This window comes from Astatotilapia calliptera, chromosome 14 (genome assembly GCF_964374335.1).
Source record: "Astatotilapia calliptera chromosome 14, fAstCal68.1, whole genome shotgun sequence".
Taxonomy (NCBI): Eukaryota; Metazoa; Chordata; class Actinopteri; order Cichliformes; family Cichlidae; genus Astatotilapia; species Astatotilapia calliptera.
In genome coordinates, this window is record NC_137435.1 from 6974206 (window position 1) to 7262563 (window position 288358).

At 38.7% G+C, this 288358-nt stretch overlaps 3 protein-coding genes and 1 long non-coding RNA gene across 14 annotated transcripts; 2 read left to right on the forward strand and 2 right to left on the reverse strand.

Annotated features, from left to right (window-relative positions):
* Window positions 1-49139: 49139 nt before the first annotated feature.
* nectin1b (nectin cell adhesion molecule 1b) lies at window positions 49140-206035 on the reverse strand. Of its 10 annotated transcripts, none has more exons than XM_080289056.1 (11): window positions 204895-206035; window positions 155865-156236; window positions 153895-154194; window positions 152237-152354; window positions 147911-148062; window positions 84620-84767; window positions 82874-82944; window positions 76897-76988; window positions 71043-71144; window positions 64350-64536; window positions 49140-52026 (listed from the first exon to the last, which is right to left on the reverse strand). In XM_080289056.1, exons 1-10 carry the CDS (start codon window positions 204944-204946, stop codon window positions 64393-64395), a joined length of 1551 nt encoding a protein of 516 aa, XP_080145182.1. In that variant the 5' UTR covers window positions 204947-206035; the 3' UTR covers window positions 49140-52026; window positions 64350-64392. The 10 variants fall into 10 exon arrangements, with proteins under 10 accessions (XP_080145182.1, XP_080145181.1, XP_026048688.1 ...); XM_080289057.1 differs by having other exon boundaries at window positions 51850-52026; window positions 64424-64536; XM_080289055.1 differs by lacking the exon at window positions 64350-64536.
* Window positions 206036-218271: 12236 nt separating this feature from the next.
* Window positions 218272-220468, forward strand: LOC145420159 (uncharacterized). Its single transcript, XR_013901468.1, has 2 exons — window positions 218272-218407; window positions 219862-220468. It is a non-coding gene; the product is annotated as an uncharacterized LOC145420159 (long non-coding RNA).
* Window positions 220469-273131: 52663 nt separating this feature from the next.
* Window positions 273132-274697, forward strand: ttc36 (tetratricopeptide repeat domain 36). The gene is made up of 3 exons (XM_026193544.2): window positions 273132-273368; window positions 273575-273763; window positions 274355-274697. Exons 1-3 carry the CDS (start codon window positions 273263-273265, stop codon window positions 274621-274623), a joined length of 564 nt encoding a protein of 187 aa, XP_026049329.1. The 5' UTR covers window positions 273132-273262; the 3' UTR covers window positions 274624-274697.
* A 36-nt stretch (window positions 274698-274733) lies between these two features.
* On the reverse strand, window positions 274734-279704 carry LOC113036929 (F-box only protein 40). Of its 2 annotated transcripts, XM_026193543.2 has the most exons (4): window positions 279406-279704; window positions 279188-279220; window positions 277204-279075; window positions 274734-275656 (listed from the first exon to the last, which is right to left on the reverse strand). In XM_026193543.2, the coding sequence occupies exons 2-4, from the start codon at window positions 279188-279190 to the stop codon at window positions 275474-275476; spliced, it is 2058 nt and encodes a 685-aa protein (XP_026049328.2). In that variant the 5' UTR covers window positions 279191-279220; window positions 279406-279704; the 3' UTR covers window positions 274734-275473. The 2 variants fall into 2 exon arrangements, with proteins under 2 accessions (XP_026049328.2, XP_080145190.1); XM_080289064.1 differs by having other exon boundaries at window positions 279188-279704.
* Between the last annotated feature and the right edge of the window lie 8654 nt (window positions 279705-288358).

The following is a 288358-nucleotide window of genomic DNA, read 5'->3' on the forward strand; positions in this document are numbered from 1 at the left end:
AAGAAGAATGTTGCAAATATTTCAGGAAGGGTGTAGGGGAAGTCTTGCCAGATGATGGGAAAAGTACAGATGAAGTGGTGAGAGAAACAACCAACAAGGTATTCTACAGGTGTCATCTGGACAGAGGATAGAAGACAAGGAGACTGGATGGTTGAATGAAGTGAGCTGTATGTGAGGCTTGAAAAGGACTTGTATTGACTGGCTGGAAGTGCAGAAAATGACAAAGAGTGGAAACGCAGTTGGTCCAGATGACATACCCAAATCGGTATAGAGATGTCTATGAGAGAGGGCAGTAAAATTGTTTAACACAATCCTGGAGATTGAGAGAATGTTTGAGGAATGGAGGAGAAAATGAATGGTACCAATTATCTGCAGAGCTGTAGTAACTACAGAGGGATGACATGATGAACATACAGTATAACAGAAATGTGGGAAACAGTTGTTGAAGTTAAGAAGAGAAGCCATAGAGGTTAGTCAGCAGTAGTATGACTTCATGGACAGAAGGAGCACTACAGATGCAATGCTTGATTTCTGAGTTTGAATGAAAACGTATAGAGATGGCCAGTATATCTTACGGAGCTCAGAGGGCCTGTAGTACTGGATGAAAAATCAGGGGTGGCAGAAAATTATGTGAAGGTGATGCAGGACATCTATGAGGAGAGTGAGAGAGTACTGAGTAGGAGTGCAGTAGGAGTGACAGATGGGTTCAAGGTGGGGGTGACATTGCAGCAGGGACAAAGGGTGTTGAATATGGAGTTGCTGGGCAGAAGTGGTGGATGTGAGGGATAAGGTGAGATGTAGGCAGCAAACCTAAAAGGAGCAGCCAAAAGAAGAAAAAGAAGGACCCATATTGGCACGACTATGTTTGTGATTGATTTATTGATTGTATAATATACATTATTCACTTAAATTAAAAAGTGTTACGATCCAACCAACTGTATTATTCAAGTAAGAAGCAACACCTTACATGTAAAAGAAATTATTATATAGCAGGCATAATAAAATGTATCATAGTCCAATGTTACAAAATGTTTTTACCTAGCAAGATAATATACCCAATTAAAATTTGTCTTCAGTCCAATTCTAGTTTATCTTATTGTGGAATGGCTACAGTCACTCAAGCTGAATGCAGAATTATGGAATTCTAAAGCAAGTCGAGATTCTTTTTGTTGTAAAGAGGAGCTATAAGTAAAAGTTAGTGGAACAACATGCAGTGCAGTGTCCAATCCCAAATAAAACCCTTCCGGTCAGGATCAAAAGTAGGAGCACAAACTTTTTATTCTTTCATGGGCTTTTGCACCACAAATTCATTTCTGCAAGGTCAGACTGTCAACCACTGAGTTCTACTTTAACATCTTGAGAGGTATGAGGGGAAAGTGCAAACAACTGGAGCTGTGGCCTCTGACATAACGCTAGTGACGGGTTCACAGAGCACTGAAAGCATAGACCATCAGGAGTAAAGAATGACATCTAAGACTCCAGTAGAGTGCACACACATTTTCAGGAGATTACTATACATGAAATGAAAAATCTCAATTCTCCCTCATAAAAATATTAAGCAGAGATTTACACACTACTGAGGCCAAACACACTGCGGTCGTTCAAATGATATACGGTCTTGATATACTGATCTGAAAAAGAAAAGGAAAAGGAAATGAACTGCATCTGAAAATCATTTTCTCAAGAAATAGGCAAAAATGTAACAATGACCTGAAACAAAACCTGCCATACATCTGCCTTTCCAGCTTATCAACATCAGAAATGGTCTGCAGGCAGGGTACTGCAGGTACAGATTTCTATAAAACATGGTGGAAGTTCTATAAAGGTTTGAGGCTGCATTTCTATGGCGTTATTTTTGTGCCACTATTCTGAGCGCACGTAAAAAAAAATTTGCAGGTGCAAGTGTTGCATTTTGAGGAGAAATTTATTTTAGGCGAAGAAAAACTAAATTTGAGTGAACAAAATTCATTGCTGCGTGCAAAAAATGTATTTCAGTGTTTGCTATTATCCACACACACACACACAATAGCAGCCCCTCTTGCTCAGTTTTTGCATTTGCGCTCGCTCGCAATGTGTTGCTTTCGAGCCTACAGGGAGTGCAGAATTATTAGGCAAATGAGTATTTTGTCCACATCATCCTCTTCATGCATGTTGTCTTACTCCAAGCTGTATAGGCTCGAAAGCCTACTACCAATTAAGCATATTAGGTGATGTGCATCTCTGTAATGAGAAGGGGTGTGGTCTAATGACATCAACACCCTATATCAGGTGTGCATAATTATTAGGCAACTTCCTTTCCTTTGGCAAAATGGGTCAAAAGAAGGACTTGACAGGCTCAGAAAAGTCAAAAATAGTGAGATGTCTTGCAGAGGGATGCAGCAGTCTCAAAATTGCAAAGCTTCTGAAGCGTGATCATCGAAGAATCAAGCGTTTCATTCAAAATAGTCAACAGGGTCGCAAGAAGCATGTGGAAAAACCAAGGCGCAAAATAACTGCCCATGAACTGAGAAAAGTCAAGCGTGCAGCTGCCAAGATGCCACTTGCCACCAGTTTGGCCATATTTCAGAGCTGCAACATCACTGGAGTGCCCAAAAGCACAAGGTGTGGAATACTCAGAGACATGGCCAAGGTAAGAAAGGCTGAAAGACGACCACCACTGAACAAGACACACAAGCTGAAACGTCAAGACTGGGCCAAGAAATATCTCAAGACTGATTTTTCTAAGGTTTTATGGACTGATGAAATGAGAGTGAGCCTTGATGGGCCAGATGGATGGGCCCGTGGCTGGATTGGTAAAGGGCAGAGAGCTCCAGTCCGACTCAGACCTCAGCAAGGTGGAGGTGGAGTACTGGTTTGGGCTGGTCTCATCAAAGATGAGCTTGTGGGGCCTTTTCGGGTTGAGGATGGAGTCAAGCTCAACTCCCAGTCCTACTGCCAGTTTCTGGAAGACACCTTCTTCAAGCAGTGGTACAGGAAGAAGTCTGCATCCTTCAAGAAAAACGTGATTTTCATGCAGGACAATGCTCCATCACACGCGTCCAAGTACTCCACAGCGTGGCTGGCAAGAAAGGGTATAAAAGAAGAAAAACTAATGACATGGCCACCTTGTTCACCTGATCTGAACCCCATTGAGAACCTGTGGTCCATCATCAAATGTGAGATTTACAAGGAGGGAAAACAGTACACCTCTCTGAACAGTGTCTGGGAGGCTGTGGTTGCTGCTGCACGCAATGTTGATGGTGAACAGATCAAAACACTGACAGAATCCATGGATGGCAGGCTTTTGAGTGTCCTTGCAAAGAAAGGTGGCTATATTGGTCGCTGATTTGTTTTTGTTTTGTTTTTGAATGTCAGAAATGTATATTTGTGAATGTGGAGATGTTATATTGGTTTCACTGGTAAAAATAAATAAATAATTGTATATATTTGTTTTTTGTTAAGTTGCCTAATAATTATGCACAGTAATAGTCACCTGCACACACAGATATCCCCCTAAAATAGCTAAAACTAAAAACAAACTAAAAACTACTTCCAAAAACATTCAGCTTTGATATTAATGAGTTTTTTGGGTTCATTGAGAACATGGTTGTTGTTCAATAATAAAATTATTCCTCAAAAATACAACTTGCCTAATAATTCTGCACTCCCTGTATACAGCTTGGAGTAAGACAACATGCATGAAGAGGATGATGTGGACAAAATACTCATTTGCCTAATAATTCTGCACTCCCTGTATTTGTGCCACAAAACCAGCCAATCACAGACTTGGATGCAAAAAAATCTGATTGGCTGTTTTGGTCTCCAATCAGCTAGAAATGACAAAATGACTCTTGTCACAGATTCTTGTGAAATATTGGTCTTAAAAATCCTAAATCAGTTGGACTCCAGCTATAATCTTGAGAAGTTAATACATTAATAGGAGCAGCACTGAATATATTCTTGTTAAGATATACTTGTTTAGATACTTGATACTTCTCTGTAGTCTGGTAAATTCTGGTCATTTTTTCAGTATTTTAGGTTGTTATCTTCAGCAATAACGGAACAGCTGAGCAAATAATCCAACATCACACACAGTGTGACACAGCCACACGAGGGAATGGATGATATAGAGCCTGACAGATGTAACAAGCATACGTTTGGGTGGCACTGAAACACAAATAATAAAAAGAGTCACTCTAGACAACAGAGGAACCATATTTCTTCCAAGAGTGGAAAAGGAAGTGATACCCCAGTAGCTAAAACAGAGGTGGCTTCAACTATACCACCAGTGTTTGAGCAGTATAGCCAGCAACACAACAGGACATTTTCCAAAAGAAGAAACTTAGCAACTTAAAAAAACAGACAACATATTGCAATGAAAATAAATCATCTGCAAGTGAAACCCAAACATATACATTTAGACTCAAATGTAACAGCTTGTCTTTTCCGGGTCACAATTACGAGAAGACTGGAGAGAATGTGAGGTAAGCAGAGGGGAAATGTTTCCAATTTTTGTTCTCATCCATCTTTGTATATCACCATTACTCTACTGAAAGTGTTTTCCTATTGGCAAATGTGCCCAGTGCTTCAATAATAAATCATGACGAAAAGCTATGGCCTCCAGCTTAGCTGGCATGATTCTCAACAATTACATCTCCTCGTTTCAGCCCATGTTATCATGGCAAAGTGAAGACCAGTTCAACCATCAATAAGATCAGAAGAGCAGTGAAATGAACACTGTCTTTTGATTTAATTAATAGAAATGCTTTTAGTCATGAGTTAGAAGCAGTCAAAATAGAATATCATTCATAATCTAGAATAATTCTTTCACATAAACAATGTTATATATTTAGTGAACAGTGGATTTTACTATTAAACTGTGGGTGTATTTCTTTGCTCACGGGCCTAATGTAATAGGAAGCACACCATTAAACTACATAAACACACCTCACGTATAAGAGTCCCATCATCCTTTGCAAGTACAACTAATAAAACTCTCAACATTGGATTGGTGAGGTTAAACTTTTGCAGCTGTGCCCTCTGTGCTATTTGCATCACTGTCCAGCAAATAGTGAAATGTGCTAAGTGAGAGTGCACAAAAAAACATGTAAATTATGTTGATGCTTACCAGAAAAACATTCTGAAAGCGTCTGATGAGCTTAACACAGCTGGAAATGAATAGAGTGTGAAAGGGGAAAAGGAAGGGAGTAGGAGTGGAGGTGGGTGTGAACAACAGCTACTGTAAGAGTTTTGAAGAGACAGCAAATGGTCCATGGGGTGAAATGGAGAGTTTAGTACTTGTTACAGTCAGCAATTACCAGCCATAAAAGCCCTTATAAGGGCAGGCTGCCTATAATTCTCTACTTTGCTTAATTTTGTTGCTTTGTTGGTTTGTTTACATGCCGTGATTGGAGAGTGACGCTTATGAGTCGTTTTCAAGATGTACACAGTGAGAGGCTTTTTTTATGCTGGGTGGAGGGGGATGTCACTAAAAATACAGAAGTTCACAACTACAGCTCTCTTTGATTTATTTCATTTGTGTTTATATCTTGGACAAGTTTAAAGGTGCCAATAATGCCTGTGAAGTTGTGAGTCTTTCTTTGCACTAGCAGATGGGGAGCCAATGAGCATCAGAGCATGACAATATAATGAGTCTACTAATCATAGCATTCAGCCAAGCAGACAATAAAGCCATTGTAATCAGTTACAATACTGGCTACAGTAGTAAAGAGACAAAAAAGTTTCATGTGGACAGGCTTTAAACAAGAATCAGCAGGACCAGAGCGACATGGCTGCTAAAGGGAAACTGTTTTAAAACTATAATTCCAACACTTGCTGAAATAATACCAAATGCTAGTGGGAGTGCAGTGCTGCAATAATGTGATAGAGTACAAGTACAGTATATTATTTTTATAATTACAGTTGGTTAATTCCATGTGATCTCATCAAATGCCTCCTACCTGACCATCCCAAATTTGCCTGAGAAAAATCCACAAGGACTTCATTGAGAATATGGAAAATTGTAGCTTTCTACTATTTTTGTAGAACAGCACCCAGCACACATTCTTCTTGACCAAAAACACCCCTTTGTTGAGGGCCTGTGAGGGTGCATAAATTGAATTAAACCACCTTCTGCCGGAATAATCTTCATATATAATATTAATAGAAATGTGCTTTTCTAATAGACTGAATTTGGAATTGGTGAATGGTGTCAAACCTGGGGAATATAACACTGAACTTGGATGAAGATGCATCTTTTTTATCCCCAATATTCAAACTTTATCTGTGAAACCATTCACCTGATTTGAACTGCTGTAAAGAATGTTATGTGTCATCAATATGGGGAGCTGTAAGCAAAGTGTTTATCACCTGTCTACAAAAATGTGGTTTGTAAAAATCCACTGTCTGGATATGCAAATACAAATGCATTTTTCAATGAATTCAGTAATAATAATACCTTACCAAACCCTTGTCTAAGTATTTATGGTTTATCTTTAAGCAATTTTGAATCTAAGATATTTTTTTATTGCTGTCACCCAATAATTAAAGCAGACTCTAATCATTATTTTAATTTAATTACAAGCTGCTCCATACTGCTCAACCTCCCAAAGTTGTGATCAGATGCTGGAGCATTTTTGAGATCTTTCCTTGAGAAATGCAAAATCTTTTTTTTTCAGTTAGTCTTTTTTACTACCAGTAGAGTAGGTGGGAGTGAAAGGTGCTGCGCATAGTGAAAAGCCAAAAACAACTACAACCTCTCTGCAGTTTCACTCAGTTCTAGCAAGGTTAACCGCATTCTGCAGGTAATGGTTTCAGTTTTATAGCCTGTTATATGCATCATATTTTGTCTGTGCCAAAAATATACAGTGCACAGCTGGATACTAAACCTTTGTTTATGCACAGCCTTAATGAACAGGTTCAGCTGACAAATTATTCTTAAACAGCAAAAAATAACAATATAAGAGAATTACTTAAAAAAACAGCCTAAAATGTCTTTTAAAACAACCCAACTTTAGAAAACTCATCGCAGTAAACTCCAATGTGGTACCTCAGAAAAGAATTTCAACCATATACCTACAATATCATTTCACTGTAATCCAAATCCTCAAAATAATACAATCGATTAGTCTGTAGATTTCTATTTCTGTGACATTTTCTTTCTCTTTATTGAACTAACTAATTATTTTTAAACTATTTGCTCTTTGCCTCTGCTGGTCTTTCAGTAACATCACAGTAGTATATGATGAGGGATAATGGGAAGCTATCCAACCGGTTTTATGTGAGCACTGTCACGCTGAGTGGTGCAATCAAAGACTGTATTATGCATGATAAAGAAAAACAGGAGGAAGTAGGTTAAAAGCAAATGACCAGCTGACTGTTTGCCTGCTATTGTTTTCAGTCCTCTAATAATATTGTAACATCCCAAATGGGAATTTTGAGGGGAAGTTACAAGCTTGCTCTAGCAAGGATTATGGCTGTTTGCCAAAATATTATGCCTGTTCTATCACATTGGCTTGTTTTGTTTTTCATTATGTCTACATTTCAATTGCTCGTGTTGTGTTTACCTACATGGAGTTCTGGAGCTCTATAAAAAGACTGTCAGCTTGTTGCATTTAGATATCAGAGGGAATAGCTGATGCTTTGCTCAATGTCACTGTAATTGGAAAGCGAATCTTAATGTGTGTTGTTAATGGTCAAAAAAGACCACACTTCAAATCAAAAGTTCGAAATTTATTTCATTTTATTTATCAGTCAATTATTTAATTTGAAAGGGTAATTTGATGTATTACTTGTTCCTGCCTTATAATGGTAATTTTCTAGTAATAACAAAAGCCCTGACTTTTTAAATAATGCTTTCACATGAAGTGAGACAGAGTAAATTAACAAGAAAAAAATGTTGTAAAAAAAAAGATTGGGATTTCTTTTCTTTTCTTTTTTCTTAAGCCAACAGACTGTTTTTTCTCATTTGTGCAGACTTAAACTGAAGCTAATAAAACACTCAATTCCAAAGATGCCGTTCTTTTCCCCCCCTTTTAATCCAACCAACAGTAAATCTAAAATATATTCATGTATGTGTTATGTTTTAACCAGTTGGAAAAAAACAAAACAAAAAAACAAAAAACAAGTAAATCCTCAAATTTATGAAGCAAGAAGCAGTCAGTGTGAATGTTTGTTGCAATGAATTAACCGATCATCTCCTGTGTAAGCGACATTCCTTTACACATATTCAGCAGTTGCTACTTTAAAATGCCTAACCCCCTCTCGCCATCAGAAAAGAAAGAAAGAAAAAGAATTTTAAAGGGTTCCTCTACTCGAGAATTTCTGATCACACTTTACAATTATGATGTTATGTGTTGTTAATTGTTTTTAGTCTGAGAGCCTGCACGGCTGTGCCAGAGGGTTTGCGTAGGCTTTCAGCACCAAGGACAGCTCCTTTATAATGCCACCACAAGCTGCTTCACCCAGGGTGGGTGATTAACATTCACATTTAATACAAATTCTTTATAGCTTAGACATAATAACCCTGATTTCTAACTGTGCATTTTGTGATGTTATATGGGAGTCTTTACTTTTATTTTCCACTTCAGTTTCATTTATTATTTACAGCAACACCTATAGATATGAATAATTTTCTTGTGATATCAAGTATCAGCGTCATGCTAAAGCATACTTGGATACGGCTTTGTTTGTCCTTTTTTTGGGAATCTTTGTATTCTCAACAACAGGCAACTTGATGTTCTTTAATTAAGTTCTTAACACTGTAAAGAAGCATAACGTTGGAACAAATTCGATGTTCATCAATCAAGAGTCTGCACTGTGCTGTACTGGAAGCATTTATGAATGATTCAGCTACAATGTAGCAAGTTATGAGGTCACCAAGTGCCGAGGCGCACACTGCATAAAAGTATCCATTGCTCAGAACAGAATGTCAATGACCAGAAATCTAGGAGGGGTTGAGCAATACAAAAAACAATTACCCAAAAACATATAAATAAATAAACATTGTTTTTTTCTTTTTAAAGAAAGAAGAAAACTCAGGGTTTGGAATGGTCACAGAAGAGTCCTTATAGCTGCTGACCTGAAGAGAATTGTTCAGCCAAGACATGCCAAAAATATTGAAATAAAACAGGTTGGAAGGAATTGTTTAGAATTCCTCATAGACAGGTGTGCAAGCCTGATAAGCAACTACAAGAAAAATCAAATGGAGGTTGCCATTCATAATAGGTTTCTCTAAGTTATTAAGTTTGAAATTTACTTTAAGGTAAATATTCCCTTAATCATACACTGTATGGAATTAGATGCTGGTGAAATGAAATGATTTAACCAAAATCATGGAAAGATTTTTTGCAGGGCTTGATATGTAATATATATTACGGTAAATCGAAAATGCAAAACTTGCCATTGACTATGTTGAAACAGGCTAAAAATATTTCAGGGACTCATATCCTTTGTTGAACACATAATCCAGTGAAGGGACATCTGGTTATACAGTTATTCTGCAGCACTGCAACAATCCCGACATACCCAACATACTCCAAAGACATAACAAAGTGTCTTCTAGGACCAACATGTATGGTTAACACAAAGTCCAGAAAGGTGTGCTAAAAACAACATACTCCATAGCCAGGTTTCTTTCCATTAACTGGCTCAACCCCCCCCCCCCCCATAGATAATCTGCAATGCAGTGATTATCAACTTTCAAGCTCCAAGCTCTGTTTACATAAAAAGGGTGGTTTGATGGAAATCAAATTGATGGAGTGCACCAAGAACAAAAAGTCAGGGTGATCTGAAGAACACGCACACACACACACACACACACACACACACACACACACACACACACACACACACACACACACACACACACACACACACACACACACACACAAGTAGTTCAGCAAAAGTCAACACATTTACTGAAAAGAAAGCAAGAGAGCAATGCTGCAGAAAATTGTTATTCTTGTAAACTCATAAGCTATTTATTTTACCACTCAGTGGATTCTCAATGCCCCCATATATTTCTAATGTCACAGCTGCAAATTAGTGAACTGAAATTTGAAGTATAACTATGGTACCCAAGAAGTGACAACAACCCATAAACTCAGGCCAGCTTCTAATCTATCAGTTTGTTGGAATTCAAGCAGCAAACAAAAAAGCTAACAGAAAAGCAAATAGACACATTTGATGCATACCATACATATAAATTGGGGCAATGTGCCTAAGTTGGGTGGTAGACTATTACAAAGGAGATATGCACACCTTATAGACTCACTGGTTGGTGCCACAAACCCTGTTTTGCTTGAACTGGTTATTCAAATTGTATCACATTATAATGCTAATGAAAAGTTTTAAACAAGGCAGAGAGTAAGATTAGCAGATGAAATTCCCAGTAAACAGCACAGTCTGTTGCAGCTCTATATCAATCTCGAAACAGAATGTGTTGGATTCATAATGTAAGAGAAATGAAGTGCAGGACAGTAATCGCTTTACCCTGATTATTTGGTAAATAGATAGTAATAAATGTTCACAAACAAAATAAAGAGAAACGACTGATTAAATACTAAGCTCTTTTTGTTGGTGAGGATTCCTTTCTAAATGTCAGCTAGTGTTTAATAAAGAAATAAAATTCCAAAATACAGCCTTAGACATACTTCACTTAATTTTTTCCCCCTTTTAAGTGATGCTGAAAATGACATTATTTGGCTCCCTTGTTCTTATATCTGAAGAAAGCTGTTTGATTAAAGGAATGATGGGCAAGATATCATCTGCTCTGTTGCAAATTAACCTTGCTTTTTCAGAAAAGACTACTTTCCAGTATATTTTATAATCCACTTCACAAGCATTCCAAAGTTCTATTCTCTTTCATCTTTTAGATGCCCTATAGGGCAAAAAAAGAAGAAAAAAATGCAAATGAAAAAGCCTGAGTCTAAAGGCAGTAAAACTTAAAATAAAAATGGGAGCTTTGCGCTTCCTTTTTTCGTGAGTGGATAGTATAGAAGCCTTCACAGCATGACTGAAGGACTGACATTTCTGTATTTATAAGAATTTTGTCTCACATACAACAAAACCCTAGAAAAGTACTTTTAGTGAGATTATTTTTAAATTATTTGTTTCTACAAGTTTCCATACACCCCTTTCATTAATAGGATAAACTAAGAAAAATTTTAGAAACAAAATGTATTTAAGGAAATAATATAATTAACATAGGTGCCTCCTACTTCTTTACATGATCTGCATTCCAGTTATGATTTTGACCTAATAGCTATATTATTAGTAATTTAGAATCATTAGCATCAAAGGAAACTCATGAAAAGTTCATTAAAAACATCAGAACCATCAGAACTTATTTTTGTGATCCAGAGGTGTGGAGGTGTTTCAAACTAATCTTACTTTTCCACCTTGACTGAAGCAAAATTGAAATGAGAACAGATCTGACCTGCTTTTATGTAACCTCTTTTTAATGTGGTTTTACTTTCTAACATTTGGTTTAACATTAAATAAATGGTAAATGGCCTGCATTTGTATAGCGCTTTTCTAGTCCTTAAGGACCCCAAAGCACTTTACACTACATTCAGTCATTCACCCATTCACACACCGGCGATAGCAAGCTACATTGTAGCCACAGCTGCCCTGGGGCACATTGACAGAGGCGAGGCTGCCAGACACAGGCGCCACCAGGCCCTCTGACCACCACCAGTAGGCAAACATGGGCTTAGTATCTTGCCCAAGGATATTGGGCATGCAGCCAGGAGGCAGCCTGGGATCGAACCACCGACCTTCTGATTAGTGGCTGACCTGCTCTGCCACCTGAGCTACAGCCACCGCCATTAAAAAAATAAACACCTAATTAAACACAAAGTTTAATTCCCTGATGTTGTGAAACTCATGATTATTGTTGATCTTGCCTTAATGATCATTCTTATTATTATTATTATGGAGAATGTGCATTTTACATTATTGGCATTCTCGTTTCATTAGATGGTTGTACTCTAAAGCACAGTTAGGGATGTTCCAATATCATATGTTTTTTGCTCTAGTCTGTGGATTTTTTTTTGCCTTCCAGTTTTTGTGTAGTTTTTTCCTGTGTTTGTGGGTGTTTTTCTTCTTCAACAAGTGAAGACAGATGAGAATACATGTGCTGTCCCTTGCCAGTTCAGGAAGCACTGGTACATTTGGTAGGTTTACTGCCTACAATACCTACTGTACTGAAAAGTCAGTACAAGTGAATTGTGCTCCCAGGTCTGAATTACACTACTGAAGTGAAACAAAGATTAGAAAATTGTAAGATCACCAGCAATATTCAGTCTGATGTTGATTTATCCACAAACTAAGGCATTTCTTCATCGTTTTCATCAGACTGTGGTTCTGCTATAATGTTATAACGTGCAAACTGATTAAGTGTACAAGTTTCAGCATTCTAATGTACAGCTGTCAAGACAAAACAAACCACACAAAAGTCTGGCTACGCTAAAGTTGTTTTGTAGTACAGACACCTGATATTTTCATCATTGCTCGTCATTGTTATATTGTTGTTATTGTCATTGCTGTGTCTCCTCCTGTTATCATCACTTTTCTATTGTTGTTTGTTTAAAGAATTTGTAACTAATCGCATGACTTATTCTGAATACAAACAGAAAAAATCAAAAACTAGCAAAATATGTTCATTTAAAACGAGAATGAGGTGACTGTAACACCCCAATAACGCATCCTTGTTTTTTGTAAACAATATTGAACAACATTATTTAATCATTTATTTAATGTTTGACATTATGAACATTTAATGCTGAGATGATTGTAGAATTTCACTTTTTTTTCTTGTTATCAAAAAAATTTATGCATTTTTTTTTATTCTTTCATGAGAAAAATAAATGCAGCATTTAAATCTAGTTTGAGGTAAAATGCAGTAATTGAAGCACACTTGCACTCTGTGTAAATAAAAGCATTAATCTTCACAAATTGCGTTATTAGTATCATCAACCTGAGTGAGAGCAGGACCAAAGTGTCTCCCTGAGGCACACCAAAACTCTGCCGACATTACCCACATGAGAAGCTTAAACATACTGAAGCATACTTACATTGATCATAATATCAAACAACACTATAATGGAAAAACTGCATCCTTCAATAATGCATTTCCTTTTTTAATTAATGCAAGAACATGTAATATATGATTTCCATCACAGCATCATGGAGTTGACTTCCTTCCCATTTAAGTTACTATTCATAATGACAAACTATTATAATGAACCCATAATGGAAATTGAAGCAAAATAAAACACCCTGAGGGTAATATATATTTCATCGTTTTACTGCCGAATAAGCTGTCTGTTTTCTCGTTGTTGATTTTGAACATTTTATTCAGGATGTGTGGCAGAGGCCTGCATAGCTTGCAAAGCAGGTAACACAAGCACCACGCAGGCAAAAGAAACAAATAGAATTATTTATATGTGTAAAATATTTATTTGGGATCTGTCTGTGCCCCCAATGCTAAAATATAACATAGGTTATTCAGCAGAAAACCCAGAGTGGGTTGGAACATTAAAAGATTAATCCCTCCTCATTTCACTGCTAGAAAAACAACCTATTTGAGGGTTTTGACATCTTAAAAATCAAAAGTGTTTAAAATAAATTTGTATTTAAGTTAACAGCAGCAGTAGCTGTTGTGCTTACCATACTCAAATTAACCTAGAAAATTTATAATGTAAAGCATGGGAATTCTCCTTGAACATTTATAGTTTGAATACATCAAATTCAGCGCACAACTATTCTAGAACTGCTCTGAGCGACTTGGTAACAATATTAATGAACTACATTGTGTGAAACAAATCAGGATCGACCTTGCTAGTAAAATACCTCTGCATTGCAGGGATTCAGACTATTTGAGTTTCAGGTTCTAAGAGATTTAACATGGCTTTTGGGGGGGAGCAAATCCCAAGAGAAACACAATAGGCCTGTGTGAGACAACTGAGGCTTTAAGTTTTTATTTTTGTTTTTATTTTTGGGGGGAAGGGGTCGAACGTGACTCTGAGTACTTGCAATTCATTTTAAAATTGCTTTTTAAAAAATTAGCTATGGTTCTTTATGGTTATCAGCAGGGGCAGTGGACCATTCACTGCGCTGACCTCTGTGTCAAAGCAGTGGCTCAAACACCAGAATTTTATGGCAACTTTACACAATGAATGTCTTTTAGGGTGTGCATTTTAAAAGAAAAAGCTTTAAAAAAAGCTACTGCTTTTACATCTTTGATGAAATGTAATATAAAAAGTAAACATGTAACATGAACAAATTGAAGCAGATATAAATAACAGTTGTGAATCTACCATCTAACTTTAGCTCATCTCAGCTCTTATTTGATCATAGATGTTTTTTTTTAAATCACTCCAACACCCACATAAAGCCACGCTAAAGACACTACCGCAGCAGAATGAATTTAAACTTTAAACTTAATATTAGAATATTATAATAACAATCCATTGTATATCCCTTCCATTAAATGATAAAGACTTCAGTCTAGTCACTGCAATTTAGAGGTGAATGCACATTGTCTCTGGCAAAGTGCCACAGTGTGTGGAGTACAATCTACCTGCCTGCCTCAGTTACACAAAAGAATTATCTATACACACAGAATAAAAGGTAGTTTTGCATGTGTATTTTTTTTGTGTACCGTTTTAGCTGCCACCCCTGGAGGCCATCATCAAATCCCCCTGTCTCAGAGAAACCAGGGCCATCACAGGTGACCCCTTGCACCCCACCAACCACCAGTTTGTTGACCTCTGGTCAGAGCCTCAGGTCAGTAAGGTCCCACACCTCCAGACTCACAAACAGCTTCTTCCCCTGGGCCATTTGGACTGTTAACAAGCACCCGCAATTTTGTTGTACATGTAGAATGACAGTAAAAAGGATGTTCTTTATATTCTATTCTAGTTTTTGCAAATTTCCTAAAGAATAAATGAGACTCATCTTGTTGTGCTGTTCTTACACAAGTATCTCAACAGTGTAGTGGTTTACATATCCGCATATCAAACGAAGGATCCCCAGTTCATTTCTGGGAGAAAACACTAATCCCATTGGAGTTGCATCAGGAGCAGCAGGTGTAAAAATCTGCTACACTCCAAACAGACCAGCCTGGAGTCCAATGCCTGGTGAACTTGTCAATATGAACCCATTATTAGAATAAATATATTCAAATATATTTGAATATATATATATATAGTAATGGAAACATTAAACATGTTAGATGGAGCAGTATCCATCTAACATTCCATTTTGCAGTTTTTTTAATACCTCTTGTTTTTCACAGATTTTCTGTTGTTGGCATTGCCAAAAAAAAAAAAAAAAAAACAAAACCCTAATTGGGTATGTCCTGGGGGCCTCTTAATATAACTCATTTATTTGCACTGAAGTGACACTTGAGATTGCTGAACCAGTAGGGATTGGTTAGGTGGGAGCTTATTGAACAAATACCAAACCAGTCAACCCTGATACTGCAGCTGGAGTACAGTTAATGTGTGACTTGAATATGTGACTACTGCCATTAAAAACACTGTAACTAATAATGTGTATTGTAAATAAAAATGACATATCTTGCAAGTTTAAAAAGTGAAACCAGTATAGAAATGCAATGAACCTTTATTCTTTATAGGGGAACAGGACACGAGTACTGCGTTCAAGTTGTGTTATGTACTGTAGAAATCTATAGGAGGCCCTGAACTCCCTTGTTGGTTTTATCACAGTCTTCATTATATTCAAACTGATTCAAACTGGGAATTTTAAAATAGATATGCTTTAAGGTGGGCCTTTTAATTGGCAAGCATCTGGCATATAATCAACTAAGATGCTAAGAGGAAAAAAATGATCAATTTGATGCTTCATCAATTGGATTTCACCTACTCATGAGTGTCACAGTTGCTACATCCATTTCAAACACAGTCAGCTTACAATTAGATGGACCAGAGGCACCAGCCTTTATAGTGTATGACCATGCTTCTGTAAAGCACTGGATATTACACAACATATAGTACAGTTACGGGATGTCTCTAAACCCAGCAATGAACCAAATATACAGCGAAAGGCAAAGAGCCGCAAGTTATGCGGCAGCCTCTCATACAAAGATGTCATAAAAATTCATGGTATGAGAAAAATTCATGGTGCATTTCAAAAAACTCTTCCTATAAAACGTTATGTAGTGATGGCAGAAACCCCCCCTCCCCCCAAAATACACGAAACGGATGACTGTGGCTATATCTTGAGGATGACTCTGAATGCAGTGGATTTAAGCAACAGCTTAAACAGAGCAGGAGCTTAGCAGTTTAGATGCCATTATGATGTAAAGAATAATAAAGCCAGCTGCCACGTAAAACTATTTGTTTCCTTAATGCAAAAAAAAAAAAAAAAGTAACCACAACTATAAACCAGCTCAAGCTTTCCATAAAAGCCAATCCCAGGATAAATAATTCTTGGTCACAGCTATACAATTAAAACTAAACATCAGCCAGAAAGGGAAAGTACAGCACTATCATCGTGACTATACTTCACAACACACAAATAAACAATGCACTTCATAATAACAAAAAGCAATCAAAAGGTTCAGCCAAAACAATAGAGCAATTTAGAGTGCAGAGCCACTACCTAGAGACATATACATCCTCAGCGGAAAAGTGGAAATCAGCGGCAAAAATAACACTCAAAACACCACAGAGACAGCAACAGAGCTAAGACAGGAACTCACAGCAAGTATTCATCCTGTTGAAGTTAAGGTAAAGACTATCCTTACCTCAGACAGCAGTCAAACTTCTGAAAGAAGTGACTTCTTCCCAAGCTGCAAACATCTTCTGAAAAGAAGACTCACAAAGGAGAATGGCTTTGAGTGCATTATTTTCTTCACAAAGTTTTGCAGTTTGCTTGTTTATGACATGCTGAACAATACCTTGTAAAACTTAAAGCATATTACTTATGGCATTTCAGTTAAGAGCTTCAATTAACCATTGTTGGATCAGACATATGCATGGTTGTGAAGAACGGGAGTGCCACTGAAAGAGAGAAAACGAAGTTGAAAGCTATATTTTTTACATGAAATGTAGCCTGTGGAAACGTGATTCTTCTGCATATTTTGAATAATACGTCTTCACATTTTAATTCTTTCCTGAAGACCTTTTGGTTTATTTTCGAAAATGAACCAAAAACTTTTCACCATCTTTTCACTTTTAAAAAGAATTGTACTATCAAATTCACGAAGCCACTAGAGGTTTGCTGATTACACTAAAACTCTGGGTTTACAAATACACGTTGTTTCTTTCACCTTTGGCTTCTTCCTGCTTTTTATTTTTAAATCGAGATGAATTTTTAACACATTTTAAAATTGAGAAATTTTACTTGCAATGCATAAAGTTGCCTGAAATAAAAATAATTCTTATATAATGCTTTCAAACAATATAAACAAAAGAATGAGGTGAATGCATAACATCACACAAAAATGGCTGAGGTGTAGTATAAAAACAACTTTTTTAGTTTCTTTTTATATGACGGGTAAACTCTTTTTGTATCATATGTAGTACATTATTAACTAATCCTTCTAGCGTCTGTCCTAGATTGTCAATTTTTGAAGATGACCTTTTTCTGCATTAACTGTACCCATTATTTTGCTGTTGCCTCACAGTTCTTCTCGCCTTCTGGTCACTAAAGTCATTAAAAGGAAATGCTTTGCTTGCTTTGTAACCTGTAACAGCTATAGTCAGTTTTGGTTCATTTGCATCAAACATGATGGGATGCTGCAGACTGTAAAATGCCTGTGCTGATGATGCTGATGAAAAAAGGCAATAACAAAGCCATGCAGGACTTTAAATGATATAAATTGGTTAGCTAAATATGGGGAAAAAAGCTGTCTCATAAAATGTTGTTAGTTTTTTCTTGTGCTAAAAGTGCAGAATAACAAATAGTGGCATTTATATTTTCATATATCATTATGTATATGTCCATATTCAATATTGTGCATTCTTTTGAGGGGGAGGGGTGGAGTTTAGACAAAACTAGAAAACCTCAAGGGTGTTCAGTGTGAATGAATGCTGCTGTCATTTATAGGAGAGACGTGCCCCACCACCCCCTCCTGGCAGCACTTTACCTTGAGATGTTTGCCCCCCCCAACCACCACCACTCCTGTACTCCAGCTGTGTGCTCCCTGAGTTTCTCTGCGTGCTGTCTCCTTGGGCTCTATACCATCATTAATAGGCAGAGGAAGCCCTAGCCTCTCCCAAAACCCTCCTCTCTTCCTGTCTGTGGCTGCACATGAGCCTTCTATGCCAGCCTTGGCATTCTTGAAATGTCAGAAAAATTGTCCCAAGGCTTTCTGGCCCATTAAATTAAGTCACACATGTAAAACTGAACCTCTAATGAAGTACATTAACCTGGAGCACTGAGCAGCCATTTGCGCTATTGTGTTGTTTGCTTAGAAGTCACCACAGGAAAAATAAGAGAGCATCCAAATGACAAGAGTATTATTGAGGAAATGTGTCTGCAATAACTGGGGAGATGGAATATTCTGATACACTGCTGTATCTTCTTTAAGAAAAGAAAAGATGAAACAGTGTGTCCAACATCGCTGATAGCACTGAGAAAGAAGGAGGAAGGAGAATAAAAACAGAACTCTCAGCGGATCACATTTGTCTGGCTGATATAGCCAATGCGCCCACAGACTGCTGCGTCAAAATGAGCAATTTGTGTGTCCGGCTTTTTGAAAAGGCCTTTAAAAATGCATTGGTCCGGTCAAACATTTGAGATGATTCAGTGTCCCTGACTTTTTGTGCAGCTCACATTGGCATTTAGGTTTGGGCAAACACTGGGATCTGTCAGCTCAGAATTCAGCTTTCCAAAATAAAAAGAAAACAAATATCCCATCTTATTGTGTTGGAAAATTTAAAAGAAAAAGTGTGATGGACAATACTGACATAATACATCTCCAAGGGTCATGCTGTTGATCAGTACCAGTGAATTACAATTACTTTGCCAAGTACTGAAATTTCGGGCTTTCAGGATTTCCCCTCCATCTTTTTCCATTTACAACTGCTCGAAGATGAGTCTATGTGCTAAAAGCAGATTCAGAGCTGGAGCACATCTTGTTCTCCTGCCAGAAAGTGAATTACAAAGAACCTCTTAAGTTAATGGAGGATCTCTGCTCTATTTATCTAGCTTACTCATCTCTTGTTAAAATGTGTATTTAATTGCAGGCTAGCATCAGCTGTGTCAGAGACTTGTTGATGTGTTTCAGCTCTTTTGTTGCCAATGGAGACTGCCACGAATGAAGACATCAGGGGTCTAAGTGGGCTCCTTATCAGATACCCAGTAACCATGACTCTAGAGTTATTTGTTCTGCCAAATTATACGTCTCATCATTTTAGAAGGATAGTGAAGTCTGTCCTTTCACATGCAGTAATGTGAAAAATATACATGCTGTTATTTCTGTTTTGAAAACCAGGATAGACGGAGACTGAGAGCAGGTAGAATAACTAGTTTCTAAGGTTGTTCAGTTTCGAAGGCATATTTCAAGTATTTTTATTATGTACTATTGAAATGCTAAAAGCTTGTTATCTTGTTATTGTAATTTTTTTGGCTTTTTGTGCTTTGATGACAAAATATTAACTAATATAAAATCCATTTTCATATTTTTTAGCCATGCTAGGAAGGAAAGGCAATGCATTTTGTTCTCTTGCCTGGCAAGTCAACTCAATAATTTGGCCAAGATTAAAATAAGTAAAGTCTCAATCTGTGGATGGATTGTCATGAAAGTTTATACAGACATTCCTGGTGATGAGTCCAAATGACTTTCATGATTTTGTGACTTGGGCTCTACCATTATCTCCTCCACAAGGTTGACATTTCTAGGTTTGAGTGAAAGGATGAGTTGCCATGAAACCTGGCAACCCAAATTTCCCCTGAGAATAAAGTGTAATAACTTTGGTAATCCTCTGATTTTGATCTTCTGCCACCATTGGACATGTGAATTTGTCCAGTACTTTGGTTTATGACAAAACACATGAAAAATCCAAATACAGAACGTATACTGTAACATGAAGTTAAGATAGTGATACTACAAGCATGCATATTATAACCATGCGGTATTTCAGCAGTGCCACTGTGTGCACATTAACATTTAACTTAATATAGATGAACTGCATTAACACAGAAGACAGGCTACTTAAAGACTATTTCTCATAATCTTCTATCACTGTCACCACAACTACCAATATGTATTACAAAGTAATATGGTAATTTGATGTATTACTTTACCTTAATTAGGAACAATATTATAGCTGCGAGTTAGTTATAGTTACTGCTGCTTTTCTTGCTGTCACAGGAACCTTGACTGCCTCAGACATGATGCTGAGCCTTTTCATGCCATTGCATCTCTCTCTTATGTGCCCTGTGTCTGATTTTCATCATCTTTGTGTGTGTGTGTGAATGTGTGCGTGAATGGGTGGATGACTGGATATGTAAAGCGCTTTGGGGTCCTTAGGGACTAGTAAAGCGCTATATAAATACAGGCCATTTTTACCATCTTTTTAGGGGTTACTTAAGAGCATAAAAGTCATAGATGAAGCTGCATGATACATATCTACATGATAGCTTTTTATGCTAAATACATTATACAATAAACAAATACACTATATTGCCAAAAGTATTCAGTTGTTTGCCTTCAAACTCGGCCCACTCTTTTCAGCTACAACTTCAACTACTCTGGGAAGGCTTTCCGAGGATGAGGAGTGTGTTTGTGGGAACTTTTGACCATTCTTACAAATTCTTACAAAAGGCCTAGCTCTCAATCTCCGTTTTAATTCATCCCAAAGGTGTTCTATTGGGTTGGGGTCAGGACTCTATGCAGGCCATTCAAGTTCTTCCACACCAAACTTGCTCATCCCTGGCTTCAAGGACCTTGCTTTGTGCACTAGTGCATGGTCATGTTGGAAAAGGAAGGTGCCATCCTCAAACTGTTTCCACAAAGTTGAGAGCATGAAATTGTCCTAGGTTCCTTTGACTGGAACACCATAATTCTCCCTCCACCAAACTTTACACTTGGCACAATGCAGTCAGACAAGTACTGTTCCCTTGGGAACCGCCAATCCCAGATTCATCCATACTAGGTAAAGAGTCCAATGGTGCTTTATACCACTGTATTGAATTGAACTGGAGCTGCTCGGCCATAGAAACCCATTCTATGTAGCTCTATATGCACTGTTCTTGAGCTAATGATTGTAGAAGTAGTCTGCATGCCCAGGTGTTTGTTTTCATACACCTGTGGCAAGGAAGTGATTGGAGTAGTTAAATTCAGTGATCTGGATCGGTTAGTGAATACTTTTGGCAATGTATGTATGGACATATTTAATGTTCAAGAGTATGCTGTTAACTGGCAATTATATGAAAATACTCCTTGCCTGGTAATGTGGAGTAACACAAAAGTAATGTGAAGAGTAGTGCAGCAAGCTATTTTCTACCAGGAATAAAGTAATGCATGCTGTTCAAAAAACAAAGAAAAAGTTTTATATGATACAATACCTTCACTAATGGCCTACTACATGCTGTATGACATGTAAACACCAGATTGAAAGAATGACCCGGTATTTTTAAAATGAATCTATTTCAATAACAAAGATTTTCTGGAAACTGTCTGTATTTAAACTGTCTGTGTGGAGACGACAGGTGAAAACTGCAGTGTCAAAACTATTGGCTGTAGTCTGACAATGATTCAGCTTTTTCTGAGCCTTTTTAAATTTAAGCTTGAATTATAAATAATGAACTGATGGATGGAACAGTAGGTCCAGGTCTGGATATCCACTGGCTACAGTGGAAGCCTCAAAATCAGAGACTTTTTTTTGCTCAAAATTATCATTAAGAAGTTGGGACTTCATCTCAGTTAACACTTGTAGCTACAAGAAAAAATACTGTTAAATGCCTAATGTGTAGATACAGACATTTCCCTAATATATTTAAAATATATGTATAATTTGAAAGACACACTGACTACATATCCAGTCTGTCTGAGGGGGTAATGAGACCAAATGGGGTGTCAGCCGCTTCCTACTCACTGGACAACAGTCAGCCAATGAAAAGGCTCTGCACAAAATATGTCCATATCAGCTCCACATGGGTCAGCTATGACTGGGAATATTAATTGATTTCATTATGTATCTGTTCCAAACCACTACTGCTTGTAGTCCAACTTAAAGTGGTCAGTGAAAAAAGGCTGAAAAATGAAGTCAGCCCACACGAGCTTACTGGGAGTCTCACAGCATGTCCATGCGGACCGCATTTTAACCTTATGAGAAACACACAGCCTGCCAATTTGAAGCTTGCTCCCTCGTTACCCATATAACACTTATTAAAGGTCTGGGGGGGAAAAAAAGAAAGAACTCTTCAAAGCACAAAATGTACTTTAGTTTTTCAATGTCCCAGTGTTTGCCTGGTCCTTTAAATGAGCAAGTTTGTCATTTAATATAATATAGATTGAACAACTTATTCACAATCTAGTTCTGCATGTAAACAATATTTTAGTGAAACATTTTATTCTGACTTTTTTTTTTTTTTGCTGTTTTTGAGCTGGCAGTATCTTTTATTGAAAAAAAGCCATGCTGCTTTGTGTCATTATTCCTGTGAGCTATCACCTGAAAGTGTTTGTCAGTGGCTTCCTGAGTGTGAAATCCAATTCTATGGCTGCAGATGAGACAGAGAAAATGTGAAAAGATGCTGATTATCATAATTTTGGTGACGCACAATATCTCACAGAAATTCTTGTCTTTGTAGATTAGACTTAAGGCAATTTTGTATGTGGCCTGAGGGAGATACTGTCAGAGGCACAAGTCAGGAATAATGAGAAAGGTAACAGTAGAGGAGAAGAGTTAACTGACAGTAGTTAACTGGGTTGTCACAGCTTTCAGTTCATGTGAAAAGCAAAAAATAAATAAATAAAAAAGGAAAACTGGAAAATTGGAGAAATAATCAGATAACTACAATTGCTTAAATATATGCATATATATATATATATATATATACACAAAAAGGAAATTTAGTTTGTAATAAAATGAAACATAGTTAGTACTACTAAACCACAAATACAGTATGCATCTGACCTATGTTCCATATAAATGTGCATATAAGGCAGATTTAATTTTTTTATGCAGTTATATCTGCGTTCCTCTAAGACACTGCTGTTTCTGTGCAATGAAACTCTTTCACTGAATATTGCATCATTGCAGCTTCACTACAGCAGTGATGCTGCTGCTTACTTGACACATGAGCTAGCTCCTAGAATCTTGTTGCCCATCACTCTGAAGTTACAGTAACTGTCAGCATAGGCATAAGTTAGTAAGGGGCTGGCACTGGCTTAATTGGCTCTGTTTATTATCTTGATTAATCTGCTTCCTATGGCAACATGACATTTGGTTGTTTAGAAAGAGGGGGAATTTTTAGGAGTGACGGAGAGAGATAGAGAGGCATTATATATACAACTATTTATTTATAAGTGACTTATGTATGTATGTATGTATATATATGTATATATTGTACTATTCTTAGTTAGCGTATTGTCTGTCTTGTCTTAATGTTGGTTTAAAATGGAGCACTGTAACAAAAAATAATTTCCCCCAGGGATCAATAAAGGATTCTGATTCTGATTCTGATTCTGATATATTTGCATTTAAAGTTATGAAATATGATTTAATAAACATGTTTGTGGTTGTTACAGTAAAAAACCTTGACCCCCCCGTTTCCCCCATCGCAACCTGTATGTATCAGTGCTTCACTGTAAATAAATGCACTAAACTTGACCTCTCTGAGTCCTGACATTGAGTCCTCTCCACCCTGGGTTTTCTATTTTTAACTGATAGAAGTGACACGTGGTGTGGCCTTCTTCTGTAGTCAGGGGTTAAAGTGGGATTCAGCAGGTGGGGGAACTCTAAACTGGTTGTATTGGCTCAGTGTTGGGAAAAGAATCATAGCTCATAGCAATAACTTCTATTGAGAGCTCCAGTAGATTTCCTTAGTGTACAGGCTGTGATCAGCGGACCTGCTGCTTTTTGTGGACAGCATTCAACAAGATGCCAGCAGATGTTTCACGAGTTGTCCTGGCTGATTTCCATCCTCTACACTGACAGTTCACGGTTCATGCTGTCTTTTTTCTAAATGGTACAAAGTTGGTATGAAGGTGAAATCACAGTCAGTGGATCTTAGCATCATCAGCTTAAATTCAAATGAATATCTGCTACACTTAAAGTAACCTAACTTTGACCATGAGACCACAGCCACTGTGCACCAGTCACATACTGTTCTTTACTTTAAACCCATCACATTACACCAAACTAACCTGCTTATCCTGCATTTATCTCTATTTTCATGCAACCTTTAAATAACACATCTAGTCTACCTCAGTTTGTTTTGCAGCACTTTTCACAATTAAAAACAACAACAACAAAATGTCACGTGTACAGTCCTATTATCTGATTTAAAAACACGGGGGGAACCATAAACATGAGCAGTCCTTGCCTGAATCTAACCTCTCTTCCTCCTGTCATGTCCTGGCTTTCTTTTCATTCTCAATCTCTGAGTGAAGTTAGCTCTCTTTCTGGATCCTTTGTTACTCCTGAATCTAGTAACATACTGTGTTGCACACAAACAATTTGCATGTTTGCTGATGTTTGTTGAGCTGATAGAAACGTTGCATCTGAAATGACTTGTTCGCTCCTCTTCAGTAGGGCTAGCTAGATGCCGAAGTACCGCAACTTAGGAGACCTGCAGTGGTTCCGGTGTTTTGGCAAAAACAAAAACACCATCCCACTTTTATATATATGGTATACGTCATCTCTTTGTATGCATCCCGTGGTGATTAATAAACGAACAGGATTGCCATTCATGTGCTACTCTTTAGGCTCAAATCGGTTTGATGTTTGAAGGCTGGCAATGAAGGAAATTATAAGTCAAGCAAAATTAACAAGCCTGTTTTGAAATTTTCTTTTGTATGTCCCTTATTTAACTACAGCATTGCTTGCTTACTAGAACAATATAAAAATGAATGGTTAAAAAGAGATCTATAAAAAATTATTTTATGTTTTTAAAAAGGTTTTCTATGTGTTTGAAAAAGTCAAATCTTCATAAACCTAGTAACAAAGGGAAGCTAAAGCAAGGTAGATATAGTTTGGTCTTTTGCAATGTGTTGCATTTTGCACAATAGGAGAACCATACTGAGTAGGCTGAACTGAAATGATCTAACAAGGAAAATAAAAATGTGCCCTTTTTTTTGGGAAAAAAACAAAAACAAAACACATCTATGTAACAACAGCACTTACTATTGTTTTTAAATGATGTGTTCCAGTGTTAGCCTTTATACATACTGTATAACAAAAGACAGCCTCAGGAGACACTTCAGGCTTTAGCAGCCACTGAATCATTTCTGAAAATGCTTTGTTTGATATGTAAGATTAAAATGTCTCTGATGTGGACCCATTACTCAAGTCAAACAGAGTGAGACAGGCCAAATGCTGAGAGGAGATCTTAGAATTATAACAAAACATTTTGGTCTCCAACCACTGTTGTCCCTAGTGTGACAGTGGCATAAGGCAGGAGTGAACACAGTCAGTGGACTAGTTGAAAAAAAATCTTTCTTCTTTATTTTAAATAGACTCTTATATGATTGAGAAACACAAAGTTAGAGAATAGACATGTCGTTCAACATTGTCTACAGTAAAAATGAGTCCATTAGACTCCTACTTTTGCTGATATCCCAAATTAGCCCTTCCCATTTTGCAACCCTATCACTCAGCCTCTGATTAATTAATTGCTGTAAAACAGCTAATTGCCCTGTGACACCAGAAGTCAAATACATTACAAAGCTTTAGCACAAGTTCTCCCAGATAAAGAGAACATCACAGATGTTCTTACATTTTAGCCATTATTTAAAAAGCAAAATCAAAAAGGGCAGTCTTCCCAGTCTTTAAAAACTCAAAAAAGCAAAAGGATGACTATGTTCTTAAATAAGATGCAGTTTGTCACTGGCAATGTGCAGCGAGCGAGTCTCTCTTTTTATTGTCTGCGATAGCTCTCATGAACAAGCTGAAAGCTACAGCTGCCACAGAGTGTCAGCTTGTACTGAAATTAGCCAGCACCTTATGTTGTATCAGTATATTATTACTGGCACTAAAAAACTGATTTTCTCACAGTAGTCTATTTGCAGCTGTGAGCCTTGAACACATTCCCTATGGATAGCTAGATATATAGAGAAAGAGACATAGTGTAGACAAAATATATTTAAAAAATATGTTTTCCAAATTCAATTCAGTTCAGTTTCAGTGCCATCTCACAACAACAGTCGCCTCAAGGCCCTTTTTATTGTAAGGTAGATCCTACAATAATACAAGTGTTATGTGTGTATATCAATATTAAGTTAAAAACCTGATTAAAGAAAATCACTTTCTATTGTCACAAAACATACACGGACAAAATAATCCAGTCTATAGTAGTGTAGTTACCTTGAAGCAAGTTCATTATGTCTGTAGCCAGTACAATATAATAATGGCAGACTCTGGAGCCAGTGGTAAGGTAAGCAGCTCCTTAAAAAAGTACTAGTATCACACTAATTAAAGGTCTTACATTTACTTAAGTAAAATATCCCCTGTAGCCTATCATGAATCTCACAGTTAAACACTTTTAATTTGTTATGTGAGAGTTAAAGTTAAGCAGTGTAGCTTAATACTAACAGTGCCTTTCTACTCCTTTGGATCAGATTATATTGTTTAGCCTCATTCAGTTTGTCAATTACCTTTTAAGTTTCATTTTTCCCAGGGCTTTTAACACAGTAGAACTACAGTGTGACCTGATTCTACCTAGTACCACCACCTCCTATTGACCTGGACATATTGTCTAACTACCTTTGTGTGCTGTGTTGCCCTTTGCACCTCTCCTCACTCATGCCTGCTTAAATAGCACAGCATTTAAAGTGGCATGTTTTCTTCTCTGCAGAAGGGCCGCAAGGGAAATGTTTCCTGAGAGAACTTCAGCTGCTGTGTGGTGCATTATTATTTTAAGGAGTCTGAAAAATTAAACCACACACTTCTGATCTTGTATGACAAAAATAAATACTAAAATATTTGTGCATGCAATTCTAAAAAAATGCTAAACCCATTAAGATTAAAATTTCACATATGAATTTGTTCTTCCATATTGTTGCTTCACAATATTCAGCATATTGGTTTAGGTAATTTAGAGATATGCATTCAATATCCATCAAATTCTTAAATTAAACATGTTTAAGAACTTAACTAGGATGTTTTCAGGATTTTTTTAAAGGGTCCCATATGGAAAAGAAATAGAAAAAACTTATAAAAGACTTGCAGAAGATGTGGCCTACTTCATATAGTGAATCATATAAGGCTTATATGATTTACTCATGAAAGTGGCCACTTTCTCATTACTTGCATATATTGTTTTAGTAAGTATCCAAAACATACAAGTTTTATTTATATAATTTTTCAAGGGATCTTATATCTGTTTTCACTCTTGTATGCTTTTCATACAAGTTTCACACAAGACAGATACAAACTTTATAAGATGTCTTTTCTATATGGGGTGGCATGGAGAGAGGATCAGAAATGATGATGATACTTCCAGGAGGGTGATGCTACACCATGCCCCCAACTTCCACCCCCCCCCCCCCCCCCCCCACTGTAAACTCCCTTTGACTAATGATTATAGGAGCATTTACTGTGTAAAAAAAAATAAAACAGATAGAAATAGTATCCTGGCTGTGTCAAAAGTAACAAATTCCATCCCAAAACTTTTCTAAAGCTCTTTGATGGACATATCAAAGTTTGTTTGAAGCTTACAGTTTCTCCATGTTTTGCATCTTAACACCAAATTAAAGTAATTCCTCGCTGGCTGAAACTATATGTTTGAGGAACTAACTTGAAAGTGCTATTAATCTTCTCATTTACTCTCAAGCAAAAAGCAAACATTTCCCCCCTCGAGAAGACAATTTTTCTACTGTTGAGCTTCACTTGTGCAGTTTAGAGAGATGAGCATTTGTCATCCCACCTGGACTCTATCAAGAGTCGGAGATTAAGCGTGCTTTCACACATCAGGTTACTCGCTCGCTCACTCTGCTCATGCATTGCAATCCTCACCTCAGGGCACATTTAATGGGTAAAATGTGCATTTTAGGAGCTGTTGAATAAAAGTGACAATCCAAAGTCAGGTGACCATTAAATTAAATTAAATAGCATTACATAACTAAATAAAGTGCAGAGGGAATTGTTCTGTGACAGGGTTTCAGTAATAGTAATTATCTACAGTTGGATAATAGTACTTTTATTCATTTTAATCATATAGTCCTCCCTTTTATGAGTACGTCGTCACTGACTCTGATAAGTTAATTGAAATATAGTGCTACTCCGATAGCAGCGCTTAGAGTTTTAAAATAACTATTCACAGACATTTGACAATTACGACAGGTTTACATACAGGTCATGTTCAGTGTGGCTTTAATATTTATCAGTAGTTCTATTAAGTTCTCAGGTAAGAAATTTAAGCTCACTCAATTGACTGGTGACAGACACATTTATAAATGTGCTTCTTTCTTTCACCTCTATTTAATCTCATTCTGCTTACATACATTCTTATAAAAAGCATTCATTATGAATACTAAATTAGGTTTCAGTGTATTAAATGCTTGTAATGAAATCAACTGACCTAAATATGTTGATTACGATTTAGAGTTTGCTGCCAAATTAGATAAGACAAATGCAAAAAGACACCAAGTATGAAACTGATTAGTTACGGGTGCTCTTTCTGCACAATTTACAGTACTGCATAAAAGTCTGGAGCCACACCTAATTTCTTTATATTTGCTTCCAATGAGCCTTTTGTGCAATACTTCTCCAACGTTGAAGCTTGGAGGTCTTTCCAAGTTTTTCTTTGGACATGAGTTGCTTTTTCACTTATTTTCATTCCAGTGCTTGTATCTGACTGTTTGTGTTCTTACCAGTTGTTTATAAATCAGTGTGGTAGTGTTTGTGGTAGCATCACCATTGTGCATCTTACAGGTGGGTTGCTGAAATCAAAATGAGGCCTGAGTAAGAAGAGTATGACAGTAGGAACAGTTTGGGAGTACTGAGTATAGGCCAGTCTTTGCACCCCGATCCAAAGTCTTTTTAATATTAACATTAAACTGAAGACCCAGTTCAAAGATGGGTGTGGTCTAGAATTCTGGCAGCTGGTGTCACATTGCAAGATTGTCTAGTTTTAGTACTTCTGACAATTTGGGTGAATGTTTTTTTTTTTTCTTGTCAGCCTTTAATGGAACCATCAGAGCTTAATTTTGATGAAAGCTTTCTATGAGATTGTCTGCAGGAGCTCTGGCACCTGCAGAGTTTACACAAGGTGGCTGAGATTGGGATTCATATAGTGAGGCAAAAAAGATGAGCGACACAAGAACCGACAGGGAGAGAGTCTCATCTGATCTTTGAATGGTGTTTGATTTTTTTTTTCCTATGCCCTTGCTCTCTGTGTCTTTTCAGGACCAAATACCAGCAGTAGATGTAGCAAAAAGGACAAGCCAAAGAAAATAATAAATCACTGGATTTTCCACTATTTTGACATTTTGTGTCTTTATGTGGACTCCCTGCAGACACTGCCATAATCTGCTAAGGTACTTTAAAAACTGCCAGTCATTCACTACATCTGGGTAAATGCCACCGTGGAGAATGATAAATATTTCTTCAAAAACACAAGTTGCCTTTTCGTGATTCAGCATAGCATTTTACTAACATAAACTGAACAAATCAGCGACTGTGGAAAAAGACTATGTAAAGAAAAAAATGTCTATACAGATACACAAACTTATAATAAAACATGTTTAATATGACTTCAAATAAACAAACAAAAATAAAGACTAGAAAGCGAAAGTTACTGAAAAAATTTTAAGTGTGCCTATGCTACTGTCGGATCAGGATGTATGTGGTTTGAGCAAAAAACTGTTGAGTTAAGTTAAGCAGAGAGTCCTCAGTACTCAGCTGTTAGGGCTGGTTGCTATAGTTACTCCTGTGAGTGGCAGGAGGGAATGGGACACACACACACACACACTGCAGTTGGGGTCAGACACAGAGAAGGGCAAACAGGAATTAAGCTCTCAAACAAATGCTTCCCAAGAGAAAACTGCAGGTCCGATCGCAAAAATTCTTTCACCGTGAGTGGTAGGAACTTCCAGACTACAATATACTAAATTTTCATGTCTGCAGAGTGTATTATACTGACGTGGTGACAGTGTAAAGACACCATTCGATGTTAAGTTTGAGCTGAAAATTGAGAGCAGCTTTAGAATGGTCGTCTATGGGGGACAGAGAGGGAGGAGGCTGTGCTTTGATGGCATTTGTGAGAAAACTGTAACTCTGATCTCAATGAGGAAGACACTGGATGAAAGAAGACAACGCTAGCTACGTTTTGATGTATAAATTATAGATGTAGGGCAAACTGTTTGGGTGGGACAGGAAGAGAAAGACAAATTTTTTTAATTATTCTCCACACTCTGGTTTAATGGCAATTGACAGTGGGGCGAACATTCTGTGAAAAATCCCAATTTTCCTAAAACTTAAACTGCTCTTGTGAAACAACTGTAAAACATATCTGAGCATGGGTTTGGTCAATAAACGTCCAAAATCTTTTGACCCGTTTAAAGTTTAAACGACGTTTCTTCGACAAAGTATGGCCGAGCAGTAGGCCTTCAAAGTGGCCTGGGTTGGCGCCTTTTTTCTGACCCTTCCCCATCGAAATGAATGGGGAAAAATGGGATCTTTTTTGGGAATTTTGGGAAAACCGTGTGACGAATCCCTACCAAGAGTCATAGCACACCATTCCTGATCGAGCCGCACAAAACGGTGTAACATACGTGGGGGTCATCTCAAAGCTACGGGCCGTAATAAATCTGTCAAATAGTAATAAGTGTGCCATTACATAGGCACACTTAATGATCTAACTCCAGCTATGTTACTGATCCTAGTCTAAAATCACATTTACATTATGCTTTGAGATACTCCTGATTGAACTGACTAGAAATACACAGAAATATTAGGTTAAACTTTCAGTTGAGTTGGGTTTGGATATTCTTCAAAGTTCTCTTTACAGTACATCAATGCAACTGGGTAGGGTGTGCAGTGGACCGGTCCCATGGCTTCTTCTGGGGATATTTACCTGTGCTAATTTCATATGAGGACAAATGGACATTAGAGTTGGTACCAGGGAGCCAGCAATATAAAATCATTTTAATGACCACAAATGATTTATACATGTGTTTCTACATAAAGCTCAACTGTGAGAACAACTTAAGAGAAGTCAAGGTTCAGCCTTGATAACAAAGATAATATAGGAGACAACTTACTCTTGTGACCCAAGGATGATCATGAATAAACACTCTTTCTTGCCTACTTACACACACACACACACATACACATGCACAGGCGCACACACATGCATCACAAGCACATAGACACACAAGCTTTTGAAGTGTAATGCACAAAAATTACTTTTTACACGATAGCATGCGGCACCCTCCCCACCCTCTTATCTCTCAGTGTGTTTTGTTTATCTGCCTCCTCACCGCTGCTCTCCATTTATCAGCTGCTCTGGCATTCCTGTTAAAGCATCCCCGTGGCTTGTCTCTTGGACAATGATGGACACAGGTGGTCGGAGAAGGTGTCCACACGGCTCAGACCAGAGCACTGTCCTGGGGCTCTGGCAGTGGCCTTGAAGGCTTATCATCTCTCCACAGAAGTGCTCTTTCATGCTTTTGATCTCATATAAATTAGTTTCTCTGGCTTTTCTGTTAAAGCAATCTTCCTCCCCGCTCCTGTCACAGAAAATCCGAGTGGCGATGGGTATGATCAGAAATTTATGTGAGTGTCATTTCTGTGACCCTCATGTTGGCAGCTGGGACCTTGATTGACCATCTTAAGGACGTTAGTTTGAGATAAAGCATGAGGGCAAATACAGTTAGTTTATTATCTGAGTTCTCTAAATGTAACCAGAACAATAACCAACAGGCCACAGCTAATTATTTTCCTTGAATGCTTAACATTAACAAACATACAATGAACTTCATAAAAATACAAACATTTAAATAGTTAAAATGCCACTAAGCCCGAAAACAAAACATCAAAAGGTTGAAACTAAGATTTCTTAGTGTAATATATGTTTACTATATTACATCACCTCTTCTTTCAACAAAGCTTGAGAACTGAAGAGACCAAATGCTGTATTTTTGAAAGCCAAATGTTTTTTTTTCTCTCTCTCTGTTTTTCTCATACTTGTTAGAGGGTTGCAGATACTTAACAGTCCGAGGCTTCCTTTGTCATATTTTCTTTTTACAATATCCCAAATGTTTTCATCGGGTGACAGATCTGGACTGGAGGCAGGCCAGTTTAGCACATTTTCTTCTACAGTGCCTTATGTTGTAATATGTGCAGAATGTGGCTTGATATTGTCTTAGTGAAATAAGCAAGGTCTAGTCTGAGAAAAACATAATCTATTACTCTAAAACTAGTATGTATCATTTAGCAAATAAATGGATAAATGATCAAATAATAATGATATTAATAATAATAATAATTCTTTGTGAATGGTTTCCACACGTTTTCCTGATCCCATGCACTGACGGCCTTTGCAGATTGTTATGTAAAAGAGTCTATTGAATCTGAATCTTTTTGGTCTTGGCCCATGCGGGGCATGGCAAATCTATCAATCATGTCATGTTCTCTAGATCTTCCCAATGTTTACAATCTCACACAATAGTGAGCCCTTTTTTCATCTTTACTCTAAAGCTAAGGCTTAGCCCCTCTGAGAGGCTCTTTTTATAACTAATCATAAAATGTATTAAAACGAATTAGCTGTGAAATGTTTGACAAGACTTTTTAACACTCCACTTTTATGTTTTCAATGTCCCAAGCTTTCCTGAAATGTGCTGCTTAATCAAATCAAAAGTTAGTCGGGTTTTAAAAAAAAAGTGTTTTTGTTTTTTTTGTTCCATATATGTTTTTGATAAAAAAAAATATTTTAATTGTTTGCAAATTAAGGTTTGCATATGTTTACATCTTAGTGGTCCTCAACCATCATACTGAAAAAAAATTAAATATGAGATAAAGAAAAAATTAAGCACAGCTCAGAGAAATTCAGAAACAATTTTGAAGACTTCCCTGTAAAGAAATTTCTCATAGACCACTACAAGACTTTTTTGGAGCAAGGAGCTTTGGGAACAAACAGTAACTCAGAACCTCAACATGTCACGGTCCTGGGTCGGTGACCCAGTGTTTTGAGTTTCTTGTGTCTCTGAGTTTTTGTATTATGATCTTAGTTCTCTTTGTTGCCCCAGTTTATTCTTTAGTCTAGTGTCTTAGTTTGGCTTTCTTGTATTCTCTTTAGGTTTCTGAGTATTTAGTTAGCCACCCTCTGTGTCTCCCTGTTGTTGTTCTCTGTGTTTCTTAGTTGCTCTGTCTTGCCTAGTCAAGTCTGCGTCTATGTTACATTTCCTGTTTTACTTTGAAGGTCTGTGTCCTAAGTGAAGGTATTGAGTTTCGCTTCCCTTGGGTCTCGTTATGTCCGATTTCTCCCAGTTGTGCTCCCCTTCTGTGTCTCATTCCCCTCGTTATTTCCCAGTGTATTTAAGCCCTGTGTTTCTCTGTGTCAGTGTTGTGATCTCCATCATGACTGTGTGCCCCCTCTGTGTGTTTCCTCGTTAGTCAGTTCCTTTATGACTTCCTAGTTTAGTTTCATATTATTTTATATCACCTTAACTTCGGTCAGCAATAAAACTGTGTTTTGAGTTCATTCCTGCCTCTGTGAGCTTGCATTTGGGTCCTCATCCTGCCTGCACACAGCCTAATCATGACACAACACTTATCTGAGATTTGACAAGTCTGCAGTGATACTGATAATGACAAATTCCAAACAATTTTAATAAGACATAAACATAACGGCTCCATTACCTGCCAGTTTCAGGACTTTAGATTTCGAGACTATCAGAATATAACACCGTACTAAATCCTGAATACTGTTGAAAATCCTGTGGATCTATATGAAAAATGTCACTCTTTGCTTCAGTATTGCTGCTATCTGAGTGTTCACAGCATGAAGGCCTAGGGCTTTATATTAGTACTGGTTGTCTGACCTACCTTAAAGTTCCCTCTTTCCTTTTTGTTCGCTCCTCCTACTCACTGAGGTGCACCTGCTGGGGTACATTCAATTTGAAAATGGCGTGCAGTGTATTGCTATGGTTTCCTGGTTAAAAGATATGACTTTAAACTGTGTGTGGTGGTGGGCAACAGTGTGCAGTGGACTTGATGATCAGAATTGCAGCAATAGCAAGATGCGTGCAAACCTTCATCCATTCAGCCATCCATCTGGCACCACACTAGGTGTCAATTACAAACAGTGTGTCCAGGCAAATCTGTGCTCAACACTTGTGTGGTGGTTATGTTTTTTTGTTTGCCTGTTTGCCTGTTTTAAGCCATTATTTTGGGGTCTGTTGGACCTACTACATTTTGGATTTTCTAAATCAATCCAGCTTTGAACAAACAAACAAAAAAGTAAACTAATACTAACTGACTAATACTAATACATACGTTTATCACAATTCCCAGTGATCTGAGTTACATGTATGATTGAAATTTGGTATTAACCTCTGGAGCACATTTATAAAAAAAATTACATTATTTTTTGCTATAAAGTTCAGCCTACTGATGTGTGTTGGATACATATTTCTTGCACTTGATGTATATATACTGTTCTTACTGTTAATCTTGGACCCACACAAAGCTGATTTAGGAAGGAAAATTTAGATCAGAGATCAGATCATCTCTTGATCAGGGTGATTTTCTAGACGGCATCAGATGTTAGCCTGGCTGCGTCACACTGCCAGACTGTGGGATAGCACATTCTTTGGGCAAAAAGAACATTTGGTTTCACCATTTTTGACACCCAAATTTATCCTTTTGCTAGTGAAAGCACAGTAAAATTATAATAAAATAGAAACAGTAAAATTGTGAGTAATTTGCCAAGATCGTATCAAAAACAAGAACATAATTGTTTTTTCTTTTACTACCTGACTTTCTTTTATAATCATTGTACCTCTTTCCTCCTAATCCTACTCAATTTGAGCATGTTTCTCATACAAAGAACTGGGCTTCGGGTGTATTTTGCAGATAGTGAGAATACCTATTTATTCAAAATCATTATGATTCACTAACAAGTGCATGTACTGAGAACAAAAACAGGTTGTTGCGTATGTTTTGTGAATCTTTTACACATGTAATAGTGAGAGCCAATGAGATAAGACCAAAATAACATAAGAGGGTGATACAAGCACCTATATTTCTATTTAATAAAATGCTTTGCTATGTCATGTCAGGGATCAAAAAGACTGGCACCTTATAGATTTTGTTTGATTGTGTTGAAGTTCTTAATTGTTTAAGGAGATGTTAATTTGTTTTACCAACTGTTCTTTTTTTGTTCTTATTTTCTTACTTTTAATACCTAGATTGTCTTTCATTTGCCAAAACTAAATTTTGACCTAGTTAAAATTGTAGCTATCTGATTGTACCTCTTTTGTTTTGTGCTGAACAAGCCTGGCATAACAACATTAATCACCCAATTACTTCAGAAAATTCATGCAATAAACATTTGTTATTTGCCATAAAAAGCTGTCTGGTGCTTTAACAAGCATGCAATTAACTAATTAACAGAAAAATAAATTCCTAATAACTAGCAAATCACTCAGGCATGAAGCAGTTCTATTAAGAAGTAGCTTGTTGTTGATGCAGTAATTTTATGACCCACTGCTCCCCCCATATGATATGTCATGATACTTCATTAACCACCATAAAATTTAAAAAATGTATTGATATATTATCGATACTGATAATGATGCAAAAGTTTTGTTTTTTTCTTGTCTGAAAGCTTAATCCAAGCTTAAAAATTAATCCTACAAAGTAATTCAAGAAAGCAGACAAAAATTGGACTACATGATATTATATGTACCATCTGTATTAGTTTCAGAGAGAACAAAAATCCAAGACTGACACACTGGTATTGGTAATCATCAGTGACCGGTGTGATAGTTGAGAAAATTGAATCCATTATGCTCTGTGGATGTAATGAGGTGAATCTGACTTTTTTAAGCTCTTTAAGCATTCTGGCTCATTGTGCCTTATTGGAGAGGGCAGAAAAAGGTTTTTCTTTTTTTGTGATCCTCAGGAGGAGCTTGGATTTCTTGATGAGTTCCTGCTGCACTGATGTGAAAGAGACGGGATATTTAACTGTTCTGCTTCTGTGCGTCCACCCTCCAGGCCAAAAAATTTTATCTCTTATTCATTATTTGGCTTGTCATATCACACAAATTGCCAAACAAGAGAACCATTTCCAAATAATATGAATCAGTTTGCAAAACTTGAGTCACAGAATCAATAAATTTCAGCTAGAGACAGCCTACCAACAATATATGATTAGGAAAAGGGGGGAAAAAGTCTATACTACAGGGACTGAGTATGAGACATAGTGGGAGGAATAATACTTATTGGCTGTGGCCACTGTAAGGAAAGAGCTCATCTCCCTCTGCTGAGGAGTGTCACATGGAATTTGTTTCCATTTGTTCAAGTCAGTGAATCACTCAGTTTTATCTCTATTTCTCTTTTCCTTTCTATGCATCCCAATGAGCTTAACATAATATTAAAATATGGCAGAAAGCTGATGAGAAAAAATGAGTGTAATGCTCATCTGAGCGGCTGCTTCTACCATCTGTTCCTTTTCCCTGCATCCACATCAGGTGCATTGATTCTGACTGCTAAATTTGGGTAAAAGTAGAACTCTAAAGACACATATGTGCATGTACACAGCAAAACAGATGTGTTTTATATGCTTGTGTGAAAGGTCAAATGTTCAAAGAAAATTTCCTGGTCCAACTTATTGCAGAGTGTAATGAGATGGAATTGTTTATCCATTTACAAAACACTTGTCCCAATTGACGTGGGTTTTTTCGGTTTTTGCGATACATAACAGAAAATGAGAAATTACTTCAGGTTCTGTTTTAATATGCTGATGGTCAAATCTGCCTTTAACTTTCAGTGTGACAGAGATGTCTTTAAAGCATATATATATATATATATATATATATATATATATATATATATACACACACACACACACACACACACACACACACACACACACACACACACACACACACACACACACACACACACACACACACACACACACACACACACACACACACACTGATAGCCCAGCAGGATAATTGGTCACAGATATATTGCAGTTGTGCTGATAATTCCCATACAGCATGCACAAGCTTAGTATTGCCTGTTGCTATGCCACCTCATGTGGTAACCAGGGAGCTTGTTAGCAATCTTATCCATTTTACAAGCTACGAAATGTGGAAAAAATATCAGAAACTTGTTCAATATTACAACTGCCAATAGAACAAGCAGTATCCACTCTTTCAGAGCATGCATTGTGTCATAGAGGTTGAAGTCCTAATATGTTTGAGGCAGGTTTGTGTATAAATTTCCATCCGTCCATTTTCTGTCACGTATACATATCAGGGTTGTAGAAGCAGTGGTCTAAGCAAAGATGCCCAGTCTTCTCTCTCTGGCCACTTTTTCCAGCTTTTGAACATTTCCAAAATGTTCAAATGTCCAAACCACCACAACTGTCTCCTTTCACTGTAAAGGAGCATCAGTTTTACTCTGATAGCTGCTCATCCTATCTCTAAAGCACCCTTTGAAGGAAGATCTTATTCTTTCAGTCACTACCCAGAGCTCATGACTATAGATGAGGATAGGAATGTAGATTGAGTAGTAAATTAACAGTTTCACTTTCATCCTCAGCTCTTTCTTCAGACTGATACAGAGTTCACATCACTGCCAACGCTGATCCAGTCTGTCTGTTGATCTCCTACTCTGCTCTCCTCTAACTTGTGAACAAGACCCTGAGATACTAAAATGCTTACGCCCAGGGCAGTAACTCGTGCCAGACCTGGGGTAGGTACTCCATCCTTTTCTGACTGAGAACCATGGCTTTGGAAGTGCCAATTCACATCCCACCTGTTTACACTAGGCTACAAAACTACAAGGTTACTTCTTGACAAAGTCAACAAAACCACACGAACAGCAAAAAAACAAGGATGGGATCTGTTTGTTAACCAGCCCAGCCAAAACCAACAGTTTAGTGTTTCTGCAGTATCTTAGTCCAAAGAAGGAACACGAGCTGAAGAGTGAAACCACGAGCATGCTCACCATTTTCTCCAGCGTTAATCGAGTGTCATATTGTAAATTTGTGGATGTGGAGTTAGAAATATCAGTTCACCAGATTTAGGCAACATAGCCGTCTGCTCAAGCGCTGTACCTTGAAGCTGCATAACCACTAATAGCATAACGCTCCCAGTTCTCCAAATGAGTGGTGAGTGCCAAAGCTACACTGCAGGCACTGGCAAGAAGAATGCTACGAATGACAGAAGAAGATAACGATCAGCGTGTTTTCTGATGTCCTTGGTATCAAGAAAGAACACTCAAATGATTAGCATTATAGACATTTGAAATAAATGATAGCAATAGCTGTCATATTTATTTTGACAGGCACTGACAAACAATATTGTTAAATCAGGGATGAGAGGATGGTGACAAATAATGCCTCCTTTCCTTTATTTTGGACAAACCCATAGGCTTGCAGACACTTCTTAGGCTCCACAGTCATTTCTAAAGCTAGAGTTTCAAACCAGCCATCTGCACCTGTAATCACTGTGAAATGTGAAGTTAGAAACTGTGAGATCTACAATACCTGCAAAACATGTAATACTATAGTTTAACTTGTATCATTAAAGTATGTGTTACTGAGATGTCTGTGGCACAGATATGAGAAAGACAAAGCAAATTAGGGTACAGAAAAGAAGAGAGGAGCAATGTCTTACATAAAAGTGACACAGAGGATTTGTTCCAGGAGACTTCACCCAATCCAATCAAGTGGGCTTTTCTGGATGAGTTCTCAAGCGATTCTTGCATGTCTTAGAAGAAAGCACTCGAGTTAACCTGTCCTTCAGTAATGAGGAAATTAGCTTTTTTCTTACAAGTATGATGTTCTGCTGCATTTTGTGGCTCTTACTGCCCACATAGAAAATGTGTACACCAGCAATGTAAACTGTATTGTTAATGCAGAAGGCAGCAGAGAGATGATGGTGTTATTTTATCAAATTATAATTCTTCTCAGAAAGGTTATGTCATCTTTGCATGCCTGTTAATAATCGACACATATAATTTTCATTTTATCACTGTGCTGACATGACGAGTGGCAATATTTGTCTATGTTTATTAAAGTTAACACTACATAATGTAGGTATTTAATTATATATCTTTTTTTTTTAGCTATATTCAAATAGCATTATTAATACATTTATTTATAAAACCTTCCCTCCACCCAATAAATCATAATTTTTTTTCAACAACAAAATAAGAAAAAAAAAGGACACAGTTAAAGGTTAGCAGTTAAAGGAATTCTGAAGGGAGCACACAATGATACTGCTTGACAAAGGCTGCTTATGGAGGAAGCTGGGTGGACAAAAACATTTGACTTTAACTTGGGAGTCCACTCTTTGTTCCACAACCCAGCAATTGTTATTCAGTAAACTTAATGATAGTGTTTTTTCTGCATTAATATAACCAAAGATTAATCATATTGTTGCCACACTGTAAAACTGTTTTTAATGTTTTAAGAATGATTTACTGGACTTTTTGGTTTTTGATAAATTACCTGTCAAATCTCAAAACCATTCAGTGCACTTGTCAGTAGACTCGTTGTAAACATTATTCCAATGGTGACAGCTTATAAATATTTATGATTTTACTCTTACTTTTGTTTTTTAGTGTTTTTGATAACTAATACAAAATGGACTGAGATCTAACCTTTACTCTAACTGGAGGCTTCCTAAAGGCAGTTTGATTTTCTGTCCAAAAAGCGTTTTAACTGACGCAAGAAGAGTTACTATTATGCTTTAAATCTGTGTGTCTGCTGTGTATCCTTTCCATTAATATTACAAATGATTGCCCTAAGCACTAAACTAATTTCTGTAGTTCTTATCTGCAATCTCAAAAGGGAAAGACAAAGCAAAACAAGGTCACTGGTTCCCGTTTACCGGTGTTCCTTAACTAAGTTGTTCTTTTTTGAATCATTATGGCATCAGATGCTAAACTTGATTCTTTCTATTCTAGTTTGTGAATTTTTATTGAGTTCGTTACAATTTGAAACTTGTAGAGGCTTTCATGTCTGCCTCGTGGTTGTTGATTGGCAGCCTCTAAACTCACATGGTTTCAGAATTTTGAACTTCTGTTTAAAGATTAAAGAATAAACAACAATTTTCCTTTAGGTGTGTAACTATACAGTGTTTATGGCTAAGAGTTATGTTAAGAAAACTCTTATACTTATCTCACTGCTCATTATACTAAGCTGCTGGTCATCAGTTCATTAATTTGGTTTCTTTTTTTGTTACTTTCTTGTTAAATGCTCATCTGTGTTGTTGAGTTGTTGAGTTGTTGAGTTCCTGTCCTTATTTCATTTGACCCAAATCTTTTCATTCAGATGCCTCATGGCACTGCAAGAGAATTTTCATAGTCTGTTTTGGGGAAACATTCACACTGCACAAACCCATTAATGGCGAAGAAATGGATGAACATCCCTGTGGTTGTACTCTTGATGTGCTTCTTTAGACTCAAACTCATAAACTGGATACACTAAACTCTTGTCAACACTAATGATCCTCAGCGTGGGCATTCGGTCAGTTTAATACAAAGACACCATAAAAGATTAATGCCACCTATTGATTTTGGGCTTTTTATTTTGAAGCCTCTGTATTAGTTTTGTGGTCAACACCATGTTCAAAGCTAATGCCAGGTAGCTTGATTAGCAAGCTGCAAACATATACTAGTGGAAGATTGACCCCTTTACATTTTAAAAATCATATCTGTTAAAGTAAGTTAAAGCAACACATCTTGTATCTTGTTCTATTTAATTTGAAAAGTCCCTAAAAACAGTCAGTGATTACTGTTGGCCTCTCTGGGTTTTTATGACCACTTTCCATCTGCAGTATATTTTAAAGTTCAGTTTTTAAAACCTTATAATGTGACCACAGCTAATTGCCTCACAGTGAGACACCAACTATTTGAATGGGTCAGGAAAGTATACCTCTGAGGCTAGCTAAGATTTAAATGGGTGCATGAAGCTAAGGATCAGGATTTTTTCATAGTGAGTAATCCAAACCATGCAGCAGTATATTATTATTTTTCCTGTCATGCAATTGCATTTGTCTCTGTTCATCAGGGACCCTCACATGAATTTTTTTTGAGGGGAAAAAAAGTTAGTGTTCATCCCTGAGCTTCCCTTTGCTAATGTTTTTATTGCTAACCATAGCTCTGTAGCTTTTTGAAGCTAGCCACCACATGGTACCATGTGAATGGGCTGTAGAAGGGTTGTTGTGATGGCAACAGCAGCAGTGATGGCAAATAAATCGTCATGTAAAGAAATTTAAAAATTTCATCTATTTTTTCTCATTTTAAGTAAGATTTGACAAAACAAGTATTCTAGATTAATTTTTAGGGATTTTATTAATTTTTATCAATGATTTAAATAATCTCTTCATATATTGTATAGGGAAAACACACATTTGGTATAGCATAACAAATAACATGACAGCTAAACTTCTGAAAAAAATGTAATTATTAAAGAAGAATTTTTATAACTTAGAGGATTGGTAGTGCTAAGATAAAGATGGTATAAGGGCAAAGTGTTCACTGTGAAACAGATTCAACAGCTGATTGCCTATATTTTAAAATTGATCTCACAGCAAACACACACACACACACACACACACACACACACACACACACACACACACACACACACACACACACACACATTCTTATCAGAGCCCTGGGGACAAAAGCATCACAAACATATTTAAATAACCACTATAAAATTAGAACAAAGTTTATCATCTTGTGAACATCTGCCTACTATCACCAAACCTGCAGCAGCCCAGCCCATGTCCACTCTGCGCTGCTCTCCTGCTCAGCCCTGAAACTCGTTTGCCTGGTGTGCTCTGGATTTCACTCTTTATTTTCTCGGATTAGTTCTCCACACTATGGACTCTCTGCTCAGTTAAGCTACAGTCCCTTCGTTGCTCAGAACACCAGCAACTCATCTTGTTCTTCAACACTTTCAGTCAAACACCACATGGATACAACATGTTATTGTAAAAAATAATTTTTAAAATGTACCCCATGATTTTTTCTAAAATAGCTACATTTTTTTAGATGTTACCTATTGAGTTGTTTTTTGCACCATCCATTTACGAATACTAATATGTATTTCAACTTCAAAGTCTGAAATAAAATAATAAATCATCTCAATCATCTGAAAAAAAACTAATAAAAGAGCTTTAACTTAATTTTAAATACTCATTTTACAAAATCCTACTTACAGTTGGAAGAATTAGATGATAATTAACAATTGTACAAGAAATTACATCTTTGCCATTAGGCAATAACTTTGGTTGTTGCAGTAGGGGGTCAAAACAACCCCTCCTGGTGGTTCTAGGAAGTTTCGAAAATCTGACAATTATAGTGTAGCGTACGGGTCCAGCAGTACACACACACTGAAGAGCTTCACCTTAATATAGGAGTCTAAGGGGATTGACCCCCTGTTGGAGCCAGCCTCAAGCAGTGGCTAGACATCTGCAGTCTTTGGCACTTCAACGATGACTTCATTTTCAGCTCTGTAACTTACCGCTTGGAAGTCTATGTATAAGTCCACAGAAGTCAGTGGTGAAATTGGAAATGCACACTTGCACAGGAGTTACAATGTGACTTCCAGGTCCTGATCCAAACATAGCATGAACACTGGCAGTATTGTATTACTGCCCAAGCAGGCAACCTTGAAGAGGATAGAATCCAAATTTCAATAAAGTAAGATTATTGCTTTTTAGGCCCATTCAGGAAACCCTTTGATTACACCAATACTATTATGGACATGTCATTATCTGGGTGTAAATTACATTTTATATTTTGCTATTCTCCTCAGAGTGAAATTGAAGTGATAAAAGAAAAATCAGAAAAATAAATGAATGACATAAAGTTTAACTCTCTGTGGTCTAAGTCATCTTATGTGGTAACTCTAACCCTGATTAAAGGATTGACTGGCTCGTTGGCCTCCTCAAAACTTAGATAAAAAGCTGGCCTTGAAAAATGTCTGTAAATCTGACAAGAAAAAAGTATCACACACATTATTATACAACAGTATATAATCATCAGGTCAAATAAATGCAACCAGTCTTATCAAGAGTGTGCAGGAAGTCAATCAGCACACTTTTTTTTTTTTTAAATAAACCACACAATGTCTAAATTTAACAATTTAAAAACTGACTTTGAGAGTTGTTTTCAGTGTGTGATTTTCTTACTAATTATCTCTATAGTTTTTTGTATGAAGTCTTTGTCATTTTTGTAATTGATTAGAAAGCTGACATACTGAACATTTATATTATAAGAACACTGAACAACAGTTAATTTAGTTAGCTTATAGCATAAGCATACTGGCATTGAGGTAAATATTTGTGACAACAGAGATTATTATTTATGTATATGTTTAAGTGTATCTGTCTACCTCTATTGTCATGCCTTGTGGTTGCACTGGTTGAGTACGCAGGATAAGCAATGTGTTAAAGACATGTGTCTGACAAGTTTAACAAAGTGGTTGCTCAGCGTGGGTAAGAATCAAAAATGGTGACAGTAGTTATTGACTGTGTTGTGAATATGAGATAGGATATAGCGTAACTGACTTCACCAGAGGAGAAGAGTAAGCATCAGTATTGAGGGACTGAAAGTCCACCATACCAGAATGTTATTGCCCACAAAACCAAATCTCCTGAAATCAGCTTTGCAACCCTGCAAAGAAAATCTCAGGACGGGTGGCAAGGCACAGCAAGCCAGAGACAAACCAGCAACACAGTGTAGTGTCGATACTGTAGGAAACCATTTGAGAAAAGCAAATTCAAATGCCCAGCATATGATAAGAACAAAGTGTTGCAGAGACAATCATAAAGCATGCCCAGAACACAAAGAAAAGAAACCTGCACTCAAACCTGAATGTGAGAGTGATAGCTATTCTGTGTTACTGAAGCAGTGACAAATAATGTGAATTCAGTCAACACTAAACAAGCAAATAGCACTTTTAGGAGGAATACTCCGAGGCATGAATGTTGTGAACTTCCAAATAGTCTGTGGTGCTACAGTACTTGTTGCATTATTCCAATTAGCTTGCTCAAACCTGACACAAAGCTTGAATATACCAAAATTGTACTGATAATAATAAAACAGATTTTTCTTTAAGAACTCCAAGAAGAAACAAAATATCTCAACTGAAATTTCAGGTGGACAATGAAAGGGTTATTTTCCCCAATAATTGGCAAATGACTCTGATGTTGTTAAACTTTTAAAGGTACAATGCAAAACATTCTGATAAAACAGATAGCATGGTTACACCAGAAAGGCCCACAGATTGACCGTGGTTAATGGGATAAAGAATAGCAAAGTATGCTGATGTGCTTACTGGTGATGGATGTCTTGAGGGAGACAATACGAGAAACCTGCAAAGCTGTTGAATGTTCCAATGATGGAGCTGCTGAAGGAGAAACTGTAGGGCGTCCTGTGCAGAGGGATCGCCACTTCAGCTAATGCTGCATAGACTGGATCAGTGGAATAGTTATGGTGAAAAAACAGAACAGCTGATCAAGGGTATGCATTGGTCCAAGACCCCTAAACAAGGCTTTAAAGTGCAGACGCTTCTCATTACCAACCATTGAAGGATATATTCCCAGCTTCAAGATCTTTACAAAGCCAATGTCTTTACAGTGTGTGACAAGGGTGTAGATTTGGCATGGACGGAAGGGACATGTCCCCACCAATATTCAGCGATTATTGAATTGTCCCCACCAATAATTTGATCTATTCGAGTAAAGAAAATCAAACCCGATAGAAAGAAGAAAAAAAAACCGATCTGTCAACGTCTCGTTGACCCAGCGGTGCAGAAAGAGTTAAATTACGTCCTCTACTGGAGTCCTACCTCATGTGACAAATATGGCCAATGTGATTGGCTGTGCATTTCAGGGAGCTCTGTTTCGTTTTAGCAGCAGCAAGCCTGAGCTGCAAGGAGGAGAGGAGGATGGCAGCAAAAAGGAAGAACCTGCATATAAGTATTTTTCAAAGAAACCTGCAAGTCACTTAAAGCCAAATTAACTCATAAAATGTGTCCGTCATAATAACGTTACAGGATATGCTAGGCTTTGGCCCACATCAGTCTAAAATTGTATGTAACCACGAATAACGTGTTTTGGAAACTAACTGCACAACATGCAGCATTATTAGTTACAGGTGACTGACTGATGTTTTGGTGCTATAGATTAACTAGTATTTATTATCATGACAGTTGTTAGGCTGCTGATGTAAATTGTTTCATTAGTGTATATTTGACAAAGAATCTGAATTGACATGTCTCACTTTTTATATGGCTGAATCAATGTGTTATTTTATCAGGTGGCAATATGTCCTAGTGCAGTCAGAGGGGAAGAGCCACGGCCAAAGGTGAGGCACATCAAGCACATAATAATAATAATTGTAATCTGAGGATAAAACGCATGTACTGAGGCTGAAAGAAGCTTCAGTGCTCTCAGAAGACTAAAAAGATGACTAAGGTTAACAATGACTCAAATGAGATTAAACAATGCTGCTGTATGCCATGTCCACCAAGAGAGACTGGACAGTATAGATGTAAAACAAATATGCCAGCAGTTTATCTCAGTTAACGAGAGGAGCAGGCATGTGTTTGGCTCCTTCACATAGTGGACATTGAGTTGTTGTGTGGGACACCAGTAGTCCATGTCTGTTGCTGTAACAGTAGTTCATGTTTAGAACAGAAAATCTCAGCTCACTGATTTGATCGGGGCAATTGTGTGCCTAAACTGATGCATAATTTTGCTGAGAGATCTTTTACTTTGTGGTAATCTTAGATGAGTAGTTTTATGGACAAAAACCACCAGATCATTCAGTGTTCTCTTAGTGCCAAAGTATAACAGATGTTGGTGTACTATAACTGAAGTAATGATGTTAAGTCCTTAAAGTCATATTCTTTTATTGTCATGACTGTATTTGAAGCTATTTTTATTTTTGTATGATACCTGATTTATATGGATTATGCCTAAGTAAACTAAAGCCTAAAATACTTAGTCAGTCATTTTTTTAATAGTAATTTAACATTATATAATTCCCATATAAAACTATGAATTGTGATTTTAAATGGTTTAAAAGCACATAGAATAGCATATGTAGGCAAGTATATTTCTCCTCTTTTTATTAAGAAGCAAAAACAAAAAGGAAAAGAAAAAGAAGCAGGGCAGAGTTCGGTGGTTGAATCATCCGTCCCCACCAATGCCAAAACCAAATCTACGCCCTTGGTATGTGACGTCAAAAGTGAGTTCTGGCATATCAAGTAAGAGGATGAGTCTAGCTACCTTACACCATTCTCCATGTGGCTGCTACAGATAGCTGAGAATACCAATAGTTATATGTCTGCTCCTGAAATCTTTCAGAGAAAACTGACACAAGCTCTAGATGACTGCTTGGGTTGTACATTATTACAGCTGAGGTGTTGATCACAAGACAAGGAGAAATGCAAGAGGAAGCCGAATGTGATGATGGTGGAAAACTGAGACTGTCTAAACTGATATAGGCAAAAGAACATCAAACTGAATGCAGACAAGTTTAAACTGAGACAAAAGGAGGTTACATATATAGGACACCTCCTGAAGGCAGATGGACTAAAACCAGGCATTGAAAAAGTGCATGACAGATGCCAAAACCAACAGATGTAGAAGGGGTCCAGAGGCTGCTGGGTATGGCGGATTACCTAACAAAGTTTTGCCCACACCTCTCTGGTCACCATGAGGCACTGAAGCAATTAACACACAGAAACTGTGAGTGGAAGTTTTCATCACAGCATGAGGATTTCGGTTCAGTTCAATTTTATTTATATAGCACCAAATCACAACAACAGTTACCTCAAGGGGCTTGATATTGTAAAGTAAAGACCTGGCAATGATACAGAGAAAACAGAGAAAACCCCAACAATCATATGATGTCAGAGTCACCAGCTGTAACTATATCCTTTGTCAAAAATGTAAGTTTTAAGCCTGATCTTAAAAAGCATTCCTCAAACTGACAGAGGTGATTGCAAATGCAATTTTCTCCAGTCCTGAAACATTATAACCTACAGAAATAACTGACAGTGCAGTTTGATGACTCAGACACAGGTTTGGGTGGAACATTTCAGGAGGTTGAGCCTATTGTTTCTGCAAGCAGAACACTCAAAGACACAGAGTGACGCCATGTTCAAATGGAAAAAGAATCCTTGGCTGTGGTGTTCAGAATGGAAAAGTTCCACCAGTAAACATCCAGCTGCAAAGTTATCGTTTAAAGTGCCTGTAAGTCATTAGAGGCCATAGTGAAAAAGCCACTGAGTGCTCCTAAATAAATTCAGGAAAAACTATGTTATGCACTCAAAACTATGATTTGGATGTGGTGTACGTATCAGGAAATAATATGTTACTCGCCAACACTCTAAGCAGAGCATATCTTCCTGAATGTCCACCATTAATATGGTCTCTCATTTAGTACAGGACAGCAGATAATACAGATTCTCATTCAAAGGATACAGCAGGGATGGCTAAATGATAAAGTAAAAAAAGCAAGTGAAATGAGGCCATACTGTATTTGCAAAACGCAATAGTATCCAGATGTGAAGCCTGATAATGTAAGGAGAAAGTTCATTTATCGTTTACCATCCTCACATCTTGGTGTGGAAAGTTGCTAGAGAATGCATCTACTGACATGGCATGAATGACCAGATAAAGACATATACAGCCAAGTGTGATATCTTCAGAGTGGTAGGCTTCACACAACCAATAGAAACCCTCCTTCCATGTAAAATGCCAAGCAGTCCATGGACAAAGATGGGATTGGATTTGTTTTCATTTGACAACAGAGACTACTTTATCAGCGTAGTTATTACCAATATTTTGGTAATAAGCAATAGACAGTTAACCAGACACAAAGTCTACTACCATGATAAAGAAACTGAAAGCTCAGATAATGGATCTCAATGTACATCTCAAGAATTCCAGAGATTCAGCAGACTGTGGGAAAAACAATTGCTCCCATGGAGCAATGATAAGACAGAATCTTCCATAAAGGTAGCTAAAAGACTCTTGTTGCAAGTTGCAGGAGAGGATCCCTATCCTGTACTATTAGATCACTACAATCACACATTATCATAAGGTCTGGAAACCAGTGCAGCTCAGAGACGACTCAGACACCATGCCAGAATACTGTTGCTAAAAAACAAACAAAACAAGACTCCTGCACATCATGATCTGAAAAACAAACAGCACCAGAGTACCTGGTACAAATTATATGCTAGAAACCAGGTGACTGTGTGAGAGTACAGCCACTGGAACCTCACATACACTTGAGATTAGGTTGGATACTTAAGTCCATTGACACTGGGTCCTGTGAAGTCCAAATGGACTCTGATGGTGTGCTAAGGAGAAATTAGAGACATGATTAAGAGTGGACACAAGGCAAAGTCTATTCAGAAATGTGTCCTTTGTTTCAAACAGTTTTTTAATCCTTACTGCCTCACTTTCATTCTTTCTTTCTTTTTTTTCTTTCTCTCCACCAAGGTGAGGAAACTTCCTGATTGGTTAGGGACTTTCTTTGAGGAGCCTGTGGATTTTCTATGCCTGTATGGACCCAGTCAGTCCAGCAAGATGCATGTTAGGTTAAATGGTGATTATATCGAAAGTGGTGTGGATATTGTCTCTGCTATAAACCAGTAACCTGCCCAGCATGTTCCCTGCCTCCTGCCTCAGAACAGTAAGCTGCAGCCTCCCCCCATCCCCAAGTTGTATATGTGACAGTAAAACACTAAAAAAACGTGTTGTACTGGCAATAGTTACAACAAAAATAAAAACAGCAATAATGTTTAGTTTGTGAACTTTAATGTTAAATTGCATGATTTTTTTTTTACACACATCAGATACATTTTTAATATTTACATCGACATAACTCAAATCTCTAAAAACAAATAGAAGAAAAACAGGTTAAACTGTTGAACTTTCTTTCATTATTTCAGTCAAAAGAGCTTATAATCATAATATTTATTTGGGTTTTACTATTCCACAAATGTGCAATGAATGTCAAAAGAAATGTGATGTAGGCTTCCTTTACTGTATATGAATATTGTAAATTGTAAAAAAACAAACAAAAACAAAACAAAAACAATAGTAATAAAACAAAATGTTACAGTCTTACAAAACACAAATCAAAACATGGCAATCATTGTCAGGACATCAAAAAGGAACAGAGTAAAAATGTATATATTTTTTATGGATGTAAAGCCCAAATTCTAGCATATTATATAGTATGTAGTAGTACTTATCAATAATAATAATACTAATAATAATCATAATAATAATAATAAAAAAGGAAGGATCTCTTGAAGATTAAATGTGTCACAAAAAGACAAAGATGTGTGTAAGTGTCTTTTCTCACAGCAGGTACAGCGATAACAAACTCCTTCAGTGGTTCAAACCAGATACCACTGCTTAAACTAAATGCTAGCACACATATCAAGCCATTGCAAGACAACAAGGTGAGCACAGGAGAAAGTCTCACAAGTTTTACTCTATTCCATTTACCATCACCATTAAGAGTAAACACTAAATTACCTTCAACACCTCAAGGTTTTTTTTTCACATCGAGCACAAACACAAGTATTTTCTTTTCTTTATTTTTTTTCCAAACATACATCTGACATGGCAAAAAATGTGAACTTTCAGTTTATGCTAATTTTCTGTGTCTAGAGGGCTTGCGTGTAGGAGGCGGTATCCTGAAATTGGCTCATCAAGCATGTTAGCTTATGTATGGTCTGAAAGTAACAGTGTAAAATGGACTATGAAAATATGTGGAGTGTTATCATATATAACTGAGTATTGTCTAAAAAAATACAGTAGCAAGCTTTTATCTTCGGTTCCTTAGATTGATTTAAACTTATTTAGGTTATATTAGTACAAATCATATTTAAAAAATATTTAAATATGTTAAGTGGCTGGGCTGTCCTTGAAAAAGCCTTTTCACTTTATCCATGATTTGTTTTTTCAAGGACAACCCTTGTATGTGATTGTCTTCACCTTTTACCCGCACCAGTTAGTTGATAACTCTGAACGAACACAACCTAGAGAACAAGGAATATTTGGTCCAACTGTGGCCCACATTTGCAGATTTCTATGGACCATATTTGACCTTGACTGACTTCACTGATTCAGGAATGACCCTGCCTGCCTCAAATCTACCTCAAGTTTACTTTATGTGATCCAGGGGTCGGGTTTGCCTTGACATTTGAGCAAGATATTTACTATAACCCATACTAAGCCCGGCTCATGATTTGCGGGCCATATCTGTCCTACACAATACTTGGTAGAGCCTTAGGTGACAAAAAGTCATCCAGATTAGGCCCAAATGCATCTGCTATCTGAGAATGGACCCATGAAGTAATGAACCTCAAACCAACGTCTGAACACGTTTTCGTATAAAGATATGATTAATACAGCATATGGTAAACGGATAATGTAAACTGGGAAAGCGTAGCAAGTTGCCAATCAAGTATGTTTTTATTTCCCTTCAGATAATTTTAATGTAATTGCTAGCGTGAAAGCAAATGGACAAAAAAATCCAAGAAAAACTATGTCTTTGGCAACTACTGGTAGATGACAATGAAAATAACAGTAGCCTGAAGGGAAGGATAATGAGACATGGACAGTGAGCAGAAAGTAGGTACTGTTGGATCTCAAGCCCTTTGTTTTTCTTCTTAGCTAATGAGGATAACATTCTCTTCTAACAGTCCAAAATAGCCAGTCAAACTTCATAACAGCAAAGCAATTATGAAACGTAATGAAGGATCCAGCTGAAAGACTGCCAATTCACCTCTTCACATAACAACCCAGTCATTAACCGTCATTAAAGGGGTAGTCCATGCCATTACAGATTGATAATTAGTTTTACAAATTAATTGGCATTTCTTATATTTTTTTTAGTCCACCAGTAAACACCTGATCACACATACATTATAGTATATGACTTTCAAAGAAGCAAGCATATGATTGACAGACAGAATACAAACAAAAGAACCACGTTGCTATAAAAGGTCACTACCACTGTGGGAGATGTAAAAAAAAAAAAAATAGAGAAAACATTTTGAGTGGCATATTCTGTACAGACAGTTGGCAAAACCCAAAATATTCAAAGGTGAGGAGGCAATAAAAAGCAAACAGGATGAGTGGGCACATGTGAAGGGTAAAGGATTGAGTGGTGGAAGAGAGTAGCTGGTGGCGAGGATGCTAACATCACGAGATAACTGGGGCCCTATAGCTTCAGTGGAGCAAGCAGCACACAATACACAGGGGATTGAGGGACACTTTCATATGGCAGGGGGAAGCCCACAAGTGTTTTAAGCCTATAGAGGAAACAGAAGCGAGGTGGGGATAGATGCACATCTGTTCAGCAGAGCTTTGTTTTTCACGAAGCATTTGTGGCACTATCATGTTGCCTCTCGCTGAGATAATAGTTACGTGGCATGTCACACAGATTGCTCCTTTGGGAAAGTGAATGGAGCTCGAGGGCCGTGGGTGGGGAAGCTCGTGTTGGAGTACATGGGCTCGTTGGAGGGGTGCTGAGTGTAAGGGTGCTGAGGCAGGAAAGTAACAGGAGGGTGAGCAGGCTGAGACTCGGGGAATTGTTCCATGTTGCAGACACGTTGGTAGCTCATATATTCAGCTGGGTTCAAAGGCTCTTCTGGATGCCTCCCAGAGTCCTGTGTGGAGACGGAAAAAAGAAGAAAATACTGCAGGGTCACAAAGTTTTTGATGAGAGTTGACTGAGCGACTTCACAGTAATACAGAACCATACACAGCAGAGCAGCGTCTTTTGAAGTACTCAAGCATTTTATGTCTTTAAATGATTTGGGCATGTCACACTTCTGCCATGTCACATATGCACAACACAACTCTTTGCACCGAGGGCCCTATATTCATGAATCACAAAGCTGCTGATCCTTTATTATAGAAAAATACAGAAATAAAATATCTTTCAATTGCAAAATATTAGGGTCACATACAGGAAAAGATAAGAGTTATCACATTTTAAATTCAAAATTTTATTCTTGATTTTTTTCCTCAACATTTTAACTTTTTTCTTTTAATTTCACCACCTTCACAAGATTTAATTATGCATTGTCAAAATCTAAAAATAGTCTGTCTATAGTTTAAAAACTCTCCATAACATGGTTCAAACCTCATTGACTCTAACTTACAAAATTATATTTATGTTAATAATCAGTGAGCCACTGATTTCACAGACCAAGACAAATTATTTATGCTGTTATCATCTTATAAAGTGTTTCTTTATAAATAAATGTCTACACAGAACAGCATGAAGTGTTTTGGTGTTGTAGTCTATCCTGCTTTTGTCAGTTTTTATGAAACAAAAACAGCCATTATTCTGATGTTACATGATGTTGTCAGAAGGGTCTGATTGTTCATCTGCTTTTTACAATGAAATGCTCTAAGTGCTACTTATAAAGCTTATAATGGCACTAAGATCTCTGATAGAGCAGCAAGTCTGCCTTCTCAGCATGTCAGTCACTTTGTTATCCTTGAACTGGGAATTTGGCTCCAACTTGGGAGTCGATGAGTTAGAATCAACAAATTCAGCTGGCAGAAAAGATGCAACTTTGGTATTTATTTTGTATTAAATAATAATTTAATTAGCACTTTTTTAGGTTCATCCTCATTATAAACATCATTGATAGTGAATAAATATGTTGTGTATGTACTTCACACTTTAATATCTGCATAAATGCGATTTCCCGACAGAAAAGGCAATTATACACCTACTTGTGGGTGACATTGACAGGTTAGATTTACCTCACTGAATATTCTGCATTACCATCAGCAATCCCTTTACTAAATTAAATTGTGTGCCAACATGTGATTTGGTAGGTGGGAAGTCAAGTTTCAAACATCATAATTGTTTTCCGCTGTTACATTTGTTGACACTCCTTCCCAGAATGCTCCCTGTCCAATTCAACAGATTAGGGTTTTTTTAAAATAGCACAAGCAGATGAAGCCATGAACTCACCACAGTACACCACAGAAACAAAATTACCTTAGTGGCAGTATAACATTACCAGTCATGAATATAGTGCCCTCAGCACTGAGCTGTTTTGGGGGACTCTGAGAAATTAAATTTCTAGCTTTTTAAAGAACGTTAATTGAAATCACTGAAAACCTTAAGCAGCTCTAAATTAAATAGTGTTTTTAAAAGATCTTGGATGTGCTTTGAAGTGAGGCGATTATAATAAAAATGAAATGAGGTGGTGAATAGAAGACATGCAAAAACAAAACAAAATGATAAGAATGATAGTGAAAATGCAACTTACGAATAATCGTCAAGCATCTCTACATCTACGAAAACGATGATCCCAACTCTGTAAATATTGTGGTGGAGCAACAAAACCAGAAGGAGACTTAAACCTGCCTACAAATCATTGCATTCATCAAAACAAAGTATAAAATTGATAACTCCATTACATGAAAAGCTAGCCCAGCAGAACAAATAAATATAGTAAAATGGATAAAACATGAGGTACACATCGAGGAACTGTTAATAAGCAGGCAACCAGCACAATGACACACAAAAAAAAGATTTTTCAAATAGCATACCGTAAACCTCTGTATTGCTACATGTATGATATTTTGAGAGACAAAAGATGCTGTAATAGTAAAGCAAGGGGAAGCTGTTAATGGTGACAGTGTGAGAACTAAGCTTGTGTGAAGGTGAACTGGATTTTTCACAGCATAAGACATGCAAGTAAACCCCTCTTGACACACATGCGGCAGACATTGGCAGAAGCGTCTGAAAAGCTTATTTGTTTCAGGTCAGTATCAAGGACCACTGAAGATGTTAAGAAAACTTTCTACTTTGTCACGTTATTAATTTCTTTTGTGTGCAGAAAAGACCTTGGTGATATCAAGAAAAATTAAAAGCAGCAGTCTGAGGAGCAGCTTTTCCATCTTAAAGGCTTGTCTCAAGACATTTGGGATTTAGATTTGAAACTTTAGCAGACGTCTGTAGAAAAAGTCTGATTCAATGTTAGGTATTGTCCCTTTGAAGAGAAATACACCCTGCCTAATTCAAATACACTCTTGCACGAGTAAAAACCCTGAATTCTAAATTTGTAGGCTGAATAAATCAGAGATTATTTGATTTAAAAAAAAATAAATTCCCCTCTTGCCCCTGCGGGCGGTCTATCCTTCAAGCTCGTGTCTTCTACCAGAGGCCTGGGAGCTTGAGGGTCCTGCAGTATCTTAGCTGTTCCTGGGACTGCGCTCCTCTGGACAGAGATCTCCGATGTTGTTCCTGGGATCTGCTGGAGCCACTCGTCCAGCTTGGGAGTCACCGTACCTAGTGCTCCGATTACCACTGGGACCAGTGTTACCTTCACCTTCCACATCTTCTCAAGCTCTTCTCTGAGCCCTTTGTACTTCTCTAGCTGTTCCTTTTTACTGATGTTGTTGTCATTTGTGATCACTACAGCGACATCAGGAAGATGGAACACGAGAAGCTTGAGAAGTACAGGGGGGCAGTGGGCTCAGAAAAGAGCTCAGACAAGAGTTATATACCATCCAGTAATTTGATTCTTACAAAGAATATTAAGTTAGCATGCAGATAACAACTGGAAACTACTAATCTGGTTATTCTGTACATTTAAACAATGACCAACAAAAAGATTAAGTAAATGAAACCAAAATGTAACAAATTTAAAATGGAAACATAAGTGGATGAGAATGGATGGAAGGATGGATGATGGGTGAAAAACATTGTGGTATGTATTTTATTATTGTATTAATTGTCTTGATTTAGCTATTTATTTATTTAAATATGTGTCAGTTAAAAATTGTGTGTCACAGCAAACACCCTGTAAAGTTGCTTTTGCACCTCCATATATTTAAAAAAAAGAAGAAGAAGAAGAAAAACTCTATGCAGGCAGTCTGTTTTCCCTGTTTTTGTTTGAGCTGCATTATCCATCCACAAATTCATGCTTCATGCTTGGTCTGCACCTGTCATAAGACGTATGCACTGCACAGGTCACCAGTCTATCTCAGGGCTAACACAAAGAGACAGCCATTCACTCTTATGTCCACACCTTCAGCCAATTTAGAATCATCATTAAACCCCTGTATGTCTTTGGAAAGTTCCAAATGTGCAAAAGAAAAATCATAGAAAAATCATAGAAAAGTACTCTTGCTATGATTAACCAGACATTTTTTCTTTCTGTCCCAGACATTCTAGAATTGATTTTCAATTATAAAAAAAGACTGTTTAACATTGGAAGAGCAAGGCTTTGATGCTTGTATTTAGAACTTTAAAATATCACTGCAATTTGTAGATTAAATAACTCAAATGAAGGATACCAGCAAACAAAAATCGAACGTTTATTAAAGGTAGCAAAGAGAACATTTTTAGAGAACTTTTTATACGCATAAGGTAATCAGGGAAACTCAAAGCAAGACAAAAGAGAAAACTGACTATTAAAGTACAACATTAATGGACAAGAGGATTCAACTAAACACAGAGACATGAAAACACACTAAAATGATAGAAACACAAGGGAAGCTAGGATGAAGAACTTAAAGCACAAAACAAAACAATGAAAATCACACAACAGACCTAACCAGAGATTTCAAATATTACAAATGATCAGACTTATTGTGGAATACAAGGAAATCAAGACAGGAACACAAAACTGAACGTTAAACAGTGACTCAAGATTAAATCAAAATGGTGACAACAAAAAAACAGACACACATAGACACACACTTTTTTTTTTTGTTAAATTTATGCTATTTTTTCCACTTAATGGTGACTCTGAATAGAGGCCAGTTTGAAAGCATCTTTTCTGTTGCTAACAAATTCCAGAGTTCCATTAAACTGCTGGGCAGTGAGCCCAGGAGTTTTCATGATTTAGGACAATTGCCTATCTGAAGCTGTGTAATGATTTTTGAAGGGAAATTAAATGCAAAGGTCATTTATGGAAAATACTTTTTTGGAATTAAGATTTAAAGGAGTACAAGACATTTTTATCAGCCTACTTATCAGAGTTATTTCCCCAATCAAAGTGTGTTTAAATAAGGAATGGCCATTACTCGAGGTATTTACTGCCCACAAGAAGTGAAAAAATAAAGTTGACTAAGTCCTGTCTGAAAAATGGGATCCTGAACATTACAATTAAACGTTTAATAACAAGATATTTAATAAGCTCACACTTAACATTAGCTTAGATTATTCTTTATTTTTAATTGCTATACTTCTCGATAGTTTCCATATCTGTGTTTTTCAGTAATGGTTAAACAATTAATAATAAAATAATATTGGAGGAACTCAACATTTAAATAACGTCACTGGTTACAGTTTCTTTTTTTTAATATATCTTAAATACATTGACCAGAAACTTTTGAGTGTACAGCTCAAAATTTAGATGTACAGCTTATAGGTAATAGTTGTAAGTGTAACGTATATATCTCAGCATTAATATAGAACAAGTTAACAGTGAGTTGAAACACAGTGTGTTTATTTCAATTCTATCTTTTTGGTAATTTAACTGTAGTGCATTTGTTGCTTAAGCCTAGTTCTGGTGCTATAGGTCAGAACGACAGTGTGTAGTAGTCTGTATACGTTATTAAGGCGGGGATAAGGGTCACTCATAGACACAGAAAGTCTATAAATGAGACAAGGTTGTTCCCAAACCCTGAAACTGCATCTAAGCTAGATGACAGAAGCCAACTGAAAACCTTCAACATACCTATGCTCTTCTTTCTTCCTGTCATGTGAGCAGAAGCAGATTGAACATTTGATGAAACAGAGATAGTACATCTGCAGTTAAATGTAGCTTTCCCTTCACTAGACTTGATCATGAACTGAGATTGTACCATTGTCCCTTATTTCAGGCTACCATGATTAATTTTATCTTCGCTACTTTAAACCACCTTAATTTGACATTTTTATTACAGTTTGTAGTTAATAAATGTACCTTGCATTGCACTGGCTGGGTGAATTAAAATAATTAACATAAAATTGTTACACTGAACATTACAACCTTAAAGTAAGCTTGAAGTAGAATGTGTATGTTTTCCTTTTTATAAAGAAAAAATAAAGACATTTCTTGGAGCTGTTTCACATTAAAAGTCGACATGCTTTGTTTCGGAGAGCGCTGCACATTGCACCATCAGTCACCATTGATCCATCGTTTCACAAATTACACATCTTACTCGTTCCAGCATTTAATTGAAGAGTAATTGGATTTATTGACCCTTGTGGTTTGATTTATTCCCATGTTGCTCAGCATCTGTGCTTCAGGCCACGTTCACTCCAAAATAAAACATTTGTCAAAAGTCTGTAATTCAACACAGTAATACAGCTGATATTTATGGTTTTGTAGAGTTCACTTAAACTTCCAGTATCATTTTATTCCCCTTGAGGAAAAAAACATGCACTGTTGGCAGTGTAAAAGAAAGACAACCACAGCCTGCCTACCAGCGCTGGTTTTGTCTAGCGTCACTATCCAGACAGCTAAGGCCAGAAAGAAGAACAAGAAGACAACAACAAGCACATAAGATGCCCTATTGTATTTAAACATAATAAACATAAACTACATCAGGAAACAGAAAAGGTCAAATTAAGTGGATATTTTTAAAAAGGAGCATCAATAGCTTTGACAGTATGGTTCTGTTCAAACAAACAGTTTGAAAACAATAAAAAACAAAGCTAATTGTGTTACCAGTTTCACAATTATTTCAAAACTATTGCAAGAAGTGTTTTGGAGGATTTGGATAATAGTGGAAACAAGCATTTGAAATGTAAAACTTCAAAAGCTATTTAAATTATTTTACACTATAATTGGGTTATACTCATAGGAAAGTCAGACTTCTAACTTTGTTTAAATGTAAAGCGAAAGCGCACAAAAAGAACCATCACCTGTGCATACTTAAAAAATGAACGCTAATCTAAATGAAATCTGATTCACCTTGAAGTCATTTTAAGCACCGGTATATAAAGAGTAGATAACATAACCTTGGAGAATGATGGCACAAATAAGTTTTCATATCTGATAATGTAATAGCTCTGTCAAAGCCAGCGGATGCTAGAAAAATACAATCAGGCTGTGATTAACAGTTCGCTGATTTATTTCACTGATTACTTCTAAATCATAGGCCAAAGGTGAACTGCACAGGCAGAAAATGAAATGATAATGTTGTCACCCTGGATATAAACTAGTGGTTGAGTCTCTGGCTCAGCAAACACAGATTTTATTGAATGGTGTAACCCCGTGACTGGAGCCAGCCAAGACAAGGCTTATTACAAACAGGGAATGTCAACAGGCATTTCCCCAGAGAAGTTAATGTTGGAACAGCGGGCCATCCGTTATAGAGCTGCTGACTGAACGTGTTATATAAACTAACAGAAGAAGTAAATCAATAAACATTAATTTTTCTGCTTTGTCTCAGAACTGTGGAACGTGAATGTTGAACAGATCCAATAATCTGTTTCGCTCAGATACCAGTTTTCAGATACTGTAATCTACTGTTTTTGCCCAGTGCTGGAAAAATGCGTTGACTTCTAGTTTTGTAAAAATGTTATTATTATGATTACACACTTCTAACACTACAAATGGTAATCCTTTTGCGTTTGTGTCTATATTTCATAACCATTAAATACCAAACAGCGGTTTCAGTCATCACCCCTTTGGGCAGGCGGGCGGTAAGGGTCTAAGATTTATGAAAATCTTGTGAATGCAATAACTCGAGAAGAAAGACACCCAGGGTTTTCAAAATGATACCCTCAGTGTCTCCACTAAAAATCAAGGGTGAGTCAGAGTCTCAGTGACCTCAACCTAACCCACTAAACAGTGAACGTCAGATGTGCGGATCATGTCTACATTGGGTCCGTCGGTCCATGACCAATTTGGCACATCTATACGATGTCCAAACTAGGTCCACAAGATGTCCAATCATGAAACAACTTTAATGTCAGTGTGATGCTCAACACTTGAACTTTGGACTTATTCATTTTTCTGGAAATCATCTGGATGTCTATGACAGGTGCAAGAAATTTACATGATTAATGATTAATATCAATATTGTTCTTATCAACATAATACATTTGAATATGGGTTATATATAAAAAAGTACATGTGGGTATTTTTGGGGGGTTATTTTACATTTTGCTGTTTTTCTTCTACTGGTTTCTTTTATTTCAATTATTCAAATTATTTGTTTGTAACCAGTTTAAAAATGTCATTTATGTGTTGAAATATTAAAAACATTGAAATCCATGTTAAAATATAAAATAAAAATGTTTAAAATATTTAGAAAAATGTTAGGCTTCCTTTTAAAAGGAATATGATATGTTTAACAAGTTTAAAAGAGCATTTGCATTATATTTGGTTCATTTTCACAAGTATCCTGTTTTCTTGTGAAGACCTTTCTAAGAGGAAGTAAATGTGGTTGTGATCAGTAGCAAGACTGAGAGAGGTTGTGATGAAAAGTATGAGAAGATTGTGCAAGTGTGTATGAACTGGATTATCTGCTCGACAGTCTTTGTCGATACACACATTTTGCAAACTGCCTTTGAGAAACTCGGGGCATGCTCCATGCAGAAGCTCACTTTTTTTAGTGTCAAGAGCCCGCGCCATCTTGGAGACGTCTGCTGATCACTCTGCATTCCTTCACACATAACTGTTTCAGTACATAAAACATGGGCCTACAAAGACTATATAAGCAGCATTAAAACAAGGTTTAAAATGAGTCAAAGTCTGGCACTGAAAACATGTCCACAACAAACACATTTGGACTATTAGTAGCCAGTACACGGAGGTCCTACGGACCTCAACACTAGACGTTCAACAGATGTAGAAAAAAAAAAGACACCTGGAAATACAAAACAACCCCCTCAGTGGACCAAAATGTATGTCCAAAATGACTTACAAAAGACATCACTCGGTAGTCACTTTGCACAGTGGAAAAGGTCAGAGGTCAGGTTTTCTAAAACTCTTGTGAATGCTATGATTCAAGTAAGATGTTATCTAAGATTTTGATACTATATCTACTGAAAACTACATCTACTAGGAGGCAGAGGGATACCACTGGCCACAATATTCACAATATTTTTAAAAGTTATGATACTTTGACACAAGACTTTCTTTCTTTCTTTCTTTCTTTCTTTCTTTCTTTCTACCATAAAACTAATACACTCTTTACATTTTTCCACTTACAGGATGTGAGTGTGATAGAGATTTTGAGAACCCAAAACCAGAAATAATTGTATTTAACTGTGGATATTTTTTGGACGAATTCTTCCAGCATGCAGCTGCCAAAGGTTTAATACCAAAGATAAGTCTTGGGTGTTAGTAAAGACTTGGCTCCACATCAAAGCCGGGGTACTGTATGCAAGAATATTGAAATCTGTAATTTATTTAGCCTTAATCTCAGGATGGTGCAGTAGCACATTTTATTGATATACTGTCTATTTGGTAACAAAAAAAAATAATGCTATCTTTTTTCAAATTTCAACTGGTTTTAATCCACATTTAAATATTTACCGGCATCTACACTAAATAGACTATGTTTCTTTTCTCTTATGCAAATAGGTTCTTAGGCTTAAAATCTTACTGCACTACACAAAATACATGAGACCATTTCTCAGTACATTTAGTGCACCCTTGCAATAATAATGTGTACTTAAACTGTCAGTGCTACTGATGCTTCTGCTAGACTAATTGTCTGGTAATTTACAAACAGTTGCTACTAATACTCTACTGGCTGCTTGTTATGTAGCTTTTGATTAGCCTTGCCCCCACCTGACATTCACTTGTAGGCCCCGACTTTGTTGGTAGTTTATTGTTGTCACTCTCCAATCTCTGCTTGGCTGGGCTGCATTGCATGACTGCTTGCCTGAAGTAATCCTTTGTCGTCTCTCTCTCTCTTTTGCTAATATAAAATGTGTAATGCAAGTCCAATCTTTTTTGTTACATCTCTGGCCATCTCTGCACTCACTCAGAACAAATTTGAACAAGTTTTATGCTCCCTGTGTAGAAATATAGAAATATCACTATAGTACTTTCTTCAGACTTTGTCCAAACAGTGTAAGTTAGAAAAAACTAATAATACATACAAATACAACACTGTGCAAAAGTGCCATCATCATTTCTTTATGCCTTGCTTTGAAGGATAGGCATTAGTTGCTTTTTCTCTCGTTTTCAGTGCAGTCCTTGTTTTTTTTTGTTTTTTTTTGTTTTGCCACCTAGAACTGACCTATTAAAATATTTCAGTATAAAAATGGCACCTCACTCAAGGGATGAACCCATTTTGTGTCACATGCATTACAAACAACTTACTTAACTATAAATAAGTAACTCATCATAATCATTCTGCAAAAACATTTTTGTCCATTTCATCAGTTGAATAAAACATGCACAAAGATAAAAAGTATGCACAAAAACAGAAACACAATTTTTGCACCAACAAGATGATGGCTAAAGCATTACTAGCTGGAAATTTGGCATGTCTTCGCCTGATGTACAGTGTGTCCTTATAAAGTGCGAGGAAACTGGACAAGTGGGGCACAAAAGAATAAGTGTCGGGCCTTCAAAACTATCTATAGCCGATGGACAGTACTTATAGTAACTCTTTAAAATATAGTGGAAGCTCTGTCAGGGTTTGGGCTGAATTTCAGTCAGTGGTGTTGGAGAAATTGATGGAATTATGGGCTCCATCAGATTTTTTACCTACCATGCAAAGCCATCTGGAAAGAGTATAAATGGTAATGGGTTTATTTTTTAGCATGGAGTACTAGTGAAATAAAATGATGCCTGGAGAGAAACACAGAGGTCTGGGCACAGAGTGAAACACAGTGCCCAGACCTCAACATCTTTTAATCCATCTGGGATCATCTTGACAGAGAATGGAGCCAAAAATGGTCAGCATCCAATGAAGAGTACATTGGAAGTCCCTTCATAAACCCTGGAGAACTATACCTGAAGACTACTTAAAAATGATAAGAAAACTTGTATAAGTTCATTCAGGCTGTGTCGAAGGATGAAGGTGGTGATAGCAAATACTGACTTTCAAGTTTGTTATAATTGTTCCTTTTCTTGTTTTACTAGCAAAAAAACCCCAAAAAGCAGTATGGCTTAAGAATATGGCACAGTCCATTGGATAATTTAGGAAAGAATAGAACAGAGTAGCATTTTATTGTCATTGTACATGTATGATGACATATGGAATAAATTAGGAAATTTAAATAAATACATAAAAACATTTTATAGTAAAATTATTGTCACTCTCCCAGTCTATGCAATGCAAAGTTTGCTCTGCATTTGCAGGGACAGGCTAGTTTACTCTACATTCAAAAAATGAATGTGTTCCATCTGAATTGTCAAACTGAAGCACATTTTCTCTGTGTTGTTTTATTATTGTGCTGAAAAACTGACAGACAAACTCTTCCACAACAGAACTTTTAGTTTAACTGAACTGTTATGTGTGGGTCTATTTATTGATGGCACACATTTTAATTTACCCTTGTTGTCACATTGGGTCATCAAGGGGCAAATAATTAGAACTAAGTAGATGAGCCCAGCTTCTTGTCTCCTGGCAACAAGCTAGACTCCTCTGTTTATTGTCGTCTTTTGTTTGTTTTAGTGTAAGACATCACAGAGCGTCTGGGTTGAGAAAAATGTTTGTTATTTACGGACATCACGTCCTGTGATTTCTGGCTACTTAGCTGCTCAAAATTCAAACAGCATCTCCTGATACCATCTGGGGCTGCCAGTGAGTGAATACCTAATGTAGCTTTAAATATTTTGCTCTCTAGAGATGTCACACCTGCAAATTACTTCAATAGTAAATCTGAAATTGCAGTTTAGGGCAACAAGTAGTAATAATGGTGCTTCTGTTATCACATAAAGATTCTCATTCCAGCTTTGTTAACTAATGCAAAACATTCATTTTAAGATGTGATTTCTCAAAGCTTTTGTGTGCAGTAATGCATTTTATATCTACATTTAGCTCATTTAGCTAAAATTTGGAAAAAAAAAACAAAAAACAAGCAAATCCTGCAACAGTGTTTTATGAACACACATTTTGCACTACTTCTCTTCATGCCTTTAACCTTGAAGCCTCCTGGCTTGGCTGAACAACAACTTGCAGAAACACACAGAAACCAGTCTAACCACTTTAGCAGCACGGCGATTTGTGCCCCTGTTCCACTTTCCTGTATGCGTATAAGGAGTATTTCAAGTGGTGTAGATGACTGTTTGCATGTGATGGAAGGATTTCTCCCAGCTGTCTTGATTTGGGTACAGATCAGACATCAGAGCAGAGTCTTGTAGATGAGAGCATGTTTCCTCTGCTACCAATCAGGGCTGTCAAGTGTGTCATAATCACTTGACAACCACCTTTGGCGTGTGCGCAACTGCTCAGAAAAGCATTTTACATATGATATCTTCAATATTTTACATTATTTTGCCATTAAGTCAAAAAAGTGACATAAAAACAGACTAAAGAACTATTTCATTTTGTTTTTATAAGACCAGAGATGTTCAAAATCCCAAACGTTTTTCATGCAAAATAGTCATGCTGCTAAATCTCGCACATTATGGACAGGAATTCTCTACAGATTTCTCTGGAATCAGACTTCATGCATAAAGAGACTAAAAGGAGCATCAAGAAAACATGAAGAAAAGGAGTTAAAAATTGCTTTGTCTTTGCCAGCGAGCCATATTTTGCATGACATTTTGTGAAAATTATAGAGCACTTGTGTGGCTGATCTTATATTCTCTCACTACAATGTGCTTTTCAATTTCTGCACCACACGTCTCTGCTCGAGTGCTGTTGTGTTAAATGACACCCTAAAAATCACTCTGATTCAATCAAACTTTCTGAAGAGCAACATAGGGGATATCAAAAGATGACCAAGGCTGAAGAGGAAGGTAGACAAGGGAACCATGTGGATCATATAAAGGAAGGTCAGTGCATGTGAAAAGGGTATGAATGAAGGGATGGAGTGCATTGGTCTGTATACCTTGAGGCCAAAGTCTGAGGGGAAAGGCCTATAATGGCATGCGTTAGTGTGAGCTAGGCTGGATGGTTGCATACTCGACAAGATCCCCAGGGCCAGTGTGAGCAGAGCTTCGTGGGCTTGGAGAGGAGGCCAAAGCTGCAGTATCCAGCTCCGCATACTGGACATCACAGTCCTTGTGGCCAGAGTTCTGGAGACAAGAGAGGCGAAAGTGTGTGAGGAGTGAGGCAGCCAAAAAAATGAGAGTGTGAAAAAGATAGAAAGCTGACGAGAGAAAGAGAAAGTGGGAGAGAGCAAGTGAAAGGCAGACAGATGAGAAAATTGATGGCTGAAGGTTGAATGGTCGTGGGGACATTTTGAGTGTGTGAGCAGCAGTGTTAGAGTGGAAGACAAAGAAAAATGTGTGCGCATGGGGAGGAAAAGAAAACGTGAAAGGTGAAAATTATTATGACGAGCCAGCAATGGAGTCGTTGAACAGAAACTCACAACAGTGGGGAAATTATTATAAATTAAATCAAAAATTAGAGATGGAAAAGAATTTAATCTTTGTTTACTATGCACATACCATTATTCTATTATTTTTCCATATTTATCCATAAAGTGTTGGCATGCGCAACAGGATCATATTTTGGTCCAGCTGCTATTTTTTTTCTTAAGATTATGTGTGCATAGCTCATCTATGTCAAAGGAGCTTGCAAAGAAAAGCGTCTGGACTTCTTTAAGTTGCTTGAAGACGTTTCACCTCTCATCCGAGAAGCTTCTTCAGTTCTAAGGTCAAATGGTGGAGAGTCCCAGATATAAACCTAGTGGGAGTGACCCCCCACAGAGGGACAAAAGGACCCCCTGATGATCCTCTAATCGCCTGAGCCAAGGTGGGAAACTGGGCGTGGGTCCCAATCAGCCAGAGTTTCGGGTGTGTTCATTGTAAAACCTGGCCCCACCTTATCATGCGAATTCCTGAGGTCAGATGGCCCAGGATGTGAGTGGGCGTTAAGGCGTCTGGGAAGGGATCTCAAAACTGGATTATAGATGGCAGAGAGTTGGTGTCGTAAACCCCCGCCTCTGTTCAAAGATGGTCGCTCACAGTGGACATAGATGGCTTCTTTCACTCCTCTTTCAAACCATCTGTCCTCTCTGTCCAAAATGTGAACATTGGCATCCTCGAAAGAGTGTCCTTTATCCTTAAGATGCAGATGGATTGCTGAGTCTTGTCCTGTGGAGGTGGCTCACTTTTGACCTTAGAACTGAAGAAGCTTCTCGGATGAGAGGTGAAACGTCTTCAAGCAACTTAAAGAAGTCCAGACGCTTTTCTTTGCAAGCTCCTTTGACTACAATGACCTGGATGACTGAGAACCTTCACAGACATAGCTCATCTATGTATATCCAGGAAATGATGTACATTTGATAGTCATGAAAACTGGATTCCAACGGAAACAAACACAAAACAAGCCAAACCCACCGCGGGCACGCGCAGCTCTAATGCCTGGATTATACTGAACATATGTCCATGTAATCCTTCAGACTACAATGAAACTAATAAATGTGTCCTGATCACAGTCTGAATTAACTGTTTACATTGGCAACCACGGTTACCCTGTGGCACATGGAGATACTTGCAAAGCCCAGAAGCGAGTTAATGGAGATGCTTGTGTGGCTTCCATTGTGCTGATATTTCAGTGTGCATGTAAACATAGACAAAGACCTTCATTCAACTAGAATTCGACCACTGAGCACAAAAAACAAATCCAATGACTGACTCGATGAGGAATTGGCCAAGTGGATGATTGAGCAAATGACCTTAATGGGGTGATCAATAAATGACAATGACAGCTTTGAACGCTCTTTATCCAAATCCAATAAAACAAAACACGTTGTTGCTCCATTAATAAAAATTTACAAAAAATAAAAAAGGTGATTTCGTTTATCATTTATCAATTGAAAATAGCCGAAAACTGTAGAAAACCAACATAATATCTTGTGCCCCCTTTAAAAATGTATCTTATGTAGGAAAAGTGAAAATGGATTTATTTGATTTTCCTTATTTTAATAAAATAAACAATCTAAACAGAGCTCAGATAGGCAATGATGATGAAATAAAATGTAAGTTTTTTAAAAACAGAACAACAGGGTTCAAAGTGTCTCTGAACTGATTGTACAACCCACAAACAAAATGCTTGCTGTAATGAAATCAGTGGAGTAAAATTAAGAGTGGTTAAGTAAATGCAAAGCACAAATGCACCACATCTAAAGCTGCATGGTAAAGACTTGTGAACGAGAAATGGAATGAAATGATACGTGTTGCATCAATGTACTTTAATTCCATCTGAGAAAAGATTACGTAGAAATGACGGAAGCTTTTACAGAATCTCCTGTAAATAATTTAAATCTACTTTGCAATCTCTCAACTATTGCATATTTCCCCGCCGCTCACACTCTGCACTCACTGGATATTTAAATATCGAGAGTATTTGTCATGACCGGAGTGCAATCAGGGGGAAAATTACAGCCACATTGCATTCAAAATTGGCAGATAGTGTTTTGCCCCTAGAGAATCATCATTAGTAACACTCGACGCTCAGCAGTCAATGCATGTCTTTCACAAATAGTGTTTTGAAAACCTCAGTGATACCCTATTCATCTTAAGAGCAGCCCTAAACTTCAATTTAAGTGGAATGTTATCAGAGATAAGAAATAAATCTTAGGAAGATCTACCCTTGGTGTCCAAGGATTATCTGAATTAAACATCCAGTCCCTTTGAGCATAGAATTGAAGATGATAGTTTAATATCCTTGAATAACTACACAGAAAATCAAAATCAATTCGCCCAGGGAAAAGAATGATAGTAATTGAGTTATCCCTCAAGTTCGGTGAGAAAGAGTCATTTATAAAGTGCACCAAAAATGCAAAGCAGTTTTAACAAGGTTAGCTGACAGGCTAATATATTGAAGTTGGTGGCATCAATATAACATCAGTGCGGTTTTTATTTTATTTTTTATTTGTACTATTATGCATGAGTTAGTTGGGCTTAGAACGTAACAAAGCATTTTTACCCTAATGGTTAGAGCAGTGTTTCCCAACCTTGGAGCCACGGCACATATATCACATTAGAAAAGTCACACGGCACACCATCAAACAAAAATTTCACAAAAAGCATATTGATCATTTTCCCCAACGCACCAGGTATAGCAGAATTGGCTCAGCTTGTCCCCAATATACCATTTTTTGCTTTCTTCTGAGCACTACTCATGCTAGGGCCTTTATCTGGGTCAGAATTTCCTCCAGGACCCAGGTTAGATTGATTACTTTTTCTTTTCAAATATTTAACTATTGCTATTATGCAATGCGTGGTCTCACAGCTTGACTATTATGTAATTTCTTCTCAGTCTTCTTCTCTTTTACTGGCAGTTGGCAACCTATTTAATTAGAGCAGTTGTACTGCCCTCTAGTGGAAGAGAATGCACCTGTGACTCACGCCGATTGCTTAGAGCAGCGGTCCCTAACCCCCAGGCCACGGACCGGAGTCGTTTGGTACCGGGCCGCAAGAGACTCGGGTGTGAAATTTATGGTTTTCAGGGTTGTATTTGTTTATTGTATATATATTTATTATTTATATTTATTGTATGTATTTGGTAGATAAACATAACAAAATAAAATAAATACAACAAAATAAAATGTTGTGAAAACATTGTCGGATGTAAATCTGTCCGTCGCGCAAAAAAGGTTGGGGACCGCTGACTTAGAGTACTAATTAGGTGGAACCAGATAATCTTCCATGGCACACCTGATCATTTTTTGCCCAGTGGTTGGGAAACACTTGGTTAGAGAGACAATCTAAACATTATTTCAGCTGTCTCACAGTCCACCACTTTTATTTTACCTGCTAGAGTCACTTCTGCTACCTCTAAATTGTGTAGATATGTATACTGTATATGTGTGTCTGTGTTTATGTCCTCAGAACAATAGGCTGTAGAGCTGCGGATGTTTGCCGATGCTTTGAAAAAGTGACATCTAAAGACGTGTTTGTTTGTGATGAGATCTGGTGACTGAAAGCTAAATTCGTCATATGACTTGATCCTTCGAAAAAACTATTCAGTAAACTACTAGAGCCAGTTTATTGAGGCATTGTCTTTCTGGAAGATGTTTCATAGGAGGTTAGAGGTGATCACATAGAACAACTTTATATTGATTTACAGTGACCCTTTCCTCTAACAGGACAAGTGGACCCAAACCAGAAAATATATCTAACACATTGTGTTTTAATGCAGTCTCTTGTGCTATAGTGAGACCTGTAACTCTGCTAGCTTTTTTTTTTAAACACATACAAATTATATAGTTGTGATATGTCATTTTGTGGAATGTGAAACAGTGTGACTTCTAAAGGAGTTTTCTTATTCTGGATCTGAAACGCTGGTTTTAATGCCAGGTGACAGCTATGCAGAAGTTTTATGAAACTGATATATTCTGTTTTATGAATACTGAAACAGGTAGACCTATTCTGATAAGTACCTGAAACAAAACTACGGACCTGTAAATGTGAATAGAACAGGCTCTTTACTTTAACACTCTAAATTAAATTACGATGATTTAAGTCCTTCAAAAGATATCCACTTTAGAGAAAGAAAAAATGTATATTTAATATCTAGTTTACTCTAAAACCATACTTCAAGGATTCCAGATTTTTACTGGCGTGCTCGATTAATTTCTGAATTACTGACCTTGTCAGTGACACCCAGCTCTAAGTTCATTGGTTCTTACTGAAAGCAAATGCAGACCACATTTAAATTGTTAAAAAAGGTTAATTAATCCTCTGAAACAGTTGAACACTATAGATTTAAAGCCTCCTTCCATTTAAAAATGCCTTTGAGTTACTTTGACCTTCACTGCTTAGATGATGTATATTCAGAGTTTGACAATGCAGTGAAGTTTTCTGATTTATTTGCTGCAAGTTTGTTTCTCTAGGTTAAAAGTCTGAAAAGTACCCGCAATAGGAATTGCAAGACTAGTGCCCAACTTAAATAAGTAAATAAGTCTGGAAAGCTACAGTCACTCTACGTTATGGAGTTTTTGTATAAAAACAAGTCTTGCATTTAATAGTTAAACTTTGTAAATAGGCTTTTAGAATTGCTGTCCTCAATAAGTGAGAATGTATAAGATGCAATTTCAAAAGTTCTGAATAATTTTTTTAACAAAATGTCAGACATCAATAAATTAATAAATATTCAACACAGGAACTTTTATCTTAAAACTAGTGCTGTCAGCGTTAATCTTGTTGAAATGACGTTAACGCCATAACCGCATTAACACGGCAAATCTCCATTAGCGAGTTAGTGCGGATCGCCCCGTGCATGGGGCTGCACGGCGCTAACACGTTAACGAGCTAACCGCGCTAATGCGTTGACGCCATGTGGCCCCACGCACAGGGCGATACGCGCTAACTCACTAACAGAGATTTGGCATGTTAATGCGGTTATAGCGTTAATGCCATTTTAACGAGATTAACGCTGGCAGCACTACTTAAAACATGTCTGTAGGCTGTAAGGACGCAGGCCCTGTACACTGATATCTTGTCATGATTTCAAGTAGCCAGAAAATGGGTAGCATAGAAACAATAGAGAATAGCATGTCAGCAGTTGTGTCACACTGATGTGGCTTTTAATTTGAATTGAGAAGTTCCATCATGCACAAGGGTAACACATACAACCTGACTTAAGTCAACATATCAGCTTAACCTTTAATTATCAAAATTTAAAATAACTTTCCAAATGGTTCTGGATTTGTGAAGGAATACTGGCATAAATCTAAGGAGCTAAAAGTGGATCTCATTAAGATACAGTTGATACCCACGTGTTGTTACGCATTTGAGCAAGTTGCATTTTGCACGACACTGCTTACCAAATAAGTAAAACTGAGACTGAAGAAAGAAAGAAACTTAGCAATTGTGTGGTTACAAATTGTCACATTACCAAGAGACACACTGAAAATGATTTTGTTTTCAGCCAGCACACACAATATGCAGAAGCTTGCACATCCACACAAATTGTCTAAAATCCTGGTTGTTGTTGTTTTTTAAATTCATCTCAGAAAGAAATGCTGCCAAAGCAAATAAAGCCCTCAGTGCTCTCAAGCATCTGTGCCACTGAGGGAGGTTTCCCCACAGTTAGCAGAGGCATCTGATACAACAAGTCAAACATTTCATAGTCAACAGTTAAGACTCAGGGGTGATGATGTACTGTGGAGCACCACACTGTAACGTATCTGCAGACGGTTGCCTGGCAAACCCACAAGTAATTACGATGGATTAGAGGAAGAGTAGGGGAGGTGAGGCAGAGGGCAGGCCGTCGGGGTCAGAACATGAAATCGTCCACAGAGAGAGAAAGAGAGAGGATGGCGGCTGGCCAGGTTTACATAGAAGATGAGAGGTGCTGATTTTGATGATGAGATAAGAAGCTTAGTCAAACCGCCCAGTGGATTTGCTGGTCAGCATCTACTCATAACACCAAACAAGCAAAAATGAAAGCTCCTCAGTGACTGTACAGAAGCACCGTTCATTGTAAATCAGTTCTACAATACCACCAAGCAGAACCTCACCAAATATTCACCCTTTCAGCAGCAGTTACTACTGACCAAAGGCAGCAGCTGTGGATGACCCCTCCATAGTGAAGCTCACGTGACTCCGCTCATGGCATCAGTACTCACCGGCTTATCGGTGAAGGGGGTCGACTCAGAGGGTGCCATGTCGTAATAAGGAGGCTGAAGAGGAAGCTTCTGCATTTCTTCCTCCTTGTCGAGATGAACCACCTACGGGAAACACCAAGAGCTCAGCGTGACTTATAATGAGCTCGAAACCGGGATAGATCAGCCAGCTCTAGTCCTCACCAAGGTTAACTTTGCAATTAGTCTATGAGTGTGAACTGCTACCTCTTATTGCATCCGCATTAATTAAAACACATCAGCAGCAAAACATTATGTTGACAGTTGTTGCTCACATTTTTTTTGTGTGTCTGTGGTAATGAACAGAAATCGGCAACGTTAATCTCGCATCCGACAGAGAATACAGCTTGACAGCAGTTTGAACTTCAGCAGCTCAGTTGAACCTAAAGTTATTATGTGCATCAAAGTAATTTTGTCAAATGAATCACTTCCAGATCACATAAATATATGATGCAAACTTTTGAAACATCTGAGCTGAAATGCTAAAGTAACTGTAAAGCTGCAAGAGCTAGCTGAGATTCATAGCCACTATGTTACAGAGGGATTTCATTTCTTACATGAACCTGACATAAATAAACTATTTGAAAAGAATAGTTTGCCTATGTAGACAAGGCTCACTGAAACCATTTTAATATGGTACAGACATTTCATTAGGTACATCTAGGAAAATGTATGTAGTCCAGCACAACATAACACAAATTCTGCTTTTACATTTTCTACTTTTGTTTTCAAAAAGGTTTAAACTGTGTTTTATTTTTAAGTTATAGTGGTGATCTATTTTGATTCTTAAATGTTTTTTTAAATCCCTTTGTATAGATATTTTAAAAGGTAGAACGTAAACATTTTCACTGTGTTTGAAGGATTATGGTTTAGGTACAAATGCTAAATTTTCATTTCACATGTTTTCTTTATTTATTTTTGCTTTGGGTGCAAGCTCTTTAAGTCTCTATTAAGTCAGATGTTATTTTATTTATGCAAATAAAAGAGCAATATGGTTCAAAAAGACAAAAACATGTTTCAAAGTGTTGCATAAATAAAGAGGGGGTTTAGCTAGATTCAGAAACCTTGTGAATTAAATTCAAAATTAACCTACATCCTTAATCAGTGGACTTGCAGAGCATGATGTTCTGTGGTGACCATTCAACATATGTCGGTTTCTCAAGGGTGACTAATTACCTTTAATGGAGTATGGTACTATATTATAAAATAAATTACATTGTAATCCATCATAATTTCTGGGGAATTACAGTTACATTGAGATTGTAGATGAATATCTTTTTGGTTAACACCAAAATCTTTCTGTAGACAGACAACGAGCCGATCAGTATGTTGGTTTGCATGATTTTACACTGTAGCTTCAGTTAGTGTATTACTGGACAATGCAGGTCTGCAATGCAGCTGGCACAAATTTGTCTGCCATACCATCCAGAGGAATGGATTAAAACAGCTGTGTCTACATCAAAACAGGCTCAATTCATTTGGTTCTCTTGTCTGTATTTACTCCCCCTCTCATCAGCTTGTCAAATCACTCTAAGAAACCCGTCTAGCACGTCTATGACCAGCTGATCACACCAAAGCAGGTGGCTTTGTCGCTGGACAACAGTTCCTTTCAGTGCTGGAAATTCAACAACATTTTGCCTCAGAAATCAGAAAAGGGCACTAGCATGACCGTACAGAGTAAATCATGGTTGCTCAGGGGGAAAACATCAATGAACTCAATGTGAACCAGAGGAAAAGATCGAAAACCAATAATGTCAAGTCAATTCAGGCCAACTCAATTGTAATCTATAACCTATTACATGCAACATAAAAGTCTTATTAAGCAACAGGTGGTGTCACATTATTTATGGTTTTGTTTAATTAAAAAGGGTAGTGAGAATGAGACATTAAACACCTCCAGTGGTCTTCCACATGCACACTTGGCAAGGTAGGTTAACAGGTAGGTTGTATAATCATCCTAGAAAACTTGACCTATTTCTTCTGAAGAGCTATACTGTCTCGGTTGGTTCTGTATCTTCATGTGATGCCTGAAAGACTTAGTTATATGGAAATCTTGTCAGTGAAGAAGCTTCTTGAGGTTCATATTAATTGCAGGTTTCTCTCAATGTATATGTAAATTCCAAAACAACTTGAGTTGCACTATAATTTCCGTACATAATTCGCTTAGGCGCTGATAAATATTCAGATTGGGTAATGACTGTATGATGATGACTGTAAATCTACAAGGGGTGAGGGTTAAGATTCTCACTTTAAAAATCAAGATTTGGCTGTTTCACAAGTTTTCTGTGGCATAATAGGCACAGTGTTTTGAAGGGTGGGTTTGTGTGAGGAAAGGGGGCCACTCCTATAGTTTTCCTTTTCACCAGGTTGTCTGTCTTAGACTTTTCCCACAGAGTACTTCTAATTGATCTGTCAAAACCTGTCATAATCACAAAAGCAAAATTTGATGCTTCTGACATCAAAGTACCTTGAAAGTGTTTCTTAGGTGGGGTACTCAAAACAGTCTATAGAGAAGCTTACTGGCATAAAGGAATTAATTAATATTTTAATGACAAATGAAGGCGAAACCTTCATAGAACGTTTGTCAGACCTGCACATTTTGCAATGAAAAGAAATATGAGTTAATGAAAGAAATTAAAGTTACTCGGAACAATGAGGTCATCAATGAAAATGTGAGACTCATAATGGTTGCTGAACAATGGTTTTCCCTCTTCATACCTGCAAATTCTGTTTAATCTGTTTTTTTCATCCACTTTTTTCATCCACTTTTCAAAAAGCTTTTGAATGACAATATGTATCTGGGTGATGTGAACTTTTCTACTCACGTTACATCAAAAGGTGAAGCATTTAATGGTTGAGTGGTCAAACAGTGAGCTGAGTGCCAGACTTCATATGCAATTACTTGGGGGGGGAAACGTTTGTTCAAGCTATAAAGACGCTGAACTCCCTGATAGTGAGTTTGGCTGTCAAAGTCTAATTCACAGCAATACACAACATTTAATTATAAGAAGCACACACTGATACTTTGGCTCTGTCGCCCAATGAAGTGGCCAAGCAACCTCTGCCCGAATACCAAGCTGTTTAAGACCAGTTGTAACATTCAGATATGCTGCATAACCCACAAAATCTTTTCACTACATTTGAAGGTGAAAAATTATCCCTGATCTCATTTCTCGTTCAAATAGTCCATTTCGTAGCTTTTCATCGAGTTCATTCTCAAAAGGAAACCCTTGAAAAGCTAAACCCGGAGCAAAAAATAGCAGCGAACAATAATTAGAACTATGTCATTACAAATTGCCTGGTGGCTCTGCAGATGCTGATCAGTATAATTTAAAGAAACAGCTAATCATGATGATTGACAGGCTTTGGGGCACGAACTTGTCCAGCTGAACTGATGAAGGCACCACCAAGAGACTTTTTTTTCTGGTATACGATATGATTAAAAGTTGTAGATAAGATTATTTCTTAACAACTTGTTTGTATTTATGGACATTTTAAAAATGTAGTTCATAAAAGCATGTTTATAAAGAAGCTATCTATACACCAGGATCTGCTTGGGCATTTTAACTTTTTATTGGGGAGTTGGGGTGGGGGGGAAGGATTGCTTATCTATGCATTCTCTACTCACTGTGTAATAAACCTGCCGTGATGTTTTCTTGTTTTGTTTTGGGGTTTTTTTTGTTACTTTTATCTATCCAGATGTAAGTTTGCTGAACGTGCACCTTCTTTTAAAGCAATGGCAGCCATAAAACCAAACACATTAAATCCTGTAATGTGACCATTAAAGCCTCATTTTTATACTAATCACCAGTCAGGGTTACGATGCCTTGCTCAAGTAATCTTCTGCAGTAGTTGTGCAGGAAGAAGAGCGCATTATTTCCCCTCTCTCCATGACTTTCTCTGCCCAGATGCCTAGCAGTTTGACCTTGGGCTTATGACAAGTATCAAAGTTTGATTTAAATTCTCAGCGGTGCTGATAGGTGGTGACCAACTTGACAGTTACGTGAATCTTTAATTATTCAGAGCCTAATAGCGCCATTTTTTTTTTTTACTTCTTTAGCTCCTCAGTTTCTCACATACTGTAGTCCTTGACAACAGTAAAAGTCACTGCAACCTCTGCACACTCCTGATGACACTTCACATGTAAATAGTGCTGCACATTCAATCTTATGAGAGTAACTTTTGTTTTCCTAAACTACAGCTTGTGCTACAGTAATGTTTGCAATAAGCAGATTGGAAAGCTATCGGGCTGGTTGAGGCAGAACATCCAGGAATACAATTACATAGTACTGGTTCTGTGCTATTTAAACAGCCTAATGCAATATAAGGATTGTGTTCTCATGGAAGCTCGACAAGAAATTAGAAAAAAATGTTCTAGTGGCCACACAGACCGGGAGCCAAACATGAATAGGGAGGCTATGCAGAATCAGTGTGACCATGGAAAACGAGGTTTCAAATTCCAAGGGCATGTTCAGAATACTTTTTCACCAAAGGAAGTTTGAGGTTTAACTGCACTTTCATAACGTGGAAGAGCACATGAGTGGCCATCTTACTTTATACTGGCTGCATATAATACACCCGATATATTAATATAAGAGCATGTGACTTGTATTCAATTTTTTTGCCATTAACACAACCAGTGATTGACTGCTGTGATTTTTTTCTTGCTTTTAAAGATGCTATTGGCACTATTTCACCATCAATTATTATTTTAATCTTTTCCAGATGACAGCACATTCCAGTACTGACAATATAAATGAGGTCTGAATGGAGTATACTCAAATCTGCTTAGAATTAGAGACAGTAAAATTTGGGGACTTGAGAAAATTGCAAATTTCTTTAATGTTGCCAGGAAGTAACTTCAGCGGGAGGGAGCACTGTAAAAAGCGGTTCCCGTGCAACCACTCCAGGCTCTGCATGTTTGTTATCGTACATTCAGACAGTACAACTTCCATGGATTCAGCAGCAGTCTTCAAAGTTGGGATGAACAAATTATCACTGATGAGAATCACTAGATTCCCATCAGTGACAAGTAAGTTTGTCACTGATTAACATAAAAAACACTGCTTGTTAAAATGATGAAAACATGTCTTGAGGTTAAAAGTCTGTGAGAAATTAAGCTGTTTATCAAACTCGAGTCACACTTTGAAATCTTCAGCACTCATTTACTAAGCTATAAACAGCTTCATTTAACATACTGCACTTGTACTGTGTGCAGTGATTAAATAATAAAATGGACAATGTCAAAGACTCTCTGCACAGCATATTCAAAGTACAGATAAAAATCTCTGACAATACTTTTATAAGCAACAAAGTTCTTTTTCATATCTCTGCTGCAGTGCAAGCAGGGATATGGTCGTTTATTTATATGTCAAAAATTGCCCACTGACAATTACTTTATTTATTAAGAGGGAAATTAATTACACACATGGATAATTATGTTACATGTCATTGGCTTCACTTGGAGAATGTGACATTTCTATATTCAGCTAACTTTATTCACCGTCTTTGTGACAGTTGCTTTGGACAGCTGTGTAAGACGAGGAACACACACACACACACACACAAAAGGCTCACGGCACTAAACTGACATTTTTGCGATTTAAAAATTCACCTGAAAATCCAATAAATGAAAATAACTTTCCAAAAACAAAAAGAGACCTAAGCTGGTTCGCTGCTCTTAAAGATATATGGAGGTAAAAAACATCACATCACTCTTTTGTTAAAAATATATTTGGGCTTGGATTTCATATGAAAGAGACAGATACTGCCAAAGTTGTCATACCTTGTGTTGGATCAGGAGAATAAGCAAGGAAAAGAAGTAGGGGGAGGAGCTTACCTGGATGTCATCAGATGTCAAGTGTCCCTTCATGTCACTGTTCTTCTTTTTGGGTGGAGGAGGGGCTGGTTTGTGCGCAGGTGGGAGGTCAGTCCTGTTAAGAGAGTAAAAAGATAACATGACACTCAGCACAGTAAGGGATCACCACTCTTTACGTCCCTCACCTTCTACACCACTCTATAATGAGAAGTCCTGCCTGCACTTGCCTTTTTCACTCTTTCCTTGGATTTTGATAGATCTCGTGTTGGTGGCTTTGTTGCAGCAGCAGCCATCCCTGCCCTTTCAAAGGCTCTCGCTGGAGAGACACTGTGCTAATGAGAGTAGGCTGTAATTGGACTGAAGTGAGGAGATAGGAATGGAGGGGGTATAGGGGGCAGGGAGAAGGGCATGTGTGAGTCAAGGGTGGTTTGAGCCTCATCCAGAGTGCCACGCGGACAAACACCCTGCCTACTGTGCAGCGACTGTTTGTTTGACATATAGTCCTGAGCTGTGACACGGAGAGCTCGGCAGGCGGCTTCAGCTCTCCACCTTTTTCAGGATCCCTGGTACTAACATCCTCTAATCCCAAGGCACTCACCCCACCCCTCTGTTGGCACACCTGGGTAAAAACAAAGCCTCAAAAACTGAACACCTGTGCTAGTTTATACGCCGCTATTAACAATGGAGTAAGCAACCGTTTTCTGTAAATCACCAACAATCAAATTTCGATGGAGGTAAAAGCCACTCTGTACAGAGTCATTCTGAGTTATTATAGAAAATTACTGAAATAAAATGTGATCAGGAAAGACAGCGGTAACTGAAAGCATTCTGTTGAAATAGTTTGATGTGTATCTGTATAATTATTTCAGACAAGGAAGCAGAAGGGTTGTTGCTACGGAATCGTTATAAAGAAAACCCCTTGCCTCAAACACGCTGGCAGTCAGATGTCATCTGTCGTATTCTGACATGATATCAGGAGTGATCAAAGATAATGAAGTGGAGCACAGACACTGAGCTGTGTACCTACATGCATTATCTCCAGCTCCTCCCGCCTCCCATTCGCACTGGTTCACGTCCTTATTGAATAACATGACCTTTCCGCAAGGCCATGCTGCCGTTTTAATGTGCAGAAAATTTGTGCATGAGTGCACCTCTTAACTCTTTCTTTCACGCTCATTATTTCCAGTCCGTATCACCTTGTCTCCAGACAGGGCTGCCGTACCACTGCCAGATTCATGTGGCACCCTCCTCAGCCTGCCTGCAGCACAGAGGCACAGCAAATGCACAGAGAAGCAGCGTGCAGCACACTAGCTCTTCAACAATAACGCCTTCCGCTGCGGAGCTTTGAGAGGAGAAACATCCATTTTTTCCTGAGACAGATAATTATGAGTCTTGTGGGAATGCGGTTTTCACAGGTACAGCAGTGTGCTCATTATAAAGTATTATAATTCACTGCTTATGACTGACTGGATTCTGATACAGGTGAGAACTTAAGACAAGACAAGATCATTTGTATCCATGAAATGTGTGATACTAAGTGTCATTTTTTGCTTCTGTCTGTCTCGTGTATGTGAGACAACAGATAACGGTGTTTTTTTAGTTTGCTGAAACATAACACTAATGAACATCATGCAATGACCTAACTGGAATTTTATAAAAGGACATGCAGCATTACAACATTATGCCTGACTGGATTTTGATTTTACTGTAGTTTGAGATAAATCAGTTATGCACCATCGGGATTCGACAGGTTTATTCAAGTAGGATGAAATCTGATTTTTTTTATGTATGATTTGCTGAATTCGTTTGAACTTACGTTTGATCCCATAGGACCTCCAATGATTGCATTTTATTGCAAAGGAGCTTGTTCAAATAGGTAGTGTGCTGGGGCCCCTTATGCGGAGTGAGTTTATTAAATCTGACCAAACATGAAGAAATTCCCTCGTCTCATGACTACCACCCCACGGCAACAACTTTCTCCCTGTCATCCAGCTACTTTTGTAATCACATTACACACAAGAAGCAGTCTCAGGAGAACATCAGTGCATAGACTGTCACTACTGTTTGACACAAGGGTGGGAAAACAGACCAAAAAGTAGCACAAGCGTTTCATGAAGTGCTGTGTGTGCAGAGAGGGAAAACGTATAGCACAGCTACAGCTCACGCAAGATAGATATACCAAGATAGATATACAGCATGTGTGTTGCCGGTCATTCAGTCGGCATATCAATTCCGTATTTGATATTAATAATATAAAGAACTTGACATGTATAGTATATTATTAATGAAGTATACTTGTAGGAGAGGAAGTAAAAACAAAACAAAACAAGAAAAGGTCAAAAGTAAAATGTATTTTTAAGATTTAATGGTTGCATGTTATGATGTAGCAGCCACTTTTGAAAAATATCCAAAAACAACTCTATCCACCATCTCTGTGTTTTACTGTGAGTCAAACCAGTGTCCATTAGCACCGCAATCAAAAATCAAGGAAAATAAGCAATCATTATCTTGCAGATTACTGTTTATTCTAGTTTGGGTTTGAATGTCTTAGTTGAGGTCCATAATTTCCTTTAGCAAAAATAATTTGGAACTCCAAGTAATTGCTCAGATCTTCCACAGCAACACTCTGTGTTGTGCCAAAAGAAGTGGTCAGAGGATCAGACAGATTTTAAATTAGCCAGCTGTTATGCGTGGCCATCTAAACCACATTATTGGGAAGTAGAAGCAGAATGAACATACCTGAAATATTGATATCAAGCTCACATTTATTCACACAGAAAATCCATTATTATTCTCACGGCAAGTAAGTTGGGTTAGTTTTAAACTAAAAAATATGTTTTAATATGTGCACATGCTCTCGGTTTAAAATTCCTGGAAGGAGAAGCTTTTTGTTCAAACTGCAATTTTGGAATTTGTAAAGGTGTAATGCATAATATATCAACCCCCTGAAAAAGACTGAATATTGGAGATGTTTTCTGCTAATATTTGTACGTCAACATGTAAAAATGAGCGAAATATTCACTGCTACAGATCTGTGCGCTCTTCAGGAATGCAGATGATGCAATCTCAATCAGTCATTAATAAGCTACATTGCAGTCCCGCACAGCTTGACCACCACATGTGCATCTCGTACTTCCTTAGTGCTGAATGTGATGCAGGCAGCATGGGGGCGTTGGATCTGTGAAAACGCAGACACTAATGAAAGCTGACAAGCAACACAAGCCCGTGGGGAGCAGAAAGCACTGGGCAGGGAACCATAAGCTACATTCAAGTTTGCAGTGTTTCCTACTCAGACATCCACCTTGAAGACCTTGCTCCTCCTCGCTCTGTTGGCTACAAAAAGCTCAGGGCAGCTTAGGGGGAGATTTAAAGGGGATAGCAAGGAGAAAACATAACTAATCCTTAAACTGAGAAAAGTAGTCTGTGAGGGAAGATTTACAGCAAAGAAAATGACTTTTACAATGCACTCACAAAAAAGTGACTTTCCTATCTGAAATTTTCGCACCATTGAGGAAGTCTTCAAGCTCACACTCAGAATTAAGATGTTCTCGAAGGTGACAGAAAACCCTCTTTCCGTCCACTTCATGTGAGAGAAAGTGAAGTGTCGCATTCCCACAAGCGTTTGGATTAGAGAGCCACCGTATGCCTGCAGCCCTGCTCGTGGAAAAAACGTGGAGTGTTTGAGCCGATCCTCGGTGCTCTCATTGATTTCTGTTGATCACAATCTTATTTGGCAATTTAAATGCTAATGATACTTTTAATTGCAAGACGGGATAAATGTGATTTGATCTTTAGGAGGCAATTACTTTCATGCTTTGTCTAACTCCGATCTTTTCAAAAGGCGGACAACAATTACTCTGCAAAGCTCAGCTTTTTTTTCTCCTCTCACAAGAGAAGAAAGGAAAAAACAAGAATGAAGCAAAATGGTGTTTTTGTTCTTTGACAAGTTTATCAAAAACTACTTCTGTTGCTGGGGGAAAATTTTGCTCTTTAGAACACTTAACTTTACAGTTGTACACAAACAGTCACTTTCCAAACCTTTTTCAACACCTCAGGCAATGCTACTAGTGTACATACACTACTATGCAAAAACATAGATATAAGGTGATTGTTATAAACATTTGTACTGCATGTATAACTTTCTGTGCAGAGAAACCAAGCACCATTTTATGCATAAATAACAATAGCAAATAATTTGAAATCACACCGAGTACAACACAGTCCATGTTGAGCGACTCAGAAAGACAAGACAGTTCTACTTTGGTTACAGCTTAAAGCAAGAAGGTGTCCATTAAGAAATTACCATTTATCACATTTAAAAGGTCTCCACACAGCAAAAGTGAAAAGCACTGGTGACCAGTTTATAGACCAAAGGGTACACAAAAACAAATCACGTCTCCACAAATCACTTCTGCTAACGTTACATCTCAAAATGAAATCTAACTTCATTGACTTAGTAGTACTGTGTACTCCTTGTTTGTCCAAATGTCCTCCAGTTATGCTACATTTCAGTCTCAGAACAAGTTTGAAACCTGTGCTCAGTTCAAATTAATCATGGTTGTGTCGTGACATGGGCTCTCGGCTCATGGTTAAACATCCGTTTTACATTCTGCATGCAATACTTTTCAGATACTTTTGTAAATATGACTGGAAAATTGGCAACAAAGTGATTTATGCAAGCAAGTATTTACAACTGTGTCAACACCAGCTGTATGTCAGGAACACTCAAAAGATTGGGGGGGGTTTGGCCACAATTGGCAGTGCTCTTCTGCATTTTGGAGGTCATACATCACACCCGGGCAAAAGACGATGAACATATTATTCTGAGAACATCGCCTTTGACAATGCCCATCTATTTTGATAATCAGTTGACTATTGTGCCAGTGCAGCCTCTAAAGGGCCAGTGATTTATTAGGATTGACCAATTTTGAGTCACATCATGTGCTGCTTTGTTAGGGCAAACAGAGGCGTGACAGGCGGTGCAGTCAGGCATGTTATCAAATGCCCAGGCTTGATTAACAGCTCATCAACATGCAGAATTAAACAGTCTGGCTAAATGCTTCCCCTTTACTCTGACATTAGACACTCATATACAACTATGAATATCCCCCTACATTGAAATATGCCCCACACATTCTTTTGCAACTTTTCTGCATCCACATAGACGGTTAAACGAGAACAAGTAAACAGTTTCTGAGTAAGACACTGAACATATTTGATGACAAGCCACAGAAAAATGACAAAAATTCATATGAACAATTAAAGCTTTGAATCACATTTCACTACATTAAGCATTACATGCCAAACTAGTGGGAAACAACAACATTTACAGCACTGGCACAACTGTTGTCATGCATATTTGATGAGAGTCATGCAAACAAAAGGAGGGAAAAGAGCAAGAGGTGGAGGAGAGAGGTTGGACAGTGTGGTCTGTCAAAGACATTATCACTCAGCATCAGCTTATGTAAAACAAAGCCTGTATAAGCTTGCGGATTTCTGTTTGATTAACAATTTGATATGTATGTTAACTCTCATCTCGCCTTGTAATTCTGTTCTGTCCAAGCTCCCTGAATCGGATAAACTCTAAGTGGAGCTGGATTTTCCATCTAAAGAATTCTGATAAGGTTTAATTGGTCGTGGAACTGTTTTCATCAAGCTTTATTTTCATTCTTTCTTTTTTCCAAACATCATTGTCATTATTTGATGTAAGAGTTTATTTTTGCCATTCATCAGATTGACATGTAAAGCCTAAATTTCACTCCAAAGTATTTATTTGCTGTATGCTGTCAAAGCAAGCAGAGAAATTGCTCAGATTTTAGGCATCAAGTGCAGTGTGACTCGTTAGTGAATGATTATTGATCATTTGCTGCTTTCAGCACTCACAATGGTGTGCTCAAGTATGTCACTTGCAGGCCACCATTACATGCAGGCAACAGAATAGAGGATCCAGGAGTACAGGGATCAGCAGGGGATAGACTGGGGTCAGGAGCCTCTACTTTCCTTGTGGGGGACTCTGGCTTCTCAGGACCCTGTGTCACACAACTATCAGCAACAGCAGCAACAGCAATGCTGAGGGAGTGGAGTGGGAAACAGAGAGCAGTTACTTTGGCATCAGAGTGAGAAAGAAAGATAGATTAGCAAGGCGGGAGAAAGAGACAGAAAGCAATGGGAGCGGTAAGAGTTTGTGTGCTTCATTTATCTTGAAAGACAATGCAGAGAGCTAAAAACAGTGTGGTTTCTGCGTCTGCGTGGCCTCAGACTTGGTGGACCTGCTGCCACCACAGAGCACCACAACGTGCAGCCGGCGGAGACCAAAAACCTGGCAGAACGCCTCGTCTGATGTTAGCATCACCGCTTTGAATAATCAAATAAGCTAGAAGATTCTGGAGAGGGACCTCTAAAATAAGCATTGTAATCTCATCATCTGAATTGATTAAAGGCTCATGTGCACCCTGAGCCAGATTCTGCACACCCCCCCAACCTCAGTTGTTTTGGTAATAATCCCAGGGAGAGAGATAGCCAGCTCATGCTCACAGCAGCATCATTCCCATGGGAATGTGGTTTGAATCTTGTATATTCAGAATAGCCAAGAGCATCATGAAAACCCTTGGCAACCACTGAGCTATCTGTCCTGGCCAGGTGTTTTAGATGAAGGGAATTAGCAGGACGTAACTTGAATGCGTGTTTCCTTCTTCATTGAAAACAGATTTCTGACAATTGCTCCAAACCAGATGGCAGAGACTTTTAGTACCTCGAAATAACGCGAAAAGCTATTTTAGATTTTCACAGCTCTGTTGCTTATTGTTCTCTCAGCTGCACCCTCTGCTACTTCTGTTTTCTCCTTTGTGTATGGGCAGCAGCTGGCAACGCTGCAAATTGTCATAGGCGCTGGTTTGCAGACAGAACAAAATTACCTGGTTGGCCGGAGGAGGTGTTGCAGAGTAAATAACATCAGAGTTACAAGGCCCCTTAATGTGTCTTCAGCAGTTTGAATGTCTTAATGGATGCAAGAAGAAGTCTTACACCATCTATTTAAGAATACATTACAAAGTTTACATTTGTAGGATACCTCACCATTAGATCTGCATCACAGGCCTTGCTAAATTGTGCTTGATTTGAGGTATATCTATTTGCAAAAGCAGCGATGGAAAAGAAGTCGTTCATACTCTAATTACTGTTTAAATTAAAATGAATTTGCATAATTCTACAATCGGCTGACCCGACCTCTGGACCTCCTGCATACTTTAAAATCTCAAAGTAATCTCCTTTAACTTCTCGACAATATTGTGACCATCCAACAGAAGCAAATGTTTCCTGAGAAGACTCTGCAGTACATACTCCTGCAATCAGCTGTGATTAAAACAATAGTGTTTTAATGGGAAATGGGCTCATTGCAGCCCACATTACAATCAAGCAACCACTTAATAGCTGCTTTAATAAAAATCATTGATTCTATCTGCTTTGGTAAATGAAGATAGACATTCTCTTTTTTTTAGTGCAATTAAATTCATTTTCATACCGTGACCTTTATGAAAGGAGACTGCTGGCTCCCAGAGTAAATGAGAATGAGACAGTGACATGTCTGCAGCATGTTCCTCCGTCTCCAAACACATTTACTCCCCTAAAAAAGAGTTTCGTCCTTTTCGAAGTGTTTTTTCTCTCGTGGAGTGACAAAGAGTGCACACCTAATCTTACCACCTGTCCATCCCCCTGCAATATTCTCTGGGAGAGGCTTGATACTCACAGGTCATTATCTGTCTCAGTGCGGGTCTTCTGCTGCCGCCGATGGACCATGACAACAGTAACAGCCACGCCAATGATGAGTCCAATGGCAACAACACCTCCAAGGATCCCGATAACACCACCTGGGGGACCCTGCGCCATTGGCTTCTCTGCAGACAAGAGGAGAAATAACAGTGTCAGAGTATGTGCTCTTTGAGTAATTGACACTGCCTGGATGAACTTTAAAAAAAGAAAAATCAACTACAGCCTCCAAAACAATACCAATGACAAATAGACTTCTATGTTATCACAGAGGGAGTCCAACTTTATGCTGTTATTAATAGAAATCTTGGACAAAAGGTTAAAATAATTCAAAAGCAAAGCAGCAATGCACTCAAGAGAAACAAAAACAAAACAACAGGCTATTGTCCAAAGAAAACCTTTACAAACCATTTGACACAACATATGTCAGACTTGAGGTTTTTCTCTCATAAAACACATCCAAACAATATTTTCAGAGAATTATTTCAGGATGAGACCATTGTCCTGCCTGTCCTGGCACTTCATGAATGCCACACTGTTGTGGTCATTCAGCAGCTGCTGTTGCATTCCTAATGTGTGCTCCATCATCTGTTCAAAAGAAGCCTAAATTGGATTGGATTTGACAGTGAACCCAAAGGCACTCTTAAGAGCACAACAATGCTATTATACTTTAAAGTCATTGCCAGCAGGGGCCAACAAAATGCAAAATATATTTCCAGCGTAGCAGAGAAAAAATGTGCGTGGTTTCAGAAGCAAAACAATTCATTTAATTCAGTTGAGAGCAAAAGATGAGAGAGATACGTCTACAAAAGTCGGTTCAACGGAGTTATGAAGACAACATGGAGGTCTAATCCAGTAAACATTGCAGATTGTTGAAGTGACTCTCTGGAGTTTGTTCAATACCTCTGTCTCCCTACTGCTGATAACACCAAAGCTATACACAGGGTTTGCAATGAAAATAATAAAACAAAACAATATATATATATATATATATATATATATATACACACACACACACACACACACACACACACACACACACACACACACACACACATATATATATATATATATATATATATATATATATATATATATATATATATATATATATAGATAATTATTATTATTATTATTTTTTTTTTTTTTATGTCAGTCAAATGTAAACTTTTACCAGCACCAGAGGGAACATTTACAGAAAATATTGAAAAGCATATATCCTTTGATGTTAACATACAATTCTTTCAACTAAATATATTAAAGGAAACGAGACATTCTTGCACCTTCTTTGCATGAGAGCCTGTTGTTTTTTTATGCTTTGACATCTGATAAACAATGAGTCATTCTGTGTGAGGTCTGAATATATCAAAAGTGTAATACATCTGCTGTCATACACGCAGTCAAAAAGGTAAATTATTACAATGTGCAAATCTTCCCAACTGATGTCAGGTAACACTAAAATAGAACAGCCATCTCTTTTCAGAATCCTACTGTATGTATGATATTTTGCTTCTGAGGACACAAAGCACTGGCATCTGTTGTCTTTGAAAGAGCAGTTAAAGGCGTCCTTTTTAAGACAGGCCAGGGACCAATCAGTGGATGTGAGCCTGTTGTGATGGGACACTGCAAATTCTCACTATCTTCCACTTTGAAAAGGAAAGCCTATCTCCTGCCCTCATGATGTCTCTATTATTATCTGTCTGTCCTTTTTGGTAGTGACAGGACAAGGCCTGCCTCCCAGGAGCCCTCTTCTCAACAGCCCCCGCTTGCTTGATTCAATGCCCATAATGATGGGTACACAGAGGACTACTTCACATACAGCCACACAATAGCAAGCACGTTACCCTACCTTGTACCCAACACACACTGCCTCAAAGTCGGTGATTATATATCGTGTCCATCAGATTGTCATGCCACAGTTGCTATGGCTGATCTAATTTTCTGTCGTCAGGTACATAAGAGTCGCATTGTGTCAAATCTACACACTAAAAGAAAGCAAATAGGTTTTCTTGTACTGAACACACACTTCTTTCTTGTGATGTATTTCAATAAAAAGGCTGTGGAGTAGCTTTGAAGACCAAGCGTAAATGTGATCTTGCTGCAGCACGGGAATAGATAAGCCGGAATTCCTACTGTTGTCTCATTGCACTACATAGTGAAAGCCAGTGGGCTGAATTTCATGGCCCTAATGCAAATGCCAGACACAATAGTGTGTTGTATAACACTAATACACACAGGAGTGGACTGGATCAGAATGCAATTTCCCTGTTGTGGAGCCTTAGGCACTAGACACACAGGACTTACACTGTCACCTCCTAACACATAAAGTTGGGGGAGCCATCTGGTGCGCAGTCTGAGTGCTTTGTTTGTTTCTCATATAGCTGGAGAAAAAAATTAACACTTGCATTTTCTGTCCATGAGTTCTACTTTAAAGGATTACTGCTGGTAACAATCATCAGATATGACACTCACTATGTGTTAATAGACCTCTCTGCATTGAATCATACATGTTATTAATCTCTGTCTCTCTTCCACAATATGTCTTTTGTCCTCTTGTCCTTCTCTCTCCCCAACTGGTCGCAGCAGATGGCCCCGCCCCTCCCTGGGCCTGGTTCTGCCGGAGGTTTCTTCCTGTTTAAAGGGAATTTTTCCTTCCCACTGTCGCCAAAATGCTTGCTCACAGGGGTCACATGATCATTAGGCTTTTCTCTGTATGTATTATTGTAGGGTCTACCTTGCAATATAAAGCGCCTTCAATAAAATTGAATAAAATTGAATTAAAAAGATAGTATTTACAATGTTTGCGTTGGGTGCACAGCAGATAAGGGTAAAACAAGCTTTGGATCACCAACCAGTAACAAGCAAGGGACTGAATTCAGCTCATTCTCAGTTATAACACCAGCCCTGGCATTATGTTCACCTTCTGTGTTGTCATCAAACAATGAAGGAAAAAAATTACACTGAAAAAGAAAACCTCCCAGCTCAAAGCACAATAAGGATCAAAACAAATAAAGTTGTTATATAATACACCCTGTCTCTACACTCTGCTTTGACACAAGTACAAATTTTACTTTCAGCATTAGGAAACGTTAAGAATAGGCAAGGTTCTTTTCTTGGAATAAAAACAACCACTTCAGTTTGTTTTGAATATGTACTTCATATAAGAAGTGATGTCGTGTACCTAAGAGTTATTGTACCTGCTTTAAAAAATGCTACTGCATCTCAGAGAAATTAATAGTTAAATTATTACTTTTAATTATAACATTTCAACTAACTTCTTAGATATCTCAATTAAGCACATATTGGAAGGCAAGACTTCAAAGTGCATGAATATTGACACTTGAGTGTATTGATTCAGAATCTTTTTTCAGCTCTAGTCGAAGAGAAACAAAAAGCTGAAAACGTGTCTCTAACATGAGTTTCTGCAGGTAATGCTACCAAAAAAACAAGCAAAAACAGGCTAAAAAGATCAGTAGAGCATCTTCTGTTATTTATCTGTGATTGGATGAAGAACATATGGAGAACAAACAGAAACACAAGTCTTATAGGTTTGTGTCTTCTACAAAGGTCTTAACAGATCATATTTGCTGACTTATTTGACTCTAAGATAAAAGATATTGCCTATCATTGATAAGTCACCGTATCCAGAAACACAGAGACCCTTATAAATACCCATAAACTCTAAGATCAAATAACCCTCTGACCTTTGATTTTTTACAAGTGGAAAACCTGCATAAAATCTGATCATCTGAAATCAACTCTTTTTAGTAAAGTCCGTTGTTCAAATATGTTTTGTAGCTGCCACTGAAAGATTGCTATTGATTTTCAATAAGTGTGAAGCACTCATCCATGCAGCAGTTCTCTCTGTGCTGTCACTCCACCGCTGTAGCACATTTAAGCTGACAAACTTGACCTTGGCTTTTTCGAGGCTGCAGCTCCCTCTGAGGTGGTGGTAACCTTCATTCTTGTCACACCTACTCTCCAGCGCTCATTGAGCTGCACCAGATGTATGTGCTATTTCTTTTCTGCACCGCTGTATTCAAACATAGATCTCAGTGACAGGAATACATTCAGTTCTCCAGCTGCAACAGAGTTTGTGGCATTGCGCTTGCGTCAAAATTCCCTGATGATCTATTAAGTAGGCATCATTGGATAAGTGCAACTTCTACCCAGCAGGTTGTTCTGTTTGCTGTGGAGTTTAGATGTGAGACCAGCCAGAGGTGCCATGGTATTTGGGGGGGACGCAGTAAATAAGAGCTTTGCATTTGATGATTCATTTCACAGGCTGATGCTACAGATTCTAATACATGCTTCCAACAGGAGGCAGTTGCTACTTAGGGAAGACCTGGCATCATCTTATTAAAGAATTCACCTAATGAGCTGAAGCTCTGGCCTGAAAAGTGATTGTTTTCTCATTACTGCTTGAAGCCCTTTTTGAGTAAATGTAAACTACATGCAGAGTGACAGAGCAATTCACCGTCTGGGGTGTCCAAATGAGTGAAAACAGTGTAATCTCAAGGACCAGCTGTACTCAATAGCCAAAACATGTGGGCTCTAGTGTTACCAGTCTCCCATAGAACTTGTTAGTCACACATACCAGAGCAGGAAGAGTTCAGGTAGGAGGTCAAAGGGTGAGCAGCCTCCAGCTGGAGCAGGTTTTGCCCACTCCAAATCCAATCTGTCACAGAACGGAGCAATGCAGGATTTAAAGGGAAGTATTTTCCTCTCCCTTTTTTTTTTTAACCAGATCAGTATGGTTTGTTAAACACTGGCACAGGTAAGACAATTCACAGTTTTTATACATATAAATTCATCCTTGGCAAGTGGAAAAAAGCAGTAAAGCAGAATGAAGGTCAGAATCTAGGTGTCACACAGACAATATTAAGAGGACATTTGTGTAGTGGTGTTTTGCAAAAATGTTCCAGGCATAAGTCTGATCACTCTCCAAGAATGGATGTGGCTCCTGGCGTTCTCCCTCTCTCCCATCAGAAATTGTAATTGCTATCTCCTCCACAGGGGCTGTAATACTTTCCAGCAATACTGGGGAGTTTTCAAGTGGACAGATTGAGAGTCTGGCTAGTAACCCATGCCAACTCCACACCACCAATGCCAGTCTGAGACAGCAACCTGTTCCAAACACCGCACTGACTGGTTTTCTACCTTGCTTGCACAAGTTGCCAGTCAACTAACACAGCAAAGCAGGCAAGGTGTCTAGCTTTATCTCTGTATTCACAAGTTTTACCGTTACCTTATGGGGATCCAAATGCCCAGGCTGTTAGTAATTTATCTAGAAGAGATTTTTTTTCCAACTCTTTTCCTCAATGGGTAAATGCTACAGGCCCAATAAAGAGAAAGAAATGCGGTTTAATGGAGTTCATAAATCTGTATTTCAAGCTGCCAACTCCAAGCGGTACATGCTGTTTCGTTCCCCTACCCCTCCCCTGAGTTGGTAATCTCGTTAAAGTTCAATGTTTCCAGAGCGCTCTCCTCTGAGAGCAGGGGCTCCTGATGTCATCGTCTTTTCCACAGTAGTTTGCCCTCTGGAGAGGTCTGCATCCCATTTCACCTAGATTCACATTGATGGTCTGTTTCTTCGCCACCTTTCAGACCTGATGCGTCAAAATGGAGACAGAAGCTTGGAGGTGAAGGGGGCAGGGGAATTGTAATGGTCTGATTGCTGTTCGACATCACTCCACAGAGGGCAGCACTTCATTAAATACAAATTGTTAACACATGTGATGTGTCTATTAAGATGAAACCAAGCCCATTACAAAGCTAACTACCTTGCACCTGCTGGGCTGACATAACAACAACAACAACAACAACAACAACAACAAAAAGTTGCAAGTACACTATAATAATAACAAATTTTCTCTTTTTCTTTTTTAATAAATTCCTGACAATTGCAGTAATAATGGATTCATATCACTGCATGGCTGAATAAATGTCTGCTGAGCCATCCTGTTTCCCTTTATAGCCTCTTTCACTCTTGTGTAAACATTTTGCCACTCAATGGTACGTTAAGGCAATCTGGGGGAGTAATCACCAATCTTCAATAAGAAAAATAAAAAACACAGCCTGTTTCCATGGTTAAACAGATGACACTCAAAGTCAGCACAGTGAGCTGGAGATCTCCATGTAACCACAAATATTAGCTTGAGGTGTCTGATGAACCGCTGGGTCCAGTGAGGTAGATGAAGCAACAGTAAGCAGCACCAAAGCCCCTGTCAATGAATATGAGATTGCTGGTTGCCAAGCTGATGCTGTCATGAGGTATTACCCCATGTGACAGCCCAAATAACAACAGTTCTAATTAAAAAGTGATTGGAATGGGTGGACCACTGCCTCCTAATGGGGGAATAAACCCGCAGCATCACTCCAGGAAGTGAATTGCGTTCATTTATTAACTTCAGGAAGCCAGTAGCTGCTGTCAAGGTATAATGGCTTAGTTTTAAAGCTACAGAACTTTCTATGCATTCTGCTTATTGATCCATTCAACCGAGATCTTCAATTAGAAATAAGCATATACCAATGTTATAGACAGACTGTCCAATAGTTTTGTGTGAAAGATGTTGAATTTTTAGAAGTATACAGTAACTCCACTGCTGTTTCTTCTGCTATGCATTGTCATTAATCTGAAAACAAGTTTGGCCCTAAAAAGAGCTGGCCTTGCAGGAAGGTTTGATGATAGGGCTCCCAGTGTGCTATAGCAGGCACTCTCTCGTGCTTGAGCCCTTTCATGCCCCAGCTGAACTCCTCTATGTGTTGAATGTTAATTTAATGGATGCTTCCAGCTCTAAACTGGAAGAACAGCAGCGCTTCTACAGATCTGTACCCGCTTCTCTACTATGTCCTCCCTCTTCTGCCTTCTTTTCGATGTAAGCAAAATTACCTCTCACTGTCTCTCTCTGGCAAGCTCCACGAGGTCACGGCTGTAATTTCCTTTGCCTGGTTAAAAGCTGACAGAGCAACAGACCCAGTCAGTCTGGTTATGTTCGAGAGGGGGTTTTCAATTTAGCAACACTTGGACTGGGGAATCTGCAGATCCCATCCCAAAGGCCAGCCCCTTTCACTGCCCCCGCTGCTAAGCAAGTGTTTCATCTCAAGCACTATACACACTCAAACATATTCAAATAACCACTGTGGGAGTCAGTATTAAATCTGAAATACAATATATTTATATTCCTGGACAGGACTGTTTGTGTTCTCTCTGGAAAATTACCATTGATTCCTTTATTCACACTGGCAGACCTCTGGATTTCAGTGGAAGAATACAAATTTGCTCTTCGATATTTATTTGTAAAGCACCCATCTCCCGTTTGACATTTTAATTTTTTCCCCTGCTGAGTCTTTTGTCAATGTATCTAACATCAGCTTTTCTTTTTACCTTTTAACCCTCTCAGGCTCAAATTAAGTTTTTGTTGCTAATGCACAAAAGAATACCTGCAGTGGTACTTCTGAGTAAAAATACTCATGAAATATGTATGTGGGGTAATCAGGTTGTTAGCTTTTAACTGTTGCAAATCTGCAACGCCTGCCTTGAGAGGGTTAATAGATTGCAATTTGCATTTTTTGTTTCTGTGAATCATTAGAGCTTTCTCTTTTTTAATGTATCACTTCATAAACACAATATAACACCTAGTATAAATGAAAAGCCTATAAAACGCGTGTAACACCAGACATCTTTACATTTTCATGTCACCGATGACAGTTTTCTGTGCGAACCTCTCATTATCTCTGCAGGTCTGACATTTCAACTTAATGTGCCAACAAGTATTTGACTTACATATGCCATGTGTTTTCAATGTGTTATGTATGTTGTTTCCTAACAAGGTGATCTAAAAAGAAATGAGAAGAAGATCAGCTACAACTCAAGGTCAAATAGATAGGGAATTAATTTATAATCCTTGAGCTTTACAATCTCAGTTAAAACATTTAATTAATTCAATCATGATGTCAAATACATAACTGGATTCTTCTTATGCAAATTATATGGGAACATATGGTGATTAGCAATACTTGTTCATAAGGCAGACATTAAGCTGATGTTCATCTTAACACTAAAAGATGAATTGTTATTGTCTACATAGACACACAAAGTCATTATGTTCATCACTCAGAATTATTATCCAATTCCTAATTAGAAATCACCTAAATGTTTTGATTGATTATGTCCAAGTATATCAAACAAAGTCATTCATCACGTTTCTGACAAGCCTCAGAGTTATTTCACTTTTTGTTTTCGTTTTCTAGGTGTACTGGTGATGCTAAACTTGGATGAGTTACTGTCTCCTGTGTCTGAAAGTTCTTAAAATTAATGGTGCCAAATGTGATATTAGTTAATTAAGCTGATTCAAATGTGGCCTTGTCTGTCAGCAACAATTTATTTTCCAATTTTAAACCTGATAATATGCCCTGCATTGTGCAATGCAATACCTTTTTTTAAGAGAGAGTGTGTTTCTTAAATTAGGATTGCTAAAACGATGATCTACAACTCACAAATTACTCCAGAGGAAATCTGAACTGACAAATGAAAAGAAACCTACCAGAAAAGACATGGCCTCGGGCAATGACTTCTTCCAGCTATTCAGTAAAATAGGCAAAGCTCTTTGGGAAAAGATTCAAAAGATGGCCATCTCAGAGATAACCATCTTGTCTGTTTGGAGCACACAAAAGTAAACATGTCTTTAAACAAGACCTGTCTGTTGATACTTCTCCAGCCTTGGATTTCCAACCGTGTTTTCAGAAGTGATGTCTACCCCAGGCCAAATCCTCAAAATAGCGATCGCCAAAAAAAAAAAAAAAAAAAAAAAATCATAAAGGCTCTGGAAGCAGCATGGGAAATGAAATATAGCATATTTCTAAAATTATTCACAGGCTTCCTGCAGTCTAACATATTAATGGTGTTGTAGTGGAGGGACCCTGACTTCACCCCAGTTATATTTTTAGAATTTTAAATTCTTTCTTATCTGTACTGAGGAACAATTCAGTGCAAATCTAGGGGGCTTTAAGTGAGCATAACACCCTCTCAAACACAGCAAATAAGTGGACTTCATGTTTTATCTAGTTGGTTTGTAAAGTAACAATGACATTTGTTTTGCATAGTTAACATACCACGTAGAAGCTGGGTAGTAATTATGTGTCAATTGTGTTTATGGCACCAGTTATTCATGTAACAAAACAAAAAGATTATCTTTAGGTGACCCGGAGACAAACCTTTGGGGGGGGTTTAATAAGTGTTTAAGGCAAAGCAATTACCTAAAAGTGTAGTAAATACACACTGCCTAGATTAAGTGCACAGATAACTTCAGTTGGTCAGGAAAAACTGGCCTATTTACCAATCACCTATTTATTGTAACAGCAGAATTAAGGAGTTAGAGTTTGGCATCTATGCCAAGTTCATCAGCAAATACAGTTTGTGCTTTGGAAAAGTATTTGACCCAGTCCTAGCTACTTACATTTTTCAGATCATCAAAGAAATTTTAATATTAAACAAAAATACGCTGAGTTAAATACAAAAATGTTATTTTTAATTGATTATTTCACTTCTTAAGGGGAAAGGGCTATCAAGACCTAGCACGCACTGTTACAAACTAATTGCCTCCCTTGTTAAATAATAAATTAACCACATTTTTTGAAAGCTGAGCCACACCCAGGGCTGTTGAATCAAGAAATCACTTCAATAGAACCTGTCTGACAAAGTGAAGTAGGTTAAAAGATCTCAAAAAGCAATAAATCATGCCATGATCTAAAGAAACAGCTGAGAAACAAGTCATTGACATTGTCATCTATCAGTCTGGAAAAGGTTACGCAGCCATTTCTAATGCTTTGGGACTCCAGTGAACCACGGTGGGAGCCATTATTCACAAATGGAGGAAACCTAGAAGTGAACTCCAGCAGAAGTTACCAGCCTCCCCAAATTACTCCAAGAGCGCATCAATGACTCATCCAGAAGGTCATAAAAGAACCAAAAACCCAGAACAACATCTAAAGGAACTGCAGGCCTTATTTACCTCAGTTGAGGTCAGTGTTCACGAAGAAAGAGACTGTGCAAACATGGCATCAATGGGAGAGTTACAAGGTAAAAAACACTGCTGACGCAAAAAATCAAAACAAAACAAAAAAAACCCCACAAAGGCTCATCTCACATTTGGGAGAATATTCTGTGGAGTGTGAAGTCAAAATTGTAACTTTTTGAAAGGTTTGAGTCTCGTTACATGGCGTAAAATGAACACAGCATTTCATAAGAGGAACATCATTCAAACATGGTGGTAGTGTGCTGTCTGGGGATGCTTTGCTGCCTCAGGACTTGGAAGATTTGCTCTAATTGATGGAATCGTGAATTCTGTTCTCTACCAGAAAATCCTGAAGGGGAATATCTGGACATCAATTTGTTCCCTAAAGCTAAAACAAATTTGCAAAGAAGAAAAACTCATTGCTAGTTATCGCAGATGCTTGATAGCAGTTCTTGTGGCCAAGGGTAGAATATATTGGATTTTCCTCACACAGGGCCAGGTAGGTAGATTATATTTGTTTGACGAACTGAAACATTTAACTGTGACGAATATGCAAACAAATTAAGAAATCAGGAACGGGAAAAATATTTTTTTTTATGGCACTGTATGTTGTATATCGAAAGTATTTCTCTTGTCTACACCTGGCCAAAGTATCAAAACAGAAGTAATGCAATGCAGCAATGGCACCGATAGCCTACTGGGAACCAGCCTATTCTTTTATGTCCTCTGTTACGGACATTTGGTTTTGGTCTACATCTTTTGACTTACCCACCTAAAGAGGAGAGAGCCAAGAAATTACAAAAAGTTCAATGGGAAGATCCTTTTTTCCCCGGTTCTCATGAAGATATGATAAGAGTGAGCTATGTTAATGCTAACATTTTTTAAAAATTGCCTGATGCACAATGCATTCACTTCCCAAATTTGTTTCTACATATGCTTTGTTCAGTTTGTATATCAGTGTTGGTCAAGTTACTTGAAAAAAGTAATCAGTAACTAATTACTGATTATGTCCCCCAAAAAGTAATCCCGTTACTTTACTGATTACATATTTTCAAAAGTAATTAGTTACTTTTTAAAAACTTGATTTACAACCTGAATAGGTGATAAAGCAATAGATCTTTCAGCACAATTCTACTTTTTCTGCATAATCTATCATATAAAATGTAATCAAATGGAAAAGTCTCCTTTTAAAATTTGTTTATTAGTTTTAATCTTTTAACTTAATGCATCAAACAAAGATTTAATTATATACAACATTCACTGACTGGAAGAAATTTGTTTAACGTTTAAACCTATTTTCTGCACATAAAATAAAATAGGTTTTTGTGTTTACACTCACTCTTTCAAACAGATGCAAGTAAAACACAGCAGAAAATAAATAAAATCAAAGACTAGCGGTCCTTTTACTCTATTTTCACCTGTTTAGCAGGAGTGGGGTAGGCGGAGGTTTACCCTGGTGCAGGTGTGCGGCAGCGGTCAGTTGAAGAATCCGCGAGATTATTTGTGAATTTCCCATTCCATGGTAGCGTACTCGGTTCTTGCTCGGAAGTTAAGGGGTTTTTTTGCTGTGAAAAGGAGTTTTCTTCCCACGCAGTGAATAGCGGACACTAATGTTTTTGTCACTTTTTATGGAATCAAACTCAAAATAAGGTCAGTACTTCCACGCTTTAAACGCTGCACGCTCATACTCTCTCCCGCACTCGATATATGATCCATTGTTGATCTGCACACAGCTTTTGTCACGAACATCGCACTCGCTTACGTCATTGTCATGAGATACTCACGAAAGAATCACGGTTTTAGTAACGCAGTAACGCAGCGTGCTTACGGCAAAGTAACGGTAATCTAATTACCGTATTTGCAATAGTAATCCCTTACTTTACTCGTTACTTGAAAAAAGTAATCGGACTACACGTTACTGCCCATCTCTGGTGTATATAGATTAATTTAGAAAAAAGTTACAAACATTTCACATATTTTCTATTTATTTTGTTTTGCTTTGAAATGAAATGAGATGAACACCTTTCATTGAATTCACCATCTGACTGAGGCCTTTCTGTGTGGAGTTTGCATATTCTTCCCATTCTGTCTCTCTGCTAGCCCTGCGACAGACTGGCAGCCTGTCCAGCGTTTAGCTCGCCTCTCGCCAACAACTCGCCCTAAATTGGATAAGCGGAAGAGGATGAATGGATGAATGGATGGATGACAGAAATGATTTAGGATGTTGTTGCAGACTAAATGACACATTTTTTTTGGTAAGCAAAGCAACATAATTGAGCTTTGTTCAAGTTACACAAAGGCCAAAAAAAAAAGTCAATATCTTCTTGGATGCCAAGTTAGTAAGTGACATGAGAGATGCTACTGATCAAAAACTTTGTATAGTGCAGGGGCAATTCTAGGATTAGAGCTTTGGGGGTGCTGAGCACCCAGAGAGCTGCCCAGCCAAGCAAGATAAACTTTACACGTCACGATGAGACTTCTTCCCTGTCTGTTTCAGTCCCTGCATCCTTAAATGTCTCCAGTTGTCCCGAGTTCTCTATGACTGTCTCCTTGGTGCATTTAAACACCTGTTCCTCCCTGTCCTTGTCATCTGTTGTCTTCATCTCTGTTATCAGTCATCAAAATTTTACCATCTCTGTGCAAGTCTGCAAATTTCTTTATTAAATCATAAGATTCTTAAATCCATCAAGTCTCTCTGTGCCTGGGTCCTCGTCATAAAACATGACATCACTGTTTTGTACATTTTAATACAATTGAATCCCCACATTCGTGAAAGAAAACCAGAACACTTTTTTGAAAAGTCTGGAACAAAACCATCAAATCTGATAAAGGTTATTTAAATGCTACAAAAGAAGAATGGATTGGAATAAAAACACAAATACATATCCTAACCTTAATTGCTGGGGGAAAATGAATAATGCCAACAGTATAATACAGATACATTAAAAAAACACTCCCAAAACAGAATAAATTATTATAAATTTTTAATAAAAAACTCTTAAGATGGAGGCAACTTTGCCTGTGGCAGAATGTATACAATGTATGAAAAAAAATCTTTACTGCAGATACTAATTTTACTAATTTAATAATACTAATTTTGTGTTGTAAGATTTATGAGTTTCATGCTTTCATAGTGGTACTTGGGAGAGCTTGACATTTTTCTCAGGTGGTAAACACTGTAAAAAGTTTGCTTTTTAGAATATAAACAGAGCACTCTGCTTCTCTTTACAGCTCCTCACTCCACCAGGGTTCTGTTTGGCACTTTCTGATTAGGGGTGGGTTTTAATAATCGATTCATCGATTAAAATCGATTCTGGCTTGGATAACGTGATATGGATTCATTAAAACCCTGAATCAATTTTTTTTTATAGAAATGTATTTTGCCCAAAATTCCAGAATCTCAGGTGAAACGTCACAAAATTTTGACAACCACCAAACATTTAAAACAGTAAATGGGAGCAGGCACGGCTTCTGCACAAAGACGTAAACACAAAGCGCAGACCCACGGATCAGAATCAGTGAGATGTCACCTTTCTCACCCGACGGCACGGACACGGTCGGGGCTGAAAGCTGACAGCTTGCTGATTCTGATGTTTCGACGGGTCCGCACTTTGTGTTCACGCCCTTTTTGCGCTGATTCTAAAGCTGTTAGTTTGATCTCTCTCCAAACAATATTGACCGAGCCAGCAGCAAAAGAAGATCCAAACTAAGCTTCACATAAACATTGTCATGGACTCCCTCTTACTTTTGCTGTTTGCTTCTACCACAATAAAATCACACTTCATGCACAGCTCGCTCTCTCTTTCTCAGTGTACTTCAAGAACAGTTTCCCGTCTATCCCCGAAATCTGTTTTCTGCATTATTCGCTTGCTTGTTATTTACAGCGCAGTCGGCTGATGTTTTTTTTCCCTTTTACTTACTTCCGAAAAGAAAACCTAATTTCGGCCATTCAATAGGCTTTTGAACAAATTTAAACTTTTTAAAATTATACAAAATGCAAAACCGCTGTAACTTCAGAGGTAATGTTCATAAGTTGATTAATGGTTTTCTTTCGTTTTTGATCTACTGCAGAATATTTTTATAAAATCCCAGGCCAGGAAAGTCACCTTCATGTTTTTTCTGTGTTTTATCTTCAGCTACTTTGACACAAAGGCATCTGCTGTGATGCTCACACCTTTGAGCCTGGAAAATGTCAGCTTCCTTTTTATAGATACAAAAATATGTAAATGTACTGATCTGAATTATAATATTTCTGACTGTCTGAGGCAAAATTTTCCAGATTCAAATCGAATTGAATCGATTCGAATCGTGGATCGAATCGATTCAGGCCCTTGTGAATCGGAATCGAATCGATTCTAGAAATCAGTGACGATACCCAGCCCTATTTCTGATAGTGTGCAAATGTGATGTACGTACTGCGGCAGTCATACAGACAACTGGACGGTCCAAAAGTTGGCCTACCAACTCTACTAAAACCTACTGGCTGAGGTTTTAGTAGAGTTGTGGCTGAACCACATAATATATCATTAATTTTAATCTCCGCAATCAATGATAATGTTATGTTGGAATGTTGTTAAAGAGGGTCAAAAATGTTTCAACCCAGTTTGTTTTGCAGATTCTGTATAGCAGCTTTAATATAGGGAGAACACAACTTCCAGATTGTGTGAGTAAAATCAGGTTTTTTCCTCTTTGTCAGTTTAACAGTTTCTGTTTTGGCTGTCACTGTTCCCTGTCTGTTTTCTTACCTGGTTCTTCCTGACCTTGTACTTTCTCCTCACATTCCCCTCTTTAGACTGACAATCATACACAAATAGATTCAATTAGGTGAAAAATTACATTAATATGAAAAAAATACTATTAAGATCACTAACAAATAGTCCTCTCTCAGTGTACTTTCAACCAAAAGGCAAATAACCAAACCACATGAACATCTAATAAAAGATATAAATATTGAAACACTGATCCAACATTATTCTAAATGTGGCTCCTTTTTAAAAAAAACAACAAAACAAAACAAAACTTCTTTATATCCACTATGAACCTGGCTGTCTCTGTGTACACACACACACACACACACACACACACACCGGGAGTTATAAGATTAATGGGCATTCAGTCAGTCAGCTAGTTAGTATCCATTTCAAACAGGACAGTGGTAACAACAGCAGGTTACGGACAATATTAAGTTTTAGATTTTAAATAGGCTGTATACATTTCAATGGGAGCAACAGGACGGTCAAATGTCGCTGATTTTACTACAGAGCAGGACGGATTGTAGGGTAGCAAACATCGACGGAAAAGTTTTCAACACTGCAGGTTACCTGGGTGTAATGTTTTTCAGCTAAAAAGAAACATGGCCTGACACCTACCTAACTATATGAAGAGTAACTGAAGGTTAAATGCAGCTAATATGTCTTGTTTTAAGCCAGGCACTAACACCTCTGCTCCGCTACGTCTCAGCCACCATCGCTCTGGCAGCAACGGTGCTAGAGAGCTGGAAGAAACCATTCTCTTTTTTTTTTTTTTTTTTTGGGGGGGGGGGGGGGGGGGGGTATCTATACTTTTGTTGTTAAAATGTTACGTCTCAACCAAGTACTGTATGCTTTTTTAGTAGTGTGTCAGACAAACAGCAATTATTGTCAAAAAAAGTAAGAAATCTTTGGGGGTGCTGAAGCATTTTTGGGCTAAAAATGGGCTAAAATCGCCCCTGGTATAGTATCAGACAAAAGTAGAGAAAATATTATTTTTTAGCTTGTGATTGAGGAAAAAGAAGCTTTAAAAAGGCATGTCCATATTCATAAACACCTGTGAGGAGAATCAGTCAATATGCAACAAATATAATGGTTGTGAGCATGCCAGAACAATTACACTGGTAGAAACAGCCTCCATGCTGTTTCACTGGAAATCAGGTTCAACAGTCTGGCACTAATGTGCACTTCATTGTGGTTTATGGAAAGCCAGGCTGCTATGAGGACTCCACAATTGACTGCTTCCACAGCTCTTGAGAATTCAAGCAAACACTTCACTGAAAGCATGATGTGGCACTAGGAGTGGAAACAGCAATCGATGGATGGATGAAATCCTTTCATCCTGGATTCATTGCACTTGCAGAAGAAGAAGCTAAAGAGAACAACACTGTATGGGTGCATACTGAATTTTCCAAGTGGAAATAAACCCCTTAAACTTCACACAGGGGATTTCTTGAATCTCAGCAATCCCTACCTCCACTGCAAAAAAATGTGTTTGTGTCACCAGTTTGTCGTTCCAGGAAAAGTCAAATAAAACTGAAATGTGGACCCTGACATGAAGGCACACAAGTGTGTCAGACAGGTTGTAATACTCCAGCAAAGACTATATCTGTCATTTAAAACTGTGCTGATTAAGCAAAGAATGACCACTGATGCGAATATGACCCATCACCACAAACCACAATTTTATGGCTAATACAGTCAATGATGAGGAGAACTATTTGGGGAGATTTCTGCCATGAAGGTCAAGCCAAGAAAATCACTGAGTAATCTCACTGGGGGATTGAAATGTATGTGTACTCATACTGAAGCTGAGATGGTATTTAAAAGGAGAAATGAGTATACAACAAACTTACAAAGTATTTCCACTTGACTCTTGTGCACCTTTATGCGCAGTATTGCTTCAATCCATGCACATTTTCCAAGACAGACAGACTGATTAATGGCAGTGGCTACATATATATATACCTGACAACCCCTCTGATCTGTGGCTCAGGGTTTAAAGTTTAAAGAAGGAGGTATGTCCTCTTCACCACAGACAAGAGAAAAAGCTCTCTCCTTACTCGCAGAAGCTAGCTCAACTCAGATCAGCTCCAGACCACGTAACAGGGGTGACTATTGTGATTCTGCACGCATACCATCAGCCCCTCATCCAAGCAGGGTGCAGCTTCACTCTGAGCACACACTGCTTAGACAGACACCAGAGTTTCAAAGGCATTTCATCGAGCGGCTGAAGCTGCTTACTTCCACCACTAAATACTGCCACGGAATCTCAAGACTCAGCTGTGGTCACTAAAATTATCTGTGGTTGGAAATCAGTGAGGGGAAAGAGCACAGGGATACGATGAAGTTGTGCAAGTCCTTGGAAACAAAACTGGGGTCTTTTTTTCAACGTTATGCCTGAAATTACCTCTGGGCGAGGAGAAGTCTGGGAGCATGTTATGGATGTGCGGTTATTTTGATAAAAATGCATTTAAATTTAAAAAATGATCTCAAACATGTGCAGAGTTAAAGTCAAAGAAAACCCCACTAGACAGGACAGTAAAAGCGTAAAAGGTTTAAACATTTACATATCTATCTTCTTTGGACTCGCTTTGTTGCTTTTGGAAAGCGCACACGTGTGGTAAAGAAAAAGAAACAGAAGAAAAATAAAAGATGTCGATACGACCCAGTGAAAACATGCTTTATTATTCTCCAAGAGGCATGAAAACACACGAGCGCTTACAAAAATACACACACAGTTCACAACAGAATCTAGAGACACACGTCTAACCTTAACCCTACCTATACAGAAGCTGTTCAGTCAAGGTTGTCAAGAGTTAATCAGGATTTAGTGGTGCAGTGATTCTCCATTGTTGCGTGTGTAGTTTAAAAAATCTGGGACTTTAATCAGCAAATTTTAATGATGTTTTATATATAAATATATAGCTATATTAATTAAAAATTAATGCTGTTGTTGTCCTAGTGTCACAACTGAAAGAACAGCCTGTCTAATCTGAAAAATGCATGGATTATTAATATATATGCAGTCAAACCTCTCTGAAGACAAAGGCTAAACTCAAAAGACCAAAGCTGAGCTTGTACGTGCACCACAACTTGTAATGCCTCAACACTTTAATTACAGATTTGGGTCTTGCCAGCAACAATCACACTACAATGTGAGAGAAGTTAATAAACACAACAGCAGAGTGGGTCTTTGACTAGTAATCATCTGAGAATGAGGGGAACTGCTCTGGAGACAACTTGCTAAATGGTCCCATCCACAAAATGTTGCCATGTGGAAGTTTGCATTACCATTTAGGACCAAATGTTTCTTTGTTCGGTTGCAGTGGAGCTGCAACAGTGTAATTTCAGGGAGGATTGGAGGCGAGGACCATGGTGGGCAGCTTTTTTTCCCCAAAAACCAGATGCACAGATGATCCATTCATTCCCAATGAATACTTGGTTTGAGGTTGGGAGGTTTCAGTTTGTTTTTTGTGATAGTAATGGCTCTATAAATAGTCTTGTTCGAGATGAAAGAAAGCTCTTTTATCCTTTTTAGTAGGATCTTTCATCCAAGCCTTTTCATCGAGTTTAACAGGACCAAATTTCATATTGACCTGATAAAAGCAGTGATAAAATGCAACAATGTAGCCTGAAGTGTTGCACCAGTCAAAACTAATTTGAAATCAGTTAAAGTCATGCTGTGACAAACAAACAGTGTTAGCCACGGCCAAATGGCTGCTTTTACTTTGACATCTATCATGAGTTACTGAGTGTCTACTATCGGCAGTAATTTATTTGGATTGTTAAAAAGTTGGATCTGTTGTGCTACACAGTCATGTCTTAGTTATTATCTGAAAACATCCATGTTAAAGACAGTTGAAAGTTTAGCACTTCTGCATCATGGTTCATTGCGGTTGCATTCAAAGATTACAAAGTCTCATGTCACAAATCTGCAGAAAAACTTGAAAACTGTGGTGTTTTTGAAGCACTTCTAATGTATTTCTGCACACTAAGACACACCTCTTCATTATCTTCTCCATTCCCTCTTCGTTCATAAATGCAGTAAAATCATTTTTGGATGAATCTGCACTGTTTGTTTGTTTGTTTGTTTTTTCCCAATACTGAAAGCAGCATTGAGAAAACATGCTTTTGTTCTTTGAGTGAACTGACCCTTTAAAAATCTCCACTCTGGTACAAAGGATGACTGGCTTTCACACAGCACCTCACTGTTTAATCCAAATAATGGTGGGACAGATAAAGAAGCTACAGTATGTTCGAGTTAAGCTCAGTGCTCACCGTCTACTGATCTCTTTCAAACGACTTGACCGCTCTTCTTGGATTATCTGCTGGATACGGGGCAACGTGATCATGACTGTGTGAACCCGTGTGTGCAATGTGCATGCAAGTGTGTGTGTTTTAATTAAAGTTTGAGGAGGACTGGGAAAAGTTTAATTTGGCATTGGCAGAGTGAAAAATTGTCTCGTTTTCTTGTCTTCATTTCTGTGTCATTTCTTATCTTCCTTTAAGCTCGGCTACTGCACAGGTTATCTCCAAATTACCAACAGAACTCATTTATTCTTCAATTGAATTAGGTCCTAGAGAGATGGCCTGCACAACCATCTCTTCTTTATAAAACAACCCACCAACTGTGGTTATCCACAGCTACATTGATTAAACCGCGGAACAACCTGGATCAAACACCTCAATCAGACAGCACGGCTTGTTCCCTCTCTTTGTCTCTCTAACAATTCTTCTTCCTCTCGGTCTCTCTTCTCCCAACTCCTGACAACAGTGACATCAGATTTTCACAGAACATATTGCTGGTCACACAATATAGAGCTTAACAGAAATGCTACAAGTGTACAAATGCATCTATTTCTAGTTGCCATGTCAATTGTAACCAAACTGATTTTAATTAAAGATGTGGGGGGTTTTCTCTCGTTGTTCTGAGAGTATTTATAAAAACAACAGTACAAAACCAGGAACAATTCATTCTCGAAATGTAATTATGCTTTCAAAAGTGCAAAAATCACAAAGAGTTTAAAAGACAGGGCTGTAAGAAAGTAATAAAGGAGGCAAAGAAAACACATTTTACTCCTAAGGCATCACATCAAACCAAGAGAAATATATCCTCGCTGAAACTGGGCAAGAGTGCCTGCAATCGTTTAGTAAGGAAAGAAATATCAGAGGGAAAACATAAATAAACAAAACACCAGTGCCAGGGCTACAGTTCATTTTTACTTTATGCTAATTTGTGCCAGGCCATGGGTTTTCATCCACACCACAGTTACTAAAAAATATTGCGTTCAGACAGTGAACGAAGTGGATGTGAGTTTTATGATATTCTAGAGAACACAAATAATCATAAAAAATGGCTGGCTCATTGAGAGATAAATCTCGGATATTTCAAAATTGCACATAGTTCTGTCGTATAGGAACAAAGTTAAGCATCTGCTATCGTTCCACCTTGTTTCTTTTATTCACATACAACCAACATAGGCTATGTTTGTCCCTCATTTTCTTAGCTTCCATCACTTTAACAAAATACTCTGATTATCAGGTTTTGGATCTCTTGATGTTCATATAGAGGATGAAAACAGCTAGAGCACCTTGCTGTTAAACAGAGAGAAAGCTCGACAAAGTTAGTCCTCACTAAAGCTTTTGTGTTTACGTTTTGAAAGGCTCATTTTAAATGTAATGTTTACATAAAGAAAGAGAATCATAGGAGAGGATTCTAAACGCACCATAAATTCAGTGAATGTATTTGTGTATATAATGGACTTAATGAAGCAGACAAAAATGATTTCAACCATCAATCTCTTAAATCTCTTATGGGGAGAGGAAACAGTGAGGAGTGAAGAGTGTAAGCAACAAGGCAATACCATAAACTCCTGCAGAATAATAACAATGACCTTAAAATAATCAAAATGTAGTTGTTTTAGTTAGCGGATTTCATGATTATTGACAGTTTGACTCTTTAAATATGTGTTGGTTTCCTTATTTATTGTCCTTGAACATTTAATGTCAGATAGCTTCGTGCTTTCTCTCAATGTTCACATGCGGCACAAACCAAAACAACTGCAACTAATTTATTAATTAGAACATGCTTTGAGTGAAGTAAACATTGTCATGCTGTCATGTGCATGCTGCCTTACAAATTAAGAAAATAATTTGAAGAGAATTTGATAAAAGAGAGAATTGAGTGATCATTGAATCATTAAAATGCTGATGCAGAAAAAAAAACATAAAACTGAAATTCAACAAATAGCAAAAAGAAAAAAAATAAGAAAGTAGTAACTGAAATAGGATAGAAGTGAGACCCAGGGAGATTTCCTCAGTTTTCCTCCTCAGCTACTCCTTGATTCCACCCTCCAGGTTCCTGCGGGTAGTTTTAGTTAGCTTTTCTTTTACTGGTGACTCTGGAGATAGAAATTATTACCATGTGTTGATGTCAGTAGGCAGAGATGAAGTAAAATTAAGAAAAATATAATAATTAAAACTCCAACTGCACCCCAGCCCCTCTATTTTTTAGAAGATTCATTTAAGATCTTGAGAGCATATGGGACCATCTCATCTTAAAAAGCAGTTTTGTATAGTTTATATACATACAGGTTATATTAAGGAATATTTTATTAAGTAGAGGGTAAGAGTAAAATATTGTCTGCTTGGAAGGTAAGAAACTTGCGTTTTGTTTTTTTTTTTCATTTATATATTCATCCTACATTTGTCCACCTTGGTTTCTTGTCCAATAATAGCTTCACTGTTATTCAGGGGTTAAATTGGGATTTGTAATGTGTGGTCTCAGTGATGACCAAATATACTAAGAACTTCATTAAAGATGAATGAATATACATCATACAGTATTAAAGAATACAATGATGTTGCAGCTAAGAAACAACTAGTGATTGCATTATTTGAGTTTGAGCAAAACCCATCAGCTAGCTTAGCTTAAAGGGTCTTTTAGAAAAGCATTTATTAACAACTGACACATCATTTAGGCAGAATATCAGACCAAAATACATTAACTTATTAAACAAAATGAGGATTGTCTTTCCAACCCACTTCTCTCCCTACTCTATCATCCATCTATTCATGTGATTTGTGTCAATTGACAGACAGATGAAAGGGTCAATCTGCAAGGTGGCATTTGGGGAAACTCACTGACAGTATGAAGGGAAATATAAAAAATTAATGTAGCCCGGGTATATTTTATGGGGCTTTTATTTCCAGTTGGATATATCTGAATAGTTCTGTTGTTCATTTTACTGTGTTGGTAGTAGTGGTAAGGAAGTGGGTTTAGTTGCTTTTACTTTGAAAGGAAGGGAGCGGAAGGAGAGATGGAGGAGCGGAGTGCAGCCACGAGAGAGCAGAGGAGAGGCCCGGACTGGTTTGCACTGTTGCCTCAAAATATCCCTAGTTGGCGGCGTGCTAACTTGGCTAATCGGAGTTAGCCCTAAAGGCGGACTTCGCTGGGCGTCACCTGACCTGCACGGCGTGGGAGGCTACTGACTGCCAAGGCGGGCCGATCAGGTTTTCTGCTTAAAAGGAGTAAGCGTGCAGCTCGGCGACCTAAGGGACAGACCTCTCGGTGTGCAGTGAGTGTATTGTGGACAAAAGATTAAGGTTTCCAGGTAGGAGCACCATCTTGTTTTCTTTTAGGACCGTTGGTTCCCACGCACCCTAGCATCGATCCAGGCCTGCACCGAGGGGACTTGGAAAACTGGGTGGTGTGAGAGAGAGTGTGTGTGTGTGTGTGGGGGGGGGCAATTACGGTAAAGAACTGTGTAACTGTTATTATTGTTATATTTTATCATTGCAAGAGACTTCTTACTTTATTGATTTATTGGGTGTTTACCAGTTCATTCAGTAAACCTGCTTGGTTTAAACAGAAGATCTTGTGACTGGTACTGCTTCGTATCTATAGTTCAGAGTAAGGTAAAAGTTTATCTGTGTGTTATACATGTGTAAATCAGGGGAACTTGCACTGAGGGCAACTAAGTAAGTTTAAGATAATTAGAACTCAGGGCGTACCCGGCTATAGTGGAGTACACAGTCCGGGGCGCTACATAAAACGGAGGCACCGCAGGGATATTTTGTTGTTTCAGTCTGAAGTTCCCAAGCACGTGTATTTTGAGATAAAAGCAGCAACTTTTATATTTTTTGGTCATGGATTGAACATCCATGCACTCTGAGTTGGTCGAGGAGCTTCAGGAATGGAGTCGTGGAGAGACCTTAGATGAGGCTCACACATTGATGGAACACACGCTAGAGAGTGTTAAAGCTTTGGGCCGAGTCCGGGTGAGAGGCCGGAGATACAACAAAGCGCTTGATAGGCTAACTGTCCTGTGTGAAACCAAAGAGGGAATAGATGCCAGAAGAATCCCACCTGAAGTGTATCCTACGGGGGCTGGTGAACCTTGGTCCATCATAGTGACAGCTGAGGCTTCGCCTCGTGAGGATTTGTCCCAGAGTAAATCGAAACGTGGGGCAGAAGCACAGGAGAATGGTAACTCTGCGGAGTCAATAATCCGTGCTGTAGGGGATTTGTTGGCAAAGATGGAGAGACCCTCCAGTGAAGGCAGTAGTTATCGTAGACTCAGAATGTTCTCAGGCACAGTACCAACCAGGCAGAGAAAAACTATCCGACTATCTGAGGCGATTAGAGCAGTCGCTGAGTAGGGTAGTGAATCATGGCGGTATTGAAGCCCACTGTGTCGATAGGGCCAGAGTAGAACAGCTCCTCGGGGGGTGCCGTGTACTCCGACATGATGTTAGTGCAGCTCAAGCTGAGAGACAGGAAAGAAACCCCACCCAGTTTTGTAGAGCTCTTATGTGAGATCAGAGGTGAGAAGGAGTATGAAGCCTCCCGGGCTAAATTGCATCTGGTAGCACACAAACTCCAAGCACAATCAGAACAGGAAAATAGACAGATTGAAATTCAGAATCTGAAAACTGAGATTAGAGAACTGAAGTCTATGGTTTCATCAGTGGTAAACCAGTCATGCCCCGCACCAAGAGAAGTTGCAGAGCCTGTTCAAACAAGCAAGACTGATGGTGTAGACAGTTCAGCAGAGTGAACGGTGAACCGTGCAATGCTTTGTTAGACAGTGGGTCAAGAGTAACCATCCTTTTTGAGAACTGGTATAAGGAGCACTTATCAGGTGTCCCAATTTACCCAGTTTCAGGTCTGGCCATCTGGGGATTGAGTAATTCTAGTTACCCTTATCTCGGCTATGTCGTTGTGGATGTGGAATTTCCTGAGCAAGTTAAAGGAGGTCACGAGACCATTTCGGTCTTAGCTTTGATCTGTCCCGACTCCAGAGGTCTGGACCAGACCTCCATGATCATAGGCACCAATGCCTCCCTTTTCCAGAGATTGGCCACCTTGTGCCAGGACACCGTAGGCGTGAGTAGCGTGCAGACTGTAAGCCAAACAGCTGGAGTTTTAACCCCACCAGCCCCCGTGGAGATCCCTGTAGAGGATGAGGGTGGAGTAGGCTGGGTGAAGTGGGTTGGGCCCAGCTCCCTGTCACTCCCGGCCGGTTAAAGCTGCCATGCTATATGCCGGGTGGAGCTAGAAGAACCACTCAGCAAAGGCATATTAATGGTGGAAGCATCCCCAACCATTCCGTTGCCAGCTAGCGTGCTGCTGCAGCCCATGGTGTTGCCTAGCTCTGCTTTGGAGGTAGACCATTTTGTTGTGGCAGTGCAGAATCAGTCCTCCCGAGATATCGTTCTCCCAGAAGGAACCGTTATGGGTCAGTTGTGTACGGTTGATACTGTAACTGCAACAGTTGTCCAAAAAAGGGGAAAGATCAGAGAGAGCTAGATCACCTTCTCATAAATTTTGGTGACTCATCTTTGCCAAATTAATGGAAAGAGCGGCTCCGACAGAAGTTGTCCAAGAGTGCTAATGTGTTTTCCCTCAGTGAATGGGATGTCAGTCTGGAAAAGGGGGTAGAGCATCACATTCGGATGTCAGACTCCAGACCTTTCCGCGAACGGTCACGGCGTCTTGCACCAGCTGACATTGACGATGTGCGTAGACACATACAAGACCTATTACAAGCCGGCATTATCAAGGAATCTCGCATTGTCATTGCCAGAAAGAAAAATGGCAGTATCAGGATGCGCATTGACTATCAAACACTAAATCGACGTACCATTTCTGATCAGTACACCACTCCCCGCATCGATGATGCACTTGATTGTTTGTCAGGGAGTAAGTGGTTCTCTGTCCTGGACCTTCGCAGTGGCTATTACCAGATACCCATGGCGGAGGAGGACAAAGAAAAGACCGCATTCATTTGTCCGTTGGGTTTCTATCAGTTCGAGAGAATGCCCCAAGGTATCACAGGGGCACCCGCCACTTTCCAGAGATTGATGGAGAAGGCGGTGGGGGACATGAACCTCCTGCAGGTACTAGTGTACCTCGATGACCTGTCTTTGGCAGGTCACTGGAGGAACATGAGGAGCAACTTTTGAAGGTGCTAGACAGACTGGAAGAAGTGGGATTAAAACTCTCATTGGATAAGTGCCAATTCTGTCAGCCGAAGGTGAAGTACGCGGGACAGTACGTGGGACAACTGGAAGTTTTATTTCCAGTTGGATATATCTGAATAGTTCTGTTGTTAATTTTACTGTGTTGGTAGTAGTGGTAAGGAAGTGTGTTTAGGTGCATTTACTTTGAAAGGAGGGGAGCAGAAGGAGAGACGGAGGAGCGGAGTGCAGCCACGAGAGAGCAGAGGAGAGAGAAAAGTGTGCGCGAGATGCGGTTAGCGTCTGCAGAGACTTTCCCCAATGGACAGTGAGGATAAATCATCCCATGCTGATGGCTGAGTAACAGAGCGTGACTGTGAGGTGGTGCGGCCCGGACTGGCTTGCACTGTTGCCTCGAAATATCCCTAGTTGGCGGCGTGCTAACTTGGCTAATCGGAGTTAGCCCTAAGGGCGGATTTCGCTGGGCGTCACCTGACCTGCACGGCATGGGAAGCTACTGACTGCCAAGGCGGGCCGATCAGGTTTTCTGCTTAAAAGGAGTAAGCGTGCAGCTCGGCGACCGAAGGGATGGACCTCTCGGCGTGCAGTGAGTGTATTGTGGACAAAAGACTAAGGTTTCCAGGTAGGAGCACCATTTTGTTTTCTTTTAGGACCGTTGGTTCCCACGCACGATCATCTGTGTTGAGTTGGATACTCGAAGGCTTTAAAATATAAATTCTGGTCTAAAAGACGCTGAAGTCACTGCACATCCACTTATCCTTATGAGGTTCGGGGGGGTGCTGGAGCCTATCCCAGCTGTCTTAGAGTGAGAGGACAGGTCGCCAGTCTGTCGCAGGGCTAACACATAGAGACAAACAACGATTTACACCTATGGGCAATTTAGAGTTACCAATTAAGTTAACTGTCCAATGTCTTTGGACAGTGGGAGGAAGCCGGAGTACCGGGAGAGAACACACGCAAACACGGGGAGAACATGCAAACTCCACACAGGCCTGATGGTGGAATAAAACTCATGACCTTCTTGCTGTGAGGCAACATAGCTAACCACTGTGTCACCATGCAGACTAGTCATTGCACAATATTACAAAAAGAAAAAATCCTCTACATGTTCTTTGTTTTTTCTTTCTTTTTTGCATTCATCATTTCATTCACTGCCAACACCAAGAATATTAATTCCACTCCTTCCTGTATAATTATAATCTTAGAGAAGCTTTAATACATGTGGGTTTGTTATCCAGAAAAAACACTGGTTTTCTAGCACCACCCATTGTGGTTTAGCCCAGCCAATAAGACTCTTTGTGCCTTGTCAGAAATGTTTGTATAGTTAAAGCCCCACTCTGTTGTTAGGGTTAGGGTTGTTCTGTGTACAGCATATATTGCTTTATAAATATTGCTTCAGATTTATTCCTACAGTATCTCTTGCCTGAGAGACCTCTTGTCTTTGATGATTGCCTCTCTCCCTTCCTCTCCCCTCTCCCTGTGCTCCTACATCTGCTTTCATTTTTCTCTGTGTGTATGACAAACAGCGCAGAAATTCCAAACTGTGGTTGTCCTAAGCCTGCAACCCCTCCTCCTGCTTTCTCTTGGCAGGATGGCTCGTGTCTCACATTTAATCATGAATGTTTTGCCAGGCAGCTGGGCCTGAGGGAGATTCGGTGGGGGAACAGTAGAAACCTGATCTGCTGAAGCAGGCAGCGTACAGTTAAACCTCTCCGTAAAGACTCAAAAGCCAGGCCGTAACAGCACCATCATGATAGTTGTACCGTGTTTCTTTGTGCTTTTTATACAGTATTGTCTGATTCGTTTTTGGATCAGATGAAGGTCGTAGAAAAAACAAAAGTTTCGAAAAGCATTGGGAGCACTTTCCATGGCAAATTAATTGAGCAGATGGAAAAATAAAATGTCCTTCTCTCTGCATGCTGTCCCCAAGTTTTGCATTCATGTTTCCATAACGAATTTTGACTCTTGTCTACTGAATGAAAACAAAAACATTGCCAAGGCATATGTGATCTATTAAGCTGACCAAATTGAAAGCTCCACCAGTGGCCAGCCCCACATCACAGTGTCCAACATTCTTATTCACATCCATTCTGTATAATTGCATCCTCAAAGAGAATGCTTTAAGGGAAAAGATAATTGAGTGGCACATGAACCTAATCTTTTCTGCAGAGTCTCTCGAGGGTATCAGGAGTGATGAACTCTTTATCTCATAAGTCTCAAAGGGAAACCTTTCCCTTAATCGCACTCTGGACTCAAGGCAAAGGACATTTTAATGGTCGCCACCAATCTTCCTCTTTTTAGCTGATCAAGTATTTCTCTCTGACTATAGAAGAGTGTTTTCATAGTGCCTAATGTCAACCACAGATGGCAGACATATTTAAAGGTTCAATTTTACCCTTTACTGACATGTGGCCAATGGCAAGAGCAAGTGGAAAATCTAAATTTAGCCCAAGGAGAAGTGTAGTGTAGTTGACATAAGACAACAAGTAGTTTTCTGTGACTGGGAGAACAGAAATCTTGCAGACAAGCAAAGACCCAATAAATGCCCAAACATATTTCTCACCAGCCACTAGCAAAAACAATTCAGCTGTCTGCCTTGTTACTGGTTGCAGTATAGGTCCTAAACGTCACCCTCTCTGCGTTAGCTGATAGAAGGAAATCCAGATTCAAAATGCACCTGAGGAGAAATTGAGGTAAAAAGTATGGGTTCTGTAATAAAGACTGTAGCACAGTCATGTTTGTTCAAGTGTTCATTGTCTTGATAATATTGCTGAGTGTATTCACAGACAGAATAAAGTACTTGCTGCTGAGCATCCTTGGGCATCTCTACAGGATCTGTAGAAATGTGAAAGAACTATACACAAGCAGGGGTAAGACTAGGGAGATGGTTTTAATAGGGTTTGTGTTTTGGCAGCTAATCAATACTGTTGATGAACTGTGTTTAGCTTGTAACAAGTTAGCTTTTTAGGTAGCTAGCTTAAAAACTAGCAATCAGTTGTAATTATTTAGCTATAAAACGATACATACATTCAACACCACAGTGTTCGAGCAACAAAGTGCTCAAATTTGAATCGAACCTTTATACTACCTCCACCCCTCCTCTCAACTGCAAACTCCCAAAGTGCAAGATATCAGTGACTATTTTAGCAATATTTTTGCCTCTGATTATGTACAGGAGAGAGGTTAAATGATGCATCATATATCCAGTGTACACAGTGAAAAAGCAATGTCGATTAACAAAATATTGAGCTTTAATGGGGTTACAAATATAGGACAGTGAGAAACAGGTTCCAAAAGGAAACAAGTGCACTCTATAAATCTTGCAAAAATTCCAAACAACAATTTGCAAAGTTAAACTTGCAAAAAATTGATGTCTAACTGTCCAATCAAATAAATGTCTTTTTCATTTTTGCAGTCAACACTCTACACTTACAACCACCATTATTTTATCATTATTATTGTTATTACACTCAGCTCCTCAAGTCATCCAGGGCACAACAATTCAAATCAAGCCTTGTCCAGTGGAATTAATAGCCACAGTTGGGCTCCACTGTTTGCCTATCATGACTCATAAGACACATCTTACAGACATAGAAGCATAGTAAGCATGTCATTATCTACTCCGACACCACACAGCTGACAAAACTGTTCCACAGGAGACTTCAGAACAAACACTGTGTGGGAGACACATTGGCCTGGGCTGGCAGGGGGTGGAAACACATTATTTTTTAAATTTTCACCCAGGGACAATAGCGAGCCACACTGAAACACACGAGAAAGCCTGAGCAGCAATGAAATTTGAATGTCATCCTAACAAGCACCATTATGCAGACCCACAATAATTAATGGGAAAACCACAAGGCAAATATCTCAAAAAGCATTTTTTTTTTAAATAAAAAAGAAAACCTGAAAAGGAGCGTGCGGCTGATAAGATATCTGCAAGAAAAAAATGCACAGTGAAGAATCAATGACTTGATATGAGAACGATGATTAATTTGAAGATCATAAAAGCTGACAATGACATATTCTGTGCCGTGCTGCTGGGTGCTGGTGATCGGCATCCCAGAATTTCAAAAATACTGAAAAAGACACTGAAGACATTGTGCATCATTAAATTACTAGACCTGCAAAAAAAGTGTTGCTTTTGGTCAGATGAGAGCAGAGTAGTTTGCACTGCTTCTACTGCCGTTGCCATATTAGTTTCTTTGAATAGTTGCAGATTTTGGTGACATACAATTACACGAGTGTCTGAACTGGCATCACCAACTTGTTTGAGTTTGAATGCGAATGCTCAGGAATGATGATGACAATTTTTGGCATGTGATATTTAGGTTTTGTGAGGTTCACTAACCAAGTAATCTGTTCTTTTTTATGTGTGACCCCACAAGAAATGTGCATTGTTCCAAAAGTTCTAAACTGGAGAAATGACGCATGCATTCAGAATTTCAGCCGCATCTTTGTTTTGTCTCTGGTTCCCCTCTATCCACCTCTCTCTAAACAGAGCCTACACTTTGTTTATGCTTTGTCTGGGTAGTTTCAGCCTGATGGACACAGGCATTGACTGACAATGCCAGCAAATTAAGACTTACAAACTCCTTTCCCAGTTACTCTGCAGTCTTTGAAACAAGAAGTAAATGTGTTTACAATAGCTCACCAGAACCAGTCCCATCAATCAGCTGGAACATCAGGCAAAATGTTCAGTTCAGCTCCTGTTTTCTTTCCCCTTGTGTTTTTTTCTTTTGCTCTTGCCAGCTGATATTTTACAAATCTATCAACATTTGGTTGCTGCATGGAAAAGATTGCTCTTTTCTCTGTCATAAAGAAATCCAAAAATGCAATTCTTAGACTGAATAAAGAACTTCACTCAACAATATAATTGTGTTGTTATTTGATGGGATATATTTTCTGGCTCAAAATAACTGGCTAGTGAGTTTTTCATTGTGGTGCTTTGTAACCAAGCTGGCTTTATTTTCAGTCACTGGTTGCTCCTTTTGTTTTGTTGGAATCACTGTACCAGTATGATCTGAGGAGAATAATCATGAGAGTCACTGTCCAATGGGGTCACCTCATCCTGATATATAAACTGGCAGCAAAATCATTATGAAGCACAGCCCCATTGTCTTTCGCCGTGCTTCTCTCACGTCAGATTATAATGTACCCTGCAAACTTTCAATACCTTTGTAGCATCTGCTTTTTGGAGCAAGTCATGAATTCAATAGAGAAAGGTCTCCCTCTAACACAATAGATCACCTGATTGATGGCCATTCCTGAAAGAACTGCCAGAACAAAACAAGACCCTCTACTCCAATTCCCTTAGAGGCGATGAGTTTTGTCGGGTGTCAAAATGAACAAAAAAGCGAGGAGAAGCTGATTCATTCTGACCTGAAAATAGATGAGAGACGAAAACTGCTAAAAAACATAAAGCAGCACAGCCTCGCAAAAAATAAGAGACATCACCTGATGGATGAACGGGCGCTTAATTATGAGGTACATAAAATCATATCAGGCACCTCTACAATGATGTTTCTCGAAAACATTCAGAGAGCTGTCATTGTTCAAATAGGCACACCTGCTCTGATACAGGGCTTCATCATTCAGATAAATGAAAGCATAAGATTACAGATGTTGCATACAAAACTAGTCAGTCTAAAACAATATCCCCGTTGCCTCTGTGCAGCCTCTGTTCCTTCATTGTATTCAGGCTAATGATTAAACTGTATTTAGTTTTCATTTTTGCCGTTTCATAGCCAGATTAATTTTGGCTGTCATTAGTCTCAAAAGATTGCTTTGTGTATTTATTAACATCTATCCATTCATTGTTCACTGAAAAAGTTTGAGAAAAAAATCTGTACTTTTCTTTAGTGCATATTAATATTCACATGCTCTCTCCCTTTCACACATTATATGTTAGATAGATGTATAGACATGAGATATTCTCCCATTCTCAAACACATGTAAGGTGTCATCTATTTGCATTTAAATTGAATTTAAACTCTTAGTGACGGCGTTTTAATATCTAATACATCTGCCACAAAAATCACACTTCTGTTTATTGTCAGTGATGACATTAGGAACCAGAAAAAAAGACTCATAAACCTGTGTCATTTTGCTGGTATGATGCAAAGGTCAGATTTAATGTTTTTTTGTTTTTTAAGTGGAAATGTGTGTAATGGTTTACCATAATAACAGGAATTTTGCCTTTGAATTCACATCTGCAGGTGTGAATTTGCTGTCTTTCATACTTTCATTTGATTTTACCCAATTTCTTTAACATCTATTGTAGAGTAATCCTCTGTAAGCTCTGCAGGCATTTTAAGCCCACCCTACAGCTGTGTTCATATTGCAGCCATTGTTTATCTTGTCAGTATTATTTTTTTATATATAAAAAAACAATCAAACAATCAAATCATTTATATTTCAATTAAAGGATGCCACACAGACTTGAGTAAATACAGCTCACATTTGCTGTCTAAAGCAAATGTGACTGTACTGTATACCACATATAAAAACAGTCCAGTCTTTACTGGATACTAGTCCAGTAAAGACTGGACTAGTATCTCATTGATACTACAATCACAAACATGCTGGAGACATGCATGAGAAGAAATTACTGAAGAATTGTGAAAAAGTGGCAGTCAGAGCTCAGCAGCAGAGTGATAATGTATAGTTAGTCCATAAGTTTCTGGACAGTGAAAGTATTATTGTAGATTTTCATTGGAGCCACAGCGTATCATATTTTAAATCCAACAGTGAAGATTTGATTGAACAACAGACAATGATCTTTAATTCAAGAGCTGTAAAAAAAAAAAGAAAAAAAAAGTCTGGAATGAACTGAATCCACGGGCAAGCTCATCAGCACCAAAAGGCCTGGAAGACCACAGGCCTGAAGTGGATGATTGCAGAATTCTTTTTCTGGTAGAAAAAAAGCCTTTGCAATGTTTTGCCAAGCCAAGAACACTCTCAAGGAGAGAGGATATCATTGTTGAAGAATGCAAAACATTTACAACAAGCTGTACATTCAAGAATATTAGGCCAGGTTAGACTTTGGATATACTGATAATAGTTTGGATAGGTGAAAACAAGATGAACTGGTACCAAAATGATGGAAAGAGATAGAAGGTCTCATATCATCATCAAGCTTGGTGGAAGCTGTCTTTTGGCATGTGCATGCGTGGCTGTCAGTAGAACCAGGTCTCTAGCGTTTATTGATGATGTGACTGCTGATAGAAGTAACATAAGGATGAATTCTGAAGCGTACGATGCTCTACTTTCTGCTCAGATGCTGCAAAACTGACTGGATAGGATAGCGCTTTACAGAGCAAATGGATATGACCAAAAACATACTGCAAAGGCAACTGAAAGATTTCTAAAGGTAAATAAATTGGATATTTTTAATGGCCAAGCTAGTCATGATCTCAAAGCAAAAGAAGACACTTTTTAGTTACTGACGACAAAACTGAAGGTAGAAAGATCCACAAACAAGCAGTAACTGAAGGTGAAGCTCTCAAGAGGTAACGTAGCACTTGGTAACATGGAACCACAGATTTTAACTTTGCAGTCATTGAATGGAAAGGATTTTCATCCAAGTATGAAAAAGTTGAAATTATGCTAATTTGTCCATTTAGTTTTGAGCCTCTAAAAATTGGGGACTGTGCATAGAAGTGACTGTAAACAGCTAATACAATGTTTTAACTAAATCCTTTGAATTAACGATGAAACTCTGAACTTCAAATCAAATTTTGACTGTTTGACTTTAAATCTGCCGTGGTGGGGTACAAAGGCAAAAAAATTAAAAAATTGTGTCATTGTCCAAACACAATATGGACCAAACTTCAATCTACTGCACTGAATGGAAACTGCAATTTCCTCTTGTCTGCCAGCAACAGTGCTGTAGTTGAACTTTGTCCTTCAATATAAAGAAAGAACTAATACGGCCTCTGCTGCACCACAGCAACATGTATGGCAGCAGCATTTACTCAATTCAGCTATTCCACGAGCAACAATAATAAGAGTAATAATAATTACCTTGTGTATTGTGATACAGTATCACTCCCAAGTGCTGAAACTCCATTTAACAACAATACACTAACCTGAAGTCCATTTCCAACATCCCACAGCAGCATGTTTACTACTGAACTGGCAGATACAGTTTTTATGTATCATTATCTGTGAATAGTGTGTACGCCATTGTATACTGTATCATATTTGTTGGTTTTGTGCCTGTGGGGATGAATAAAGTTTATTGAACTCATTATCTCATTGCAGGGAGCTGCCATCTAGGGTTTCTATCACTGCTTTCACATTCATCCAATACTGTATGTACGCTATATTAGTGAGGTCACTGGTTGAGTAGATCTCCTTTCCTCAGCAATCTAATACGTAACAGGTTTGAAGATATTGTTCACATGGTAAGAAAATACACTTATTTGATTTTTTTTTTCAGTTGGATGAAAATAGGGTTGTTTTTACAATTCTTTCTAAATAAAAGAGTAAAAAACACTATTTCATTTAGAAAAAATTCAAAACTGCGCTTCTTTTCAAGTTTAAATCTACAGAGGTTTGATAAGTGGTAAATATACCCTGCAGGTAGAAATGTGAGTGTTGTTTCTTTGACTCCATAACAATTCAGAGTCTATGAGGTCAGATGAAGAAAAAATAAAACTCTGATGTACATGTGTGCACACAGAAGCTTGGACTCTCAATGCCTTCTTTCAGGCTAAAACTACAACAGCACAAGAGAGTATGTATGAACACTTTTACAGTTTTTTTTTAGATAGCTGTGTTTTGTGTCATGTGCGGACAGTTTCACTAATTTCTTGTCTTTAACTGAGCCATGCTAACTACCTCCTTGCTGTAGGTTCCTGTTTACCATCATTGTTGGGGAGTAACCGAATACATGTACTGGTTCTGTTACAGTTACCGCTTAAATACGTGATAATTAGAATACAGTTACTTTGTTGAAATAAAATTACACGACGTTCTTTTCCTGTTTCATATGTTTGGCTATCCCTTCTCTAATTTTGGTAATTCTATGCATTGCCAGAAATGCAAACAAGACACAAGATAAGAGGCTCTAATGTAAGCGTCCTGTTAATGTTGGTGGCGTCAGTTACACAATGGACCCGGAGCCAGCACAACAGAGCCAGCAGTGCACGGCAGGAATGGCAGAGATGGGTGAAATCTGACTGTGCAATGCAAACTCTGTTTGGCAGCAAGCAAGCTGCTCTCAGCATCAAAGGACTCCACCTCCAACCTAAAGAAACATCTGGAAGTAAGTTATTTTTTAAAAACTAATGTTATCTTGTTTTAGTTGTGGTAGCTACCTGGGTTATGTGCCCCTTTTGTATCCTAAGTGTAGTGTTGCTGTGTGATTTATTACTATTAATGAAGGCTGCATTGCAACCTGCTAGCTGCAAATAATAATGTGTAGTTCTGAAAGCAGACAGAAAGAAACATTGTACTGATACTGAAGTTTTCTATACGAGATCGATGCAAAAAGTTTAACCATCTAGTTGGTATTGGTATGGCAAATAGACTTAAGTAATAGTAATAAATCACACAGCAATAGTACATTCATGTGGTTGTAAAAAGCACGATAATATATCAAGTAATCCAAAGTATTCAAAATATGTTTCTCACAGTGAGTAACTCAACGGAATACGTTACAAAATACATTTTGGGGCATGTATTCTGTAATCTGTAGTGGAATACATTTTAAAAGTAACCTTCCCAACACTGTTCACCATATAGACAAGACAGTGGTAACAACTATCTCCTGTATCATGTTTAGATTAACCTTAGTTGCTAGAGGATATTTGAACTAGAGGTTTTTGATTGTTTTTCCTATAAAATAATTCTGCTTAGATTTCTAAGAACAGATAAACGACTATTAGCACACAGTCTCGGGGTGGCTACCCCTGAGCTGACATATGAAAAGAAAAGAAAATCAAAGCCACAAAGGCTGTTTCAATATACTTCTCACACACTGCAGCCAGCTGATAGATGTGTTCTGTTGGGGCTGTACTTCAGATTATTTTTTTCCACTGTCAACGGCACATGTAGTGCTCCACTTTGTGACCGCAGGGCCGCTCACAAGAAAACATCTTTCAGCTCTGTCACTGAAATGTAAGAAAATACACAGCCATATGCTGTGTACGCTCAGACCCCTTTTTAAATAGGTGAAAGACAAAACCACTTTTTATTTACAGTAAGGGTGCACTCAACACTTTCTTGCTTTCCAAAAAAATGTTTTTTTTATTCTAGAAAAGGGTTTTAAAAAAGTCCAGACAAATAAATTAGATGTGACATGGTTGGCATTAAAGTGAAGAAAACTGATCCCCCTTGAATGTTTTAGACTTTGTGCTGGTGCTGTTTAATTTGAGGTTTAAAGTGGAGCTTTGTTTTCTTGTGCATTTTCCTGTCAAAGAGACACATAATACCAAGGTACTCGTGACAATCAGCCATGCATCCACTTGTTGTTGCTGAATACCTTATCTTCAAACAGGAAGCTTTTATCGCATAAGCCTATTCATTAGAAGAAGGAAGACCTGTTAAACCAACACTACTGTATCACATTTCCCTTTAACAAGATGCCTCATGGCAGGAAGTCCTTCTGTCAATACCTGCACATGCAGAGTGAGTCATCCATTGCTTTTTTTCCTGCTTTCAGAGACAGATTTAAGGGCCTCAGGATGGATGTGTCAGAGACAGCATGAAGCCTTCTCAAGCATTAGTGTACCAAGAAATTACTGTATGTAATAATCCAAGCAGCTGAATTTTATTTGTATCAAATCACAGATGAAAGCAATAAAAGTGGGGGGAAGAAAGAAATATATTTCTTAGTAAGTGATAGATAAACGAATCAAAGTGTTAAATTGGCTGACTTTATGGGAACAAGTTCAGATCGTAAGCATTTCGATTGTCTAAAAATGTTCACTTTGGCAAAGTGCAAGAGCAATAAAAGTGATTTGATGACTGAGTACACAGAGGGCGGCTAATGCAAAGCAAACACCGCAATATGCACATTCCAAGTAATGAATAAAGATCAACAAGTAGTCAAATTAATCAGAAATGTCTTTGAAGGCCACAGCTTCTCCCAGCTTCGAAGCAAAACAAAATGACAAAGCTCTTTAGAAAAAAGGCCCGAGTGATTATCAGCTTGCATGCCTTCATCAAATTCAGGGAGAGACAGATATAAATAAACATGTCATCAGTCATTGTGTGAATAAATTATGGTAATACATTTCTAACTTTGATTAGCAAATTAAAGCTCAAAAAATAAGTTAAAATCTCAGGGCTCATCAATCAGAAATCGTAAGGAAAACATAAATTTATAAGTGCAGCATATGCCTGGTGATTATTAATGTTGCTGAAAATAATTTGTTCCCTTAATCAAACTGCGTTCTTATAGCCTACAGTAGCAAAACTCAGTGCAACACGAATGATGAAGCTTGTGGGAGACTGTACACAAGGTTTAAAAAAACGTACATATTTCAAACAGTTAGTTGTACTTCTGACATCTTCTCCACCTTTCTGATGAAACATAATGTTACATTTTAGGTGGGATGATGATCGGTATGACGATTTAAGCAGAAATCAAGCTTTTAGCTCGCCTTTTTGTATTTAGATCCAGCCCTTCTCAGGAAATAAAATACCATTGACAAACTGACAAAAGAAAGAAGTTTCAGCTTTAGTAATGTGGACTCAGTGACTGACCTCAGGTTTGGGTATTGAAACGTGCTGCTGAAGAAAGCCAATTCTCCCGAGGCAACTAACTGGTTGTGACTCGTCATGGCAACCGGCCACTAAACATCAGAGCAATTTGTCGTGACTGGCTCTGCTTTAGGATCAGTTCGTTTGTTTGCATTTTTGCATGGATCAGCTTCTTGCAGATGAAGTTGCAAATAGCACTGTAATCTAATCAATGGCTGGCTCCACATGGGTATTTGTGGCAGATTAGGGGACTTATTTTTGTTAGCAGTAATTTAGAGGCTTCAAAGATCACAGTTTAGGGGTCAGGGCCCACAAATCCACAGCTACAGATTCATGAAGACGCATGTAGAACTCTGGACTCCATTAAATATTCTCTGATGACCTCTGGTGCCTAAAGATAATTGAGTGGTTAAGTCAGTCTGTGCTGCAGCTACCTGCTTATGTCCCTGCTGACATGCAATCAGGTCCCACAGCTTCTTTTTCTCCACTGCCTTCACATCTTACTGTGCCTGTCTCTTTTTAGCAGTAAAAAGGAGAAAAAAAAATCTATTCTAAAAACTGCTGCTCTTTTAACAACTAATCACATCTACATTTTAATTGGCACACTCCACATTTTGTGGAACTTTAAGGTGCAGCAGGAACATTGTCACCCAGAGGTAAGAATTTGAGTTTTGCAAACATCAAAAGTGAGATATTGTGTGAAGTGCACACAGAATTGCGCGCTGCCGTACAATAAAGAACACCAAAAGTAAAAGTAAGAAAACTGAAGCGAGACATCAAGCACTGATGGCTTCAGTTTTTTCCATTTTCTGCTGTTAATTATGTTCTTTAGTTATGATTAATTTTCTTCCTTGTTGTTGGAGAATGTTTCTCCCCAAACACCGAGTTCAATTTGGACATCGGTCAATTTTGTACCAACTTCATGCCGGGGGCACAGTTCCGTGATTTGTGCTGACGAAGCTGGCGCATTTAGACACAAAAGTCCTAACTTGTGCAGTTTTGTGGTTTAAATCTGTATACTAACCTCAAGATTTGTTTTTTCACAACAGGAGAACAGTCTCAGAGCTCAAACACTGGACAGTGCAGCCTTGGCTTGATAGCTCTGCTGATGAGGATTGTTTCTGACAAAGGGTCATTGGCTCTGCATGACGACAGACATGGCTGTATGTGCTGATGGCCTGCCTCCTCTGGCACAGTTAGTCTAAATGTAGACTGGCACTGACACTAATGTACACTGATAAAGCTGTGAGAGTCAATAGTCAGGGAAGAGAGGGTGGGGGTGAGAGACACTGGGTTCTTAATTTACCCCATTTGTCCCATTTGTCAGATGCTGAAACTCTGTGGTAACCGGGTTGATGAATCATTCCGAATGTTGACTATAGAGCTCTCCCTACAGTCAGTGGGTTCAGTGATTTTTAACAGGTGAAGGTTCATTTCATGGCATGCCTAATGTCTGGGAGACAGAGAAATTTTAATTTCAACTGACATAATGATGCTGAGAGAAATTTGACTCATCCTGTGATTCGTTTTCTTTCCCAGCAAGAGCAGCAGATTCATGCTCGATGATCACCAAGGACACTGGCTAAGAGCTGGATTTAACAGGAGGATAATTTTCATAGATACATGTCAAAGCCGAATGTGGCAAGACCTGTCAGCTCTGCTGCTGAAGAGAAAGTGCTGGTATTGGAAAAATAATACGGTGCCCTAGTTTTCAGCAGCATGGGGATATGTATGATTTCTTGATGTTAGCTATAAAAATTAGAGTTTTTAACTAATAATAATAATGACAAATGTACCCTTTATTAGCCAAGTATCACACAGCACGCCTGATGATATTTTGTAATTTTGGCTGTAAAATTACAAAATAATTTTCATCTTTATGAAACCATTTGAATTTTCTCTTTAGCCCAAAATGGTTACGGTAAGTGGAAATGTATGATGATAAAATTATACCATCATTTTTTGATACCCGTTTAAATTTTACATGGTAGAATCTAACAGAGCTAATTTTTCTTGTGAATGCTTTGTGCTACTGTGATACGCCAGGATCCTCATAAAGCTCATCGTCTCTTCTTTCCAAAACCATTAGAATTTTGTCTCTTTAGCATTAGTCATTTAAATAGTGCTAGTAAAATGAGCCTGCCACTGGGCTAGTGGGAAAAAAAGAGGAGGGGGGTAAGGTATATCAAGCTACATTGATTTTTAATATTAATAATTGCAAATAGTGCATTTAATCAGAAATCCATCTGTGTAATGAAATAATCTGCTTGGTAAATGATGTAGAATTTTATCCAAAAACATAATTAAGAAAAAATTAAAAAGTAAAAAAAACAAAAATGTTTTTTGTGTTTGTTTGTTTTCATACAAAATTAAGACCAGATATCATCCTTTGTTGGCATCACTGATGAAGGAACGTTCTGGACTTCTACTTCAGTATGACTGGGGATGATTGTGCCTATATTCAATCTAGCTCTCTGTTTCTGCTGCCACGCCCCATCTTTTAAGGAGGATGCTAGTTGTTTATTCAGCTTCTCCAGGGATTTATATTTAAACTTTTCTTAGTAAATTTAAGCTCTTGACAAGACTTGCACGCAAAAAATAAAAAATAAAAATACTGATCAGTCCAACTTCAAAAGCACAGGAAATAGGACATATTTTCGCACCAAATCAAGAATTAGTGGTCATGCGCACAAACTTTAATTTGTTATTGTGTCTAAAGTCACTCAGGCTGAGTGCAGAAAAAAGCACTGGTCAACAAAGGGATGAAGGGTATGCACACAAACTTCCTCTCTGGCTCTCCTAAACCCACACACAGACACTCACACACGCCACTTCTATGACACTGGGTAAATGGTCACAGGGACAAAGTATTCCCAGCAGGACTTTGTAGATGAGGGTTGTCAGCACTTTTCTCACCAGAGGGTTTAGGCCTTTCGTTCTGCTCTGGGATGGCTGAGTTTAATTGGAGAACGCTAATGCGCAGCTGGATAGCAGAGCTGCTCACGCCATGACTGGCTCTGAAAATGGGAGGGTGTCAAAGCAGGGCTGGTGTGTGTGTCTGTGTGTGTCTCCAGTAGCTAGTGCAGACATCCCTCAAGGTGCCAACAAATGTATTCATAGGATCCAAGCAGTTTGTTATGAGCCATCTCATTTACAAAATAATAGGCAATAATAATTTCAGCAGACTGATCCTGGGTTAATCCAAATAATTGCCAATTCATTATCATTTCACATTTTCTGGAAATAGAATTTACTTGTTCTGTCCATCAGTGGGGTGTAAACTGCATGCTTAATTGATCAGATTATACGTGAAACATGTTCTACCAAACAAAAACAAAACTTTGCAAACAATATCAGAAAACATTCAGCACAATGGAAACGACATTTGACAGTGCAGTAACACTTCCACTGTATGATTGCAAAACTCTTGACCTCTGAGAGAGACCGCAAACAAATAAAAGAAATAAATAATGGCGTGTTATTCATTGAAATACAACATAAATGCTTCATTTGGGAACACATCATTTTTGGTTGTTATTCCTTTCTATTTATAGATGATCAATCATGTCTTGCATGCTTTACTTTTGTGATTTGTGACTTATTTCACTGTTTTGATGTGGTCGAATCAGAAAGCTCCACGGGAAAAGCCCAACGCATCGACCAGCTCTTTAGCACAAAACTGATGAAATATGAATGTGTGCTGTTCATTTCTCATGGATATTTTTATATTATTTTGAATAACACACTCAAACATTTGCTAAATGCTTTTTGATGAAAACTCAACCTTTATTGTGGAACCATTTCTAGTGGAATCTAGTATTTTCATAGTTTCACTTTTGTAGAAATCGTCTGTGAAAACAGTGAATGTTTGCTTACACTAAATACAAGATGAGGTGGCTTTGTTGAAATGTAGAGCTGCCTGTGGTTTTGAAGTCAGTAATTTGTGTCAGGTTACAGAGGGCAATATGTGCTGGCGGTTATGATTCCCACTGGATTATAATCCGAGGAGCTTTGTTTTAGCAGCCTTTGATTCATTTTTCAGGACTGAAAGGTATAAAGCTGCTTGCACTCTTATTTTAAGTTTCCAGGGATGGTGCATCCCAGTGGAGAACCTGGAGCTAAAACACCAATGGGACCTGAGCTAAGTCCCAGCAGCGGTGCCTCTGGCTGAGGAGGAGGTGGGGGAAGAATGATGTCATTGTTCCTGAACGAGTCCAGCGGCTGGTCAGTCCAGCTTGTGAGCTGCAATGGATTTATGTTCTCCAGTGGAAATGCTTCGCTCTGAGTTGACAGGATACAGTTCAAGACTTCATTTGCATTAAAGGAGGCACGAGGTAGTGTACACATTTCACAAGAAACTAGAGGTTCGCAAGGACAGTGATGCACACCATGAAACAGAAAAAAAGCCAAAAGATAACATAACAACAAACAATGGAAGGATCAACGAAGACGAATCACTTCACTGCTTATTTTGAGCAGCAGCCTCACTCCATGTTTATATATTCATAAACATTTTTTTCTTTTTGTAAACACAAACAGAGGCATTGAGAAATACCTAAATGGATGGCAAACACCATATCAGCTCCAAACATGACAGGAAAACTGAGCCAGGTGTCAGTGTTAGTGTTTTAGAAACAATAGTCATTTACAATAGTGCTTGTTTTAGTGGGATCATACAGTCAGCTGCAGCAGTGCAGCACAAAACAGCTCATTGTTAAGAGCGGATCTGGGGAATGGAAAGCACGGCGTGAGATTTGAATGTGCCTTTCTCATAGTTCATTTTCCCAGTTTGGTCATGGCAGGTTTATGTCTCCAAATTTTGTGCCTTCGCATTGGATAGAGCTCCAAGGGAAACATATGTCAACTTTGGTCGCACCACTTGTTGCCTGAGAGATGAAATCTGAGGAGACATAAACAGGGAACTGAGAGTCAAAATGCAGAAATGAAGTACGGGATGACGCAAGTCATCTTAGGACACATTTGCTCATATGACCAATGAAAATACCACAAGGGATAGATACCAGCGGTATCTGCTGATGTTTCTCATGGAGCTGTAGTTGTTTTTGGCATGAAAATCAATCTGACATTTTGTTATAAATAACTGGTTAAAAGCTGAAAATAGTGTATCATATGATGACAGTAATGGGCCTGCCAAAAATGCTGCCAAAAATACACTCAAAAAAAAGAGTTACTGGAGACATCCAAATTTCACTGACATTAGAAATATGTTTATTTAATAATAGCTGTATTTACCTGCATTATATTTATTATGTTGTAACTGATGCATACTATCCTGTGTAGGCTACAAAAAATGAGAGATCTAATTGTGAAAAATAAACAAACAAACAAAATCCTTCACATCCTTCCTCTAAAATAAAAATATAGCAAAGTCTATTTAGACCACGCCAGTGTCTTATAGCTTTATAATGATATCACAACTAAGTGATTTTTTTCCTTGACTGGACTGAAATGCCAAAAAACAGAACATGACATATTATGTGATCATGGCCACACCAGGCTGCTCTGGCAGCTAACTTAACTAATGTAAAATATCAACGTAAACAAAGGATATAATGTGATGATGGTTACATTACATTCTAGTAGCATTGAGTTATTTTCATAATAACTATATTTAATCATTATTAAATTCTGCTCGACTCACCACTATCTTGCTCTTTCCTTCTTTTTTCTCTCACAGAAGGACAACTCTTCTTCATTTTCATTGATTGTCAGTCAGTCATTTGGTTTGTTTAAACAGAATCATAAACACCACTTGCAGTGGGAGTGAGAGGAGTAAGGTGGATCCCCCTTGGGGAGGTCTCTCTGACTTTCACGTCAAACTTTGCGCATTGCCACTGCTGCAGTTTAACGTTTGTTATTCCTCACCTGGGGCCCACACGGTTACCTGCCTTGCCTGCTGGCATGAGGCGCCTCTGGGTCTTATATTATATTATGGGATAAATTGATGTACCATGTAAATTGCCTGGCAGATTTCTATTAAAATTATGTAACAGCACATGTCAGATGTACAAGATCCCAGAACTCTGCAGTTAAAAAACAAAAAACCCTCCTAATTTTATTTTAGCTGTCTCTCGTTTAATATCGTGTTCTTCTGCATGTCTGGGTGGCTGCTGTTTTTAGATCGTTCAGATGTCCCATCGGTCCACTTGTACTTATGCATCTGTGATGCACACTGGATTTGCACTTTATCAAAATTCTGACTCTTCACCTTGATTTCATTTTGGGGAAGTGGAGGATCTCACAGGGAGGCAAATCTGGTGAGTGGGGCAGGTGCTGATTGTGTTGACGCGGCAAGAAAAGTCCAGCTTTTCATCATGTGCCCGCATCAGAGTTTAGTCTGTTTCTGCTGAATATTCTCCTCTAGAGACCTCAGAAAGCTACAGTGTTGGCAGTCGCACCCACTGGTACAAGTTTACAGTGTACAACCTCATAAATGTAACAAAAAGGAAAAAAAGAGCAAGCTGCTCTATGGGCTTGGAAACTGTGGACTCTTCTACTGAAAACTGCTGGGTTTTAGCCAAAGACACAGCTCTCATCACCACCAATGATCCTCAGCATGGAAGTTGAGCCAGTTTGAGACATTAATGCTAAAATGCAAAAATATCAGAAAAGGGAAAATCTGCTGAGTATTTTATGTTATTTTATTTACCTGGCAACTTTTTGATTGTACCTTGTAACTGCGTATCATACCAAATATTTCTAGTTAATTTGTTCATTGTGTGTGTATCTTTAGAACATTGCTTTTGGATGTCCTCCTTTCTCTCTGTTGGACAAAATCATCACATAAGAACTACTGGATCAGTGCCATGAAGACTGGCACGGTTATTAGTGTCCTCTCAGATAAAATATGCTTAAAATTTTGTATTTAGCGCCGTCATAAGAAAAACTAAATCTATATCCAGTGCTTCAGTTTATATGTGATTATTACATTCCGATCATGCTGTAAAATCTAATTAGTTCTTAGAACTTAAAAAAATGATGCAAACTCATAACCTCAAAACAACCAAGTAAAGCTTACTTCAGATAACTAAGTTAGGGCAACTTATTTATTGCAAGTATACAGTACTTGATCTTTCTGGGTGAGCAATGCTAATTGTTTACCCACTGATAAACATTTCAAGTTCTACTAAATTAAAAAACAATTTGTAGTACACTTACTGTTTTTAATTTTGCTAACACACAAATTATATGCAACTGAATCACATTATGTTTTATCATCCTTGAACTTTAGGGATTTCTAGTACAACACTGATGGAGTTAAAATCAGCCCAACTTTTATTTATCAAAGTTTAAAAAAAAAGTATATCAGCCAACATAGCAGACACTGTTCTGCTGAACATCAAACAAGTATATTGCCACCATTGTGTTATTCAATTACATTTTTAAAATTAGCAAATTTAAATTGCATATTTATTTGTTAGCAACTTTAAACAAAGATTTAATTATTTTGAAACTAAGTTTAGTCTTCCCATAACTTCCTATTACAAATTACATTCCTGATATAATCATGATAGAATGTTGAAACGATTGTTCAGAAAGTGTTCAGAATTCAATTGCAAGTAATATCACTACTACTTGAGAGGCACCTTTGCTGGCAGGTTATGTCATTCTGCACATGTTAACAAGGACTCAGAGCTGATATGAAGTGCATTCTCAGAGTGCCACTAGCAAAGCTGTAAGATCTGAAATATCAGCATATTATCTTATCATGTTCCAAAAATGAAGTATTTTATCTTTTAACACATCTACAGAACATTAACTTCTGAGGCCGTTTGTGTAAATGTAAAAACAAAACTGAGATGGCATTGTTGATTAAAGGTTGAAAGCTGTATATTGGTAGACGGTATCATTTTTGGGAATGTGTTTAAATACTTGCAGCATATTTATTACGAGAGCACATGTGCCCCTCAGAGTTATACATTTCATTATGGATCACTGCAATATAAGTTCAGAGTGTATGTGGGATAGCACAAGTGCAAATAACAATACATTTTATTTAAAATAAGAACGCAGTATTAGAAAGAGTGATGCATAAACTGTGGAACTAAGACAGTCTGTGACACAGGTATGATCATCTGATTTTATTTTAATAACAATTACAAATATTTCACAATGTGACTTGCACAGCCGAGTGCAATCATTATAAATCTAAATGAGACAAAATCAGATATTATTTTCCCTGTTTCAGTATGCAAATATGTGCACAAAGTAGCCTTAAAGGAACAAACTAGTGCTACTAAAAGCCACCTCACTGATTGACTACACTCTCCTCCTGAAGCCATCCCAAAGGATTGCTTATTAATATACACTATGATCATTAACTATTTAATTACTGTAGTTTAATGACTCGTGTCGTAGGCTGTCTGTGTGCTTTCCTGAACTCATTAAGACTGATATTTTTATTTATTTATTTATTTTTCTGGCTTGTTGGCAGCTCAACAACTCACAGATGGTTGGGTTAAAACCAGAATTTAGCGAACAGTTGTGGCCTACAAAATGTAACAGACGTCTAAAGAAAAATCTAAATCGAATTGGTATGTGATTCACCACAAAAATGTATGAAAACTGTTGAAGTACTGAAGATTTCTTCAAATTTGAATATAAAGCATTTCGGAACTTGATTTAATGACAAAATGAAATACATAAATAATGACAGGCACGGTCAGATTGTTTTTCAATTTTCTCATTCATAATATGTTAGAGTAATCTGTATTCTCTTATTGCACTCCATGTTAAGTGGAGTGACATCACACACTGTAAAAGACACTTTAACAAACTCGCTTTTGAATTTATGACCCAGGAGGAACATACTTTAGAACAGGAATCTAGCCATATTTCATCCAAAAAGTACTTTGATAGAGGATATGCTGTAGAATTCCATTCCTGGCTCTATTAGGAGGAGAAAAAACTAGATGGCCATGCATGTTAAAAGCCTATGTGCCATCAAAGCCCCTTGGGCTACAAAGGGCTCTTTTAGCAAATGGATGGCAACAGCTGCAAACTCTGGGCTGTTCTTAATGTGCACGATGCAGATGTCTGCACTTGAGTCCCACAGTCTGAGACAGATCTGTCTGCCTCTACACTGGGCCTCTCTCATCATATCACTGTAGCTTCATTAAGCACTGAACTCAAAATCAACATCTGCCTGACAGTTTTTGCTCCCCAATTAAAGTAGAAAAATACCAAAAACTACTGTTATAACCATCAAAGGCTCTTATTATATACTGTATGTATCCTTTTATCTGTCTTGTGTTAACTTCAGATAAAATGAAGACATACGTTATACTAAAGTAACTCACATATGGAAACTGTAGCTTTGAAAAACGCTTTGAATCTGTCGTCTTTGTCTCATAAGGTTAAAAAAAAATACAGTGAACTACAGCAATGACTGTGAACAGATCGATAAGGTACAAAGAGAACTGTCCCGCTGTAGCCTGGACACTATTTGTGCTTTTTGAAATTGTTAAATATTGTACTAACAAGGTCTATGTTTGTTAAATTTGATTTATTTGTAGTCTTATTTATTTACAGAACAAACGTATCATGTCTTACATTTAAGGCTCACAAGAAAATAATAATAATAATAAAAAAAAAAAGTCCAAATAAGCACCGGCATGAGGTGACAAGGATAAATTACTGGTCGAACCGACTGGGAAAAAGCTGCAATTACCAAAATCAATACACAGCGATAAGAAATGTGCTGCAGACATAAACCATATTCAATCAGATAACACACATCTATCCAATCAGTGAACTGGGACAGAACGCTTTTGACTATTGAACTCATTTAATGCTGAAAACAAATACAAGTTACTTCACTGGGTCATCACAATTGAACAATAGATTTTTTTGTTTTTTGTATTTGTATCACCCTCAGAAATATACATTCACATGGCTGCATACAGACAATTTCTCTCTTTTGACTTTCTTTTAATAACATTACATCGACACACTGTATGCATTACCCCCAACAGTGAAGCCACTACTGGCATATTAAAAAAATGTACTAGGGGAGCATTTTTAGGTGGGACTTTGGAAATAAGCTATGCATCAACATCATCTATCCATCATCGAGTCTCCATGTTTGTGGTCAAAATAGGCATATTTTACATGACAGGGTCCCTACACGGCTGTCCCGAAATAAATCCCAACTATAATCTCAACCTTATGTACATTATTTACAGTGGAATGTTGAAACATACTGAAACATACAAAAAAAAGAGAGATTAGGATGGAATGAAATTACAGTCAGTATTACAAAATAGAAACTCATAAAACCCCAACGACATGAAGACAATGTTTACATATACAACTATACAGACTGTTGACCCCAAAATAAAAGGCTTTCTCATGCCAACATATCTGACAAGCAAGTGTGGCAGTGGTTACATAACTGATGTTAGATGTCAGATGAAACCTTAAAATTGTGCTTTAAAAGGGGGTGATGTTTGTAAGTACAAGTTGAATTTCTCTTAACTGGACCAGCGTTTCAAATGTTGTGCTCAGAAAATTCAGCGACGTGCAACCAAGTTGCAAAGGTTAGATCTCTTCAGGTGTTCAACTCTCAGAATTAGTGCAGAATTAGCTGATTTAAAGATCAGGTGTACACACATTGTTTGTACCTTGCTAAAGCTCCTCTATACCTGCTATAATATTCACTGTAAGCAAGCGACCATAAGCTGTCTTATATTTAACAGGTTTGCGGTCTGCATTGTAGTTTAATAATATCCACGATATTATTCTGGGTATGAATAGCTTGAATGGTGGAGCAGTAACTGTTTAGACTACCCCATGCCTCCTAACTTTGACAGGCACTGAATGCATGAACAAAGGATGCTTTCGATATGTTTGTGTCTATTATGCTGTGATGCAAACTGTGTGAAGTTCAAAAGTTACAGCAAAGCACTCCACCTGCAGGTGAACAATAAAGTAAAGACTATAAAACTGTATTTTGCTTCAGAATATTGAAAGTAGCAACCCCACTGCTGTCAATGAGCTTCCCCCTCTGAAACCTTCAGTGGCAGACCTTGTACTCCTCACTCCATAGTAGATGCACTTAACAGAAAAGAAGTAAGGCTTTAGAAAATAAGGCTGACTAACTAAATTGAGACTAACAGACTTAAAAAAAAACAATTCCCCATACTGTGATGCTGATTTGTTTTGAAAATACAATATAGTTTGAGGTTCATGATTAACATGCTCATCTAAAAACATACAGTAGACAAGCGTGGACTGTAAAACATTCACATCTCGAGCAGAGGGAACTGCTCTCACAGAGATGTTATTTTTTTCATTTTTATTATTCTATATATATTTATATATACTTTACACTTTTCTTGTGTTAACTGCAAAATTGTTGCTGGGTACTGTGTACCTAGGAACTCATACCTCTGTCAATACTGACGACACCGACAAAGTGTAGTCTTCTGAGCTGCAAATGAGGATAAGCACACTGGAACTGATAGGAAAAAAATAGCAACATATGCACTTCCACTCCCACACACAAAACATGCATAAAATAAGGCTTAATACAGTATTTATATTGTTCAGAGCCAGTCAGATATGTCGTTTACATTGATAGATTTCCTCCAATGCTTCCATTATAACCAATTTTTCACATTGCGCTTTTTTTTTTGATGCAAATACATTTTGCTGATTGTGTAATGAACCTCTGTGCTGAGGAGAGAAACAAGTCATTAGCTATGCTAGCATCCACTGGCACTTGTTAGCGGTGATTTTAAAAACATATATAGATATAGTATATAGAGAGCCTGCAGACAGAGTCATTGATTCCCCATTAGCAGACTGAGATGCCAAAATTAAGGAAGCAACTCTTATAATTTTAAAACCACCTTAAAATCTCTGGATAGTCACTTAAAAAGCAAAAGAAAATGAACAAAAGCATCATGAAAGCAGCAGGTGACTTCAGAAGGGCCACCATATTTTAAATTCCCTTTACTTGTTAGCATGTTTTCTCTTCAGACTGAAATGAAAACATCAGTTTCTCCTATTTGTGTCCTTTGTGTCCATGGATGACTCCTCATAGAAAATGCTGTTGATGTAAGCCAACTATTCAGTAAAGTCACAATTATAAAGAGAGACAGAGTCGTTACAGGAAAACTCCTCAGACACTTTTGACTGACATCCATTTGAAAAGAAGAAGAAAAAAAAAAAGAGGGTCAGAAAAAAATATAATTATGACAGCTAAATGCAAAAGACAGACATTTCATTACAGTGGTAAGATTTCGAGATTGTGTACACAAGTCAAACTGTTCAAGTCAAATGACAATCATGACATTTCAGAGCATTTTTGAAGATTTCCCTGTGAAACTCACCAAGTGTCTTTTGGACATGACTGTGATGCACCACTGAAAAGTAGAAACTGTTTTGTATGATACAATTGCAGCCCTTCTCTCCTCGGCTATACTGCTGCAACAATAAGGGCACTAACGCTTGAAATTAATAAAAAAAAAAAAAAGCATACTGGATATTTATATGTTACTGCCATGTCCATATGGCTCAGTAGACTGACTTCCTCTCGGTAAAGAAACAAGTCGAGCACATAAACACAGGGGGTCAAGAAATGCTAGCCACACCTTTGGAAAACAGCATTAACATATGTGTTTTAATGCTGTGAATATATAAAAATTAGTAACGCTAACCCCACTGAGAAACAGTATGTATCCCATTTCCCCCCCCCCAATTTCTCTGAAACATTTGACCACAAAACTACACACACGTAGAACTCCACCTGTAATTATGTTAGACACTTAACTCTCAGTTCTCTGGTCACTTAAAAATCATACAAAAAGACATTTATAAAAACAATAACAAAACTGCAATGCTAATGTAGAAAGAAAAAGAAAACAAACTGAACATCCAGTGTAGGACTTTCACAAATGTGCTCAGCAAAACCTCAACCTGCTGTCTCTTTTTATACATTTAACACATTTATAATATGAAAAAATACACGAAATGAAGAATACACCAGGATTAATCGACCAATCACCACACCGACCTTGTATGTCAGCAACAGTGTGTCCATCTACATACCTTCGTTTGTACACTTTGCCCATTCACCTGATGGTACTGATACCAATGCTGAGAAGTTGATGTTGCTAGCACTTTAAATAGACACTTGATTTTCTAGTTGATATTAGTTGGATGGGGTCAGATGTGAAAGGGGGCGGGATATTAGGGTGACCAAAAGAGGGACTATGATAGTGCAGTTTGATAAATGGGAGGGTGGGGGTCGTGATGGAGGTGAAGGGTGAGGTGGAATGGAGGTGGGGGACAAAGGGTTGTTTGGTTTGGTTGTTGCATGCCACTACACATACCATTCTTTCTTAGAAATGACAGAACCATCGGTTTGAGAGATCATATCATCGGCTATTTCAGATTCAGGCTCATACTGGAAAGCCAGAGTCCGCTCATCGTAATCTCGGCTCTCTCCTTCATCCACAGTGAAATAGGGCCTCTTCAGGTCTGATTCAGCATCGAAATCACGGTCGCCTGCCTCAAACCCTCCAGTGGTACCAATCTGGGCGGGTTTCTTCTCTTCGTCCGAGTCGTCCGGGTACTGCAAGTTCTTAGGGATGGGGGGGTGGGTAGGCAGCCCACCAGCCTTGCTGTACCCATTTCCGAACACATGTTTCTTGGTGCTGTAGTCTCCCTTGAAGGTGCGCTGGCGGCGGCGCAGGAATATGAAGAGCAGTATGGCCGCCAGACCCAAGAGGGCAACACCCCCCACAGCACCCCCGATGGCGACACCTGCATTGTGTTGCTCCTGTGGGACATGTGTGGTGCCACCGTAGGTGGGGACAGGAATTTCTGGGTAGGAAAACACAGATGGAAGGGAGTGTGTCAGTGCTCTGGTGGGAAGAGGTGCGTTTGTGCAGGTGCATTTTTTTTTTTTTTTTTTTTTAGGAAAGATGGAGTAAGGGAGACAAGGACGGAAAAGCAAAGGGGAAAGGGAAGGACCCCTGGCCCCACGACAACACCCCCTCCCAGCCCAACAGTAGTCTTTAGTGACATATCGTAAAAGCTCAGCTACAGCCACATGCAGTTTTAGACGCAGAAATAATGAAAAAACCAGCCAGTCCACCACAGAACACCATCAAAGAGTAAAATGACTGAAGACATTAAAGTAAATGAAGCTTTGTCAGCATGCATTAACCATCATTTCTTCTCTGATTAGAAGGCGGAGGAAAATTAAACAATTTAATAGGCAAACAGTGAAGGAATTACAACCCCATTTCCAGAGAAGCTGGGATGCTGTGTAAAATGAAAAGAGAATGAAATGATTTGCAAGTGATTTAAAGCCTATATTCAATTGAAAGTGGTACAAATACAACATTTCAAATGTTGAAAATGTCTGCTCATTTTTAAGAATCGTATTCTTTGAGTTAAACAGCAGAAAGGCAACCAGGGTGGAGCAGTGCATGGTCTAAAATGCGTCATTGTGATAACTAGGTGGTCCTACATGCACTACTTCTTTTTTTTCTTTTGTCTTTTTAAGACATGTCTCTGTAAGGAGTCTACTGGCTTATCTGCTGTCCAGACCTGTCCCCAGCACATTGGTATTGTACTGTTCCTGATGAACATAGGCACTGCGCTACTTGCAAATCATTCTGTTTTTATTCTTACTTTAAACAGCATCCTAACATTTCGGAGATGGGTTTATAATTGATATGGCTCTTCAGTTAACAAGTTTTACTTACAAGTCAAAGTAAACATATTCAACGATATACTGCAGTACAGTCCAGCATAAATAATTAAAACAAGACATTTTGATCACCAGCATCGTGGTAATGAAATGAAAGAGCACTGCCAGAGATGATTATCAGCAGCCAAGCATACACAGCCATGATGCACTTAGAGAGCTGATAAACACGAAGCTCTTCCATTCAAGCAGAGGAGCACACGGCAAAAAATAGCATATGCCTCCATGAAAAATATATATTATTGACTACAGAGAGAGGAGGAAAAGAGAGAAAATTATCATAAGCCTCGGTGTTCTCCAATCTAGAACAGAGCGAATATGACTAATGGCCTGTGAGAGATAATGACAAAGATGCTAGAGTATGAAGGCTGCGATTTCACCTTGCAAAAGCCAAAGGAATATGTTGACTCTATACTGACATTCAAAATTCAAATTCCCAACTGCCATGTCCATAGCATCACTAAAATGAGGCGCTGTGTTCAGTCCACCATTTAGAGAGTGCACAGCGTACATACAGGAAAAAACAAAACAAAACAAAAAAAACACAGAACAAAAGGACTACTTTTGAGTCAAATGTGGGTGCAGCATACAGTAAAACTAACATGAAAGTGCTGTCCCGTATGTGTACATCTTCACTTGAAACTACAAACTGTGCAAAGCTCCTTAGAGCACACAGACAAGAGGGACTTTTTATCTGAAATGTGATCAAAGCCTTGAGGCGCATAGGTAGTGCTTAGGTAAACCGGCAGAGCAGAAGCACATTTAACTTCAATGGTGAACACTGAATCCTCAACAGAAAGGTAGGGGGATACAACACAGTTACACCATCTACTAAACAAATGGTGTGGGAAAGGCCTGGAAGAAGGGAATACGAGACTGTGAGAAACAAAGGAATGAGCTTCCTGTTCACACGGAGCAAACCAGAGAATTGTATGTAAAGTCCGAAAAAAGGCAGGGAAAAGCAATATAGGTGAAATACATGCTGCTTTTTCATTTCCTTCTGATACTGTCTTTCCAGTCTTACTGCTTAATTACACGCCCATTAGGCACATGATAATGTAACACACACTGATAACACTAAATACGTTAGCTGTATTCGAAAAGAAAAAGGATGCGTTTCTTATTTTATGACATTTTTACGACTGAATTTCAGCTGTAGTCTGTACAACATGCACACAAATGATTTATGGTGCTTATTAAAGGTTTTAAAGGCAACAACCGAGATCAGAATTGTATGTGTGTTGATCTAACAGGGGTGGGGAAAATATGCATGGGCAAAGTGTCTTTCTGAAATTTGAAGCTCATTTACAAGTAATGGGTGATAATTGAACAAAAATGAAGGTTTATGTTGAGCAATCCTAAATGTTCCTTGGAGATAAATTATCCCCACGCGTAATCAGTAAGTCGGATAGAGGTGAATCAGAACACCACTGCAATAACAGCAAATCTAAGCCATCCTCATCAAGCAACACAAAAAAGACAAATTTCCCACTTAAGCAGAAAATCTTTTTCAAATTATTGCCCTTAACGGGTGAATCAAAGCCATTACACATGGTGAGAAATGCTCTTTACTGGAAATGATGAATCTCAAACCTAATTCAAGTATAAAATGATGGTAGTGAGTGAAGTTAGGAAGCTACTAAAGCCTTCCGCTCTGCTTTAATTACAATGGCACTTTATCAGTCTACAGACGAGACCTCCCAAACACGGTCGCTCTCCGTAGCCGCTCTTCATCTGGACCCTTTCTCCAAGGGCCGACAGCAAAGCTCTCCAATTTCTATAGCCGTGCCGGGCACAGTCTCAAATATCAGCTCAGGTTTTAATCTGACCACCTAATGGGATTATTCAGACACAGGCCTTCATTACACACATCAATGAGAGAGCAGAGCCAGGTCACCCCTGCTAGAGAACACTTCCTCTCACCAAGTCCAAAGACGGGTGAAAATCCAGAGGATTGAAGGGGCAAAGAGAAAAGGAAAAATATTCTCCTGTAATCCTCTCTTCTCCCCTTCACTGCCCTCGTCTGTAACTAGGATCTGTTTTTGCTCTCATCAGTCCCCTTATTCAATCTTAATTAGGGAGATTATTGTACTGCATTTCAAAGGTTGCCAAGACTCCATATTTACCATCATTTAAAGAGGTGAAAAACATAAGGACAGAGCATTTAAATTGCAGAATAGCAGCAGTGAAAGAAGGTGATCCCTGCCATCTTCATTGCTATAAAGCATCAAGCGAAGCTACCTCTGACACTCGTATTTGCCGAATGTGAATGTCAACACTAATAACTGTACAAGTGTTCATTTAAAAAAAAAAAAAAAGCACAGACACGAAAGAGGTTGTAAACCTCCAGGTATTTTTTGTGGGTTTTAGGCTGGTGTATCCAGCCTGGAGGAAGCTTTGCAAGCTGCTGCACCAAAAACAACAAATTGCGTTTTCGAAAGGAGGTATTAAGTTGTTTTACTGGAGCGGCAATGGAAGGAGGACTACTGATGTTTTTAGATAGCTTCAGCTCTGTGTTTGGGGCACTTTAAGGGAGAGAGAGGAACTCAGAAAGACCAGAAATTGCTCATCAAATCACTGAGTGCAGTACAGGAACACTGCTTCTATTTTGCAACTTAAAACGCCGTGTTGGCAAAGAGGACTGTCTGCTCTCACCATGTTACCCAGCGCATTTCCTCTCTGTGCTTATCCCTCTGTGAAATCACACCACCAGCCATGTGCATACGTGAACATATCTCCAGCACAGCAGCTTTGTCTAGTTCACGGACTCTGTGAATTTATGTTAAATTAGAGCAGCTAGGGTGCAAGCTAATCACCTTATATAATCCAAAAATAAATGAAATGAATGGCTGGGTTATGTAGGTGTTTGACAGCACAGAAAAATGAGGAGGCGTTTCACTAGCGCGCCTTCACTGCCGGCATTACCCGCCAATGGACAGATCAAAAAAGACCTCAGCAGCACAACAATGGCCCTGATACTGTTCCACGCTGTAAAAGGCAATGTCTATTAACACCCGTGAGGAAAAATGCAGATAGTGGGGGAACTTTTCGTTGCAACGAATAAAATGTAGTATTGAGATTAATAGGTGGAAGGATGTGCTGTGAAAGACTATAATTCAATCCAGAGGCACGATAGATTTATACAGGGGGGAAAAAATAACAGGAAATCTTACAGCTACTCTAACAACAATGCCATTTCGTATTGGGTTATTCATACCACTCTGAACCCTCACATCTGACATGATCAAGTGGATGATTTACTACCTCCAAATACCCAAGTGACACAATATGTTTTCTTCACAACGCAATGAGAGCTTCTCATCTGAGTCATTTGTGCAAAACACAAGTGAGACTTAAGAAAAAAAATGAATAAATGCTGTGTATATATAATATACATGCATATATATTTTGTAATAAAAATGATTTGTGGCTTCAGAAAACAACATGTATTCTGAGCAGGGGTTTGCATTTCAATGTAGAAGCAGCAGATGCTCGGAGATAGTGCGGGAAATGATTGTAGAAAGCAGAGGGGGCTTTAAAGTGAGAGAAACAGTTTCATAACTCCGTCCTGCAGATACTGTTACTGGGTGTGCTCCAGTCATGTCTGCACATGAAAAAAAAGGAGGAGAGACAGGTAAAAACATTCCTGAGACTTAGCGCAATCACTTGGACAAGGTTATGAAAGAAGCTGGGAAAATGAGAGAGGATTTTCAAAGAGTGGCGCTGGGAGTGGTGTTTTAATATGACTAAAGGAGGAACAAGCAGCTGACAACAAAAGATGAAAAGAACATAGAGGGCTACTCTAAGAAGTTGAGGAGTGGCAACAAGGAAAACGATTGAGCAAACGCCTTAAGAGCTTGAGGAGTGACAACACAAAATAAAGAATGGCATAATGAGCGAGTGAGTGAGTGAGGAAGGGCACAATCAGAGAAGACACATTAATTCACTGATTTAACAGATCCTCATCACCTCTCTTGTCTGAATTTGCCAGTGGTTTTGAAGTCATGGAAATGTGATGCTGCCACGACGAATAAAAGCTCATCACTGACAGGAATTTAACATGCTGCTTTGAGAGTTGCGGCTGGGGCAAATCTCTTTTTCAGCCTATCAGATATTCCCTCCCAATAGCTGCCATTTCTTCCCGTTTGTCACTATAGATTGTTTTTGCTTCCACTGACTTCGGAGACACAAGCTCACCTCACTTGTGCCATTAAAAGCTTCCCACAAATTCAAATCCAATTCCCTGTCATAAAACCAGTGGGTTAGAAGGATGGGATATGCTGGAGGAGACAATGCTGTGAAACTACTGGAATCAAAACACGGGTGACATCATCTGTAGCCTCAACGTGTGAACATGCAGCAACTTGCAGGACCATCGAGTCAGAAAAACAGCGACTGTTTCTTGTTTTCATCTCCTCTCAGCAGAAACAGCGTGTCATCTCTGACTGAGACCAAGAATTCACACCACCGACTCTCTGCTTTCATATATGGTTATTTGTAGTTGAAATAAACAAAGCCGCCATTGTTATGACTATTATAACAGTAATCCGACATGAAGGTCGCATTTGAAAGTACAGGAAAATACTGGCGCGCCAGAACATTTCAGAAAGCAAGCTGGTCCTCTTGCAAGTATAATATCCGTCATTTTGCGCTACGGGGCAATAATCATTTTTAATGCACCCTTAATGAGCAATGAATATTTACACCAGCATCTAAATGCCAATGCAACTCTTTTAAAAAAATCATGTTTACGCAGGTAACATTATTAATGCATTTGCATCTGCGGCTGCAGTGCTTAGTCAAAGTGATGTGCAGCTGAGTTATTGGGTCAGCAGACATGCAGCAAACAAATCTGCATGTTAGCACGTATTAAGTCAGCAAGAGGTCAGCGAGCTGTTTGTTTACCACACCATCCTACCCTGTGCTTTTTCTCTGTCCCCCCCCCTTTTATTTTCTCCCCCTGTTGTTATTTTTGAGCGTAATGAGTGAGTCACCACAAAGCATCACCAACAGCAGCAGCAGCAGCTTCGGAGCCAGTGGTCAGACCCCGGGACAGCGTCTGACCTACTTCATCAGGCTCTCATGGAGGCGTGACAGATCCAACACCACATGGGTGGACAGGGAGGAGGAGGACAGAGGAGGTGAGCTGGGCCGAAGGGGCTCAGCCAATCCCCCTGCTCCATCTGTCTGCCACATCCCTCTCCTCTGCATATCCTCCGGAGAGCAGAAACAGCAAGCCATGCAGAAACAAATGTTAAGATAAATCACTACGATCTCAGCTGCTCTGCTCTCACATGCTCTCCCCTGGTGACATTTGCATTTCACATCTCCAGCCGGGTTATCTCTTCTTCTCCAAATATAAAAAAAAGACTCTTTTTACACAGTGAGCACTTCCCTCCTCCATTTTATGCAAAATGAGCTGCAGCCACAATATCTTCCCCCTCAGTGCTTTCCCCTGGCACAGCACAGAACACAGAAGAGACTTTATGGGGCGGCCTATGCTGTGCAAGCGAGGGAACGGGCCATGCTAATGTCTCATTTGGATAATGAGGTGTGATCTTGGCAGGATCTGAGCAAAGAGCAACTCCCCCTCCCCGCAGTGAGAACGTGGGGGCTAGAAGTCACTCTGTCAGCCTGCACACCAAAACCCTTGTAGGTTTGCAGAAGCAGGAAGTTCAAGGGTGATAACAAGCTAGCAAAGGGAGCAGAAGACCAAGATCCTCAAAATGCTCCCTTAACCTGCATCTGCTTGAAGTGACAGTGTAATAATATACAGGATATACACATGTGGCCTTTGAATCTATGAATAATGCAGGCGGCGATGTGAGAAGCGCAATGTGCTATAGCGCACAGATTGAGACAGACTCCACCATGACAGGCGAAGACAAACAAATTTCACATAGCTAGAGGAGCCTTTGCAAAGCTGACATCATAATGTCTCTTGTCTCTGTCAGAGAAAAGAAAGAGACAAATGGCTGCACGTAGCGGCACTGCTGTTAGATGTCAGTAATATATGGTGCATTACTTGTTTTATTCAAGGATGTTCTTGCCGTAGTCTCGCAAGTTTTATTACACTGACCGATCGCCACATTATCACATTGAGAAAACCAACAGATCCTGCAGCAATGGACTGACCGCCATGTCTGTTTCACAGCTGCTAAAAATAAACTACATTATCTACTGGAATTTACTGTTATGCGGAGACAGTAAAGTATTTTAAATAATACACATGTAAGCTGAAATCTTCCCAAAGTCACTGAAGTGAGTTTAAGATTATTTTTGGTATATTTTGTTACAAAGACTCTTTCAGTAATGGAAACTGGAATATAACAGTGAAGAATCAATAAGGTTTTAGTAGACTTTTAATCCAATAGGAGTGATTAAAATTTTTTAATCTTTTTCTTTCTTTCTTTTCTTGTTTTTTAAATCCGGATGTTAAATCCTGAGCTGTTAATTTCCTATGCGGAAAAAAAAAATTGAGAGATCAAATTTTAGAAAAAATATCTTGCAACAATCTAGACTAGTGAAGTTAAGTACATTTTTAAGGGTGTGTTTCACAACCAGTTAGAGTCGTGATAATATTTAAGGCAATTAAAAGATCTAATGTCAGCTCAGATAGCATCTTCTTGTCAGTAATTTAAATTTATGCTGAGGAAGCTCCCTGTGCTATTTCCCATTACCCGCTGCTGCTTTCCTGCCAACCTGGCGGGTAAGCATTCACAATCATTATATAGGCATACTGAATTCTCCTGACAATAACCTCATTTGCTTCCGGTGAAGAAGAAATGTAAATAAAAAACCACATAGGCCTTTTTTTTCTTAAATCAATGTCACCTTCTCTCACTATCACTGTGTGTTACTGTCTTTGCACATTATAGTGTTGTAGGACTAGAAGGAAAGAAGAAGTGACAACCAGTGAACACTAGAAGTTGACACAGGCTGTTACATAAAGGCCTGTAAACAGTTTCATGCCCTCTCTTCCTCTTTCACTTCCCCGATGCTGTCTGGCTGGAAATAAATTTTAAAAATCAGACAGACGAACTCAAATTTCTCCTTCAGTGACATAAATACATTACCTATACATGTCTAACTTTTTTTTTTTTTTTATTCAAATAATTTTGGCACATGACTAGGATTTCTCCCCCACCTCTTCTTTCTAAACTTCATTTTCTCACATGGCAGCCAACTATTGCGTGTTCAGGGAAGCGTGAACAGATGTTGGCACCGGTTGACTGTGCTTACAGAAGGATCCATCCTCACGCTTTCTTGCTAAATTGATGAGAACGCTGTCACTCCATCCAGTTTAACCCAACTGGTAAAGCCCTGTGGCAAAGCTGACTGCACCTCTGCTCTCTAAAGCAGCTCTCTGCCACAGCTCTGACAAAGGAAGATGAAAGTTAGCGCTGCTAAGCTGTAAGGGGAATCATCCAAAGGTTCACATACTAGCTGACCCCTAGCTGATCTGATATCATCATTCATAGCTGATCCTGCTAATATGGCTGGAATAATGCAACGTCTTTGACTCACTCTGGCCCCTATCTCTCAAAGACGAGTGCTGGTGTGTGGGTGAGTCAAGGTTAAAATGAGTAAACAAATGCACTTCCCCCTCACTGAAGCTAATTTTCCCACATGTCACAAAACTGTGCGCTGCCAAGAATAAAACCACACATATCCTTTCTCAGGGGTGATAATGACATAATTGTAAGGCCATCCTTGCAAAACAGCCATTCATCAGAACTTATTAAGCTCTAGGAAGAAATTTAAGATGGCAGCATTGATTTGTTCCAAGCACAAAAACAGAGTCTGATGGTGGAAAAGCTGATTATCTTAATGAAAGACTGATTCTGTCTCTCTTAAGTTGGGGAGGATCTTTGAGGTTTAACCGCATTATTCCTGTGGCTTTCTCAGCTGCAATATTTTACAGGGGTGACTGCTTGAGTGACATTCCTATTAGACAGTTAAAGGCTGCTGAGAAGGATTCATCAAAATAACTTACATTGTGAGGCTGTTTAATTGTCTCTATTTTTTAACACGGCCTCTGATACCCGTTGGTAATTAGCTGATTAATCAGATCTGACGACTTGTCAACTTTCTCTCAGGAGATTTCTGAACTGCATGTAAATGAGTGAGGTATTTGCTAAGAAGAGGCCCATTACATGAAACTCATCTCCCTCGCTATAGATCCCTCCCCCTCCCTCTCTTCCTTTTCCCCTAGACTTCCTTTCCACCTCTTTTTCTGAGAGCGAGGATTGATTAAACCAGGAGAGTGCTTCATTAGATTCTGACAAGTGACACCATTTCTCCAGAACACATGTCCTTGGAGAAAGCCATTTTAGCCCATGTGACTCGACCATAGTCGATGCCATCTCCGCAGCAAACACTATCCCAGAACTAATTGAAACAAGGTGCTCTGTGGCCCTGCTATCTGCATAGGTGACAGCTATGCAGTTACCAATCTGTCCATGAAAACTGAGTAGTTTGATTAAAACACACTTTCTTAAAATCCCCCACGTGTGCTGCATTCCACTGTGGGAAAATAGCTTTTCTGCTATACAAATGAGACGTCATGGACGTTTTATCTTCCTGACATCAAGCAAGGTTGTCGCCACAGCAGGTGAATATTATGGTGGCAATCTATAAGTGAACTTGAAAACAGAAAAAAACAAACAAACGTATGCATATGGATAAATCTTTCTATGGACAAAATTATGTATAATAGTGACAAGATTGCTTGGGTGTCATATTTGTCAATGATAGAGTTTATTAAAGGACAAAAAGACCAGGAACAATGATGATTTATTGACTCTAGTAACACAAAACTCTCCTGGGAGTCTCCATGTTCAAAGACCATTAAAATGGGCTTTTAACAAGGGAAATAAATTATTATTTTGTGTTTTCACTGGTCAAAAAAATCTGGCAGCTCTAGCAGCTATATGATGTTCTGAACAAATGTGCCGAAGATAGTGGTTTGGTCCTTTTCAGCACAGTACACTTAGCTAGGGTTACTGAGGCCTAATGGTGCAGCCATGAACAGCAGCCAGCAGTGGGCTCTCTCACCTGCTATGTCTCAGCCAGACCTCTTTGAAGTTGCAAAGCACAAAGATGCTTTTTGAAGTTAATGAAGCATCAGCACACTTCTTACACCAGCGCCACTGGGTCATTATGCACCGCCAATGTCAAGGCAGCAAAGAGCACTTCAGAAAAGTCAATAGGAAATGTTGCGAACACCCTGAAGTTCCCATGTAAAGGTCTTTTCAGTCATGTCAGCCGTGCAGATCTGCAGTCACAAATGTCTCCTGAACCGAACTGAACTATCTTAACTGAACTCAGAGTTTCTGGTGACAAAGTACACACTATCATGGGAATGCTATCAATTTCACATCATCAGCAAAGAGCGCATAAGCAGATGCATCACACCACTGCAAGATATCCATGTTGCTAGTGTACGAGACACGGGGACGAGACCGCCTCTGTCGCCCTTTGTGTGCATCCTAAAGCAGGAAACTGCATTAATGCTTCAAATCAACCTGAGTTGCTTATAAGGCATTGTGTAATTTGATGGGGCTTCATGTCAGAGCTGAGGCTCTGAACTGTGCTTTCGCAGGGGGAATCTGGCTGTTCTCCCTTTAACTTGTAACTGTTACTATGGGAACTGGCAACATGCTTTTAAGACTTGTGTGGTACCCTTTGAGAATATATCCTTAAAAGAAATCGGGAACTTTTGCCATCAAATAGTACAGAACAACAATATATTCAGCCAGTGTGTTACTACAGAGACGGCAAACAGACCACTGGGTGCTTTGTGGCATTTAATCTTTGATAATATAGTTTTTCTTTGACGGCAGTTATTAAAGCTACAAATATCAAGTGACAATCTAACTGTCAAGTAGAAAAAATTCAATAATTAGTTTTAATGCATAATTATATGTAATAACTGTAATAATGAAGCACATTCATTATTTGTAAACATGCAGAGTGACAGAAAGGAACAATGACCTACTACTGAGAACCAAATGTATTTTCACAGCCTCGGAATTAGTCATTTTGCTTCCTCTAACCTGCTACTGAGCACAGTGCAAACTTCTTCAAAACTCAAAAGGTTCAAAGACAAAAACAAAGCAGAATGCTTAGATTCCAATTTTGCACGGAGGCGACCTGAAAGCGAACGCACTCACATCGTGTACCCACGCATTGTTCACCTCACTCACTCGATACAATTATATAGACAAATGATGAGAATAAACAGAAAGACTACTGGGACAATAGCAATGTGGTTTGTTAATTTAAGCAATCAATGAAAAAGAAGAAATAGAAAATTACTTTGGTGCCTTTGTTTTGCCTTTCCAAAAGGGGGTACAGTACTTTATGCCAAACAGTATATCTCCTTGGAACCCAGTTACTCAATACAAGCTGGTGCACAGCGATTTCCTAACAGCAGATTACTTCCTCATCTTCTGTTTGATAAGAAAGGCCTGTTCCGACTCCTTTGAAACCTCTATTATAACGCTACTAGCCCATCTGCTTTGGGAGGGCAACTCCTCACAATGCAGGTAATGACATCACACAACATCCTACAAAGCTTCTTTGTCTTAGCCTTACCCTTACCAGCAGAGAATAACACACTGAAAGAGAGGAAACAGAAAAAAAAAAGGTATGCAATGATACTGTAAGGCGCAGCTGTTCACTTCACACCAAGCAGAGCGTTTCCAGAGACACAACATGAGTCAACATGCAAAGCAATGCAAGTTAGAACACCTCGGCTTCCCAGAAACCAAACAGCGCAGAGAGCAAAGGGGAAAAGACTTTCCAGTCTGACCAGAGCAAAACTGTGACAGTCTCCCAATACCACACGCACACAGCTGGTAGCAATAATAGATGATCTCCACATTTGTAGTCTGTCTAGCAAGGTCAGATCTGGCATATATTGCAGTTGGGGCTTTGAGGGCATAATATCGTCTCCTATGGATAAGAACCCAGAGGAACCACAGTGCGTGTGTGCCAACAATTATGTGGAATACAAGGAAACTGAATCAGTTTTGTTCAGCATTTTGTTTTCCCCAGAAGACAAGAAGAAGAAGAAGAGGAGACAAAAGAACTAGCACAGAGCTCAGAGAGATGTGAGCATGATGCAAGCAAACTATGATCAATACAGTACCCTCACCTCAAACCCCCAATTTCCTTGATGTTATTTTAGGCACTGATAATAGACCTGCTTTATGTTGCTCCCACACATGTGCTTGGATGTGTAACAGGGCAGGTCGGGAGGGGGGCGGTGGTTCTCACAGTGTGTGAAAGTCTGATACACAAACAGAGAGGATTTTTTTTTTCACCCAACCTGCCATACTGTTCAGCAGGGTGCCCCACAACTAAGGCAAGCTGGATCCACATTGAAACTACGCAGGCGATCTGCTGCAATCACCTGGTATGTGCATGTGCACTGATAGCTGTGTTTATTTGGGCAGAAGGGGGTCTGATCCTTTCTGACTGAATTTTTAGAGGGCTACTGCACTGATCAGGCCATGCCAGAGTTACTGGAGAGAGAGAAATGACCAGCTTAATCAGCCTACCTGTGATGTTGACGTCCACGATGCCGGTGCGAGTCCCGATGCCGTTGGTAGCGTCACAGACATACGTCCCAGCCAAGTCGTAGGTCACAGGGCCCTTGAAGAACAAGGTGTTGTTCTTGATTTCCACATTGCTGGGTAGGGAGCCATTCAAACTGCGATGAAAGAGAGAGAGAAAAAGAGAGAGGAACAATAATGCAGATGCCATAAAAAGGCAGAATTACTCCAGACCACTGAAAAAAAAGGAAAAAAACCCTCCCAGATGCAGCAAAGCAATTCAAAGCGCATAAAAAATACAGTCTCTAGTGCCAAACAAACTTGGATGTGGGTGTGGGTGTGAGATAAATACCAAGAATATTTGACAGTGCTATATTTCAGCCATCATCCATCAAGTCCAAACAAAATTATGAGGACAGGGAATCCCAGCAGGTCCAAACAGGTAAGATATAGCTGATGCCTGAGGACATGGACTTTTTGACACGTGGAATACAAAGCAGTGGCAGAGGAGAGGATTGTAGGGGGTAAAGGGGATGGGGGGGGGGCTTCCTTCCTAAACTACAGCACAGCACACATGGCTGAAGTCAAAACTCAGGGGAGCTGTCAGGAGAGGCAGCTGATCAAGCGATAAATGCAGAATCTACCAAATGCTGTGCTGTCATTGAGAACTGCAGCCTGTTTCTCCTGCCTGAGGTGTTTGTCTTCATGGTTCACTATCTCTACTGTGTTCAGACTTGCTCATGTCCTTTGATCAGGTCAGCAGACTTTGAGGCCATGGATCATGAACAAACAAAGCCTCTATTGTATTATCTGGACCCTTTTTATGGAGCCCGCAGGCTAGAAAAGGCATCAAATTTCACGACAATTAGATGTTTCCTGTTGAGTTTCCCTCAATTAGCCTCATCACCTGCTCTGAATAGGCCCAGCTTGAGCAGAGTTACAAAACATCATGATAATATTAAAGAGCCCCCTGGTCTGACTGAGGTGAGCTGCTGGTTGTTTCTTTAATCAATAAGGATGCTGCAAAGATTTCCTCCACTACTGTGGGCTCAGAAAGGCACACTGAGAAGTGCAGGCGTGCAAGAACATCAAAAACAATGTAGTGCTCCTATTCATTACAGTGAGAGAAAAACAAAATAACATCACGGCGAGGCAACAATATTAAGTTTCATGCTCACAATGGTCACGCATCAAGCACTTGAGGTTCACTTAACAGGCTTTTAACAAGGCTCTGCAATGACAGGGCCTACGACACACCGACAAGGTATTTAATAAAAATGTTAAGTACAAATAGCTGATCTCCGTGTGGTTAAATTTATCTGACAGAAGAAAATGTCAAAACAAGGCAAAATAAAAATATAAAAAAATACCACAGTATAGTTTTGTAGCAACAAAAAGTCCATAGTTCAGAACAAAAGTAATAGAAAGAGCTGCGGCTGAGCTGTTTTCATTGGCCACCTTGGCAAAGCAATTGCAATGGAGCCACAAACAACCCTCAATACAGTATGTCACGATTCAATAATCAGTTACCTTGTGAGCCGCTATCAAATGCTGAGTTCTGCAAAGCCCAATTGATTTGTTGCAGAAATGAAAGGCCGGCAAACTGTGATTCACCACGGACTCTGCCACTACCGAAGATGTCTGCATTTGTGTCAGACATTTGAATGCATGTCTGCGTGTGCACGTGTGTGCGGAACCAGAAAAATGAAAGACTAACAAACAACTTACGAGTTATGTATATTTTCTATTCCCTCGCTAGCCAGTCATGCGCAAGCATATATATGATATGTGTGTGCATATAGGTGTGTGTGTGATTGGACAGAATGCCAAACAGCAGCATTTAACAACTAACAACATTATGTGGAGGTGAAAAACATACTACCAATAATTAATGGGACTGGTAATAGGAAACTGATAAGATCACAACCTAATTTTAGTTAAAAGAAGAGATTAACAGGATTGCTCTTTTTAATCACACATCTGTCCGCTTATACTTTAAATTTGTGTAACGTGAAATGTTATTTTTTTGGAGAAACCCCAGGCAACAGGAGCAAGGAGCAATATTTAGTAAGTGCTCAAGCAGAAGTAGTTGTACAAAGCTGTTATACAACTTAAATATAATTTAGAGGGCTCTCCAGGTTTTATTCACACTGACTGGTGAGCAAAAAATGTAACCAACAGTTGTTTTATTGTGGCCTTTCATTGACATGACTAATAGAATCACATTTTTCACAATACAGATAAGTAAGCTGGCTAATTAAGTCTGCAGCAATCACACAGTGGAATGCAGCAGTTTACTTTAAATAATACAGATTTTTATTTTTAACGGGAAATGATGCGTCTGCTTGAAATACTTTCTTTTCTTTTAAAAACATCTCATAACTGTAGTGAATTGAATGTATGAAAGAATAGCCATGTTTTTAGCTCACCTTTCCTGTACTTATTGTTCTAATGCCCACTCAAAACTGCTGTGTGCACTTAAAACAGACTCCAGAAATGATGCCGTACGAACAAACATTTCAAAAACAAACAACACAGTTCATACAGGATGCATTCCTTTTTTTAGCTGAGCTACTTGAGTGAAGCTCCCCATTAACCCATTTTGAGAAGTAGCTCTGGCAATGTGCTCTAAGAACAAGAGAAAAAAATCAAAGAGGCTTAGATGCTTTCCTCAAGGACTATATATGAAGGCAGAAAGTGATTGTGCAAAGTAAAAGCAAACTTTTTTTAATTATAGTTCCAACAGTAACTTGAACACAACACAAAATAAAAAATATATAAAATAAACCTTTTATGTAGTGTTTTTTTCTTGGAATTTCTATATTCAATTCCTTTTTAGATGTCTGTGTTTGGAGTTGAGTGTGACGCAATCCTGCCAGCTTGTTCTGGATCGTTCCGTCACAGCCTTGTGCTGACCTCCACAGTGGAGCCCAGGGGAACCTTCACAACAGATTTGGCATCTCATTTTCAGTGCAGCAATGGCCGTCCTCTCCTATCTGTCAGCACAGTGCCCTCGTCTTTCTAGATCACATCTCTTAACATCTCTTCCTCTTCGCCTCCTCTTCTCTTCCTATCTTCCTCTATCTCCTTAAATCTCGCCTTGCTTCTGATAAAAAAATAAACCCAAACAGGCCAAACAGAATATCCATTTTGTCTTTGTCTTCTGCTGCTATGTCTATATATCAGTAAGTATCAGTCTTTCTACCCTGAAAGCTAAATCTATGAATAAGACAGAACGGGAGAAAAAGAAACCCCTTCTGTCTCATTAAAATCCAGCAGTCGTCTGTAGAGTAGATACAATGAGGGCACAATGGTCTATTAATCCACATCCACTCAAGTCCACTGACATATTTCTCAACCTTTCTTTTACTAAGCAATTAAAGGACAAATTGCTACATTTATCTCTCAATTTTATAATATAATACTTGAATTTAAAAAGGTGATACTCTTTATATCCGAAGAACCGCACCCACTTTACTTCTTTATTCTTTCCTCGTCTTTTTTTTTTTGGTACTTGCATCTGATATTCAAAGGCAGTGAGGGGTTTGATCAGTCAAAATTATGGCAGTTATGCATTCACTTTTATTTCTTTTATATCTCAGTACTTACTTCATTATTTCTGTAAGCCCACTTTTCATGCTGTTCCTTAGAGCAGATCAAACCTGAGGTTACTTAGCAATTCTCCAACAGCTCGAAATCATGTTTGTGTCTGTTCTAGCCTTTGTATTTTCAGCGGTAGGCTCTCAGGCGAAAGCCCTGATGTCAGGCCTGCGGTATGTGGGCTTAATCCATGGCTCCCACTTCAGCTTCAGGACAACCCGCTGCATCTGTGCCCTTCAGAGAACACAACAGCACTAACAAAGATGCTTTCTCACCCCTCTACCTGCATCCTGGCCCTCCGACTTCAAAGCACATCCCCAAAAGCAAAGCAAATGGTGTTCTGTTTGCATTTATCTCCCACTATCTGTGACCATCGGGGAGATAGGGGTATATGTTGCTGCTGTAATAGGCCCATTGTGCTCTGCCTTGGGTCCTAGTCTTATCTTCATTACACGTTTTCTAAACAAACAAACAAATAAACTGAGACACATTTCTGGAGAGGATGAAGGAAGCAGCAGTGTTTTTATCTTTGAAGATTACTTTCTTGTATATATGCCTTGAAACAAATGTTCACTTTGACCATTCGGTGAAATTGCCTCCCGTTGCATTAGTAAGCCCTCTATAAAACTTTTTTTCCTCCCCTAGAAATTTAACCTGAGAAAAACAGCGTGTATCCCTGCAGCCTCGTCCTCTGAGCCTTAAGGTGTTTTGTTACGGTTTAGCCATACTTACAGTTTCCACTGGTAGATCGTGACAGGGGGGTTAGCATCAGCCCTGCAGGTCAGCTGAACATTCTGACGGTTCAGGTACCAGTTTCCATCAAACCCCTCGATCTGCACCTCGGGTTCATCTGCAAGGAAAGAGCACTCCTGTCAGTTATCCCTCATAATCCACTGCTCTATTATTGTGCCTTTGCTGAAGGACACTAGCAGTTTGCCTTTCCAAACCCGTCCACTTTAAAGTAGCAGATAGCTCATATTAGCTTGAGACAATGGATCAAAAATCGTCTTGACCAGATGATCTAAAAAAAAAGAAAAAATTATCTACTTCTTCACATTTAATTTTTACCTTTATGCTACTTATTCACATGAAAACTGCATATAAAAGATTAAATGGACTAGTAGTGTCAGGAGTTCACAGGATCTAATGGTATACTGCTAATAATTTCAGATAATGCATGATACAAATAATGCTTTACTGGTAAACAGACAAAATGCCAACTGTGTTTATGTATTATAAACATAACTGCATTACGATTTTGGCCACCTAGAGCACTTTGGAGTGCTTATTCAGAAAGGACATATTAATTCTATTAACACCCACATTACTCACTGTTCTAACAATTATATAGACATCAATGAACATTTACCTGTCTTAAGGCACAAGAAAACGTATGACATATGAGCAATCGTAGCAATAATAACTGCACATTTATAAAATTATACAGCTGAATGCCATCCTGGATAATGCTATCTAGCCAGGTAGCATAATAGTCAGTTAACCGCTGGCTCTGTCCCTACATTCAAGATGGATGTTGAAGAAAAGAGAGCAGAGATGCCTGTAAGTAATATATAAAGAAGAGAAGAAGCTTTGTCTGGTGTTTTGAAGTTTTTTTTCTAGTGGATGATAGAATACATTTTGCCACAACGTTTAAAAGGACAGGCTCCAGTGGAGTTTGTTTCAAAGTCTCACTTTGAAAATTTAAGAGAAAATAGTGGCAACAAAAACTGGCATTACATCTACCTGAAAGGCAGAACCAGCCAGCTGTTAATGACTGAGTCTAAAGCCCTGCACCAAATACTAACTGTTGGTAATATACCCTAAAAGTAGACTAGGAGGCTATTGTTTAGGTTGTGTGGTTTAATTTTATTTATTTATTCATCTTTTTAATGATAACAATGATACTTTTCAACATTTCCTAAGCCTACTTTTGCAAAAATAATATTAATAATAATTGCTTGAAAACACCAGAATCTTGAAAAAAAAGGTTAAAAATTTTGGTCATCCAAATAATACAGCAGTGTAAAAGAACCATTGCACACTTGCCAACACAACATGGAAAAACAGGTCTTGTTTAAGCATTGATTTTTCTCTAAATACATCATTTTTGGTAAATAGTGTTTGTCTTGAATAATTGTTTATTCAGTCATTCTATTAATTATTGATTCTATTAGTTATGTCAACAGAACTGGGGAAAAATAGATTTCTAACATGCTTAGACTGAGTCTGGCGCTGTAGTTTACTGCTCATTTGTTTTCTAGTAATTAACCTTTGTTTTGGTGTAAACTGTGCTGAGTGGTGTCATCTGGTGACAAAATCATCACGTGGATGCAGGACAAAATAAAAGCACAGACAAAAAATAGTGAAGTAGTAGGAGAGCGGTGTCTTACACTGAACGTTGAGCACCACGCTGTCTGTGATCTTCTCATTTCGGTACGTGACGATGCACGTGAGCTTCTGTTTGTGGGTCTCGCGGCTCGGTATCACCACATAGTTGCTCCGGACCGTCACTGTCCCATTCTGGTTGCGAGTCTCCTGGTAAGTGGCTTCGCCTTTCAACCTGGTATCCCATTTGATCACGCTTGGGGGCTTTCCATTCGCAGATACACAAGTTGCAACTGTCATCTTACGCTTCTGAGCCCTAGCCACAATCGTAGGGGTCGTCAAGGTCATACGTGTCATGGGCCGAGCTGCCGAGTAGAAAGGAGAAATTAATTTTCAGGAAGAAAAGAGTCACTCAAGAATGAGCTTGATTTTTTAATTTCACTTTCCATTTTATTTTAGTGTGTAGTCTTGTCTGCTTTTCTAACAATCAATTTCCTGAAGTAAATTAAACTAAGAAGCTGAGATGAAAATAACATTGTTTTTCTTCCTTCACTCCTCAAAGCTCTCAGATGTAGAACCCACTTGCCTATCCAAATGCGCAGTCATCCAATTTCAATCCTTTGTGAGTTGCCAATCAGAAATCTACTCTTAGTACATCAAAAGGCAGGCTTGAGCTTGAGCAAATGCACAACTGAAAGAGATAGGCTATAAAGAGGCCTCTTTGAAGGCTGCCGGTTGGTTATCTGCACACATGTTCCTGATGTTCACTGAGCCTAAAAACTGAGTCACTGAAGCCTAAAAAGTCCTGGGAGGCCAAATGACACAAAATGGGGACTCGGAGCTGACTAAGAAGACCCGGCAACAGGGACTACTTAAGCCAAGTGCTATTTCTTTTACCGGTGCTCAATAGAACACAAACCAACACTTAATTTCTAATTAGCTCTCTAATCAGAGTCAGCACGCAACCTTTTCAAAGCTGCCTCTTTCCAAGATAAACTACATCTCTTTTTTTTGCCACACTACTATTCAAGCCAAATTATACACTCAGAAGTGCTCCTATTGATTTCCATTTCACCTGCCATTTTTATCAACTAACCTCTGCGAAAGTTTCCTGTTTTATAAAAGCTATTAGGCCCATGTTATATGGAATTCACCAATATATATATCATTCATTGACGTGGCTCTTGGTGCTGCTCTGCAACTTCAATAGTTTCAACAACAAAGAGGACAGTTATACCGAGAGCTTCAGCAAACATATAGAAAGCAGCCGGCGTCGAAGAGAAGAGCTGTAAATATGTTTTTACTAAGCCTTTCACTCAGGTTGTCAGGTTGACCCTGTTTGATCTGTTTCAAAGTCAATAGGACACCAAATTTGAGCAACGGGGTTTTCATTCCTTTGATTGTTCATCAGACCAGCATAAGCGTGCTCCAGGAAATAACTCCTTAACTGATGTTCAGACGTTTAACCTGTTTTTTTGGGGGGGTTTTTACTCTCTTATCTTGACTCTAAAGATAGGTAACTTTTCCAGTGAAGTATATGTGACTAACTTTTTTTCCATAGGATCTTTGTAAGAAGTCACAGAATATGTTGGGCAGGTTGTTCCACTCACTAAAGACATACTTTCTGTTTCCCAGAAGCTGGTAATTTTAAATGTTCCCATTCACTCGGTGGATTAAGCTTAATAATTTGATCTCGCTACAATTTAGCCTTTCTTAAATGTAGACGTCTTGAAGATGGATGTTTATCAGGCAGCGTTTTGGGAATATTACTGCCATTAATGAAATCTCTCACAGTTTTAATGAGAAACCCAAAGGTCCATATATACATTACGAACATGTTTTGAATGTTCAGCTACTGCTTTATTGGAGATAAGTCTTGGATAAATTCTAGACACAAGCCTGGAGAATGGGAAACAATGAGAGATTAGATTACTAAGATTTAGATCCCTACAGAACTGCTAAAACCAGATTAGGAAAAAAAATGTTCCTTTCAAATTACAGATTAAAGCAGAATTAAAATCAGTGCAGTTCTTACCATACACAGTAAGGTTGACCATGTTCTCACGGTTGCCTGCAGGAAATGTGGTATACTCGCAAATGTAGGCAGCCTCGTCGGACAGCTGCAGGTTGGAGAACACAATTGTGGTGTCTTCCAATGAGGGAGTACGATGACGAACAGCTGCATGTTTGAAGCTGACCCGCTCCTTGAAGGGCGGCAGCACAGACACACCCAGGGCCGGGTTGGCGATGGCCACATTCTGTTTGGTGCCATTGAGAAGCTTCTGCCAGGTTACTTGGGAGATCTTGACTGGTGGATTACTGTTGCTGAAAACGCAGCGCAGCTCCACTTGTGAACCCACGAAGCCAGACTTACTGGTGTCCATCTGTACCATCTGTCCACTGCCAGCTAGACACAAAGAGGGGGGTGGAAAGGAAAAAAAAACATTTAATTACGATTAACAAGTGTCCAAGGCCAAGCAAGCACTCCAGTCAATAGCAAGTACATGCACTGAAAGTCAAGGAGTCAATTCAGCCTCCTAGGTAGTACAAGCACGCACAACACTCAGAAGTCAGACTCGTGGATTCAACCATACGCACCTGTGTGCCACAGATACTATATCTGCCCCCTATACATAAAACAAGTTGGTTCATGGTGGTGGTTGTGTGCGAAAGCTGTGGGAGTTGTTATTAACATAATGGGCACATCCATACAAGCCTGCCTTTGTCCACAAAGGTGCTGTTTCTGATGAGATGGGAGGGCCGAGCGAGAACCAATGCATCACTAATGAATGAGTACAAGGGCAGTGAGCTGGAGCCAAGTCGTCGTCTGCTGCGCTCTCCTCCACCTACCCAGCAACACACTGGGTAGCCTATTGTAATTTTAATTACTTTTTACTCACAAATACTTCAATGACTGCCTGGAGCTCCTATTAGGAGAAACAATGTGTAGTCCTGTGTAAGCACTCAAAACAATGAGAACACACACATTAGCTGTATTAAAAGAACCCAGCAATTAGGCACTCCTCCTTTACTATCTAAGCCTGTGCGGAGCATGGTGGCAAAAGAAAAGGTCAATTAGAGAACATGGACCTTCGGTTTAGTCTTTCATGCATATATTGACCTTGTGCTAAACTGAACTGTTGAATACCGTTCTTTGTAATGCGTTTTTGCTTTTTATTTAACATTAGCAGTTATCAGCCTTGGATTAACTGTTCCTTACAGTCTCTATGCCTTTATTAAGAACTGGAAGCATAAGATGGAAAATTAAGTGACAGGAAGAATAATTACACAAGTCACTCCCTTATTCACACATACCGATCTGTCAGAATTGATCATTTGATACTTTTTTCTATATCAGTATAAACAGAACATTTTGGGGTTTGGATCTATTGGCTTGACACAATCTGTAGTCTCAACATGGATGTCATTTCAGTCAGGGATGTCATTCAGTGCGAGCAGCAATTTTTCCAAACTGAATAACTGATTAGTTGAAAAAGAATACATTAAGTTTTAAGCCTAATTAAGATTAGGCTTAAAACTTTTTGCTAAAGCATATAGTTAGTGTTGGATCAGGTGACCCTGAATCCTCCGTTAGTTATGCTGCAATAGGCGTAGGCTGCTGGGGGATTCCCATGATGCACTGAGTATTTCTTTTCCAGTCACCTTTCTCACTCACTATGTGTTAACAGAATCATACATGTTATTAATCTCTGTCTCTCTTCCACAGCATGTCTTTATCCTGTCTTCCTTCTCTCTCCCCAACCGGTCGCAGCAGATGGCCCCGCCCCTTTCTGAGCCTCGTTCTGCCGGAGGTTTCTTCCTGTTCAGAGGGAGTTTTTCCTTCCCACTGTCGCCAAGTGTTTGCTGTATGTATTATTATAGGGTCTACCTTACAATATAAAGCGCCTTGAGGCGACTGTTGTTGTGATTTGGCGCTACATAAATAAAATTGAATTGAAATTAATGCTGAAGGTAACTAGTGCATTTTTTTGGTTTCTTTTTATAATCTGTAGTAATAGGTCTTCTTCATGGATAACAAACAAGTACAAGTTTCACTTAAACCTGCTCTGAGCTCTGCAGTGTCAGCAGTCTGAACAGATGTGCCATTGCAGGGCACCTACATCCTGTTGTTTCAACACTTCTTTGTTATCTCGTGCTACAATTTATGGTCGTTTCCAGGTGAAGTCTGATGATGTCCCATTTCCTGAAGCGACAGCCCCTGACTGAGCTTGTATTTACAACCAGAGGCAGCCATAATTATCTTCTATGGATACACAACTATCCGCAGGAAGAAAGACTGAAATTCCTTCGTTAATCACGCAGGACTCATAAAGCCACCAATGTATCCACTCATAAACAGGCTGAAAATATGCTGTGGTCTCAAGTAGAGAAGTGGGGCCTAAACATATGCACCACAAGCAGAGCGGCTCTTTAACGCTGAATAACTGCATCACAATGATGGATAATCGCTGCCCTCAGAAATAAAGTTTCCACAGGGGGGCTTTAAAATGTGTAAGAATGCGTGAGAGAAATCCATTTCTGTATACACTCATTCACTACAATATCTGATGTAGTTGATCTTTAACTATACAAGGATCTGAGGAAGAGGGGAAAGCGAATTCTGTGTATGCAAGGCTGTCAAACTGTCTTAAGTACCGGCAGCGACTGTTATGTTAAGATTTTTCTTGTAAAAACGGTAGGTAGTCAGCCAAAGGACGTGAAGGCCCAATACATGCATGTAGAGAGGAAATGGTGCAGACTCTGGGTAGACCATTAAGATTAACCATGTATTTTTCCTCAGCAGGCTGAGAACTCTCAGGTTGAATGACTTAGGCTGGAAAGCAATGCATTATGAGAGAAAGGCAATTTCGATCTATTATTATGTGCTTTCGCTCAAATGCTGCCTTTGCGGCCTACATCAAATCACATAAAAAAATAAAGTGACAACCTTTTGAAGTTACTGAGTGCACATCATCTTTCATTTCCTTCTGACCACATCAGCAAGACCCTCTCTATAGAGATTTAGACTTGGGGGATTTGAAGATGACAGATTGATTTACTAATGCAGTTTGACAGAGAGGACTGGCAACCTTGTCATCTGTACCTTGAGAACCACCTGTGTCCTTGTGCACCCCAGGGCAATGCTTTACTCCATTTTATCACAGCTTAGATTACCAGTTGTGGCAGCTATAGTATGATATTTTTGAAATAGCAAACACAATTTACTGCGTGACAACACTAGTTAAAGTTTAATCTTAAGTTGGTCTGAAGTGGAGGAGCTGCATGCTGCATGTGGCGGGGGCTGTAAAGAACTCATAAATATGTACCTGGCCAGACCTCATCCATTTCAGCGCTAAAACAATAGTGGCAGGGGCCGGCTGTGCAAAGAGCCCCTTCCCCCTCTCGCTTTGCTCTTCCTTCCTTCTTTCTCTGATGCTACCAACTCAGATTGAATCAACTAAACAGCAACTAATGCAAATGGAAACTCGAGGAATAGGCATAATTATACAGTCACAGAGCCCAAATTCACTCTGTGAAAGGGCCAGAAGCCCCCACTGGGACCCCTTTCACTCAAGGACTGTTGGACTCTTTGGCTGAGCAGAGTCTATAATTACAGACTACATAACAGAGTGGCAAATGCCACAGAAAGCACTGTCACATACATGCATGAGATTCTAAGAAGGTAGGTTGGAGTGGGGGCTTAATGAAAATCAGTGATGCAAAAACAGAAGAGAAAAACGGAAAAAGAGATAGGCAAAGTAGAGAAGTGTAGAACTGTCGAGAGGGAGAGAGAGACAAAGAAGTAGGTGGAGCTGTAGGGAGGACTGTAGGTGCGCTACTGGTTTGAGGTTGGCTGGCATTATTGCCTGTGCTGCTGCTGTTTTGTTCTCACACTGACAAGAGGATGATTGGGGGAACAGTCATGCTCTAATACACCTGTGGATGGGGTAGGCACTGCCTTAAGAGTTGCCAAAGGAGAGAGGAGTCGTGTTTCTGGAAGGAAAAGCGATAGGACAAACAAACAAAGCAGAAAGTACTTCCAAGCTGGCAAAATATTAAATTAAAAAAAAAAAAAAAAAAAAAAAAAGAGTGGCTTGATTCTCACCAGGTGAGCTGAGTTGGATCAACGGGGACATAAGGGGCAGTATTAAAACAGCTGCTGTGCCGTCTGGCCCTGCGCTGATAGCAAGAGACTCCCAAGGCCTCGGCACAGAGCTGTGCACGGAACATTCAACTGTAATAAGATCTGGCCTGTCAGGCAGAAAGGAAAAGCATGTGCTTTGTGTTGTTTGCATATGGCGCATTGGACATTGTGCATTAGAAGCTGCACCAAATAAAAGCCTTCAGTCAAATGGACTCTCCATGGTGCATAGACAATGTCCAGGAAAATAGAAAATGTATTCAAATTAGTCACATTGAAACATTTTATTAACCAGGTGGGAAAACAAAGATAAAACAAAAAAAAATAACAGAATTAATTCCTGTCTGTAGCGAGCCAAAATGAAGGATGCAAACATTTAACATTTGCCTTTTTTCTTTGCTGTAGAGAATTTAAGTTTTTTAACCAAATACAAAGATCAGCCCACAGATAAGCCCATAGGACCTTGTTCTGGTACATAGAAAATCACTATGATAATATTAAACTAATAAATTTAATAAGTATACATAACATCGAAAACAGGCCCAACATCTCTTTCAGACCAGGAAGGAATATATCTCATAGCTAAAATCTAACACTGTTGTCTTTTATTAGCCAAATTGGCAGTATTTCAAAGGTAGTTATTGCCTACTTCAATATTGTGCATCCAAAGGAATCCATTGTGCGTGAGTCAAATAAAGTTCAGAATAATTCACCTCAAGCTGCTGCAATGCGAGGAAGGCAAAGATTAAATAGAACTGAATGCATATTTTAGAAGAAGCACTCATTAATGTCTTCTATTTAAAGCTGCACCAGGCAACTCGGCACACTGTCAGTCCCAAATGGCAGCGAGACGTCTCCGTTTGAAGTTTCAACACTTCAAAAAGCCCCAAATGTGTAATGTGATGTCATCAATTCTTTTTGGACTGAAATGTCATCCTTTCAGTGGCTTCGGAGGATAGAAATGAGAAAGAGTTTTAGTTTTCACTGAAAAGAGTGCCACTTCCTTAAACAAGAGGAGATCCAACTTCCGTAAAATTATTTCACTTACGCAAATATGTCAAAGTTTTCAGTGGCACTACAGTCTTTTCTAGCTCCCCTGCAAGCGTGAAGTATTTTGGTATAAACTTCTTGCCAAGTGCAGCTTTAAAGCTTATCACATGAAAACACATCATCTCCTCACGCTTGATATGCTTTGGTTGCTCCACTATACTGTTGCTTAAGTGGGATGCTGATAGATAAAACATGGCTTGAGCCGCACGGGATAATGACTGTTTAATGTAGTCCCAGTTCCCACGGCAATGGCACAGTCCTCTATGCTCCCCTATTCATGACCACACATGGGGTGTTTAGGGGGAGTCCAAATCTACTGTCTCATACACACACAGAAACCTCCCATTAGCAGCTTGTTTATTCCCCTGGTAGGACAATTTTACTCTTTTTGTTTGTCAGTGAGTAATTTAAAGCTCTTGCAGTGGCATTTTGCTCATGTTTTATAACAAATAGTAGTGATTCCCAAAATGATTTATAAAATAAATGATGGTATTCTTCTTAGGGGCATCTGGGAACTCTTACTGTCCCCGAAGCTTTAATACAAACAGATAGGGCACTTCATTTAAGGATAAGCCATATGCTATGTGTACTGCTGCTCTTTATTGACTGTGGCCATTTAGCTTTTTGAGACAGAGCAGTACGTGTCAGAGAATTTGTTTTAATCTACACTCAGACACTATTTGATGGTGCTTCAGCCAGGTCTCTTGGGTAAACAATGGTGTACCTGCCAAAGCAGCTCTCTTTACCCTCTGTCTCCCCAAGCAAACATCCGACTACAGAGGCAAGCGAAACCTCACTGGAACAGATGGTTTAGTACCCGTGCTCATAATTTTCCACTATCTGGTTCAAATTTGAAATGCTTTTTTGTACAACACGCTCTTTCATTGAGGACAATGTAACATCTGCTGCGCTGTAAATGTTAATGATTATCAGGAATATTTATTATGTTAGGCAACTTCCCAACCTGGGACGGCTCCATGAGAGGCACTGTGCATTTCATTTGAACTATTTGCAATGGCTGTTTGAGCAAAAGAGTATCGTAATGGCTGACTACCGTCGCACAGTAGTCATGTGTTTTCCACCGGGGCTATAAAATTGCTACTTTCGGGTTGGCAGTGTGTAGCATCGGCTACTCAACTATGCACACAGGCTCTCACCTAATGTAGCTGCATCCATCGTTTGTAAAGCAACATGGGGTTCAGAGCACAAGCCCACACACACACACACACATGCCCCTCGAGCAGCTTTAAGGCATTTCAAATGTCAAGGGGATGCATCACTTTGCCTGCAACAGAGCTTCTCATCTTAGTTCAGCGGGATAATGATTCATCCTTGAATGAAAAAGTGGAAAACATCACTACTCCATTTTGTTATCAGACAATTTCAAAGAAGCAAATCTACAAGACAGTGGAGTTTAGTGTGCCCTTTTTGGGAACCTCTCACGATACCCTTTGAATTTAAAACATAAAGTGGATAGCAGTGCCTGTGGATTTTCAGTAATTAATATGTGTTTTTATTCTAGTCTAGCAGGAAATAAGCTAAAAGCAATTTGGGATTTTGGTTGTCTTTGACCGAGGCAATGACAAATAAAGCTTGGCCAAAAATAAGACTTTTGCCCTACAGAGAGAGAGAGCAAGAGTGGAAGAGAGAGACAGAGAAAGTATAGCACGTATTGAGTGTAAACACAGAAAGAGCTTTGACCCTCCTCCCTCAGCCTGCAGCTTAACAAAACAAGGCCACCAAGGTTTCGGTTCTACGACACAAAATAAACAGAGCTGACGTTACCTGACCAAATGGCGAGATGACATCATCCACTGATACCAGATAGCAATCAACTGTCAGCAAACAAAAGGCCGGGTGCAAGGGAAACGCAGCGATAACCTTCCTCTTAGTAAATGAGTGACTGTAAGCGTCAGAGTTGTGTGCGGCTGACTGATACTTGGAGAGAAAAGCTGGGAACCCTCCAGGTGTTTCAAGTATCTACAACTGTGGTATCAGAAATAAAATGCTGCGCTATAAGAGTAACATCAGCCAGATAATAGCACGCTTTATCAGACAGCTCTCAAGCCATGACGCTAGGGACCGCTTACATGGACCAGACAATTAGTCAGCAAAGAATCTCGTCCACAGAATGGGTTCAGCGTTCACAATGATGCGCGCTGGTTATTTTTCAATAATGCAAACGTTTCCCTGGGCTTTCAAACAAGAGCAGCTGTTGGACGTCTTAATAGGAAAGAGCTGATCAATAAATAAAAAGGGGGCCACGGGCGAACTGCGACGCGATGCATTACGGCCTCAGACAGGTTGAGCCACAGCGTCTGCAGGTATCAGCTTGGAGCACGAAGCAGTTAAGGGGTGGGGTTACATAAATGTGATGTAGAGGATTTTGGGGAGTTAAGGAGGAGGGTAAGCAGTGAGAGTGACACGTAGTGGGTCAGACGCGGTGAGCAGATTACAGCACTCAGGATATTAAAGCAGAGGAGAGACGATGCTGCAGGCGGCACAACTCCCGTGGAAATTTCAGCATTAGTACGGGCCGACAAAGCGGCTATGTCCACATATACATTTGACACAGTTGACATAGCAACACAATAACACAATTGCTGCAGGAGCAATGGGACATAGTACTAGTGGACAGGGGAGAGATTCAGACTAAGGAATAGTACACACTTCAGAGATACATAAATTTGACGTTTGGTGGGTTAACACTCCCTTGAGCCACTGGTTGTCACCGGTGGGGCACGACACAACAGTGTGAAAAATATTACACTGAATCTATTTGATTTGGGAGCAAAACTCACCATACTCATCCTTTTCAAAGTAAAATTCCACTTTTTTTGTAATTATTTATGACTGATTAAAAAATAGAGTGGGGTGAGGGGCATGTAAATGTTTTGCTGCTGAAGTGGGGCATTGCAAAAACAGTTTGAGAACCATTGCCTTAAGCTCACTTCAAACGCCATTTAAAAGTAAAACAATATATTTTTTAAGTGTAGAAATACCGGTAAAACTAGGCCATGTGCACAAATCCCCCAAATTAGCAGATATGTCTACTTGCTGAGAGGGGATTTTACATTTTTCTGTCAAAAGATGTTTCAGGGTATCACCTTGAACCCTTGGGACTTTTAAGTTAACAATTTTCTGATATCTTGCCCTTGCATCAGCCAGTATTAATGGTGTTTTTCTACATATGAACCTCAAATGCCCTGACTCAATATGCATAGGACAATGAAGCATACAGATTATGTATAAGAATGATACTGGGATGGGCAGTATAGGATGGCTAAGCCAGCACCCACAGCAGTACCCTATACCTCTGCTAAGAACTCAGCAAATACAGCATGAAATGCATATAAAGTCCTGCCAAAAAGTGCTGAGAAAGAGTCTGGCCCTGGACAACCACGCATGACAAATCCTTCTCTCACACCATCTGTTCCATTGTCCAGAAGTAAAGATAAGTCTTGCATAGAGTACAAACACGGAATATTTCCATGTGATTATGCCAAGCACTTGTGTTGGATACATTCTAAAACATTAAGATTTCAAAAATCAAACAACCATTCAGCTGAAACCGGATGATCAATTATTGGCTGCACATAAGAATAGAAATGGGCATTGGATGCGGGAATCTGCACGCTCAGTCAAAACAACATTGTATGGGTGTAAATCCATACACCCCATGCAAGGTGACCTTTAGAAATACTCAGTGAGAGCACAGAATATCACTTTTTTTGCATGTCTGACCCCTGCTGACCTTTATTGGTGGAGTTTTTTTTTCCCTTTTTCCACCAACAAAGGCCAGCTGATATCCTACAGGCATGCAGGCTGGAAGAAGCCTTTCGAGGATAAATAGGTCCAGTATAAGCATAGCGAGGAGCACTGTTGCATGACCAGTGGCTTATTAAACCCAAGGAATGAGAACGTACAATCAATATTTGATTAGAGACACTTGTGATTTTTTCTGACATTTCCACTCTGAGTAGCCTCTGTAGATTTCTTGAAACAAATTAAAGTTGTGCATATCATACATTTTTAAGGACGTGTAGAGAAAAATAGAAGAACTGGCAGTCATCAAAGTGCATCTCTAATTGTGCTTGGGACACAAACAGGACATTGGGGGCAACGTGCACACAGCTAGTCTTGTTGGTGTTTTGCACAGAGCTATTTTTCTCTAGCATTGCTGGAGCAGGCCATTTATACAACAGATCCATTAACATATAGGAGAGGGAATTCACACTCCAGCTGGAGTGGGAAGTGGGCTGAAGCCCCAGTCTGCTATCAATTAACAAGCACACTTAGTATGTGTCTGAGTCATGATCGTCATGGGACTCAGAAAATGCTGTGCATTTGCTCAAGATGTGCCGTCAATAGCCATGCTGCAGATTAGCAGCCGTTGTACCATGTCTGATGGTCTTCTAACTGTAAGCAACAGAAGCAACTCACCAGTACGCTGATCTAATACTGCAACAAACAAGTCATCTCTGTGCACGTGTACAAGGAATTAAGTACAAATAAACACGATTATGAATTTTGCCCTGCAGTAACATCATTTAGGCATGGATTAGTATCCTGATTTCACCACTGGAGGAATGAATGTGTTCAGTTACTTAAGCTGATAACGTTAGATATGCTAGACGTACTTTATCCTTGAACACGTTATCTTATCTTGTTATTTAAATTATTTTTTACATTTGCAATGCTTGTAGATTTTAACAGGCATTCCTTGGTACAGTTTAACTGTGACACTGCATCGCTGGCAGAAGACGTCAGGTTTTTTTTCAAAAGAGTGACATGGAAGGGGAAAAAAAAGAGAAATTACAGTAGAATCATCAACAGCAAGCATGACATGTAAACAAAAAGACAAGATTGATACTAACATGTGGTAGAAATGGCTACACACAAGGTTTCTGCATAAATGCTGAGACTGGCCTTTGCCAAAATCTGCTTTTCATGTGTGTTTTGATCATGAAACTATGAAATCCAGTGGTTCTCGGCAGAACTCTGAGGCCAGGGCTGAACCATTTCCTAAACCACGACCACAGCCCATCTTTCCAAGGCAAGTACGGCTCCATGTTCCACATACATATAACCGTTGGAATGCTCACCACATCTCAGGACCATGTTCATATTCTGCTGCATGTGCTTTCCAGCTGGGATCAAGTATTGTCTTTCCCACCAGTGTTTGAGCTTAACCATATACAGTATTTTTCTCACAGCTTAGCATGTTTCTCTACAGCATCTTTCAGTAGATCAAGCCTCTCCAGGATATTATGAAATAGCTCTGATCTGGGCTTTTATGTCATTCTGACACCACATCTATTATGACTATTACATACAGAATTGTAAGCAAGGATAGAATGCAGACAACTGAGTGATGGTAGTAATTTTTTCGAGGTTGTTATCCCTTTCGTTCTTTATATTGTGACATTATTTCTGATAAAAGTTAAAAGGAAAAAGAAAGAAAAGCTAAAAAATGTCTGCACAGTTTGTAACTGGCCTTTCAAGAGAAAAGCAACTGGCACGTAGACATAAGTAGTGAGCCACAAAGCCACAGCAAGGGGAAAGGAGACTGAAAACTGAGTCGGGTGGTATAAGTTACCCCAGTCTCCACTGCTCGTTAGATGTCTATTGACACAAGGACCCAGAATACAAAAACCATTTGGTACATTCTCAAAGACGGAATCCCGCAAGAAAAACAGGACAGACATTTCGAAAAAGTGACTGAAAGGAGAAAGAATGGGAGCAGTAATCAATCATAGGAATCAAAAATCATAAAATGCCTCTCTCTGGGTTTCTCTCAGTTTCATCTGAAACCACTGCAGTGGGTGGGCTGTGGGCTTTGAGTATAAAAAAAAGAAGAAATAAACTCATGTTTATCTTTTTTATTTGTTTTTAACTATGTGTTGTTTTTGCTGTTCAAAACTGAGGCGTGGATATTCAACACTTCCAGTCCCTGTGAGTGTTTTTTCTTCTGATTATTAACACAATTTAAAGTTTAATGTCAAGTAACATCAGGATGAAGTGGAAAAAAAAAGGGGGCCGGCTGCGACTGGTGAAAATAGTGTGGCCAAATTGTAACTGTGTGACTGCTCAGACAGATTGTGATATTCACTGCGAACAAATCAGCAATGATCTGTAGTGCGAGTACTGAGCGGGTGGAGGAGAGCCTTAGGAGGTTGAGGTATGCTCTGCGGAGAAGTGGAATGAAAGTAGAAGCAAAACAGCTATGCTGGGATGTGTGATTTGGAGATGGTGGCACTGGCAAAAAGCTGGAATTGGTAGAGCTGAAGGTATTGGATTGACCATGTGGAAGGAGGGAACGTGGATATACTCGACAATGGGCAGGAGGAAAATAGAGGAGAATGGTAAGGGCAGGGTGTTAAACTTCACAGGATGCCAACTCACACTTGAAATGCAAGAGAACATATAGTGAAATGAGCCAGGCAGGAATGGAACTGGTTCTGACTGTTCTGACAGCTTTGATGAAACAAAGAAAGAAAATATAGCTGATAAATCCTGATAGTGTATTACTATTGATCAGAAGCAGAGAAAATGAAGCAGGCAGTCAAAGGGAGCTACAACAACTCAATTAGGTCATATTGAAGTCCCTGTCACTCAACCAATGCAGAAACATACTGCTTCTTTGCAAGGAAAAAGAAAATCTAATTAGTCTCATTACTATATCAACAGGCAAGGGTACCACATGATGTCAGCCTCTTTCTATGCGATGGTGTGGAAGTTAACCCAAGCTTTTTTGCAGCCACCAACAATTATTAACCGAGGTGAAGTCACTTACGTGAATCTACCTCTGACACTAACAACCTTTGAAATCTGCTGATGGGGTTTAGACTGTCGCTGGCTACGAGACGCAGGCGCCTGTCCAGTGAGAGACAAAATAGCTGTACACTGCATGCACAGATTTTTTTTGCTTCCTCCTCAGGGCTGCAGCAGTATTATTTAGAGCTCTTACCCTCAAGTTGCCTTCCTTTACTGTGTCTATACTATGGACTGCTCATTGTTTGACAGGATTGACAAGCTCCCTGGCAGAGCTGATTAAAAGCTTTAAGGTCAGAGAAGTGGGACAGATATCGAGCGAACACCTGTCTCCTCGCTGTGAGCCAGTCCCCTGTAGGGTGTGTCCTCCACTGGCACAGGATCAATGGCTCCATTAAGACACAACCTAGACAGGTTTTTTTGGCGCATGTGACAATGCTGCTTTGGCTTGCAAAGAACATTTCACCTCTCTCTTCCTCTTTTTACTTCCCTTTGCCTTTCTTGCAGTTTTGTGTACAACTACAATGGCACTGACCACCACTCTCCTCAGTTAGAGACTGCCTGGAATAAAATGCCGACTGACAGGCACATGCTGCAATGTATTTATTTTTTTCCCAGCTTTAGACTTAATTTCATCATGGATTTCAACATCCTGTTAAAAATAACTTGGAAAGCGGGGCTGCCCACTCAAGATTTGCCACAGGATTATAGATCATTAAAGAGATCTTTGAAGTTCACTTGAATCCTCTCCAAATAAGTTAGAGGACTCACTTTTATGGTGTCACGGCCTCACAATTTCTGTTTAGTTGTAGCCAGTTTTCTTTTACAGCTGCTCATACTCTCTGGAGTCATAATCCAGAAATGGACGTTTCAATTTACTTCAGCTCGAGTTCGGATGATAGCGAATTAAGATACCTGCTTCTGTGGATACCTTACCAATTTTATCCCTTCTGGTAGGCTTTCCACTCCCAAGTTCACAGAGGAGAAAATGTTCTTTTTTTTGCCATCTCACAGTAATCTATAAAATGAAACCTAATACCGTAGCTTTAGTCACGGGATAAGACCTCAAAGGTTGGGTGACTTTTACCGAAAGATATCTCAGACCACGTCCCACACACCACTCATCACTACTTTTGTCTCCAGAGTACTTCTATTTTCGCAGGTTTCCGTTTCCCACACAGTCACCTAGATGGTCTTTCTTGATATGACTCACTGTGCAAAAAGATGCATTGTGTTTATCAGATCAACCACATAATCTTGTTTCTGTTTGCTGGGAAAACAAAGACGTTGACTAAAATGATGTAACAGACATAAGAAAGACAAACCGAAATTATCAGTGCCAACTTTTATGTTCTCTTGTAAATGAGAACAGAACCAATAAGAAAACCCCGGGATGTTCTATAAACGGAAATGCTGCTGTCATCGACGAGACTTTTTTTAATGACAATATCGCCAAATAACCATTATTGCAATGAACCACTAATTTGCCAAAAAGTGTCATTAATTCACGACTTTTCCACATTTAGATATTTGATGAAGATGTAGCACAACAGTAAGGTGAAAAGAAACAAATTCACACTTTGCCAGTGGTGTTTTAAAGTAGGTGTGAAAGTGGCTTTGCAGGAGGAAAATGCGATGGTGTTAGTGAAGTGCTAGGTCACATCTCCATTCGCAGCTGCTCTTTGGACATTCCTCACGTATGCATTTTTGCCTTTTATTTGTGGGAGCTCATCTGAAAGCAAGGTCGAAAGTACAGAGGGGGGAGATACTTGTGTAACGAAGAAAAAGAAAACATTTCATCTCTAACACTGGTCTTACGATTTTCATAGTAAGTGTAAAATATTTTCCTGCTTTCGTTGTAGGTGCTTAACTTAGTGTGGAAAAACAAAAACAGCTCACTCTATTCTAGGCTGGGTGAAAATGTTTTATATTCACAGTGTCCTTCACAGATTGCAAGTGTACCTTGTACTCCTACATTCACTCGCACACTTAAAACGATCTCATACTCACAAGGCTGGTGGAAAACATTGGAGCAGAAATGAGTCCAATGGAGGTGTTTGGACAACTGACAAAACTGCATTTGTGCACTCCAAATATCGTGTCGTGAATGGATGCAAGGATAAAACTCGACATATGGGCTAGTGCAGGCCAGAGTAAAATAAAGGGCAGCGAGCTGAGACAGGTGTATCCCTCGTGGGCATAATTGTGTGTTTAATCTTGTTTAAAGTTATTTATAATTTTGTGTGAGTGTGTTGTTCAATAACCCGCCATGCATATCAATGTGGTAATTATAGTTAGTATTAATTTCAGAATGATGGATATGTTTAGGATAACAAAACAAATACTCATTAATCATTCTATCTTTGGGTAAACTAGCTTTTTGTGACAGCTGGAAATGCAACATAAGCCATGCAGGTTTCAAAGATACCATGAAAACAGTTGACAAGAGTTTATTATTCACTCATCCCAGCATTAATCACGCAAGAGACGATAACAGTTAGCATCCTATTAGCATCTAATCTGTGTATGCCTGACACCACAGGGCACCAGCAGCAGTCCTGCGTCCATGTCCAGATGCTGGTTATATCAGCACAAGAGGGACCTGTGCAGATTCGGTGGAGTTTTTAATTTTGGATCTGATTGGTGTAATTTGGTTTGAAATATTGACGCTTTCACAAAGTGTTTTCAGGAAGTACAGCGCATCATCTGCAGAAAACAAGAAATTCCAGTATTGAAAATGTCTGACACCATAAACGCAGCATAAATCCAGCATGAAAGAAACCCAATGCATTTGTTTATCCTTATCATACAAGAGTACAATTACAAAAAAAAGAAATAAAAAAAATGTAGTCTCAAAATACATGAAAGACTCGCGCCAACCCATCAAAAGCTGTCACTTTCTTGGAAAACATCCAACAAATCACTGAGTGATGAAGGCCAGTGGGGTGCGTAAGGATTTCTACCGAGACTGAGCTTTTACTGCTTTTATCTTTCCCTGCTCAGCTGCAATGTAATTCTCACGTGCTATACTGTGACACAGCCGACCCTTCATACATAATAGATGTGTTCGTGTCCATGAAACTGCAGATGCTAGAGGCTAAGGGTTGGTGCAGGCCACAGACAATAAAAGGGGTTTTTTTGTTTGTTTTTTCCACTGTTTTACAGGCTTGGATGCTTCATACCAATCAGCCGCCTCTCCAGTGATGCTGTTTGCATTTATTATGCTAATGTGGTAGCTGATGAGGACACACTTTACACAGTCTAACATGAAACTATACTATGGCATAGGCCAAATCCAACATTTTTTTCCCCCTTCAAGTATCACTTTCACTTTACTGAATTTAAATTATGGGTAAATATGTTTATGGAACCTGTCAGAAGCAAAATGCTGTAACTGGCTGCATGTTGGCTCTGAAGAATGACGCAGAAAACACATCTCAAAACGTGTATTTATAAACGTCGTCGGCGCAAGTCCACAAGAGTATTTTATTAACATATCGGCTTATTGTTCCTAATGAAGGTTAATTAAGCACCAAACTGTTATTAATAGCAGATGCATTTAGATTTAACTGCATTTTTATTGCAGCAATGATCAAAGACATTCATTTTCTGAGACGTGGGAACACTGATGGTGTACAGTAATTAAGGGTGCATTGTCTTCCTATTCCCTAAACAGTTAGTTGTTTAGCAGTTATTATGCTCACCATAATTTTACTATAGTTTTGAAATGGTATTTACTTTATGAATATAAATGTTCATGTCCTTTTTTTTTGTTTTTAAATCCCATTGTTGTGGAGAGAAAAAAAAAGACATGCGAATAAAAAAACCCAAACTGGTAAATATTTATGTACCCATTTTCTAGCTACAAGCACATCTCGCTTGGCTGCACTAAAATGAAACTCGTTGTGACCTAGTTAGAAGAATGCCACACGACAAGGCCGTGCCCGCCCTCTATCCGTGAGGCTAGCCAAGCAGAAACAGCTGTATCAAGCGTGATATTTTGCACAAGGTTCCTTATTGACAGTTTGTTAGCAGGACAGAGAGCAGCCAGGTCTGTGTCCTACTCCTTGGCTGATTAGATGGGTGAAGGACAGGCCCTGGCTGCTCTGGCTCTTCGTCACAGGAAGCAGAGGCGGCTGAGTTTTGTAAATGTTCAGCCACTCCCCTGCAGGGTAAGCGGGCCTGGACAGGCTGGAGTGACGCTTCCCTCGTTCCCACAGCTCAGCCAGCTTGACTTTGCTTGGCTGATGAACTGTGACGGGACACAACTCCAAGGTTGTTGGTTAAAAGGAAAAAAAAGAGAAAAAGAAAAAAGAATGCAACAGACAAGCCAGTCAGAGTAAGAGCATGAAACAATGTTGAACTCTGCTGATGGCTCTCAACCTTTATATCAGCTGGCTCGACTGCACCTGGGGCACACTCCAGTGAACACCTGAAGGATCCACACTGTCAGGATGTACGAGTTGCGGGGCCGTAGAGCCAGCTGGTTATGTTTAAATACAAAAAGAAGAGAATAAACAACGCCACAAACCTGCCCAGACACGAATTACCTTGCACAACTTAAAATGAGTCAGTCCTATGATTGCAGACAGCGGAGCACTCAAACTCCAGGGAGCTTGTTTCACAAATCAATCTAAACGAAGGTTTCTGACTGAGGTGTGCGCGCGTGTACGTGTGCGTGAGGAGATTGTTATTCAGTTCACCTCTATAGGCTGTTTCTATCTCTATAGAGAGCCTATCACCACCATTTACGGGTCTCAAAGCACATTGTACAGCTTTCTGCTGCCACTTTTGTGATCATTTTCTTACCTCTACTGAGAAGCGTTACAAAGAGCCCCTTGTGCTGGGAAAGTTGTTAGTTTGTGCTGCGCTTTCAACTCTTACACATCAGAAATCGTACAGTACTTTATGTCACTGTACTTCAACATCTCCTTCATGTTTCCTGAAATAGGAACCACAAATTTTCATCCTGCCCAGTTCTACAAAGCAAGCATACAACTGCTATGATTTTTATTTATTTTCTGCATGAAACTTTACAAAATTGCTACAGTGTAAGAGTCTGTCAAAACCACTGCATGTTTATTATGCAAAGATCCACTTCAAATAGTCATCAATCCCCACAAGATACCAGACGAGCAGTGTAGTTTCGACTAAGCAGATTTTTCCGGAGCCGGCCTCTCGAGGAGCAAAACTCATGCAAACGACTCCTTTTGTTGCCGTTGCGTCTCCCTTCTACAGAAATAACACGCCTAGCAGTTAACACACCTCAAAGTCACACCAGGTCCACGCCCACTTGAACCACCTTAAACAGGATCTTTTCCCAGGCTTTAAGCAGCCGCTTTATTTGGAGAATGACGACATTCTCACATTTGTGTTCATCACTTTCATCCAAATCAAGTAAAGCAGGTATTCCCTCTGGAAAAGTCAAAGAAAGAGAAATAACTACAATTATCACTTCAAAATTAAGAAAATTAGAAATTCTGTGTGATTGCAGGGTGTTAGGAGATACTAGCCAGAAACACAGTAAGAACACATCCCAGCAAAGCGATTATGTTGCTTTCCACAATTTTACTGTATAGTCATTCTTCCAGCTTAGTGCTTCATCCACCAGAGTTCCCGTTAACCCCTCTGTAAATACTCGATGACAGATGTCTGCTGGCCTCTTACATCCACCAGACTAGTGCTGGATTTCCCAAAGGTTTTTTGAAGTTTTCTTTGTGTATTTGTTAAGGGACGATTTTAACAGAAGACTATTCTAGATGAGTAATGCTTGTTGGTTTGACTACATAAACCAATTACTGAATGAGACACCATAAGAGAATTAAAAGTTTCGTTAGCCGCAGGGTAGATGGTACTATAATTGGATTTGGCAACAGTAGCATAGATCCTATCTGTGGAAACAAAGAGGAGCTATGCATTCCCACCAAGTCAGATAGATGTAAGGAGGTTTTAAAGTAAGAATGTGCAAACTGCTGAAATAAACAGGGAGTGTTTTGTTGAACACTCATGTGGAAAAAAATAAAAATCGATATTACCAAGACTTGCTGTTAGGAGTAATTGTACGTGCATTTGCTCTCATTAGAGAGTTAAATAATGACCTTGTAAGGTTCAGCTGCTGTTGCTCGTCTTCTGTTTGTGGATGGAAACTGCCGACAGGTATCTGTTAAGGTGTGATCAGCCAAAATCCACATTGTTTAAAAAAAAAAAAAAAAAAAGTGTGTTGTCTGAGAATATCAGACAATAACTGGTAGAGTTTGGAAGTGTTGACTTGTGTGTACCATGTGTTCCATTAGAAATGAATGCCACCTACTAGAAGTTTAATAGCATCAATACAAATCCCATGAAAAAACAAAATTACTTTGGGCAAAAGAACGGAAAAGAAACAGTGATATGTTGTTGAGGAGCAAATAAAAAAATACAATCCAAAATTCACGTATTATAGAATCTAGACTTTCTACAAGCTCCAAAAAAAACCTCCCGAAAACATAAAGCACTCCTTAATAAATGCCATAGAGATTAATGCAAAGCCAAAATAATTATGCAATTTTAATTACCGGGCCTTGCTCTGTTCCTAAGTGCTAAGAATCCTTAGGTAGTTAGCCATGTCTGAAGAGATTTCGAGTATGTGCACCAGAGCAGTTTAACAAGTGAACTCTGAGACGTGCGGTGCAGCACTGAGCTCAGCTTAGCTTTATGGATGTTACGATAAGTAATAACAAACTGTGCCATGAATTAAATAAAGCTGCACTGTTTGGCACTCGCTCTTCATCTGAGGCAACAATTTGACACAGACAGAGCAGACATTTCTATTTTAGCTGCACTGACAGTTAATATAATTAGACAAGTTGCTGTCGAGCAATTGCCTGACACTTTAACTCTTCCCATATTTCCTTCTTATCAGAGCAACGTGCCACGAATTTTGAACCGATCATTATTTTCGTTCCTTCTTAGAAAATTTCCTTTAAAGATCTAACAGAGATGCCCTTGACCCAGACACCGTCTATAAAGCAAATCAAAGAAACAACAAAATAAACAAAGAAAAATGCGGCGCTGGGCCAATATACTTAAAAACAGAGCTTGTAGATTACAGAAATACTCTGCGGGGCAGTAGGTTCACTTCTTTTAATGCTGAAATTAAAAACTTCCCGTGCAACTTGTGACTGAGGGGGAAAAAGTCATTCAGATAAAAGGCCTATAGATGGGATTACATTTCAAAAAACTGAGGGTCTCTTCTATTTGCAATTCATTGACCTGAAATGACCTCACTATAAACTTCAAGGTGCTAATGAATAAAAACAACAGCAGAGACAAATTTAAATTTCATCTTGGCTAAATATTCAATAAGTTCAACACAGTGAGAGCAAGAATAAAATTGCTGTTCAGCATTACTGCATGGTAACGTATGTATGGGTATGTGTGTGTGTGTGTGTGTGTGTGTGTGTGTGTGTGTGTGTGTGTGTGTCCTCTCCTTCAGACAGCACTGTCCTTGACTGACCTTGCTGAGGCAATCACCCTGAGATTTGCCTCTGACATGTATATGCTGAGTATTTGGCCTGCTCTGCAAGGTTCGGAGTCATGTAGAAATCCCCTGGTGGCTGGAAATCCAATGAACACAGCTACATGAAATATATGACATGAGGCCATTTGCAGCAGCTTTATTTCCAGATTTAAAAAAAAAAAAAACAATCAAAAAAAAAAATTTCAATGTCTAAACTCTTTCTAATGAAAGGGTACGAGTGACCTACTACTGGTATACGGCAAAAGGATGGCACAGTGACAGAAGGCGGGGGAGTTTAATAACTAAGGCAGGGAGAGACACAAATATAGACAAACAGTGGGATGAGGAAGGGAAAGAGAGATGAGCACTTTCATTCCTTGGAGAATCATTTTATCAGACAACTCTGCTCTCTGCTGCGTCTCCTTTCATGCATTAGCAATATACTTCACTCTACCTTGTGAATGTGCAACACCCACGTTGTAAACAAAGAAGGTCCTGATGAAAGAATAGCTGTTTAGTGAAATGAGGAATGATCACAGGTGGGACAAAGTGGAACCAAAGAGATTTCTCCAAAGGTTTAGCAGAAAATGTAGGATTTATTTTTTTTACCATTTTATTTTTGGAAGTAAACTTAAAGCTATTGAAAAAAAAGAAAAGAAAAAGTAACAGACCAAATGCTTTTTTTTTTTATCACAGTGAAGCAGTTTTCCCCAGGTAGTTTCTTAAAAGCACCCAGAAAGCATGTTCCAGCGCTTCTGCGATTCTTGACACCTAAAAGGTCAGTCAAGGGTGAATTTTTCATGAAGGGGAGACATAAGCTTCTCACTGGCTGCTTTTAGAATCCAGAAGAACCAGAGCCAAACCTAAGCCTGTAATATATGACTCTTACACATTTAAAGAGATGTGGAAAGTCGGAAAAAAAAGGAGGAGAAAAAAAAAAGGGAAACGAAAGAGAGAAGAACCAGGAGGCTGATGGAGAGGACAGAGATCACGGAAACAGCTGGGATGCCAGATCAAATGGGAATGCGAGAGAGAGAAGCTTGTTTTGCCCCTGTGCAGCGATGGGGGAGAACCAAGCGTGTAGTGCATCAAATTTTCATATGAGCATCAGTGCACAGCTTAGAACTGCATTATGGAACCAAAGCAGCAGAAAATATCCTTGAGGAGCAGCTGAATAAAAATGTGGCTTATTTATAGACCATGATGAGAACACATTTGAATGATTTAATTAAGCTAATTAAAGGACAGTGAAGGGCCATCAAGCAAAATATCTATTTATACTATAATGTATGTGCTATTATTCTTAAATGTGCCACATTGTATAGCCATTTAAATATATTATACTAAATCTAAATGTGCAAAGGAAAAAAAATCAATAGACTCACCAGGTAAAATATAGTTTTAAGTGAGTCCAAGTGAGTACACCATTGTAGTTATATGTTGTTTTTATTCTTCAGTGTTGTGTAAACATATCCTGGAATCTCTCCACAGAGATCATTTCCAAAATGCTCTCACAAACAATCATGTCAGGACTGGGAGTGCTGTTGATTGTAAACAAAACCTGCGTTCACAGCCGTGCATGTGTGGTCCTGGTTACGTTTCGGGGGGGGAAAAAAACTGCTTCAGATTGTGAAGGTTTCCATTGTGAGAGGGAAAAAAAACGGTGAAACTAACGGGAAACTATCTGTAACCTTCTGCTATGTGTGAAACTAATGGCTTTTGCTTTTCACAAGAGTGTCAGTTAAATCCATTGACTCCGTTATGACAGGATTTCTACAGATGTAACGGAATGTAAGCTACGATACTCACATGATATCAGACATCTGGCCCATGAAACAACATGAGCGCACACTGTATAAAGATGCCAAACAATCCAACAAGCTTCAGCATTTTCCTTTCTTTTCGTTGTTTCTTTTTTGAGTGTACATTTTTTTGGAACCAAATCTAACAAGAACATTTTTATCAAGCACTTGAGGCGTGCACGTAACATTGCAAAAATGTTATCATGTCCTTGATGGACATTTTTTCCGATACTTTTACAAAAACAGGAATCTGAGGGCATTCCAAATAATAAAAAAGCAAAAAACAAACAAAAACAAAAAAACCCGAGAGAGAAATGTGCAGCTGGTGCAACGCTGGTATAGGTTTTAAAAGAAACCAATATTCAAAATGTCTGTCAGGCTTTTCTGACAAGGATTTGTTTGTCTTTATCAAAGTTTAACAAAAAAAGAAAAGAAAACAAGACCAAACCTGGCGGAGAAATCTCTAGAACGCACTACAACAAAGGTGCACAGTCACTGGCGAGGGAATAATGAGAGTTCTGTATGACAAATGAGAGCTCTCTGTATAATACTTGGGTCATGTTCGCCAGCACACCTGGTTTGCAGCTTTGGCACCCGCTTCACAGATGCAGTTAGCAGATGTGCCATTGAGAAGAAATGGCGCTTTGTAATGTGTGCGTAAAAAGCATGAGTAAACAGCCCACAGGATTACAATATTCAGAGATATGAAACAAGTTTACTGTTTTTTTGTGAGCAAGCTGCTTAAAACGACTTTGTCCAGTAAAATTGTGTGAACACGTTATGCTCAGCGCAAAAGCAACAAGGAAGGCAAGTGCACCTGTTTTAATGTTTCAACTTTTGTCTCTCTTCGTTTGTTAACTCTGAGACAAGGCAGCCTTTGGCTCAGCGGAGGTCGATAAAGCAATTCAAGGGGAGCTTCTTGACAAGGAAAGAGGGCATAGAAGAAGAATGCAAAAGAAGAGAAACAAAAACTACAAGGGCACTTGGCAAGGGCACTCCTCAGCCAGTGCCAATGCCAATGCCTTGTCTTGTAATTTTAAATGATCCAGAACTACCCCCCCCCCCGTCATATTCCAACTCTTCTGGACGTTTAATGAAATTTAATCTGGTACCTTTTGCACGATTATATTGGCTACAACAAATTTAAATGGTTTCTGTTAAGGTCAATACATTTGGAGGAAAAAAACAAAGCAAAACCTGAACCACGAGTGAGACGAGCGAGAGCGGGCTAAACAGCAGCAGACAGAAAGGGCTGCTCGGTGTGATAAGGCAGTTTCACGGTCCCTAGTGTGAAATTGTGATATCTCAGAATGGCAAGGTAATGGTGTCAAGAAAGATCCCGCTTTCCAAAGCCAGACGATTTTCCTCGCAAAATCGCCGTTAAGCAAAAAATTGAAAGGTGTAAGTGGCACATTCAAATGCTGTTCAAAGTTTAATCTTAAACATCTGTAAAGACGGAGCGCGGATGTTTTTCAGGTTTCAAGCAAAATTCAGATCTTCCTTAGTACTGCTGAAATTTTATCCATGATCCTTCTGCTTCTGTATTAAGACATACTTGTTCAGAGCAGTCAGTTTAGAGCTGACACAGTGCTTTTTTTCCCCCAAACCAGGAAATGTTATTTGTGGCATATGCCATAATAAATATATATAAAATAATAAATGTCTAAAATACAAAAAATGTTCTAATGTTTGTAGAAATTAGGCTAAACAACACAACTTTTTAAAGACAGGCTCAAAGAATAAGGCCATAAATAAAGAAAATTTAAAAATTAGGTAGTCACTCTCTCAGGGCAAGAGATGTAAAGGTTTCTGTTAAAACTGTGCTAAAACTGATTGAAATTAAATGAGTTAGACCTCTAGGTTAAATAATATAACTTAGATGATGTTAGTTTCCCCGCTAACTCGGTTCCAATAAATCCCCATTTGCAGTCTTGAACATTATCCACCTGGGAGCAGAAATTGAGTTAGACATAGCAGAGATTCAAGTTCATGCTCGCACACATGACAGTGAATCAGAAACAGAGACGTGCAGCTACTTCTCAATAATACAACACATCTATGAGCATTTAAAGCAATGGCACAGTCAACTTGGGAAAAGTTGATCAAACTAATCCACAACTTTCAGAGCGCCTAAATAAAACAGTAAATACGTTTCGCCCAAAAACAAATAAAAATGCCTAATGGCAATATTCACTATACAAACACACGTTCTTTAACAAAAGCACACATGCACAAACCAGTCCAAACCACCCGTGGCGGAGTTTAACGGCTTTCCTGGATTCTAGATCGCGACAGCCATTCACAGACCGGTTAAACAGCTCGGGCCACCGCTGATGTCACCCATGGGTTTTTTTTCCCTTCCTTTGGTACAGACATGTGGGCGAACTGGGTGTGGCAGCCTGTGCTGCCGCAGCTTACTCTCTGGCCAGAGTCACATATAATTTCGACACATTTCAGCGACCACGACATGGCCAATATGAGAAGCTTGAAAACCCCACGAGCGCTCTTGCCAGCCAAAAATGCCTCAGTCACTGCTTTGTGCAAACAAGCTTCAAGGTTTGACAGCCACTCAGTGCCCATCCACTGCCATTATCCGTAAGGAGCTGTGTTTCTGAAAGGCTATGAAAATGCTCTAACCACACATGAAATCTCAACATCTGTACCAAGGACACTGTGCCACTGGAGGGAAAAAGAGCAAGCGATAATAAAGGCTCACTGTGGAGGAAGAACCTTCCTTTTCCCTCACTCACCCATCTGGTTGGCACTTTATATTTAAGCAAATGGCTTTATTGTGAGTTTTCTTAGGGCCTCAACAGCTTGACGGTTTTGCTGAATGCCACCCGCTCCACTTATATCCGTGAGCTGACAGAGAACCAATGTCAAAGTCTGTGTAAACTGTGCAGGTTCACGAATATAAAGAATGATTCATGCACTGAATATTCACATGGCAACAGCTAAACAACAGCCCTATTCAGTGGGCTGAGCCCATGGTATTATCAGGAATTGTTTCAACAGTGACTAAAAGACAGTTGGTTTGCCGTTGTAGGTGCAGGCAGGGACTTGTCCTTCCTGTCAGTGCTCAAACCTGAACTTCCTGGAGATGAGTGTAGGGGGGTAAATAGAAGGCAGCGCTGTCATCGAATAAATGCATTTTGTGATTATTTATTTAAAACCCCCAGTGACACTTTGGCAGTGTGCATTTCTTATGAGGGAAGAGCAAACAAAGGGGGGGGAAAAAGTGAGAGAATACCCAAGAGACAGCTGGTGAAATTGTTTAGATCTTGCTGTAGCTGCAAATTCACTTGGAGGTGGTGACATTACAAACCCCCAGCTCAGAGGATAAGCTACACTTATATATAGTTCCCCCAATTTATCTGTGCTGCTTTGGTATGATCTGTCATGTTTGTGTCTTCTAATTGGTAGGGTTACAGAGAAGCTACCGAGCCAACCAAGACAGACTGCTAAGAACAGTTGCATTTAGTATCGACTGGAATTCAGTATTTTTCCTGTTGTTAGCCTAAAACTAATAAAGCAGTTTTGGGAAAATGTATTAGCAACTTAAAGTAGCCAAGCTGCTATTGTTTTAGTCCTTTATGAGCAACAAAATACTACAACATGATGCAGAAATGGCCATCTATAAAGTACAAGTAAATAAAGCTGAATTGAATGACTAAAAGATGACTGCAGAGGGTTTTGCACTAAAAATTTATGTCTTAAAATAAACAAAATAAGACATATCACTAGAAAATAGTTATATTCCACTATATTAAAAATTAAGTCAACATGCATTATAATGAAAAAACAAATATATTAATGCTAATATACCAAATTACTTGCACGTGAGCATTTCAGCCTTAATTTCACACCATCCTAAAGGCTCACTGCCAAGTCTGAAACTCTCCTGCATCCTCTGCTAAGAATGATTATTTCTGGGAGATTCACTTCAAACATGACATTTAAAGCATCCATATTAGACGTGTAATTTTTTGTTTTTTTACTCCAAGCTGCTTTGTCTGCATACAATAGTCTCCTCCCCTCCGCTGTCACCAATCAGATTTGGCCGAGAGTCTCGAGAAAACATCAACATTGCATCTGCCGTCAACGCAAATTAGGGCGTAATTACTACAGAGATACCCATTCAGTATTGTTTCTCTCCAGAGTGCTCCCCCGTGCCTAACCATCTGCAATACTTCAATAATATTTATCATGTTTTACTGAGCAGTCTCACTTTCCCACAATGCCCCTCCTTAATAAGCCCCAGACCCAAAAGCAAGCTGTGCACAGATAATTTCCCCCACGTCCATTCCAGTTTATTGTTTCATATACTGTACCTCTTTCTTACTCTTCCTCTGGGCAAATGCCCTGTGTGGGCTTTTTTTGTTTGTTTTTTTTTTAAACTTCCCGTGGCCCCAACAATCCCATCATAATGCTTTGCCAACACTTCTGGGCTCCATTAGCGTCTGGCATTCCTCCACTAATTGCATGAAACTAGGTCTGCAACCTCTTTTACACCCAATCAGTGGGGGGCACAAGGGTTCCTCTCTTGATTATATGCCACAGAAGCCAGGTAAAGGCATCGTTGCCGATTAGACAAGTAGCTAAGGTGGGTGTTGGGAGGTTGGGCTCATCTTACCTCGCCATGTCACTCTGTTTGCCGTCACCGCAAGGAGTAAAAGGAATAGGGAGGTGGAGGGGCGGCTGGTGACGAAGCCAATTATTTTCACCTATCTGCTGCTCCCTGCCAGCAGACATGTAATCTTAAACGGTCTCAGTGATCCCTGGGCAGGCTTTGAGCCCTTGGAGAATACAGTTTCACAGATGAAGCTGTCACAGGAAACAGCTTGTGTTCAGCAGCAGGCTTTGCAGGCGCTTTTCACCTGTCGTCTATGAGAGCGTTATGACATGAATGTACAAAATCTTCATTTTCTGAAACCAAAAAAAAAAATTGCTCGTTAGCATTTTATCTAAGGATGTCTGTGTAATCAGTTACACTTTTGTTCTTGAAAAGAATTCGCTGCTTGCACTGTCCTCTTTTGTGTAAATGAAGAAGTGTGCAGTGGCATTGGGAAAAAAAATGATCGCAGCGGCGAGCTCACAAAGAAAGCTGATGGGAATACAAACTCTGCAGCAAAGAATGGCAAGGTGGAGAGAGGGATGCTGTTAGTGTTAAAAGGCTCAGCAGATCCAGACTGACAAGAGGCCTTTATGACAATGTCTCCCCGGGTTATTACTATAAATAAAAGACAGAAGGCTGGACGAACAAATTTGTTAACTTGCACCCCAAGGAGAAAGCCGAGATATATTTTGATGAGTCAGCCTTCCCTGTTTTGAATTGGATATGAAAAGCCTTTAGCCTGGTTCCTCAATGTTGCTAGAACAAGTTCAAATGATGGCAAGACCTATACCATCCAAGTCTCCGGTGCATTATCCCTGCAGTCCACAAAGTTGCACAAAAGTGGCTAATAGTAAAGTAAATGTCAGGCATTTGGGCTAAGAGATAAAGATGACACTTGCAATTCCAGAACATCTCTAGAAATACAGAGGCTTTTATTCCCCTGAATATCTAAACTCCCCTTTAAATCCATATCTTTCTTAATGGCAAGTGTGAAGTACCCTTTTGAACATAATTGTAGCTGTGTCATATTCAGAGATGGTGTCTGAAATGAATCTGTTAAGTAGGGCAGAAAGCTGTTTTTATTTTTTTCAAGGAGAAAAACACAAAGTAGTATAATATTCAGTCAGAGCATATGTAAGACTGTCTTACAAGACATGTCTAAGCCCATTCAACGTTAAATAAAAGACATCCTTCTATGTGTCCTGAATTAAAACAACCTGTTTTGTGAAAGGCAAATCCAGTCCCTGCTAATGGTTCCCCTTTAACCTTTAGATAATGATCACTTTACAATCCATCAGTCTTGTCTGTTTGGGACTCCAAAAAGCTCAGCACCACTCCTTTTTTCTGCTGTAGTCTGTGAGTGGATAGCCACTTACAATGCTCTGTGATAGAAGCCATTTAGAAAAAAATAGAAGACGCTGAATTTCAACTTTTTTTTCCCCCTTTGAGAAAGCTAGGTCAACTCATTTTAACACGGGGCAATTCAGGTATCTGCATTCAAGGCCACCAATTTAGGAAAAGCAGATGTAGCGCTTCTGAACTGTGGCCACTCATCACATGTCTTTACCACCCCACTCCACTCTGTGATGTGAGCATGAAGTTTGGAAATTTCCAAACCACAAAGTCTCATTTTAAAAAATTTTCTACGCTTTGCAGTTTGATTAAAGTGAAACATTCATATACATCTGCCAATATTTTTAACGTTGGAGAGAATTATGCATTAATTGTTTATTGAATTTCCAAGTTTATTTCACAAACGTCAAGGCAACTTACAGAAGATACTGCTTCTGCTGTGTGATGGTACCACACAGAAAAATTGCACGTCATTGGTGGCAAACAGCACAATATTGGCAAAAATCATCAGCTGACCTCTGAAAAAGCTAACCTACTCAATGCACTTATCCACTCCAACCAGTTCTAACTTCTACTCTTCTTGCCACTAACTGCCATGTATGTATCAACATGCTGGCTCCAGGTAAATGGCTTGTATTTGTATAGCGCTTTACTAGTCTCTAAGGACCCCAAAGCGCTTTACACATCCAGTCATCCACCCATTCACACACAGGTGATGGCAAGCTACATTGTAGCCACAGCCACCATGGGGCGCACTGACAGAGGCGAGGCTGCCGGACACTGGCGCCACCGGGCCCTCTGACCACCACCAGTAGGCAACGGGTGAAGTGTCTTGCCCAAGGACACAACAACCGAGACTGTCCAAGCCGGGGCTCGAACCGGCAACCTTCCGATTACAACTCTTGAGCCACGATCGCCCAGGTGGACTTTCTGTTTCCTCTGACTGTGTAACACTGCATCTCCTTTGCTATTTGCTTTTGTCTGCACTCTTAAAAGTTTCAGATTCAAAGACGCACCCCCTCAAAGGGCCACCTCAGATCTATAAATACCCTCCATTTATATTTCATTTATTTCACTAGAGGCAAATCAAGGCGAGCTTTTCTTTTCGCTAATGGATCTCACACAATAAGACTGACTGGACATCAAAGTTGTGTTGAAAGCCCTTTGAAATGAAGCCATTATTATAATTCCTCGCTCTTCCAGGTGCTGAACAAATATTTGTAACACACCGGAGGAGTACTTTTTTTCTTCCAAAATAAATTCTGGTCATCAACATTCTTTACCTTTTATGTCGAAAAAGTAAACTAGTCAAACACTTTCAGATAGTTTGTAGTTTGCACTCCACAATAAACTGGACTGGGCTAAAAACACCACAGCACTTTACAGGAAGGGCCAGAGTCGTCTCTATTTTTTGAGGCGACTGAGGTCCTTCAACATCTGCCAGAAAATGCTGAGGATTTTCTATGAGTCTGTGGTGGCCAGTGCGATCCTCTATGCTGTTGCATGCTGGGGGAGCAGGCTGAGGGTCGCAGATGCCAACAGACTTAATAAACTGATCCGTAAGGCCAGCAATGTTGTGGGGATGGAGCTGGACTCCCTCAAGGTGGTGTCGGAGAGGCGGATGCTGTCCAAGATAAAGACAATGTTGGATAACACCTCCCACCCACTCCATGACATGTTGGTCAGTCACAGGAGCTCGTTCAGTGAGAGACTGAGATTACCGAAAAGCACCACTGAACGACACAGGAAATCATTCCTGCCTGTGGCCATCTCCCTGTACAACACATCCACTTAACACACTGTTTGCTGCTACAACTACACATGTTTCTTTTCCAAATATTTATTTATAAGTGACTTATGTATGTATGTATGTATGTATATATATGTATATATTGTACTATTCTTAGTTAGCGTATTGTCTGTCTTGTCTTAATGTTGGTTTAAAATGGAGCACTGTAACAAAAAATAATTTCCCCCAGGGATCAATAAAGTATTCTGATTCTGATTCTGATTCTGATTCATAGACACAGGAGCTGGTATCATGAGAAAACTGCGGTTTGGATTGCATGACGATAAACCCTCTACAAAACACTAATCCTGTAAGATTACAGCCTTCGGGTGATACAATAACTGCATAAGAAAACACAAAAACAAAAAAGAAAAAGATGCGAATCCAAAACCAGCCGTGGCACACCTAAGCAAGAAAGACAACTTTGCAAATGGCAAGGATGTGTGATCTGACTACAGTATGAAACTTGGAGACTTGTCTGAGTATCCATATCACTGTAGCAGATAAAGCTGCAGATATGAATGCACTTTATAGTCACCATTTTAACAAAGAGGGGAACGCAGAGCAGTTCCCCTTCAGGGGATCAGAAGAGATGGATACGGCATAAACTGAAACACCGTAATGGATATTATCATCACACTAACTCTCGAGGCTTTTGGCAAATGTTCTAATCCAGACTGACTTACAATAAGAGACACACAGCGTTTCAGTTTCTAGGACACTTCAACAGTACTCTCAGTTGGCTGTACATGCTGTAACAGAACTGTGTCAAGCAAAGTTTCAAGTTACTCCAAAGTTGATAAGTTAAATCATTAAAAGCTGACAATATATTTTAGGTTAGCAGGTATGTACAAAGATATATGACAACTATTGTTTTCACCTATCACAAAGGGAAAGAGCTGAATTATAAACATTAAAAGCAGGCCAAAGAGGTGTCAAGAGTTGCGCTGTAATCTGATGTCGGGTTGGGCTTTGAGTCAAGTCAAGCCTCTTCTCTATGGAAAACAGCCCTGTCAGGACCGGTGTGGTGGGCCTCCTCTTTGTGTCACTGTCATTTAGCATCTGCACTGGCCTGTCAAACAGAATGCCACCCTCACACTGGCTGCTCACCCCCGTATGAGACAGGATGCTGAACAAAGGCCCGGGATGATAGATGATGTTATACAACGGCCACTGTTTTTGTCAGCGAATGGCGGGGGTTCTTTCTGACATCTATTGATGGATATGATTCTCAGGCTACGTCACTATGGAGAGATGAAGCCATCTGAGAAAGGACACCAAAGGAATGAAAACAGGAAACTGACAATATCGACAAGTGTCTCAGGGACTGAGGTTGAAGCAATTATCTCTGACATTTTCTTTTTAAATGTTTGTTTTGCTCTTCTTAATCATTCATTTGAAAAACTACAAAAGAAATCCAGCCCTGGCCAGGAAAGTGCTTACATTTGCAAGTTTTTCTGTTCTAAATGCACGGTTGGTCCTTGGGGAAAAACCAAAAAAATATCTGCAGCACGCAAAGTGATGTCGTTTAATTGTGGAACAGCAGAGAACAATAGTTGAAAGTAAACAGAATCACAGCATGAGCAGCACTATCACTGATCAAAAACCGGGACAATGCCTAAACAGCATCAACTATATCAACAGACACTCCAAGCAAAGCTGATGCTACAGACTTGGACAAGCTGTTTGCCTGCAGAGGAAACTCTGCACAAAATCATAGTAGCAATGATTGCTTACAGTCAAAGATGCAGGAGAGAAAATACGGTTTTAGCACCATGAAAACAGCTCTGCAGCCCCTGCTGTTATGATGAGAAAATAGTCACTAACACCTCCTCATCAGCACTACCAGTGCCCAGAAAAGCCTTCAACACCGTGACCACCAGCTACCCCCGCCCCGTATGTATTTCCGTGTGCTGAACATTAAACTACTGTGTCTTCTCTGTGAGCTCAAGCACCCAGAGGGTTCATGTGTGAGTCATGGCCATTGGCTGGACTGATACACAATGACAGACCAGGCCTTGGGCAGACAGAACAAATGCCATCACGCCGCACTTGGCTCACAGCGCTGCAGCACAAAACACAGCCATTAGCTATCTAAGTAGGCAGCTGTGTCTTAGGAGATGCATTCAAAAGAAGGAATTGGCATTTCACCACACAAATGCATCGCTGAGAACTGAGAGAAATGATAAGCGTAGAACAGACTTAACAAGAATTTGACTAAGGCAACGCCATCTTGGAAAACTCGACATTGTGTTTAGCAACAATGCAAGGCCAAGAGAAGACCTTTATGTTCTTTACTAGCTACTCAAACCTATTCTAAAATTAGCTAAATATGAACTCCATAAGCAAGTAGTTCTTTGATTGCTTTTCTTAAAAGATAAGCTATCTTCTCTGCTGGTTGCACACGCAGACAAAGGCAATATGCTGCCAAGAGCCAATATAATAGAAAATATAAATGGCATATTGATGTACAACTCTGCCTTAGTCCAATGCAATCTGTCACAAGTAATACCATCTAAGTTACAATGTGAATGTCACAGATCAGCGAAGGAGAGGGAATACCAATATATTCCACACAAAAATTCAACTCTTGTGCATTGTGTTACAATCCAAGAAAGACAGAATAAACATGGGCTGGTACACCATGTGAAATCAATGCTCTTAAGTTGTAACAGAGAAATATAATGACTCCACAAACCAAATCCCTGCTTTTGACATACAGTATCACAACAGCTCTGTGACACTGCTTTGACTACACTGGTATTTTGCGTACAACCCAGACCTTTGAGACAGAGAAGACTTCCAAGCTCAAATGAGCTTAAATAAAAACCAAAGGAGAAAAAGAAAAACAGCTGAATTTTTCTTCACTCATTTTCTGTCCTTTCTGTAGAAACTTATCATTTGAGCTGAAACAGATTCCATCAGACTGAGACTTCTGAATTGATCCCCTTTTACACTTAGTGAAAAAAGCAGAGGTCAAAGAGCAGCAACAAAAGGAAGCCAAGTGTACTGTGAATGTGACACACCTGGCAACAGTGTGACAGACCCCTAGATGAGTGTGATTAACCCTGTGGCCTACTAGCTTTGTTTTCTTTTGGCAGCATCTGCTGTAGTGAGGCAATGCAGGCAGCAGGAGTTAATGTACCGGTGAAGAAAGTGAGCCAGCTGCAATCTTTGAAGGTCCAAGAGGAGGGTGTGTGACTTCCATGAAGCTACAACCCTGTGAAGAGGACGGTATAAGATGGATTTGCCTGTTTTGGATCACCTCTGCCTGAGTCAACTCAAAAAGACAGGAAGACATTTGTGCTAGCGTGTCGACCACTGGGGCTGCAGCTTGTAAATAAGATATTAACCTTTGTGTTTATGAAGGCACAATGTTTTTTTTTTTTTTATTGCAAAGTGTTTTTCCATAGCACTTCTGTAGCGTACAGCTCTCCCTGACCAAAGGGAGGGGGCGGTGAAGCAAAGAGTAATAAAGCTTGTCAGTCCTTTTTCTAGGGATGAAAAATATTAAATCTTTCCATTTCCAGAGAAGAGTCCATTTTCATTTTTCACCGGCTCCTCTGCCTCTCTACTGACTTGAGAAGATAAAAAAAATGTTACTGTCTAGGATATTTGTGCCAAGGAAATCAATCAATTAGCTATTGCGAGATAAGTCGCCTTTTTTGTTACGCGGAGGGAAGCTGCACGCTGATAATGCAGAGTGCACTTACTCGTGCACACAATGAGGTCAGCACGTGACCCCCCTCCAGCACTGGGGACAAACACATCCTTTCTGCAGAGCTCTGGGCAAAGCGTTGAGGCCCATCTGACTGAATCCTTAACATGTTGCTGTCCTGACACATTGCGCTGAAAACACAGAGTGCTGCGTGTTACTAAAAATACTTCTACGCACGCAAGATGCTCCAGAGGATAGGATAGTATAGTAGTATCTCACCGGTGAATGTGTGTGTGGGTGTTTATGTGTGTTGGTGAGGCAGTGTTGCATGAAAGAGATGCCTGCACACACCCCATTGTAATGCATGAGTTGCGGTCATGCTGCCTGAGCTCATTCACTCTCTTGGACATATTCATTTCCTCCAATGCTTAAAACATATAATAGAAACGGGAAGAGTAAACAGCTTTGTACTAATAAATCAGAAAGTAAGCCTCCCTGCAGAAAGGTTACAGATTTCTAATTGGATTCTTTTTATTCATCTTTGTGGGATTTTTCCCCACTCACCCTTTGATTTATCGCACATCAACTGGCTCTTGAGTCGTGAAGCCTTGTTGATTCATATGAGGCTGACAGCTCCTGACAGTCTCCTATAAATATTAATCATAAATCTAAGGTTCAAACCACACTGGTGAATAATCAGAAAGACACAACCAGTCGAGAATATTAATTAACTAATTTAATGAATCCTCCAAATTAAGGAGTAGAGAAAGTTTCAACAGCCTATGGCTACTTGACTTAGAAAACAAGTACAAAGCATGCGCGACGTTAACTTTTAGAGGTTTGTGAAGGTAACGGCATCGCGTTTAATTCGTTGTATAGAATTAAAAATTTAATTAAACCTAAGTTTAATCAGGGAAATCAGCTGAGAACAAATTTGATTTACAATAATGACTTGGCAATTAAAAAGAAAAGAAAAGAAAAAAAGAAAACAACACAAATGCTGCGTGCCTCAAACCTGTGGGAACAAGTTTTGCACTCTGCACAGAAAGAAAAATAATCAACAATTACGTGGATTAAAATAAACTTGCATTATCGTGAAACAGTAATGCCAGTAATCCTCTCGTTATTCATAAAGTCTGCTTTCACATTCACCACATGAAACTCGGTACTGTCTACATGACGCGCTAAACAAATGAGTCTACACATGCAGCACAAAGAGCTTATTCATGCCCGGGAGATCCTGCTACCCATCCTTGAAATGCCTTTAATTCAAAATATAACACCCTACCTTTTAATGTTAGTTTTTGTTGGTTCTCCTCTTAAATTTCCACAGGCTTTTCACATAAATTCAAATAAAAATTGTCAGATCAGACCTTTGTTCAAGGTGTGTGGGAAGGCGAACCTCAAAGGCACATAGATAAACCTTTCATTCCTGGTTTTTGTTTACCTCGGAGGTGATTTTAAAAGGGTACAATTCATTATTCAAACTGTATTTGCAGACTAGAGTCGGAGCTGAACTTGGTTTTGGAGAACTTCTTTGTGTTCACGTTAAATAAACCAGGTATTTGTCATTCGCGTTCTCAATACAGAGTTCCTCCACAATAGGACAAACAAGACAAATGTCAGACTGTTTACTCTGTGATACAGTACATAAACTCCCAATTGACCTCTTTACCATTTTCTTTCACAATAATACAGCTGGTCTTCAATTATGTAACAGCAAGCTTTCTTTTAAATCTATTCACACTGTGGTCATCTTTATAGCCATCCATACTTAAGCCGTCCTCCTGCTGTGGTCTTTATGATTATTTATTTTGATCGTGTGGCAGTTGTGCTTTAAGATGTCTAAATGATCTTTTGTTTTTTTCCAGAACATATCAAGGAACTCTATATTTACTGTGGATATCTCAGTAAAAGTGCAATGACTGCAAGTCAAAATTCGACAGTCACACAGACCTGTGTCTAGCTCCCTAGAGTTGTTTTCAAGTATGTGATCCATTAAATTATTCTACTGGAAATTTTTGTTGTTGGTTTGTTTTTTTGGCACATTTTTTAGGCCAGCGGTCCCCAACCCCCGGGCCTTGGACCGGTACATGAGAGTTGAGGCTCGGGTGTGAAATCTATGGTTTTCAGGGTTTTTATTGGTTTTCAGCGTTATTTTGTTATCGTTTTTATCGTTAACTCGGTTTTCATGGGTCTTTTCACGTGTGTTATGAATAGATCTTCTATTTTTCGGTACCGGTACTAGTTTTATTTTGTTGTATTTATCCGCGACACCTTAAAGGCCGGTCCGTGAAAATAATGTCGGGCATAAACCGGTCCGTGGCGCAAAAAAGGTTGGGGACCGCTGTTTTAGGCTACATTTGCAGGATCTCACTGTTTATTCGTGGGAGAAAACAGGCTTCTTTATCCTGATGTGTGTCTGCTACAAGTTCAAAAAAGTTCAATTATTCAATAAAATCACATAAAACTGAATAGTTTACGAGTGACAAAACAATGTCTTGATGTACTGTAGTTTTATCGAGTTGTGGTAGTGTATTTTCACATAGTAATGAGTCTCTAGCTGTTGGCCTCTGAACTCCAAGTGTGAAAAACTGTTCTGGATGTCAAGATTCCCCTGACACTCATTCAACGATGATCAATGTCCCATCCTCCATCCTCTGACCTGCCCTCACACATCAGCTTCAGTCCAGCACGAGTAAATACAGTGAGTGGCTTAATGCACTTTACTCTCCAGGGATCCCGCAGACCAAAATGGCATCAGGAGGGTAAAAAAAATAAATAAATATTTTAGTGGTGGAAGAATGGAGTGTATTCTTCTAAACAGTGAACAGCCTTTCTTTCTCCTGCTGCTCATAAAGAATGTTCTTGTTCGCAAGCATTCGAACATACACAATATTGGACACAGGTGCAGAAGAGAATCTGGAGTCAGGTGATGCTTTAAACTAGTGCTAAAGCTCAGGTGAAATAAGGAAGAAGGTGTCTCTCTTTAAACAAAACAAAAGCCAACAGTTGCATTTGAGGACGACTTTTTGAGCGTAGCCATCAAAGAAAAATGACTTCAGCTAACCAGGTCTATCAACTGTGCTATACCATGACACAATCCTTCAGAAAGACAGTTTATTTCCCATCACTGCACCAGTTTATGTCAAGTTATAAATGTGCTGCTCCTTTGGCAATGACATGAAGGACGAACAAAACAACTTTCAACTCAGCTTAAGGGGCATTTGCTGGCAAGACCGGTTGGATGAAATTTTTCTTGGTCACTCTTTCACAGCAAAACATCATACGATTTGATTAATCTCTCCAAGCACATAATCTAGTGTGATGCCCACAGAGTGCAGCAGTTCTCACCCAACCTCTGCACAGCAGCAGCTGGATAAGCTGTGATAGGATGAAGGGCATTGTAGAATATACAACACATCCAGCACTCAACATCATGACCTTGACTGGAGAGCAGGCTGACAGACGGTCTCTATCTTTTCACACTGCTGAAAAGGGCCCGGTCCAATTACAGGCCCTGGGTACATTGTCTTGTTAGCTTCAGCTCTGACTGTACATTTGGGCAGCTCAGAGATCAAGCGCTCACTGGAGTTTAAATTGACAGAGCTACCTTTTCCGCTGTCACAGCCTCCTGTGTTACTCTGTCACTGGCGGGTGATGGAGGAGCAAAATAAGCTCTCTGAGACATCTATGCAGATAGTGACGGCATCAAAGCCGGCATATTCTGACAGCCTTCGTAGGAGGTCTGACTCTTGTTAAGCAATCTAGTAGAAAAGCTCTGGAACTCAGACAACACAATGGAGTAGAAATTCATGGAAGAGGTGCAACTGCCATGATAGTTTAGTCTGTCTGTCATGACATGTTCACTGCATTACTGGTCGCATAAACAACTGCTAAAGCTCCAATACCCTGAAGCAATACCATTACCATCGAACTCTGTAGCCTACTGGCAGTAACAGTAGTGGTGTTGTAGTAATGTGCTGGTTAAATTAAGATGATCAATAAAGTCGACGAAGGCGTTTAACCTCCTAGGACCTGGCGTCCACATATGTGGACATCACATTTTGGGTTATTTAGACCAAAATACTCAATTTTGCTCTACAAGCGCCTGATATCCACTTATGAGGACATTATACTGCTACTGTTCTATCAAAATTTTAAACGAATATCCTCATATGCGGCTCTTATTTTTCTTAAAAACAAAAAATAGGGTAAAAAAAAAAATCTGGTAATTCTTTGTTTTTACATTCATCCGTCCCCAATATGCCCAAATATCAAAGAAAAATTAAAAAGGCATGCTGTGGAAGAGTTCGGGTCTTAGGAGGTTAATGAACATGAGATACAGCTTTTGAAAAGTGACGATTTGCTGCTGTGCTTATTTCCTTATTTTCTTGCACATCTTCTGATTTTTGACTGCTTTTACACAAACATACAGATCAAATAATATGGCCGAAAAAGATAAAAACTTCTCACAGTTACGATAAAAATACTGCTAAATGTGTCAAACTTTGAATGCCTGTAACAGAATCCTGTGGAATAGCTGTGAACTTGAAATTGGTAGTGGCTGCAGCTCAGCGACACAGACAAGACAGGAGCTGCATTTGATCCAAACTCCACCAGATTACTAATGAGGTATTGACCTATGAATGGCACTTTAGAAATGACAGCTACCAATATTGACCTTTAAAAGATAGAGTATAAATAAAGTATGAATAAAGAGTGGTTCCCAAAGCTCAGCACTGATAAGGTGCCAGAGGTCAATACCAAGACTCCATTAGAGATGTTTAAGTAAAACAATCTCTTGGAATACAATGCCACATTTAGCCATTTGGCCCAAATGATCCCGTTGAACAAGCACGGAATATGTGAATGCATTAACAACATGCAAAGCGGGCTTGATGTGAGTACAGCTGGCAGACTGATGGACAAGAGGCAACCTGGCTGTGCAGACCACAGCTCTGAAATATGCCTGAGTGTTAATTGGAAACATAACTGCTTCCTCACTGAAGCGTGTCATTAGAAAGGAAATAAGTAGCAGCAGCAAAATATACAAACTACTCATAAGTATAAAAGAACTCTGCTCGGTATGATTGGAGCCGGCAGATGACACTAAAAACACATCTGACTGTGGCAATGCTGTTATCTTAACACAGACAAATAGCCTTTTGTCTTAAACTGCCCTGGTAGCAAAAAAATGTAATTTGTACTCGTCGGGAAACCTTTTTTTTTGTCCTTGAGCCTCAAAATTAATTTGAAAAAGTTCAGTGTGGTTCCAACTGTAAAACCTTTTTCATGTTGGAATTTCTAGCTCTGTCATTTTGGACACACTCACTGTGGAATAAACCACCGCAAAGGATGTTTTGAGTTTTTGGCAAACGTTTGGTTGTTTCTTCTCAGGTCTGTAGTGTGGCCTGACCCATGAATACTGATGACAAATGCAGCAATGTAGAAATGAATGTGTGCATTTACGGTTTAGGACACGCACGTGTCGACAGGTGTATTCGCTGGTGCATTGTCCTAAGGGTGAGCAGATGTGGAGAGGTGGGGCCATGGAAGTGCCCATGGCCTCTTCTTATTATGACTCTCTTTTAATTTTTAATGTATTTATAATTCCCAATTGGGAAATATCGTCATCTGCATGTAAACATAAAATATTTACCTGGTCCGCTAGTGCAGCTGGTATTGTTTATCCAAGATTCACGCACAGCGATGGGTCTGGTCGGGGAAATCCTTGGAATGGCAGCTGGTGCGATGCCATCTCATGTCAGTGTCTACTTCCAAATGTAATTAATTCCATGTTCCGAGTAAAATTGTGTCATTCTTGCTCACTGCTACCTTTGGTTTTGGGAAAACTCCTCGGGGAAAAGGACTTTGCAAAGACATGCTTCATCTTTTTCCTTTTTTTAAAGCACTTGAATTCTGTATCTGATCATACAGGTGTACTATTATAATGTCAATAAGTGCCTCATAATACACTTGTGGTGCCCCTACTACTGTTCAACACCCTACCCCCATTCCCTGACCTCCATTTCCCTGTTGGTCAGTCCACAGTAAATCCGAAAAGCCTCCCAGCATCTCCATGGCGACGGGCCTCAGTCGAGCAGATGGCCTCAGTGTGCCGCGCGGCAATTAAAGAGGGAGTGATGAGCGGGGAAAAGAAAGTGGGTCAGGATCAGGAGGGAGCAGGGCCGGGAACGTGAAGCTGCCTCTGCCTTGGGCTTGCGCGCAGACGTGTGCAGTAGCGCACTCAGCGACGTGCGCACACACATATGAGTGAGTTTATGCATCAGTGCATCCCATCCCGGGTCTTCTCAGCAAAAACAAATATCCACCCCTCACCGGTCACATAACATGAGCAGTGTGAGAATAAAAAGAGGGGTTAGGGATACAGGGAAGTGCAGTTCACAATAAATTGTCCCCCAAATCTGCTGATAAAAACTTCCTCCAGAGATTCCCACAACCTAATCCATAGGATAAACCCTTTAACTGTCAGTGACATACGGAATCACCTCTGTTATTTGGATTATTACAGTTCAACCAAAATTTCACAAAAAGCAGGAATGAAACGCACTCTTGGTGACGTAGGGTAAATCCAATCACTTTCATCCCCTGTCAGCTTTCACTGCATATTGATCAGACTCTTGAAACATGGTCTTCCATTTCATCTACACTTGGACCAACTTGTTATAGCTTCTGACTTGCTCAATCCTTACATTTAGGAAAGCTTTAATTCAACTAATTTAGCAAACAATATGAGCTTTAGCACACTATGGGGCTTTTAATTGAATTTACCGTTTTATGTGTCATAATATTCTTAGAATTATGCCATAAGAAATGTATTTGTTTGAAGTCAGTTTTAATGGAGAACACGAGTTAGTTCTAGGGGGGTTCCCTTGGCTTCCCGCATAGAAACAAAAAAGACCTAATGAGTTGGAAAAAATTGAATGAACTTTTATTTGCACAAGGCTTTTCTTCCAGTGAGCAGCCCCAATGTGCCTAAATAGAACTTGTGCCAAGAACAGTATTTCAAGGCAAACTAGAATCACCCTTGGAACATAGCCTTATTCAGGAACAGCATGACCCACTGCAAACTCCCATCCCCCGCAGGGTGTGCACGTAAATCTCAATTCTCTAGATTCACTTTTTCTCTTTGGGATAAGGCTGTTTTCTCATGCAAATTTTTTTCTTTGCCATGACTTAGGAAGTGAGGTACAATCCATAAACCCATTCTGCAGAACTATTTGAAACTCAGCAACCTGAAGGGTACGAGTCTGCAGGCTGTAAGAGGGTAGGTATTTTAAGGGTTTTGCTGAGGTATTAAACAACCTCTGTACCGCTGAGTTTCTCATTCAAACATTTGTTCCTCTTTAGCTTCTATTTTCAGTTTCCTAATGCTGACAAAAAAAAGGTACAGAGTGCAAGGAACAATTGCAAGTCCCTTCATCCATCTGAAATAAATATTTACGGTGCTCGTGCTTCGTGTGAACAGAGCATACAACAAAAGTGGGGCAACAAATCTGACTCAGACAAAGGCATGCAAAAGCAGTGTTCATTCTCACTCTTCATCAGTGAGTCTTTGAGCTGTGTGGGTGCAGGGTCACTGAGTGGGTGTTCTTGTGACCACTTACATCTGCATAACTTATAATCATATAGATGTTAGAACTCGTATATTGGACATGCGGGTGGGCGAACGGGAAACCCTTGATCCCCGAGCCTTCTGTTTCTGTGGACTAACATGACATTTGGCATCTTCATGGCTCAATGGACAATTGGTGTGAACTACAAAATGGCCCTGTGTGATGCCTTTACTGGTATCAAAGCCCTCTCCAGATTCCTGACTGGTAAATTCTACTTGCAACGCTGTAGCCAAGTAAGGCGTGTGCTGCCAGAATGGAAGGTCCCATGTGGAGACCTCTGGCAGTGTTGTTCAGCTGCAAGTTAAAGTGAGGGAGAAGGGGAAAAAGAGAAGAGGAAGGAATCCTATACAGAACTGTTCGGAATTAGAAATGATTACCTTCAGGGAAAACAGTAAAAAATAATCTAAATAAAATGTCAATGCCAACTGGTGGTCAAATATGACCTAAATCCTCGTCTAAACTTTAGGAACAGTTTTTGTTTCGTTTCTTCTCTTAGCCAACATAAAGCTTGTGATTTTATTTGCTATATATTCAATAAAAAAGTACATATTTAGAAAAAAAAATTGGAAATTGCAGCTTGTCTCTTTGGATTTTGAATCTATTCCCCGTGTCTGTGTATTTCTCTAAATGCTTTTGCTTCCTTCCACAGTCCAGAGGCATGCTTATTTGATTAATGGGTAAATCTAAACTGGCCATAGGTGTGTTAGCCCTGGATGGGCTGGAGCACTGTCCAGGGTACACAGAAGGCTTACCCATCTGCCGTTCAAAGGTTCTGTTTACGAAGGGCAGCTAATCACAACAAAGTTGGCTTAGAGGGAGGAGACTAAAATGGATTGTTCCAGATAGAGGATGAACTGAGGGGCTGTAGTCAGCAGTCAGCCGCAGTGTAAGGTAAATAGAGATCATTTCAAATTGTAAATCATGTAAAGCTAGTGTAGTAGAGTCTGAGAACAGAAACATGAGACTGGAAATGAACATGATGAACATAACTCCCACCACCACCACATATAGCTTAACTGTGGTTTAAAGCAGTTTCTATCTATTCCAAGAAAAGGTGAATTAAATATCAGCCTAAGCCATGATACAAAGGGGGATAATGAGCAGTTAGGTACAGCAGCATGTTGTCACCTGGGAGACCTGCATCTAGTTCCAGTTCAAAATACAATGCTCAAGGGACACTGCAGCAACCCTGTATGCATTTTCTTTGATGCAAACCCTAAGGAGGGCATGTGCACATTTTATATTTATGAGTACGAGTCCCTTTGGTCAATGCTCACAAAAGCTGCTCCTAATAAATGTCAGGAAAATAACAAAATAATAGACGGTTCCCTCTATGACGTACTGTACTTTTAATATAATGAATTTCAGTTACAGGAGTAAACGTAGTTCAAGCACAACACAGCTCACAGCTTTGCTTTTAACGCATACAACTCGAGAGTTTAAATAGGTGCACTGCTGATAAAGACTCAGGCCGTTACAGCTCGAGATAAAGGGATAAACAGAACCCCTTTGCTCGCTCTGGGGTGGGGCGAGTGGTTAGATTACTCACCTACCCACCCGCCCGCTTTTCACACACATTCAAACACCAAATCTACTGATACCACAGTAGCCTGCATTGCCAGCTTAAAAAGAGAGAGGACATACAGGAAGGAAGCGGCGGAGGCCATTTGGCACACCTGACTTTCTGAAAACAATGCAACACTGGAGTGAAATTCAGCCAGGCTTGAAACTGAGGAATCAATAGCAGACTGCATTAGTTGCTTTGGCATAGACCCTGCTAACAAACTGGAAGGATCAATGCCAAACTGCAGGCCATCTACATGTTTATCTTCACTGCTTTCAAAACAAAATTGAACTACGTGCAGAAATATGAAGAATTTCTACCACAAAGTGGACCTCAGTCTTATTAATAATGAGAAGTATTGGGAAATCACACGTCACCTGTGAGGCCATAGGAGAAATAAGAGACACGCACACATATAACCTATATAAATCCTTCTGAATTGAGCAATAACCTATAAAATTGATCATAACAGGGAACAGCGCAAAAATAAATGAAAGACACTGAGAGAAATATGAGGTGACCTGTTATCAGTCATATTCTGACAGTCTGTCAGCACAGGACTAGGGCACTAAGGAGCTTTACGCCAAGCTGCAGCACATTGGGAGCTTAACTATATGTCAGCGAGAATAAATAAACCTGTGTTTGTATTTTCTATGCAGCCCCCCTTTCTTATAGCACCACCACCACGGTTGCTGGTCCCCCCCGCCCCACCCCATTTACAACCACGCTGTTGCTTTGAAGCACAGTCAGCTCCCAGAGAGATATCAGTGCGGAATATTAAATGAGCGAACACCATCACTCATTAAAAAGGGAAACATTTCATGAAACAAACCCCCTTTTGTATCAAGTGCTAACCAAGCCGACTCTCAGCACGCACCGTTCTCAAAGGCAAAGCGAGGAAACAGGAGAGAGAGAAAAGGGGAGAATAAAGATAGAGGGCGGTACACCCAAGTTTGCAGAGAGTAAAAAGAGAAAAATGTAAAGTTCTGGCAGGAGATCAACTCTGAGCCTCGCGAAAGCTTCTGCTGTGTGTCACAATGACGGAAATTCCTCACTATTTTACGAACCTATAAAGACTAGAAACACTGCTAAATATTAGAAATCCTCTATATTTTCATTTGAATGTGCTCTGCAAGCCAATATTCCATTTCAGCCTGACCCCTGGAGGTATTTATCAGCGGATGGCATGTGCAGTGGGTGAGCTGGAAGGCTTGTAATGGGATTGACAGATATGGTTTTTCAAGGCAGTTTTTAGTCAGACGTTGGAGGCAGCTTGTGCAGACATTCACTGTGTTAAAAGTTGACCTGTCTGAGGTCAAGATTTTCATCCCAATTTGCTTTCAGCGGGATGGAAAACCCATCTATTCAGCCGCAAGTGTTTCAAAAACACAAGACATCTCTAACGACACAAAAAAAGGTTTTTTTTTTTCCGCCACTATATTTAGCGCTGTGATGTCAACTCCAACCCCAGCCCCAAACCACAACCCCAAATATAGAATTTAGTTTTGTTATTAATTTTTCTGTGAGAACAAATAAAAAAGAAATCCATATTTTGATAGAATAGGGTCAGGCTTACTGTTCATCGCTGATGGTGACTTTAACCTTACAAGTTAAGGTAGGAAACTGTCACTGTGGCAAGTGAAAAATGTACAAAAAACCCCACATTACACTTAAGATAAATAGAGAAATACAATTTTAGTATTTATTAGTGACATTATTAAGTCGAGGCAAAAAAAAAACAAAAAACAACATCATCAGAACGCCACCGTTTCCAGGGAAGAACTTGTAGCTAATATTTAATTTATAGCCTCCACTTGTCTAATGTGTCAGCCAACTGATATGTCGGTTTGACCCAAGACAGTAAGAGGCAGAGCTGCAGGCCAGCTCTTGTCAACAGAGCGCACAAGTCAGCACAAAATTCAACTGAGTGGAACAGCAGAAGACATGGCAACAGTATCAACTACTCCATCAACTTTTAAAACGAGTCCAGCTGGTGTAATTCACAAAGCAGGCTTGTGAGTAAAATACAAAAGTGTCTGGCTTACAGAGCTGGACAATATGAGCTCACAGCCAATGAAACAAAACCTAAAAGCTGATCAAGTCAAGTGGGTAACAGAACAGACTGTGTGCACTGTGACACTGTCTGTGCGTCCACCTGTAGCATTCTAATCATGTGTAAATTTGGGAACCTCTAAGCATCAGTTTTCCGCTTTTTTCTTCAAACTCAGCAGGTTGTTCACTGACTGGTTTCCAGTAGTACTCTGCACCCTAATGGAGGCACACCACCAGCCCAGCTGCCTGTTGTAAATTGACTTTTTCAGGCAGTCACACTGGGGGGGCTGGGAGCTGTGCTGATCAGATCTGCTTTATTTACAAGTATACGGCCTTAGTAAAAAGATCAGGAATTATCCACACTCTCAATCCCTGATCAGCCCATGACTAAATGCTCTAGTTGTAAACCCAGTTGCAATGAGCAATGAATGGTACTTCCATATGGCATCTTCTTTAAAACCAATGAAGCAGAAAATACAAGAAAGGAAAAAGAAAAAAAAACAAAAAAGACCCGTTAAAAGGCTGCACTCCCTTCACAACAACTTTGAAAAACAGAAATGGATGCAGATCCTGTAGAGAAATAAATACAATTTTCTTTAAAAAAAAAAAAAAAAAAGACAGATTACAGGTAGTAACTATAGTAACAGAGCACTAAAGGGAAAAAACGGTTCAGAGAAACTCTACAAGCTATTGGCAAGCCAAGACGGTGTCTCATGAAAACAGCACAGACTGTCAGAATCCTTCCAGCATGTGAGATTATTTACTTTTTCGTCTGTGAAGATTTACATCTAGTCAGCAACCATAATAAGCCTATCCTAAGATGCTGCAACAGCAATCTGACAAAGAGTAAAGAAAACATGGAACAAGTATAGTTAGTCAATTCTCATTCTCAAGATCAGAACTGGAGTTTAACCATTTAATCCCTTGACAAGGTTCGGCTAAACAGAAAGAAAACGACTGAACAGATTAATGCCAAATCAGAAAAGCTGAGGGCTAGATTTGATCCTTTTTATTGATTTCCCTTTCCTTCACTTTGCTGATACTGCGATCCGACTTGAAACAGAGAAGCATTTCAATGATTTAAAGCATAAAATTGCAGCTGCAGCTTGCTGATAAATGTGTTTTCCATCCTGTTTCTATATGGTGACTGTCTGGTGTTAAGACAGCAAAGGATGCAGAGAGGACACCTGACAGACACTATACACCAAAATAAAGACCAAATAAAACATTATATATGATACTGAACTGCATGTTCTTACAAAACAGGCTATCTGGTAACTTTAAACTGCTGTTGTCTGGGACAAACGCTACTTGTGATATTTGAATAAACGTCTCCTAAAATAGCTTCATTCAGTGACTGGAGCGCAGCTCCAAACTATTTCTTTATCAGAGAAACATGCAAAAGACTGTAACGTCCTAACTTGGGGCCCTGAAACATAACTACAATCCTATATGTACACTATTAACTCCAAACAATTGGAAAGATGAACTTAATTTAACATTCATTCAGTCTTTAATAGTATTTGTGCAGTCATCCGCATGCAAGGAACACTCTATTTTGCCATAACCTTTCCATTATTTAGGTTCAGTGCTTATCATCATGTTTTATTCATCAGTTTTGTGACACGCAGACTCTATGTGAAGACCACAGGGGCTGGAAATGTGCATCATGAACTAACAAAGAAAAGAGAAAATGTGCCTCTTGTCCTCGGCAGAGGTGTATAGAGCAATACTTTGAAAAAACAAAGAAATATCACTTGTTTGAGAGTACCTCCTGAAATTAATGAAGGGCCATTCAATTTCCATAATGACAGCAGACACACAAAAAGAATCTACCCTTTACAGGGACATTTCATGCAGTGATTTGAGAAGGATTTGCTAAGGAGATGACAGCACAACCCCAATGAGCTAAACACAGTGAGATGAAGTTTGAGTGGCCAAGTGCCTCCATTAGTTCTTCTGGCAAAAGCAAAGCTTAATCTCCTGTCAGCTCCCCTCAAGCTACTCTCCCAGGACTCAGAGTGCTCTCACCCATCCATCACCTCAGCGGGGACCAACGGGAGACTCCCCAAAGGAGCGAGGATCAAAGCAATTTGCATCCACACCGAAACCATCAAGGCCCAACAATCCCACAGTGACACTCTCCATTTCATTATATCACAACTGTCACCCAAATGAAATGCAAAATGTCATGGAGCGGCAATTACAGTTTTCTTCAAAAGTGCATTTTAACTTAGTTAAAAGCTAAAATGCTAATTACAATGTTCCAAAGGCTAGCCTGTATACCTACCTCCCATGTCATAAAAAAGGAATTATCCACATGGCTGTTTCAACACTCAACATCAAGCAAAGACTTCAAATCCGTTTATGAATTTGTCTGAAATGTTCCCTCGACCCCCTGACTCCCCAATCAATCAATCAATCCAACTGAAGTGCATGACATTTCCAAACAAAAGTAGATTTTCAGTGTACTTCAAATGAGTCAAATACAAGCTGCTGCAGCAGCACAGCACATTGCCGTTCGTCACAAGTCAAAATGAAGTCTTGTGTGTTAGGCTTTGATGATGAGCTTGCACATAGAAACCAGGTAGTTAGCTGCTCGACTAATCTGTGATGGATGAAACAAGAAAGCCATATATCAAGAAAAAAAAAAAGGGCAACATTGAGACTTATTCACATGTCTCATGGGACATTATGTGAGAATCTAATCAACAACTAAGCACAGTTAAAGGTCACGGACGCAAGACGGTGCAGCTGTGTAGTGCCATCACAAGAGTAGCTTATGACTGAACACTGTAGACAAACACGGAGAAGAGAGCTGAACAACAGGGGTCTGCAGCAGAATGATTTTAGCTTTCATGCTGCCAAGTTATTACAAAGATTATAATTCACAGCCACATAATTTCCAATCCTGAATAATAGCACATTCAAACTTGACACTCGTCCACCATTCATAGTTCATTTCCCAAACGTTAAATCCAACTAAGATGAGGAATTAGAGCTCCGAAATCCCCTTATCCCACCACTCAGAGTGATATCTATATGGGTTCCTACTGCACCGGGGCCAAAAGAATGGAGCCAAGCCATAAACAACCACCTGGTTGCTAACTGCATTCACACTCAATTAAATATCAGTCTGGAATACAGGAGAGACTGAGTGCTAATATACGAACACAGGAACAGAGCTGCTGTTATTATGCGCAGATCCATTATTCTCAATCTTCCTTTTATTTGATAATCTATTTGGCGAGCGTCTCAGAATATTTCTGTGTTTATGAATTTGGCACTGCTGGGTTTTCCACGAATGGTTATTACCAAGCACAAATGGTTTTCCCTCGTGGATAGCTGCAACATGGGTTGCTGTGACTTGCATTTGTTAGGGCCTTTCCCACTTGTTTGTGCTTTAGTAATGAGGAAAGAGTCTGGAACATGTTGTATATCAATTAGACCATCAAAGCTGGTGGGCATTTATGGCGACGCCCTTTAACCTCAGGGTGAAGGAGCAAATCTTTGTTTTTGTCAAAAGAAATGGGTCCAAACAGATGCTGAAACACGAACTTTCAAAGCTGTTCTCTTCATGAAGATGTCGAAACACATTAATAATGTATTCACTTTGGTTTTAAATCAATTACAGCAATAAAAAAAGAGATAGGAGCAAAGCATTTTCATACATTTCTGATTACGCTTAGAAAACGTTTCTTGCTTTGCTCAAATAAGACATTTCCAGGACGCTTCAGGTGCACTTTTTGAGACATTTTTCCACTCCCTCCATTGAACAGCTTCAAAAGATTTCTACCGTGAATCCCAAGGGAACCAGTTAATCCTGATCTTCTCCACAAGCAAAGGGATCATCTCAATATAAATCAGACAGGGCTTTTGATCAAAGTATTCAATCAGTCTTAAATGCATGGAGCCACACGGAGCCTCACTGCGAACAAGGTCAACATCTTGGTTGTTCTCAAGCTCAAAGGAGTTGAAGAAAACAGGATGTGCCAGAATATTTCTCTAGTAAAGACTTATTAAGAGCTATTAGGCTCAAAGGGGATCACCATAGTAAGAGCTCCAACATATTACATCGAGTAAACACGTACAACCTGAAGAATGAGGGTATTAGTGCCCATCGAAACTCTGGTGTGACCTTTTTTAGACCACACTTGACTTTCTTCCATTGTTTACTTAAATTGGGGGCCCCTTACAGAGTTTATCAGTCTAGGATGTAAACAGTTTGGTAAATCTTCAGCTAGGCCTTAAAGCCCTCTCTGCATAACTAACCAAAAACATGAACACACATGCACAAATATGCGTTCCAACTAAAAGATTGTTAATAATGACACACCTTAAAAATGAGTCAAATACAGTTCTTAGGTATTTGCTTAATGATCAGCCCCACTTTGGGGAAGCTTTAATGCCAGGGTGATCAATGTCAGAGTATTGCTTCAATTATTCACATATTAATTCGCTCAGCACCACCACCCACTCCAAAACACAAACTCCCAGAAGAATTGGTTTCAGTGTGACAGAGAGTTAAACGTCACCATGAGTCATTCTTCTGAAAATATGATTATTCGACAAGGAAACTACAAAACAAAGCCCCCAATGTGTCATTCGGAGATTAAAATGTGGGAATTAAAATCTATCCTAATTATATTTAATTATTGTAAGTACTAATTATTTACTATTTTAATAAATCAACTAACAGGCAGGCGCAGAGGATAATATGTTTCAATTATCATTCCAGTGCACTCTGTGTCTCTGCACTCTGCCATTACGATGAAATATTGGAAAAACTTAAAGGGCTGCTGGCCTACATGGCTCGCATTTATCGCCATCTGCCTGCTGCCGGGGTAAGTTCATTTTTTGGCAACTAAATAAGTATTCTGCAGCCGTTTTGGATTCAAAGGCAGACACCACTTTCCATTTTTTTTCCTCACTCCTGTCGCACATTTTGTTGCAAAACATAAGCCATGCAGTCTTATCAATCCACACATTCGTGCATTTGTCTAATCAAGTCTGTCATTACGGGAACATCATGCATCTCTCTCACGCACACACACACACACAGAAAGCAGGGAGCTAATGATAAAATAAGGCAGACGATTCACTGCTGAAGTCTATTTCTACGGCTTACCTTGAATGTTCAGCGCCAACAGGAGCGCCCATATCCCCACATACACCGCCATGGCACCTCAACTATCCGGATCTGGTCTGATAACCTGAGAGTAGATGGATAGTGCTCACTCGACACAACACAGACCCCGCATGCAACTTCTGGAAATCCCACTTCGGTCCAAACTAGTCTACCTCCCTTACACAGCAGTAGGAGACTTTCGCAAAACTAGAGGATTGGTGTTGCGCTTCTCCGTGCCAAAGCATCAATTTCTCGTCTGCGGCGATTCCCTGTCTGCCAGAGAGAGTTTGCACTAAGGAGAACCTGGCTTGGTCCCCAAAGCAAGATCCAAGCAGCTGTAGAATTTGTTTAGGCGTAGAAGTGCTTTACAAAATAGCAGGCAAGAACAGAAAGGAGCGCTGGGTTCTTATCAAAGAAGCTCTTCCAGTTTAACCATATAGCCTTTGTTGCTCCATCCACCGCAGCGCCTGCTGAACTCTCTCTCTCCCCCCCCCCTCCAGTATTGTGGAACTGAGGTAAAGTGGGCGGGAGGTCCTCGATCGATGCTCTACTGGGAAGTTTCCAACACTTAAGAGTTCCTCCGAGGCAATGTTGTTTCTCTTTCCACTTCCTTTGCAAAACTAGCACAACACCTTGCAGATTAGTGGGAATGGTCCCTGTTTTAGTTCCGTATGTCCCGGTTCTCCCGGTGTGCAGCCACGGCCAGCTTTCAGAAATCAGCACACCAGGCCGGCGAAGTTGTTGCAACTCCAGAAATGGTGGGATGCGCCCCCTTTTCTGGTTCTTTTTTGGATGAAATACAGTGTGGCTTTATCCTGCTGCGCGTACCGCCCCGCTGATCTGCCACCACAGTATGTTGCTGACTATCGCTGACGCTTTGGGAGAGAGATCGGGATCGGATGACGTTGTGCAAGGGAGGAGCTTGGATTGTCCAGCAAAAAGCATCGCCTGGCATACTGCAGCAGGCAAGTAGCTCCTACTCGGGGTGCTCTCAACTTTTTTTGCATGCCATGTGGTCTCATATATGGCACGATTGGAGCAGGCGTTAAAAATGTTCGCAGAGGAGTAAAAAAATACAACTGCTGGAGGATAGATCTGTCGAAAAGACTGAGTGGGGATGTGGGAAGACAATGGCACAACCCGTATAAGTATACAAAAGTGGAATAATCCAGTGCACGCACTACTCACATATTGGAATCCCCTTAGGGCCAACGGAGCCACTGAAACTATTGACACTTGGCGAGGCGTCTGACAGGAAAAGAGAAATGAGAATCAAAATAAAATATTTCAGTGAATACATGGCCTACATATTAAAACTATTTCTTAGCTCATAGTATCGAGGGAGCCAGAGAATTCAGTCAGTGAAATTAACAGCCAAATGAATCCTATTTCTGTCTTTGTTATTGTCTGTTTTGCGTGGTCTAGCAGACGGAAACAATCCAGTATCAAAATCAAATTTGATTTATTTCCAGTGGCCAAAGGTGAAGCACATATTTTGAGGCTCATCTCATAAGGCAAAGCCCAATAAGACTTACCCGTCAATTATTACACTTTCAACTTCAAATTAGATAATTGAGAACGTATATTATTTTTACAAGTGGGGAATACCCATGAATCTCCTCAGTGACGCCTACAGAAACCCCAGACCTCAAGTAAACCACAATTTTAAAAAAAATAAGCTGGGGCAGTGAAAGCTGAATTATGATCCAAAGTTATCCATGCATACACTGCTAGTGAGGTAATGGCTCCTAAATTAAAAACAGAGGAAGTGACAGTGGAGGAATCTGATTTTACTGCAAAAAATGACTCACCATGACTCTGTGTGTCTGGTGGGGTGGGGGTAGAGAGCTAGTTTATATCATGAAGCAACTGTGAGAGCTGACTAACCACACTCAGTAAACCTTTTCCCTTCCGTCTTCCATACTTTCTCATCCTACTCTCAAGAGCAACCAAACAGGAAGGTACTGGCTGTAAATGATTTTGGGGATGAATGTGATAACACTTCCCTCTTGTGGACAGAAGGTCTTTAGATAATTACAACAGATCAGGAGTAACATGGTTAGAATTGCAGATTCGACTGTGTTGTTTGAAGGGTGCTGGTTTGCATGTGGTCCAAATCCTGTCTTTGATCGTGATCTAAGATCAGCTCCACAGAATAATCTGCAGAACAGCAAGAGAAATTGTCTGGCACGACAAAAGAATACCGAGCCAACTGCTTATTAGGGTCAGAGTGGTGGCGACATTATTCATTCTGTATAAAATGGAAAACTACAAACAGCAAAAACTATTCTCTCTAGGTGTACAGTGTGCAGTTTATATACATGCCTGCAGTTCTGTTAAATGTAATAAGAGTAAGACAAGGCATTTCCACAGGGAGCATGCAGATAAACTAAAAAGTTGACATTCTGTTTCGTCAAATAGAAAGAAAAACAAAAGACTCGCTGCTAAAAATTCTGCACACATTTCCTGTGGTAATGGTTTTTACAAAATGTAATCATGCCATCAGAATGTACTGTGTAGTTTGCAGCTAAAATGTTTCGCTGACTATTGATGAGGCACATACTGAAGGTGGAAATTCATGGGTATCACACGAGATAGCAGGAGTATTTTCCAGGGTTATGAATAAAACATGCAATATGAATTAACAATGTCAATTTAACATTACATTTTACCATTGGGAAGATAATCATTTAACTTAATATACCTTGAAAGGTCAGAGCAGCAGGAGAAGCCTGGAGGTATACTGTAGGAATTAGTCTAAATCTGATAGACCTGGAAAATCTGGATCTGGAAGGGAACATAAAATCCTTCCCTTCAAGGCCAACTACCTTAACTTTGCCCTTGAGCAAGGCATTTCATTACTGCAGGTGGCTAAACTTGCCAGCTTGAGTGTTTGTAGCTGTGTGAGTCGAAACTCAGCTGTCAGAAAGCTTCCACACTTGGAACTTCCTACAAGAGATAACAGTTTAAAAAAAGCAACAAAAAAACCTCCGGATTTGCCCCTTGCCTTTGGTGCATTAACTCCGATGCCCCCTTCATCGAGCGGCCGAGGTGATTGATTTACAGGCAAGCTGATGAAATTTGATACGCTTATTCTGAACTACTGCTTGTGTCAGAGCTCAAGGCGAGGTTTGAGCTGCTGTCGAGACTTAGGAACTGCCCTGCATAATAATTTATGTATGGAGCTGAATCAGAAAAAGTAGCGATGGCTAAAGTACTGAGTAGGTCCAACAAAGGTAACAAGGAAAAAGTTTCTCCACCAAATAAATGGTGATTTGTTTGACTACAGAGACAAAATAATTGACATTATCACAGAATTTTAAAATTGGACATATATTGAGAGGCAGTGATTAATTCAGCTGGACTTTCCGATAAAATTTTCAGATTTAAATTTCACAAGAGTATATAAATGGACAATAGTTCTTAAAACTTGCATGTAAACAATGTAGGTAGTTGGTCCTTTACAGGAGTGTGCATTCTGGGAATTTTGGGCTGATACCAACAGCCAGTGTGGCCACTAGAAGATGCTGATAGTGGTAGTTTTCAACCATAGATGTTAGTCAGTTCAATCGTAGTTGCCAATATGTCAGAGCAGTCAATACCAGTGTTCAGTATTGGTGCGTCCCTAAGGTTTTGTTTCTTTTATGTGTTTTTTCTCAGTATCTTTGTTATCCTTTTTCAGTGTTTACCTTTATTTAAAAGGTTTTAGAAATGACTTAAAGACCCCAAAATTCGTATTCATAATGCTATGGATCAGAATTTGAGGTAAAAACATTCATTTAACTCATAACCACCCAATGATATTCAATTTGCCCCAATTTCAAATTTAAAACCATTGAAAAAGAAATCATTCACTTACATTGTGCCACAGATCAGTACACTATGCACAGGGTGTGTTGCATTTATTTAATGCTTCAATCCCAAATACTGTCGGCACCTCAGGAAGTGATGCAAACACTGATTTATACAGCAAGACATGTGCCGTATTCGTGACCTAATGTAGGCTGTCACAAACTTGCAATTGTGAGCACGAAAAAATATGGCAGCGCATTGGCAATGTGCTGATGAGCAAAACAGAATCCAGGTTTTCTGCAGTCTGTAATAGCATGAAATCTGCATTGGGTCCGACCCAAGTCAGCTTCCCTGGAGAGCAGACAAGTCTTTTGATCCAAAGCTGTTAGTTTGCCTGGCCTGAAAAAAACATCTGATGGAGACATTTTTGCCTAGAAGCAGTCTGAACAAAGGCAAATCTACAGTGCTGCTTTAACATGTGGAAAACTTACATTATATTGTCAAGTAGGATCCGCATGCAGCCACACAGGCAGGTATTCAGGCTGAATACAGCATACTAACATCTGGAAATAAAAAACGCACCTGCTAGGCATCCGTTAACTGATTTCCTTCAAGATTTAATACTGTTCAATTATATAAAAAAGAAGATTATTGATGCATTGCATGATAAAATACTTGAGGAAATAATGACATCAAATCGACATTCTCTAAGCAGAGATGTCCAGGTGGGTATGTTGATAGACAGGTCATAGTGATTATAAATCATTTGTATGTATGTGTATAAGGAAAAAAAGGCAACTTCCAGAAATCTGTGCTACAAATAGAAAGAAAATACACATAGAACAACTCACTAGTTGAACTTACTTAAAATATAATTCATACATGACCATAATAGAAAGTTTATATTCATGTGCTCTAAAAATGTCACACACCAACACAACATGAAATAAAACATAAGAGGAGAAAAGCTAGCAATGGACATATGAGGCAGCTTATATGTTTTAGAAAAGGTGGGTCAATCTTATAATGTCTTTATTGACAATGCTTCATCTAGTTCTTCAAATATAAACCAGTGGGAGGAGAAAAAGCATTCTCTGGTATGACAAGCATGTAATCCAAATCACTGGGAAAAAAAGCCTTGAAGACTTTAGTTCTCAGCTGAGAAGCCCAGAGAATATCAAACAAGTTTTCCGATATGAAATATGAAGTTAAAGCTGAGATATTTACTAATATGTTTTATGGAGGTCAAAGGAAATGGGACAAAATAAAATCCCAATAGAGAGAAAAAGGGGCATTACAAGATTTTTCAGAGGAATAGAAACTATAGCTCCTAATACCAACCAAAGTTTTCATTCCTATGAAAAATATGGTGAGTTTTCTTTATCAAGCTAAACTCAGTATTCTTCCATGAGGTTGTAAATGTGGCAAGCTTTACCAAAAAACATACAAACAAAAAAAGACTATCCAAAGAAAACAACCAGCCTACAGCATTTCATATTGTGTGTGCCGAGCAGGTATTCAGCCTTTTATTTATGAATCGCGATGTCTTCCATTTACTAGACAAGAAAGGCTGCTGTAATTGTGCACGTGAATTTGCCAATGTGTCCACAGAAAATATAGACTTTGGATTATTCTTCCCTTCAGGGAACATTTAGGAAAATGCCAGCGTTTCCAGCTTAAAGAAGAAATCAATCTCGAACAAAGAAGGCAAATTCATATCCTCTCTCTCACCTAAGATGAGTGAATAGCTGGCAAATGGTAAATGGCAAAACAATGTATCCTGTCACAGACACAAAGTAGAGTGGAAATTATACTTTCAATTGGGTTTCCGAAGCAAACACTTGATTTTTAATACTAATATCCTACATATTACTTACTCTAAAACAATATTTATATATATATATTAAATGATTCTAACTTTAAACAACCACAATCCGGTCGGTCCACATTTGTCCCTTAACATTTCTTATTGTCTATATATTCTAATACTAAAAGCTATACTAATCCATTTACGGCTGACTTTTCTGTCTCTGAGCACTAGATGAAACTATGTAGAAGTGTTGTGGATTGCATTGTCTTTGGGAATGTGGATCCAACAGCTACGTCTCAGCACGAAGGCGCTTTTGCAGTGGCAGCAGGATAAAATCTCTGCTCTGAGGATAATGAGATGGATCACATGCATGGCAGCACTTGCTAAGTTACATGGCTTTAACTATCTATCAGCACACTCATTTTCAAGCCACTTCTTCCTCCTATAGCTTAGATAGGATGTTTCCACTTTGACTGTCTGCCTTGTTAAAATGTGGCTCTTTCTGCACTTATACACAAGCGACCTGACTTCCCCCCCGACATGAAAACTAAATTATCATACTAAGGGTGCTATCAAGCGTCCCTAAATCACTTGTGGTTCCATAATCACGGCACCTTCCTGATGGCAATAAGCCACATTTATTTCCCTCATCAGTGCTAAAAATAGGCGAGGTTTAGCATAACTGTTTCATCTAAAGCTGTGGAAGGCAGGTTACTGTCAATGATGTCCATGTGCACCAGACAGGGATGATTTGCTTTCAATCCAATCATTGCAAATTGTAAATAGAAACTGCCTCATTTGCTAATGGTCGAGCATTCATTTTGATATCCCCTGGTTTTGTATGACAACCTTTTCATGCCAAAAGCTTTTCAATTTTTTGAATTTTGAAGAATACCCACTTCCCTGAATTGATTGCTGACTGGAGAACGAATTGAATCCAGCCTTTGTGGCAGCATTTAAAGCCGCGGTTTAGCACATGTGCTTTACAAATTTGCAGAAAATGCTCCAGGCCTGTCCTGTCTGATAAAAAGACCTAATATAATTGACATCCTTCTTGCTTCTATACAACAAGGATTTGCTGTGTTGGGAAAGAAAAAACAGCCCCTGTTGTGCTTTAAAATTCCGTGTAGAAAATGGTCTCCATTAGACGCAGTATACCACAGAAATATTTAAAGACAATTTAAAACCGGTTACACCCACAAACTACTCTTCTAGACCCATTATCTAGAGAGCAAAGGAATCAAAGTCAAAAAGTGATGTGAAAAACTTTCACAGTGTTGTCAAAGTACAGGCTACATCAGCAATTTTACAAAGTGATAATGGAAAGAGAATCTCTTTCTCTGAGACTCTGAGGAGGACACCTGAAGGTGACACAGCTGCTCTGTCACCATGCAACTATCACAGTCTCAATCCTCCAGTCGAGATGCTTGATGAATCAGCGTTAAGTTAACTAAATTTCTTGTTTATGTAATTATATTGTCTATCATCTGCTGTGCCACCTATACTGGGATCATTAAATTAGGCCCCTTGTTGAGTGAATGTTTCCAGAGCATTGGACCTCCAAAGCATAATTCTTAAATAACAAATATCAGCTAGTTTGCTTTGCTGTTATATCTTTGACAGGATACCGTTTTTCACTGAAAGCATCCACACACACATACTTGGGCATAGACTTAATAAACCTATAAAAAAACAGACAAAATTGGGCAATGAGAGAGAAAGAACTGGATTTATAAGAAATTTTGTTTTCACTGGACTATGTAAATTAAAGCAGAGTAAATGTACACAAACCTAGATAGGACATTTTGAATGCTGACTGCATCGAGCTCAGGATATTCCCGACTATTGCCTGAGGCGGGTGATTTCATTTTATTTCAAAGGAATGCATCATTAAAAGTGTTTGCAGAGAGACATGTGCTTTATGCTGGTGCCTATTAACTTCTATTTATATTTCATGATTTATTTACCAGGAGCTGGTTAGCATAAATTTATCAGGGAGAAATGACACAAAAGACTACTTTTGGTTTTCCACTAATGTAAAACAATACCAGCCTAAATAAACTGACACTTCAAAATATAAGAAGTGTATGAAAATGATCTTTTAAGCCCGTCACCATATAGGTAGGGATCATGAAACAGATACCACAGAGGTAAGAATGGTGTACAATGAATGTTCTACTCTTTTTTTTGTTTTTCAGAACTTTAACACCACGCCGTAGAAATGTAGCCTCAAGCTGTCTTTGCAGCATACTCTTGAGCAAAAGTGATAGAACTTTACTTGAATTATAAATGATCTATCTTCGACACAGAAGCATACCTTAATGTAAAATCAACATATTATAGCTTTAAAACCGCAAATGCGTTATCACCATGCGTTCACCTTGTGCATATGTTACGACAGACGAACTCGCTGCGAGCAAGGTTTCTATATGTAAAACTACAAAATTATATGTGCATTTTAATGATTATTATTTTCATTTTTCTATATGGTCGTTTCTGCATTTCAAACAGTATCAACGTGTTTGGTGTTTGTCGTACAGATATGGGATTTTAAGCAATGCATTTTCCAGGGCATCTCATAATGCCATTCTGTCAGTTGCTCATAAAGTGTCTTTTGGCTTGAGTGCTTCGATCCATTAGCTACAGTAATATTAGACATTGAGAGATAATGGTCCTTTTTTAAAGTGTGATGAAATCCACAAATCCACACGAGGAGGTTGGAGGGGTGCCAGTGGAGTAAATCAAGGAAGTCACAGTTTGTGTCCATTTGGGAGCTTTTTTTTTTTTCATCTTTGTTCTACTTTCACTTGCTGCTTTGTCATGTTTAAACACTAAAAACTGCTTGATTACATTTTGGAAAAGATTTCAGTTTTGGTTAGTTTTGGTCCAAAACATTAAGACTGCTGTTTGGAAAAATGCCACTTGCCTAGTGCCTTTAAACATGATTCCAAGAGGTGAGAAGTGGATGAATGGAATGAGAGAATAGAATTTCAATAATCAGATATTTTATATTAATAACAATCTGTTGTTTTGTGCGTGTAGTGCTTTTTAAATCCAGTGTTACAGAATACAAAAACACAGAATACACAAAATCCACTACAATAAAATCATAGGCACAGCAAATAAAGCTTAAAAGGTTAAAATTAAGATGAAACTCTAATGATAAGTGACAAATAGCGTATCAATTTAAAAGCTAGACTATCCACCTCAAGTCCAATTCAAAAATGTCCAAGTCTAAAGGTTATAATAAAAGTTAGAAGAAGAGTCTTAAGGTAGCATGCATGTCCTCGTATATCTGCATGGCATCAAGCCACAGTCTAATCTCTCTCTTTTGTTTGTCTCGTTTTACAATAATAACATCATCAGGTTGGGCGAAGGTAAGGTAAAGGCATGATCTGACTTTTTAGAGGCTGTCATCTTGTAATTTATACACATAATAAGGAAGATAGACAATATCTGCACTCCATAAATACTCATTAATGCTTTTAACAGCATGGCAGCAGACAGAAACTAATTTCACTCCTTGTGTTCTTGCAGATTTCAATGTAATTTTCTGCACCGGCATCAATATTAACAATTACAAAAGCCATCAGATGTGCACCCAAATTCAATCAATAGCTCTTATGTTTAGCTTTCAGGAAATGATCTGCATGCAAGAGATATTTTATTTTGCCATTTCAGTGGGATTATTATCTCGTGTTAGGGGTTGGAAAGTCAACATATAACAAGGAGAACAAAAAGTTAGTTTGTGCTCATCTAGCCAAAACTTTTAAATTAAAAAACAACAACAACATACTTGTAAAAATTATCATGTGCTGCATAAAACATTTTAGCAGATATTCATTATGCCAACATACACAGTGTGTACTCCAAACACAACCACTCACTTCTGTATTAAAACATGTTTGTAATACAATGAAGTGAATGAATGAAGTGCTATTTAACTCTTTGAAAAATGTAAAAATATTGCAACTTATACTTGTAAATGCTACTGTGCAGAGTGTGTGGAGTTGAAGTGCTAAGTAAGATGGAGAAAAAAGAGTAAAGTGCTGCAAGGAAAGTATTATATCTGGAGATCTTTAATTTCAGTCTTGTGCTTCAAAGGCCTGCTCTGAGAAAATGAGAGAGTCTGTGAGTGACCAGTAGGCTATCAGCAAATGGGTGGGCAGTGACACAGGGCTCATCATTGGTGCTATTCTGGAGGTGCACACAGGACAAAATTACTCTGTCTGTCTGAATAAATTCTAGCTGTAGGCAACAGGAGTTAAATAATATATTTTATTACAGCTGAACCATCAGAAAGTCATGGAACTTATATAATTATAATTTATAAAATGTAATAAAAACCACCAAAGGTAACACATTTATCTATTTATTTTATAAAAGATAAGGAAAAGCACATTTTATTTAAGAGAAGGGGGGAGAAGGCTGTTTATACCTCATAAAGTGCATCTTGTTTATTTTCATATTATCACAGAGGGGGCAAGAAATCAGCTCAAGATCAATCCCGTTTAATGCTTATGTGAGAGAAACATCTGGTTTTCAATTAGATATTTAGCAAGCCCCGCAATAGGGAGTTACCTCAAAGTAGCTGTAATGTCACTGGGCCTGCAATAATGATGTGGCTAATGAGCCTATCGAACAACACGTGGATGGAGAGCTGAGCCTGCTGCAGTATCTTAAGATAACTCTGCACAGTCTGTTTCTCCTGATAAGGTGCAATCTGATTCAAAGAGATCAAGCATGCTGCAGGAATATAAGTCATCTAACAGAAAATAAACCCCAGTCAACAGCCCCAGATTAATAAATCCACCTCCCCCAATCACAAAAACATCATCCTGTCATGTTGGTCTCATATTCCTGTTTGAAACCTCAACAGTTCAGGAGCCTATCTCTGCTGCCTTGTGCCTGCATGAGTTTGAATAATACCCTCTGAGCATGCCAGGGGGTTATCAGCATTCACCTCCTGGTAACAACCTGTCTTATAAAGTTGTTGTGTAAAAAAACAGTTTGTTTGGGGGTTTTTTTTCAGTCAATGTAGCAACATTTGAGAATACAAAGATAACTGAAATAAAAAAAATTGGATCTGCTGTAGCTGATAACACTTCAGGATGTGGAAATTGATTATAGCCTGTTTTCCTCTGCATTTGGATTTTGCTGATTTAACTAAAATCTACGGGAAAATACTGTAGAAACGGATGGATTTTGACCCGATAACATCCTGTATCTGTGATAGTCAAGTAGCTCAGTTCAAGGGCCTCTTTTGGGACAGAATAGGAACTGAAGGCCAGCTGACGAAGTAGTATCACAACAAGGCTTTAAAACGTATTCTATAGTTGTTGTTGTTTTTTTATTTTGCCATTTGCCGGAAGAAACTCAATTTCTATGATCAACACAGGACTGCAGCAGAACAAGTAGAATGGTGATGTTTTCACTGACTGATGCTACACTGCATCTCTCTTCAGGCATGTGTTTGACACAGGAGAAGTGAGTGTCCCTCAGGCTTGAAACATCAGGAGCGTAAAATGTGACAGTTTTCACATCAGCCTGATATTATGGCCTGATAATAGACTATCATAGACATGTGTTGTCTTATATGCACTGATATGAATACTTGTTTTAAAAGCCCAAAATGGAGAAAAGAGTATAATGCAAAGGAAAAAAATAAACGGTATGAGGATCAGCAGCAAAAAATTTGCAGGCTCTATTTAAAATGCTCATTTTTTCTCACTGCATCGATCTCGATTTGTCTGAAATAATCAGCTCTTGAGATAACAGCAAGATCCAAAAGAAATTTTGTTTGGCTTATAAATGAGCTTGCACATAATCAGAAATTTGTTTCAGTGATGAAATTCAAGTCTCAGCTCCTAGTATTTTATCTCATGCTTTTCGCTGTTTTTCTTGCTTTTCTCAAAGTGGACAGGATAATTTGTCTTATATTGATTTATTCTATGGCTCCTTATTTCTCCTAAAGGGGCGAGGAGGGTGTTCAGAGAAACAGGGAAGAATCCAGTAATCTCCTAATAAGAACATCATTTATTTCTGATGGGACAAAGAAAATACCATTGTGAGCAGCAAAATTTTCCGCTGGGTACTAGGCTCACTCCACTCATCCCAATTTACAGTTGTTTTTCCCCCCACAAGCATTCTTTTTTCTCTTGACTCTTTCTATAAGGTTGAAAGTTGCATGACCCATAGTTTCACAACAGCCACGTTTATGAGGACAATAAATAGATTCTCCCGTTAACTTATTTCTACATTAGTAAGTCCTCCTTCTGCTTTGCCCGACAGCAACCTATCCCACTGAGCTGCCCATCACTGGTGACTTGCTAACCACACAGGCGGTAATAGGTCTGCTGATTATCTTGATGTAGAGGTGAGTGGCTAAAACCTCTTTCCTGTTAGAGAAGGTGCCACTTCCTTTTTAAAACAGACTCTACTTCTCAGTAAAAACAACGTTTTAGACCCTGTATGATAAACGCAGGCATCCTGTCTGTGATAATTGATTGAATAATTTGCAATGCATCATGCTGTGTTTCCAACTTGTTGAACAGAAATGTGCATTTAATGCCTGGTACTGGCATAAAGGGAAATTGGACCATTTTTCTGTAAACACAGAGAACTGTTCCCTGATGGACGATGAACATTTTGTCCTAATGCTTGGATGAAATCTAAAAAATAACACTATTTTATCATTCTTGTAAAATGAGAAATATTGGAATTGATCTAAAATGATTTGAGAAAAAAAGAGAGAAATAGAAGAAAACATTTGTAAATGTAATTTCAGTGCATTTCAATTCAGGGCTTAAAGCAATGTATGAGGTAATACACTGCATATACATTACATAAATGCTTATAGTGTATACAAGGCAATAGTAATTGTGTAAGTGAAAAATACTGCATAACGTCTAGCAAAGTCCTGTAAGTAAAATAAAACCGTGCTGATTAATGAAGCAGTAATTTTAGCTGCTTGTGTGTCTGCAGCAACAATCTGGGTACGACTATAGATCTTCTCAAAAATGGCAGGGTCTTTTATTTGGAAAAAGTAAGGCCCATGTAGAATACTACTAAAGATTTTATACAGATGTCTAAAGGGAACAGTAGACACCATTTACCTCTAACGATAATAAAAAGTAAAGTGGGAGAGATTCTCGTTTGAGAAACAGACAACAGTCACCCTTAAATAATAGCTTCATTAAATGGTACATGTCAGCAATAAAGACATTGCTCCATGATGCTAGCACTTGTGCAAAGAAAAGACCTATGTCAAACTGACCAATAAAGGAAAAAACAATAAGATAAGAAGAAGAACAGAGTGTACAGAGGATGATCCAAATAAAGTGACAGGCAAATCTAGGATATTTTTGAAGTGTTTGGATAAAAATCTAAGAACATTTGTGAGTCACAGAACACCAAAAACATGCTGGAAGAGTGCTTGATGCCATCTTTCAAACAGGGCGGAGGAAATGTGATAGATGCTTTGGCTGCAGTAAAGTGGGAGATTTATAAAGGATGAAAGAGATCTTGAACAAGGCTGTAACTTCTTTTTTTTCTATGCCATCCCGTGGAAACCTTTTAACTGAACCATTTTCCTCTCATAATAGAGCAATAACAACAATTTAAGCTAGAAGAAGTGTTTGATTGCTTGATGAATATGGTTGTCATAGCAAACAGAAAGCTGAAATAGCTACAGGGGTCCTACCAGCCTGCCACACTCTGGTCTGAGGTTCTTTTTGATGATAAGCCGACCTGACAATATTTTTACTGTCCCCATAGAAAAAGGAAGAAGCCATCACACTGACTTGATCAAACAAGATCTCAAACATCATTTCACTGCTGGAGACAGGATGGCTTACATTTGAAAACAAAATCTGCTTCGTGACCTTTAAAACCACAAAGAGACTAAAACAGGTATGAGTAAAGTTAAAATTCCCATTATACGAACCAGCAGAAAATAATAAATGCTGATAGCTTGGAGAACAACAAATAAAACAAACGTAATTGCAAGATAGAAAAGTGCAGTTATTTTTGAAAATATGAGAGAATATATTTAAAACGCGTCAGTGCTAATGTAGCAGTCTAACGATCAACATGTACAATTAAATGGGCATATTCTTAAAAAATATATCTATAAATAAATACAGCTGATTACAATTTTCATGTTTTATCCTAATTTCAATTATCAGCTTTAGTTGCTAGTGAAGCTTGAAATACCATCTTTTACTGAACAATAATTCTAATGACAATTTATAACAATATTTAAGTAAATTGCAGCAATGTTTGTAAAAGCTTTGCAAAGTGCTGTACATTTCACTGCAGCAATGCTTTGATGAGTACACACCATGTGCTTATGTGACATGCTATTTGAAGGAGAGGGAACCTGAGGAATCGAAGAAGGTGATGAGCTGCTGTCTGAGTTAAAGCCAGCTTTTGGATGTGTAGGCTATATTATCTATTTGGCCGCCAGAGCACAGGGCTGTGCTTGTGGTGTGATAACACACGACCCACACATAAAACAGGCTTAGTCTCCTAGAAAAGTTCTTTAATCAGCCTGATGCGCTTAGTGAGCAAAGACTGTGGGAATTGAAGTGAAGAAACTCAGGTCAGATAATGAGACTTACATCTGTAACATAGAGAATGTGATTTCCTTGAATCCAGCAGAGGAAGAAGAAAAGCTCATTATCCTTATCACTTGTCAGAGAGGCAAGATATCGATATTATGCATATTTTGTGAGGCTCTTGTCGGAAATTAGCTAAATCCCTTTTTTTTTCTCCACAGTTTGCATTTTATGTGTCCATTTTCATATTTCACGCCTTCAGATGCACGAGGCCACTGTTTCAATTTGTCTCTTGACTTCGTCAATGTTCTTCATTTTTGCAGCCTGTTCATTCATTTCTGAGAAAGCTGATAGTTAATTGAACAGCTGGATGATAATCATGTGTGTTGCAAATTCTCCCTGGAGACCATCCTCTCCCTCTGGAAGGGAACGGCCCAGTTTTTTGTGTCCTCCCAAGCAACAGACAAAATAAAATGTGATGGATGTGGGGGGAGATAGGAAAACAGTTTATCAAACCACGAACACACATTGCAACATGTAATTATAGCTGACATTGATTAGTGCTTAGATTAATCATTGCAACAGTCTGATGCGATTTCCACATTCTCACAGAAACCTTTTCATATTTGAGAAAGATTCCCTTCCATGAATTGAGCTTGGCTGCAGACTGTATATTTTGTATTTTATTCATGTATTATAATAGGAAAGCTGTCACAGTTTGAATTTTCTTTATGCATGAGAGGCTACAGATTCTTGAATAGGAAACTATCTTTTTATTCTTTTCTTTTTTTCTTTTTTTTTTTACAGAGGTCAGACTGTGGCTCCAGCTACAAAACAGCATGCCTGGAGCAGTTACAGTGTATGCTCAAGGACACTTCAGTATCTCACATGCTTGCTATTATAGGGACTTGAAACTATTGCAGGGGTGTTCTCCTAACTTGCTATTATGCAAATTTGCCGAGAGACAATGTCATGGTCACTAGAGTCACATCATCAACGCTTGCTGTAAATAAAATGCAAATAAATCTTATGTGTATGCAATTGGGTAATCAAACTTTTAGTGATGTAAGAATGGAGGGCATCATAAAGGGTCAATCAGCAGCATAATAACACTTCATCTACCATAATTTAAGCCCCCTTCTCGCTGATTGGAGCGTACCTTTTAACAAGTACGGGATTTAAAGTTTTACACCAAAGAGTTTCAAAGTAATTTCTGGTTGTTAGTATGTGATTAATGTTATGTTACATTCACAGGCACAGTTAGAGAGCCTGGAACTTCAGATAACAGCTTAACAACAGCACTCGCACAATACTGTATAAATCCATTGACACAGGGTGTAATTATAAACTACGTTTCTGATTTGTCTCACCTCTTTGGGGTGGAAGTCACCTTTATTAAACAAAATAAAAAGGCTCTTTTTGTTTTTATTTACTTCAAAAAAAAAATTGGGTGGATATATAGTATATCATCAGTGCTGGTTGCCCTACAGTTTTGTTGAGTTCAAACCTCCATTTGGCTTTTGAATGAATGTTTTGAATGAGTGCATTACAACCCACACTCTGATCCTGCAGTGCAACACTCAAACACAACCTGCAGTCTTTAAAGAAAATGCCTACTGCGAAACCTGATTTGGGAAAGTGCCAAAAAATTCGATTAATTTTTTTTAGAAGTTTAAGAAAATATAATCACTGTTCCAGTAATGTTCCAGCTCAGGAACTGAACCAAATGATGCTTAGCATGCTGGTCTGAGAGAAATCAAAGCCTCTACACTGTGAAATGTTATTTTTCATCTGTTCCTGCTTTTATTAATTCATGAAAGGCACCATAATGAAACAGTCTGAGAAAGCTACAAAAAGTGCTTAGTGTCTGCTTTAGCTTTTGTTTGCCAGTAAAAACACAGTTCTTTTTACAACACAGTCAACACCTAAGGCTCTTCACAATGCAAATGCAGCTTAAAATCAATGATGCATGTGTAATGGATTTCCTACATTCGAAATAACTGACTGAGCAATGAGCACTATGTGCATCTGGTGCAAAGGAGGCGATGCGTTTAAGTCCATTTGGGACACGGGTCGTTCATTTTATTTATGCAAAAAAAGAATAATAAAAGAAATACAGACAATGCAGAATTACCGGGGAGTGGAGCTGGAATATTCTTTATTGAAATAGCTGTGCCCAAGACTGGTTAGAGCCCAACGTAGCGCTCCCTTTTAGCATTATATAAGAGATGTCAAGGCTGGCTTAGCTAACACTCCTCCTGATGCTGCGAGCTACTCATGCTTGTTTTACATCCTGTTATGCTGCTGTGAGATTGGTCTTTAGAATCTCTGGAGACCAAGTGACTTTTCTTGTAGAGGTCAGTGCCTTTGCTCTACATAAAAAAATTATATAATGTATACAATCACTTGCTTGTCAGCATGCGTTTCTGTGCCAGTGGTTGCAAATAGCTTTTGTTTTAAGTACTTAGCAAATGAAAATGACATGCAACATTTGCTATTTCTCTCAACTGGAGCCTCAATGTTGCTCTCAGAGAAACTGAACTGCTTTTTTTTTCCAGACAAAAAGGAGGCATAAAAAAGTTCATATTTTTTCTACCAGGTGTGGGATTAGGGCTCTGGGTAGCTCCCCAAATGGGTCTAGACTGGGTCTAGAGAGTATTTTAAATTCAGGGAATTTAAAATAGAAAGTAGCTCGTCCACAGAAGGACTGGTAGCTCCCCTTACGATAAGCGTTCAGATCGCGCGAACAGGTGTGAAATGTGTGTGTTTAGTTAGTTTGTTTGTTTGCTTGTTTTAATTAATTTTAAATCATGCTTTTTATTTGTTTTTGTTTCTAATGTCTCTGTAAAGCACTTTGAATCACCTTGTTGTTGAATTGTGCTATACAAATACATTTGCCTTGCCTTGCCTTGCCTTGCCTTACCTTGCCTTACCTATATATCTGTAACAAAGACTCTTTCCTTGTGTAGGCTTTGTGGAGTGTTCCAGTTACAGTCATGTCTGCTGCTTTGACATGAAAGAAATTAAGACTATGAGACTAGAGCATATGGGGCAGCAAATATGTCATTTCGAATAAACACGGCTCTAGTGGGGAGATCATATATATTTATGTCTGTGTATGTGTATGTATGTACATATAAGTGTGTGTGTAGGTGTGTGTTAATTCAGTAATGCTGTCAGATTCGTGCAGTTTGGAAAGAATTTAACCCATCCTGCACTCAGAGCCTGTCACAGACTCCTGGTGTGTTTTTATATATACATCTACCCTACGCATCCTCAGTGTATGTGCAGATACTGTGGATAATGAATTACCTCCAGCCAGAGTGGCCACTTGAAGTCTTTGTTCTTAGTTTTAACATTTTGAACCATTTCTTGAACAACATGCTGAATAAGATTTTAGGAGAAATGAAAATTGCAGATGTATCATTAAATATTAAGGGCAGCAGAGTTTTTGAAGGTTGATTTAAGTTTTTAGTTAACTGGGTGAAAGCCTGAAAGGATCAAACTGAAAATGATTCCCAAATCCAACCAATCCAGTTTAGGCACTAAAGTCTCTCTCTCTTTCTTGGCCTCTCTCTCCCTCTCTCCCTCTAAAATACTCTGGGAATACTACAAGCAAGAACGCTCACCTCACTTAATAAGAGACAATCTTTCTGCAAACAATTGCAGTCTGACTTGGATTGACTGCAATCCCTCTCAAAATTTTGCAAACGATTGTTGTCTAGTTTATAAATGCAGTCAGACTGACAACATGTTGCCATCACTCTGAATGAGTCTTTGTCAGTGAGTGCAACTTGAATTGACTCGACCCAACTGGCTGCCAGCTGGTTGTATTCTGGCTATATGACTAAATGTTAAATTTTTGTTAAATGTGAGTTTTTGTCTATGTAGACAGCAACAGATATGTGATTTTATATGATATAACCCATTTAATTGCTATGTTATCACAAACAGATTGCATGTAATTACCAAATTGAAACCATTCAGACTGATATCAAGTCTTGTGGCAAGATTTATGGCAGGTTTTAATGACAGTGTTGGTATTTGATAATCTTATTTTGTAGCAAAAAATTATAAAAAACACTCTGACCAAGTTTAACTTTGAAGACACAAGTTGCAGTTGTAAAAAAGGTGAAAAATCACAAAATGTTAAAAATCACAATGATATCATAGTGTGAGTGAAGTATTGTCAGAATATCGTGTTGTGGAATGTCTGGTGATTCCCACTGCAAATATATATTAAAAAAATATAGTTAGGATCAATTTCAGGTGACTTTTTTGCCTGTTTATAATTGGAAAAAAAATCTACACTATAGCTTACCTAGAGGAGAAATTTCTAGATTCCAGAGTAAGGATGATTTTCTGGCTGCAGATGGCATCAAACTTAATCACGTTATTATTATTATTTATTTCTTTATTTTCTAATTCTGCAGCATGTAATCCTGTCCTCACAACTTTGCATGTTTGGATTTCAAGCTCTTGGTACCGAATGGATTAATACATAAAAGTCAACTCCCAACACAACTTTTTTGATGCCAGTGAGCTTTTACACTGAACATTTTCAGAGTCTGTGGGAAGCAAAATATCTCTTTTGTTGGCATCAGCTCTGGGTGAGGAAAAGGATAGTGCTTAATGTCATGTGTGTGTCCACCGCTTCCTCCCCGTAGAGAGCTAAGTAATTTTATGCTCTAATTCTTTCCTTTAAATTAGGCAGGAGGCATAAAATATGAAAAAGACAGAGATATTTTAAGAGGTCATGTGATTTGTGGCATAAATACTTAACATCCACTTCAAATGAAACATTTTATTATGTCACGTGGGCAAATAATGTTCAGCTCTGACTTGATTAAATACGATAGTAGTCTCTAATGTGTTCTTGATCCTTTATTTACCCGTGAAATAAGATGTGATGCAGCCATTGGATAATCTGCCAACTGGTTTTGCATTAATCTGGATGTAATCCAATATTCAATCCCCTAACCATTTCTGACAAAAATGAAAGCAACATAACAAAGAATTAAGGGCTCGTCTTATTATAACAACACCTTTAGTAGAAGCGTGTTGTCATTTTAGTTCTCATACATGTTTCTGTTTAATTATGACACTGGGAAATTACAGTACTGCTATTACTAGATGAGTAAAACCACATTTTTTAATTACTGCTTATCTTTGTTTTGGAGATGTTTTCACTTATTATTGACCTCATTATCTGTTTTTACAGTTGATGGTGTGTTTATTTATCTAAAGGTGTCATATCCAACATCATCTCTCTTTGTTTTGTCTCTTATTTTTTCCCGTTGCGACATGATACACTTGAAAAAGCCTGTTTCACACCTTCTTTCTGTATCATAAGCAACGCGTTGTCGGGAATAAATTAATCGTTGTCAAATATACACTGTCTTCGCCTTACCTACCGACATTTATGAGGTGTTATTTCTCCCATGTATTAATAAATTGCGTGCATGCAATTCATTTCCCCTAAGGCACCTTGTCGTTTTTCTCATCTGAACGAAGTGACTAGGGCAGTGAGCTATATAGGAGATATATTAGTGTCCAGGAGCAAAGCACCGAGAGGGTAACGCCTGTCTTGGTGATTTATTCCAAATCCGAAAGCCCTGCAGGAACGTGTTGTCAATCCCACTGGCATCACCTGAGGGTCACATCAAAGCACTGAGATGGAAAAAACAGAGACAGTTGTTTACAAATTCCATCGCCTGTTTTGTTCTTGGTTGGAAAAAGGAATTAAAAAGTAAATTGGGCTGCTGGTATTAAATATGAAAAGGAGATTGCATGTCTGAGAATCACAGAGCTTTGCAATTAAATCAATCAGTAATGTTTGATTTTTTTTTTTACATTTACATTTTACAGCTAGAATTTCTTAATGCTTTATGGTGATTTACTGAAGAGTATTTTCACGCATATAATGGATGTATGCTGGATTAGGCAGGATACAGTGATTTGTAGAGATGAGCAATTTAAAGGATGGCACGCTTAAACACATATTATAAACTAACAATGCAAACAGGATATTCAGTTCACCCTTAGAGTCACAGTATGCCCTTATTCATCATGCTTGAATGCTTGAGTCATCACATTTTTTTTTTCACACAATGATACCTAGGGGTCAATGGGCTTATTAATCACCACAAACAATACAACAGTGCCTCAGCATTGCTTTTGCTTAAGTCACCACAGCTTAGTTTAGAGTCAAAACAAAATGCTTCAATACAAAGTGCAACTTTAAATAAGGGTTTGGCTGACACAGAGCTTTCAAAGGCAGATAGAAATCGTTACTATGTTTGGGCCCTTTTAGTCGATATCTTGAATTGTTTTACATACTTGCAACATTCTTTGGATGTTATATATTAATGTGATAACAGGAAACCCTTGAAAATACTGTTATTGCTGGCAGAGGATTTCTTCTATTGCATCACGCTTTGCAGAGGACTCCCCTTTGAGTCTGTCTGCTCTGTGGGAGACAAACTTGCATAGAACAGGTCAGAGAGTTGGCATACAGAGTGCTCATACAGAGGTGTGGCAGGTAACTGGAATCCAATTTTCAAGTTATCCAATTAATTCTCAGACTTTTCTGTTGTAAAGTATAAAACAGACACAAAACCCCACAAATTCTTACTTGGCCAAATAATAGAGTTACATTTATGCAGTAATGAGCAACTTTATGATAGGCTACTTTTAATTTATTTAAAAAAACATAATGTATCTTTATTTTATTTTTTGGCAACTGTATTTATTAATAACCTTTTGTCACCTCAAAAGATGAGACCAGATGATTCCCATAGCTTTTTGAGGGGATGGTCTATGGGGAAGTTAGCCAGCAAACTATCCTGTTAGTAAATGAAAAATAAGGAAAATTTAACTTACAGTGGAGGTGCACTGTTCCATTCAGTTACACTTACATAGTGAAAAGTTACAACAACAGTCTCCTCAAAGCATTTTATATCGTAAGGTAAAGACCCTTCAATTCTAGACATAAATACCAAGGGTCAAGAAGAGTCAGTTATTTATGGGGATGAGGAGAAAGCGAAGACAGAAGAGAGACAAGACAAATTATAGAAAAAGCCCAGGTTTAATGATTATTAATGATTAAATACAATAGTGGTATAAACACACAAGAAGTGAAAAGGGGCTGAGGGAAGAAGAACTCCTCAGTACTTCATGGGAAGCCCCCAGTAGCCTAAGCTGGTTCCACTGAAGAGGAGCCTGAAAGCTAAAGGCTCTGCTTCCCATTCTACTTTTAAAAGTCGTAAGAACCACAAGTTTTGCCCAGCTCTATAGTCTGAGAGCTGGGGTGATTATGATACTAACAATAATTAATTTACAATATTACAACCTACAAGTAAGATTCCTCACAGTGAACTAGGGGCCAATGCAATGTCATATAAAGTAAATGTCTAGTTAGACACACTGATTTTTAGGATCAAGTCCACTAACCTCAGTTTCGTCTGAATTTAGAAGTAGGAAATTAGAGGTCAAGGATGTTGCATTTTCTAAACCCCATCTCATCTTTCTCATCTATTTTTCAGTGGTTTGCTGTTTGTCTTACCACTGAAGTCACACAAAACTAATGCATGAACAATTTCATTGAACATTAATGTTGACTGGCTTTTATTGGAACATAGTGTATTATACTGCAGCAGCCTGGATACAAGATGTCACATCATGTCACACAAAATCATATCTACCCTTAATTAAAAAAAGCGCCTCTTTTTTCTGTTTTTGTGCTTATTCTGCCACTACAAAATTCTGGAAATGTGAGGTGATGTTGGTCATAAAGATTAAAACCTTTTTTTATCATAAAAATTCATCACAACTGTGTGTGGTGTTTATGGCAACTGCACATATATATTAACAGCAGTGGGATCCTGCTTAAGCATCCCCCTTTCTGTCATCTCTGGCTCACAAATATGGAGTGCAGTATTGATTAGGTTTTACTTAGGACCAATCTGAAAATGCTGTGAGCAGGACACAAGGCCAGACTGCAAGCAGTAACCAGTGAAAGTCAAAGCTCAGTTGGCTTGGGAGGATAATTGATGAATTAGTCTATGCTGAGGAAAGCTGGCCCTGCTATATAAGTTTTAGGATAAAGTCTTAAAACAAGACATATGTATAAGATAAAAATACAATGTAATGTATTCTTTTATTTATATGCCGTTACATGTAATCATACATGAATTTCAGCATTTAGAGACATGGCCTAATGTGGGAAAAATAAACCCAGTGCACAAAGTAGTGTAGTGAGGCAAAGGAGTCAGCATTATGCAACCCTTGAAGACCCCCTGGTCACACACAATGTTATGGAGACAGTGAACAGTGCAAAGCTTTGGTGAGCTTGCAGTTACAGAATCAACATACAGGGTTTTCACATGCTGTAAATCATGGTAATAAGATATTTTTAAAAAAGGGAACCGCATACAGTTTGTTTTAAATATGAAATAACAAACCTTGTTTATGTTTTAAGTCATCAATAACTGATCCACTTGCAAAAAAACCAAAGGAAGGGTACATGCCCCACCAATTTTCCACCTAAAACACCAGCTGACATTATCCTCCCATTCACTCCCATACTGTAATCCCAGTGGGAAGCATTCATTCCAGTACAGTTTATTCATGAGGACAGGCAAGTGCCCCATGCATTATAAATAGAACTGAGCTCTCAGCCCTCTCAGGATCTGTCTGCATTTCGCCGGTCACTACAGGTTTGCACTCTAAAATGTAGCAATATTGCGAACACATTAACACATCTTAATAAAACAGAAAACAATAAGTTTTGTTTACTGTTTTTCTCAATTACAGATTAGTGATGCTTGATTCGACAATTTGCTCGCTATCTGTGGATTTCCAAATTTCAGTCAATATACAAGTAGTGACATTCACAGTCTCGAAATTATGTTTGCTTTGCTCACATAAAAGCAGATTTGCTGTCGGCCCTGTTTATGTTTGAACTACCTCTGTTGGTAATATTTTCTAGTTTTGCTCCAATGATGTGATGAAGAACATTAAAAAATAAAATAAACTCATCCAGAATTCAACACTCCAACATTACAGCCTTCAGTATAAGTGACTGCCTTTGATGCACGCTATCTCAATCTCTAATTTTCCCGCGCTGCTAAAGAAAAGAGAGAGAAAAAAAGGTTCAACTCCAATCTGAAGCAAAACACAGAGCTTTTCAGAAAAGCCCCTTTGATTATTTAAATTCCCCCCTTTTTCTTTTAAATGCCAAAAGCTGGTTTTAATCTTCAAGCATATTTTATTCAAATGGTCGTGTCACCAGGACCCTCCTTCTCTATCAGACCTTCAGACCTCTGAAAGACTCCTTTGTGCTGCGTTCTGTGATTTAAACTTTGATACTGAGTCAAACTGATTGCACCATGAGAAACCAAAGGTGATTATCCTGATGGACTAGATAGAAAAATGTGGCCTATTATGTGTGGTGAGAAAAGGTTGATTAAAATGAGTTTCAAGTGAACTCTGCTTTTTTTTTTTCCCGAACTCTCTTTGCCTGATCACCTCCTAAGACTTGAATAGATCAGACACACTTTATATTTCCAGATTATTCACCAAACTGGACAATAATTGAAGTATGTACAACTTGATCAGTCATTTAAACTATTCAGCACGCCTTCTGGCAATGTTCTTGAAGATGATTTTTTTTATATCACAAATGAATTCTGCAATGTTAGTGAAAATGCCACTAACCTCCTGAAATGCAGAAAGAAATTCGTTATCATTTTGTGATCATTCCTAAAAAATGTGTGGATGTAGTGCTATTTTTGCCACTGGACATCACAATGGAAAGGGACCACTTTTTTGTAATGATTACAATATTTGTAGTCTATGCATTGTACTTACAAGTTCCTGTACATATCGTTGGTGGATGTCCAACCTTGAGCATTTGAAACTATCCTACACAAAGCCCCTGTGTCCACAAATAAATAATATTCAAGTGACTGCTGGTCCTCATTGACTTGAAATCCGATTTTGACATGAACTTGTGTTAGTTAGTCATGGTATCTTACATTTGCTGTACTATTTTCTAGTTTCTGAAACAAAACTCCTGTGTCATATATTTCTTATTGTTTTGATTTGGTAGTATATGATTAGGTATATGATTTATTCCAAGTAGTGATGAATGTTGACAAAATAATTCAATTTCTCACTTGCTTCCTCATTAAAGCTTTGAAATTCCGCTAAATGATTTATTTACTCTACACTATCAATTTTGTTGCTGCAAAATACATTTTACTCCCTTTCACTTCTCAGAATTTTATTTCATATTTTTATTTATTTTTTCCTTCCTGAGATAAATAACGGCCAAAATGCATCAGTGAGATTTTCTATCATGAGTAATACAGAGGAAGTGCTGCCCCTAGCAATGTCAGAGTAAGTTACAGTCATCCAGAAATAGGTACTGAGGATAAGAGGTGAACATGTCATCCCGACTTAGGTCAAGCCAACAGGAGCTCTGCAGAAAGAACAAAAGCAGCCTAACTGCTTCCCACAGCCAAAGAAAACCTTTGTTTTATGTAGCAGTCTATAATCGCAGCTCATGTGATCTCCAATCTGATCAAGGTTTCAAATGTCTTATCATTCCCAGACCGCATTTCAAGGGGCATCAATATTTCTGAGACTGGAAAAAAAATGGTGACATTACATTCAGACATTTTACAATTACTTTTCCTTATAGGTGTGAAAAGTTACAAAAAAAATGTAAGCTAAATGATATATTCACTCTCATTTTTATAATGGCTGTGCGATTGCATCATAAATCTCCAGATATCTGCGACTGACAACATCATGACGGTCCACTGAAAAACTGTCCAAACAGCCAGATTAGATAAAGATACCCAAAACGGAATTATGCCATGTAGAATTTCTATCAACTACTAAAACATGAAAAATAGCTAAAATTTTCCTCAAATATCACGAGACATATACTGTAGGACTCAACTGAAATTGGTTTTCCTTGCCTTTAAAATGCATTACGTTACAGTTACATTTACACTTACACAACTCTTGTAGTTTATTTATTGCTTTTAAGTGTAAAAAATGCCAAATAGGTGTTACACATCATTGTAGCAGTCTTGAAAAACATTCAAAGATAAACGCACTGTGCTTTTGTGCTATACAATGGCAGCGATGTCTCCACTTTTTTAAAATGTGTATTTTGCTCAAACATTACAGCAGTCACATAAAAATATGCTGCAGGTAGTGAGTTATTATAGTTTTATGACGTAAGAATGTATCGATAATTCAAAATTACATGTCGAAGCAGTGTGCGATGTGTTTTCTGATTCAGGGGATATAAAGTTCCTGCTTTTAAACACTGCCAAAACATATCGCTGCCATCCATCATAATCAGAGTGATGCAGAGGTCTAGACCACTCAAGCTAGTTAGCTGCTACAGGACCAATCAAAACAAGTATTCAAAAGTAACTTTGTTAATATAATTACATATTTCCATCCATCATTATCTTAGGGGGGGGGCTGGAGCCTATCCTAGGGCGAGAGGCTTTACTCTGTACAGGTCATCAATCATATTATTGTTTCTATTGTTTCTTTCATTTTGGTAGTAGTAATAATGGACATTTGTATTGCTTGGTTGAGTGGGTTGCACTTATGTCACAAGATGTGATATTTACATTGTTTGATGCTGTGGATGCGATACATCCACATGGACTACTGTTAAACTTGTGCCTTTCTGAAAATAAATTAGATTCTTGTTTTTCCTTTCCAAGACACTGAAGCATATTCCCCAGCCGGCAACCCATGTGTGGGCTGCCTAACTCATCTGGTGTGAAAATCTGATGTGTTAAAACTGACACAGTGATGGTTAGAGTAGTATGTTTCTCTAGCAAATAAGCTGATGGCAACTTAAAGCAAAATCAGATGTATTTGTGCTAAAGTAGTCCCATGTCTAATAAATTTAGTTGAGACAACAACGTTGTCACTTTGTTTAGAAATACAATTAGGTGTTAAAATCCACTGAAGCTAGGATCTGAGTGCTTCCAATATGGCTGCCAGAAGTGCATTAAATCACCTGACACTAGAGCACAGCAACAAAAACGAAGAAATGCCAACCTTACTTTATTCTCTCATACTGTTGTCGAATATAATCTTCCAGCTGTAAGTTATTCGGCTAGAAAATAACAGCCACATGATCACAAAACCAGACCCCCTTTCTCCCCTCTCTGTCTCTGACAGCACAGATGCTCAGATGGGCTGGGCCCAGTCATAGAGTGTCACTCACAATCAGCCTGTGAGTGCCAAAGTGCATTCATCCAGAAAATGCCAGATTCCACTATAATCATTTTTTCTTATTCTATCTCCATCTCTTCATACCTTGGCTATCTCAAATTCTGAAGACGGGCTATTGAAAATCTTGACCTTCAGGATGACAGTTATCACTGCTCAGAAATTTGTGTGCGCTGTGAGTTTGTGAAGTACAAATCCTGAAACACAGTTTACTGAAGCTTGCAGATATGTTCGGTATTATTTGGCTTAATGTTGATGTTTGCCCTCAATATTTACATTATGAAAACAACCCCTGGCAATACTTCTCTGTGACGTTTGTCTTTATTTTGTTGTTCGCTTTTATTTATAGTGCCCAATAAGTGTAGTGCAGATCCCTCGATCAAAGTCACGATAGCATCATTAGTTTGAGATGTCATTCATTGGAAGTTTACTTATAAGCTATGCCTCTATGTCATTATATCTGTTTGTTGAAAAAGTCCACTTCTACCACTTTATTTGAAATAGGTTGAAATAGGTTGTCGTGAAAAACCACAGAATGGGCGTAAATTTATACAGAGATTCCTCATTTTTAATGCAATATTAGAACATGTAACCAATTTCATGGGATGGGGGATCATATTTAAAACCAGTTTGGCATCACTGACAAACCTTCTTTCAGAGAATTCTTGCAAGGAATGGCAGCTGAGAGGACATTTTTAATGTGATTATGGGTATGACAGTGATGCTATGAGGCAAGGTTTGCCTGTTCTGACTACATCTAAAGTACTCCCTGAACACATATACTATGTATATTCCAGTTTTTCCTTACAGGGTTACTTTGTGTACCTTTTATCCAAACCTCCTTCAGAAAAGCACTGTGTCTTAGCAATGATCTCATTAGCTCTAGCTGTATGAGCTAACAATTCTGCATTGTACTGATACACTATTTGAAAAGGACATTAGGAGGGCAGGGAATTTCATGTTTTTGCATGGATAAACTATTGGAGAACAGTGTCTTAAGCATTCTTCCAAGGTCATTTCCTTAAAAAAAAAAAAAGGGGGGGGCATTTAAAATGCATAACTCTTGAAACCAAACAGATTGCAATGATCTCTGCAGCCAGGCGTTGCCATGAGTGCTCTCCATTCATGTTTAAATGGCCAGTGAGGATGCATGCTTCTTTATGTGATGTCAGGAAGTAACCCCCAGCAGTTACAGTGTGCTTAAAACTAAACTGATGATGCTCCTGCATATTTGATGTTGAATATCTGATGGGAAATGTGAGGATAAAAAAACATGTCTATGCCTGTAACCCAGAATTTGATCAGCATATTAATGCAGGAAAGTCATTATATTTTGTTGGCAATACCTCAAGGCTGGACATCTAATGAAAGAAAGCAACTGACCTTCCAGCCAGGCAGAATCCTGTTTTACCAAAACTGGGGAGTTCACTATCAGCATTAAATCTTAAAATAAAATCACGTTCATTTACATAATTAGAATCTGGATCACCAGAGGAGTCTATCCGTGCAATTTCCTGTTTAGTAATATGTGCTGAGGGACATCAGAAACCTCCACAGAGGACAAGTAAGAGGTATTTTAAAAGGGAGATGAGGCACCATGCTGCAAAGACTTACACACGAGTTCAAACTGAGGAGACACCTTTCTGTCGAGAGGATGCGATTTAATGCAGCTGCTGGGGAGAAATATACTGCCTGCCACTTGCAGTATATAACTGCTGTGTAATTTACCACTTCTTATCTACCCATGTCGCACATGCTGATCTGGGATAATGGCAATGTTTGATGAGGCAGCCAAGAGAGCAGACTGCAGAGTCATAAGATAATGTACATCCTTCACACAGGCCCCATGTGGGGACTGTTTGTTTTTGTTATTTATTTATTTTCTTTCAAATCAGACAACAACACAAGAGGAAATGCCATTTAATATCGCCATTCACTGATTGCTTTGAGTTATCGGCGATATTTTTTTACAGATTTATAGACTTGCCTCAATCTTAAACTACATTTTTGAGTGGCTAGGATAAAAGAACATGTTATTTTCTCTACCCCGAGGAATACTGTGCAGCGGAACGAATCCCATATCAAATCACAAACAAGGTTTGAATAGTGATTGTGTTTGTAACCTTAAAACGTTTGTAAATATATTTTCACAGGCAGGAAATAGTAGAACAGGAAGTCCGCTGAGTTATTGTGGAATAAAAACAGGAGGGTGAACTAAAAGCCTTTCTGTGCTGCATTTTGATGACAATTTATGTGAATTAGAGTAGGCCCACCTTTTCAAATATATAAATGAAATTAATTAATTCCTGAGAGACAGCCATATGGCTCTTAAAATAACAAGCCAGTGCACAATTTATCATCCCATTAAAAGTGGGCAGATTCAGGGCAGATGTTATTAAATACATTATTTAATAGTGCTCATCAACCTGGACTGACTTGCTTTGTCCCATATAGTGTGGAACTATATAAAGTCATCCAACTGGTTTATGTTAGCATTGTCAGGCTAATGATATTATATGCCACTGTTATAAGCATGACTAAAAAAGCAGGAAAGGTGTTAAAACCAGTGAAAAATCACAGTCCAAAGACATGCAGCTAGTGGGGTTAGGTTAACTGGTGAATCTAAATTGCCCATAGGTTGTCTGTCTGTTTGTTTTAGCCCTGGAAAGACTGATAATCTGTCCAAGGGTGTATCCCACATCTTGCCCTGTGGTAACTGGGATAGGCTCCAGCCTTAGCAACCCTGATTACCCAGATTGTTTGCAGACAAGTCATTTTTTGTCATTTTTTTAATAATATCGTAAAGTATAAGTGAAAGTATACCTTAGAAAACACATTCAAATGATTATGCCGTACACATTCAATGTATTGCTGTTCTGCTGAACTACAATGATGAAAAAACTATTAAGATCCTTGTACACGGTGTGGTATGGAGGTGAAGATAGAATTGTATTGTAATCATTTGGAAACCAGGAATCAGAAACTACAACAATACACTACAAAGGAATTACAGCTGCTTTCCAATATTCCAGAGCAGAGCCAAGAACAGAAAATATCACACTGACAGCGGGGTGGGTACTGGTGCGATATAAAAGGAATTTTTAAAACTGGGTACAACATTTCCAATTCCATTCCATCACTGTTATCACAGGTTTGTCATATTTGTATATCATGTCCCAATACTCTTTAATCCCTTGTGACAAGGTCTGCAAAATGTACTTTTTTACATTCCCTCTTATTTCTTCAAAGAGGCACACAGTCAGAGTAAGGAGCAGAAACTCTGACTCTCATGTATTAGACGTGTTTTTGTTTTTTTTCCATTTCTATACTGCAGTCGAGAAACTAAGAAGACAAATCTTGAAGTTTGTTTCTCTTTTTATGTGTAGTGTCAGAAATCATGGTTTCAGGAAAGTTTTACACATTGGTTGGACTATACTGGGTAAACCTTCCTATGGGCTGTCATAACCGCTTGCCTTATACCTTTTTATAGGTTCCTCTGCAATGCAGGACAACAACAGAACAGTCCACCCAACAGCAAAAGCCTTCTAAAGGAAAAAAACAAGGAAGAAATTGAGTGAACGCTCTTAACGGCTAATTTGACGGACACTTGATGGTTTAACTCACTTCAGGCATGTACGTTGTTGCTCCTCTATTTTCAAACATCATTTTCCTCTGGTACTTCTTTGGAAGGGCACTCTTACCATTTCACTGGCTTTGTGCCAGCAATTATGGTGATGACTAAATAACGTCATTTGTTTTTTTAACATGATCAAGTCACAAAAGTGAGTTCTCCAAATTACTCTTCTATGCCAGTACAGTGAACATTAAGTTAATATAAGTTAATACTATAGACGCATTGGACTGGTCCCTCATTTTCCAAGCATACACCACGGCAGATAGAGTCACATATTTGATTTGGCACAGGTTTTATATACCAGATGCCTTCCCTGACGTAATCCTCGGGTTTAAGTGATCCTGGTTTTGCGTCTCCTCCCCTCCCAAAACTGATCCAGGGCTCTTTTGCAAGTTAGGTAAAAATGTTAACGTCATGGAGTAACTATATCATTGCTATTTCACATAGCAAAATGGGTACAAATAAACACTCAAGAATCAACTTAACAAATGCATTTTTATGCTCAATTTACTGTGCGAAATGTTTTCAAACCTGAAAAGGTGCAGGCAGTTACCACTGGAGCAGAAACACTTCATGTGTTAAAAAAAAAAAAAAAGCAGAAGTGGTTTTCTTCAGGGCTGAGAAGATGAATCTGTTTTATCCGCTTTTATCCTGGCTGTATACTAAGCAACAAAATTGCGCCCAGATATGTTATGTGTTTGGGTTCCACTATTCATCACTTCAAACACATCCTCAGCTCACTGCCAATATAGTACCTCATCCATGATGCAGCTCAAAAGTGTGACTGCCCCCAGGAGCCAAAGCCAGTGATTTACTATCTAGCTGTATTTTGTCTCACTTGGGTGCACTCCGCTAGCCTCACTGTTGCCCTGTCACAAGCTGCCTCACCATATTTGTAATTCTGTGTAAACCTGTACCTGTGAGGTGATATCTCCAACGCATTCATCAGAGGACAGTCTAATCTGCTTCTGTCCTGTCTTGCTCTCCACAACAATGAACAATATGAGTGTGATGAAGCAGAACCAACAGAAAGTTTTGTTTTTTTCTTCTTTTTTTAATATGTGATTTAGTTTTACTTTTAGCTGAACGACTGAGCAGAATGGTCAGGACTACGCTAAATGTCCTGCTGACAAGTCAAAAATTGTGATTATCCCTTTTAACACTTCTGAAAATGTAATGGGTTTAACTATTTATGAAAAGTGTTGAGTGGCTTGAATGCCATTAACTGGCAGCACAGACGCTTTTTCTCATTTCACCCTTTGCTTTTGTCTCCCTGTCTTTTATGCTAACTGGAAACCCAAATGAAAACATGAATGAAAGTGTAATAGGGGTTCTGCCATCTGTTACCTGCTGGCCAAATGGTCTTTGCAAAGTGCATTCTGTACTCAAAATGAGGGATGCACGTTTGAAAAAGCCATTTCATAATTTTACACGTGGACTTTGTTTAATAGCATTTGTAAGTAGTCCCTTTCATTCTAACTTCAAGGGGTCAATTTAGAATTTGATGTAAAGATAGACGTTTTTAGGAAATCCGTTTCTGAATAAATTAAACTTGAATGTTGCAAAATACTTGGTAAACTGCACACAGTCTGCTCATGTTTACCAACCTGAATGGTCTCTGATCACTTTATACCAAAAGATGCCACAAGGCCTCGAGAGGGAAAGAAACTGACAACATCTAAAGTAATCGCTCTAGGCAGCAGTTTTGGATTTCACTCTTTAGTTTTGATTTATTTATTCCTGTGCCTGGAGAAGAGTTCGAGCTTCTCAAGCTTCTCGTGTTCCTTATTCCTGATGTTGTTATGTGCATCTGTCACTACGGCCGTCTTTCTCTGCTTGTCCACCACTACGCTGTCTGGCTGGTTAGTGAACACCAGCTTGTCTGTCTGTATCTGGAAGTCTCACAGGATCTTAGCTCGGTCACCCTAGGAGGTGTATCCCATATTGACTTTGCGATTTCTAGGCCATACTTGGGACAGGTGTTCCTTTAAACTATTCCAGCTGCTTGGTTATGGCATGCCATGTATGCCCTGCCTGCTAGCATCTTGCAACCTGGTGTTATGTGATAGACTGTCTCAGGGGCATCCTTGCTCCTGTGCGGTTCCTGTGCTGACATGATTGTTGATTTTGTGCTGTCTTTCAGCCCAGCTCTGTCCAGCTATTGGTAGAATTTCTCAGTATCATCCCCTTCTTCTATCTGCTGGTGGTACATGGCATGCAGGTACCCATCCTTCTGTAATGGTGCCTCTTCTTCCTCCTCTTTTTTTTTGGGGGGGGGGGGGGGGGGGGGTTTCTGTTGCCTGAGGTATTCACAAAACATGAGCCAGTCGTGGCCCTCTTCCTGATGTACTCATGGATCTTTGTTGTTTCTTGGATTATGATTCTTATGTCTCATCCATGCATGGTAAGGAGCCTCCTTATCTTGATGTCAGTGGCTTCTATCTCCTCCTTTGGCTAGTGTGTTCTTCCCATTGAGCTAACTTATCAGGACTTGCCTTACTCTCTGCAGGTATCTGGTGGTTGTGTCTTTTCTAGCGGCCCGTTCATGGTTCCCCTTTGCATGTGGGATTCCCAGTTACTTGCAATATTGCCTTCTCTGGTAGTGCAATCCCCTCAGTTCCGAGTACCATCCCTTGCGTCCATACGACCACACTTCCACACAGGAATGACATTCCAGTGTCGTTTGTGTAGGATATATATTTGCTTTGGAGTGTAAATATGTGTGCGTGTGTGTAAGGTGTAACTATGAATTTTGCGTTATTTGTTGTTAAGTACTGTAGAACTTTTCATTGCTTGCTATGTCCAGTTCTAATAGAGACATAAAGTTTGTCAGGTCTTGTACATCAAGCGTGATATAAGTCAAACACTTGACTTTTTTCTTTTAAAAGCCTCACATTATGTCCAGCACTCTCTTTCTAGTTTCACACCTGCATACTAACATATTAGGCCATGAACTGTTGAGTCAGAAAAACCCAGGTAATAAATTAAATTGTGTTACTGGTTTCTGAATAACTGAAATGGATATTCAATCTGCAGTTCCTACAAAACAGAGCAAACACGATTTATCCTTCCATTTAGATCTCAGTGTTTTTAATCAGTCAGACTGCAGCCTCCCCACATAAGATGACGTCCGATACATCTCAGGGCAAGCAACTTACATGGATAAAGTTTTGCACCAATAAAAGATAGATAACATCAATATTTTTCCTTTGTCATTAGCTTTGCATCTGGCAAAACTGCTGGCGCAGATAAACAGATTTTCTTATTTCAAATGAAAAACAAAATACATTATTTCATGATTTCCTCAGCCCAAAGTGCAGTGCATCATAAATCATGTCAAATTACTAAACTGTAGATTATGCTCAAATTAATGAGGCAGCTGCATTTACACTGCATATTCAGTTCTTTATATGCCTCTGTCCTATTCAAAACTAAAATGAAGATGCACTGTGTTCAGAGGCAACAAATAAATGGAGATATAGTGTTATGAAGAAACATCCACTGACCGGTATCCAGAAATATACCAGTATCCATTGTTCAATCAATAATATTCATTTTAACAGGGTCAAAACAGGCTGAATGATGTGAAATTAAACAGTTGTTAAATATTCTCTTTCCTTCTTCATGAGCTCAACAGCATCAATGATTTTTCAGGAGTTTGGAGTAATGCTAAAATATTGGTATCTTCGAAATGTGGTTTAAAAACAGAAATAATCATAGAGCTCAATATTCAGCCACTTTGTACATAAAGTAGGAGATAATGGAATAGTTAGGTCATCCAACAGAGACACAGTGATATTTCTAAGGTTTACTGTCATAAATGCTTCATTAAATCTTCTTTTCCCTTTGTATCATAAAAAGATAAACCTTGTAGAAACATGCTGTAACTCTGAAAATGATACGAACTCTGTGAATTCAAAACACTAAAGGTCCAAAATGTTGACTACCCTTGGCTCTTCACACAGAGGACAATCTGAGTAATAACAATAATAGCAGTAAGATATGTAATAACAGTAATACCAGTATTTATATGGTAAAAGCCAACATGTTAGACTGTATGAGAAGCCTGTGGAAAGAAAATTGCGTGTTCCTGTGGAGCATTTTAAAGTTTCATAATGCCCTTTTCTTTGAGGCTGTATGCAAACTTCGACCCCATCTTCACTATCACATTTTATTTTCAGATTTAAGAAGAGATTTCTTGATGACAGGTTCTGGTATCATGGATCAGTGCTATTTAGACTTTGAGTGGCTTCCTGTGGATAACCAGTGCACAATAGAAATAATGGAAAACAACATCTGTCCTTGCAAACTGTATAAGGGGATAGTAGCCTGCCACATGCTGTGCTACCCACACACACACACACACACACACACACACACACACACACACGCACACACACACACACACACACACACACACACACACACACACAGAGCCTAAAACATGCTCTTTCTTATTGTCCTATAGCCAGTGAGTGTAGTTGTTATTCCATTGACAACATGTCCCATATGCAAAGCTTTTCTTTTGAGTTCTATTTTAATAATTAAGTCTAGCTGAAATGTGCATCAAATAAAGGGACTTCAAAAGCTTCCCATAGCTGAGATTTTAAATCATTTGTGCTGAAGTGCTAAACTTCAACTACAAAGGAAACACAATGAGAAGGCAAACAAATTATTTCTCCACAGATAATGTCTTTTGATGGAGTTCAGAAAAACTCAGCTAAAAGCTCAAATTTGAGCAAAACTGCATACACATCTGCTGATTGTATGACGACCACTGATTCATGCTGACAATCAAATGTTAAAGTTGTTCCTCTACAAAATCTAAAGCCAGCATCTCTGTGGGAGGTGACAGGAGCAGAAAATTGATCAACAGCGTTGTTATATGATTGCAACTGACTATATTAAATAGCTGTCTATCACACATGGGTTATGTTTACACGTTAGTTTCATTTAAGCTGTACTGACACCCGCATAATGACTTTATTTCATGTTCTACTTATCTGGAAGCTTGGTGAAACAACGTAATGATCCTTCCTCACAAATGGGGAAAAAACCTCCAAATAAACAAAATTTAAAAAAAAACCCCAAACACATAAAGCAGTTTTACTGGGTAGCAAATAATTCAATATAAAGTATAAATAAATAACTGTTACACAAATGTTTTATTTTGGTGTTCAAAGAAGCTTGCAAAGTGTTGGTGTTAATCTTGCTTACTGACTTTGTAAGGCTTTATTTTCAATGAAAAATAAAAGAAATTTTTGGGACGAACAAGGCAAAGAGTACTGGTTTTCTCTGTAGTTACCTATCAAATTCTCCTGGGCCAACTGCTGCTGGGTAAACAAGCAATGAAAATGATCAAAGAATCAAAAGTATCATCCCATATGAGTCAAGCTTTAGAGAGTTGTATTTTGAGCGTGAACAACTCCTCTTCATATTCTCCTGGAAGCCAATAATTCTTAATTTTTAAAGAGCTGATGTGAAGCTCTCGCTCTCCCAGTTACAAATGGCCTGGGATGTTAAAATGAAGACCTTCATTCTAAAAATCAATTTACTGTATGCCGATGTGAAAGAATCTCAAAAGTAAAATAAATGCATTGCTTGTCTCTTAGAATGAAGAGTCTGGTCTTTCAGTTTGTCCTTTTCAGGTAAAAGTTCAACCAGGTTCCTTCAGCCAGCATGATTTTTATGGTGGTTATTACATTAACTTGGTTCGGCTAGAACGATGTCAATGCAGACACCAAGAGTCACATTTATACATTCATATTGTAGCAGCACGCAAATAAGCTACTTCCAGTCCTTGCTCACAAGGGGTCGTGCGATTGTTGGGGTTTACCTTACAATATAAAGCATCATGAGGTCACTGTTGTTATGATTTGGCACTATATAAATAACATTTCATTGAAAACTGAACCTTTAAAGCATTTTTAAAAATTGCATTCAAATAAATATACCCAAAATAAATATATAGACTGGTGCTTCTCAATCTATGGGTTTGCAACAATCTATCATTATCTATTACCACCTAGCTATTATTAAATCCTTGGATTTTGTGTTTAAATTGCACAATAAAATTATGACTTTTTATTATTGTTGGGAAGTCTACACACTGTGAATCAAAGACAGGAATCCAAAGGGAAGACCTTCAATGAAAGCAAAATCCAATGAGGACTCTCACACGGAACTGATATGAAAAGATTTCCAGTGATAAAATAATCCTTAGCTTTATTTTTTCCATAGCAGAAATTACAATAACAATGTGTTAACTTTATTTAAATATTGTTAATCACACTGCAGCCAATTCAGACTGCACACAATTCATTTGACTTGAACCAGGCAGCATTCAGACAACCTATATGATTATAAGTGTTAATATTTGAGGCAGATTAGGTGCAGATTAAAGGAGAAAAGAAACTAATATTGAACTAATCTAGTGGTTTATGTGGCCTTGGCAGAGCTACATATATCTATGCTTTCCAGTTTTCTTCTGTTGCAGGGCTTTGGGGTTTTGTCAAAACACTCAGTGGAGTCGCTTTGAAAGGCATACTGCTATATTGTTCCTTTTTTCCCTCTTCCTACCACTGCATCTTGGCTCTTGGTTCCTACAAGGTTACTTCATATAATTGCCTGACTACAGGCAAGTCTTCTAGATATCTCTGAGGGTTACATGTGTCAGCAAGTTCATTCTCCTTTCTGTCACGTTTAACAGCCTTCACCACATTCTCGGATATCACTGACAAGTTGGGGGCCACACAAATTAGTGACCTAAATGCCATCTATCTTTTTCTGAAAGTAACCTGATTTATAGGATTAGTGTTTACTTTGTCTGGAACAGTATTCCATCTTTTAGTTACCTCTGTCAGTTAAAACATACTGTATATCTGCTAGTATAATATTTAAAGGACGTGTAAATATTTGTGCTGCTCAAAGAAAGTATGTGTTAAATAAGGTTAGTGTATGACTAATTAAATTCCATTGTCATGTTTTAATTAAGGGGAATGCAGCAGCTTTACTAGACCTAAAGTATATATGCAATGTCATGAGAGGACTGCCCCTCTCAAAGATAAAAAGGCATAATTAAAAAAATATACTGAAATAAAATGTAATACTTTTTTTTGTTAAAAAGATATATAAAACATATCAAAAATAAATGAAAGGAAATATAAATAGGTCAAACAAAATGACAGGCATTCAGCAAATGTGTACAGCGGCCTTCATGATATTCCTGTTTCGTATGCTAAATGTAAATAACAGAGACTACTCAAGGACAGATTAATTAAAGATGAATCTAGTCCTAGATATCTTAAAAGAGCACTTTTGCTTTGATTCTTTGTGACTTTTTTCATTCAGATGAATAGAGGCCAACACAATAATAGTACGTCTAAATCACAGTCACACTTGAAGACCCCCCATCATAAAACTCAATTAGTCAAATTCAGTGAGTCTCACACTGTTTCCATTATAAAAGTACTTCAGTATTTCAGCACATCTAACAACAGTGTATTTTCCGCCATACTTTCTTGATCACATCCAGACATTCAAATTTGCCACGCCAACACAATCCTGACAACGGGAGCTGACAGCGCTAAGAATGAAACAGGTGAAAATTAGCAGAACATCTAAGCATGCACTTTCATCATAGAAACAGCGCTTTAATCTCAGCGCAGATGATGTTTATGCTAGCTTTGCCTCAAACCACTTTTCATCTTGTTAGCTTAGATGGAAATTTTTTTGAAAGTGAGATCTCAAAAAGGGCTCTCGCAGGAAGACGACAAAACACTGCACATCAAAAGAAGGAAAATGACAACTTATTTGACACATCATACAGGTAAAAGCTTGCTGCACTCGGGTTTTGGGAGAAAATAGTTGGCATAAAAAGTGTACACACTTTCAGGCTTCAGTCACAACCATTGAAAGAGTACATTTTATCTGTGAGCTAAGCGATTGCTGCGAAACCCATCTTTATGGAAGATGACCACTCGTATATTTATTTTGATTTATACTTTTGAAAAAGAGAGATGGAAGATAGATTTCTGGCCAAAGTTAGATGAGATAGCCTCATACAAATGTGTAGCAAAATTTACCCCCCCCCCCCCCTTTTTTTTTTTTTTCTTTTGAGATATATATCATTCAATAAATCTAGATGTTCTCTTTTGTTCTTGGCAGCTCCTGCACCATCTTTCATTTTCAACAGTAAATCCCAGACCCTAATCTTCTCTCCACATTTGTCATTCTTTTTAATAAGAATCACACATCCACATTGTCTGTTTGATGTGCCACACAGCATGTGTGGGGTTTCGCAGGATGTGACAAATGAAAGAGAAAGTTAAGCATCACAAATGAGGACATACTATTGTTCAATTTTGCAAATTTCTTACAAGAGCGCTCCAATAAGCTTTCCAAAAAATATACATATATACGGCTGAGATACTACAGGACCAATAAGGGCTTCTTGGATTGGAAACTATAAAGGGAAAAATGTATTACAAATAACCTTTATCTTTCACTGTCAAAACTGAGACACAGTCAATCCTTTGAAGTGTAAAATTTCCCTTAGAGTGTAAACAACTCTCTCCCATCCATGACGTTTACCTCTCCTCTTTGTGCTTGCAATTTTCTACATGAATAAAGAAGCTGTGCCTTTCTCCCACTGGCTAGACCCTGACTGGAGTGCAATCTGTTATAATATCAACTCAAGCCCCTATTGGCAAGCACCATTAGCCACCGCTCTCACTTGCATATTTAGTGATGGTAACATTCATGTAGCAATGGATGGCATTGCAATCAATTGTGTAGCAAGACGATTAGTGTTTATGCTGCTGTTCTTTACATAAAAATTTAACTCTTAGCTGACCATTACAATCATCCCGTAAGTTTAGTTATCACTGAAAGGATCTTTTCTTAATGTGAAACTGAATCAAATCCCCAACTCTTTATTTTATTATTGCCAGGGCTCATCCTTAGCTTGTTTTGACACAGCTTTGCTCATAAAAGATAGGTTATTCCTTTTTAACAATCTTGCAGGCTGTAAGTGAAGAAAGCTGTGACAGCGTGTAAAAAGGAAATGCCTCTTCCTCTGCCAGTCAGCTTACTACCCTGATAGCTCTACTGCACTATAGGTAGGGAGGCTGGCTTAAGAATTCACACACATCCCTGTCATGAAAGATTGAGCATGTGGGAGTCATTGAAATGTATTCATGCTCACAATGTAGAAGAAGCACGGGGCCACAGTAATGGTTGTCAGGGGCTGGTATGCCTCAGTGAACTGAAGACGACATTTTCTATCTCACTGGCTTCAGGGATGTTTGAGTTATATAACCCTGCAGGAAGGCACAGATGAGAATATCACATGTGAGCTTAATAAAATGCAGCGTTTAGTCTGCGTGTCGTGAAGAGACTCAAATAGTCCGAGTGATTAATAAAGATGTTTTGTTGCTGCATCTGTAAGAATACGCTAATTTCATACAGAATCACAAGGATTATTCCACGTGTCTCCTTTTGTTTCTAGTTGAGAAACTAAATTGACTGACCAATGTTAAAACACAGAAGCATCTGGGAACTTTTGCTATATTATTACTGTAAACCTTACCTTAAGCTTGGGGTATGTTTTGGCCATATGTGGTTTAGACTTTGTGGACCAGCACAAACCTGTTTAGCAGTCAGAGTTAAAGAGGTCTCAGATAACGGCTAATTTATCCTTTGCAAGAGTCAACAAATTCTCAGCTGAGGGTTGCTTGTCATTTTCAGAGATACGAATGTTGCAAAAATGGGATTAATAATCCACTTTTATTAATGAGGTATAAGGAAGCACATAATATCAGTGATGTATTTTGAAATGAAATAGTCGAATATGTTACTGAAGGTCATTTTGTGGTTTGGAAGGGCTAAAAAAAACCTATATTATTATAAAGATATTGACAATCAGTTTACAATTTCCTAAGCACAATATCACTGTGTCCTCTAACTGATGAGAGCTAATGAGTCCTTGTTTATTCAACACCCTTAAATAAAACTGGCGGTCCTTGGAGTTGTCCTGACAATTGTCCTTCTGTTTTTCTACATGAAACATCCAAATATAGTTTGCTTTAGACTGATAAGCATGTTATTAAGTCAAATAAAATATATATATTCTCACTTTTGGACTGAAATAATTAGCCAATCATTTGAGTAGTCAACAGAAATCTGATTATTATCCGAGTCCGACAAGCCAGCGGAGATGTCTTGTGAATCTTACTGAGAAGTATTATTACAATATGGCTTCCCCACGGCTAACATAGTAATTGTACTCGCTTCTGTTCCTGTGTTACATATTTGGAGAAGTTTATTAACAGATAAACCAACTACGTTTGCAATACTGGATTGGATTTAGCTACAACTGCCGGTGGTGATGGCTTTAGATTAAATTTCTGCAGTTTAGTTCTTCTCTCACAAATTAATGTTTTCAGATATTCCCAGCATCTTCCACTGTTGGAATATGGGAGCGGCTAACAGTGGATCTTAATCCTAGCTTGAAGAGAGCGCACGGCTTTAATAAACGGTTGAAACATTAAACTCATTGTTGCTTTATGAAGATGTTCTGTTAAATATTTAAACCTTAAAAGTTAAACTGTGTGCTTGGATGTTTCCCTGCTACCTGTCTCTTCTGTGCTGATACAGTCTGAATCTCCCTGAATGGCTTTGTCAGTGCAAACATTACCCTGCCTGGTGCTGCCGTGCATTTTCTTAAGTACACATTTAGTCACCTGAGTTTCTCTGAACATTTCCATTGCCCCATCCCTGAACCTCCAGGGCAGCTGTGTACTCCTCTTCAGATGTTTTGCATAACCTTTGCTTGTTTAAATAAAACTTAAGCAGTTTCACTTTGGCTTACTGAAAAGGCAAAAGACCTTTTTCTTCTATTTGATCCTGTCCTGTTCCTTTGAATCAGAGTACTCCAAACCTTCGTCCATTTTTTCCCTAAGATCTCATGTGAAATGTCTCATTATGCTAACCTATATAACTCTCATGAGTTATATAGGTTAGTATAATGAGCAGGGCTGCTGACAAATGAAAGCATAATCCTACAGTTAAGGGAATCCCCACCTGAGTGTTACAGCTTAATGTTGCTCCTATCAGGAGGACAAACAATCTAACATAAAATGATCTACGCACACACTTGCAACAATAAATTACTCTTATTATTGTTGTTTAATCTAGTAATTAGAAGCAGTATCACTATTCATTCTTGCTCCAATTGCATCATGTAAATGCACCATGTGTAAATCCTCATCAAATCTAATACTGTAATAGGCTAGACAGCAGGGTAGTGCTGATGGCCAGAATGAGATAAACTGAAAAAAGAAAAAAGAAAAATGAAGAAGACAATTGAACCAATGTGGAAGACCTTTACCGAGTTGGGGTCCTAGGCAACCCTAAAGCAAACCTTAAAGCAAGGAACTGCAAGAAATGAATTTTGACAAATATAACATGAAAGCAGCACAAGAGAGCGATCAGACAGGAAAGTCATGAATGCATGAACGTCCCAGCTCCTAAGTGCAAGAGTTCAAGATGCACAGGGAACATGATGTTTTTTCTCATTGCTTTGCAACTATAGCCTGCAAGCACTGTGGCTGATCTAACAATGATACTAAAGTCACTGACAAGGACGTAGACAAGGGAAGTCGTGATTGTTGTGCCTTTTCTCATGAACAGCGTGTTAAAGTTTGATTGTCTCATTCAAAAGCCAAATGGGGCAATCTGCTCTAAATAAGACGTAAATAATTAATAGCCAAGTACATCCACTGAAACCAGGGGCCTAAAAACACCAGATAAAAGTTCACATTCATTCAGGTCATCTATTATAGGTGAGTGTGTTCTTTGAGCTGGTTTCTGACAGTAGGTTTCTGCGTAAACACTTGATGAACAGGACAAATTAAACTTTGGGAACACCCTGAACTGTCAGCTCTTTTAGGGAGAGATAGCTTCTAAAAACTTGAGAAGGTAATTCCAAATCGCATAGAATCTTTCGTTTGATATCAAAATTCAGTGATGTATTTCAGGATATTTATTTATTTATTTTGCTCACATTTTTTTGGATTCCAGTTGATCAACTGTAGCATTTATGAACATTCTGCTTCTACAGACAGGTTTCCTACATTTCTTTTTTTTTTTTTAATCTACACAGTGCCATCATTTCGTGCTACACAGCTCGCAGAAAGTTTATTTTAAATTCTCTGCAGACAGTAGGAGAACTCAAGTTTCTGAATCTTCCTGTTATTCACTTTGCCTGAAATAGCCCAGAGATTAATTGCAATCATGAAGAAATCTCTCCCATAGCAGGAAATAAAGCACTTTTGTGTGAGTCAAACCTGTGATGCCATCAGGCTTTAACAGCATAGTTGCTCATTAGAGACAAAAATGCCAAACATTTTTAAAGTGACTGCAAGAATGCCAAGGGCAGAGTCTGGGAATAAAGGAATATTCATTTGGTACAATAAAACAGTCAAACCTGCAGACTCATAATACACACTAGAAACTGTGGCTACCCAGCAAAGCATCCACAAAATGCTAATTATTGGGCCATGACCACAATTACCACAATGCTAACTAGCTTTTATAGATTTTGATTAAAATGAATTTTAAGGACTGTGAGAAATATGTATGAAGGGAGAAGTAATGGAGTAAAAATTGACTTTGCTTGACTCCAAGTTAAAATGCATTGCCTGCAAGCTTTCAGGCATCAATGGATGAATAATCAGATTAGCCTTGTACACTAAAATGTTCCACATGGATAAGACCCAAAACAGGAGAAGAGTTGAACCTCTCTGATGAAAATGATTATTCACTATTCATTTCGACAACCGAATAGTAGGACATCGTCACATCTAAACTCACATCATGTTGCTTTTACAGATCTTTTTGACATTTCTTTTAAGGGTTTTTAGCTGTTCTGATTTCCAATTCTTTTTATGAAGGAAGTTATTATTTTCTGAGATGATGAAGTACAAATTAATTGCATCAAATCTTGAAATCTTGGCACAAATATCCAATAATGTGCAAAGCATGTGCACATCACAGTCCAAATCAGTGCAACAACTGTTGAAGTCAAACTGATTCACTCACACTGTAGTTGTTAAGAATGCAGTGCAGAGATGTTACAAATAGGTCAGCATGCTCGGGAAGCTATCTTAAACTAATGCTCTGAGAGCAGAGCTGAAGTGAGACAATTCTCAGGTGAAAGTGCCACAATATGAAATCTAACGGCATCCACATAACTGCTGGACACATACTTGACATTAATTTACCAGGAAATATATCTGTAACTCATCATGGAAGACCTTCAGACAAATGGAGGCGATGCATCATAGTGTCATTTTAATGTATGCCATCAAAATTTTCCACATTATTATAGAAAATGAATCATCATTTCCCATAAAATTCTAAAATAGTATTAGTAGTATAGTGCTGCATTTTGGGTGATGGTAAAATCAGTGAATGAAAGGTCCCACTATTACACAATAGAAAACTAGACATGTGAACTCTGGGCCTTCCTTTCAAGGATTAGCTGTCTGAATCCTGTGCTTTATGGTCAAACCATCAGTTGAATCCACTACTTTGAACACCTGAAGCACTTTTGCATGTTCTTTTTAATATTGCAATAAAATATTGCCATCTTAAAAAATATATAGACTCACTACAGTTTAAAAGCCTGCACCCCACGATTATCTGCCACAATGCCTGATCTCCAGAGGACTACTCTACCCCTCACTCCTCACCTAATGATGCTTGGCATATATTCACTGAATTGGAATCTGATATATTGCATGTTACTTGAACTTTTCAGGTTATCTGTATTCCAGTGAACCAATGGTGTTCTTCAGTCTCGCTTACTTTTACATTCATCATGCACATCTCAAACCTCGAGTTCATGACCACTTCACCAAGCAGCAACTTTATTTCTATCCTTTCTCTAATCTCAGTCTGCTAGGGTTTTCAGGTGCTTCATTGCGATCAACACGGGCAAAAAGGCAAAAAGGCCAGACAGGGCAACAGGCAGACTTTCCCTGCTTCTAAGAGGACAGGGAGAGTTGTTCATTATAAGTCTATAAAACTCTATCCTATTTCTCAACTCTTCCAAAGACCTTCATAGACTTTGAGGGGATTTCAAGAGATGATGTGAAGTGCCTGGGCAGACACTTCACATCATCTTAAACATGGTTATTTGTCATTTACAGGACCTTTACAGCACTCTTCACCATTGCAATGACTGCTACAAAATAAAATATTACGTATTAAACAGGAATTGAAGAGCACAACGTGAATAAATGATCAGTGAATTAATAAAAGACCAATTCCATCTAAATTCATGACTTTAAGTTGTGAGATTTTACATCTGACATTTCCTTCTCTAACAAAATGCAAGACACTAGATTTAACTCATCATTACTGCATTATGCACGATGCTTGTGCAACCAGGAAATCAGATGAATCAGAGGAAGCAGGGAAGCAATTTTCAAATGGCACAAGTTAAGTCACTGCAACGGCTTCTTAAACCAACTTGTGTGTTAAACTTTGCAACTGATGACTCCACTAAAGTGTCTAAAGAGAAGAACTATTGATTTGTGTTCACTATCCAAACAAATTTAAATCTTTAATTAGCTCAGTGGCACGAGGCCAAATGTAAATTAGACATTTGACTTGTGATTGTGTCAAGATGTTGATGAAAGGTTCCAATGTTAGCTTCTGGCGGAAACAGCATGGTCTATGGTGAAAATAAATCTGATTACTGAAATTGAATTGCAGGTTTCGTGTGTGTGTGTGTGTGTGTGTGTGCGCGCATGTGTGCATGCGTGTGTGCGTAAGAGAGCGTAAGGGGAAAGTAAGGAGAGCAACCCAAATGCAAATCTAATGTCACTAAAAGCTAAGTCATTGCTTATCTTGACTGTAATATTTTAAGTTTAAGTACAGGAAATACATTTGATCCAGTCTGGGGTTTAATCTCAGATAATCTCAAATAAATAATGTTTCCTACAAAGTAATCTACCACTGGCTGCTACACTCCCATTTTGGCTCATTTGCTGTGTTAATGTTATTTTTGATTGGCTGACTAAAGACTGTTAACTTGAATATCTAAAATGCCACCTTTGTAGGCATGTGCAGTCATGTGCCTATAAAAACACTGACTTATCAAATATTTAGCTCCATTTTTAAAATAGAATATCTAATATGTAATAAAGTATTTTTTTTACTGTGGCATGATAGTCCAGAATGTGATGAATACAGACACTGCTCACTCCACATCACATATTTAATACAAAAAAAGCGTGCTTTGTTTATTAAATATAGATATTAGATATTAAGAACTTAGAACTTTATTTATTGTCATTGTACAGCTGCCTCCACAGCAAAATTAGCTAGCAAGACCACAAAGGTGCACAATGTGCAAGTTACAAGAAACATTGAGGGGGTGTATACAAAGGCATCATAAAATGAAGAGACTGCTTCTGTGTTTAGAAAACTGTGCAACCTTTGTAAATCCCCCATAAAATACCTATGAATGCTAGTGGAGGATTGTGGTCACATGTTATTTTACCCCATTTAGTAAATCTTCCTCCAACTTTTAGTAGGTTATCTAAATGTAACCAATTACCTAAAATCCAACCAAGTATTTCTGAAGTGCTTGCGTAGCCATACATTTTTTTTGCCAGAACTTTACCACCGAGTAAAAGCCAAAGTAAAATTACAAGGCGAATTTTTGAATATACTGCTTGGTGCTGTTTGAAGTCCTTAGCTGTATAGAGAAAATCTGGCTGCTTCTATTTTTTTTTTAATAATCTGTTTTTCTATTGAAATATTAATCCACTTTTGGGACATTTTTAACAAAGGACTGGACTGGGAACTTCTTGTATGAACCTGTGTGATAGAGAAGTCTAAGGAGAAAAAGCTTACTGTGCATTTATGAGGTCGCCAGCCTGATGGATGCACCTAGGACTAGAGGAAGAGATTGAGAGTTGCACTCCTAGGCCCTAGCCAGAAGACTTCAATGGATTTTATACTTTCTGTGTCTGTGAGTCTGCTAGGGTCCACTTGGGTCGCTGTGATGTAAATTTCATTATCAAACAGTGAGCGTGAGGGTGCCTAGGGGATCTCCTTGGGCCATGGACTGCAGGCAAGAATCACAATCCTGGCCCACTAGGTTGCTTTGAAAAAAAAAAAGTAGTGTAGTGTTCCCTATTACCAGACCGCGTGTCGTGATTTTCTCCTGGTCACTATTAGAATTTATTTGCTTCTTATACCGAGGCAATTCTCGCCCTCTTTTTAGCATTGAAACAAAGCAAAAAAAAGGTGCTTTTACATAAAAGTAATCTTATAGGTGCATGACTCATCAACCAGACAATTTGGTCCTAAAAGGGCACATGTAAAGGCAAACCAGTGAGACTGAGTAAATCTAACTGAGCAGCATGTTACATTAAAGGCAAACAGGGACTAAAAAGAAGGGCAAGTTTAAATATAAGAAAAAGGTGAGACTATAAGTAGAACGTGAAATGACTGTACCACACAGGAAACACAAACAAACCGAAAAACTAAAGCTGAATGAAAAATATTACAAAACCAAAACTTAAAATAACACAAAAATAGTAAAGCTACAACAATCTTCTTGTCCTAAGACGGAAGGCAAACAATAAGAGAGAAATACGACCATCTGCAAAGACACAGAGATACTCATGGCCAACTGATAAGTGTCAGTTTGGCAAACAGTAGCTTCAGATTCAAACAAAGAGGAATGAGATTGAAACGGTCTTTCTGTTTGGACAGGATTTCACAAACATCAACACTCTGAATGCAACTGGAGGGCATAAATCTGGGGGGTTAACAAAACCGAGTAAAAAGCTAAATATCCTCATAAACGAGAATCAAACTAAAATATAAAACAAAGAACAATATTTATATACATATAAAAATCCTGTAAATAAATCAATTTATACCATGAGATACGATGACAACACTACCCTAACTTGCCATTTTGGATTGGCCCAAGCAGCTGACTGAGCTAATTTCACTCCTTTGCTTCATGTCCTGCTGAGAAGAAAGGTGAGAACTGCTAATATCTATATCAACACACACTTTTAGTAAACTACTATATGAAACCCAGTATTACAGTCTACAAGACAAGTAATTGCAAGTTGTGAACAATTCTGATTGAGGTTTTCTTTCTGACAGTCGTCCTCTCTGCTATTTTTACCTTCCAAAAACTGCCACTTAAATAATACTCTCAAAATAAACAATAAAGAATAGCCCTAATAAAATGTTGGGCCTTACATATTTAGCTTCCAGGATCAGTCCATCAATCATCAATGAATGAGTAAAATATAGGAACCCTGCGTCTCCATTACAATAAAAGTAAGCAAAAAACCCCAAAACACACAAGCATGTCACAGTTTTAGAACCCTCCCTGTGAAAACGACGTGTTTTGTGTTGTTTACAATCCTAGCTATTACACATTTTAATGTGAGGCAAAGTTACTGCTTTACACCCTTCACGGAGCCAACACCTGTCCACAAATGACAATATCCAACCAGCAAGTAAATGTTATCTGACACACTATTAAAGCACTTTACAACTAAGTGCTGTTTTGACATGAAAACAACCAGACCCAGCCACTCAGCCCATTTAATCAAACCCCAAACCCTCAGAGGTTTAATAAATGTCCCTGCCAAGTTTCATAAATGGGGGATCAATTATAATTGATTCCACAGTCTGATACATTTATTAAAGTGACATACATTTTTTCATGTGCTTACCTGTTTTGCCATCAGCCCCTGTTTGCGGGGCATGAGCTGACTACCTCATACTTTATTCAAAGTATCACTTTCAGATTTTTGTTACACTAAAATAATTTCTACAGCGCCAAGGTGGATTCAGCACATGCAGAGGAGCACTTAATTTCTCACACTGGTCAGCCAATGAGACGTCTCTATAATTTGCTAACTACATGATATGTACTGCTGCATGTGTCACAGACAGATGAGAAATGGAATTTCTCTTAAGAGCAGAATAAATTAGTTCCAGGGTGTCACCTCCTGTCACATTAGGTGGCATCCCACGCAGATGAAACCTGCCACTCAGCTGAGAAGGGCACAATCAGAGATTATCTCATCTTATCTCACCAAGGATGCCACCAACAAACTGAAATAACGCCTGAGTAAAAAGCCTCTCGGGGGCTGACTAGTAGATGTTTCTTTTCTTAACAACTTAAAAATTCTGCTCATTGCATCATGTCAGAAAATGTTACCATATATGCTTGTTTGTCCTTTTTTATGGTTTTGTGTGTGACAAAAGTCCTGCTACAAGTGAGTCAAGCTACTTGCATCTCAAGGACACCCAGTCTAAGGTTTGTTAAAGAGGGTTGCTTTAGAGTAAGTAAAATCACTCAAAAAACACTTTTTGACAAAGGGGATACCTACCTAAATACCTAAAGCGACATGACACAGACCATTCTCTCCTACAGTACGACCCTCATTTTTATTAATATGTGTGCTAATTCAGTCTCTAATCGACCAGCCAGAAGCTAGTTTTCCACAGCAGTGGAAATGATGAAAAAAACTACTCATTATCATAATTACAAAATAATGTACAGATAAGCTACAGTGATAGAATTCCAAAGTTAATGGAGTCGCAAAGGCCCAAGCCACAATAAATGAAAAACTGCAAGCTGACCTGTTGGTCAGATAAAACCTGGCAATGTAGCATCAGTGGTGGCACAGAGATTGAACTTTCCTCACACTTTCTATGAAAGAGAACTGGCTGCGTTTGACTACAGGGAAATAATTCCAATAGTGCTGTGCAGTCATCACATTTACATTTGTTGTCCTTGATGCCTCACCTTCTCTGATTTATTGTACATAGTCCTCTAACTTTTATGTTGCTTGTTCTGCAACCGTAGTCCTCTGGCTCTTATTGCAGGGTCACTTGCTGCTCTGCCCATTAGCATTGTTAATTGTTTTTAAATGTGTGTCTGTACGTATGTTGCAGAAGTTGTTTCTGCTAAATCCAAGTGGTCCTTCATTAGTGTTTCAACACTATGCCATCATCAGGAGCCTTAAGTTAATTATGCCAATACTAAAATGTAACTTAATGTAACTTAATTATGTACATAAGTCTATTTTTGCAAAAGTACTGCATCCAAAGGTCTCCCAGATAGGTCCACCTAAATTTCCCTTTTACAGATTACTGCTAGAATGGTGGTATTTGCAGTCAAGCTCTGAGAAGTCTGAAAGAGAATCAGACGATGGATTTTCATTGTTGGAAACCTAATTTGAATCAGGTCTGCTGCATAAGCATTGACTTCCATTACAGATAAAAAGCAAAATGACAAGAATTTAATGAAGAAAAAGTAGCAGCTTGAAATTCAGAAATATAAAACTATCCCTTTCTTTATTAAATAACTTCAGAATGTTATGTTTTAGCATTGCTGTGTGATTCATTTCTGAAAGTACTCAGTAGTAATAATAACTATGTGCTTACACATTCTGTTCCTTAAGTAAACTTTGATGTGCAATATATGATTTACTATTAGTAAAGACCATTTAAATAATCAGTTACCACACACTGCCAAATATGGAAAACAGTGAGTAGCTTTTTTATTTTAAAAAATACGAAGTAGAGCACAAGGTGATGCTTGGCTGATTTTCAGTTTCTTCTTTCTTCTTCTTTTTTTTCTTGCACTTGACAGTGTACCTCCCCCCCCCCCTTTTTTTTTTTTGTTTGCTGTGCACATGGCAAGTTGTATTTTCTCTATTTTCACATCTCCAAACAGAGTACACAAGACAACTGTGAAACAGATGGTTATTTCTCCTGGAGATTCGCTGACCTTTGAAAAACAGACTTGTGACTGGAAGGACTACAGTTTGAATTTAAAAGAAGATTGGAAACTAAATAAGGAAATGTCCTCCTCTCCTGCATAAGTAATGCCTAGGTGAAAGACAAAAAGTATCCAGTGCAACTTCTGGAGCTGCTTGTTGGCAGATTAAAGGGTTGAAGATGTGCACCTAATTACATGAAAGTTAAATCATCTTCAGTATTGCCCTCAGTCATGCCTAAATGACAAAATAGTTTGTCATTGTGTTTAAAAATGACTTATGCAATTATTCAGCTAATGTGGCAAGTCACACCAAATGACTTGATAAATGTTGAGAAAAGTTTGTGGTTTGGCAACCAAAACTAAATGATTAGGGTTAGAAAAAAAAAATCACAGTTAAAATAAATCAACAGTGTAAAGCCCACTGTTCCGTTCTGTCCCTTAAAGCTTGCATCATGCTTTAAGGGAACATGCTGGAGCATTTTATACACTGATCATGAATTATTTCTCAGACTACCTTGTGACATACATTAAAAAATAGATTTTAATGTTAAGTAAAGCATAATATACTGATATATAACATCCATTCGAAACATCTTTTGTAAACAATTTAAAATCCTTGGAGACTGTCCCTGTTGTCATAGCAACAGAGGTGGAGGTACACCTTCGACAGTTTGCCAATCTATTAGAAAACAGATTGGAAGAAGCTGGAGTGCCTGGAGAAAACCCATGCAGGGACAAGGACCCTCCTGCTGTGAGGCAACGTGGCTAACCACTGCACCACTGTGCTGCTGCCCACATAACACCATTTTTTTTTTGTTTAACTGTTAACTAAACAAGACGTAAAAGCATTTTTGTTTATGACTATTTAAGAAAACTGCTTTTGAGAGTACAGTCTCCAATGTAAAACAAAAACAGCCTAAACAGGACAAGTTGCTTGCTGGAAACTTACTCTGATGTAACAGTTGAACCAACAGTAGCAGCAGAGGCTGAGTTTATAAAATCACTGGGCTTTATCTCACAGGTCTGGCTTGTGCCTTTTATGATTGTCTCACTCCTAAAAAAGGTTAATGGTGTGGGACGTGGCACTGCTCTGTTGATTAATTAGATTTGGACTGAGGTCAGTGCCTCAAACCTGCAGCAAGAACTATAGCTCATAACAAACAACTGTATTTACATGGGAACTGCAAGTGGGCGGACAGCTCCAAAAAGACCTGCGCCAGATGAAAACAGTGCAGCCTCCAGATACAACTGTTATGAGTCACTAAAGAAGAGACCAGCAAATTTGCCCTTAATGCTTTTCCTTTTTTGTTTCTATTAATACCTTGTTGACTTATAATAATGGAAACTACCTTGGAGCTTTCAATTACCACAATAAAACCTGAGATCTTGCTCTGAGTGATAAGCCCTTGGAATACTCTAATGTGGAAAAAAGAAATCAAATGCAACTTCAGCTAGACGGTGATGAAATGAAGGCTCAGTGCTGTTGTATTGCTGAAGGTGTAAGAGAGGCATCATGTTTTATTCAGTCTCCGTGCACGAACCTCACAGACTGTATCCCTTCAAGTGACCAGCAGCAGGCCCAGGAAGCTCTGTCTTTGGGCTCCATCCTTTGGTCAATATGCATAACTGCATCAGCACACAGGCTTGTTAAGGCTTTCCATAGAACTGAGTAGTCTTGGTGGGAAATAGCAATGAATATGATCTATTTCACAGTTACTACTTTTATGTATATTGTGTATTTATTGCAAGCTTTCTGAGGATAACATAGATTGAACAATATTGCTTTGAAATGAAATGTTTCTCTGAGTTCTATACAGCTATGCCCAGTTTTTCAAGCAATCCAGCCTGACACATTAACTAACCGTTTTTGCACCCGGTGAACTGGCTGACAAGAAGTAATCTACAAACCATACAATATTGCGCCCGATTAGATCTCACACATCATTCCAAGGGACTTTTCATTTTCCAAATGAGTTATCCCGCCTGCACAAATGGTGTAGCCGCATGACATCAAGTGTTAAATAAGCTTTGGACCAAGGCTATCCATTCTACTTTGTGGCTAAACTGTAATGTCTACTCCACCATAAAAATCTTATTTTCTATGCAATTCAGGTAAATAATCTCCAGGGATATTCATGTGCCTGTTTAACTTTCTAAAAGGGTACTTTAAAGACATGCAGATGGCACCTTACAAAGATCAACTAGACCTTCTCAAGTGCATCCTGGCATGAGAACAGTTGACTCTAAAAAATGCATGAGAAATGTGATGGTAGGATGATGTGTGCTTTCCAGGGAAAACTGCAAGTGGAGGAGCGTTTTGTATTTATTTTCTGCCTCTGATGTTAAAGGTACAATGTAATACATTGTAGATAAACACTGGAATCAAACTGCAATATTCAGTATCACCAATCTTACCTTAGACAGCAACAGAAAATATTTGCTTGCATACATCTTCTAGCAATCTCGTTCTGTTGTTACTCAATTACAGTAATTTAGGAATGACAGAAGCTTCCGCTTACGTGTTTTGATTCTTAAAGGTGCGTTGCCCCTTAGATTAGATCTTTCAGAATATTTCTATCTTTTGCTTTTTCAAAATAAGCACCTATATAAGTATCTGCACTGTTACCAAATTCATGAACTGACAGAATATCTAATTGTGATGTAACTGTTTAATATAACACTGTTTATTTCACTGTTCCACAGTCAGAACCACCGACTATTACTCTTTCTGCTAAAGAAACCCTCAGCACCAATCAAAATGTCAGCGAGTGCAGTGAAAAACTCTTACTCATGTTTATAAACCCAGACAGAGCTGTCAGATGAGCAGAGGAGTAACACTGATTGAATAGTGTTATATGTGTTCATTGTCAATGCGGTGGAGCGAGCATAATACCTGTTTTGTAGAGGAATACATTTAATAGCAAAATGTAATTTTCTTCACAAATGCAGTTGATATTGCATCATTAATGTGTAATATGAAAAAAGAAAGAAACGCAAACACAGTATAAAAGAGAATACACCCCAAATATACTGAAAATATTATAGTACAAAAGGAAATAAAGATAAAGCATCTTTGTTGCCAAATTTTGAGACTAGAAGTGAATTTGTGGATTATGTGTTCATCTATCATTTATATTTTTCATGGACAAACTGTAATGATATTCCTCTTTGAGACACTGCCTCTAACTATGATATAGTGTTTAATTCCCTGCAGATATCAGACTCACATGCATCAGCTGGAATTGATGTTACCAACTTATCAAGGTTTATTGTTGCCAAAGAAAATGCAGCTACAGAGCTTAACACACTTAACACACTTCTCTGTCTCTCTAAGAAGAAGCAGAGTGGTTTGGGTATTGTTTTTGTCACTGATTTAAACAGGGCTTGGACTTTTGGAACAAAAGGTGGCGTTTCCCTCGCTCCCAGTGGATGAATTTCCTCACTTCCCTTTGAGCTACATACCTTGGTTTGAAAAGAAGAAGCCAATATTACTTAGTGAACCTCAGTGGAAACCATTTTTAAGCAACCAAAACAGCAGACTGCAATGCATCTGGTACTGCATTACCGATTTCCAAGGTAAGTAGTTAAACTATCCCTTCCTTAGCATTATTGGCAGTGGACCTTTGGATCACATGAAGAGTACCTCCATGACTCAGTATCCCAAATGGCTGTAGTTACACAATTTTGTATTTTGGTGATTTGTACAAAAGCCTGAAATGTTCTAAAATATTGTAATCTAAAACCTTGTAACCAGGAATTTGGATAGATGGATGGATGAGTGGATACTGATTGGTTGTTTTAACTTTATTTATATTCATACATGCATTGGAATAATTTGACTTATGATTTGCAAATACATGCACTAGCACATACTAGTGCATGTATTTGCTCTTTTGTACTAGCACGTACAACAGAGCTCTGTGCACTAATCTAACATTAGACATCAATAGAAAAAAAATTGAATACATCATTAAGCACTGGTATGTTTGTCTCTCAATAAAGTTAATTATTTAGTGACAAAAGCTTCCACTCATGTTCCTTGTTTAATGTCCCTTCTATATTCTAAATATAGATAGATTACACTTTTAAATTGCATGCTAACACTGTATTAATTCAAGTGCATGCGTTCAGATGTGTTAAATTTCACCTTAAAGACACACATCTGTGCGCATGCACTATGACTCCAAACCGAGATCAAATTTCACTCAACATCTGCAAAACAATCCCAGAAGGGTTGAAATGTACATTAGCCTGGGGAAATCTGTTGGAATGGCTCACCTCACTAGTTTTAGTTCTGTCCTAAAGTTTCAGTGTGTTGTTTTATATCAACAGCTGAGGTGTACACATCACCTCTCTAACAAAGCAACCTGTTCCTCTTAAATCCCACTGTATTTCCCCCTAGTAAAAACCATAAATCATCCTTGGTTCGTTATGACAGTTCCGGCCACGCTCCACCACTTTACTTTGGGAAAACATTACAGTTACATGTCCAGATATCCCAAATCCTAAAATTGCTATTTGGATTTAGTTTTTCCTCTGTGCCTCAGTTGATGCAATCATGATTTTAATCATAGTTGGTTGGTTGGTTGGTTGGTTGGTTGGAAGCATGAGGGAATGTGTATGCCCACGTGAATCTAATTTTGTTTTAAAACTCAAAAGATAGAGTTGCATTCAAAACACAAACCATGATGGTTCTTAGTCAGTGTATGTCTTGTCCAACATTATATTACAATGTCAATTCTACCATTTAAAAATATATACTCTGCCTATTTTACAGTCAATAATGAATTAGGCCTGGCAGTTTAAAAGTCGAACGTGTGATATACGCTAATGAGCCACAATATTAAAACCACCCCTGTATACCGTCAAAACATCTCCGACCTGTTTGTGTATAGATATGTGACTTCAAATGATGTCTTGTGGTGTGTGACAGACAGCATTATTCAGAAGGCAACTTCTGTGGATTGTGGGGATATCACACTTGTTACAGCAGTCTTTGAATGCCCATGATCTGCAGGATCTGGAGAGTTCGATCGCTGCCTTGAGCTCTTTGTCGTGTTCCAGTTTTGTAGTGTGATGGGACGTGTTGCTAGTTGAGGAAGCAAGTATTCTGGAGGGACATAAAGCAGTGTGCTTGGACTACAACAACTTTCAGGTAGCTGTTCCATTTCAAAGTACATTCATATAAGTGTCAGGCCCCAAGATTGTTACAGCACACTACAACAAGGTGATCAATGTTCACTTCATCAGTTTGGGGTTTTAATGTTTTTACTAACCCATTTATAAATGACATCTCATACAAGAATGACTTGGATGGTAAATGTAATGCATCTCAGCCTGATGGAAGCAGTGCAGTGACAGTTCTAAATATATTAATTTGCATAGTGGAGATGATGTTAACAAAAACCTGGCTAATTAATGCATATGTTTAAGGATTAAAATTAGCATTTAAAATTACTATTGTGTGCCATTTTTGTCAAGTTGCAGCAAATGCAGTAAAGATCTGTCTGCATCACACGTCAGTCAGAGAATAAATATATGTCCACGAGTCCATTGACATTTGCCTATGAAATACAGCATTGCAATATTTAAATCTAAACATGCAAATGGTTTCTTGTCTTATAATCACCCTGATGGTAGAGAGACACAGTCTATGGTTGCTTTTCAAGGCGAGGAGTCACATCATATAGTCGCACAATCACACAAAGAGCCATCAGGGTCATACTATTTTATCCATTTCCTTATCCATCCACATTCTTAACAGCTTATCCAACTTGCTTTGCAAGAATGCTTAAGCTTATCCTAGCTGTCAGTGGCCATGACGCAGGTTACAATCTGGACAAGTTGACACTTCATCCACATCTTCAGCATATTTAGAAATCACCATTTAATCTAACACACAAGTCTTTGGATTCATCAGTTTGGGGTTTGAAAGTTTTGAAACTAGAGCACTCTGAGTAGCCTCTTTGAATAGAAAAACCAAACCACAACATCAATATGAGCTGGTAATAAATTATAATGAGCTTGAATATGGATTTCCCAACATGCAGCACGTTTCACACGTTGTGGGAGACATCAGTGGCGCCTGACAGTGTTTCCACATTGAGCCTGGCTGAAACATGAGGCAAACAGAAGGAATTTCCACATCGGAGCATGTTTATTGGAGCTTGTTTACAAATTCACAAAAGGTCATAGAGTACACAAAGAAGAGTGGATAACTTGATTGAGAACATGGACAACCCATTACAATGTTCAACAAAAGGGCTTTAAGCTGTGAAGTGTTTTCATATTGGTGTTCGGCATTTTGTGCAATTTACAAATTAAAAAAAATGACAAAGGTGGTGGCTAAATTGGGTAGCCATCCATTTTTAGCTTTAAATTAAGCATACAGGATTCAGAAATAATGGATAATATTTTCCCTGCAATTCTGAGACAAGACGATGTAGTACTTATTGAGCTGCAGCACAGACAATGTTAGCAAAGATTTCCCATAAAAGGCGTACATTGTTTATTTACCTAACACAATAAATACCACTGCATTTATTCCCTAACTCTCCGCAGAGCAGATTATTTTGTTTTAATCCAGCTCAGAATGCCCCTGCACAGCACGCAACAGTCCTTCGTCATCATAACAGGCCAGGTATCGACACAGAGGCCCCTGTTTACCTCCATAGGGCAGAAGGATTATGAGCACAAGCTTTGATGTCAGATTTACAGACAGTAGTGGAGCAAAGCTAAAGCCTCTCACAGTTATTAGGTTATCCAAGTCAATTTCTCTACCAGACATTAAAAATGAAAGAAGCAGAAGAAAAGAAACATTTCTTACAAAATTCTAATCATCTGTATTTAGCTGCTCAGCTAAACTCAGTGGATATCTTGTAAAAAACAAAATCTCACTGGTGGTGGAAATTTCCATTTTACTAACAATTAATGAGCATTCGCTTTAATTCCCTGTTAGCGCACCAGTTAATGCTGCTCCATTATTTATTCTCTGCTTTTACAGTCAGATTTAATCTATTGTCCTTGCAACTGCTCAGAAGAAATACAAAGAATGCACTCACTGCTGTTTATGTGTGGATTTTACCGCAGTGCTGCCACTGTTGGTCAATGCTTTTAGATTATCTGGCAATTTCCCTGTTGGTCTATGCCAAAGACACCACCACCCTCTGTCTGTTAATACTGTCAATGTGTTTCTCTATTGACATAATCAGGCTAAGTGGTGCTGATGCAATGACATTTGTGGTAATAGGAGACCGATAATCCGCACACAATTGCCTTTCTGCTTTTGCACTATAAGGGAGACCATGGGGAACACACCATGGGTCTGCAGAAAATCTACTTCTTACTGAGTGACCGTGGACATGATAGCCCAGCCCTTACTCTTTAACTTGTATTACCCTGTGGAAAATGGGAGTCCTGCAGGATCAAGCTATGTGTGCTGACTTGGTGGAAGGAGAGCAGGAGGCCCAGCTGAAATAAAAGCAGCAAGAGCTCTCTCAAGTGGCTAAAAATGAAACTTCTCTCAGCTCAGCAATCAAGTCTTTATTTCTCACAGATTTCCCTCATCTAAGAAAGTAACCTTTCTGCCTAAAGGATTTAACTTCAGAAAAAAATGCAGAAGTATAACAGACGTTTAAATCCAGAGCCTCAACTGCAAGTATTTGAATGATTGCTTTTCTTTCTTTCTTTCTTTCTTCAGGGTATGTGCTACAGCCATTCTAACTGAATTAAAATGATAGATATTAAGTACCAAATCTAACCTTTAATTTAAGCATATTTAAATCAACATTCAAAGAAGTGGGAGATGGATCGTTTTGTCCAAAATGTGGAAAAACCATTATATAATCTGCAAACTCTTTGCAGCCATTGCCCTAAATGTTTAAAGCATAAACAGTACATGCTTAAAACTTTTCTCCCAGTCACAGCAGCCACTTTAATCAATGACATTCCACCTCTTTACCCTAAAACAAACTTTGGTCCCTCTAAAAACAGGAAAAAAAACTCCCTAATAATATAATGTTATCAGAGAGTTTCTGGAATCTGTGCACATCCAAAGCTCTTATATACTTCTGTGTGCATCCCATTTCCTTGATCAGCAGTGAATTGAAAATGCTAGTGTGCCAGTTCTACTGGCAGCTTTTAAGCTCAAGCTATCGTGAGATATTCTTGCTTTAGATTTTATCTCATCAGTCTACAGCACTTTGTTCCAGAACTCTAATTCTGTATTTTTTTGTATTTTTTAAATAAACCTTAGCCTGACCTTTCTGTTGTGAGGTCTCCCAGAGGTAGTCTGCCTCTGTGGCTCAGGTCATGAAGTCTTTTCTTGATCACTAATAAATAGGCAAATACGCCTACATCATGTAGAGCCAACAGTAGCCATTGCCTTGCAGCCACAATATTTCACAACATGCACGATTTTGTACATTTCATTTCATTTTTAATACATTAGCTAAAGGGTAAACCTTGTGGATATTCTTTGAATAGAAGCATGCAGCAAAATCCTATACTCCTAGTTGATAATAAATATGTCAGCATAATGCAGCACAACAAGAATATCAGAAAGAAGTGTTTAGCTACAGACCTCAACTCTGAATGCCACAGGATCTGTGTGCCAATTGAAACAGCCACATCATTTGAGTAAAGTAAGATTCACAAAGCTAAAAATGAACCAAAAATGCAGTTCATAATAACCGAGGACCCCCTATCAAGACAAACATTGTGTTTCATCTACTACAGTTCAATGTCAGATCTGCCTTATCCTTTTAAAGGTACCAGAAACTCATACCTCCACAATCTCCCTCTTGTTCCAGATCACTGCTGTCAGTAATTGGAAACCACTGGAAAAGGCTTTGAGCTGGAACCATTTTCATCTCTGGGACTCACTTACAGATATTTGTGGAGATACTTGCAGTTACTTTCTAAGCCAATGAGAACCTTGACAAGCCACAGTGTTTCCATGTTTGATCATCTGGGTATTCCCTGCTGCTGTTATCACCCATTTGTAACACAACGGCACCTCTATTTGAAGCTATTACTTTCAGTCTCCCTATACCCGAGTCTGCTCAGTGCTCTTCATTTCACCAATGACAGTAGCATTGACATTCTTTTGATACTGTAATCATTTTCCTGCAGTATGGGTATAACCGTTGGTGAACAAGGATGTGCACTACATATTTTTTCCACTTTTAAGAGCTGAGTGTCCCTGATCTGATTTTAGACTAAATGAAAAATGTGCACTTGGTTATCACCTTTTTTATTTTGCTTTTATTCTGGCTAAATAGCCTGCCCATAGTGATCACAGGTTGTTTAGATGTCACAGGTAAATTACTCATTTACAGGAATTCAGATAGAAAAACAGAGACATCAACTCTGAGACATTTCCAAAGTTAAATTCAAAATCAAAGAGCATACAACTGGCATCGAGAGTATTTGTAACTGAATCAATCATTTGGTGGTAGCCCTAACCTTAGATTTTCTCTTTAAAAAAAGGTGAATAGTTTGTGATGTGCCAGTTAACTATTTTCTTTGTTCCTTTTGCGAAGAACTGAGAAAACAAGTGTGACATTCAGCACTCTTTAAGGCTGTAGTACAATTTTATGAACACGCTAGAAACTAGAGTTCACTCTTATCAGCTGTGCATCTCAAACTGTGGTGAATTCCACTTTCACTTCAGCAGTAAGTTCAACTACACCACTCAGTGCTCCTGTCTAGCAGATGTACTGGAGCAGCACAGAGAACTAGATGAATCTAACCACAGAGCTGTAAGTCAAAATAGCAATAAAAGATCAAGATCAAGTTAGTTTTATGTGTTCAAAGCTTATTCATGTTTATCAATAACAGATACAGTTTGGCTTTAATTTGTCTGTACATTTTTTGAATTAGCTAAGTTTCAACAAAGGGGTTTGATCATAGCTGATGAAGCTTCAGTATCCTCTTTGCAACTTTGTATTTGTAAGACTGACTATAACAGTTAACATATCACTTCATGACACCTCTTTAAGATAATTATCAGCCCTGATAAATCCACTGAATCTATTGGGAGAGTGGGTAAATGGCCATGACTTTAGACCAATATGACAGTCAAAAACAGAACTGAGCATGCAAAATAAAGTTTACATTGCACATTTTAAACAACTGCACCACTTTTCTCCCCTCCCCTCGCTGAACATTTCTATTTCTGTAGAGTGCGCTAATATCTCCCACACAGCAGCTCCATTGAGCATGTCAGTAGAAAACAATTCAACAGCAGAACTATTACGCTGTTTCAAATAGAAAGTTCTCTGTTATCACATATCCATAATAATTATATACATCTTATACATGGTATAAGATGTATATAACCTTGGAGTCATTTTTGACCAGGACATGTCCTTCAACGCACATACTAAACAAATATGTAAGACTGCGTTCTTCCATTTGCGCAACATCTCTAAAATTAGAAATATCCTGTCTCAGAGTGACGCTGAAAAACTAGTTCATGCATTTATTACTTCCAGGCTGGATTACTGTAATTCATTATTATCAGGATGTCCAAAAAACTCACTGAAAAGCCTTCAGCTAATCCAAAATGCTACAACAAGAGTCCTGACAGGGACTAGAAAGAGAGAGCAGATTTCTCCTGTTTTGGCTTCCCTTCATTGGCTTCCTGTTAAATCCAGAATTCAATTCAAAATCCTGCTCCTCACATACAAGGTCTTAAACAATCAGGCCCCATCTTATCTTAATGACCTTGTAGTACCATATCACCCCATTAGAGGACTTTTCTCTTGCACTGCAGGCTTACTTGTTGTTCCTAGAGTATTTAAAAGTAGAATGGGAGGCAGAGCCTTCAGTTTTCAGGCCCCTCTTCTGTGGAACCAGCTTCCAGTTTGGATTTGGGAGACAGACACTATCTCTACTTTTAAGATTAGGCTTAAAACATTACTTTTTGCTAAAGCATATAGTTAGGGCTGGACCAGGTGACCCTGAATCCTCTCTTAGTTATGCTGCAATAGACAGGCTGCCGGAGGATTCCCATGATGCATTGAGTTTTTCCTTTCCAGTCACCTTTCTCACTCACTATGTGTTAATAGACCTCTCTGCATTGAATCATACATGTTATTAATCTATGTCTCTCTTCCACAGCATGTCTTTTATTGTATTGTATTGTATTGTATTGTATTGTATCTTTATTTGTTTCAGACATATAAAACAAAAAACAATATATACACACTACATATATTTTCATTTACAGATTCGAATATATATGTAGATATACACACACACACACGTATGTGTTCAGATAAACAAAAAATATATAATGAAATAAAACAAAATCCTTTTATCCTGTCTTCCTTCTCTCAGCCCAACCGGTCGCAGCAGATGGCCGCCCCTCCCTGAGCCTGGTTCTGCCGGAGGTTTCTTCCTGTTAAAAGGGAGTTTTTCCTTCCCACTGTCGCCAAAGTGCTTGCTCATAGGGGGTCATATGATTGTTGGGTTTTTCTCTGTATCATGAAGCGCCTTGAGGCGACTTTTGTTGTGATTTGGCGCTATATAAATAAAATTGAATTGAATTGTATAGGTTTCAAATATTTGTATTTGTCTTCTTTATTATCAGTAATATAGTAATCAGCCCCAGATGGTGCATATCAAGCCCTAGTGTATAGTTTTACTTTCCCAGTCTTGTTTCTGCAGTCAGTTTCAGCTATGTTCCCGGGTGTTTGCATATATCATTAGCACAAATAAACTGCTTGTCTTTTTAAATTCAATCTGCATCTCTGTATTTTGGGCCTCACTCGTTAACACTTGATAATTCCTCTTTCTATAAATGAACTAAGAAGACAAATATTAAACTGAATACTTATACTAAATACTTACTGAATTACTAGACAAATTATAGCATTATTAAAACTCAGAAAAAATAAACTATATGAAGTAAAATAATAAAGTATATTATCTGTCATATCAGTATAATATAAACTAATAAAGTCATAAAAAGGAGCAAAATCACACCTTTCACTATTTATTGCTTGAAAATGTCCAAAATTAGTTACATTACATACATTTATTCCTAAGTATGGCTTAATAGATGCACATGGTATATGTTGAAAATCGGCCTACCATCATTTGCTGTAGTTATAGGTAAACAGGGCATATGATCAAATATGGTGGCGTCATTTTTCATTCCTCAAATTTCACCAATTTCTAGGAATCCTATGCAAACAAAATCTATTTCAACTTTTAGAAGAACTATTTAACCATGTAATGTGTTAGTTTCATCAACTTACCACAGTTAGTTTTGATATTATGACCTTAGGTGTAGGAGTATTGGAAAAAGAACACATTTTCTGACACCCAGAAAAAGTTTGCAATGCTTTGGGCAACTGTTGATGAGCCAGATGCATACTGCTACTTTCTTTCACATAGTCTGATTTTTTCTGATTGGCTTCTGCTGATTGTAGAACTACATGGATTTTTCCATTTAGTTCTACAGCCACAGACAGAGGCGTGATGGAGGCCAATTTTGATGTCTAGTTACCAAATTGCTCCTGTATGCTGCAAATTGAGATTGATATATTATCTTAACTATTTTGGAGAAAAATGTACAAGATCATTATTTGAAATTTGGATAACTTTAATTGATAAAAAGAGTTTAAACTGTGCTGTACTAAATATTGCAATCAAGTGAGTTTTTCCATTTTTTGATTTATTTGATTCACATTAAGTGTATACAAAATATAAAATATTTAGCAGGATAGAAAAAAATCAGTCAGGGTTGCATAAAGTTATGGTAATTTATTACTGTGCAGAATGAATATTTTCCTTTTATCTCTGCTGCTTCTCTTTGTGGAACATTGAAAAATGTATTCACATGAAACTCTTTGAGCAGGCAAAATCTCCCATTGGTTACACTGTTCATACTGCGACAAAGGTTTTCAAATGGATATTGCTTTGATCGAAGGGGGTCACCAACCACTAATGTTTTTTTATTTGCTATGTTTTATTTACAGTATTGGAAATGATAGTTTATATTGCAAAGTACAGCAAATTTCTGCTGTTGATGTTAAACGATACTATAGGACTGGGGTCGGCAACCCTAGGCACGCGTGCCACAGTTGGCACACGAAGGGTTAACTGATGGCACGACCATAGCTGGACTGGCCATCGGGCATACCGGGCATTTGCTCGGTGGCCCGGTGACTTTTTTTTTTCCTTTGTAACAGTATAAATAATGAAAGGTGGTGGATTGGCCAGGTGCTGGCTGGTGTGTAAAATAACTCAGTTGTTTGGTGGTGGCTATGGCGGAGCTTCCACAGATTCAGTAAAATTAACAAGTGGTGGAGGCCAGCAGGTGGATGAGGGAAGGGGAGGCAGGAGAAGGAGAGACCCGAGTGTCAGGTGAACTGAACTTCAGGTAAGAAGTTATGACCTGCAGTCTATCTGGGTCAGATATAAACTAAGTTTAGGTGGAGTTTATTTTCGTTGTGCTGACTTTTTACAGTCAGTTACAATAACTCGTACTGGGTACTAGCTAGCATGACAGAGTTTCTATACAGCTGGGTGGGTGCTATGATGTTACTGATAGTGAACTTTATTTTATTCATAAGGTTAGTTAGTAGAGTTGCCAACCGTCCCGTAAAAAACGGAATCGTCTCGTATTCAGAGAAATTATTACGCGTTTCGTGTTGAGCTGAGAAGGGACGCAGTTTGAGACACAAATGTGGATTTATTCTGTGGTTAGGCTGCATAGCTGCCTCTTCTTCATTCTCTGATCAATGATCAGCTGATCGGCTTTTCTTTCTCGTTTGTTTATCGCCTACTTTGCGCCACAAAGAGGAAACCGCCGGATGTCGCGCTAAAAAACAGCAGCATGTTTAAGCTTGATCAGCTGTTGTTAGAATTTATTTAATATTAATTTCTAGTATCAGCTGATGTTTGCTGGAGCCACAGCAGCACAGAGAACTAGATGAATCTAACCACAGAGCTGTAAGTCAAAATAGCAATAAAAGATCAAGATCAAGTTAGTTTTATGTGTTCAAAGCTTATTCATGTTTATCAATAACAGATACAGTTTGGCTTTAATTTGTCTGTACATTTTTTGAATTAGCTAAGTTTCAACAAAGGGGTTTGATCATAGCTGATGAAGCTTCAGTATCCTCTTTGCAACTTTGTATTTGTAAGACTGACTATAACAGTTAACATATCACTTCATGACACCTCTTTAAGATAATTACTGTTATCAGCCCTGATAAATCCACTGAATCTATTGGGAGAGTGGGTAAATGGCCATGACTTTAGACCAATATGACAGTCAAAAACAGAACTGAGCATGCAAAATAAAGTTTACATTGCACATTTTAAACAACTGCACCACTTTTCTCCCCTCCCCTCGCTGAACATTTCTATTTCTGTAGAGTGCGCTAATATCTCCCACACAGCAGCTCCATTGAGCATGTCAGTAGAAAACAATTCAACAGCAGAACTATTACACTGTTTCAAATAGAAAGTTCTCTGTTATCACATATCCATAATGTGGGAGATGGCTATGGCGGAGCTTCCACAGATTCAGTAAAATTAACAAGTGGTGGAGGCCAGCAGGTGGATGAGGGAAGGGGAGGCAGGAGAAGGAGAGACCCGAGTGTCAGGTGAACTGAACTTCAGGTAAGAAGTTATGACCTGCAGTCTATCTGGGTCAGATATAAACTAAGTTTAGGTGGAGTTTATTTTCGTTGTGCTGACGTTGTGCTGACTTTTTACAGTCTTTTACAGCTGTAAAAGCTGCTGGTCATGATATCGGTTTGTATATCTGGTGAGAGGGAAACATGAAGATGTAACCAGGAGATGTCCTTACTGAAACATCAGAGCTGAACAGGTGATGGAGAAACAGGTTTACCTTTTAGGTGACATGAATGAGTTGAAGGGAAGTTATGAACTGTTTCTGAGAGACAAATAACACCAAGATCCTTTTCTACGTAGCTGACAGCTGGTAACTGTGCAGGGGCGGGTAGGGCATTAACAGGGAAAGGGGGGCACTAAGAAATACTTTCTTATTCTCATTTAAAATGTCTGGCTGTTATTAAATAATTATCTGAAGCTTACAACCAAAGTTTTTATCAGACATAAAATGTATAGCAATCATACATATACCAACAAGATTGTACATCACTGTCACAACAGCATTTGTTTTCATTTAATGGCTTTAATACCTGGGGGGCCGGTCTCTAGTCTAAATGCCCGGGCCGATTTTTTGTCTCAGTCCAGGCCTGGGCACGACACGCAGTGAATTAATCTGAGAAGGTGCATTAAAAATATAAATGGCCGCGCCAGCGATGCACATCGCAAATCAGCTCGCATAGACACATTAGTTGTACCTCTTCTTAATGACAGTATCTTAGCTAACAAACCCAACTACTAGATTCAACTTGTAATTGGCTAAAAATAACTTGGGACGTTGTTAGCTTTCCGCTAAGCACAGCATCAGCACCACGGAAATATATGGATAAATCCTTAGACTCGAGACACAATGCATTTTTGTGACTTTCAGGCGTATGGACCAATGTTTTATTTTCTGATCAAACCAGAAATCTTTAATGAGCAGCTAGATTTGACTCACATTAACTGGCTGAGTTAATGCCAGTTAATGCAACATTAAGGCAGCTGGAATCCATAGCTGTGCGTGTTCATGGAGCTTGCATTTTCACCTGCTGGACATCACTACCTGACAAGTTTAACTGTCTTCAGAACATTGCAGAGGCCTTATTGACAGTATTTGGCTCTACATGTCTGTGTGAGCAGATTTTTTCTCACATGAGTATCCTCAGGTAGCCGTCTGAATGCTGGACACTCGGAGACCTGTGTCTCTGAGTGGGAGACCAGATATCAGATTAACATGTGTGTCTCTGTATTAACAGACATGCCATATTGGCTTAGTTTATTTTTCTTATCATTGTTGTGAGGAGACCATAAATAGCATTTGTATTTTCTGTTGTACAGTTCATTTGCTGTTATGGAGTTCTTGTTATGGATTTGTTTCAAATAGCTGATAACTATTCGCTGATAGCTGCCAACATCTGCAAACAAATCTAATTCTATAAAGTGGTTCTTTATATTGTGTGTGACTTCTGAGGAAATTTTAAATGGCCATCAGAAAGGTTGCCTACCCCTGCACTAAACACATGGAATCACTAACAGAAAAATAAAACAAGAAGTCACTAACACAGAGACGAGGACTGAACACAAGAGAAGACAGAGGAGACAGGAAGGAAAGAGAGACTAACAAACCTGAAGAGTAGAGGTGCAAATAATAAAACAACAGGAAAACATATGATCAATCAAAGTGGTAATGAAATTCATGAACACAAGGAAACACAAAAAACTATTTAAAAAAAACCCCGACAAATATAATCCACTTTCAAAACTAAAAGAAATTATAAACCAACCAAAACTCCAAACTCTGTGTCATTGGCCCACACTGCTGTTGTGCCAGTACATTAAGTACCATAGATTAGCAGAGCTTTATTTGGATATCTACACATGCTCAATTTAGTATTTCTGAAAGCCTTTTGATGACAATTATAAATGTTGAGAAGGTCAGAACTGTGGTAAAACTTGTGTGCCCCAATGTGGGTACATGTGGTTAAAGGATCATTACTGTGGTACCAGCCTGTACTACAACTGAAGGTTCTGGGAAACTTTCAGTTGTACCACTTTACAGCAACTTTACCAAGCACCTAGACTGGATTGGTACGTATATAGTGCTTTTGTTACTCTAATTGAACACTGAGAGTTCTTTTTACCTTATCATCTACACATTCATAGAGTGCTTCAATTCTATGCCTAAGCATCTTGTTTAACATGTATAGACTAGCATAAATGCATCAGGGGCTATTCGGGGTATATTATCAGTTTGCAATATGAAAACTGGAAGAGACGGGATCAAAACACCAACCGTATGATTAACAGACAACCCACTGTACTTCTTGAGTCACACTCACCACAAACATGTATTGGAACTTGTTGAAATTGCACTAAATGCAAACCTTTACATAGCTTCTTTACATCAAAAATGAGTTATTATGCAATTGTTTTATTTCTCTACGCAGTAATTTGAGATATACTAAGAGAAGTACTAAAATAAAGCATAAATTCTATGATAAAAGCAGCACAAAGGAGCAGCAATGATATTAATAATCACATACAATAAAGCAACATTTTTTCTTTAGAGGTATAAGAGCTCAGTTACCTGTAGAGAGCACAAGGAGAGTGATGAACAGAACCATCATAGATATTTTTACTGATGGTTCTCAGTTTTCAAATACGCAAGTTGATCAATGTGTATATATACTTTGGTACAGATATTGCTAAGTGGAGGAACATCTGCAAGCAGTAGGGATGATAGGCATCTATAGCTTCTGATCTGTGTGGATGCGGCATCATCTTCCTTCCTTCCTGTGTTTTTAGTACCACAAACAACTTACTAGAGCTTTCTGAGAAACAACCTCTTGCACAAAATCCACAAACACCCAAATGTGTCTATGCAAGGGTCTCATGTTTTTTACATGAGTTTTTTTTTTCTGTGTTTTTGAGACTAAAATCAAATCATCAGTGGGATTTGATTTTCCTGGAAAATTTTAATAAATTGAATAAAATGAACAGTAAATTTTGGGGCGATAAATTGTTCAAAAATTTAGCAAACCAAAGGAAAATAAAAGCACCCAGTATTTGTTGTAACGGTTATTATTTTATGATAAAGTCCTATGGCCAGCCACTTTATTAAGTAAATCCTGGTCACTTAATTTGGCGCACCTGTGTGCATTCACCTGTGGCCACTCTATTAGGTACACCTACGGTCTTATAAAGTAGCCACTTTGCCACTCATGGCAACAGTTTGTGTGGTTAATAAAATGGCCCACCATGGATAGAGTATGCTTATGGATAAATCAAACAAGCAAACACAAACTATCATATAAAACATTAGGGTTATTCTGTCTCCTTCTACCAAAACAACAAGAGTCAAATGAAGCCAGGCCAACAGTATTTGTATAATACTATTCAAACATGGCAAGAGTGTTTTACAGAGGGGTTGAAAGAGACACTAAACATATGTGAACATGTCATGATATAAAGCAAACACATACAATCATGATAAAAATGAATCTTGATAATATACGAACTGTAATAAAGTGAACAATAAGAGTTTTTCCAATGTTTACAGACGTCCAGTTTATTCTGGTGTACTTATGTCTGTACTGTGCGGTATGCAGTTTTTACTGGCCTGCATTTCTTAGTTAACAGGATGCAGATGTATTTAGTGCCAGAAAATCTCAAAGTCCACCTCTGCTTCCGCCCCCTTCTCTGATTGGCTAATAGAAATGGCAAAAGTTAGGGGAGGAAGAAATCTCTGTCCTGCTGTAATTTTGGTGGAATGATTTTTTCTTCCTGTCTTTCTCTCCTTGTTTTGCAGACACCAGTAAGACAGTAAGATGGCCTCGGCACATGACAGAGCTGTACTGCAGGCTATATTCAACCCCACCACCCCCTTTGGAGACATTCCCGGCCTAAACCAAGAGGAGGAATTAATTGATGATGGTGAGCATGAGCTTCTGACTGGTGTGTCTCAACATATCATGTCACAGTATATTGAATTTATTTGAACACATTCCATTTCTGGGCTGCGAAAAACATGACATTGTAATCCAAACTGATTTCCGAGTGACATTTCTCTGTTTTCCTTTCCACGGTACCTGTCAATTGAGTTTGAGTCCTTTTTCAACCTGTTTATCTCCTCCTGCCAGACAGTGGCTTTGACAGAGAGTTGCTGAAGCAAGTGAAAGAGCTGGAGATGCGGGGTGTCTCAGCAGCAGAGACTGGGGATTTACAAACTGCGCTTCAGCTGTTCAGCCAGGCAATCCAGATTCTTCCTCAGCGAGCCTCTGCCTATAACAACCGGGCACAGGCCCTGCGACTGAAGGGGGACACAGCAGGTATGTGCAACAAATTCAATAATAACCCTTTCCAGAGATGCCATGGTGTGCCAACTTATCAGACTGCCGAGTCTAAGGCCAGCGTGAATACCGGAGCTTTGTCTAGCTGATGCACTTTGTCAACAGCGATGGTGCTCTGAGATAGTGTGGTGTTTGGTTGCTTTTACCTGCTGCCTGACATAAGAAGGGCAGGTTTGTAGGCAAAAACAACAGTCCTTGACTCACTAATGACTAGCATGTCACTAGCAACTGCAGATTTCTAAAAGAACGTCTATTCATCTGAAAGTCATTGTTATGTGTTGTTGAACCAGTAGAACAAGGATATTACTAATACATATAAAGCTTTTGAATGGATAATGCTCGGTTATGAGCAGTTTACTTGAGAATGACTTTTTGTTTTTTCCTCATTATTTGATTTCCACAGTACTTGAGAGAAAAGTAGTTCAAGCACATTTCAGCTGTGTTTATCAGAATGAATTTTTCAGTAGCCTGACCCAAAGCCAAAGCTGAGTATCTTAGAACATCATGGCCTAAAAAAAAAAATCAACTTTCCAGACATGTGTTTGGTTCACGGTGCTGTTCTCTTTGCAGGAGCCCTGGGGGATCTGGACCAAGCGATTGCTCTGAGCGGCAGCACTGGGCGTACTGCCTGCCAGGCGCTGGTGCAACGAGGCCTTTTACATAGACTAGCACGCCAGAATGATGAAGCCAGAGCAGATTTTGAAAAAGCAGCTGCACTTGGAAGTGAATTTGCTCGACAACAAGCTGTGGTCCTTAATCCATATGCTGCCCTGTGTAACAAAATGCTGTCAGAGGTGATCAACAAAATGCGCAACCCTGAAACATCTGACATGCAGTGATGTAAAACATTAGGTGTTCGTCTTCTCTGAAAGTCTGAAATCAATAAATTAACCTTTTTATGATGTTCTTTAAATTCTGTTCATTGTGCTGCTTTAAAAAAAGTCACGAATCCAGCTAAAAATCACATTTATTCACATATGCAGATCACACTTATTTCAAACTGAGTTGTTCTCATCACAAAGCAAGCACTGCTGTATTTTATTAAATATGACACATGCAGCATGTGATGTAATCTCCAGCATTAAAATGCCAAACCACACCATTTGATACAGATGGGATACTTAAGTTTTTATCCACTAGATGTCAGTCTTGTCATACTGAAACAGTCATCAGCATTTCCCCTTCCTTGATTTTTCTTTCAAACATTGCCTTTCACCATAAGAATGAAATATGCTGGAACAAACAGCACTTGTCATCTCAGTCATGCCAAATGGTTCATCTAATATCATGAGGATGTTCCCCAGGCAAAACATGCCCAAATGCGAAAATTCGAAATGCAAAAAAGACTTTTAGCATTCACGTTTCTCTCCACACTACACTGCATGACAAGATCCATCTCAGAGAATTTTGCACACCAACGAGAAAAATGATCTGAGTAAATGCTTTAAAAAAAAAGGATGATTACATCACCAAGATATCCTGTTACACTAAATTATTCTTATTTCTAATATACGACAGATTGTCTTTCTGCAGGGCTTTAACACACTGCAGCTCTGATTTTATACAGCAGCTCTACATGCGGAGGCTTTTTCCACTTTTCAGATGAGTGCATACATGTTACGTCTCAGTGATTTCAAACAAGGCATAACTCGTGTTGTGGTCTGCCCGCTGTGCTCTGAAACGTGAGCGTTATCCTTTATGCTTTAGTTTCCCGTGTTTGTCTCTGACCTCTCCCAGGCAGGGTAAAGCCACCGGCTCAGTGCGATCTTCTCTCTGGTAGAAGGAGCAGGTTCCCAGGTGATTTGACATGGAAGGAGTATCGCTGAAGCTCCATCTGTCCACAGAGGAAAACTGAGAGCTGAATTTCCAAACCTGTAAAACACAGAGGCAGAATTGAAGGAGGTGTGGGAGGCTGTCATGGCATCTATCAACTGTTTTGCAGCTACAGTATACTGCGATGAGGAGGAATCTATTTTTAAATACCATGGAATCTAGATCGCATAATACTTTTATCACATGTTAGGGCATGGTGTTATTTCTGTTTTGATCCGTGACAAATGTATACAAATTATGCAATTCATCTGAGAGCAAATACCCAGCTGTTGCCTACACAGTCTTATTAACATCCTATGTTTCCATGAATGATCACATATCTGACTTGTTATGGTAGCACTCTGTTTACTGGCAGCAAAGTCTCAGGCCATTCCACATCACTGATGTCATCGGCATGCTCTTTGTCTCATGATCACTGCAGTACAGAGATAGTCAATGCAAAAATATACACACGTGCATTGATAGTGTTTTTTGCTTCATTACCTCCAGCAGGGGGGCTTTGATCACACGTTTGTTAGCAGGAAAACTACTTTGTGTAGCTAAAAAATTATGAAAGCAAGTACAACCAAATTGCAACTGAAAAATAGATATCTTATCTATCCCACCTTCATTTTCGCTGCTCACCAACAACAAGTAATTTTTTTTACCAGCATATTTAATTTGATCTTCAAAAAATCTGGAACATTATAGTTGTGTTCTCAGTCAAAAGATTTTAATTATTTCATTTTGTTATAACTCCCTAGCTGCCTGAAGCTCCCTTTGTCCTGAAGAGATAGTACTTTAATGAAACATGCATTTAAATTTCCATAGCTCAGTATTCATAAATCTGAACCACTTAAAATGTGAACCCTTTACTCAGTTCTAATAATTCCAGAGAGGATTTAGTTAATTTCCGGCTCCAGGACCAACAGGCATCCTTGTGGGGTAGTGGCCTGAGCCACCAAGCTAGCTAACTGTGTGACTTTAACCAGGGTTCAATTCTAGTTGTCGTAGGTGAACCTCTAATAATGCCCAATTACAATCGCCTTATTTTTCTTTATATGCTATGTAGTGCTATTTTTTTTGTTTTTTGTTTGTTTCTTCTGTTGCTGTTAATTAGCAAACCATTGCTTGGGCACCAACGTCAGGAAAGAAAACTAAATTTCATTTCCTTGTGGTTCCTGACCTTAGAAGAAGCTGATATTTTGCAAGGACACAGACAAAGGCAGTAAATCTCCAGGGTCTGATTCAGTGGGAACTCAATAACTGTTGCCAACACAACTGCGGCTCAGTTTGTAATATTGTTAGAGAGGACTATTGAGAGTCAGGAGTGTTTATAGTGCAGCTGCTGTCATACTGTATGAATGACTCAGATTTTCCAGTGAAAGTTAATAGAATGATGCCAGGTACTAAAGGGAAACTGATAGAGAAGTTTGACATGATGTAAATAAATAGAAATGGTAAAACAATATGGTGCACACACTTATCTGTGAATGCAATCAAATTTACAGGTCAGGGAATATAAAGTGACTATAACCAAAAAAAAAAAAAAAAAAAACACATTTGCAAAAGAAAACCAATATATCTAGATAAATAAGATTACTTGCTTTCTTTTGGCAAATCCAGGAACTTCCTTCACTGGAGTGTTTCTTTTTCTCCCACTTGAGGGAGACCATCCCTCTCTCCTGCAGCAATGTGGCACACACCTCTCTCAATAGATGGGAGACTTGGGACAACTGAGACAATGTAAAACTGTCAAGGTAACCAGCAATATGCTGAATGATCTCCAAAGGAAGGCTGCTTAGGGGATCCAGATTTTGTGCATCATTCCTTTTAGGACTGAAGGTTTTCCCACCTGCACAGAGTGATGAATTGGCTTTTGGTTGGAATACCAGAGTGCTGCCATCTTTGGAGAACTTAACTATTGCTTCCTGACCTGTTGGGTGAAACCTCATCTGGGTGAAAGTACAACCAAGGTATGCTAAAGGGCAACGCTGCTGAAACCAGCCATTTAGAGAGGCTTGTATGTCAGAATGCACGTTCTTGAAGTGAAAGCAGTATTCATCACGGCGAAAGTAGTGGCCACACATGTAGCTGAAGGCTGAACTTGTTTTGTTGTGTCTTCTAGTGACAGATTCTGCTTCGATGTATAAATAAAGACGACAAGGTTTACCTGCTATGACATCAGCTAAGGAAGCATCTTGCTTGAAGGGTGCAGAAGAAAAGATGTACGTTTGTGTTCCTATATCTGTGTAAAGACCATCTGTCGACACACTCTCTGAGATCGAATGTCCCTTCAGTTCTTTTTCCAGGGAGCACAGAAGTGTTGTGCTAACCTCTTCACACTTTGGAAGATCCTCAATTGAAATGCCCAGATCTGAAGTGTCAACACTCTGGTGTGTGGTTTGGGCCTTGCGCGAGGGGTCTTTCAAGTGATTGCGCTTTGCTCGATAGCTGGTAGGCACATTAAATGTTCGGACGCTTTTCACCTCAATGGGCTCCAGACTCCCATAGACAAAATCCTTTTCTCTTGGTGTGCAAGCAGCAAGTTGCCCAAAGTTAATCAGCATTACCCCATTGTGCACCAGATACATATTATATTCTGCAATGTTGACTTCTTTGCCTAAACGCTCAAGGACCCCATCTTGCCATGGTGCAAGGCCAGTGGCACCGTCCATGGTTCTGGCAGTTACAGGACATTCTCCACCCTGGTGTAATTCTTTCTGACTCTTTGATGATTCTTGGTCTTCCTTTTCTTTTCCTTTTTCTCCCTTATTCAGGTTTTTGATGGTTTGCTTGCATCCCTCCTTCTCCTTATTGAATATTTTCTCCCAGGAGCTATAATTTTGAATACTTGTCACATCTGTGCACTTTGCCAAAGTATCTCTCTCCTCTTGACTCAGTTCTTCGTCCAACTTTGCACTGCCATTTTCTGTATATTCACCACTGTCTACAGAACAGCAAGCATTATCTGCAGGACTGTTGATTCCAGCAGCAATGTTTTGCACGGCAGAATCCTCCAATATCAACTCGGGAAAAATGTTCTTCATTTTGATTGATTGAAACAGCTGCTCTTGGTCCCTATGAGCCATAGCAACATCAAGATTTTCCTCAGTGTTTACAACAGGGTTTTCAGAAACATTTCTATAAAAGGTCAGGTCACTTTCTGAAATAGGCCAGCGGTTCCACTCCTGAGAGCAACAGACCAAGCTGGCAGGACAGACCTCTAAGTGTTTGGCCAGCCTGTGGCGCAGCATGGTGAGAGGACAGCCATAATAAACATTAAGGCAAGGCACTATCTCATTTGGACAGAGAAGCTGGTGCTCTTCTTGCTTGCACATGTGGAGGCTTGCACCACAGTTTTTGTGACATTTCACGACTATACATGAAACAGAGGTCTGCGCAGGGACTTGACAGTGGACATTGTAACACTTGTCACAATGCTTATGATAGCCCACTGGCATCTTCATGCTTTTTACCTAATGAGAGAGATAACCCAGCACAGAAGGTAGTAACAGTAGTAAAATTTTCAAGTAGAGTAAGACTTAAACATTTCTGATAGTTTTAAAAAGTGAAAATTACTTTACATACCATTTTGGCTTAAGAACACAGCAGCGTGATCATCTAAGAACAAGTCAAACCAGAAACATGTTTACAGTCACATGCTGACCAAAAAACTGAAATTCACAGCTGATAAGTTGAATTATATGTTCAGGTTAAAAAGAAAAAAAATATGAAAACCACAAATCTCAAAGTTTTTCTTTGAAAAAAGCAATAAGAGTGGAGACAATAAGAGAAATATTTCTCACCCTTTGTTCCTTTGTTCACTGGCACCTCTGAATAACCTCTGCACAGTGTCTGGATAATATAAATAGACACAACAAAGGGGCAGACAGGCCAGTGGGACGGGGCACCATTGTCGCACAGCCATTAAGAGCCAAGGTCAAGTTACAGTCTCTACCACTGCTTCACACTGAGAGGGTGGCAATCAAAGCAGGTCCTCACATTCTTAAAAAAAAAGTTACCCTGTGCTTAAAAACATAAACATTTCAACTTGTTTGATTTACTGAGTTTCCAACATTATAATGTTAAAACTTTATAATTCTATTCCCACTGATTGAACTTATTTGTTTTGATTTCCTTTCAAAATAACATATTCTATAACTGAATGAATAAATTACTTAATAAATATTTTTTTTATTTGATTTTATAGATCGGTGGCATCTAAAATACCAAATCAGTTTTTAGATTAATTAAAGTTTTTTTTTCAGTGATTATTTAATTAATCAAAATTTGAACAATGCAGTGTGTTGGGTTAGGTTAGGCTCATGTCATGTCTTCCACTAGGTGTCACTCATACACTTTCAGAAACTCTACCAATGTTTCGCCAGCCAATTCTTACTACATATTAGTTACATTTACAAAGAGAAGAGAACATACTGTGTAGAGTTTCCTGCCCCATCTCATCAGGAGGAGATAAAACAGGAAGCCAAGGCCGTCACTTAGGCACCGTAAGATAGAAAGAATATGGTTTAGGCTTTATGGCCCTGGGAAGAAGCTATAAGAGTAACTGTTAGATACTTCGAGATGTTGCCAGACACCCTCCTGTGCACATCTCCTGTCCGGACATTTGTAATGCTCAAAGTGTTGTATGGAATAATGAGAATCGTATGGAATAAAGAGATTGTTGATTGAGCATTTATACACCGAGTGTTGCTCTTCCTTCAGCCCAAAGATCAAAGAATTGGGGTATTTAACACTATACAAATCTTATTGATGTTTTTCGAGGCTTTTTGAACTGGAAACTGATGCAGTTGTGGGAAACATGGTTCTGTCGGGAATTATCTTCATCAAACAAAGCACTGGTTTAATAAATCAAGACTAATCCACTCTAAAAGTCTAGTAAGCAGTAGATCCAAATAGTGCATATTTGAAAATGTTTACATTGTTTCTCCCCCATTCTCTTTCAGAAATACTGTGCTATGGTACAAATTGGGAGACATTAAACTTGTTAACTAACTCTAACTAATTACACTCATTCAAAATGAGACTGGTGGAACTACCCTTTTTTATTTAACAGCACCATCCTATAAACATCTACTGACACCTGTTTTCCACCCTATGTTAAATGTGCTGTAGACTGAATTTCACAACTGGCATCTGGAAGTTTGGAAGTTTATTTTTTCTTTTCACCTGGCACAGATTACAATGCAGAGCTTATCAGAGGCAGCTGGTTCACTCTCTATAGGCTCTGCAATCAGCATACATTACATCGAGCAAGAGACAGAAAGAAAAAGAGAGAAAGAAAGCCTACTCTAAGTAAAATTACTTTTTGCAACAGAACAGCAGCACAGCTGAGACTGGAGTTAGATTAGTTGATTAATGTCTGAAAATTGCTTCCAGTTGAGTTCAGAAATGATTTATCAGCTTTGTAAAATTGCTTCAAAATTTACTAAAACTCTTTTAAATAAAATTCAATCAAATTAAAACTTTGATCGTTGCATTGTTCCCCAGCATTTAGAGTAAGAAAATGCTTTTTATTTTGTCTCTGCACATTGCTGGTGATGTGATTTTCTGTGCTGCACCGTGGAACGACCAGAAACTGTAATTCGAAGGTTAAAAAAATAATTTGCATCATCCAGTCTGTGTTTTCAGTCACATCTGTGTTTTTAAAAACAAGCACCAGGTTTAGATTTTTTGATTTCTGGCATAAAGTTGGTGGAAAAAATAATAAATCAACACCTTCCTCATAAGTGTTTATTTAATATATGCCTGAAGCCAGCAGCTGGTTATGGTAATTTAGCATAAAGACTGAAATAGAAAGACTGGCTCTGTCACAATATCTAGCTATTGGCACCTGCAATTTTCAATAATTGCCACACTCTCTTCACTATCTTGTTCTTAGTTGAATAAGACGGTATAAATGTAGCTTTCATTGCATTTTCAAATGAGAGGTACAGTGCTGTAAAAAGTGTTTTTCCCTTCTTGATTTTGTAGGTTTTTTTGCACAGATTTTCACACATGTGTAAGATAAATGAATTTTAATTTTAGACAAAGATAACCTGAGTAAATGACAGTGATTTCATATATTAACTGAAAGACACCCAAACCTACCTGGACCCAGGTGAAAAAGTAATTGCCCTTAAATCTAATAACTAGTTGGGCATCCAGACTTTGACTAGACCACTAATTAACACTTTTTCAAGGCATTGTAGTGTTTTTGTTTGTTTGTTTCATTTTTTGTTTTGTTTGTTAGTTTTTAAAGTTTTTATGTGACCAATGAGAAAATTAAAAACAACATCCCAATCATGTTTTCAAAAAATGTAATTTTCATACTCAAACTATTCAGTGTCTCTTCTTTACTAATGGATGTGGTCATTGTCAAAGATTTCCAATGACGCAGCTGGAAGGCAGCTGTAGAATGGGCCCAGTCAACATAATTATCAAATTTGCATTACATGGCATGCATATGTATTCACTACGTTTAATATTGGAAGTATTTTAAAAATGTCACTATATGTTTAAGTCATGGTTCTACCTTGTGAACCAAAGCCTAATTTATGCAGTTAAGTTTTTCTTATGAACTGAATTTTAGCTGCACATGCTAAGTCAATTTGAACTGTGCTGATTAAAAGTTTTCTGAAAAGTTTTGATAGTGTTTGGCATACCAGGTAAGTGTATTACTTGTACTTCCTAACTGTGCTGTCATTTATGGAAAATGAGCACAAACCGCACAAACTATGTCACAGTTGGATGTTTGACATGCAGCACAGCACTATAAATTTAGTTAACCAAGCCAAGCAAAAAACAAAACAAAACATGGTGCTTCAAAGTAGAAGAAGGAGAGAAGACAAAACGATGAGAATATTCCCAGGTCTTTGGACCTCAACAGCATTGTCAATACTTTGTTCAGTAAGAAATGTTGAAAAATATACACGTGTGTGTGTGTGTGTGTGTGTGTGTGTGTGTGTGTGTGTGTGTGTGTGTGTGTGTGTGTGTGTGTGTGTGTGTGTGTGTGTCTGTCTGTCTGTCTGTCTCTGTCTGTGTGTGTGTGTGTGTGTGTGTGTCTCTGTCTGTGTGTGATTACATTAAGATAAGATGGGTCCTAAATATTCAGGTCCCATCTTATCTTAATGACCTTGTAGTATCACCCCATTGGAGCTCTTCGCTCTCGCACTGCAGGCTTACTTGTTGTTCCTAGAGTATTGAAATGTAGAACGGGAGGGAGAGCCATCAGTTTTCAGCCCCCTCTTCTATGGAACCAGCTTCCAGTTTGGATTTGGGAGACAGACACTATCTCTACTTTTAAGATTAGGCTTAAAACATTACTTTTTGCTATAAGCATATAGGGCTGGATCAGGTGACCCTGAATCCTCCCTTAGTTATGCTGTAATAGGCGTAGGCTGCCGGGGGATTCCCATGATGCACTGAGTTTTCCTTTCCAGTCACCTTTCTCACTCACTATGTATTAACAGACCTCTCTGCATTGAATCATACATGTTATCAATCTCTGTCTCTCTTCCACAGCATGTCTTTCATCCCGTCCTCCTTCTCTCTCTCCAAACGGTTGCAGCAGATGGCCCCGCCCCTCCCTGAGCCTGGTTCTGCCGGAGGTTTCTTCCTGTTAAAAGGGAGTTTTTCCTTCCCACTGTCGCCAAAGTGCTTGCTCATAGGGGGTCATATGATTGTTGCATTTTTCTCTGTATGAATTATTTTTGGGTCTACCTTACAATATAAAGTGCCATGAGGCCACTGTTGTTGTGATTTTCGGCGCTATATAAATAAAATTGAATTGAATTGAAGGTTTAGACATCTTTGTGAGGACAGAAAATTGGCACATCACTATACTTGAATTTGAAGGCATTTTTGAGGCTCAATATCTGGTTTTAGTGTCAGGGTTACAATTAGGTTATGGTTAGGTTTAGGCTAAGGGATAGGGCTGGGCTTTCATTTTCGATGGTGTACAGCAAGCAGCATGGGAAAGCATTATGTCAATTAGATGTCTGATTAAGATGTGAAAACAAGTGTGTGTGTTTGAGTGATATATCTAGAAGCTAGTTCTCTGGAAATAATTGTTGAATAAGTAATTTTGTAAATGAGTGTGCTTGTTTGGCACGGTGACCCATCCAGTCTGTCTGTGAGGATCTGTTGTTAATGGGAGTCTCTCTTCTGTTCCATGCTTATAGGCTTTACAGTTGTCTTCATATTACTTTAGTTACACTAAATCTGTTTTGGGCTTGTGGTAGACAAGTTGAACCATGTTTATAGCATAAGCTTTAATAAATGTGTCCATTACCCAACTCCTGTATGTTGTCCATCATGCAGATGAAAAGCTGTACTGATGATACTGATATTGCTTTGTGATCTTATTTTTGCACTCACACAATGTGTATGAAAGAGAGATCGAGCAAGTAAGTGAGTTAGTAAGTAAGAGAGAGGGGGTGAGAAGATGATAAGAGTGGCTGCCCAACACTCCCACTAGATCGCCTCAACGTAGAGATCAGGGATTCAGGAATGTCTAAGGATTTCCTCTGTTCAGTTGAAATATAGATGCCACTCAATAATATGCAATTTTGTGATAAATATTTTTCTTATTAACTAAAAGTTTCACTAAAAGTTTTCAAAGCAACAAAATGTTTAACAGAACACTGAACTCCCATTTAATGAAACTCAACTGAATACTCAGCTTGAGCTCTTATGCAACCAGGCAGCTCAAGAAGAAGATAATTGCCGCTTGTTCATTTTCTGTGGCATGGATTTGAACAATTCTGAGGCTGTGAGGTTAATGATTCATGGAAGCTCCATGTCATTTAACTCTAATTTAATGTTCTGAAATGTGACTGGACAGGTTTAAATGTTGAAAGAAAAAAAAAGTCAAACTTGATTAATATTGAAGACATTCAAAATCTGACAGCACACAGCAGGACTGCTGGAAATATCACAGGTTTCATGTTTTAAAATGAACGTTTGCTTGTTTTCACCAGCACATAAAACAGTGCAAACTTCTACTCTCTGTAGAACTTCCTATAAATCTCATCCATTTTTTGGACATTTTCACTTTTATTACCATTCTTCTTAAAGAATGACTCTATTCCGGGACCTCCATCTAGTTTATTATACCTGGTAAAACTAAGCCTAAACAACTGGGAATGCAGAAAGATGAATGTATTACTGTTGAAATTTCAAAGGCTCGGGAAAATGTGTTGGTACTGTGATTGTTACAGAGCGTGGCCTGGCATAAATAAGCTCTATGCTTTTTTGAAAATCAACAAAAGTGAAAACATGAGGTCTGTATTTAACTGTATTTTAACTTTTAGGCTGATAAACCAAAGACTTTTTGCAGTGTCTGGAACTTACGGAATGATTCGATTTCTCTTATGAATCTCACAAATTAGTTAAAGAGTGAATAAATTTCGTTTATTCTGTGATTCAGCGCTGAAGGAACATTCAAACTCCACAAAGAAGGCACTTCTGTCTTTGAGGTGGTAGTGCTAACCACTACATTACAGTGCTGCATTACATTGCTTATATGAACAGATTTTTAGGTACACCTCAAATCATGTGTAAAATGCTATTTGAGATAAACTGCATTCATCACATGTGATAAAAACCTCTCATACTGTTTTGTAAGCACTTGTTCCCCTTCTGTGCCTGTATCATATTATTTATACATATATACATACATACATACATACATACATACATATAGCTATGCTTTTTTTCGATTCAAAAAGGTCTATTCAACTCATTAAACCATCTCCATCATTATAATGTACTATAGTCTTTTTAACCTGACACTGCAAATTAGCGTGCAGCTGGAGGATACATTTAATAGTATATGCCTTTGGGTGTGTATTATACTACGAAGCCCTTCTGGACGACATATTGTAGCATATGGTCATCCCAAAATAGAAGAGAAAATGTCTATACTCAACTTCACACCTAGTTTTTACTTTCTCATTATACAGCCCCCCTACTCCCTTCCCACTTAATTAAGAAGGTGTCATACACATTTTCTTTTAAATCCCTCTCCAGTTCAGCTCTCCAGCCTCTTGTCGGATCTGACTGAGTAACGAGATGGTTTGCTAACCCTGACCAATGAACATGCAAATGTTTATAGCCATATCAATTTAGCTTCCGGCCTTTCTGCACCCAATATTCTGCTTTTAATTACGAAGACTAATTAAAAGTACCTTGTAATGAAGTCTGTGTAGGTTCCCCCCGGGGCAGGGTACTTTGTGTCATTTTGCATCATTAATGCAGAATAGGCTGAAGAATGACGAATTTTTAAAAGTTGTAAATGAGACATTTTACTCCACTTGTTCTCCTAATGTCTGGAGCTAATAACTGCAAAGAGAGGGAGGACACAGTGTAGAAGAAGTTTTCAGTACCAAGTCATTTCATGCCCAACATACAGCAATAATAAATGACAGATCATATACAGTAAAATTCATGAAAGAAGTAAAACAGTTGTTGTAGACAAGTTAAATAATAAAGTTCACTGAAGCCATTTATCACTTTGTCTCTTCCACAGATCTAAAGTTTTCACACTATTGTTGGTAAAATGACACACGGGGGGGTGTCTTTGTTTGGCTTGTGTGTGTGTGTGTGTGTTACATCAAGTGACAATATGACAGAGGAACAGTTTGCGCTTGCATGATTGACTTAATGCAGATGGAACAACTTATGTAGCTATGATGCATATCAGCATCATAGCTATTGAACAGTTATTGTTGGGTCCATTGAGGTGATTTACCATGCATTAATTGATTTCTTGGGCCATATATCTGATTGTATTTCCTTAAAACATTTTAATGGGTGATTGTAATTTTGTGATTCCATCCAACTAATAGCCCATTCCAACTGAACACATCATTTATCATATGAAATTGTGGGCAAATTAAAAACTACTCCAAGCCAGAAATGTCCATATGTAAAAATCTAGGATTCACCCTCTTTGGAATTGAAATGGCATTTCAATGACCCTTGAGGTCAATAAAACGATGAATAGCCAATTAACTTGTGTGAAGTGTAGCATCAGCAATTTTGCATTTAATGTGCATTCCCCATTCTGTGTATATTTTTCTATACTTGCATTGCCATTAAACTGAAAGCACAACAGCTGAACTGTTTTTAAATATGCTGTTTGAATAAAAGTGCTTTGACATGATCTATCTAGCCCTGAGCTGCTCTCCAAAGCTGCATTTAAGTTAAATGGTAAATAGCCTATATTTGTATAGCGCTTTACTCAGTCCCTAAGGAACCTATACCGCTTTACACCACATTCAGTCATTCACACATTGGTGATGGCAAGCTACATTGTAGCCACAGCTGCCCTGGGGCGCACTGACAGAGTCGAGGCTGCCGGACACTGGCGCCACCGGGCCCTCTGACCACCACTAGAAGGCAATGGGTAAAGGCAATGGTCTTGCCCAAGGACACAACGACCAAGACTGTCAAAGCCGGGGCTCAAACCAGCAACCTTCCGATTACAAGACGACCTGCCAACTCTTGAGCCACGATCGCCCATAGTTAACTTAATTTAGGTTTTGGGGAAGACTTGTGTAGGGTTGATGATAGCAAATTTGCTGCAATACCACAATGAGCTAACTGTGGTGAAAAGTTCCCATAGAACTGAATGTGATTATATTTATTTATATTCAGCTAAATGATGATCAACATGTTGAAGCTATTATTAAAACAAAAATCATCTTAAAACACAATCACAAAATGAACTGATGCGTAATGGTGGTTCTGAGTGAAAGAGCCTCTGACGGTTGCTGCTGTTTGTGAAAGTATCAAATAATTTTCACTTATCGCCTCCCCATTTCTGCTGTTTGTTTGCACTGAATAATTTCATCTGTGATCCATAGGAAAAAAAAAACCACACAAGAGAATGTCACGCTATAGACAGTGATAAAGATAATTTCTTGTCAGGTGCAGGTAGAACAGTCTCTGTGTGTTTCAGCTGCTGTGGGGCTGAGTGATAAGCAGCAGACACTGATAAGAGACCTCAACAGACTCACAGGATGTGACTCCCACTGCTAACCTTTTACTTTTCCAACAAGTTTAGTAATGCACTGCAATAGTGTGTTTAAATACACATGTTTCAATTGCAATTATTCTAAAAGCAAGGAAGCTAAGTACTATGAGCGTGCAGCATTTTTCTGTGACCGCTGTGCTTTTAAAACAGCAGTTGGGCATATTTACATAGATTTTTGTGTTCTTTTGTCTTCTGCTAACAACTCCAATGTACAACATGCAAATTGTTTTTTTTTTTTAAATAACACCAAAAGTTATTACTGGGAAATTACACCTGTGTGTCATAAAGTGCATTCTGAATCCTGGAAAATCCAGCTTTCAAAGCTATTTTATATCATGCTTTCATAATTTTAAGGTGTTCATTTCATCTAATGTTTACACATGTGCCTATAGTTCCTCTATAACCAAGACAGGATTAGGAATTAATGCAAAAAGAAAGCAGCAGACACAGACGGATTGATTGAGAAGGAGTTCTTTAAACAAATGTAATGAAAAGACTAATGATATTGATTCAATACAAATACAGCACTAATAGCTCCATTGGAGCTCCTCTAAATTAGAAAAACTGATGGACAGCTACAGCTTAGTGTGTCTTTTCTTTGTCTACACTTCTATTCACAGGTAGAGTCATTGTATGAAAACGTACTCTGCGCCTCTGAATTTTGTACTCATTCAAATCAATGAAATCTTGACCTATAAAACATGGATCATACATCATGG

Bases quoted from the DNA above. Each gene is read 5' to 3' on its own strand.
- nectin1b (XM_080289055.1), bottom strand. From the start codon at position 204,946: ATGGCGGTGTATGTGGGGATATGGGCGCTCCTGTTGGCGCTGAACATT. The intron at 148,063-152,236 runs GTAAGTATGGCT...CTTTCATCGCAG, and splicing joins ACGATCTACCAGTGGAAACT to TTTGAATGGCTCCCTACCCA. The intron at 52,027-71,042 runs GTGAGTACTGAT...GTCTCCACACAG, and splicing joins CCCCCTTCACCGATAAGCCG to GACTCTGGGAGGCATCCAGA.
- ttc36 (XM_026193544.2), top strand. From the start codon at position 273,263: ATGGCCTCGGCACATGACAGAGCTGTACTGCAGGCTATATTCAACCCC. The intron at 273,369-273,574 runs GTGAGCATGAGC...TCCTCCTGCCAG, and splicing joins GGAGGAATTAATTGATGATG to ACAGTGGCTTTGACAGAGAG. The intron at 273,764-274,354 runs GTATGTGCAACA...TTCTCTTTGCAG, and splicing joins ACTGAAGGGGGACACAGCAG to GAGCCCTGGGGGATCTGGAC.
- LOC113036929 (XM_026193543.2), bottom strand. The intron at 275,657-277,203 runs GCAAGTAATCTT...TGTGTTTTACAG, and splicing joins CCTGGATTTGCCAAAAGAAA to GTTTGGAAATTCAGCTCTCA.